This window comes from Pangasianodon hypophthalmus, chromosome 16 (genome assembly GCF_027358585.1).
Source record: "Pangasianodon hypophthalmus isolate fPanHyp1 chromosome 16, fPanHyp1.pri, whole genome shotgun sequence".
NCBI classification, from domain to species: domain Eukaryota; kingdom Metazoa; phylum Chordata; class Actinopteri; order Siluriformes; family Pangasiidae; genus Pangasianodon; species Pangasianodon hypophthalmus.
The window spans coordinates 4848398-5117539 of record NC_069725.1 but is presented as its reverse complement, the minus strand read 5'-3'; the positions used below and the strand labels follow the sequence as shown (position 1 = coordinate 5117539).

Below are 269142 nucleotides of genomic sequence, written 5' to 3'. Positions count from 1 at the left end.
ATATATATATATATAGTGATAGGAATTCTAGCTCTTTTCAGTCTGTCGAACCACTGAGTCAAATCAAATGACTCAGCTCACCAATAATTGCCGACTCTTTCATCTCTTAGTCAGTTTGCAATATTCTGATTCGTGATTTTGTTCTTCTTTGTGCAACTATGACTGAAACTGTGTAATGAACTCTTGGTGAAACTTCTAATTACTAAAATAATGCTCCTTTGCATTTCATTTTATATAATCTGTTTAGATAATAGTGAAATCAGCAAGGCACAAAAAATATGCACTGAAAAATATAACAAGCACCACTTCATTAATGTTATTGTGTGTTGTGCCTGTGCTTGATTTCTATTTCTCCTGATAACTGATCATCTCTGCTAACACACTGACTACATACAGAGCATCTTTCAATATGCACACAGCTTAGAGTCAAACACACGTATCATCATTTACGATAAGGAATGAAAAAAAAACCCAAATGGCTCTCACGATTCACCAGAAAGAGACAATGAGGTGACGCATCACTACTGCCGCATCTGTCTTAATCATTTTATTGATATATTGTACTCATGTTGTCTTAAATTATTTGTACTATTTTTTAGGCTGCTGTAAAACTAAACTAAAAACTAAATATTTCCCTTCTCAGATCAGTAATGTGTTATCTTACACTGAAAGTAGAACACGGAACCTTAAATGTGTGAATGGGGATTATTTGCCTTCATATCTGTAACTTTAAATGACATTGAACAGTTAAAATTATTCTGACAAGCCGAGTGATTATAACGAGGAGAAAAAAGATATGGGTTGTAGCGGTGAGCTGCTCATGGAAGTATCAGACACAAACCATTAAGATGTCTGTCACTGTATGGCCATGTGAACACACACACACACACACACACACACACACACACACACACACACTTGTAATTCTATCTTTGTGGGGTGTTTCCATTGACTTGTGTGTTACTGTAGATAATTAATGCTATGCCAACACCTAACCTTAACCTCAACAGCCAAAAAGAAACCTTTTACTCTTTTAGGTCTTTTTTTTTTCCAAATAAAAGCTGCAGTTTTTATAGAAAAGCAATTTTCCTCATGAGGATTAGCCAAGGGTCAAAACTTTCATATTTTCTGATCATTAAAGGGATTAAAACATGACTCACACTCGCACAAGTTGTACAGCCTGTAAGAATGTCACTGTTATAAATATTCTCTGTGAGGTCAAAGTTCAAATCGTTCACACTTTTACTGCAGTCATTCTAACATTAATATGAATGTTTGAAGCCTGGATGTATCAGTAGACTAGTCATATGACAAAGAAGACAGAACAACAGAGAGACTGTGTGTGTGTGTGTGTGTGTGTCCTGTCCACCACCATTGTTATTTCATTAGGGTGTAGGATTACTTCCATTAACTCAGCATGTCGGCTGGACCTAAAGAACCCCCCCACCCCATACACACGCACGCGCGCACGTGCACACGTGCACACACACACACACACACACACACACACCTCTAACACATGGACTTTCCATCAAAGTAACTATAAGCCAGGTCAGTTCTAACTGAATTAAGGGCTCGACAGTCTTCTAAAAGACATACTCTCTCATACACACACAGACACACACACACACACACATGAAACACACAGACATGAAACACACACACACACACACACACACCTTTCATCTTTCATTAGGCACATAAATTGAGTGTTTTAAGAGCTGTGAGTCTGTAAGGTTCTACCTCCTGCACTGGATTACCATCTGCTCTGCAATCCAGGGTGCTTTATTGTATTTCTATAGGGGGTGAGAAAGAGAAAGCGAGAGAGAGAGAGAGAGAGAGAGAGAGAGAGAGAGAGAGGCATTTTGACCCTTGTGTAGCAGATAAGCAGGTGAAACACTAATGGTGTCTCTTCCTCAGTTCCTCAGTCTGGCTCCAGCGTCTTCCTGTCCCACACAGATCCATTTAGACGCCCGAATCCCACCGGGGCGGGGCGGGGCGGGGCGGGGCGGGGCGGGGCGGGTCGTGTGTGTGTGTGTGTGTGTGTGTGTGTGTGTAGGGAAAAAAAATTCACCTGCCATCCCCATCATCTATAAGATTATATAACTATATAACAGTAAGCATTTTCTTGCTACACAATGTGTCACAACTTTGAGCACATGTAATTCAGTACCAAATGTTGCAGTTTTTGGTACTGGCTCAAAACTGGTACCAACTGGAACCAATAGCATTAGTGGGCGGGGATAATAGCTCTGTTTGTCAGTGACTGGTTACACATACCACATCACAGAACATGCTACACTATACACAGAGATACACAGACAAACATGCATTCATTTATTCATCTTCAGTAACTGCATTATCCTGGTCAGGGTCACAGTGGATCCGAAGCTTATCCGAGGTGGGAATACACACTGGATGGGACGCCAGTCCATCGCAGGGCACCATGCACATACACACATCCACACACACTCATTCACACCTAGCCGATCCAACTACCGGTATGTGTTGGGAGGCAGGAAGAAACCGGAGAACCCAGAAACTGGAGAATTTGTGCTGTCAAGGGCAACAATGTGAAATTTTACTTCTCGACCTGGACCAAAGGTTTAAATTTTTGTCATATTTGTATATGTATATATTATTATATATTATTATATGCTTACATATTTTTTATCTATTGAAATGAATTGAATTTCATCTGCTATGTTGCTGATTGTGTCGCCTTTGTTGTGTTGTATCATAGATGAAGTGTAAACATCCTTCATTGGTGAGCCATTTCACAGGAATTTTGTTGCAGCTAATATAAGTTAATTAGCCAAATAAATATTCAGAGGTCCTGTGTAAATAAATGCTATTGTTAGACACAATGAAATCAAATCATCTTACTCCCAAAACCCAGAATGACGCCGGAACACAAGTATGCTGAGGAATCCCAGAATGCTTAGGGGCTGCGGCCTTGGCTTCCACAGCCTGGCAATGACAGAAACCTCCTGTAGAGTGATTGGACAGTGTTGAAGCTCTTACTCACTTAAAACACCCAAATACACACACACATACACACACACACACACGCACAGCACACACACGGCCTGATCAGTGGCTCTGTCCAAACTTTTGGAGTAAAAATGTGTGCTATGTTTTCATTGGTAATGAGCGCGCAAGGGGAAATAAACACCAGGGCCGCATTAACCGAAAAAAAGAACAAGAACGGCACAGAGCAAGAGAGAAAATGCTGCAATCCTTGACTTTTTTTCCAAAACACAATTCCTTGACCATGCCTTAATAATTTCCCTAATTAGTGGTTATAGCTTGAATTATAAACTTCCCTTGTGAATCTACACTGAAATGTTTTCATTCGGATTCTAGGTGAGTTAAATCTACAGTGTTAATGATGTGGGTTTAAAGGGCCCCAATTCCTCCCTGTCTCACTCATCCACGACTGCCTGTGACACAAAACAGACCAGAGCAAATTACTCCGAACCATATTTTACGCACACTCATTACTTATGTCTGGCTACGGCGACGAGGCCTCAAATATGAAAGTATGTGAAATGAATCGCTCAGTTGAGGGTCGTATGGAGCAAGACAGTTTGACAGGACATGACGAGAAGGAAAAGGCAGTTGGACAAAAATCTGATTGCGATGTTTCTGATGCCAAATACACTTGGATTGTAGGCAAGAATGTAGTGACATTCAACTACTGTTACATATAATTACACATTTCATGTACGTTTTGCTGAAAAGCCCATGCACAGTGTGAGAATGCACAGCATTGTGGACACAAATGCAAAGCAAAATAATATTAAAACTGGATATTTTGGGATTTAAATGGATCAGTTTTGTGGAGGCTGTTCTGGCATGGCTCAATACTATATGATTCTACATTTTTGTTTGGTGGATGTGGAGGGAGCAGTGACTTAGTGGTTAGCACTGTTGCCTTGCACCTCCAGGGTTGAGGGTTCAAAACCTATCTGCCGTGTGTGCATGGAGCTTGCATGTTCTCTCCATGCTGCAGGGTTTCCTTCCCCAAGCCAAAGACATGCATTGTAGGCTGATTGGCATTTCCAAATTGTGTGTGCACAATTGTGTCCGGCAATGGCCTGGCACGCCATCCAGGGTGTCCCCTGCCTTGTGCTTTGAGCTCCAAGCATATGCGGTACAGAGAATGGATGGATGTTTGGCGGAAAATGTGTTTGATTCAAGACGTTATTACCCTAAAAAAATTGGCTCGGGTACATGGGGCCATATTCAGAGTTGATGACATCTCAGTATTTATGTTGGGAAAGTTCTTCATATTCAGAGTTGGGTTATACAGATTCCTAAACTGATTTTCTGTAGTTCATGCCTCAGAGACTGACAGATTTTTTTTTTAGCCATGACATACTAAATGAAGGTCATGAAATTATAATGAGTGCACAGTATGTAAGCTATATTGTCATGCTTTTAATTTGCTATTTTGATTTGTTGAATTAATATAATACTGTAACGTCAATGTTTTTTTTTTTTTTTTTTTTTTAAATTCAGTGCACTTCACCCATCTGAATAGCACTTAAGTCCCTAATTATGGCCCAGGATGTCTAGCTAGGGTCCTACTAAGTTTGCAGTCAAGAAAATTGCATCACAGTCCATGAAATCAACCTTTTCTTATGTAATGGATAATTTGACAATTGAATTTCAGCGAGTTGTGCCTTAATTATGCTTCGTAAAATATTTTTGATGAAGTCAGTCATTCGAGCGCCTAATTTTAATTGTGTAACAGTATATGTATGAAAGGTGTGGAGAATTGTGTAATTTTATTTTTTTCCAGTTATTACTTTAACAACTTAATTTGCATTGTGAAAATACTAACACTGTATATCATTGAATGGTTCCTGTCTCTTCATAAATTATTTCTGCCTTTGATGGCATCCATAAAGCAATAATCTTAATTAAACTCCAACTCATTTGGATCATTTCACTGTTTAACTAGTCACTGTCCACCAACCAACCCTGGTGTTTATGTGTTTGAGTTCAATGTCCCTACTAACTACAGGCCATGGCTCATTTCCTGAGTGTGTGTGACCCCATGATTTACAGTCACATTGGTATTTTCAGAAAGAGCTCAAGAGGGAGGGATGTGCTCTAATTACTTATCACTCGAAGAATCAAACACTCGAATATCACTCCCAACACTCAGGCAGAAACGTGCCACTGAATCTACTCCCATCACTGGGCGCCACATTTGACACTCGGAGTCAAACAGGAGGCAGTATGTCCTCATAAGCAGCAGACCGATGTGGACACACTCACACACACTTCTGTACAATGGATGACTAGTTTTGGGGGTGGGTCTTAGTAGTATATCATAAAAGTCTAAATAAAAATTCAGCAGCATTATACTATAAATGTGGTACCATGTGTAAATATTTGAATAGAATTTTTTGGACTGTTTTAGATGTTTTGAACAATTCTCTCACTTCATTATTGTGATAGTTTGGCTAGATATAAACCACTTTTCCCCTTACCTCAGGCCATCATTGGTGTCTGAAGTTTGCTTCTTTAGTTTCACACTGGATCTATATGAGGCTAATCTTGCTAACAAGTATGGAAAGCTAAAAAGCTAGCATCGTGCTAGCATCATGCAATCTGTATGTCTAAATCATACACACTAACTGCAAATTGTGCAGAGGTGTTCAGTATCTCAGACCTGTTTATGTGGTTTCTGACACTGTATGGCACACTGTTATTTTAAGAAAAATGGACAAAAGGAGGTCACAGAGATAAAAAAAAAAAATAGTAGCGGCAGCCATCTTGAAGCAGAATCATGTTCTTTCTAAGCAAAAATTAGAAGGAGTTGACAAACTTTGAAGGAATTGTATGTTTGATTGGTATATTTATGTGTTATATGAACAGAATCTTCTATTTGATGAAAGAAAGAACATTACTGAGGCTTTTGAGGTGTGAGATTTAGGGAAAGTTTGCTGCTTGTTGGCTACATTAGCCTCATGGCTACTCAGTGAAAAAAACAAAAGTAACAACCTTCAGGCAAAAGTTTTGGTTGATCTACTACATTATGGGTCAGTATGTTTGTTTGAAGCTCCAGGTTTTTTCATTGTTGCAGTAATCCATTTACAATTAATCCCATTAAGCGAGCATAGCTGGAGATGCTAACTGGTTATGGGGGAGGGGATTAAATTTTGAGTTCAAGGGCCACTCCAGCGGTCAAGTGGGCTAATGAAGGCGAGAGTGGGCTTTCTTAACCCCAAAGAGGATATGGTTGAGCAGGCTCAGATTTCACCTAATACCCTTACTACTTTAACCAAGCGTGTATATCTGCGTGAGTGTGTGTGGTGGGTGTTTGTGTCGTGTGTGTGCGGGTTGAACCTGACAGACAGGGATCAATCCATATGCTCAGAGATTCAGAGGGTCATAGCTAATGCTAACATGGGGGTGCTGTTGTTTTTTTCATTAGCTAATAGGAGCTTAGGTTTCTTCTGTGTGTGTGAGGGTGAGGGAGACGGAGAGAGTGCTGTATTGTATTAAATGACAGACGGAGACATTTGAATGTTTCATCACAGACGTATATTTAGAATGCCATTACAGGGTGTGTGTGTGTGTGTGTGTGTGTGTGTGTGTGAATTCCCAAAGTCAGAGCTTTATAAACAGTCTGCTAAAGTCTGCTAAACCGCTCCTGCTACTCGCTTCATTCTTACACACAACATAAAAAAAGTCTGAAATAAAGACATTTTCATCTATCACATTACTGGGTTTTATAAAATTTCTGATCCTAACAGACATTGCACTGAAACCCACGCGCACACACACGCACACACACGCACACACACGCACACACAAACACAATGAGGGAGAGGTAAAGGAGCTTAATCCTAGCCACACAGGTTTACAGCTCTACCTTTATTCAAAATCAAACCCTCTACTTCAATCTTGGACTGATTTGGCTGCTGTAACAATTTTCCTGAATGGATCAATGACACAACGATGCTATAAAATCTGTGGTGTGGTGCGCTTGACAAAATTTCTTTAACTAAAATTTCAGCTATTAGCTGTGTTATTCTCTCATCTTTGCTAGCACCTTGTGCACACCACACTGGTAAAAGACTTTGACTGAGTACAGCTAGATTTTTTTGCTTGGCGTGTTCTTTTTTAAATGTGATACAATGGTGTGTTGAACTAGTACTACAGTTATATGACAGATTTGCGCTGCATAACACTGTCTTTTGCTCAGTGTGTCCAAAAGTAACTGCATGATTTCAAAGCCTGTAGCCATGTATATGTAGCTAGCTAGTGGTACAATGTAGGGCTGGAATAAATAAATAAATGCCTAATTTATGTTTTCATTCTGTAACTAATGTCTAATCTACCTATCTATCTATCTATCTATCTATCTATCTATCTATCTGCCTGTCTGTCTTTGTTTAGCTGCCTACCTACCTGTCTATCTGTCCACCTGTCCACCTCTCTGTATGCCTATCTCACTGTCTGTCTGTCTGTCTGTCTGTCTGTCTATCTATCTATCTATCTATCTATCTAACTAACTAACTGTATATCTATTGATCCACCTATTCATCCATCTGTCTGTCTGTCTATTTATCTATCTGTATAGCCTGCCTGTCTGTCTGTGTCTGTTTAGCTGCCTACCTACCTGACTATCTGTCAACCTGTCCACCTCTCTGTCTGTCTGTGTCTATCTATCTATTTATCTATCTATCTATCTATTGATCCATCTATTCATCCATCTGCCTGTCCACGTATCCATCTGTCCATCCATTTATCGCTCTATCAATCTATCAATCTATCAGTGTGTTTGTCTATCTATCTGTCTAGCCACCTACTTACCCTTCTATCTATCTAATCATCACTTACACCAATGCCTTAAACAAAATATCAGTTTGAACAATCACGAAAAAGATAAATCAGTAAGATAAATGCTAATGCATTTATTGTGTTGTTGTGATTAATCTCTCTATGTATCATATGTCTGTTTGTCTGTCTGTCGTCTGTCTGTCTGTCTGTCTGTCAACAGGGTCCCAAACACTGCAGCACAGTATAGAACTTACTGTGAGCAAATGTTAGGAAACCAAAGCCATGCACTGATACAGGACACCATGTGGTGGAATATATAACAAACAACATATAACAAGATTATTTACATCTAATCCCTAGATTGCATTACAGCGTGTCTATAATACCTGTAGAGCTCATTATGAGAAACAAGGCAATTGTTAAATCATTGCTGCTCAAATTACTGTCCATGGATTTGCCATGGTCTTTGAACAATCACATTCTCACACAGAGAGAGAGCAGGAAGACTTCTGAGAGTTTACCAGAGCCAGTGACAGCTGATCAGGAGCTTCATGTAGTCGCACGTATGGCTGATTCATCCACTCCCAAGTTCCAAACTGGCTTCTTCGGAATTAAACTCCAGATTTCAGAGTAACGCTAGTCACTGGGGCAGTAGTTTTAGGAAGTCGAATTGTGCGTATCTTCAGTGTGTCTCTTTCACCTGGGAAAATGAATGTATTATACATTTATAATACATGTGACAGGCTGGGGAAACCCTTCACATGGCGAAATTTTAGACATTTTCTACTATATAAAGTTTTGAAAACTACAGCTCAATCACAAGTAAAGATCTCACATTTTAAAATCTTAAAAAAGTGAAAGAGGAGAAAATTTTTACAACTATTTATTGATTTAAGTTGCATTTAATTTTAACATATAACCAAATTTAAAAGTAATAAATATGAACAATTAAGATTATAAGTTTACAATAGACAACCAGTAATCACTTTGATATTAAGCATCATCCACGCATTAGTATCTCTAATCCCCTCTCCTGAGGCAAATCACGTCAATCACGGCATTTGACAAACACAAGTCTCATCGTTGCTCTTGACTCAAATGAAGTCTGTTCACTCTCAAATCTGTGCTGAAATAATGACTGATTTTTTCCCCCCTATTTTTAATTAGCATTCAAACGTTACTCTATAGTGCATGCGCATTGGGAACAATTTGACAGCTGGAAATTATACTGTTTACAAACTGAATTGATTAGGCTTAATCCGTTTCACTATGGCACATAACGTTCACTGTGTGAGGAAATAGTTTAAAAAAAAGTACCAAAATGATGTATACTGTGAAAGTCATGCATTGTTTATATCACTGTATAGATAGTTCATTCGCTTTGTTTACATCCTAGGGTCATTAGGGGGCCCATCATTCTGTGGGTCAAACAACAGATAAATTAAAAGTTTACTTATTTTGTCGTTGCTCATAATGAATGCCTCTGTAGAGCTCCTTTCCTGTAGCTCAGCAGGAAGTTCTAAATTTGGGGTAAATTGGGCAGCCAGTTGGTAGGTGAGCACTATAATCAGATAATAATAAATATGAGTAAAGAAACAAAGGTATAAATGATATTTTGCACTAAATAAAATATAAATGCTGACCTGCTTTCCCTTGGTGACCAGTCGTGTAGTGTGCATCGTCCAGCAACTCAGTTTCTTCAGTCTGCGAATGATTGCAGAGGCTCATTTTATATATTCGTATTTCATATTTTCAAGCATGTTTGATTTTCTCAGTGATAAATCATGTCATGTGAAACCCCCATGCAACTAGTTGAAAGTTCAGCAATGAGGAACAGCTAGTAGAAGCTGTTAAAATGGGTAAAATTAATCTGCTCTCACATACTGCAGATCCCTGAATCCAACTTATTATCCATCTATTTGTGTAGAAGGGTGAGGACAAAATGGAAGCATGATAATATAGCTTCTATAAGAACGTATTTGGCATGTCATACTCGAATGGTTGTTAAGAACAGCAAAAATAAACACCAACATGACATGATTCATGTCATCACACAGTATAAAAATAGTATTTATTTTCAACATATGCTGTCTGCATCTCCCCAACCCAATATTTCCTCCACATTTTCTCTTATTTCTCTTTTTTCTTGTTCTCGTACAAAGCAGTGACAGTCACAGTCTAGCGATAGACAGCTCTCGTGTTTATTTTCGTGACAGAGTGGGATTTGTGGATGAGGTGCACTTTGGCAGGTATTTCTCCAGGTGCAAGATTGTGTAGTCTGTGCTCCCCTACAACACCAAACAACTGATCACAAGAGATTGCAAGAGATTGCTGCAAATCGTATAGTGTGCAGCCAGCCTTTAACTTTGTCATCTGACCTATTTCTGCACCTATTTATGCACAACACAAGTATGAACCATAATGCCCGAGGACAGTGCTTAACCAGTTTAAAAAAAAAACAGTGATTGTTTACACAATGTTAATCCTATTGTTTGATCCACAAAATGGCAACCACACTATGAGTCATAGGAAATGTGGCATCACTTGTAAACTATTGATTACATAAGTACACAACACAATCATGTTACATGCTTATTCCGAAATAGTATCACACTTTCGAACTCATCTATTTGTAAAACTCAATTTGGAATAAAAGTTATGACAGTTAAAGTTAGGGGCAGACATGGGGCTAGCGTCTGTACCATATTCATATTCAACTGAGTGAAATCCAACCACGTCACCTTCATTTGTTCGAAGGTGTATGAATTTATCATGAAATCAGACTCACATTACCATTAATTACCATTAATTATGGTTGAAAAACATAGTGGAGCTTTGGTTCACAAACACACACACACCTACTAAACCTGAATGACTAAAAGTGATTTAATCATGATAGTTTAAAAAAAGGGTAGTGAAAAAACTCTCTTCCCCTTTCCTGTCTTATTTTACTTCCCAAATCTATTCTCTCTCTCTTTCTCCCTCTCTCTCTCTCTCTCTCTCTCCCACTCTCTGTTAATGCGCCCTTTCATGTCATCTCCAGTTTCCTGGATTCTGCCATCGCGGTGGTAACCCCTCCCTCCTTCCAGTCTCCCAGGTCCTGCCGGATGGGATGCTTTTGTATGGCCGCCACATTTTTGGGGTAAACTGATCCCCTCTCGCCTCCTGATCCTCCCAGTGGACACACACACACACACACACACACACACAGTGAACAGTAGGTCACATTTGGCATCATTCCAAAATGCAGGATTTTTAGAATCTGAGAAGAACATGGATGTATCACACAGATGTCATATTTGTTGGGCTGGTGTACTCTTTCCATCAACCGCACCTACATGCCCATAGCATTTATATTCTCTCTGTATCTCTCTCTCTCTCTCTCTCTCTCTCTCTCTTACAGAATGCTCCATCTGTGATGCAGGACATCTCAGCCTTGACTAATTTAACAGCTGCAAAGCACAAACACTGTGACAGGTAGACCAGGTGTATGTGAGACAGGATGACATAAAAGAGACCAAGTGACGTTTGTTCTTCTGTTCATGAAGACTAATCTGTTTTTATGGCTGCGTTTTTTCACAGTGAATGCATGCTGGGTGTGTGTTTTTTGATTATCTTTGTGGTGCTGGGTGTGTAAGTTTTGGGTTAGTGTGTGTATCTATGCTGGTGGTAGCTTTGTATTTAAGATCAGAATATTTATTTTTCATGCATTTTCCCCATGCATATTAATTTGTTGAATTTGGAAAACAAATTTTGAAATTTGCTTTACTTCTAGAGTACTTTCTATGCCCATGGTTCTGAAAATGGGGTCTGGGAAACCACCGTGGTCCATGAAGCATATCCAGGTGTTTCCATGATTTTCTAATTTTATTACAGTGGTGGAAACCACAACTCACTCTTATCATTATGCGTATCAGAAAAATTATTTCAATAATTCTACTGACTATTTTCATTAAAATGGGTTCTGTTTGTTCAGAAATAAAAAAAAGAATGCTCTAAGACTCTTCAGTAAATAGCTTTTTTTTTTTGCAATGGTCTGTGACTGTGAAAAGATCAAGAACTCATGTTCTATAACAAATATATTATACTTTTGTAGGCTATTAACAATATTTTCACATATTAATTCCACTAAATCAATTCAAAGTTCCTGTACCAGACAACTGACCTTGTTATACCATCTTCTCTTACTGTATTGGATGATTTCTTTAATATAAAATATTATATTATTACATTTTACACATTTTTCCACCTTTAATCTATAGTGATCTACAGTGACAAGTGAGAATCAACACCACAACACAAAACCTTTTTATGTCCCGGCAATCAACATTTTCTGAATCTATTTTCATCTCCATTTTCATTTCCTTCCCAACCCCTTATTGTGGCTTTAGGTTGGTACGGATGTGTGTGTGTGTGTGTGTGTGTATGTGTGTGTGTGTCTACACCCCCAGGGGGTTCATACCGTAATCCCGCTGTGTGTACCTGGTGAACGTGGGAGTCAGAGCATCTCGAGTTTCCCTCAGTAAATGATCTGATTAAAGAAGTCCTTTCAGCGCTGCCCAGCCCAAAAAAAACAGACACACACCCCAGCGGAGGAGAGAAAGCAAGAAAAAGAATGAGAGAAACGAAGGCTTGGATAAGGACAGACAGAGGTGTGCCACTGCCTTGAGCTAGAAACCAGCAGACAATGAGAATATGACTATGAACAGCACACTCATGCTTAGACATTCACTAGATTCGATCACATGATGATCTCAGTAAAGAACGCTTCGGAAGAATTTCGGAATCTTTTGAGCTCGTTTTGCGGAAGTGAAGAGTTCCGGAATACTCCTGAATGAGTTCCTGGATGAGTTCCTTAAAAAAATGGAGTGACACAAACTTTGCGAGAGAGACAACGTTTCAGCATGTGAGAAAATTATAGCAACACAAAGAACATTATGAATGTGAATGCGTTCGTTCTCAGTTGATTAGTTCTGTTGCAAGAATATCATTCAGTCATTTGATCTTCATTAACCGAGTTTAATCCAGAGCCTATCCCAGGAAGACTTGGCATGAGGCGATAATACACCCCAGATGAGACATCAGTCCATTGCAAGGCATGGGCAGGGCAATTCACACACTCATTCACACGTAGGGGGCAATTTACTGTAGCCAATCCACCTAGCAGCATGTTTTTAGGAGTTGAGAGGAGCTCATGTGGACATGGGGAGAACATGCAAAACTCCACACAGACAGTAACCCAAGCTCAGGATCAAACCCTGGACCCTGCAGCTGTGAGACGTAACAACCTGTACGAATACAATGCTAACGATTGTGTTGGTTTGGAAAGCTACAAATGGACAAAGCACAGTTTTTCTGCTTTGCGTCTCCTTGACTTGTGCCAACTAGAAACATGCAGCCTAAAAAACACACTCCTGCAATGCTTTTCACTCACCACTTGTGTAAAAAAATAAAATAAAGAGTTGTGCTTGCCACATTATTGATTACAAAGTAAGCTTTAGTAACTGCATGTTAATTAATTGCAGGCTTTTAAAATGCTGTTTTTGAAGGTTAGCTATTCTGTAAAGCTTATGTTTGACTAATAAGTGAAGTTCATTGGGCTTGCTCCTAGTAGCTCTTGTTCCACAGAAAAGTATGAAAAGGAACTAAAAACAGTACTGGAACTATGGCTTAGGAACTACAATTGGCTAATATTCTGAAATTCCAGAGTTTCTCATAATGTTTCTGTGATGGAAATACGCCTCAAGATGCAAAGTAATCAAGATCGTGTCCAGAAATTATGATAAATCTGGGCATCGATAATTCTTGGAAATATGTTGACCTTAGCATTAATGCTACCAGATTTAAACAGAACTGTACAGCTACAATATACACTTCCTCATGGCAAGTAAATAAATAACTAATGCTGAATATCTCCGTTAAATCTTCATACACCTGCTGTTTTTTATGATTATTCATCAGATCTCCAGCAAACCTTCTGAGTATGTGTATTAAGTGTCACATAGCTAGCCAATTCAATGTTGAGGGCATGAGACAGAGGCCATAATAAAGCAAAATTCCCAACCAATATTGATCTGGAATCAGAGATCCGCCTGAGTGATGACCTTATTAGCCTCCTGCGGCCAGTTGCCCGGGTGGAAAAGCTGCGGTATGGATGACATCACCTCACAGTTAATCAGGGTAACAAGATTAAACTTCTGCAAGTTATGATATTTTGGTGCCATTTGAAAGAAAGCGAGATCTCGAATCCATTCCTTTCATCCTTCCAGACCCAAATTTCTATAAAAACAGTTTCAAGTGTGCATCTAAAAGAGCAAGCAGCAATTTTGAGGGGTCCATGCACTTTTGGCCCAAAGGGCTCTGCAGTTGCAGGATTTCAGACTCCAGTTCTGAAGGTTGTAACAACCAAATTGTGTACTAAATGTCATAAAGTAATGCACATCTCCCCACCTGTAAGTTGCCATCAGATGGGGCAAGATAAAATAATCAACATTCCACCAGACTGCGTAAATACATTGAGCTTGTGCTAGTTATACACGTTGTAAAAGAACATTTATAACCCGTCATAAATGAAGAGATTAGCCATGTGGCCTGGCTTGTATGGTCAGTGTAGCAAATAAACAACCAATATGTGGATCTGCCAAAAGGTGCATTGTGTGATTGCTTGCTAACCTGCTCATATCATCCTGTATATATTAATGCACTCATAATAATATGTTATTATTTCTATAGTAACAGTTAATTCACAGGGATTTTATGGAAATGCTCCATATATTCTAAGACTAATAATAAATGGATTTTAAAAATGTGCTATTCTTTATTAAAGCAATATGCATAATTATTTATATGGTAAGCATTGTGTAAAGAGACAATTAAACATTTATGGAAGGAGCCTCCAGTGTCAGAGCTTCCTAACAGTTTTCCAGTATAGGAAAGTCTTCAGGTCAGAAGACATTCCATATAGCATAATATAGCACGACAAGCTGCATTTTTTTGATCTTATTAATTCCAAGACAGAGGAAAAACAACAGAACAACAGGGCAGTGTAGCTCAGTGGTTAAGGCATTGAGCTACTGATTGGAAGGTTGAGAATTCCAATCCCAGCACCACTAAGCTGCTACTGATGGGTCCTTGAGTAAGACCCTTAACTGCTCAGCTGGATAAAAACATCAGCCAAATGAAATAAATATTTATAGCTTCTATAATGTAACAGGATTGAACTGGAGAAGCCTGGAGCTGTGAGATGGCCTATGTTACCTGCTGAGCCACTGTGCCACACTGAAGTTAAATCTTTTCTGAAATGGAACTGTTCTGTTATAGGGCCCTACATAAACCTTAGAGGCTTCCCCCAGAGGCATCAAGCAAGGAACCATTTTCTGGTGCTCAATGGAAATATTTTTTGTTTATTCTGTCGTTTGTATGTGTGCTTTACAAAGTTGCAGCTGAGTTGTATTTCCCAGGTTTTCTCTGTTCTTCATTAACTTCACAGTCTTTAGCAGATTCCCTTACCCAGAGCGACTTACAGAAGGGATTTGTAGTCTCCATCAAAAACATCCGCATGCTAGTTCAATAGTTCATGGCCTAAGAATACCACTGAACCCTGTTGGAGAGAAGTTTGTACAGCGAGAAAACAAATAAGTCAATGATTTTTTTTTTAAAAAAAGCCTGCCTAGTTCTCCCACTAGTCCAAATTCTCATTATTTCCTAGTTCCGTGTTCCTGAGCCTTGGCTCCAGGTTCTTCTGGTGTTTTTCTGGTTTTGGTCTTCAGATGCCTGAGAAATTGAAGAAAAGAAAGAAAAGATGAGAGACCCTGTTCCTCAACACTACAAAATGCTCAATTCATTACCTTTCAAAAATGAATCTGACAGACTGTAAGTTGCATTAAAGTTGCAATGCACTGTGGCATCCAGAAACTATAAAGAAAACTAGTGTGGAATGTTTGAAAGTTATTTCACAACTCTGTATCTAATAACTCATCTGTAAGACTACTCCAACATTGGAAATATAATAAGGTTAGATTCCCGTGCAATGTGAAGTGGAGCTGAATAAGAGAGTGGTTTGTTTAAGTGATTCTGTTTTAGTGATATATAAATTAGAATGAAACCGCTCCATAATCCCAAATTAATGAAAGTGGCCCAGTCCCCCCCACCCTTTAGCATACCACTTTATGGGTTTAAGTGATAAGCAGTGTAAAGCAGAGGATTAAATCAAGATATAGGATGCCTGTGGACTTGAGGAGGTCTCGGTCCAACACACCTGAGGACATCCACAAGGACGTCTGGGTTCTGAAAAATGTTACTTTGAATTCTATTATAGTAGTTCCTGGTTGGTTGTGATGTTGATGGACAGAAAATCCCGCATATCCTTTATATCACATGGCCTCCATTTTACTTCCTGATTTTCTACAGTTCCTGCTTCCTGCTTCCTCCTGCTCCAACTACACCCTGAACATTCCCCTTATCATTTTTTCTACATGTCCCTTGTAGTAGTTTCTGTCTTATTAGCCTGTATATATATCAGAGATGGGGCTTTGAGTTAGGGATGAGACTCAAGTACTCAGTACTCAGTTGTACTTAACTCGCATGTTGATTGACCAGAGACCTCTGTGAATTTTATGCCTGGGTTAAAACATGAACAAACAAAACAATAAAATAGGACATAAAATCAGTGTAATCATTTGTGGATTAAAAAAATCTTTAAAGAAATTCCAATCTTTTTCTTATTGTTACAGGATCAGATTCAATACTGTTTTTTATATTGATCCTGGGTATTGGATCAGTGACATCTCTAGTAAATACATTACTATGAAGCTAAAATTAACACAGATACTTTATGCCTAATATTTGCATGTTTCTGTCATGTCCAATAAAAATAGAAATAAAAACATGTTGGTTATTGTCATTCATTTGCTTTCTATTAAAGTTACAATCCTCACTATGTCTTTCTGGCTACACAGACTAGAAGTTATGACTAAAGCATTATGAACGAAGGACTATGTACAGTAAATCCAGCATCAACATATGGAACATGTGCAAGATATTATATCTTTTATAATACACATTAAAAACACCCAGAAATGTGTTTGTTGGATAATGGGCATATTACATGTCTAGTATTATTACATGTATAATGCTTAGCTCCTGATATTTTAATAGAAGTAAGGCAGTACCCTGTACCGTGCAGTACTTTCCCTGAAAATAACATGGCAGTGTTTTACTTTTACTTCCTATGAAATATGTCTGATGTGACTCAGGAAGTACATTTCATTCCACATGCACTCAAATGACCAACAATGTTTTAAATACCAGTGGTAAAACCACAATAGCCTGTATGATCAGCCAAGCAAGCAATAACAAGAATTGCAAGAAGAATAACAAAGAATGACAAGGAATATGTTTATGCCTGATGTACACTGAGACTTTCTTCGGTTCAGTTTTTTTCCCCATCCCAGCAGACTTATGTATTGTTAACGTGATAAATCTACTAGTTGCTATGACCACCTTAACACAAACACTTGCTAGAAGTTGGGCATCAGAGTAAGGGGTATAATGAACCTGCCCTAATGTGGGTCAGGCCCTCAAAAAACTTGGAACGAAATGTTTGTTTTGGTCTCCAATTTTAGCTTTTTAGCTAATTAGAGTCATAATTAGAATTGGCAGAATAAATACATTGAATGACTGAACTTTCCATCCATAAAAAATATTGGAGGCTCTCTAGGGGTTTATCTCCCCTTATTCAAAGTCACAAATGGTTCAGTCTCAGTGCAAGTTATAGGCCATTTTTAAATTGGGGGGCCAGTGGTTCTCTTGGGTCCTTGGTGTAAACGTAAGACATAAATATTGCCATTTGAAGCCTTGTATGTTACAGTGCCATATTCAGGGCCACATTATGGTGTTTACATTTGCAGTTTACATTAGCTTGAGCAACCAGGATCATTTTATAGACATTTCTGTAGAAAGGACCGAGTACATGTGACATGAATTGACGATGGCCGAACAGTCGAGTGAACTCGTGGTATAGATCCAGGTGATAGTGTATCACCTGGGAGTCGAGGCTATGAGGAGGTGGAGGCCCTGTTCCCAGCTCACGGCAGCCGCCTGCTGCTGCTGCTGCTGCTGCTGCGTGTAACTCGAGCTCTCAGCCGACTGTCAGAAATAAAAAATCATTTGTCCAGTGCGAGCGCGGGGTCTGATTAAATATTCATTGCAGGAGGGAGACTCTAGATCCGGTGTCGCGTGTAAAGTGATCCTGACCGCTCCCGGAAGGGCGTCGTGGCCTCACAGATGGACAAATGGAGAACAAAAGTTGGAAGATGGGTTGGAGGTCTTGTTGAAAGACTGCTGCAGGGTAATGAGCTCTGCTCTCCAAAATAGAATGAAATACATCATGGCTGTGTAGACTTTGCCTTGCATATAGTTTATAGCCATGTTTCTAAATCCTAGTAACTGTTCACTGTGCACACACTGTTCATCAACACACTTACTTCGTCTGATCAGCTTAAAGGAAAAAATCCACCCTGAACAACTTGTGTATTAATCTTTAGAATTAACATGTGATCTTCCAATATTTATTTTGTAATGAATTTCTGAGTTGTTTTTTTTTAGTTTATACTTCTTTTACTGACATGTTGGTCTATTTTCACTTTGGTTACCAGTTTCCTACATTACCCACAAGTCCATTCAGCTACGTGCTGATAGTGGTGCAGTGGGATTTAGCTCCTCTTGCTTCATCTCTATCTAAAGAGAGTGATGCAGCAGCGCTTTAGTCTTTTGGTCTGTTCAGATCTCTCAGCTCCTCATCTGTACACTCTGCTCAAACAGATGTGAACTTTCACATCTGTTTCATACAGAAACCTCCAAAGAAATTGTCATGCTAATATCACTGCTAACACTACTGTACTCATCATTTCATAGATGGTGAGCCAGTCTCTGCTGTGAGATTGTTGAATTTTATTTATTTATTTATTTATTTATTTATTTTAAATTTTATTCGATTGTAACTGCACAAGAAATTTCCCTCAATGACATCAGCACAGGGGGAATGCAACCTATAACATCTGACAAGAATGACGAAAATACAGCACCAACCAAAAAAATACCACCAGAATCACTAAACACATCACAAATATTTCAATATAAATATATATGTTTAAGAGTGGAGTTTTCTTTTAATGAACCCTCCCCTTTATGTGTGAGCCATTAGTGGAGAAATAGGATAACACTAAAATGTGCTGTGCAAGAACACAAGTCCAGTAACAAGACTGGATAAAGCTGAACTATGACATCAGCGAGAGGTTATGTTAACATTAAAAAAAAAATTTCCTTTAAGGAATCACCACCATTGAAATCGCCATTTGGCCTATAATTTGGTTGACTGCATCCAAATATCTCAATATTATCAAATGGCTCAAAGTTTCAATATTTTCAACAAATCATCAAGTTGGTTTAATGTTGTAAACTGTAGTCTTGAGCTACCCACCTGCTTTCCTGTCTAGAAACCAACCATAGCTCAGGAGTTCGATGAGCAGAAGATGCACACTATAACAACAAAACCACCTTTGCCACCAGAAAGAGGCAGTGTATTTTGCCATTGGCTAGCCGTCCAGTACCAGTGAATAGTTTAATGGGGATGAAAACAATGTAAATCATATGCTATTGCCTTCACAATCAACCCAACTGAACACCTATAGGAGATTTTGGAGTGTTAGACAGAGCTCTCCACCACCATCATCAAAACACCAACTTTAGGAAATACAGTTTGGAAGAACAGTGTTCATCACTCCAGAGTACAGAGTACAGTACAGTTCCAGAGTCTGGCAGAATTGATGCCGATGTGATTTGAAGCTGTTCTAGTGGTTTGTGGTGGCCGAACAACATAATAACACACTTTATGTTGGTTTGTCCTGTAATTTGTCACACTGTTATTTTTGATACTACTGTACCATCAAAACCAGAATTATTTCACAGCTTGGACAAAATGTGCAAGCACAGTTTTTACAGCACCATTTTAATCATTTGATATTTCCAACAACCATTTCATCACAGTATGCATTTTTTGTCTTGTCATTACACACTGATGGAATTCAAAAACCTGTCATCAATGAGGCTTTTTATCCATAATTTTTGTTGATTACCCAAATGGCCAATCAGACAAAATACACTATATACTGTAAATCCAAGCACTTGTCTGTATTTCGAGCTTCAAAATACCCTTGCTGAACATTACTCAACTATACTGACATTTACTGTCATCACTATGTTCATTCCAGTCTCTCTTTGTGGGAAAATAAACTTACAACTCCAACCCCAAGTTGGTTTTGGTTTGGGCAGGATTTTGTATCTGCAGCCCTAAATGATATGTTGATCCAGGTACATGTCCTACTTCAAGAAACCATGTTCCCCCTTTGCAGAATCACAGAAAGACCACTAGCAGGTTGAAAAACCCAAAAGCTAGTTTGCAGCTTGGAGTGCTGTTCTTTCACTGCAGGCGAAATATAGAAAAAAAGACTAAATTACAGTAGTTTATCTTTTTAAAATTCTGATTACCCATCATTCAGGAGTGACTCCCTTTCCCTATTCATTTGTATCTCTTGCGCAATATGTCACTTCTTTGTCTTCTTTCCCACCATCTTTCACTCTGTCTTTCCTCTCTCTCTCTGTTTGCTTAGTTTGACCTTCACCATCTGTTTTAAATAAGAGCAGTGCTCACTTTTGTTTAAAAAAAAAAAAAAAAAACTAAAAATCAGACATTCTCTCTCCCTCGCTCAGCCCAAACAGTCCAATCTCAGAACTCCAAGCCGAAGATGGAAGCCTCAGCTGTTCCCAATTACCGCTGAAATTCCCCTCATACACATACACACATTGCTGAGGCACATGCACTGTATGCCCACACACATACTCACACATACACACACTCCTGCTCCGTTTGTGGAGGACCAGATTGGGGACACGACGGAATATCAGAAGGCTGGAAAGAGGAATGACTTGCATCTTTGGGGAGAAAAAAACACTCAAGGTCTGACGATGTTGGAGGATGAAAAAGAGACAGGTGTCCCACATGCATCAGTTATAGCAAGTTAAAGATTGAGTGTATGTAAAGGTCTCTCTCTCTTTCTCCCCCATTATCTCAGTACTGAAAGCAATACTGTTGTCTGTCAGTGTTAGCATTAGCACTATCCTTTGTCCTGAACTTAATGTCTCAGTTAACAATCAATAAGCACATACATATTTACTCACACAGTCACATTACATAAATATTTCACTTACAAAATATTATAATTGTGTTTTACATCTCGCTGTTTATCCAGTGATGTCTTGCACCAATAGTTATAAATAATATTACATAAATATGTAATATTAAGCTAATAAAACATTGTATTGAATAATAATATTGAATAATTGTTCAATATGTTTTAATGCTCAAAAAAGTACTAAAGATTGCTTAGAAAAAAATCCATATTTTTACCATTATTGAAAAATCTGATGATCTATGAAAATGCATGAATATCACAAAACAATAGATTTATAAATCTAAAATTTATATCCAGATTTCTCTAAAGCTTTTTTCTGATAATGTCCATTGTTAAAAGTGATGTACAAATAAAATTTTATTGAAATGAACATGCAAAATGGAAATTATAGTCAAGAGACCAAATACCCAGCTAGTTAAGTGAATAGAATATTTTTATTGAGAATATAGACTCTACTACTATTACTACTACTACTACTAATAATAATAATAATAATAAGCCAAATTATATATATTACTTTTTATGTATTAGTTTTGGGTCCAAAATTAAAGTGGATTTAAATTATACCACAGCACCACCATTTTATTATACAATTATACCACCACTGAATTCTCAAATCTGATTGGTCAAAAGGTGTTGATTAATTATCTTTAACAGCAACTCTGACAGTAGTTCCAGCTGCAAACTGCAGGTTTATATTAATGCCCTTGTTCTAATAAAATGATCATTTCTGTAGTAACAGTAAAATCACACGGACCTGTATGGCAGATGCTCCACATAATCTAAACCTAATAGTAAATGGATTCAGTGCTTTATAAAAGTTCATTTTCTGACACCGGAAAGTCTTCAGGACGGAGGATGTGACATTTTGTAGTTTCTCTGCAGCATTTATTGTTTGCATTTGTAACATCAAAAAGAAAGTAAGGCTAGAAGTGATAACAGAAACTAACTAGCTTTGCAGATGTTCAACAACATTCAATGTAACTATAAATTCTCTTTATTGCTCTTTAATCCTAAATTCTGATTAATAGACAAAAATGGCTAACTGTTATGGTATAAGAGGAATAAAACACTTCAGCACATGCTGTTATAGGAAAATAATCAACTCTGGGGTGGTAAAAATCACTCCATGTCACATGGATCCTGTCATTGATTATTTTCCTGCACACAGCAACTGTTTTATTCCTTATGTATTAAAGGTATAAACAAAGTACAGTATTTATGAGAAAGCACAATGATGAAACAATTTACAATGTTGAATGAAAATCTATGGAAAGTTTCTACAAATATAAATAAAAAAATATATAAAGGAAACTAGGGCTACAAATAGACCTGGTTATATAAGTACATTCATAATCAGTATTTAGACAGCACCTAATTCACCTAGGAGTGTAAACTAGGAGAATAAATGACGATGGTGGAGGAAGAAAGTGGAAGAGACACATATAGGAGGGAGTATAATTGTATATAAAACACTACTTCTTCTCAAAGACTTCAGAGGGAGGTTCCCTTCCTACCCCACCCCGCAATCAATAATTACCCCCACCTGGGCAAACATTTCACACCTCATAAACTCTCACTTTCCGTCACACACAAACGCATATACACACGGTCTACTAATATTTGCCTTGTGTGATCCGCTAAAACATCTCAAGACCCTTCACATCTGACAAGGTTTATAAGAATTAGCCGTAATCCAGCCATGCACACTTATTTAATTAGGGAGTGTGTGTGTGTGTATGTGTGTTAGACAGGCATTGATATGGTGTGTGTCTGTCAGTATATGTGTGTGATGGAGATGTTGAGTGACCGAGTGTGTGTGTGTGTGTGTGTGTGTGTGTGTGTCTGGAGACGTGCTGGCCCCTGTTTGAAATTTACAGCTCTATGTTCAGGGTGCAGATGGCGGCCAGAGAGAAGGCGAGAAGGCGGTGCTGCTCTCACATTCACTCTTGTGGAAGCAATTAAACTCTCACTTCAGATGGCACTCCACACGCTCACACAGATACACACACAGCGTGTGTTTGTTTTAAACATTTTTTTTCCTTTTACATATTTCCACGTTTGTAAGTTAAAAATTCTCCCAGTGTGGTTTGCCATGGAAATGAATACATCATATAAACAGCAACTAAACTCCACCAAATTTGATTTGTGTGTGTTGTGGTCAGACACCAAAATGAATTTTTTGGTCATGCACAACATCAGGATTCATCAGAAAAAAGACGATGGCTGCCTACAAGGAAAAAAGCCTCCAAACCCGCTGTACAATATAGTGACAGATCATTTCTTTAATACTTCAGAGCTGAGTATTATGGATGGTTTTCCAGGTGTTCTTGTGAAGAGAGATAGCGTAATCTTAATTCTACTAGGATTTTTCAAAACAAAACCAGGTTGCCTCTTCCAGGAGGTTATGATCTGGCAGTAAACTAATCTGTCAAGAAGATAATCACTTCAAACATGTATCCAAATCAACAAATGGCTGTGGGACACAAAATCAATGTTTTGCTACATTCATCTCCGTCTCTAGATTTGAACCCTATGGACAAACCACATGCACAAGTTCAGGAATGTACAGAAGCTGAAAATATTCTGCATTTGAGTTTAGAACATTACACATTCTCTAACTTTGGGTTAGACATTATGGAAAAAAGCTCAGTGCATTTATTCTCTTATTATTAAGATTATAAAAATTGTTCGGGGTGCCAATAATTCTGAAACCAGCTGAAACTACACACAGCAAATACCTATTTTTTGAGGATAACCTTTTTAAATAGTCTAAAATATTCTATTTAATATATTTATTCTTTAATAATTTTTTAAATATTAAAATATTTAACTTTTAATAATAAACATTTTAATTTAATTGTATTAATACTCAAAAATTATTATTTTTGTAATTAAGTGAGGAGTCAGTATAAGTGAATAGGGAAATAATTGAGTTTATTTTGAAAAATAAAATGAAAGAAAAAACTAATTAAAAATATTTGAATTAGACATTTATAGCACACAACAGCTATTTGTTAATATTAGCAGTTAATACTAGCACTGACTAAAAGTCATTTATCTATGAGCTTAACTGGGTTATCTGCCTTTAATAAAATTATTTTTAAATATTTTTTTCATTATTTATTTGCCACCCCTTATAAAGAATGTTTTGTAAAATGTCTATATACATACAATAACCTGTGGTATTAGTAGTTAAACATGTAATTTTTGTGTTGTTTGTGGTCTATTACCAAAATTTAAAACACTATAAATGCTCTTTATTTACTAGTTAATACTCAAGAGTAACACTATATAATAAAGTGCAATGCTCATTTCTATTTATATATTAAACACATAGTAGTACAAGCATGTTAAAAATTCACCAATGTGTTTTTGAAGGTATACTTGTAATCTTTGAAGTATGAAACTTGTTTTCTGAACCTTTTAAAATTGAAATGAAGACAGTGTTGAAGAGAAGAGTAATGACTGGGATCACACTGCCTCATAGTGCTTATTGTGTGTATTACACAACCATGAATAAGTATAAAGGGCAGGATAAGAGATGTGCTTCTGTCCTGTGATGCCCCCCTCTGGATCAGTCTGGTCAGATCAGGCACTTCAGAAGTCAGAGGTTGCACAACTCTTAGTTTTCGCATTAAAGCTACAGAACAGAGAGGTTATATACCTTATTCAGGGCCTGGAAAGTTTCCAAAGCAGGGGTTAAGATCCACTGATAGGAAATAAAATGACATATTTTTGTAAATCAAATACTTTCTGAAGTTGAAGGTCATTTGTTTTTTTCCAGATTTACTGATTTGAATCTACACATTTAAATTGCATTCATTCACCAGACACTTTTTTCTCAAACATATGAGGTGAAATCCAAGACAGCTATTATCTGTCTGCCTTTTAGGACAATTAGGACACAGAGCTGATGGGTTTTGTTCAAACGCTCAATAGAGACTCTCTGGTAACCGCTTTCCACCTACAATGTGTCGGTGACCCACCCGAAACCATTCCACACTTTTCAAACACACAAAAAAGTTTCGTTGGCTTTGGTTTGGTTCCAGCACCACAATTCTGATGATCTGGAACCAAGAACATAGCGGGACTGGCAATAAAAGGTGTGAACAGTGCAGGGGATGCTATTATATGAAAATAATCAACGACAGGGTGGTGTGATCAGGCCCAGTGCAAAGCAGAGTTACTGTTACTATCCTATAGTTAATTATTTTCCCATAACAACACATTTTGTAGCTTCTTATGCCACTTTTTGGTATTTGCCAACAGTCACAAATTTATTAAATAAAGAACAACACATACATTTTATAGGTTTATAGTTACAGTTAATGTTGTGGAGCATCTGCAAAAATTAGTTCCTCTTTACTCCAATAGCTTCTTTTGTTCTCTCTCTAGATGTCTGATTCTTTAAAAAAAACAACTCAGCTTTTCAAGTTACTGAGACACAGCAAAGCCCTCGTTTTCTCATGATGGAAAATAGAAAGTTTCAGCTTTACTTCTAACTGTTACAAAGCACTGACACTGGAGACTCCTTCCAAAAATGCTTACAGAAAACATATTACATATCTTATATCTTAAACTTACCATATCAACAATTACAAACCTTTTTTTTTTTACAATCAGCATTTATATTTATTTATTCATTCATTAATAAAGTGCAGCCAGAACAATGGCCTGAGCCTTGCTGTTATTTAAAAAAAATCATTAGAGCCTGACCAATCAGAGTTGAGCATTCATTAACACTTTGGTATGAATGAGAAAAATAAAAAAATAAATACTGCAACCATGAGATCCATGTGAAGGAAAATGAAGCAAATGAGACTTACATAGCTGATACTAATGCTTATAAAACTAAGAGCAGCTGCACATTCCAAATAAAAGTCTCTGTGCTGATAATTTAGCTTTGAATGAAAATATGTTCTAAAGCCAGAAGTAAACTCATCATATTTATTATTTTATGCTGAAGCTTAATAAATTTACACAACTGATTAGTCTTTACTCAAAAAAATCTAGATCTTTTAAAGGGTGTCCCTCTGGCCAAACCCTTAAAGGATCTATTTAGAACTCTACAGCGAAGTTTTTCCTTACTTTCCCTAGAAGGTTAAATCCTTGACCCTTAAAGGGTTTTGCAGTTTTCCCTCTGGGCAAATCCTTATACTCTACTACAGAGTTTTTTTCCTATACTTACGAAAAGTTTAAATCTAGAACCCTTAAGGTTTCTTTGGTCATCTTTCTGGATGATCTTTGAAGAGAAACCTAATATTGAGTGTTTCCTTACAATAAAATGCTCCAAAAAGGTTGTGAAGCTAAGAATTCTTCACTATCCAAGGAAACGTTCTTTATCTGAGACTGTGTCATTTACAAACTATGAACCATTAATGATTCAAAGAATCCATGATGAACCTTTTTTTCCCTAAGAGCTGGCATTATTTCTACAAGTCTCTGGAACTATATTGGAGCAATGAGTACTGTTCTTCCAAAAGATTTTCTCTCAGATATTATTTTGATGATGGAGAGTGCTGTCTGACATGTCACTTCAAAATCTCCCATAAGTCTAAAGGCCATATGATAGCATATGATTTACATCACTTTTATCCTCATCAGAGCATTCAGTGAGCTCTAGTGCCCTGTGGAGGAGGGGCGGGGTCATCGTGGACGAGACCATGCCCACTGGGATAGAAATGTTTCATGATAGGATAAAGATGAGAAGTCAGAAAATCTTTATCTCAATTTCATGTCGCTTCCATGTAAGAATACAAGTGGATTAAAAGCATGCCAGAAAAATAAATAAATGCCCCCCACAACATAACAGAGCTGCTTATACAGTACAATGATCAGCCATAACATTAAAACCACTGATAGGTGAAGTGATTGATCATTGATTATCTCATTGCAGTGGGATCTGTCAAGAGGTGGGATATATTAGGCAGCAAGTGAACAGTCAGTTCACAAAGTTGATGTGTTGGAAACAGGAAAAATCTGCAAACATAAGGATCTGAGCGACTATGACAAGGGCCAAATTGTGATGGCTAGATGACTTGGTCAGAGCATCTCCAAAACAGCAGGTCTTGTGGGGTGTTCCCAGAATGCAGTGGTTAGTACCTACCAAAAGTGGTCCAAGGAAGGACAACTGGTGAACCGGTGACAGGGTCATGGGCGCCCAAGGCACACTGATGCGCGTGGGGAGCGAAGGCTAGCCCATCTGGTCTCATCCCACAGAAAGAGCTACTGTAGCACAAATTGCTGAAAAAGTTAATGCTGGATATGACAGAAAGGAGTCAGAACATATAATGTATCACAGCTTGCTGCGTAGACACAGACCAGTCAGAGTGCCCATGCTGACCCCGTCCACAGCCGAAAGCACCTGCAATGGGCACATGAGCATCAGAACTGGACCATGGAGCAATGTTTTCTTTTACATCATGTGGACGGCCAGGTGCAGCACCAGGATGCACTATGGGAAGAAGGCAAGCCGGTGAAGGGCAGTGTGATGCTCTGGCATTCATATGGATGTTACTTTGACACGTACCACCTTAATAAACATTGTTGCAGACCATGTATATGGCAATGGTATTCCCTAATGGCAGTGACCTCTTTCAGCAGGATGATGTGCTCTGCAACAATGCAAAATTTGTTCAGGAATGGTTTGATGAACATGACAAAGAGTTCAAGGTGTTGACTTGGCCTCAATCCCATCGAGCATCTGTGGGATGTGCTGGACAAACAAATCTGATCCATGGAGGCTCCAACTCGCTACTTACAGGACTTAAAGGACATACTGCTAGAGTCTTGGTGCCAGATACTACAGCACACTTTCAGAGGTCTGGTGGAGTCCATGCCTCGACGGATCAGAGCTGTTTTGGCAGCACAAGGAGGGCCTAAAGATATTAGGCAGGTGATTTTAATGTTATGGCTGATCGATGTATATCACATAGTAGCAGCTGGTATTGGACGATCATTTTTACAAGTAAATGAGCACACTATTAGGTGGATACCCAATACCAATATCTCATTGAAAATCATTTAAAGCGTGAAGGCTGTTAGGATGAGCAGCAGCAGAGACCTCCGACAGAGACCAGACACAGAGATTTAATGTCTGTCCTGTTTTATACCAGCCCTAAGCGCCCGTCATAAACTTTAACCCACACACATACACACACTTCTCCAGTGCTGAGTGTGTGTGCAGTTACAGCGAATGGCAGTGTTCTTTCTCAAGAGGTTTGGGCAACCGTCCAGCAAAACAATTAAGACATCTTCTCTCAGTGCATGGGAATCCTGGGCCCCTGCATTGTCCTAATGAGCACTGCCCCCCTCCTCCTCCTCCTCCTCATCCTTCTCCTCTCTCCTCCCTCCTCCCTCCTCCTCCCACTCTCCAGGCAATGCTCAGCCAAATCCCAGTGTTCTCGGCGGTGGTCCCTCTGTGATGGAGCGTCTCACCACAGCTATGATGTATAGGATGAGCTGCGTCCAGGAAGTCAGGGAGATGCTCTTAAAGCAACAGTTAGTGCATGTATGTGTAAGCAAGACAGGAAGAGATGGAAACAGAAGGAAAAAAAGAGATAGAGAGCTAGACAGGGATCCTCCCAGAAGATTTTTAGAGGATAGTATGTGAGAACCCAGTATTCATTCAAGGTGACTTTTGGGAAATGTATGCAGCCATATTAACGTTTATGAACGTGATGTATAAATATCACTAGCTATCTAAAAATGTAAAATGGAGTACTATTACAGAATAAGATGAAAAGTGGGATAAAATTATAGACAGTAGGCTTTTACTTTTTATTTTTATATATTATATGCCTTTCTTTAAATTGTCTTGTCTTATAATCTAAAAAAGAGAAACGTCCTACTACATTTCCATTCACTGATTTGTTTATGAAGACTTTTTGTGCTGTCAACAGTAGATAGAGCAATAGATCACAGCAGGAACATCGTACATTACAGATCCTTATACCACAGTGCTGTTGAAATCTGGAATCTAATTGGTCAGAGGGTGTTGATTAATTTTCTATAACTGCAGCTCTGACAATAGTGCAAGCTATAAGGTTTATATTAATGCATTCTAATACAGTATTGTTTCTTTAGTAACAACTTACACATGGAGTTCTACTGTTGACATGCCACATAAACAATGTCTGTGAGGAGACGTTAATTTAACATTTTTTGGAAGGAGTCTCCAGTGTCGGAGTTTTGTAACAGTCAGATAACTTTTTAAGAGCTGAAAAGTTTTCCACTATGTCTTCAGGACAGAGGACACTTTGTGGTTTCTCTGTAACATGACAAGCTGCATTTTTTTGTCTTACTAACTTCAAGAGAAAGAAAAAAAGAGAGGCTGGTATTCGAACGATTGTTTGTAACTCTTCTAACTTCAGTGATAAGAGGCACTAACTTGTTTTGCAGACATTTAGCACAACTATAAACAGACAAAAAGTAAACATGTCTTTCTTTAATTAAAAGAAAGTTTAAGCACTGGGAAACTGTTGTTTTGTACGATTGATTTCCACCCCGTCTTTGATTATTTTCCCATAACAGCACACCTCATCATGTTTTATTCCTTACATAACATGCAAAACTTCTTAAAACCTCCTTAAAAAGAGAACACTTACAAAAAATGGGATATTCCAGTCAGAACAAAAAAAAAAAAAACACCTCACAGTCAGCCAACAACCACAACCATCAAGAAAACCGGCAATATAAAAATGTGAGTAACTCACTGATAAATCATTGCTAACTTTGGTGGTGATCAGACATTCCTGCTTATCTTCATTTTGTCTCCATTGTCAGCAAATTCATGTCCAAATGCAGTCATCCTCCCTCTTCCAACGCAGCACTTTGATAAATTTCATTTCCGTTTCAACCTCTTCGGCGGGTCCGGAGTTACATTCCTCACTCTCATAACTACAAATGTTTCCTCTTAGTTTCACTGTAGTAACTACATATTTTACCATTATCACTGATGGTAAGATTATCACAAAAATGAATGAATGAAAGAATGATATGCTGAGACTTGAGGACTTAATGGAAACATGCTCACCAATGTGCTGACCTCCGGTTAGCATTTTCTGAAATTCATGTCCCATGCTCTTACAAAGAGGCAGACTGGCTGTAGCTAAAATGCATGATTTCTCAATTCAAATGACTTCAATTCTGTTTTATTTGTATAGCACTTTCTTTACAGAAATCCTTAATGAGCCAACCACAGGCTACGGGTGAGGAAACCTTCCTGAGAAACTTTGATAGGAACCCATCCTCTTTTGGGTCACACCAGATAGCAGTGTTTTTGGCAATGACTGTATACAGTTATCTCATGATTGCGTAAATCAAGGCCAGCTTATGGTTAAGCTGCACTTGTGCTTGAAGAGAGTGCCTAAACATGAAGGTTAGATTCCACTGTCACTCCCTAATTACACTGGTGGTTAATCCTATGTGCATGGTGGAGTGTCCAAAACAATCCTCCCTTCCAAGCTAGTCACTCTTGAAATCATTCTTACAAAAGGATCTCATCCAAGTTACAATGCTGAGCTAGCTGGTTATTTACAGATAAGTGTCAAATTAAAAGACAAAAAAAAAACATTCATTTAAAATAAAGTTTATCCTATCACACCATTATATGCAATACTTCATTTTACAGAGAGATAGTAACAAACGTCCATGCTGACTAGGCATTTATGTTTATCTACTTTTAATGAAAACTCCTCAGCATAAAGTTTTCTGGATAATGTTCTATAATTCTTATTCTGTGACATTGTTAGCTAGTATTTTAAGTTTAACTAATTTCAGTAACAGCGCCTTACTGCAATTCCATTTATCTTATTTCATAGCAAGCTAGGATGGCATGGTGGTGGAGCGGGTAAAGTTGCTGCCTCACAGGTCCAGCGTTCGATCCTGTGCTTAGGTTACTGTCTGTGTGAAGTTTCACATGTTCTCCCCATGTCTGTGTGGGTTTCCTCCCGGTTCTCCAGTTACCTCTCACCTTCCAAACCATTCCACTAGGTGAATTGGCTACAGTTATTTGCCTCTAGGATTGTTGGAGTGTGCGAATGTCTGCGTGGAGAATGCACACTGAATCCAGGGTGTATTCCTGCCTCATTTCCCATCCATGATTCATCAATTCCATATATCAATTCCATGTTGTGGATGGATTTATCAATTCCATCTACCACAACCCTCACCAGGAAGCAGTTACTTAAGATGAATGAACAAATGAATAATGAATGAATAAGTAGCCATGTAAAGCTGATTATCTAGGTTTAGTTAACGGTTTTCCAGCTCAACAGGAGGGTTACCATGAAAATCTTCTCACCACTTCCTGAAGTCCTAGCCAATGAGTTGCTTGTCTGCATCTAAATACCACGGAATAAAAATCCTGATTGAAATCATTTTACTGGAAACAACACTAATACTACAAAACTTGCAAACTTGCAAAATACCACCATGATGACTCTATAAAACAAAAATCCATGAAAAATGACCTCGAGTATAACTTACAAATATGGGACAGCTCTGGTTATTACACTTAATTAGGCCACTAATCCAGCTATAATAATCCAAACAGCAAAGAGCAGCTATTTTATATGATCTATAAATAAAGCCTATCACGGTGAAATGAAATCAAAGAGACCTGTCACAGTGCTTAAAGCTCCACTGTGCTAAAGTAAATCTCCTCCTATCACACCTCACCTCAAGACTTATCAACAGATTTCAGAATGATCAATGTTGCTTCACTGCTCAGCCGTGTGTGTGTGTGTAAGAGCCTCCCTTGCTCTCCACAGTCTCAGATCAGCCCTGCAGCTTCTCCTTATAATAACACTATGTGATGGATGGTGGCGGCGAGCTTGTTATTGTCTTTGCGCCATCAGATCTTTTACTCCTTCAGTGATTTTGGTCTTTGCACTGAGAGGGCAGAGAAAACGAAGCTTGAAAAAGGAAACGGTCCTGTATGTGGCGGCACGAGGTGAAAATCCCCAGTGTTGTATGTATAAAAAGAGTTTTTTTTCTTGTAAAGTATGATTTAGGGCATAAATTTCCTTCTATATGCTTCCACATACAGGACATACAGCTGCAAGTTCAAACGGGTTCAAGATTTTAAAGAAACAGTTTGGCTGAAATTGAAATTTACACCATTTTCCACTTCCCCAAATGTAGTTGATCATCCAAGACATGTTTGTTGTCTCAAGGTTTGCACTGAAAGTATGAGATTAATGTTGCTAAGAAGTTACATTCATTACATTCATTGCATTAGACTGCATGTCTATATTATTAAAAAGGAGATCTAATTTTGGTTATTAATAACTTCGAATAATGTATGTATTCTAAATGAGTATTTTTTCCACATTGAAAATTATTAGCATAGAAGTGTTATTTACTGACTAGCTTGCCTCTTGTAATTTATGGATCATTTGTGTTCAAGGCATGCTACACACTCTTAGAATTTAGGGCACTAAAATGTACCTTTGTCCTTTCCGCCTTTAATATGTACATTTCATCTGGAAATATGAAAATAGTGTACATTTGAAAGAGATTTAGTTGAGAGAAGCTTTAAAGGTACACTATATGCATCTTTCTAGATGAAAGTTACATATTAAATGTATAAAGAAGGTGTAAACTTGATGATACCACTCCGGTGACATAGTAAAATAAAACACAACTATAGTACAATATTTCAGCATGAGAAGTATTTTAAAATCTCAAAATGCAATCTGTCTTGTGTTATTACTTTAAAGCATGCATTTCTCAAAAAACACAAACTAAATCTAACGTAAAAAAAAAAAAAAAAAAAAAAAAAAAAAAAAAAAAAAAAAAAAAACAGGAATGTTGCTTTAAGTGAACTCTAATGTTGCTGTGTAGTGTTTTTCTGAGTTAAAGGTGACATTGGCCGTCCTCTCTGTAATTCTCGGCAACTCCCCTCCTCGGAGAAGTGCGGCATAAATATCTGTCTGTGCGGTATAAACAGATCGGTCACAACCCCGAGCCAAATTAAACAACCAGATTAAGAGCTCTACACTGCTTCACTGCAAACAGTGACCACGCCACATCACTTCTTTTTATTTCTTTTATACCCTGCCCTTCTTAAGCACCTTCAGATTACATCAGTGACCTGCTTTTATTGAGCTGTTTGTTAGAATTTTGCTTTTAATGAAACTCAGATAGTGGAGAGAAGCTGGAAGGGATTATTACGCTCTCAACAACATGGCTTGATCTAAAATGATTTGACAAAAAGTTTATGGCTAAAAATAGTTTTAAAGTGTAGCCTAAACTGACTGGTGATCTATTAGTGGTATAAATGTAAAAAGAAAACAAAAAATGCAGTCCTGAATTAGGCAAAATAGCACAGTACACTCTCAGAGTACTAAACTGTACCATTCCTTGTTGTTAGGGTGGAAACACCTTTTGTACCTTTAGTATCTTTTCCTTTCGAAAGGTGCATAGCTTAAAACTTTACATTAAAAGATAGTTACAGTCTAGTTATACACCTTAAATCTTTTTAAAGGTACACTATATCCATATTTCCAAGTGAAAGATACATATTAAAGGTACAAAAGAGAACAGTAGCACCCCAATGACAAAGAAGAGTGTGTTAGTGGCATAAATATAACAAAGCAAAGCAAAATTCAGGATTTAGTTATGAATTAAATGCAAACTAGCATACTATTTGATTTGCTTTACACTTTTAGAGTACTAAACTGTACCATTCCTTGTTGCTGGAGTGGTAGTGTCTAGTTCCTTTACATAGAAGGTGCATATATTGTACCTTTACACTAAAAGCTATAGTATAGCTTAGATTATATAGTTTTAATCGTTTTAAAAGGTACACTATATCCACATTTCCAAGTGAAAGGTGCATATTAAAGGCACAAAAGAGAACACTGCCACCTCAGTGACAAAGAAAACTGTATTAGTGGCATAAATTATCAAAAAAGAAAGCCAAATTCAGGAGCAGGTTATGAATTACAATGCAAAATAGCATAGTATTTGTTTTGCCTTGGCATTCAAAATGAATCTAAAGCCATGCTGATTCTGTAAACCAGAGGAGATATAAATCCAGTTAGCTGCAAATGAACACTATTATGAATTCACACTGATATTTAGGCTTTTCTTTGCAGAAGTCTTTCCCCTGCAGCACACGGTGTCCTCCTCTCACTTGCTGATGCAATAACGCGCTTTAGGAGGACAAGATAAGAAAGTTCACGCGGGTCAGAAAAAATAAATAAACACCAACTATCTAAGCTCCATCAAAAGCCCTTCAAGAACGATAAAAGCCATGCAATCTGCACCACCAACATGTCAAATATCCAAATATTTTATTCACAATATAATGCTGTCCTTCCAAAATGTTTACGCTGCAGCAAGTTGCACTTGGAGACAACATACGTCACCAAAAGCATAAAGCTTATCTATATAGCCTATATACATATGTTTTTGCATTAAAAAAGTGATTAAGCTAGATTCATCTAGATAGAAAAATTGCATAAGACCACACATTGTACTTCCTCGAACCAGCAAGGAAAGAAATGCGAGCTGTTTTAAATAAGAAATACAGTTTCTCTGTACAGGAAGGCGCGTCGCTGCTTGGTCCCTCCGGTAATTCCCACCTCCAGCCTCCTCGCTTTGAACAAGAGATGATGTGCTTTCGGTACATTAAAAAAAAACCCGGAATATATCTATATTCAAAAAAAAAAAAAAAACCTTGTCCGTGTTTTAGGGTTACAGTCCTCTCAGGATGCGGTGGTGCCGCATAATCTGGTGGAGTTCAGCATCTCTTTAAGCTCGTTTTCCGGTTTCCCCGCCACCATGAACGGCCACGTCTGCAAAGAAAAACAAGAAAAAGAATATTTAAATTATTTTCAGCCTTTCTTTTTTTTAATAGAATCATTTTAATTGAGTTGCATACCCAAAAATTAAGTTATAGAGAACAAAAGGAGCACTGATATATTTTTTAAAAAACGGTAATTTACTGTAAATACAACACAATAAAATAAAAATGCATTCAAAGAATTTTTATTTATTTATTTATTATTTTTTTGCCAGCTCATATTTACATGAGTTATGCCTGCAGGCCTGTATCTGCACCCTCCAGGATGAACTAGCTATCTTCCTCTAATTATTCTTTTCCATTTATTCATTTAAATGATTTTTTTTTTAATCTCTGAGGTGGAAAAACCTTCATTTCAGCACATACATGCACAGAAAAAAAGAGTTTAAGAAACTCATACTGTTCTCTGGACATGTACAGTATACAAGCTCTAGGTGTAACTGAATGGTGTTCTGCACATTCAGGGATATTAGATGTGTACACACAGAGTGGTTCTCAATACGCACACTAAAGAGCACAGAAGGTGTTTATTATAAAACACTATGGTTTAATATTATAGGATTTAAATAGCATCTACTGTAAAAAATTAAATAAAATAAGTTACATTTCCATTCAACCCTGTAAGGACTAGTGCAAGCATTCCATGTGTTAAATCTGCACTAGTGACTTTGCTCTGATTTATTTTTTTTTTTATTGCATACACAGAGTGAATAGCAGACCTGAGAGCGTCTCTTACCAGGTTAACGGGATGGATGTATCCGTGCTCGTGCTTATCGTTGGCTAAGATCTGGCGCAGGTGGGCGATGTAACTCGAGGCGAGTCGCAGTGTGTCCAGTTTGGACAGCTTGGTGTCCGGTGGTACCCACGGCAGCGTGGTCTTCAGTCGCGAGAACGCTTTGCTCAGCACGCGCATCCTCGCCCTCTCGCGCGCGTTCGCCGCGTTCCTCTGGACCTGTTTGCCCTCGTGGGCCGCCGCCACGACCGCGCCGCCGCCACCTCCGCCGGACACCGCTCTGCGCGAGGACGCGGCTGTTTTGCGCCGCTTGCCCGGCGCGTGCCCGCTGAGCTCGGTGGTCGCGGATCCCTCGCCGTTCGAGCTGTCCTCTGCGCTTTCGCGTGACGCGCCTGCCGCCGTGTCTCCGCCCGAGCCGAACGGCAGCAGACCGTCTAGCAGTTCCGCGTCGTGGAACTCGTCCGCGTCGCTGATGGAGCCGGTGGACATGACGAGTGGTGGAGAAATGAAAAACTTCTCGAGCTTTCAGCCCAGACAGCAGTGTCTTAAAGCATGTGCCTTATGTGTACACTCCGGGTGTGGGAGATAAATGAAACGTGGAGCGGTCCAGATTGTCGGAACTAGCTATTTATGTGGCGCGCGCAGAGGCGGGACGTGATCACACAGGGGAGGAAACTCCTGCTGGGAACCAGAGGGGACAGACACACACACACACACCCTATGGCTGTGGTGCTTACTTCAGTGCACTTTATAAATGATTTTGCTCTAACACACCTGACATTAACACATCCATTTTTTCTAAGAGTGTTAACTTTAGCTTACCACTTAATGATAACCTTTATCCTGAGATTTTGGGAAGCTCAACCCAGTTAACTAGTAATCCATGAGATTATAGGTACACTGTATGGCCAAAAGTGTGTTAAAACCTGACCGTTACACCCATATGTGGGCTTCCCCCAAAGCTGGTGCCATGAAGTTGGAAGCACACAATTGTCTAGGATGTTTTTGTATGCTGTACCGTTATAATTTCCCTTCAGTGGAACCATCAACATGTTCCAGCACGACAGTGCCCCTGTACACAAAGTGAGCTCCATGAAGACTTGGTTTGCCAAGGTTGGAGTGGAAGAACTTGAGTGTCCTGCACAGAGCCCTGACCTCAACCCCACTGAGCACCTTTGGGATGAACTGGAACGCCGACTGCACCCCAGACCTCCTCACCTGACATCAATACCTGACCTCACTAATGCTCTTGTGTCTGAATGAACACAAATCCCCACAGCCATGCTCCAAACTCTAGTGGAAAGCCTATGGGTGTGATGGTCAGGTGTCCACAAACTTTTGGCTAAATAGTGTATTGTCTGTGTACATTCTGTGTACAGCTTATAGCATTTCGTATATCTGCGATGAACTGGCGTCCCATCCAGGGTGTATCCCTTCATCATGGCCATTGTTCCCAGGATCCTGACCAGGATAAAGCAGTTACTGGACATAAATGAATGTCCAGTACACGGGAAATGAATGTGTACTGGGTACTGTGTGTACCTGACTATTGTCTCTATAGCATCATACTAGTGTGTACTTTACTGTTCACCAAGATATTCCACAACAATAATTATACATAAAGATCGATAATATCTTGAGTTTGTTTCTGCGCTCCTGAGAAAAGTCTTCACACTTCCAGTAATCACTGTCTAGTTCTAAGCTTCCTGAATCATTTAGCATTTGCCCTCCATTACTGCACCCCTGCCCCAGAAGCAGAATAAGGATGCCTAACTCGAAGGAATTCAGTTCTCTCACTTCTAGTGGTGTAAAAATCAGTTCTGGACAGAAAAGCTGAAAATGAAATGAAATAATTGAGAACTACAGTATGGAATTAACATGCACATTGAACACTGAAAGAGTTATTAATTATTACTGTGATCATGCTGTGAATGTTGCTTATTAATAAGTTCTTAAATAATAAATAAAAATCTTCTCTATTTTGCTGCAACATTAAAAGGCAGATTTCCAGTGGGGAAAAACACTCCATTGTTTTATATGCAAAAATTCCATGAGGAATAAATCACACTTTAAGCACCTAGCCCTATTTATGTTCTTCAGTCTCTCTCAAAAATCTGATTCCCAGAATTTAAAGCTTTCACTAAAGGCAGAGCATGCTACAAATATCGTGACAGACTTGATGTCCAGAATGATTCTAATCTCCTAATGTAGGCACTCCAGGGGCAATTTGACCCACATGGACTTTATATCCATAAACAGAATAATTAAATTACAGAGAATCACCATGTAGGCCTTTAGAGACACTGCTCATAAACATGCATTCCTATGCTGTTGCAACGGGAGACAAAAAATCCACAAGCAAACAATTAATTTATGCTGTGAAGATATGTTTTATGATGCAGAAAAATTACTTGTGTCTATAATGTATCGGACATCAGATGTCCTCAATCTTTTTGCAGCCAGGGACTTTATTTTATGAACATATTCAAATATTAGGCTTATTATTCAAACGTGCACAATAATATCCTGGATAATGAAAGCTTTTTATTCCTGAATTTTCCATTCACAGAACACATTAGGTCCAAGTTTTTCAGTCATTGAGAGTTGGATTAAACCCAGCGTGACCAGTCAAACAGGTGAATGATTAATACTTAATTAAGTATACTATAAGTAATTACTAAAATAGCTTTGGTAATGGTTATTTGTGTGGGAAAAATCCTGGCTATAGCTTCATGGACTCCATGTGAGAGTTAGTGCTTAAATATGTAATACTATTACAAATATAAATAAATAAATAAATAAATAAAATATTTTTATAAATGCAATATTTTAATTATGTGAAAAAATAAATAATATAATTTTTTTTAAATTTCTAAATATTTAATAATATACATTTTTATATGATGTAGGCTACACTAAGTTAATCTTACTTTTCAGTGTTTAAAAATATTTAAATATGTAAAAAAAAAAAATTTTTTATTGTAAATAAATAATAATATAAATAGCATATTTTTAAAAGTATTTTAAATATTTAATAATCAAAAAGGTCAGAAAAATGTTTTCTTCAATGTCTTATCTCACTATTTATCTATAAATAAACACAGTTAGAAAATACTAACTGTGTCTATTTATAGCCTAATTGTTTACATAACACAGTCTAATAGAATAATGATGATGTGCCTAATATCCGGAGAGCGCGTGGATCCTGACCGGAAGTGAGAGCACCTGCTCGCGCCCTTGACTTAGCAGGTGGCATGTTGAGAATTTAACAGCGGGCAGCGAGGCTCCGTCACCGGAAACACCATTTACACGCGCGCGCTGATGTGATGTCATACAGTGCAGACTAATTAGGAAGCGAAGAGCGCAGTACAGTTTCAGCAGCGTCTCTCTCTAACAGGATCTCCCTCTACAGCAGCGGCTCAGATGAAGCCCTGGCGCCTCTTTGCACTCGGCTGTAACTGATACCCCCGCGTCCCACAACACCGTGTTTGGATTTTTAATGGCACCCCCAGGTCGGGTTTTTAACCCCCCCACAACCGGCCCTGCGCGAGCCAAAACATCCCGCGCGCGGTGTGGAAGTGGCGCGGTTAAAGAGCAGCTCTGAGAGACGCTGGAGATGGGGTGATGATGGCTACGACACATGCTGCAGGGAATTACTTCACTTTGTCTAGTGCATGAAGGTTGAGGTCGAATACGAAATGGCGCTGTGCTCACTAGATGAGTGCACTTAGTGTAGTGCAGTTCTACAGCCTGCCTAGTGCACTACAGGTCCGAAAAGTAGCAGCCTGACATCCGGCCTGATACTGAGCACACGTTGTTACGTCACTCGAGAGTAAACAGGGCTTTAGTCCACTTATATGAATTAAAGTTATAATTCAGTAAAGTTAAAATTTCTATAACTCCTGCCCTGCACTATATCTTGTAATGTATTGTCTATATTACTTTGTAGGATACTGCACCCCCCCCCCCCCCCCTTTTATTTTTCTTTCAACCTTATTTTATCTTACTATTTTTTAAATCTATTATTGTGTTTTACTTTGTTAGATTTATATTTTCTCTCATTTCTTTGACACTTTGAGTTCCCTCAGTGTATAAATTGTACTTTGCAGAAAGACTAAATTTGCCTTGCCTTAGTATAAATTCAGTATAAATTAACTGCTGTGAATTTAATTCCTCTGATTCTTATATTTTTAGACTAATTCATATTTAAAAGAATGAAACTTTCTAAATTGTCACACTGAAAAAAATCACATACATTTCATATGTGATCGTATGTTTTTCACGTGACGTCATGTAAATAACGTGATGACGTGAAATAACGTGAAGGTGCATTTTTTTAATGTGTGAACACATTACTGGAATATTTGCACTGGTGTCCATAAGAATATAAAGAGATCTTATTCTTAGATAGCACTGGAAGCAGTGGAATATCTAGGTATACGTTTTTACGTGGAGTATGTCTTTCTGTTTTTCTTTTTCATGTTAATTCTTTCATGTGACATTTGTCAAATATTATTATTTTGTAACAGATAACCAGTCGTCTGCTTGTCCGCTAAGCGTGAGGTGTGAGATGGCGCTACAGGAGATGGGTGATGATCCTCTAGAGATCTGACCTCTGACATCTCAGAGTTCCGGTATCTCTGAGACCGCGAGCTCTTCCCTCTATCACTCTCGGCCATCAAAACACCCTTAATCTGGCCCCAATTAGCTAGTCTACTGACCTTCCCCAGACAGGGAGGGCTCGTTAGCGGTTTGCTTTTAGTTGCAGTGTCATATAGCCTTAAGTAAGCTGTTGCACTGAGGAACAAACAAACATGGGCTCAGCGCAGGAATCAGGTAGAGGCTTATGTAAGTTTTCTCAGACACTGAACTGTTTTCTCAGACAAATCCAGATTCTTCATGCAGCTGGTTATAAGACTTTATACCAATACACTGATGAATTCTCAACTCTGACTGACCAGAAGGTGTTGATTAATTTTCTATAACAGCAGTTCTGATAGTAGTTCCTGCTGCAAGGCAAATCACAGGTTTATATTAATGCACAAATGTGTGGTTATTTTCCAAAAAAAAAATACAATTGTTCATATAGTGAAGCTTTCTGTAAAGAGATGTTCATTTAACATTTTTGGAAGGAGTCTCGAACGTCAGCACTTTACATAAAACTGTAACCAAGTTTTCTGACATGGCATATCTAAGGGTGCTGCGTATTGCAAGTTGTTGGCAACAAGCTGCAGTCTTATTTATTTCAAGAGAAAGTGATGGAACAACTGTTTAAAGCTACTCCAATGCAAATCATAACAAGAACCAACATGTTTTGTTGACGATCAACAACAATAAACGTAACTACTTGATGGATAAAAAGTATGACACATTGTTCTTTAATAAATAATAAGTTGTAATCGTTGGCAAATTGCTGTGGTATAGAAGGAATAAAATGTCACAAGTTACAGGAAAGTAACTGATAGTTCTGTAAATCCAAAGCATACAATTTATATGTTCACACTGCTTATCCTGATTGACATGCTACTATATATGAAACATGACCCATTACAGACAGTTCTGTACTGAAAAGACCCTGCTATAGCCCGTGTTATAGTTGCAGTAGCCCTTTCCTGCCAGCACTGTTGCCATTCCTCCCAGTCACAATAGGATGCTGAAGAAATATTGCATGAGCAAAGGCAGCCTAGATATCTTGCTTTGTTGCTGACCCACAGTGACGTGAACATTTTCACAAAGGTCAAACTGTAACTCTGTTTTACTAACGTGATCTCTGTTTTTCTCTTTCTCTTTCTCATGGGTGGGCTAGTAAAAGGAAAATAAAAAAAGGGATCCAAGATTGATAGTCGTAGTTCAGTGTTAAAGAGATAGCTTAAAATAGCCCCAGTATTCCCGGACCACAAATCCAGTCACAGATCTGGCTCACGCTCATCTTCAACTCCAAATCCCTGTGAGAGAGCGGTCAGTTCATTAACTATGATCTTCATAGTGCTTGACCCAAACTACATGAAGGTCACATCTTTCCCGCATCAGTACTGGTCTATACACATACAGGAATATGTGAAAGGGCTTGTCCAATGCTACATGACTGTAGCATCGAGCATTAGGAAGAAAGGGTAAAGAGAAGTGTTCCTATGGCTAAGCTGTCTTTCAGCGCTTCCTCTCACAGCTAAGACCAAGAATCATTCGTGAGTAGCAAAAATGTAAATTATACAATTTTCCGTTTACCCCAAATGTAGACATGTCTGCTTTCTGACATTTGCTTCTTTAGCAAAAAGGGAATGCAGCTAACAACTAATGGAAGTCTGTCTCACTCAAAATCCATTCTGTAAACATAATGTGCACCTCAAACCACATCCAGTCCTTAAATATCATCACAGGGATTTGCCAAAACAAAGCATGACTTACATAAGTGAAACTTTCCTGTGCAGCAAAATGCTGTGATGATGTTAGGCAGCCATCTTGGATTCTGGGTTCATAATGGGAAGAGACAGGGTTGAAGATTTTATAACATTTCCATTAACATACATAAAAAAAAATCCTGCTTAAATAATATCTCAGTTTATGAAGACCAAATTACATACTGCTCCAATCACACTACAGTTTAAGCTTAAAGGCAAAAAATCATAACATAAAACTGTAAAATGGACACATTCTGCCAGAGAAAAAAGCTAGTTAGCACAAAACTCACATCAGATTAGCAAAACCGCTATAACTACTGAGCAAAAACTGACATGAATTAGCAAAATGTATATCCCGATTAGTCATAAACTGACACAAAAGAACAAAACTAATATAGCTATTAGCAAAAAAAAAAAAAAAAAAAAAAGGCAAGAATTAGCAAAACTGATAGAGTGGATTAGCAAAATACTGACATGACTGAGCTAATATTGCTATAAGCAAAAAAAAAACTGACATGAATTAGCAAAACTAATGTTGTTGATTAGCAAAAAAATGGCATGAATTAGCAAAATTGATATAGCTGATTAGCACTAACCTGACAGGATTCAGCAAAGCTCATACAGTACAGTTGTTTAGTACTAACCTGACTGGAATTAGTCAAACTAATACAACTAATTAGCACAAACCTGACAAACTTAACTTGATTTTTGGTGTTTATTTGCCTTTGAGTGGATGTAAACATCAGCTCAAGTCCCAAGATTAATGTTTAGCACCAAATAAAATTTTATCTGTTTTGTCTTGATTCAGTTGAAGGAAATTATGTTTTTTTCCAATACTGATGATTTATACAATGATTCTGTACTTGGTAAATTAAGCATTCAGCTCCTAATTAACGTTATGATGTGAATATTATGTGAATAGAAACACATCAAGACAACAAAAAGAACCCTGCTCCGATCTAACTTTTGGTCATTACTAGAGAGCAAGCCATGAAAGCTTTTTGCCCATAGTGGCAGTGTGTAGATGTAGAGGAACAGGTGAGGGGTGACGTTGAGGTTAACATTTGAAATGAACGCAGCATGATGAAGGAAGTCTTGCAGTGAACTTAAGCTTTAAGGGAATACTGCTAATTAGCCTGACAAGGTCAAAGGGTATTGAAACTAGACACTAACTAGCTAGCATCCGAAGAAGAGCTGAAATTTGCCCACACACACTAAACGAGCAAGATGACAGACTGTGGCAACTGCGCACACACTCAATCTTAATGCTACCTAACTGTGATCATCTACTTTTAACAAATTTTTTTTACAAAAGCAATTAATTGTCCATGTGTAATTCTACAGCTGTGGTGTTAAATCTTTTCAGGTCAGCTATTTCAGAAACATCAATCGTTTTCAGTTGGATAAAGATTGATAGTACCATGTTGCATCACGGTCACAGTGATCACCCCAACTTTAGTGTGGAAGTATGCACTCAAACTTGGTAAAGTGCACAGTGGCTGACCACAGTGGGTTTGTTCCTGACCTCGAAGGCCACAGAATTCTCCAGAAGGGACACTCGCTGACAGGGAGGAGAGGGCAAGCGCTGTGTGATGGGGTGATCGGTTGTCGGATATTTTGGTGATGCCTTGCAGCTGTGCCCTATGAGTGTGTGTTTGTGTGGGGTACTCCCCTGCATAGGAACTGCTCATTGTCAAGGTCAGTGTCCACACAAGGAATGTTTGAACGTCCTCAGGGAGGTGACAAAATGCCGGATGAGAGTGTTTTTTAGAACAGAAAAGTGTAAAAAGGTCAAATGCAGCTTGATTAAAGGAATATGCCATTGTTTTTGAACATAATCTCTTATCTATCACATCTGCAGCATATGTGTAATTTTGGATAATATTTCGACACACCTGTACAGAAAAATGAACAGAATACAGGGCAATTGTTGAAGTCCACCAACAAATGTTTATATATATAAGTATTCTTTGTAGAACAATTTCTTGAATTCTCTAGGTAAAAGTATATATATACTCTAAATCTGTGTAATTTGACTTTTCAGAGAGTTTAGTGGGTCTGATGGAAAATGGCTACCACAAGAACCTCAGAGAAAGCACAAGTAAACAGAATTATTTTTTATTGATCCAGTTTTGTAAAGTTTAAAAAAGATACAGCAGCATTGTCTGTCTCATCATAAGACGGATTTAGTTTTAAAAATTGTATTACATAACCGCATAGTTTTAGCAACTGCCCTTAGACTTCTATTGTAAGTGAGTTTTGCATTAACAGGTTTATTCTTTTTTCTAAATACAAAGAAAATTCTTTTCTGTGGTAATCACACATACACTAACGATGCAGTGGATAGAGCTTAGGTTGAAAAGTGCTGAAGTAGTACTTTAATGAAGCCAAAATTGGCCCTTTTACACTTTTCTCTTCTGAAAACATACATTTTCCCAACTCCCTGAGGACGTTCTCCTTTAAGTGAGACAACTGTGTGACAATGTTCATGACAGTTGCGTCAAAGGTGTCTAGTCTTTCCCTTTAGCTATTTCTCTCTCAAACACAGATGTGGGTTCATCCCAAAGTTGTGTTTATGTTCCACGGTGTGTGAGATCCAGCCGAGCGTCTGATTAATCTATAATGTAAGGCTGAGATTATTTACACTCGAGCCCCACTCGTCCAGAAATAAACGACTCTCAGCTTCACTCACTCACCCTGCTGTACATCTCTTCATCGGTCATACCCCTCACACACATACACACATATACACACACAATCCAGGTGCATGAGACTATACACCACATGCAATTGTGAGACAGAGAGAGACCTAAAGTGAGCAGATGAGATGAGCTCATTAATGACTCACTTCTGGTTCCTATCAGTCTGCTTTCTCAGAGAAAAGGAGGAGGGATCCTATCTGTGTCTGTGTGCCTGTGGGAGTCAATCACTCGAGACTTCATATCTACACACACACAATGCCAGATTGGACTATTAAACAAAGTGATTACACTCCCATAGTGCAACTCCAAATTCATTTCCTGTTTAAGCTTGATGCACATCCAACAGCACTTCTCATCTTGCCAAAAACAGAAACAGTACTACTTTGCTGTCACCCAGAAGTTCCCTGTGTGGCAAAAATGCCATTGCTTGGTAAAATTTGGACATTTTCTCTCTGGTACAGGCTTTATCTCGCTGGGAATATCTTTCTCTCTAATAGTGCCTACAAAAGCATGACCAGACGTCCACTTTTTCCCAGATGTCATTTTTCTAGGCTCTGAAACATTCAGCCAACTCATAAAATGGTCCAGGATTTTTTTTTTACTCATTATGCTCATCATGTAAATAAATAGCTTATAAAAAACTTATATTCCATTGCTTCATGGAGTGATTTGAATATGCATTGGTATTCTGCATCCCCTATAGAAAATATCACATGTGATCATATGTTTTTCATGTTTATATGTGAGTAAGACAGCAAGGAAGATGAGATTAGATTGTGTGGTATATAATGCGGCACCACTGCACATTAATACCAGCTCCTGAGTGGCTTAGGTCAAGCTCACCATACAGTAACAACTGTGATGCTACATTTTGTCAATCCATCACAAAGTGGCCTATACCATAGCCTCTCATGTCAGAAACATGGCCAAGAACTGCCTATTTTTACAGAAAGAGGCATAGCAGATGACCTACCATTAAACTTTTTCCATAGCCTGTTGATAAACACTAGATTTTCTTGTTTACTCATGACTATCTGCTTCAAACAAATCTCTTTAATAACTTTTTTGTGATTTTGTGAAAAATTTCAGTCCAGTGACTTGTGCTCCAAAAAGCTCTTTGTGTGAATTAGATCCTGAATCTTGTTGCCAAAAAAGTGTACAAACAATATCAGATGATCAATGGCCCACTGAGGCTACCTATTCCATGATGAAGCATCCATGCTGAATTTGGTTTTCCTTCTTTCCAGGGTACCAGGAATACCAAACAGGGGCTCCTTAATGGTGCCACAGAAAAGTGTTCACCCTATCATCTGTGGGCAGGACTCAAGGGTGCAAAATTGGCCGTGCTCTTAGAGTGGGCGGGATGGCATACTCTCTGTCTCTCACAGCAACACTAGGCAATCATGGGCATTTTTGTGAGCTCATGTACAAGGAAGAGGGTAGATAGCGCTTTCCCCCAAGTGTGTTACGCTGCCCTGTGATGCAGTTTGAAAAGAAGTGGTTGGCTGGTGTCACATTTCTCTGTTGTGGAAAGCATAAATGTCCAACTCTACAGAGGGTTTGAAAGAGATCGTTCCAAATAGCACTCTTAGAAGCTAAGAAGCCTATATCCACTTTAAGAAGGCATTTGTCTAAATGTGTACTGTATTAAATCGACAGAAGGTTAAAATAATCTGGCACAATTAGTTCATTTCATATTATAGGGTGCTACTTAGAACTACAATTTGTAGCTAAAACTGCTTTTCTACCAGGCCATTATAACATTCCTACTGAGTAAAGCAGAAAACCTGGAAAGTTTTGTTTGTTCGGCTGCTTTATGTCCGTTTACGTAAAACCAAATGGCAAGTAAAAGTTTAATCACATATTGTTGTAAGCATTTACCTTTAACATTAGAATTACATGGGAAATGATGTCAGCACATCATACCCTCCAGAGAACTCAATCTGCTCTCACGGGTAGTGTTATGTGATGAGATATGGACCTGGTACTCGATCAGGGTTCTGTATATCATAATGTACTGTCCAGTGAGAAAGAGCTTGTAGCTGCCTGCATTCCTCAGCCTGCATGCCATACTTCATTTTCATTAATAAAAAGTCAGCTTGATTCTAGCTTCTTGTTATTCTTCCTAACTGGCCAAACGCCATAATATAAATTTACACAAATAAAAAAATAAACATCCATGTTTGTGACATGGACGCAACAAGTGTGCAGCTTATAAAAAAAAAGCCAGTTCTTGTTATATTTTTTGCCATTATGATTTGCTAAAAGCTTTTAAATAGCATGTAATGAAAATTTAATTTGATCTCATTTTGAAATCAAAACTTACTGAAAAGTAATAATTCATTACTATGGAGTCAGAAAAAAAAAACTTGCCATTTGGCTAAATCTAACCCATCATAAATACTGATGCTGGTTAACATGTAATGTCCTTGTTAAACAACAAATAAAGATTTAAATTTAAAGGTGTTAAGGTTTGATGTAAAGTGCTGGGTAAATCAAATCATGATGACCCTACATCACTGATGATGCCTAGAGTCAGCGCTGTAACACACACTATCCTCAGTCATAACTGTAGTGAAGCTTGCAGCAGTAGCCAGTCTCCTGCCAGACAGCACATTAGACAAATTATGAAAAAGAAAAGAGCTGGCTGTGTGCTTGGGTGTCGTAACCCCACATCTGCGACACACACACGCACACACACACGCACAAAACCAACATCACACTCTCATCACTCTGTTTGACAAGGATGACAAAAGTGTTTAAATCTGCAAAACTGGAATTAAGATCGTCTCTTAGGAGGAGGAGAGAAAAGGACATGGTGTGAAGATTTTCACTCCTTAGTTAATTCATACTCACTCACAAACATACACACACACACACACACACACACAAACTTCTCCTAGCTCTTATCTCCAGCTGTGCGTGTCCAATGTGAGAGGTAGGCGTTTGGCTCTGATCTCCACCCAGGAAGCTTAGATACCGGCTGGTCTCACAGGACCATCTCTGGACCGCACGAACTCTGAGGTCTGGAGCCGATAAGCAGGAGGATAAACGAGGCTGGAGCCTGAAACTGTGCATCCAGTTGGATAACCGAGTCTGCAAAGGAACAGAGCAGGAGGAGAGGAATCCAGATAGCATGCAGTCAGGGGACGCGATGACTGTCCGCAATCTCCAACTCCTGCAGTATGATATTACGCATGCCTGCCTCCCTGTTCAGCATGATGTATACGTGAAGCTTTGTTGTTCACGCTCCCACATATGCTCAGGGGTGAATACATACATCAAAATCACACATGCACACACGTTAATACACACATTTATCAAGCTGGATATGAACATATGTATCGCAAATCCTTAAGAGGAGCTTTTGCACAAGAAATGTGGGGTCTGTGAAAATCCAGTTATTTCAGAAAAACATTCATATCCTATGAGAGTTTGTGTGAGATTACATATAAGGAGATTCCCTAATGTGAGCCTTGATTAATCGGCTTCAAAACATGTAACTTACGTGAATAACTGCAATTTTATAACAGATTACAAGAGAAAGTCAGCCGTTACATATTGATGATTTCAAAGAAAATGATCCAAATCAGAATGATAAATTAAGACATATAAGATGAGCCATTGAATTAGGACAAAAGTATTGCCACCCTATAAAAGGAGGAAGAGTTATGCTGCATTTGACTTACCTCGAAAGTGGAACTCAGAGCATGGAATTACATCCTTATGTCAAGGGAGGAAAAAACACAGACAACTCCATGTTCGTCGTTTGTTAGCAACAAGCAAGCTAACTGTGATGAATGATGTATATTTAGCTCCTCAAAACAGACAACTGTATAGTCAAACTAATATGTCGATTGATCTAAAGCAAATACTTTTGTTTAATAATTTTGTTTGTGATGCTGTGAGCAGCCATTTTGATTTGACATCACTTGCTAAATTTCTGGTTGAGGCGACCGTCCCAAGTAGAAATTCCATGTCGAGGGGGCGTTTTGCCTTTTCTTTGTTTTTTTTTCTAGTTGGTGGTCGGAGTTACAAGTTTCAGTCGAATGCAGCGTTAGTGTGTATATGTGTTAGCCGATGCACTGCAGTGGCTGAGCTGCATTATTGGAAGATTTAGCACACGTCACACTTAGGAGGTACTCTTTTACCTCCATTTTGTTCTATTCAGCTCTCTATGAGCTTTGTCATCTATAGAGTTGTGTAAGCATCACCAAATGTAAATTAGCAGGAGTTTTCAGTACAGCTTGGCCTATGAAAACATTTGCACAACTTTAATTAAAGACTGAGATATGAGACATAAATAATGAGACAGAGATTTTCTTTCTCTGTCCAAGACTGTGTGCCGGGACATCCACGTTGCTCCCACATTGCTAATAATGACGTCATGAATTTCTTATTTATTATATAGCTAAGCTTGATACATGCATAATACATTATGTGAAGATTGGTCATGACAATGTGTGACACCAATACAGGTACCTGTATACAGGCATTTTATTTCCTAGTTTCCAGAACTAGCTTTTGCCAGACACAGAAAGGTGTCCAAACACTACCACGATAATAAAAAAAATTAAGGCCCATGTTTTTTCTCATATAAGGCAAGAGTATGTTTATAAATGTCTCTAAAAACCTTCACCATATCAATGCTTATGTCTTTGTTTTAAAAAAAAAAATAATAATTTTTTTTAAATGCGTCCAAGTCCCTGTAAATGAGCTGTTACTAATAGAAATGATAACTTATTAGAATAAGAACATTAATATAAACAGTCAGCATTATTGACAGAGCTTCTGTTATAGAAAATTGCCAATCAGATTCGAGAATTCAACAGCGTTGTGATATAAAAACATTTTAAATAGACTAGAGCTGCAGTATCTAGATGAAATGAGGACACAGGTTATTAATCGACTTCACAATAGTGTTAAATAATAAATGTACATGATGAATGTAGGTGGGCCTTCAACTAAAACTTTGCTTGTGGCTGGATTCCATCCTCCAGACTTCATAGTTGACTCATTATAACAAAATAAGGAGGTTGTTAGGACAAGAATGAAAGACCACTTCTATACGCACAATGCTTTCACACATATTAACCTTTGGGGGAGTACAGCCTGCATTAGGATGTGTCTCCAGGAAGGAACACAGAGGATAAGGAATGCTCCCTAGAGAGAGTGTGTGTGTGTGTGTGTGTATATATTTCAGGGGTGAGAAGGGATACTTCAATGAGGTGTTGAGCTATGCACTTGTGTATCAATCACTGCCGTGCCTCATTATGTACTGACATGGACACTCAAAGATATTCTCTCTTACACACACACACTCACACACTCACACACAAAGTGTCTTTGGGGTAAAAACCTTTTCCCCCAAATTTACCCCAAATGTAGCTGAAGCACTACTTCACGTGTTTGTTGTCATTTGCTTTGCTTTTTCATTTTTATGCTACAGCTATGAATCTAATGAAGCTAACAAATAAGAATGCTTGTGTGACCAAACATCTTTTCCTTGAATACATACACAAGTCTTCACAAACCTTCTCTAAATAATACCATTAAGCTCGATAATCTCAGCTTGACTGTGTAAATAGCAGGATAGACTTGTAGTTTAAAAATTAAGCTCAAAGAGGAAATGTACTATGATCACTAGTATAAGTACTGGGTTTCCTATACAATTTTGTCTTCAAATATTGGGATATTTTTGCTTTTTTTTTCAACCCACACACACATCTTATACATTAACATTCATAACACTCATAAGAAGGCCAGGGATCCGCAAACATACAAACAGTACATCGGACTGGAAAAAAGATGATGTGATTCAATATTTTTCTCTTTTGCCAACAAAGAGACTTCAAATAATCACTGAATTTAGTATTCTGGTTATATCGCAACATAAACATTTTTAAAAAGGATTTGTGTGGAAAATTTGATAACTGTATAACTGTGTGCAATATGAGTGAGCTCTTACTGACTCATACCTTTTTAAAAATAAATCTGAGCTTTGGATTGTTCATTCTGATGATCTTTTTAACTTCTTTCTTTGGTTCGTGGATTCTGACGCATAAGTTCTGAGGTGAAAACACTGTCACTGAGGAGACACTGACTTCTTCCTGGCTGTTGCAAGGAAAGCTTGATGTAAATGAGGATGTAGTGCCACATGTACTGCATTTTAGGCTACGTCCACATTAATAGATCTGAAAACTGCATTTTCATTTTAAAATGCTTTCCGTCTACATGGGCATTTTCAAATATTTTCCAAAAAATTGCTCATCCACACTGAAACGTCTGAAACGCTTATATCCCTATACTGCGCATGCATAAAAATATACGAAGCTTTGGCCTGCGTCATTTCTATCAGGTGTTTATTTACTTTCCATCTCTTTGAATTGATCCGGCAATATCGAGGAAAACCGCCAAGTTTTTTAAATGGACAGACAAAGAGGTGGAGTTGTTGCTGCATATAACCCAAGACTATAAAGTTGATTTGAGTTGAATGGGTCACTTAACCACGTCACATGACTAAAAATGCATTATTGTTTTTGAAGATCTCCATTTTCTCAGTCCACACTATAAAATTTATCCACTTGGGAGAGCTTTTTCAAAAAGCTCCGTTTTCGCTGGACAAAAACGCTGTCTCAGCATGGACGGAAGGCCAAAACGTAGAGAAAAAGATGCACTTTCAAATTTATCCAGATTAATGTGGACGTAGCCTTAGGGTGTAATTTAAATTTGTACTGTATTAGAAAACATACATTTCAGCCTGCTGCTCTCTCGGATCATATTTAGTTTACCAAGTTAGCACTGATTGACCAGAGACGTCCCTTGATGTCCATTATTCGACCCACAGTCACTGAGCCATTTTATTTCTGCCTTTATTTGACCTCTAGATATGCTATACATCTGTATCAAGTTTGGTGCCTTGAATGTGACCAAATCCTGTCCCTGTCTTGTCTCTGTCCCTGTCCTGGCTTCTCATCCAGGGCATATTCCTGCCTCTTGTCCAGTGTTCATGGAATAGGATCTGGATCCATTAGATCCCTGACCAGGAGCTTTCTTTCTTAGCTTTTCGCCTGGTAAGTTTAAAAATGTCTTGTGTGAACGCAACTCTGATGCACCTGGAAATAATATTTCTGTATTTATGACTGTATTTTTAACAGTATTACGACATTCCGATTTTTCATCACAGTAAACCGTTCTATGAAACACAGTGTGTAGCGAAGCAAACTAATATTCTAACTCAATTTGTCTGACTCAACCTTGTGTTCACTGCTAAAGCAGCAGGCCAGAGATTTCCTAAACAACCTCAGCATTCTCCAAACTGTGTGTGTGTAGTGTGTATGTGTTGTGTGTATTTGCATAGTCTGGACCAGAGTATCTACAGTACTGGAAAAACACAGAAGCTGTTTGTTTGCATTTTGGATCCTTTCACTGTTTCTTGCTTTCTCTCTTCCTCTATTTTTTCCTCCTAAGGCAGCTCTTTATTCTTTTCCTCCTTCTTCTCTTTGCTTTCTGTTTTTTCTTTATTTCCCATCTGGTGTCTTCTCCTGGTGTATATAAAATTAACTTCACAGACATTTATATGACTGAAATAAATATGAATGACGTTTCTGTTGAAAATGAAGTAGAAGGTAGGAGAGAGGGGTGAGAAACAGTGGTAAGGTGTGTGTGGTATGTGTGTGTCTTTGCACAATCCATCACCTTAATGGTAGTATGGTGGTCCTTATCTCTCCTCCTCCTAATTAAAGATAATAAACCCACACACTCTCTTCTCTTTGCCTCTACACTTACAGTCTCTCATTCCTCCCTCTCTCTCTCTCTCTCTCTCACACACACACAGCAAAAAATTGACTATATACTGAAATTGAATATATACTGTATGTGTTGTTTTACCTTAGCATACAAATATCAACTTTAAGAGAAGGAAAAGCAAAGCAAAGAAAGAAAGAAAGAAAGAAAGAAAGAAAGAAAGAATGAGATTACAGATAAGTGTCCAATCTTAATCATTACACTGAGGAAAATAATGACATCTAAGAATGTGTGTATGGCTAACCTCTTATCAAAATTTACTATTTTTAGTAAATTATTATATTCTAATTATATTATTATAGGAAATGCCCCAAACCTACATACCCACCTCTTCTTCAGTAAACTAGTGTAGCTATTGTTGTATTTGATTTCCTCATAAGTGGTAATTCTCAAGTTTGAATGACATCATTTTCAACCTTGGGACATTTGACACATGACATGGAAAATACATGGAGGCCTCCATGTTCATCTTTTGTTAGCAACAAGCTAGACAGCTAACTGTGATGAGTGATGTATAACCTCCTACTCAAAACAGCAAACTGTATGGTCAGTGTCATAGCTTTAACAGCCAAATACATCTGTATGTTAATTGATCTAAAGCAAATACTTGCATATACAGTATAACTCATTTAAAGCTAAGAAGTGCTCCTTTTATTTACTTCTGATGCTGTGGGCAGCCATTTTGATTTGATATCACTCTGTAAACTGGGAAGGAACTTGTAGTAGAGAAGACTAAGCCAGGTTGATGTGCAGATTTTTCAGGTTGAGAGGGGTGTTTTCTTTGGCTCTTCCTGGTTGGATTTTGGGAATTATAAGTTGTGGCCTCGAGTCAATTGCAACATAAGACACTTTGGAATTCAGATTTGGCAAAACCACTGCAGTGACAATGTTCACATTTTGCCCACAGCATAAAAAACGAGTCTGTTTGCACAGGGTTAGCTTTTGCACTGACCTGGCTGGATACATTAACTGACAAATAGAACTTAAAATCAGAACAGTCACTCTAGGCAGCCTCTTCCTGACTGAAACACACTAATAATGACAGAATTGTCTATGCTAACAATACTATGTACATTATGTTTGTCAACAATTATACACGTTTTACTTGCTTTATGTGGAGCATCTGCAATTCAAGTCTCTCTGAATTGGCTGATCTTACAGCAACAATAACATATTACAAGATCACATTAAACCTGTGATTTGCCTTTTACCCAAAAGTGCCTACAATGGACAGGTGACCATCAGAACTGGACCACGGAGCAATGGAAGAAGGTGGCCTGGTCCAATAAATCACATTTTCTTTTACATCATGTGGAAGGCCGGGTGCGTGTACATCGTTTACTTGGGGAAGAGATAGCACCAGCATGCACTATGGGAAGAACGCAAGCTGGCGGAGGCAGTGTGATGCTCTGGGCAATGTTCTGCTGGGAAAACTCTGCTGGGTCCTGGCATTCATGTGGATGCCATTTTGACACATACCACCTACCTAAACATTGTTGCAGACCAGGTACACCCCTTCGTGGCAACGGTATTCCCTAATGGAAGTGACCTCTTTCGGCAGGATAATGCGCCCTGCCACACTGTAAAAATTGTTCAGGAATGGTTCGAGGAACATGACAAAGAGTTCAAGGTGTTGACCTGGCCTCCAAATTCCCCAGATCTCAATCCATTCGAGGGAAAAGTAAAAGGGGGAGCAACACAATATTAGGCAGGTGGTCATAATGTTATGGATGATTGGTGTATATGGATATAAACTGTATATGGATTTGACCTTTTTACCATCCAAAGTGAAATACTTCAGCATCTATACACAGAAAGACACATCAGCCATTGTTATTTTAATAAATACCTTAATAACTGACTTGAGGTTTTGAGTTTAAGTTGAGTTTGATGATTTTTTCACAAAAATGATTTTGTTTTTTGGCACCTAGCCTGTAATATCACTTGTTCTTGGTTTTAGAGAAACTAAATGGTTCCAGTTTAGGTGGAGTTTTGGCTTGTTGGGGAAAAAAAAGCTAAGACCCAACCTAACCCCCACCCCCTTCATCTCTGAAGATGAACAGTCGTTTTAAAAAAGTAATCAAGCTCTGGGAACTTTTAGGGCTGTCTTTAAAAACAGCTCTATTTTCAGCTGCATGAGGCAAACCTCCCTGAAGAGGACCTGTCTCCTGGTGAAGGACACACGACCTAAACAGTGGATATGGTTCCTAGAAAGACAGCAGTAGAGTCACATAAACCAACGGAGGGGAGGAACACTTACTGATAAGATGTCTTTAAAATAAGTTGACAAAATGGAGGACGAGCTTGGCTGCAGCTATGAAAATATTTTACAATCAAAATGGCCATCAGCAGAGTTTCCATTCACACAACGAGAAGGAGCACATCTACTTATTCATCTATGTATCTGAACCATGCAGGAGGGGGAAAGAGTGTGTTTTACACTCTCTAATACTCGGGTTATTCCATCTCAAGTGGTCCAATACAGGTTGCTTGACATTTTTTAATCTTACAAATTTTTTTTTTGAATGATCACCTCTATGTATTGGCATTGCAAAACCACCATTTTTTATTTTATTTTTTTTTATTTTACTTGGTTAAACTAGGACGGCCATCATTTCATGATGTCATGTAATGGCACACAACAAATTTGGTTATAAAGCTGTTTACGGAAACCTCAATATCTCAGCTCAATATGGTCTTAGCTCCTTGGAACAAAAACTGATCTCTAGAGCACATTACAAGGTACATGTAAATATAAAAACATTTTGCACATTCTTGTTCCTTAGAATTTAAGAGCAAATGAAATGCTCAAGCTTGCTCACAGTTCCACTTTTAGGGTCAATTTATAATGGGAAGGGTTCGAGTCTCAGTCTTAATTTTTAGGGGGTATCTAGGGAAGTATAGTGTGCATGCAAAACATTTCAGGTTTGAGACTTCTCTTTTTTTTTTATGGGAGTGAGAAAGTGCAATTTTTTTAAACATTCCCCTCACTTTTGGGTTGAATGTCTCTGGTGGGGAACCAGATAAAAACCTGAAATTTTCAGTATGGAATTAGTAACAATATGGAATTACAGTGTTCAGTCTGGAGAGCAGTGTCATAAACAGAGCTGTAGTGTTGTTTAGGCTGTGAAAAAAAAAAGGAGAGCATATTTATATTGGATGATGCGATACCTGTTAGGTTTTAGAACTTGCATGCTAATGTTAGTGATGAACAGAAATGTTTCGTTTGTTAAGAGTTTTTGCTCTTCAATAAATATCCTGAGAATATGACAATAATTATTAAAGCTTGTTTGCTCACTTTACTGTAAGCTAGTTTGCTAGCAGCTCACTAACCAGCTGGCTAAGTTAGCTAATTATAGAGATGAACAAAATATTTAGAGTCTTTTTGACAGGTTTGGCTCATAATCTCTGAGAATATGATTATAATCAAGACTGTGGTACTGAAATCCTTGGTATAACAAGTGCAAGCTTATTTACTAGCAGTTAATAAGTTAGCTAGCTAGTATAAGGCATGTCAGAAGGTGATGGGGCATTTCCAAATCATGCACATCGTAGCAGTTATAATAAAGGGAAATTTGTAAAATGTTCTTAGAGCATTTTTGTAATTTCTGGAGCCTAAAGTACAACATATTGAACAATTTATTGTTGTACATAAAATATTTTAATGGTTTAAAAATTTAATCTTATTGCCTGATTTTGTTTTTAATGACCAAGTAGTTATATATTATGTTTGTTCATAACACGCAGAAGCACACAGCCAACAAGAAGTCACACACACACACACACACACAGACACACATACACACGCACGCACACAGAGAGAGAGAGAGAGAGAGAGAGGGTACAGAGACTGACCCATGCTTTTTAACAGGAAACTCCAGAGATTTTTCCGCACTCGGGTCAGCTGGATATTTGACACGTTTCGATTGCTATTTGTTGTGAGCTGATTAACACTCTCAGGTTTGAGGAGCAGTGATGTGTTGCTGATGAAAAGTCGCACCGAGCACATTACCTTTTTAAGCTTATGGCTTGTTCCTTCATTATGGTTACTAATGAGTGCTGCTGTGGTGATGATGAAGGATCTTTTCCTGGGAATCTTTTCCCCCCAGTGTCTAAACCTCTGGCTGACTCCCTCAGAGCAGCAGTACACACACACTCAAACACACACACACACACACACACACAGAGTGTGCAAGACTGAAAAAGGTCATATACTGGGATAATGACCAAAAATAGTTGTATAAAAATGTAAGAAATTTCTCATGTTCACCAGGATAGGGTAGAAATAAAACCTCCTTACACACACTCTCTCTCTCTCACACACACACACACACACACACAGATCTCATTCATCTATATGTCTACAGTACAGAGAACTCCCTACATACAGGAACAGTTGTTCATAACATTATAAGTGTCCATAAGACATAGAGGACTAATTCTCCACAGAGATCTAAATCACAAAGAATTATTTTCTCTACAAACATGTGATACATCAGTCTGGAGAGTGTGCACTACCACTTACTTTCCTAACACTTACTCACTCACACACACACACACACACACACAGACACAGGCCAGTTCACCTCCGACAGTGACGCATGTGCATGAGGTCAAAACCCCATCCACCATCTTTATCTGATGGTGGATCTCATCTTTATGTGCACACACACACACACACACACACACAGTGTCACTTATTGGTAGTTGTGGTGTAATCAAAGGGCTGTGCAATTAATCACACAGTTTGGTTTCTTCATTTAAGTGGTATAAGAGGAATAAAACACTTTGGGACTTGCTGTTATTGTAAAATAATCAACTTTGGGGTCTCTAACAGTAAGGCCATATCACACCCCTATACTGTTGATTATTTTCCTATAATAGCACACCCTAAGGATTTTATTCCTTAATTATTCACTCTGATGTCAAATGTATCTAGAATTTCTTATGATAGCAAACCCAAATATATGATTAATAACCATATTTCTAGACATTTTCTACTCATTTGAAACTGTCAAGCTTGAAACTGTCTTGTTCTACATTGTTTCTATAGTAACAGCTCACATCATCTAAGACTAAGAATAAACGTCTTTAAAAAAAAACATGTTGCTTAACAAAGTAAAACAATTAATTGTTGATGTGGTAAAGTTTTTTTGTCAGGAGACATTTATTTAACATTTATGGAAGGAATTTTGTGTGTCAGCGCTTTATAACAGTCAGAGTGCTTTGGGAAGTTTCCCAGCATGGCAAAGTCTTCAGGACAGACGAGTTTATGCTTTCTGGTTTCTCGATTAAAATGACAAGCTGTGGTTTTGAGAGAGAGCTAGAAATGGAGATGCTGGAGAGGGAACGACTGTTTATCGTGGCTATAATGTAAGTGATAACAGGACGTAACGTTTCTTTTGGATGTTCCACAACAGTAAATTGAACTATATACGATTAAAATGTGCAACGTCTTTCATTGTAATTGTTGCCAAATTGCTGGGGTATAAGTGCAATAACACACTCCAGACTGTGCTGCAAGGTCTGTTATGTGTTATTCCTGACTCATAATATTCTAATAATAGGAAAGATCATTTAAATTTTTTAAAAAACATTATTTAAAATTTTACATTTGCCCATAATTAAGATATTTTCACTTGCTAAGATATCATTTTTTGCAGAATTTAATGTCTGCACTTTTGTCTCACTTTGTCTGTTTGCACATTTTATGTTCATGTGCTGATCTGCCAACTTCCTGTGTAATTTGTACATTTGGCAAATAAAGTGCTTCTGATTCTGACAGGAAACAGATTTCCACAGTGCAACTTACTGAAAACAGAAAGTCCTCAGTCTGCGCATTAATGCACGTCGGAGTACACAAACAGCCTCTCTTTACTCTTGAGACAGGAAGAGCTGTGACATCACTGTGCTGTTATAGAGGTCCGGCTGACATCACAGCTACACAGCTACAGGACCTACCATCCTCCCTCCTGCTATCAGCTTATTTATCTGAGCAGTGGAGATAAGAGAGAGAGAGAGAGAGAGAGAGAGAGAGAGAGAGATGGGTGAGAGATGTTTGTGAAGACAGAGATTCATCTCTATAAACATTTCTTCCTGTCTCTCTCTCTCTCGCTCTCTCTCAGTCCAAACACAGCACAGAATCACACCTTCAGAGTGCCACTTTACATCCTGGCATTGCTCACACTTGCTGCCGTGTGTGTGTGTGTGTGTGTGTGTGTGTGTGGCTTTGTCACAGGCTTCTTCAGTGTAAGGTGCTGTTTAAAGGCAAGTAGAAACTGGGTTAAATTCAGTGTGTTTGTTTGTGTGTTTGAGAAGGTGGGTGTGCAAGAGTGGGTATGAATCCAGGGTTATGTTTGGTGTGTAGGTTTAATACTGAATTTAGTTTGGTGTGTGTGTGTGTGTGTGTGGTTAGGGGATTTGGGGTTTGGTTTATCGATGGGTGTGTGTTTGTGTGAGTAGTGGTCTTGTTGGTCTGGTTTTGTAGAGAAGTGTTTGGTGATGGGTGGCTTTTGGGTTAAGCTGGTGTGTGTTTCGTGTGTTCGTGTATGTGCGTGTGAGGAACTTTCATCAGCATGAGCTATCTGTGATGGAGTTTTGTAGATGTTTGTTTGAGACTGACTGCATGAGATGATGTGCATTGTGTATACGTGTGTGTGTGTGTGTGTGTGTGTGTGTGTGTGTGTGTGGTAGGTTATAAGTGACGGAGGTGCTGCTGACTGCTCTGGGAAGAATGGTTGATATAAACACATGGAGGTTCCCAGTTCTGTGTTTACGGTTAAAAGTGAGTCTGCTCTCTCAACACACACATACACACACACGCACACACACACACACACACACACACACACACAGAGTCATCTTAAACATACACACATAATTCCTTCTCTCTTAGATATCCCTGTTTACCATAATGCACACACACACACACACACGCACACACAATGTTAAACTGAGTGCACTCTCTGAGGCCTCCAGACACTCTGGACTTTGCCACCATAAATCTTCAGCCTCTAAATCAGACACAGAGGAAACCATTACACACACAGCAGGTGTGTATATTACTGCTGTCAAATTCCTTTGAAAGTGTATTAAAATGATAATTGCTTTGAAACTTTAGCATTTAAATGCTTTAATTATTAAACTACAGCAGACAGAATGAACATTAACCGTTGCTACACTGTGCATTCATATCACACAAACCACTGAATGGAAAAACTGTGCTGGTTTCTTAAGCTAAAAAACTAAATAAATACTGCACTGGTGTCCCATCCAGGGAGTTTTCCCACCTCACACCCAGTGTTCCCCGGATAGGTTCTGGATCCTCTGTGACCCTGACAAGGATAATGCACTTACTGAAGCTGAATGAAGGACTATTTATACACAGTGTTCATGCATGAATCATTTTTAAGCTCCTCTAAGTTAAGTCAAAAATCTTCCTATTCCCTGAATCACAGTGGTGATATCACTGAATCACAGTGGTCCATAGGGGCAGGTCCACAGCCACACCATTGATATCAGCTGTTCTGTATCAGCTGTTCACAAATTAACCTTTTTGAGGGGAAATTAGTTTTGCAATCATGGGGCAGATTGCTCACTGACCTATGTAGCTCCATAGAGTTATTATTGCATCTAGTGGCCAAAAATGGGAATTGCACCAAGCGCTAACAGAGGCCCACTGGGCCAGGAATCATACTGCTCCGTGCTTGGGGAAGAGCAGTGGACAGGACAGGTAATAACCGGGGTGCAATTTTAAAAATACTGTACCGATGCCAAGATCTTGTTTTATAGCAAATAATCAGAATTAAAAAAGGCAGAGTGTAAGTGCAGTCAAGAAAACCGTGTCCCTTTTACAACATTTTAGTTTCCTTGACTATAGGATACTAATCTCCAGCCAGCAAAATCTCCAGCCAAACTACAGCTCAAGAACCACACAAAAGACCTGAATCTAGCCCAGAAAATTTGGGAATTGGAAAAGGGAGACACATTTCTTCTTTTTCTCAGCCTTTGCTTGGCAAAAAAAATATTTTATACAATATTTGATGTGTGAACATTATCCACTCAGTAATTCCCCTTTCCCTCTCTCATATCTTTGCAATATCTCTTACAATAGTAATGGTTCTTAAGCTCATAAAATACTGTATAAACTTATGTACACACATGAACATACATACTTACTGTATGTCTGTCAGTGGCTTCTCCCTCAGTGAAATTGTTCATTGTGTGAGCACGAGGCAGTGCGATTCATGCCCCTATAAGTGCTTGATGTAATTCCCATTTTTGACCACTAGTTGGAATAATAACTCCATGAAAGCTAAATGGGGCAGTGGGCTAGCTACCGTGCGACTGCACAATATCTGGAAAAGAAATCGAAAATCGGCTTATATCTGTCACGTACGGACACTTTTTAAAATTGCTGGTCACTCAAAAGAGGTAATTAGTATTTCAGTGGAATTTGAAAAGTAAGGAGTTGTAAGGAGTGAATGAGGTCTTTATGAAGACTAACATTTGGTGAACGCTGATATAAATAGTGCGGCTGTGCACTACCTGCCTCTGTGGATGAGCCGCCACTGAGTTTTTGAGGTTTAATTGGAAATTTTGCTGAAACCTGTATATATATATATATATATATATATATATATATATATATACACACATATATATATACATATACATATATACACACACACATAATATTTACATATCTGTAAATATTATCAAATGTTGAATAGTAATTGAAAAGTGTTCATTTTGACAGCTCTCATGTCTCTCTCTCTCTCTCTCTCTCTCACACACACACACACACTATGTCTTACAATATGTCTTAGTCTCCATCACATACTATCTCTTTCTGTCATATTCACTCCTCTGCTGTCGTTGGCTTGCTTGCTGACTCAAACTTTTCCTCCTTATCTCCCTCTCTTTCCTCTTTCCCAGATGTAATAAAGACAAGATGCAGAGCTCTGAAACTCCCCTGCACTGTCTTTTTTTTTTTCCACTGCTGCCTGGAATCCTGGGACAGTCGAGTCGTCATGTATTAAGACTTGTATAAAAAACACGTATAAACAATGAACAGCTCTCCAGTACTAATACTTTCCCAGAATGCACTATTGCTGTTTTCCCAGTGTTCGAGTTGTATGATGTCTGACCAAAGTAAACATGACGACGATGTCGCGCTCCGCCTTTCCCTGTTTACAGCTCATGCCATTACCTCAGAACACGTTTATCAGTCCAAACAACCTTTAATACGTCATGGCATCTAAACCTCTCCGCTCTCACGCCGGATATCAGGATGTCCAGATGCGACTGATTTTGCTTTTAAAAGAGTTCCAGATTTTGCTTTTAAAATAGTTTGCTGAAATTCAGACGCTCCTCTCTGAGAGCTGCCAAACACTCGTTTCTCCTGAGCCTCTTCGCTAACCCTTTTCCACTCCCTCCAAATGCAGGCCTGTAAGACCCCTGCTCCTGGCCCAGGATGACCCCATGCCCCTCTTTACAAGAATGATATGGACAGAGAGCATTTTCAAGATGATGATTTATGTTTGTTTTCTTGCAAAGTGAGTAATAGCTCCAGAACTTCCTTATTCTGACCCACAGAAGGACATTGCTAACTAACACTCAACATTAGAGGACAGACAACAAGAGGACAAGAGAGGAAGAGGGCACGAGATTAGACTTGAGGAGAAAAAAGAAAAAGAGTTGAAACCAGAAGAGAGGAAACAAGATCACATAAGATGAGATTACATGAGAGGCTATTAGATGGAATGAAATGAGATGAGATCAAATGAGAAGAGAAGAGAAGAGAAGAGAAAAAAGGAGAAGGCAAGAAAAGAAAGGAGAAGAGAAGAGAAGAGAAGATGAAGTTAGAAGAGAATAAAATAAACAAGAAGAGAAGAAAAGAGAGGAGAAGAGACAAGAGAAGTCATGCACCAAGATGAGACATGAGGAGACTAGAGGAAATGAGGCAGCAGACATCAAGAAAATAGACAAGATGAAAGGAGTAAAAAGAGAGGAGATGAGAGAAGACAAGGTGAGAGGAGTGGAGGAGAAAAAAGAGCAGAGGAAAAAAGATGAGACTGGAGGAAAGGAGAGGAAACAAGAGCAGGTAGGAGAAGAGATTCCTGTAGAGCTGAAGGCAGGAGAGAAGATGAGACAAGTCAAGGACAGAAGTACAGAAGAACAGAGACGATACTAGAAGACAAGCATTGAGAAGAAGAGGCAATTCAAGAGCAGAGGAGATGCAAAGCGTGAACAAGAGAGGAAAGGACAAGAGATTAAAGGTGAGAGGAGCGGTAAAGAGATGAGATGAGAAGAACTCAGATGAGAGGTGAAAAGGGTACAAGGGTTATGACAAAAAAGAAATTTTTTGGATATAAAGCAATATTAGCTATGAGGAGAGGACAAGAGACAAGCCAAGACACAAAGAGAAGATAAGAGAGAAGCAGAGATGAAATGAGATGAGAAGGAACAAAAGAGAAGAGAAGAGAAAAGGAGAGAAGAGAAGATAAGATGAAAAGAGAAAAGATGACAAGGGAAGAAAAAAAAGAGAGGAGAAGAAATGAGAAGAGAAGAGAAGAAAAGAGAAGAGAAGCAAGGAAAGAGGAGACAAGAAGAAAAAAGGAAGAGAAGAGAAGAGAAAAAAGAGTAGACAAGAAGAAAAAGAATACAAGAAAGCAAAGGCAAAGAGAAGAGATGAGAAAGGAGAAACAAGATGAAATAAGATTGAGATGAGATTAATTGAGCCGAGAAGAAAAAGAGAAGAGAAGAGAAGAGAAGAGAAGAAACTAGAAGAGAAGAGGAAACGAGAGAAAAAAGAAGACAAGAAGAGATGAGAAGTGAAGAGAAGACATGAAAAGACAAGAAAATAAAAAAGAAGAGAAGAGAAGAGAAGAAGCCATGTTCTCAGGCTGACCTCTCTCAGGACTAAAGGGAGTGATGGAGAATGTGTTTATTCTCTCTGCTGCCTGTTTATGTATCTTCTATCTCAATGAGCACTGCATTATTTCTCTCAGGAAGAGAATTTCAATGACATTAAGTTCTATTTTATAGTCTATAAACACACTTAAGACTCTGAAGCCTGCAGCGGTGGGGAGGAGAAAGAGAGGGGGAGGTGGGACAGGGGGGTAGGACGTCGTTTGTGGTCCGACACTGGCCTAACCTGCTTTAAATCTCAGTCTTTATAGTAAACAGCTCGGGACATCTCTACAGGCCTTTTCCAAGCAGAATTTATTTTATTTACATCAGTATATTTCTGCCAGAGTGGCCCTCGAGATCTCACAAAGCCTATCTGGTAACCAAGGAAGAGCAAACAACAGCACTGAATCATTCGAAAGCTATTGTGTTGTTGTGCTTGGGAAAGGTCCAGTTCAGAGAGAGAGAGAGAGAGAGAGAGAGAGAGAGAGAGAGAGAGAGGGCATAAGGAGTACAAAAGTCCAAATAAGTGAACTTCAGATGCCTCTGTAAACACATTCTTATTAAAAAAAAAAAGAGCCAGATAAAAGCAATATTGCATATCTCTCGGGAACCTCGCTGATAATATCCTCATAAAAGGATGCACTCCCTTACCATCTGTTTAAACGACAGTCCATGACCAGAGATGCACGGGATGCACCATCCCAGACTTCAGTTCATTCACTAAAGCGTTTCTGTACTCCGCTCTCATTCATGGTCCACTAGAACAGCTGAGAACCCTCAGCGCCCGGTTCTCATCTCAGCCACGTCAAAATCGCCACTTCCAATTCGGCTGTCACCTTTCCAAAAACCTCAAACCACAAACAACGCACTCGGACCAGATGTGTCCACTTTGGACAAAAAAAAAAGCTGCTGACCTTCAAAACTGGACGTGAGACAGGACAAAATAAACACAGCCGTGGAAAGCTGTGAATAAAGACGGTCTTACAGCTATGGCCGATCACAGAAACGGTGTCAGAAACAAACCTCTAAGTGGTGTTCTGGAACGGTGTTGGATTTAGAGGTGTGTGGAGAAAGCCCAGTGTTCACTAAAGTGTATGTGAAAATGGTGCAGTTGTAGTTGGATTCAAGGCACTGCACTTTGTAAACATGTCTAAGCAGAACATTACGGCTGTGTAATCCATCAAGAAGCCTTTTTTTTATATGTGATCTCAAATAATACAAAAGAAAACAGAAAATCTAAACACAAACAATTATGTGTTTTCCCTTATTTTTAAATTACATTAGGTGGAAATCATTATCAACTGCTTTCGAAATCATGCTGATTCACTGATTCATTGATTCACTGATTCATTCACAGTGGTTTCGGATCATATCCCAGGTACATCGGATGCAATGCAGGGATCACTTACAGAAAAATCATGTGAAATTCACATGTAAATAATCTCATGATTCACATGTGAAAGTGACACAAGTGGTTTTTAAGCACTTCACGCTGGGCTGCATGTGATTTGTACACATGATTCATATATTTTCACATGTTCATTTTACACATATATGTCATGTGAGTTTATTATTTACATATGATTTGTACACACAATTTGTTTATTTATTTTTGTTTATACTGTAAGTGGAAAGTTCAGTAATAAAAAGCTTTAATGGCTCTGATAAATAAACATAAAGGAAGACATTTGTACCTAATATTTGAATAGTTGTATTCAGGAGTGGAAAATACTTCAGTAATTATACTGTTACTGTACTTAAGTACTATTTTGAAAGATCTGCACTTTACTCAAGTATTATTGAAACTGAATACTTGCATTCTTACGCAAGTAAATTTATAAGCGAAAAATACACCTTTTACTTCTTACATTTTTGTTATGACCTTTAAAGTACTCGTCATTACAATTCTAAAATGGTACATTTGCTAGCTAGTTTTGTTTTTTGTTGCTAATGCCAACTTAGCATTCATTCCCCTTTTCCACCATTAACCATCAAGATAAATTCTGAGTTAGCAAAATATTTAACAAAATGATCTAATAAGTTAATGAGTAAGTAAATAAATTCATGTAAATTTTGATTAGTTAAAAATATTTACTTTTACTCTTGACTACCTCATTACGTTTAAATGTAGATTTTTTTTTAATTTTCACTCAGGAATGGAAAAATACTTGAGTAATTGTACTTCGTTACTCTACTTAAGTATATTTTAGGCAAATTTGTACTTTACTTGAGTATTACTTAAACTGAATACTGAGCTACTGAAGTAATTTAAAAGAGAACACTACTTCTTACATTTTCATTTTAACCTTCAAAGTTCTAAAAAATACATGACATTTTTCTTTCTGTCTTTCTCTTGTGTGGTTGTTATGCTAGTTAGTTGCGTTTTTGCTTTTTTCCCCCCAAGACATCCAGTCAAATTCACAGTTAGCGTACTAGCTTAGCTTACTAGCTTGTTTTGTTTTGTTGCTAATGCTGCTTTAGCCTTCATTCCAACAGGGTTACTGAATATTAGCTAACTAGCTAGACAGACTCTAGGTTTATTTGAATAAATATTTAATAAAGTAAATGAATTTAAAATAAAAAAAAGTCTGCGTTGTTAAATTTTAAACAGTTAAAACTGTTTACTTTTAGTCTTGAATGCTTGAGTATGTACTGTATGTGTAAATGTAGCAGCTTTTTGACTTGAAGGAGACTGAATGAGATTTTTAGCTCCGTACTTCTGCTTGTAACCGTGTAAGATTTCGACACATTAGCCACACTTTTACTTAAGCTCTCTGAACTTTCTTTTTCCACCTTTGTGTGTTTTACATTTATGAAATGAATCTTTATTTCTGTAAGAACCTCCGAGCAGCTAGTACTGCATTATCCTCCGAATCCACTGCGCGGCGCGAGAACGTAAGCAGCCATACTTCCGCCATAGCAACAGGAAGTGACGTCACCGACACCAATGGCCGCTTGTCTGTTGCTATGTATGAGCCAGTACGGAAAAGCCTTTGTTTAGTTTTGTGTATCAGAAGCGTAGTGTAGCTGTTTTATTCATCTCCTGACACCGAGAGCGGTATTTTCCACAGACAGTATCTCCACTGCGTAGAATTATTTCTGCAAAAAAACAAAACAAAACAAAAAAAACTTCTGGGTTTTCAAGTAAGTTGTTTATTTTTTGGCAGCGCTTGTTAGGTGATGTGATTTGTAATAACAAGCTGATGTAGTTAATAACGCGTTAGTAGCACAGGGAATGTGACTAGTAATAACAGAATGGACTGTTAATAACGCGTTCATACAAACTGGAAGCTAAAAAGAGCCTTTACTCGGGTTTATTTGGTTAATTTTGGTAGCTAGTAAGATATTTAGGGAAGACTAAATTAATAAGAAAAGAAAAGAACGCACAAGATGGTGTACAATACCTAATAAAAACACAAACAGCTATAAAATCAGGATTTGGGGAAAAGTCTGGTTTCAGCACACTAACACATTACCAAGGATGCAAAATGGGCTTATGTAAAACCTTATTAACGTTATATCTTGCTAAAAATACTGCAGGTCTTATTAGCTAGCAGAGCTAATGCTAACATCTCCTTATATCATAATGTAATGCTACATTAACACCTCCTGTAATCCAAACATCACTTTAAGCATTCTGCATATGAAAAACAAACAAAACCATCTTAAAGGAATACACCATATGGCCAAAAGTATGTGGACGTCTGACCTTCACATGCATATGTGCTTGTTGAACATCCCATTCCAGATTTATTCCCCTTTTGCTGTTATAATAAGCTCCACTCTTCAGGGAAGCTTTCCACTAGAGTTTGGAGCGTGGCTGTGTGGATTTGTGTTCATTTAGCCACAAGAGCATTAGTGAGATCAGGCACTGATGTTGAAATGTCGAGGAGGTCTGGGGTGCAGTCAGTGTTTCAGTTCATCCCAAAGGTGTTCAGTGGGGTTGAGGTCAGGGCTTTGTGCAGGACACTCGAGTTCTTCCACTCCAACCCTCACAAAACAAGTCTTCATGGAGCTCGCTTTGTGCACAGGGGCATTGTCATGCTGGAACAGGTTTGGGCCTCTTAGTTCCAGTGAAGAGAAATTGTAACGCTCCAGCATACAAAGACACTCTGTAGCATTTTGTGCTTTCAGCTTTATGTCAGCAGTTTGGCGAAGAACCACATATGGGTATGACGATCATATAGTATACATCATCCAAAAATGAAATACATCATTACGCCTTTTGTACAAATGTAGCAAATCAGCCATGTTTAGTGTCTTTTTGAAGTTTGCTCTTTTGGGACACTCAACCCTGGAGCTACGAGGTTAATGTAACTAACAAGAGAAGCTTATAGCCTCCAGTTTAACATCATACAAACCGCATCACACACATCAGACTCAGGCAGGAGGTGTGTTCGGAAGTTTGAAGGTGTGACTGAGTAATAGAAATGATTTGGATGTTATACCACGGTGCTAAATTCTGATTGATCAGAAGGTGCTGATTAATTTTCTATAACAGCAGCTCTGACAGTAGTTCCGGCTGCAAGGTTTATATTAATGTTATCATTTCTATAGAATCAGCTTAGACAGTGACTTGTTTAGTGGATGTGGCCTATAAACAGAGGAAAACAAAACATGTATTTGTTGATATGGTTGCATTTTTTTAGCATTTTTGGAAGGAGTCTCGAGTGTCAGGGCTCCAGTGACAGCGCTCCAGTGTCTTCAGGATTGAACGCTTTACAGTTTCTCAGTAACGCTACTAGTAGTGCTACTAACTTTGAGAGAGAGAAAGAGAGGCTGGTGAGGGAACGACAGTTTATATTCGTACCATGACAGTAACTATGAATGGCTAAAATATCAAATCTAATATATCATTCTTTAATATATATACAGAATTGTAATCATTTTTGGATTACTGGAGAATAAGAGGAATAAAGCACTTAGGGACATATTGTTATGTGAAATAAATATATTTTGGGTTGATAAGAGTTACTCTGCTTCACATCGGGCTTCATCACACCACCCTGTCCTTGATTATTTTCCTATAACAGCATGCCCTGTTGTGTTGAATTCCTTACTTAATGTAACTTCAGTGCAAAACTAAAGACACTTCAGACACCAAAAATGGCTTGACTGATTAACCAACATTCTGCATAAGGGAAAACTGTGTAAATATCATTTTTGGTCAGTTTATTTGTTTAGTTTTGGTGACGAGCTTTGGTTGATAGTGTGTAGAATTGTGATATTTAGTCTGGGCAATAAAATAATTCTACAGAAAAAACTGTAGAAGGTAAATCATGCTGATTCTTGGAAAGTAAAACAAAGCAGCACTCACTGATGAGACCACGGCGACATAATAGGGACACCGTTTTTATGAACTGGCTGTCACTAAAATGGAAATTAAATAGTCATTTGTTCTTCAATACTAGTAATACTAACACACAGCACATGTTCACAGCTGCTGAATCACTTATTTAGTGTCACAAATGATTTAAAATGAGCTGATAAGGAGTTAGAGATGACAAGCGTTATCATTTGGAAGCCTACATTCATAAGACATTTTTAACTACAGTGGCTGAATCCCTGTTAGACATCAAGTGCACTACATATCCTGAATAAGGAGCTGCAAGCCATTTGAGATTCAGCTGAAGTCATCAGCACTATGTTGGCATTGCCAATATTAGATCTGTAACAATATGCTTTTTGTTTTATTCAGGCTCCTTCGGAACGTGACATGTATTTGTAAAACTCACTCTGTCCAAAGAGGCCTCATGGAACCGAGTAACGATGTGGCGCTGGACATTATCATCACAAACGTGGTTTCCGTCTTCAGGACCAGGTGTCATTTAAACCTGCGCACGATTGGCCTGGAAGGGAACAACGTCATCTACAGACCGGAAGTGGGGGTGCGTTCCGAATCAAAGAGTGAAAGTGTTGCAGAGCTAAAACAGAGACAAGGGAATGTATGGGTGTGGAATTAGTGGTTATAAATATAAGTTTAGAAATGTGTTGTTTAAGCTTTATACCACTGCACTGTTGAAGTCTTGAATCTGATTGGTTAGAAGGTAGTACAGACCCGCAAACTTTTAGGCATTGTATGAGTTATCGCTCAAAAATACATCAGAAGAGTGATTTTTCCCCCCAATAAAAACAGCAGATGAATCAATTGACATATTAATCTGGAATGATTGACAGTTGTCCAGAGGTTTTTAACTCTCCAATATTAACCGACACTGCCTGGAACCCCCGCCCCCTTCCTCTATTTCTGACACGGAACCCTCACTTTCGATCAGTAAACGGAAAATGTTTTGAGTTCATTAATGTAAAATAAAACCTATTAGTGTATATTTGACTTAGATATAATTAGACATCTATATAGTTAACATCACTTAAATACATACTTATTAGTGATGGCACTGAATTTTTCAGTCAAAATGGTCAAAAATGCTAAAAGAGAAAAAAGGCCTCGAATTTTGAAAGAAAAAAGATGCAATGAACAATGAAGTGTTTGTGTGACACTTTGATAATGATAATTAGAAAATGATTAAACACGCAGTTTTCTCTCCTGGGCCGGTCAGCGTAGATTCATTCCAACAGCCCAGTCAACCCTGTGCTGGAGTGTGAGTGTAAACAGGATTTTACTAGACACTAGAAATGTTTACGTGCGTACTTTCTTTCTTCCTATTCGAGGAACAAGATTTTATGTACAGCAGTTAATAAAAATTGTGGATGTAAACTTTTCTAGTGTCTACATCTTAACCAAAACAGACCCCCAAGCACCTGGTGGTTAAAACCCTGTATATACACGCACTCCTGTTTCTAACTGAGACAGGTGATTTGTGAAAGGACTATATCACAAATGTACTGCGTTCCTATAACAACATGCCTCATTGTGTTTTAGTCTTTACCACTCAGCCTGATAATCTTGATTGTAATGTTGCTTGTATTTTGTGTCCTTCCAGAAAGTACTGATGAAGCTCCGCAAACCTCGCATCACTGCCTCCATATGGTCATCAGGGAAAATCATTTGCACTGGAGCAACAAGGTCTTAATGACAAAATGCACTTTCGTTCTTTTACTCATATCCATCTAATCTAATATCAGTCAGCACACTAATAAAAGCTCCACGTCCATTCTTAATCTTTCTCTCTGTAGTGAGGACGAGGCTAAACTGGGTGCCAGGAGGTTAGCCCGCTGCCTCCAGAAGATAGGATTCAAGGTTGACCTTTAGCTTTGTAGCTTATTTACATGCATATTAATATTTTTTTGTTGAGTTGGTCAGTGCGTTAAATCATGGACGTGTGTGCTCTCCTGCAGGTCAGGTTTTCAGATTTTAAGATTGTAAACGTCCTGGCAGTGTGCTCCATGCCTTTTCAGATCCGTCTCATTGAGTTCACCAAGAACAACCGTCCCATAGCCAGGTACCATCTTTATTTTCTTTTCATTTCAGATTTGGTTCACTTTTGTGACACAAAAACCAAATTATGCTTACTTCTTACCTCATGCATCACTGGTTCTTGTGTCAGTTCCGCATTTCTTTCTCTTGCCCTGTGTTCAAACTATCAAGCAGCTGTCTGTATTTTGTCTGTGTGCAATGTGTGATGGCTTTGTGATTTCAAGGCTTTGGGCTATTAAACAGAAGGTCATGAGTTCAAATCTCAGCACCACCTAGTTGCCACTGTGGGTTCATGAACACTGTGTTCATGATCAGTTGTATCCTGTCTCACCTGTAAGGCACTTTAAATAAAAGCATCAGACAAAATGAGGAAATGTAACACATAATGACTGCGACTGATGTCACTTGTGGAACTGGAAACAGAAGTAGCCAAAATCTATAAACTCTAGTGTAAATCATGTAAACATATCACTTTTGTTTATACCACAGCGCTGCTGAATTCTCAAATCTGATTGGTCAGAAGGATTCATTTTCTTTAACAGCAGCTCGGACGGTAGTTCTGACTGCAAGGCAAATCACAGGTTTCTGTTAATGCGCTTGTTCTAATACATTATCATTTCTATAGTGGTATCTTGTAAATGGACATGTACGACAGACACGTCACATGAATGGATTAAACAATGTGTCAAGCACTACAAGTTTGTGGACACCTGACCATCACACCCATATGTGGTTCTTCCCCAAACTGTTGCCATAAAGTTGGAAGCACACGATACTATAGGATGTCTTTGTGTGGTGTAGCGTTACAATTTCCCTTCACTGGAACCAAGAGGCCCAAACCTGTTCCAGCATGACAATGCCCCTGTGCACAAAGCGAGCTCCATGAAGACATGGTGTGTGAAGGTTGGAGTGGAAGAACTCGAGTGTCCTGCACAGAGCCCTGACCTCAACCCCACTGAACACCTTTGGGATGAACTGAAACACTGACTGCACACCAGACCTCCTCACACAACATCAGTGCCTGATCTCACTAATGCTCTTGTGGCTGAATGATCACAAATCCCTATAGCAACACTGCAGAATCTAGTGGAAAGCTTCCCAGAAGAGTGGAGGTTATTATAACAGCAAAAAAGGGACTTAATCTGGAATGGGATGTTCAAAAAGCACACATAGGTGTGATGGTCAGGTGTCCACAAACCTTTGGCCGTATACTGTTTCTAATACGGTGAAGTTTTCTGTGAGGAGACTTTTAGAAGGAATCTCCAATGTCAACACTTTGTAACAGTCAAAGTTGCCTAGTTTAAGTTTTCCGACTTGGGAACGTAAGAAAGAAATGCATTTTAATATAGTGATACTACAGCTAAACTGCAGGAAGGAGCTGAAGTAGAGAGAGAGTAATTGGCTCCAGTCATTTGAATTTGGCACTTCAAAGTCAAACCCAGTTTGCATAAAATTGAGGAAATTCAATGCAGCTTGAGGTTTGCAGCACAAGCGCAGCTGCATGTGACAGGTTTAAGTAGAAATGCGATAGGCCTGTTGCATACTAACATGAACACAGGGTTGGAGTTGTCATATGTGCAGGAAATGCAAACCTCTGCAGTGCATGTTGCCCACAGGGGTGTGACCAAGAAACACTTTTACATCTGTTTATCCAGCAGATGCCGTCATCCAAAGAGGCTTATGTGTAAAGCTAAACCGTTTAGTTATTCCATTTATTCATTTATCCATAGTGAGACAGAATAAAATACGAGCATAGATCTGAGCAGATGAGGGTTAAAGCCTCAGAGGCCCAACAGTAGCTCTTTGACAACCCTGAGATTTAAACGCCTAGAATCCTAACCCAACACCGCTGATTTATAGTATGTTTAAAATACTGTTACTGATCACGGCAGAAGAAGAATAACAGCACCCTCCGGGGGTGAGAAGGCTGCAGAGATCCTCAGGCTCAGTGAAGCACAATTTCAGTCATAGAGTCCAGCAGTTTGACAAAGATAACTGATTCCATTCAAATTTATTTCAAGGTTTAAGGAGTGTGTTAGAGCTCAGAAATCACCAACATGTTCTTCAACCTTCAGGACTGTAGTTGTGCTTTAGCTGCAAATACAGCTATGCTAAGCACCTGTTCTATTTTGCTCATACTTAATACTGTTTGAGCCGTGTAGAAGAAGAGAAATGATTTATAATCTCATTATCCGGTGTCACCCAGAAGAGGATGGCTTCTGTTTTCTGTCTGGTTCCTCTCAACGTTTCTTCCTCATGTTGTCGCAGGGAGTTATCCTGCCACTGTCACCCCTCTGGTTTGCTCATTAGGGATCTAAATTTACAGATTTCTGTAAAGCTGCTTAGTGATAATGTCTAATAAACATATGTGTTTGTGGGGTTTTTTTGTCCTTCAGCTATGAGCCTGAGCTTCATCCAGCTGCTTCATACAGAATTAAAACCCTTAGGACCACAGTGCAAGTGTTCTCCACAGGCAACATCACAGTTACAGGTACACACTACACATTTCCTGTAGAAAGATCCTGCACATTTCCACCAAGACTCCAGAACCTTTAGAGGTACCCGAAGGAAGGAATAAGAACTACACAGCACCACCCTGTGTCAACTCATGACCTTTATATAAAATAACAGATGTGATGAAAAATTTTGTTAGAGATTTAATTAAAATATATGGAAAATATCTCAGGATTTGGCCTGTGATTTATTTTCCAATGGAGAAATAAACCGCTTAAGAGCATTAAGTACATAACTTAAAGACTTACCGAGTGATTTATTGAGATGAAAGCAGCTTGCAGGCTGTCATCCTAGAGCAGTCAAATTTCACCCAGTGCCAAGGAAATGAGGAAATGACAAATTAAAGGAAAAGCATTTTAGTAAGATGTTGGGCCAACGCAAGCCGCCAGAACAGCCTCAGTACGCCTCAGCATAGATTCCACACGTCTCTGGAACGCTACTGGAAGGATGAACACCGCTCTTCCACATCAGTGTAAACACCTGAGGTTTAGCTTTAGCATGTGCAGTTTTTGACCTCTTGCTACTGCAATAGAGTAGATGCCTGAAAAGCAGCAGTCAGAGCAAATGCAAATAAAATTCGCCTGGCAGAAAAGGTGATTTACTGAAGCAGAAAGGACACGGCATGTAAAAGAGGTGCATTTGCTCCTTGTGACTTAACACTGGTGAACTTTGACCTGAGAATTCAAAAGCCTTGGGCTTATGAGCCAATAGAAAGCAAGAAGGTGGGGCTGTGGTCCCTTTTTTGGTTTAAAAAACAAACAAACAAAAAAAAACCACAAAAGTAAATGGGCTGCTTATTATTAAGTAGTGGTGGTCACTGCAAACAAACTTTTGCCTACTGCTGCTTGACGCACATCTGGAAAAAAAAATCAGAAAAATTCAGGTGAGCCCTCATCGCTGTAAATGAGGGTGGAGTCATCCTGGAACAGGCCACGCCCATCAGGATAGAAATGTTTTATCATAGCATAAAGGTGATCAGGTAGAAGAACTTTGTATCGACTTAGCATTAAACAAATCTTTTTTAAAAATGTAGTGTTAGGTTCAGTGAAGGTTTTTATTTTTTTTTTTGAAGCTTTTGAAGCTCTGAGGCTAATGTAGCTAACAAATCTGTCACCCAAAATCACTCAATATCCCAAATCCTATGTATTCTGAGGTGCACCACTTCAACACACCAGTTTATACAATTATTCTATCCATCTAAATTGACCATTTCAAATGTGTAAGACCTGTAGAAATGTTCTGGATGATCTGTCCCTGATGAACCTCTTTCTCTCTTCCCAGGACCAAATGTTCAGAGTGTTGCCTCAGCTGTGGAACAGATATATCCTCTACTGTTCGAGTGTCAGAAAAAACTGGCATAAAACACACACACACGCACACACACACACAGTCTGGAAAAACTGAAGAAGCACCTTATAAGTGAATGTGTTTAAGACTTTAAACTGTTGGCCTCATTGTTGTGTAGTAACTGAACATTTTAATCAAACATTATTTTAGTGCATGGACACCAAAGTCGATGAAAAGCTGTTGCTATTTTTTTTGAAACGTTGGCGTTTTACAGAAAACTGAAGCTGGCTTTAGTAGAGCGACACTGAGGATGGACATTAAATGAGAGCAGCCGCACTAAACAGGATGTGATGTAATATTTACCTGCTGCATTCTGTTGAACAAAAACACTCTGGTTTATGAGACAGTGTGCAGGTTACGTGTTTATGTAATATGTTCCCATTTTGTATTTTATAATAAAGACTGAATAAAATAATCATCATGCTGCGTCTCTTTCTTTGTTCGGTGTACATGATCTTCAGTGAGAATGAATACAACCAGGATAGAAATATGGTTTTGGAAAGTGCTGGAATTTGTGCTTTTTGAAATGAAAATGGTGTAGAGCCACAGAAATAAATCAGAAGTGTATTAATGTTATTTTTTTGATCCTGAAGCAGCCGTGGCTCGCTGATCAGTTTCTAACACCTAATGCTTGATCCAACACTTGCACCTGCCACACACTCCCTGAGATTATATTACCTAAATGAATGATGAAATAATTCGTAATGCCTTTTCCCAGAAAATACAAGTGTAATCCAGCCTCCCTGTAAAATGAGAAGAACAGCTGGCTGCTCAAGGATTAAAAGAGCATCAATATCACCTGTTGTGAAACAAAAAGATGTGATGAATGAATAAAGAACCTGTCTGAAAAAAGGCATCTCTCCAAAAGTCTCAGAAAGTCCTGAAGTTTAGTTTAGAGCCATCTGCAGAGCAGAGAGAACAGCTGGAGTCTCTTAATAAGAGCACACATACTGATGAAAAGGCTTTTCTCTCTGTTTGAAAGGTCGTACTTTTAACATATTTACTATACAATACTCTATTACACTTTTATATACAGTATACTACACACTATCCCATACTATTCCTTACACTACATAGTGGATCTCTTTGTGGATTTTCATTCAAATTAATTGAAGTTCAGGATTGTTAGACAGCTTTATTTTCACAGTTGTAGTTAAATCCAAATCATGACATAAGGTAGTATGCACTTGAATCAGAAGTGCAATGTAAATACAGTAGTGGCACAGCTAGCATAAATATCTAATTATCTGTTCTGTATTCTGTATAAAGTAAACCCACTGCAAAAAAGTGAAAAGTTCTTAAATATCATTGAAAGTATCAAATATTTCTCATTATAAGATTATAATAAAACAAATAAGAGAATTGAGCCTATTTCTAGCCATTTTTACTCATTTTAAGCTTATATTCTTCTATTGATATGTACTTTTTCTGTTATATAGAAATACATTTATGAAATGAGCTAAACTATTTGCCAATGTAACAAGAAATTAGTAAAAACTTTAAAACATTAAAATACACTGGATATATAAAGTCTACACAACCCTGTTAAAATTGCAGGCATTTGTGATGTAAAAAAAAAAAAATTAAGGTCATGAGGTCATGTCAAGTGAAAAACAAACAGAAGGGATGTTTTAATAAAATAAAATAGCTGCAATTTTAACAGGGGTGTGTAGACTTTTTATGTCCACTGTATGCACAGTAATTTTATATTTGTCTTATCGTATCCCATAAGTAAGGAATGAAACACCACAATGTCTGCTGTTATAGAAAAATCATCAACAACAGTGTGGTGTGGCACAAACCAGAGTTACTGTTTCCACCCGGAAGTTGATTATTTTCCTACAGCAGCATGTCCCAAAGTGTGTTATTCTTCTTATACCACAGCAATCTCCCAACACTAACAACATTTTTATTCATTTAATGTTGTGGAACGTCTGCGAAACAAGTTAGTACCTGTTATCACTTACGTTATAACAGTTGTTCCCTCGCCAGCCTCATCTGCTTTCAAAACATGCAGCTTGCCAGAACTGTTATAAAGCACTGACACTGGAGACTCCTTCCCAAAATGCTAAATAAAATCTCACAAAAAAAAAAAAAACACCCAGCAAATTTCACAAAATTCAATATTTTAAACCCGTTTATGAGGAGCGTGCACTGTACAAGCCCCTGTGAATGAGCTGTTACTATAGAAACACTAACATATTAGAGCGAGCACATTGATATAATATAGAATATTAATCAACACCTTGTGATCAATCAGATTGGAGAACACTGCTGTGGTATAATGAGAAACATTATAATTTTGGCTATACTGAAGATGTTTTCACTTGATTTTTTCAGTACCTTATCAAATTTTAAATGAAAGCCTACTATAACAGAAAAAAATATATTTGTTAATAACTAATGTACCCACAACAATGAAATAACAAATAGAAGATTAACAAGATATTTAGCCGTTGCCTAAAGTTGTCTGTAAGAATGAGTTTGTTCACAACAAATAAGTTAACAGTACAGTACAGACTGACATTATCACTGCCATTTTTTTACACAATATTTCACCTCCAACTGCTGAAGGAAGTCAGAAAGTCTGCGTTTGTTGGAGGAGGTTCTAGACCGCAGTAGGATGAATCCCTTATGATGTATAACAATTAGCAAACATACCCACATACAAAATACTAATTCAAGAGACAAATGTGTCTTTTATGAGACAAATGTATCAATCTAGTCAGATTATTTTTTAAAACAATTTCACATCAAAAATGTTCTTTTTTTTCCCATAAAGACTTCACAGATATGGCCACGACTATCCAAAACTATTCATGTTAAAAGTGTTCTTCAAAATCATGTATTTAGAAAAGGATTAAGACAAAAAAAAACAATAAATGGCTGCATTTCAGACTTCAGACAGTCTGTGTGTGCTGCTATCAGCTACTGTTGAACACCACATCAACAGCCATTTTACTGACCGTAATTTCTCTCTTGGGTATCAGGGTAGGCTCAGCCTCATCATCAATCTCCCTCCTAATTTCTATTAATTAGGTCATATAACCTTCCATCACTGATCAGCAAGCTCTTCTTCATTCTCTTTCTTTATCCTCTTTCCCGTTGGTTTGGGATCAGACTGCCGCCAGGGATTTCTCTTCCTGTGACAGGTCAGTCTTGGGCTTCTTTTGCCATCGGTAGCACAACAGTGTGCTGTCAAGATGGTTCCTGTGGAAGTATCAGAGTGTGTGTATGTGAGATTCACATGAATGGAAGATGCGCAATCAGGTAGCTTTACGATATTATACTTATGTAATAAGTAAGGATTAAAACACTTGGGGGCGTGCTCTTATAGGAAAATAAACCAGCGAAGGTGTGGTGTGATGAAGCTGACTTACAGTTACCACCCTGAAATTGATTCATTTCCTATAACATCGTGTCTCAAAGTGTTTTATTCCTCTTATTCCACGGCCATTTTTATTTATTAAAGAACATCACATTGTACTTTTTACCCATTTATAGTTATGTTAATGTTGTGAGAAGTTTGAAGTTAGTCACTTATAGGGATATAAAGGTCACTCCCTCACCAACCTCTTTTTTTTTTATCTCTCTCTCTTAAAGTTAATAAGACAAAAAAAGCAGCTTGTTATGTTATCGAGAAAGTGCAAACTCCTCTGTCGTGAAGACTGTTCAGAAAACTTTCAGTTACAGAAAACTCCCTCAGAGAAAACTTCACCACATCAGTGTAACAATGTAAGAAATTACAAATATCAAGTTTTTTTTATCCATTTGTGAACTAGAGGAATAATATAAATCTTTGAATTGCCTTGCAAACAAATTACTGTCAGAGTTGCTTTTAGAAAAAATTATTCAACACCGTCTGACCAATCAGAATCAAGAACTCAGCAGCACTGTGTTATAAGGTTCTATATTCCATCTTTCTTACATTGTTACACTGAGGACTGTGTAACCAGCCTGATTCAAGTACTGCTCACTGCAGTACAAAAAGTCCATGGGGTGGAGTCAGACGTGATCTAGCTCCTCCTGTGTGGGTAGAGTCAAGCCAAAAGTCCAGTGGATGGACATAATGGAGTGTTTGGGGCTGGATGGCATTGTCTGGGTTCAGGTTAGGCTTTGGAGTTGTAGAAAGTGTTGTGCTCCTCCCCCTGGACTTTTGGTTCTGCAGCGAGGACTTTCGGTTCTGCAGCGAGGACTCTCTCACCTCATTTGACTACCAGCAAGTGAAAGGGGATAATGCAATCTATGTAATGTGTGTGTGTGTGTGAGTGAGTGTGTGTATGTTTGCTCACTTCATGGCGAGCTCTTTGGAGATCTGCTCCAGTGATCGGCCCTTCGTCTCCGGCACGAACACGATCACAAATACGAGCAGCACAAAGCTCATAGCAGTGTATGAGAAGATCACACTGGGGAGGCCGATCTTCTCTGCAACGAGTCACAAACACAAAATGGCTTCACACAACTTTTCTCACCTTATACACAAACTTAAATAAGATGATATATAAATTAAAAAAATATTGCTATTAATATTTTAGCCAATAACCTTGATATGGATCATGTGACATTTAGGAATAATTAGTAAACATAATTCATTTGTTTCTAAACGTGTGATTGACTGACACATCCCATTAAACGCATTAAAAATATGGAGTAAGTCATGGTAAGCCCCACCTCCTCTCTATTTTTTTTGTTAATGGAACTGCGTTCCTGTCACAAGCTGTAGTCTGTAGCTCTCTATTGTTAGCTGTTGTTCAGTTAAATAATACTCATACAGAAATGGTGCAGCTGGCAATCTCTGGTCTGTCCATCCTTCTCCAACCTCTATTAACCTCACACTCACTTATAACAGGTCAGAAAATGATCACTTTGATTAGATCTACTTACTCTATGCTTTAAAGATTATATCCAGAGTAAACAGGTTTTAAATATACTATACTCAAAGGTGTTAGCCTTCATTTATACACATAATTCACAACTTTTGCCACAGGAAACCTAGTCATAAATTGCCTTATTACCATCATATCAACATATGTATTTTTATATACAGTTTATTCAGCAAGTATATGCATGTTGAAAGACACTTTCACATATGCATACAGGCCTTTTGACTTGAGCCCTGGAGTGTTTACCCCCTCTGTGCTTTTTGTTTGGGCAGGTGTGAACTCAGCGATCATGCTCAAGTGCACACTAAAGCAATCATAACTGCCTGTGAGATCAGTCGGTTTCTAGCTGAACTCTAGCGCGACGAGAACCAAGCCTGATTTATTAGTGGAACAATGTGGGGAAAACACATGGAAAAGATCTTTTTTTGGGGGGGGTACATGTATTGTAGAACTGAACTCAGTTTTAATATGTGTTGTCATCATTATGTGGGTCTACTCTGCTGCTGTCTCCAGACTGTGTAAACTGACCCTGATGACAGCTATGAAAACACCCTGAGCCCTCTCTCTTTCATTGAGCAAGTTCCTGGAGCCTCTGAATTGCAGGAATTCTGCCTGTGACTTGAAAATCCAGCCAGATACCCTGACCAGCCTCCTCCAGTGTCACTCAGTCCTGCTGGCTCATCATTGTGCAAATGTTAAAAACACTTTAAAGCACTTGGGTGAGGTTATTAGGGTGGCATGGTTAATCATGGTGTGTGATCAGACAATTTCCGCACCGTTGACTTTTTCAAAACACAGATTAAAGTGCATTTCCATTTATTACCGTCTACCTGTTAATTTTTTTATGAGGTCAGGTGCCTTTCTCTACTTGTTCTCAGCCTTTTGTGTCCGGCTCCAACCCCTCACAGCACTCTTTCTCTGAACTTCAGCAACCTCCGTTTCCCAGAGCAGGGGGCACAACTGCAATGAAAACCCTTTGGCTATCAAGCTCCCATAACAACACCGCATTGCTGACCAGAACAAAATGAAACAAGACTATTTTTGGCTAAGCAGTGCTGCACACTTCAATGCTAGTTATATATATATATATTTTTGGCTCAGCATACCGCTTTTCCTCACAGCCATTCTCTCTTTCAGCTTATAACAACAACGTGACAGTTCACAACAACAAAACTGAAGTCATTCTCAAAACTACCTAAGACAGAAGAACAATTACTTGCAGGTTCATCTTTTTGTTTCCTTTTTTGTTGTATATCCAAGCATGTGCAAAGATACTTTTGTACAAAGACTTTATAATAAATTTTTCCTTTAGTTTTCACCAGAAGCTTCTGCGATTTTAAATGGAAGACTAATACTGTAATACCATGAAACCGTGATATTTTTAGACTAGGTTATCATACTGTGAAATTTTCAAACTGTGATACCCTTACACCTAGGTTAAACTCTCTTTACCTGAAGGATGAACTGAGAGAAAAATCAAGGTGTTAATATGTGATGAAAGGGATGTGACTGACTACAATCATAGATTTTACATAATTGAACATAATTGTCTTAATCACTTTAGCATCTCTGTCACATAAATATGACCTTAACCCTTGGACACATGAACACTCTGTCATCTGTTGTTGTTTTTTTTTGTTTTGTTTTTTTATCATTTGCTGATAGCATTTATGAGTAGACTACCTCATTATCATTAGGCAGTAGTCATTAACTAATGCAGGATATATTATCATAATGATTATTTATTGAAAGGCGATGCTTATTTCCTTAAGTTACACAAGGGATTACATAATGTTCTACCTTGAACCCTGAATATTTTCGATAAAAAACTCAAAAAATGTTCTTATCATCACTTGTTAATACTTGACCATTTCTAAGCAATTCCTACAATCCCTAGTTTCTAAGCAGCAGAAGAAATTATTTACTGTTGAAGTAATTAATGGCTTCATTAATACTAACAAATGAACAAAGTCAGTGGCATTGGTGTAGCTTGTGTTTTGCTAGAGACCAGAATAGAAAAAAACTGCATTAATGATGCATCGATTACAAATGAGGCACTGTATTTCCCATCGGCTTCAAACACTTCTTATATAAGAAATGCACTTCTATTCTAACTAGCATTTGAAACCATACCAGCTTTTTTTTAAAACACTTCTACAGAATGATGAATGCTTGAAAATCATTTAAAATTCAGTTGCTATGGTTTAGATCATCTACATTGTGTCTTCCCTGGGAGCTGTTAACAGGAAATAGAAAGGAATCCAAAGAGGCTGATTAAACTGAGCTGCTATAGCCCGTATAAAGCCTTAGTATATATTCACAATAGCATAAGTATAGTTTTCTGTAAATAAATTCACAATACAATAGTCATATTGCCATAGGTGATACATATGTCTTGGTTTACAGGAAAAGAAACTTGCAAGAACCTGCCAGGTACAAGAATCCTATTGAGAAACAGAATGAATAAAGCTAAACTGGTATTTAAAAAAGCATTTGGATCAGTTTCTGCCAACAAATTACGCTTTCAGAAAGTAGTGATGATGAAACCAGGCATATCAAAAGATGGTTCAGTGGTCCAGAAATTTTTTTAGTGCCAGAGAGAAATGGTATTAGCTATATATAGCTTTTAAAGCCAACTATACATACAATTTAAATAAACACGCTAATTATTGTGATTTACATGTTGCATGCTAGGCTTGGCAATAGCTTAGCAAAGCACGCGAGCTGTACTAGCTATGTACATTCAGCAGACGCAGCAATGATCTATGCTACTTCCTTTCAAGCTTTATTTTTCTTCGTAATGTCTCTCTATATATTTAATGAGAGATCCTACTTGACAGGGTGAAACCATCCTGTCAAGTAATGCAGAAAACAGAAAATGCTGAATCATCCTGCTACACTGATTAGTTCACGTGAAATGTCATAAGCCATATCCATGTTCGACTGTAATTCATATCTGTAGATAATGCGGCTTGCCTGTGAGTGTGAGGAAGGTCATTGATATGAGCAGGTTCATGGCCCAGTTGAAGGCAGAGACCACAGACACGGCTTTTCCTCTGATCCCAGTGGGAAAAATCTCGCTCAAAACCACATAGACCACTGAAATAAATATACACACAGTCATAATATGATACCTCATCACACCTCTTATTGCTGCTTTATTTCATATTATGTCATTAATGATGCTAAGAAAAATTCAATTATGTTTTTTAAAATATTACTAACTGCTCAGCAACAACATTTGTGATTAAAGTAAAAATTTTACTCAAAATGAATATCCAGTTCAGTAACTATTGCTCTAGACTAAAATATTTCATTGACTGAACTTGATTTAATAAAATTATAGTCAATCTATTCGCAACTGCGGGTATTTTGACATGTTTTGACACAAGCTCTTACAGATCACACTGATTAAATAGATCTAAATAGATCAGACAGAGAAACAGAGAAAACACCATTATGCTTGCGTTTGATGGTAAATGTTTATGGTAATTTAATTTATGACGTGGGATAATATAATAATGCTTTCTCACAGAAAATCTCAACAACCTTGTATTGTATTTATTATTAATTTCAAAGTGGAACTATATGATCATTTGTATAGCATCCAGCATTCTGGTATACTTTTACCTCCTGGCATTCTACATATCTACCATATTGTTACAACCCATTGAGTTCAGCTACACAGTGAGGTTTTGGTCCTCTTTAGAGATCAAAGTAAGTCACACTGTGTCCTGAACTACATCAGCCATACAGCAACAGTGTAAAGCTAAAGAAACAAACCTCAGAACTTTGTCTGTTGAGCTACATTTGGTGCAAATGCAAAATGTACACTGTAGTAATATGTTTCCATTGTATAAAGTGTTACTGGACTTACTTGGTCCCAGGCTGAAGGAGAAAGCTGCCACATAGATAAGCAAACTGACCAGAGAGATCCATTTCAGGGAAGGAGACACCTCACTCACTGACACAGATTCTAATGAAATCTCAGATCTCTCTTTCCAAGACTCCTCTGCTGGTGTCTCTGAGTTCGTTACTGCTGCTCTGTGGTCCTCTGTGGAGTTTAAAATCCAGGGTACCTGAGTATATTTAAAAGGGTTTATTCGAAGATGAGTGCTATTCTGTTCTGACAAAAAATCAGCATGTGTGTTTGTCCTAATGCTAGCATCATGTCCCCTCCACACTGGGGTTTGATTTAGCTGGCCTGGGCTCTGGCACAGGCTGGCCACTTGTGTTTGGCTGTGTAGTGTTACGCCACCCAAAGCTGCTGTCGACAGGGTCATGACAACAGCACCAATGCAAAGGAAAGCTTTGGGCCCGACCCGGTCCACCAATAAAATTGCTGGGACTGTACCGATCAGTTTAACCACACCGAGGCCAGTGGAGGCGAGTGTAGCAGCCTCGTTACTGTGGAATCCCACTCCGCGCAGCACTGTGGAGGCGTAGGCTAGAAGGTTGGGCTGTCCTGTAGCCTGCTGGAGAAACACCAGCGCCATTCCCACAAACATCCTCCTCCGCATGTTGGCACGAGAGCGAAATAGATCCAAAAAACCCTGCTGATGCTCAGCGTCCAGAGCTGCCATGACGACCTTCAGCTCTTCCTCCACTGCGTCTGGGATGGTCCCTCGTAAACGGGCAAGAGTTTTCCGTGCCTCCTTCTGTCTGTGCCTGGTCAGGAGAAAGCGTGGGCTTTGGGGCAACACAGGCATGATGCCCATCTGCAGGCATGCAGGCACCAGAACGCCACTCAAAGTGAACCTCCAGCCGTCCACCATTCCTGCAAACACCCAACTCAGCCCAAATCCCAGCAGGACACCCAGGACCACCATTAGCTCGTATACACATACGCACCTCCCACGCCAGGCAGCAGGCGCCACCTCTGCTATGTACAGACACGACGCCGTGCCCGAGAGTGCCACGGCCATTCCCACCAACACACGGCCCACCACCAGCGTCCAGAAGGAGGGAGCGCAGACGCTCAGCAGCGTGCCACAAGTGCACAGCGCCGCCGTGAGGATGATGGAGAAACGGCGTCCATAATGGTCCACAATGGTGCCACCTGCCACTGAGAGCAGGAACGCTCCGAGCAGCAGGGCACCCACGGCTTGTTCCTGCTGCGGGCACGAGAGCGCCAGTACCTCCCTGAGCTGAAGCAGCACTCCAGAGATCAGACCCATCTCATAGCCCAGCATGAGACCACTGAGGGAGGCCATGGACACCGCGCACAGCACCAGCACTGCTCCACACCCTGGACAGAGAACAGTTACACATGATAAAACAGCAAAGTTAAAATCCTCTATAGTGAAACATAAACCATTTTTAATTAGCAGTGCAATATATCTTGACTACATCTCAACTTTAAGCAGTATGAACAACATCGATGACCCAAAATTGTTGCGTTTTTCCAATATACACGCCCACATGGTCTCATGCTTGCTTGCACAACTCAGTTAGTTAGAAATGTATTTAAAATTAAGATTAGGGCTATAGACAGGGTTAGCATTTATACATTTTCTTAGCACCTGTTTAGATATATTTTCAGATATATGTGAATATTAAATATTGACATCATTGCATGTATTTTATTCATAATTATATATCATTTATATCTTGACATGTGGTAAATATTTGGAATTTTAGTGCATAGATATTGCATATACATATAATTTGTATATAAGGGAATTAAGCGGACCCCAGTTTCCTCACTTCTAGTGAAACTCCAGATCCCTCTTTTTCTATGAGATACTCACTCGACAAATAATAAGTGATCTTTGTGCTGCAGTATTCTTGGGAAGCTCAGCCCTGATCTTATGAGACATTCTAATGAATTTGAAAGAGCAAGGACAGTTCCAAAAAATGACTTCTTTGATTTTCTACAAATAAAATAGTCAAAGTTTAAAACGGGTCATTTGGATCTGAACAGAACAGAAGGTAGGTGATATGTAAGCCATAAAACATGACGGGGCATGCTGTTATAGAAAACCAGTGGGATGGTGTTACATTTACTGTTGTGGAACATCACTGAAACAAGTCGGTTCCTGTTATCACTTACGTTATCACAGAAATAAAAATGTGGCCGGTCGCTAGCCTCTTGTTTTTCTTTCTCCTGAAGTTACTAAGACCAAAAAAAATGCAGCTTGTCTTGTTACAGAGAAATCGGAACACGCAAAGCACTCTGTGACTTTCCTGTGGCAGAAAACTTACTGATCTCTGCAATACGCTGACGCCCAAGACTCTTTCCATAAATGCTAAATATATATCTCCTTATACAAAACATCACCATATGAATGATTATATGTTTCAACAACATTTTATTTAATTTCAAAATGAAACACAGTGAAGTGAAACAATCAATAAAAAAAATATATATATCAGCTAATGGTTAATGCGAGAAACAATTTTTCATGTTATCATGGGTATCCACAGAACTACTATATCAGAAAAGTGAGTGTTGTGCTGTAAATTTTGCAATTGGTTGTAATTGTAAATATGTAAGAAATAACACGACAGACCATGGGATTACATGAAAATAGTATCACACCATGCCGGTGTGAATTATATTCTTATGACCGCACAATCTGGACTGTGTTAATCTGCTTATATCATTGTGATTTGCCAACAACTACAATTTATTAATGAACAGCAACATTGTGCATTTTAATGGCTTATATTAGATTTAATGTTGTGGAATGTCCGAGAGTTGTGACTGTAATGTTGTGACTGTAATGTTGTGACTGTTACAAAGTGCTGACACCCGACATTCCTTCCATAAATGTTAAACAAATGTCTTGTTTAAAAAAAAAAAAAAGAAAAAAAAAGAAAAACTTCACCACATAAACAATTACATGTTTTTCTTTTGATAAACATAATGTTTTTTATCTGCTGTTAGTCTAGATTATGTGGACTGTCCGCCATACAAGTCCCTGTGAATGAGCTGTTTCTATAGAAACAATAATGTCTAAGTACACGCACATTAATAATTCATGAACTATTTTTCACGTTACAGCTGGAACTACAAAATAATGCACAGCTTCTGACCAATCAGATTCAAGAATTCAAACTCACTGTGGTATAAAACAGGTTATATAACCTGGATAGACTTTCACATTCTCTTGTATTTTAGAAGGTGCTACTATAATTATCTCTCACCACTACTGATAGCTTTATGGCCTTCTCTTTAAATGGCTAATGCGCTGCCTCATCAGTGCACTCAGAGAAGAACACACTAATCACTCACTTGTCTCTTGCAACTAGGTACTTTAATGGCAGCTGTATTTCCAGGCAACAGAAGCATTTTGGCATTTCTGAACCAGAAGCCAGCAGGTGGTTTGTGTTTCTATACACTTATCATCCAACGAGCTGCTCCTCACTCACAGCACTCGTAATCACAGTAACATGATCAGCAGGTTGTGTTTTGTTACTTGTTCATTCAGCTATAAATGTCTACACCCTGATTAAGTTCAGATAATGGATATAATAAATTACTTACATGCAAATGAGCAAACACTAACACTCCTACTCTACACTGATACTTTAGCTATTCAGAATGTCAGAAAGGTCCAACCTGTTGGGATTATCTCTTGTATAGAACCATGTCAGATCTGTGATTTTAAGTACAAAGCACTCGCAATACTAACAGACTTACAGCCATATTTGTTTCGCTCTGGGTGTGTCTCAGGTCGAACAATTATCTTGGTCTAGTGTTTGAACAAGTTAAGGAGAGGCTGAGAAACACTTCTGGAGTTTTTAGCTACAGCATAATCAGTGTGTTCAGACTCTTTCGTTTAGATGTAGACTCATTCTTATTTCTTACATTTCTTTTTTGCCTGAAAGTTAACTATAGTTTAACACAGTTTTACTTTGGTGCTTTAATGTAACTGTATGAACCCGCTGCTGAATTCTCGAATCTTACTGGTCAGATGGTGTTAATTTTCTATAACAGCAGCTCTGACAGTAGTTTCGGCTATAAGGCAAATCACAGGTTTTCTTGTGTATTATTGCACTCTTATTGTTTCTTTATACCACAGTGCTGTTGAATGCTCGAATCTGATTGGTCGAAAGGTGAGCATTATTTTCATGTAACAGCATGGGTAGCTCTGGCTGTAACATGTTCTAATACGTTATTGCTTCTACAGTAACATCTCATACACATGGATTTGCATGGTGGATCCTCCACATAATCTAAGACTAATAATAAACAGATTTAAAAACGTGTTGTTTAACAAATTAAGGGTTATGGAAGGAATCTTGGTTGTAAACACTCGGTTACACTATCCATTTTCTCGATAAAATGACAAGCTGCGCTTTCTGTGTGCGTGCGTGCGTGTGTGTGTGTGTGTGTGTGTGTGAGCGAAAGAGGGGTTTATTTAACATTTTTGGAAGGAGTCACTAGTATTAACACTTTGAAAGATGTCAGTCAATCAGATGTAAAGCTATAAGTTTAAGCTTTCTGATACAGGAGAGTCTTCCAAATGGAGGACAGTTTCTCAGCAACACAACAAGCTTTTTTTTTAATGACGTTTAGTTCATCTTTTACCCACTTATCTATGTAGAGTGTATGTTCCAACGTGTGCTTGTAATGTGACTGTTTTTGTCAATTTTATATTCGTTATATATTGTAACAGGTCTCTCTTAGAAAAGACATCTTTATCTTGATCTCAATGAGACTGTCTCTATAAATAAAGGGAATACATACCAATCTTTGTCATCAACTAATGCATCTAGTCTTGTGGAATGTCTTAGTTCAGTTCACAGCCTAGCATTAACAACCGGTTTAACTACCATGTAAACTGGCCTCAAGGTCAGATGCTTTCCATATTAATTGCTTTGTTTTGGCCTTGTTTATTTTTAACAGATTTCTTGCTTGTTCAGTTTAATATTTACACATAGTTACACATAAATTTACACATAAACAGGTGATCTGTTGCTTAATCTAAAATAAATAAATAAATAAATAAAACAAACCACATCCAGCCAGTGTAAATTTCCAGTTAGAATGAATGACCCTGAAGCAGTCGGACCTGTTGACCTGCTGTCGTGATTAAGACATGAGTCTGAACCAAAATGGTCTCTATTAGTATTACTATGGTTTTGTTGTTGTTATTGTTACCAAAGTTGCTGTAATATAGCAATTCAGACCTCTAGCTTCTCTAGAGAGTCTGGTAAGTTTAGTCAATGAAAATGGGCAACAGCTACATACAGTTGAGGTCAAAAGTTTACATCCCCCTATCAGAATCTTGTTAATGCAATAAAATGTTAATTATTTTACCAAACTAAGAGGGATCATACAAAATGCATGTTATTGTTTATTTAGTGCTGACCTGACTAAGATATTTCACATAAAAGATGTTTACATATAGTCCACAAGAGAAAATAATAGCTGAATTTATAAAAATGACCCCGTTCAAAAGTTTACATCCACTTGATTCTTAATACTGTGTTGTTACCTGAATGATCCACAGCTGTGTTTTTTTGTTAAGTGATAGTTGTTCATGAGTCCCTTGTTTGTCCTGAACAGTTAAATTGCCTGCTGTTCTTCAGAAAAATCCTTCAGGTCCCACAAATTCTTTGGTTTTCCAGCATTTTTGTGTATTTGAACCCTTTCCAACAATGACTGTATGATTTTGAGATCCATCTTTTCACACTGAGGACAACTGAAGGACTCATATGCAACTATTACAGAAGGTTCAAACGCTCACAGATGCTCCAGAAGGAAAAACCGGGGGGTGAAAACTTTTTGAATTTGAAGATCAGGGTAAATTTAACTTATTTTGTCTTCTGGGAAACATGTAACTATCTTCTGTAGCCTCCGAAGGGCAGTACTAAATGAAAAAATATGATATTTAGGCAAAATAAGAAAAACACATTTCCATTCTGTTCAAAAGTTTTCACGCCCCCGGCTCTTAATGCATGGTTTTTTTTCTGAAAGGGGGATGTAAACTTTTGACCTCAACTGTACATAAAGAAGCCGTCTGTATAAAGAAGCTATCTACATATAGAAGCTATTTGGCTGATATGGCTGATGATCAGCTAAAGATCTTTTCCCACTGCCAGTCAGCAAACACTCGAGCTTATCTTGTTTACTCACCAGTAAGTGCTTCACACAAAACTTGTGAATAAAGCTGTGTTAAACACGGGATTCTGTGAACTTTTTTAAATCCAGTGACTATCCTTGTGCCAACGACTCTATAGTCATTGAGTCATATATTAGTTATTACATTTCTAATCCTAATTTACAGATCACGTAATGGGGTTTAAATGGCTTCACTCAAAAGCTAATAATGGTACATGTTTGCATAACATGACATATTTGAACAGATGGATTGTATTCAAAAAATAAATATGTGCTGCAATCACCGGAGGAGTCCCTGGCTGCAAAAAAAAAAAGACGAAACCCCTGCAAAACCTGCTTTGGGTCTTTCACTCCGAAAAGGTAAAGGACTGCCTGTGTGCCGTGACACAAACCATACCTGTGTGTGCAGGTGCAGCTTTCTCAGTGTGTGTGTGCACATCCTGAGCACGCGGATCTGCCTGGTTCAGGAGGTCAGAGGTCGTTCGATCAGTCTCAGCTGGAGGATCCATGCTCTCCCACCAGGGCAGTGCAGCTGCAGGGTATAGAGAAATGCTGTAAGAAAGTGAAGAGACCGTTTTGAAGGTAATGGCGGTCATGGCAGATCTACCGTCCACCACAAATTAGAAGGGGTTTGTGCCATTGTGTGAGCTCAAGGAATTCGTCCCTTTCGGATTGGATTCGTTTTACATGGGGAGGTGGGGGTTACGTGGGGTAATAATTATTACAGGAGTATCTCTGTGTCTGTTAGTCATAGCAATATTTTTTACCGACTGTATGTTCACTCATCAGGAAAGATTACTCCATATTTTACCTGCTTTTCCAGTAGAAATATCCCTATTTAATATATACTCACTGTCCACTTTAATAGGAACCCCTGAACGCCTGCTCATTTATGCAGTTAACCAGTCAGACAATCATGTGGCAGCAGTACAATGCATAAAATCACGCAGATAAAGGTCAAGAGCTTCAGTTAATGTTCATGTCAAACATCAGAATGGGGAAAAACTGTGATCTCTGTGACTTTAACTGTTGCATGGATGTTGGTACCAGAAGGGCTGGTTTGAGTATTTCAGAAACTTCTGACCTCCTGTGATTTTCACACACAACTCTAGAGTTTACACAGCATGGTGCGAAAAACAAAAAACACTGAGTGAGTGACAGCTGATACAGGTGTTCACGTTTGAGTCTGAATTGAGATGTTTTCCCATTATGTCCTGTGGGAAAAGAGGATTTGCGTTTTTTTCTTCGGTATAATAACACTCCAGGAAGCAGTCTATTGCTGAAACCAAAACAAAGCCAAGTACTGACAGTTTCAAGTGCAGAACAAAAACACAGGTTCCTACAGGTAAAAGCCTACACATGTTTTTGTCATGTAATCTAGTAATGATAAAGCACAACTTGTGCAGACACAGGACCTACAACAAGATGTTATAATAAAGAGAAAAACACCCAGTTTGTATTAAAATGAGGTGTGTGTAGCGTGCATGGAATTTTTAAAGCGACAACCGTGTACAGATTGTCATCAAGTCTCTCTGATAGATCTCTGAGGTCAATACAGTGATTGCTTATCTTGTGGTTATGCTTATGCTAATTGATCCTCATCATCATTACAGACATCCTCCACATTTCATAAAAAACAGACATGCTGAATAATACTGAAGACTGAAAACACATCAGCTTGCTGTTTTTGTCATTAAGGATGTTTGTTTTTGTTGTTAAAACTCCAATCTTTCTCCATGCCTTAACATTTACTTACCTGGCCATAAATTCATACATTAAAATAAATATTTTTAAAAAGTCACAGGTTTAATGCAGTTTAAGTGAAGGCAAAAACAGACTTCTGATTAGAGGAGCAGCAACATAACATAACACACACTTAGGACAAACCTGCCAAGGTCAATTCAACTTTAACAGACTTTCTGGCAGAAGGTAAACACAATGAAACAACACAAAGTGTTACAATTTTTGACTTTTAAGCCGCCTGCTGCAGAAATAAGTCACAATGTGAATCAGTCCTGTCATGTTGTCAACATAGCTGTTCTCTTCTCACAGTCCGTTAAAGGAAGTACACTAAATTCTCAGAAAACTCGACTCTTAGATTTAACGGTAAATTAACCATCCAAATCTTACCTTACAGGACGCTCGGGATACTTTCCCCTTAATGCTTATGATATCATTTCTGTAGTGTGAACCTTTCTTTTCTTCCCCCAGGTTTGAAGCCACTTCTGTTCCTGCCTAATGTCGGCAGGCACACGGTCCTAATGGCTACTTCCAGAATCCGCATACTACCTTACTAAATAGTATGTCCAAAAAGTGCGCCACCAAGCGTTACCCCTACCGCCCTATCACTATTTCATAATACTGTTTAGTACCCTAGTATACGAGTTTATCCGTAACCATGGCGACCAGTCACAGCGTTGCCGTTGTTTTGTTGTCTTTTCACGTACTATGTAGTAGGCTACTATGTACTACTGCCTGTTTTGGCCAGAGCTTGTGTTCCTGAAGCCCCGCCCACTCCAGCACGCGCAGAAAAATAGCAGACTCCAATTTAGGAGCTCGCGCACAGAGAGCAAGGTTGCCATGTTGAATCACTTTAACGTTTACAAACGGCTAAATTCACGTTAGGCCTTAAACTAATACATATTAAAACTCTGTCATATGAAAAAAAAAAAAAAAAAACTAATACATATTAAAACTCTGTCATATGAATCTATACTTCCGGGCCTGTTTTGGTTTCAGAAGTAGCAGGAGGATATTGTGAAATTGGACGCTTTCGTCTAAAATCAGTTGGGGAGTTTTGTCGTCAAGCGTCGAGTCGTGTCTGAAAGCATAATGGAAGACATTCAGAGTACTGTTTAAAGGAAAAATTTCACTCTGAAACACATTAAATAGTTTTATAGTGAAATACTTGTGATGTGTGTAGTGATTCTGGTGATAATTTGTTGGTTGGTGCTATATTTGTGTTAGTCCTGTGAGAAGTTAGCCGTTACCTGCTGCGCTGACTTCACAGGGGGACATTGTTATTGCTAGCATGGTTCCAATGGCCTTTAATAGGAGAAAACATTTCCACAATCTCAAACATAAGGGATCATTTTTAGCTCCTAAAAACAAAAGAACAAAAGCTTCTCTTCTCACCATTTCCCAGAGACGTTGAATGTCATATTAATGAGAAATCCAGTGTAGAAGTAGTGGAGACATTGGTGCAAATGCTGCCATAATTCAATTCAATTCAATTTTATTTATATAGCGCTTTTAACAATGGACATTGTCGCAATGCAGCTTTATAGAAATCCAGATATAGATTTAAATTTATCCCTATACAACATAGTTGCACTGTGATACAGCAGAGATTTGGCTCCTAGTTAGCGTTAGCTATCTACAAGCTAATGAGAGCAATGGCATTGATGGTGGTATTAGCATGAAAGTTGAAGAAGCTGCAGAGTATACAGCTGAGGAATTGAGAGAACTGAATGGACACTGCATCATATTCTTTAGGTGGAGATGAAGCGAGGGATAAATCCCACTGCAACACTATCAACAGGTATCAGTATTGTCGGTAATGTAGGAAACGGGTGAAGTCAAGCACCTACTGTGGCCTCCACAAGCACCTAATTTTAACATTACAACTTTTACAGAACATTCTGAAGTGCAGACTGTCAAGCAGATATCCATCTCCTTTCTCCATCGAAGAACTGGAAAATTTTCTTCATGAAACATTCCACCAAAAACCATTCATGCGATCCAAGAAGGATTAAAGCTGTTCTGGAACTGCTGTACCTCTTATTAGGTCTTTGACATTAATATATTGTTACAGGTTTCCATTATTTTGTCGAGTCCCTGTATATATTAGTCTCAAGATTACAAAATTGAGTTGGCTTATAGATCCAAGTTGGTTAAAAAAAGAGAGGATTTTAAGCAATTTACATTTATGGCATTTTTGGCAGATGTCCTTGTCCAGAGTGACTTACATTTGTCTCTTTTTATACAACTGAGCAGTTGAGGGTTAAGGGTCTTGCTCAAGGGCCCAGCAGTGGTAGCTTGGAGGTGCTGGGATTTAAACTCATGACCTTCCAAGTGGTAGTCCAATGTTTTAACCACTGAGCTAGCATTGCCTTTAAATTATAATAAGTTAAAAAATAATAGGGAGCATGAAACCATGCTATCTATCAATAATTCTATACTTATCTGTGTGGCAGCCGGGAAACCCCATTCTCTTGGTGAAACGTTGGTTACATTCAGTTATATAACTGGCTACAGTTATATATAGTTCCAAAAACTACAAGTAAATTCTAGCATTTTAATGTCTGGTAACCCCCAAAAAGTGAAAAGGGAGAAGATTGCATTTAAAGATTTCATTCTGCCTGCAGCACAGCAGCAGCACAGATATTTTGACAGCTGGTATCAAACTGAAAAAAAATGAATTGATTAGGCTTCTATCCATTTCACTACCAACTTGATTAAAGTGTGTCATTCACTGTGTGAGGAAATCTTTAGGCAGACTGACTATGTTTTATCACCATGTTTGTTAAACTGGCTTCTTATACAACATGATCTTTGCAGGAAGATCACCTAGGCAAGGTAAAAAAAATAACCTTACTGAGTCATTTTGGTGAAATATATTTATGATTTCCTAAAGTTGAGCTCTCAAAGTATGTTATAGTCAGACAATTGTTTGATAAATAGTTATATAGAGAACAATATAACTTCATCAATAATGCAATTAGAACAGCAGCCTTGCTAGAAGCAGAAAGTTTGATTATATCACCACACTACATTGACTCCCACTAAGATTTCACACTGATTATAAAATACTACTGGCCCATAAAGCAGTGAATGGTCACACCCCACAGTACCTGAGCAAACGTTTGGTTTATTACGATCTGCCAAATCTGCTTCAATCAATAGTTGCAGGCTTTTTATCAGTATCTATAACAGGGGTGTCCAATCTTATCTGGTCTGGAGAGGGTGCGGGTTTTCATTCCAATCAAGCAGAAGCCATACCTGAGTCTATTGTAAGACATCAACTGATTAAACAGGTAGAACCACGGAAATTCACTTATATAGTCTCCTTGTACGCAAAGGTAAAATCATGATAATGATTAAAATGTTTGATGTAAAATTCAAACTAACACATGTCTAGATGTACAAAATTTTCCAAAAATATCTTCTGGGATCTTTTTTTTTTCTTAAAAGATTAGTCATTATTTGGATATCTGCCACAAGGCTTAAATATTTAAGGAAATCAAAGGGAAAAGCCATCCCATAATAACTTCCTTTATCTGTTTAATTCTTCCTGATTTCCTGACCACTGATTTGTTGTTAAGACCATTAAAAGCTTAATATTTTGCCATTTGGGGCAAAGGAGTGTACAGCAGCGAGCAGAGCTTTTTCCTACAATGCTTTTTTTTTGGTTTTTTTTTGTCACCCCTGACTTACTCATTCAAGATCCAAATCTGCATCCGTTTTTCTGTGAAGCTGCACTGTGGCCACGTCTTTTGTTAAAAGTGGCACACAAATAAAATTTAATTGATTTTTTTCCAGACTATCACACTTATATATCTATGTAGCGCGTAGAGAAGTTCAGTCTATGCAATATTAAGAAAGTCCCTAGATCACAAGAAAAGTAAGTTGTGATTCATAGGTATATAGAAGACTCTCTGGACTTTGATATTGCTGCAAACTCAAAGCCGTATTTTTTCATCACAGTGCTATCAAAATGACCCCGCTGGGTGATAAACCTCTCATCTGTCTGGCAGAATCTTCCCACCGAAATAAATTTCTGGTTATGCCACTGCCAGCACAACTCACGACATGTGAGAACTACCCTTTGGATATTTTTAGATTTTTATTCGAAAAAAGATTTTATTTGATTTTTAGTTAGGCAACGGATCTGCTGTGAATCTGGGATAGTGTGAAAACGTTGAGTACAAGTGTAGGCCTACTGTGGGCCATTTCATTATCGTTTTTTCCAAGTTAGTGCAGGCCAAATGAAAAGAGTCAGTGGGGGGGGAGGGGGATTTGGCCAACGGGCCTTGTGTTTGACGTGCATTAGAGAGAGGGACAGTCAGCAGATTTAGCATAAGCTTAGCCACAGGTTAGATCTTCCAGATGAGCCTGTAAAACATGCTGAATAAACAGAAACCTTGATGCAAAACATCACCACACCTTGTTTTTCAGAAGTTATTTCAGGAGTTATACCATCCTGCCCCTATTCTCAATGGAAAAAGGTCAAACCCATTAGAGCTGAAGTCTGTCCAGTACTCTGACTCCCTCCTAACTTCATATGCAGGTATTTTTAAAGGTATACAATAGTCATGTTTCCAGGTGAAAAAATTTACTAAAGTTAAAAAAGAAATAAGAAAAGGAAGGAAATTACACCTATGACAAAAAGTATACAGTTTATGACCTGAGAGTGAAGAGAAAATGCTGACATTCTGAAGCATGACAGCAGCAAACTATCATTAGTTTTTAGTTGTTCAGCTCCATTTTATGCAATGATGTTCAGAATGTTAGGCTCCATGTGAGTTTCTCTACCATTAAGTTAATGTTTCAGAAACTGTAAATAGGCTATGTCCATTCACATATGACCTATTTACATGTGATCCAAAAGCAGAAAGCAGTCTTCGATTCTTCAATTCTTCACATATTTACTTATATTTAAAGTTGCAGGTTGTAATTTGTAAAAGCAATCCTAAACCTGTACTAATAAAGTCATTTCAAAGAAAACTGAAAAAAAAAACTGTGATTTGCAAAAAAAAATAAAATATCCCTGTGCGGTGGCTCCTCATTTAAGGCTGTTGTATAGATTTTTCTAGCCTATAAATTAGCTCCATCCTCAACTAAAACAAAAACACTCAAATGTCTATTAGCAAAAAAGGCAACTCATAAAGCATATGAAGTTTGAGTTGAGCTGATGAGCTTTGGCTAGGGAGAAAGGGAAAAGCCTGTCTGTTTTCACTGCACATTATCTCACAGGCAACAGAGGGCTTGAAAAATTACAAATGATACCTTTAGTTGCAATTTTATTTGTAATATTTTATTTTATTTTATTTTGGTTGCAATATATTGTAACATATTTTAGTTGCATATATTTTTTATGTTGTTTAAAGGATTTGTTTGGCTTTTTTTAGTAATTAATGGGTTACTTAATGTATTATGGAGGTAATTGTAAATTATTGTGATATGCATTTACTTGACAAAAGATATGTTTGTCAGCCAATTATGATCCTTGAAATTAACTGGAAGAAAAGGAGAAAAGATTAGATCAAGCATTAAATCAAGTGAGGATTTTTCCAGATCTTTCTTACAAAATACATCAAAACCAGTGAATATGTGCCTTCAACAACATGTAACCCTATATAGAAAGATAACAATATAATCCTTCAACAACAAACACAAATATCAGTAGCTATCATAGCCACAGAAACTCCAGCTTCTCCAGAGGCTGAGAATCATACAGAGAAATAATTCACACCGATTTTGCCTTTCAAGAGAAATTTGAGAAGTAAGGAACAAATCGTGAGCCTTGTCCCTTTAATAAACCTAAACTAGATGTTACACTGACTTGTTATATCTAAGGGACACTGAACAACAAGAGATCACTGTGAGATTACACGGAACTTATCTGAAAGCACACACCACTCTTTCATCCCTAACAATCTGTTTCCTTGTTACAGTTCATTTTACTGGTTAAAGATTAGATGAGTTAAGTATTAGTATCAGGAAGTCTTTCCCCTGAACTCCTATAAATTTTATAGAGGGAATGCAGTTAACAAAACAACACGCAATGTGCAAGACGAAAGGACAACACACAGATAAAAACAGTAGCAGTCATATAGCAGCATTTGTTTTAAAAATATTTGAAGACGGAATTGTACAAAGTGATTCGGATATAATACCTGACAATATACTGTATTTATTATGTAGTATTTATAAAATAGTGTTGATGTAGTGTAGAGCTCTGACAGCAGTTCTGGCTATAAGGCAAATCACAGGTTTATAATAATAATACACTTATTCTAATGTTCTTGTTTCTATAGTAACAGCTTACACAGGAATTTGTATAAATGGATTTATTTTTTTAAAAAAAAGTGTAATTGTTGAAATGATGAAGCATTTGGAGGTTTATGTTGCATTTTTGGAAGGAGTCTCCAGTGTCAGCAATCGAAGGTAAAGCAAGTTGTAAGTCTTCGTCAAGGCACAGGACTTTGCATTTTCTCAGTAACATGACAAACTGCATTTTTTGACTGATTAACTTCATGAGAGAAAAATAAAGAAACGTCGGTGAGGGAATGACTGATTTTAACTGGTATAATAGACAATAAGTAATAAACTTATTTCATGAACATTTCACAATAAAAATTAAATGCAACTTTAAACTGATAAAAAGCAAGACACTTGTAATGACTGACTTATTAATGTGGTATATGAGGTACATTTAGGGACGTGCTGTTGTAGGATAATAATCAACCTCGGGGTGGTAACAGAAGTTCTTGCTTTGCATCAGGCCACATCACATCACCTGGTTGATGATTATTTTCCAATAAAAGACTGCTCTGTCATGTTTTATTCCTTACATACTGTATCTATATAGTAAGATTTAGTCACGCAGAATGCGCAATGTTAAACTGGTAGCTTACATATTAGCAAATTTCTAATTTCTAAAACTAAAAATGCAAGTTTTAGACACCACTCGACTTGGCTGATCAACTACATTCGTGGGGAAAATGTGTACAATTTACTTTTGGCTGAACTATTTTTAAGCTCATATATGTAATGTATGTTATATACACAGTCATTATCAGGAGCAGTGCTTCAGAAGAACACATTAGGTTTTAGTCCATCTTGGCATAATTGTTTAAAAGCCTCTGTTGTTTCTCTACCAAAGCTGGCAACCATGGATTTAATGAAAGATTGGTTTTGAAAGGACTGAGCTTTTCACTTTTGTTTAATCAATAGGAGAACCAATAGGGGGCAGTAGAACACTGTGGCTGTGAACCCAGTACAGCGGAAATGGTGGCCATTTAAAAAGAGGCCTACCCCTGAAAGGCTGTTCTACAATTAATCTATATCATCAAGAAAAGGATATTTATTTCACATTTCTTCCTAGAAAGGAGAAAAATTATGTGCCAATAGATCAATGATCTAATTGTTTTATCGTAATCTCATAGTGAGGAATATTAGATAAATTTGAAGAAATTTTTGAAATTTTTGTAGTCCTGTAAGAATTTGAGTCTGACTCACTACCACCAAAGTGGTACACCATCAACAATATCCTGTCACACTCTGAGCATGCACATTTTTGTTGCGTCATGAGAGGAATTTAGGCTCATATCTTTGATCTGATGTCTGTTTCAAAGGCAGCGCTGGTTTCTATAACTCATGTCAACTTTTATTGCAGTTCACTTGAGACCTGACTGCATAGAAGGTCAAAGACAGGCCGTAAATGTTTGTGTTTGTGCGTCAGATGGGCTGAGTTGTGTAAGAGGAGTGACGCACAAGTTTGCGCTATAAGGGCAAAGTAAAAAGGAAGAAAGCCCGTCAGCTCAGTGTTAATCTGCTCAATGCCTGGGAAAAATCACTCCATAAATATACAGATGTATCTTTTCTCATGCCTGTCCATGCATAGTGACATATAGTGTAGGCAGTTTATTGGCACTGCTAGCATTGTTAGCACATCTGTTGCAATGCACAATGTGTAAGCCCCCTCTACCATGTCCATCCATGGAAAGGAACCACTATAGGACTACCACTGAGATGTTATCATTCAGTAGATCATTCTCAGCACAGCAGTCTCTCTGACATGAGGCACTGATATGAAAGTATAAGGTGCAGCAATACCTACTGGAAACTTTATTATGAATCATGAATCACTTTATTTACTTTAATACACCAAACTGTATTAGGGATTTGCCTTGGTGTTTGGTCCAATACACCAGATCCAGCAAAACACAGTCAACATACACTCTTACTTTACAAGTAAAGACCAAAGCTTGGCTTTTTCCATGCACAGTGTCTGTAATCATGCCTGGTTTTTGGGTACCCCCCCTTCTTTCACATTTTAGTGTTGCCCTTCCTTTAACACACCCGCTTCAAATCAAGAATGGCTGATTATTAGTTGATTAGTTCAATCAGGTGTCTTGGGTGCAGGGAAAACACAAATGTGCAAGACAAGGGGGTATTCAAGGACCAGAGTTGATGAATGAGGTAGAGAAGGTCTGATACACTCCACATATAATAATAATAATAATAAAAATAATAAATTACTCCACATATAACAGCTATATATAATAGCTATAACATCTAATTGTATACATACAGAGTAACTCTACATTAGATTAGAGAATTTTATTGTCAATCCCCTCCAAAACTATTTTAATGGCAAGACCAATTCTTTTGTTTTTGCTATACACTGAAGACATTTGGAATTGAGATCAAAAGATGAATAGGAGATGATCGATCAAAATTTCAGCATTCGTATCCTGGTATACAGGAAGCTTAATAGGTTAATATATAGATTGGCATCTCAGTATGTCTGTGTGTGCCATCCATAGAAGAGCGAAACGCTTTCATTGGTTCCCCTCTGATTTTGTGATGTTTTGCAGTCAACATTTTAACCCTATTAAGATTGATTCCAGACCCAGAGATCACAAGCCCCGAGATCCAGTAAATGGAATGACGAAAACTGGACATTTTGGGGAAAATAACAATATTGTTTTATTGCAAACCAAACAGTCACATAAATCAAACATTTTACAATTTTACAGTACATGTTTAACAGTTATCATTACATGTAAGCATATCCTTAGTTGCTTTGTTCCATATATATTAAAACTAATACACAGACTCAAAATATACAAACAAACTTAAATAGCAGTACACAGTCATATCGAGTGGAATGTGGTGAGCGGACACAGGCGGAATGCTTTTTTTTTTTTTTCTGAGCGGCTTCGTTACATCACAAAAGGAGGCTGGAAGACTAAAGGTGAGACGAAGGCGTCTGATTGGTCGGTCCAGGCGTCTATCTACACGCATACATAGCAGCAGATCCCTTCCAGCGTTTGCCCACTCAATCAAGGGGAATGAAATATGGACAGATGATGAAAATAAAAATTGAAATGTGATGCTTAAATCATAGGCTAATTGTGCAACCAAACCTGAGGTCATGCAATCGGTGACAGATTGTGGTCATATGACCCAGAGGACTCATGAGGGAGAGGGAGGATGAAGGCACATGTACACACAGTCCTCTGGAAACAGAGCATTCACATTCTGACAACAGCAATACCCTCGAATACAGTATGTGGGTGGAAAAAAAAAAAAAACACTAAAGTCCATTAGTACTCCTGCACATTCTCTCTCTGTCTGTCCATCCAGAGCAGTCTGACCAGGACGTATGTAAGCGGAGAAGTAACCATGCTCTGCGTAGACAAACAAGACGACAACGATGATGAAAGAAAGTCACTTCTCTCATGTGTACGATTTAGGCCTTTAAACCAAGGCCTATGGAGCTGCCTAAGGCCATGTGCAAACAGGGGCCCCCAATCTGGGGGCGGGGCAATGGGGCTGGCTTCATTCTCATAGTGATGCACTACAGGTGGGACTCCATGGGACGGCATTTCCATGGCAATGAGCTACGGTTTCAGAGTCTATGGGATGGTGTCTCCATGGTGACAGGCTACAAGTACGAGTCCATAGTAGGAGCGTAGGAAAAGCCCAGAAAGGCCTCGGCCGCATCGCTGATGCTGGCCGTCACCAGAGCGCTGTCTGGGGAGCAGCCGATGGAGCTTGGCACCGGCTCGTCTGTGAACTCTGGGTCAAAGTGCCGCAGGTCGTTGGGGCCAGTCTGAAAAAAACACACAAAAATTAATTAGCTTGAAGAACAGTCATACATGGATTCATGTTTAAACATGAGAATCATTTCATTTTATCATGGTATAAATAAAAGTGTCATCAATGGAGTCATTCCCATATTCCCAGCACTTTATGTTTTATTTTTGTGATTTTGGGAACAGCCCTATATTCCCAGGTTTCTATGCCTCACTGAAATTTTGTAGAGAAAAGTAGGTCAGTGTGCAGGCCTTGGTTATATGTTCAGTAATTCATTTGAAGTTGTGTTAATTAGCTAATTTCATTAATAAAACAGTTAAATCATTTCTATAAAGGATTTCTTTTAAGTAAGATTTAAAAATGTCTCTGCTTTAGGGTGTGACCTTTGGTGACCCTATGACCCCACCCATGACCTTAGGAACCTTACGAACCTTATGAAATGTCCTTAATGCATCATGTACAGCTAAGGAAACATAGAGCCTTGGGGAATATACGGCCATGGGAACATGGATACACTCCGCTAACATGACCCTTATCCTTACTAGAAACTACAGCACAATAATGGAACATACCACATTGGGGTTGAAGGGAGGAGTGAGCTTCTTAGCATTCAGATCATCCCAGTTAATGGGGGAGAAGAACATGTGGTTCTTGATCTCATTCTGTAAACAAAGCAACAAGAAGAACATGAGCCACTGGATAACAATGTTCGTTCATGTTTCAGGCAATGATGCCTTCAAACAACACACTTACAAAGTCATCAGTGCAGCCTAGCCTCTTGGTACGGTCCTTCTGCAGCAGACCCTCCAGCAGATGGCGGGCAGCGTTGGAGATGTTGGGCTTCAGCTGCAGCGGCTTGTTCAGGATGTTGTCGTACATCTCCGCTGTGTTGCGGCTATAAAACGGAGGCTGTGGGCCAAGTAAAAAAAAAAGTGCAGGGTTAAAACTCCGGTCTCGGTGGTGGGTGTAATTATATAGCTGATGTGGTTCCTTGTATGATGCAATACTCACCAAGCCATACAGCATCTCATAGAGCACAGCACCCAAACACCACCAGTCCACTGTCCGGTCATACGGCTGCTTATGCAACACCTCTGGAGCCAAATACTGAAAGACAACGAGAAAGAATGTAAATAAGAGCTCAAGTGGATTTCTCCTGTCACAGGCTGAGATAAAAAGTGCCATCTAAGGAAAGGTATTTATTTAGCGCCTTTGTTCCATTACAAGAGACACTAAAACTGACAAGAACAAAATAGAGCCATTTCAGCTCCAGTAGTCTCTATGGTAACTGTCAAATAGCAGAGACGGATGGTACGTACCTCCGGCGTCCCACAGAAGGTGGACGTGGTTCCGTTAGGCTCTATGTTCTCCTTGCAGAGGCCGAAGTCTGTTAGGATGATGTGTCCTTGTGAGTCCAGGAGGATGTTTTCAGGCTTCAGGTCCCTGTAGACAATGTTCAGAGAGTGCAGGTAGCCCAGAGCGCTGGCGATTTCAGCAGCATAGAAACGGGCACGGGGTTCCAGGAAGCACCGTTCCCTCTGAAGGTGATAGAACAGCTAAGAGAGAAAGCAAAAAAAAAAAAAAGAGAGAGAGAGAGAATGATTAAGTCCTTGGTTCTACATCCTATGAGCCATATTTAATCAGAGCTTTCTTCACTCTTCACTCCTCCAACAATGGGAGGAAATGAGAGTGTACTCTACTGAAAGATACAACACACACACACAGGACCAAAGCTCCATCACTGCTAAATTGAGCTGCCCCCATACACACACACACACACACACACACACACACACACACACACACACGGGCCCTCCCAGCCATTTCCTGAATAGCTCCCTTTAAAGAGCACAGAAGGGATATCCGCTCTCTGTCTCTGTCTCCGTCTGTCTCCCCCTCACTGTCTTACTTTGTCTCTATTCACTTTACCTCTCTCATGTTCTCCATTTTACACACTGAAATGTTCCATAAACACACTGGGATAGTCTTACCTCTCCTCCATTGATGTAGTCCAGCACAAAGTAGAGTTTGTCGGCAGTTTGGAAGGAGTAATGCAGGCCCACGAGGAACGGGTGCTTCACGTTTTTCAGTAACACGTTACGTTCAGACATGATGTGTTTCTCCTGCAGCGTACAAAGCAACAAGGTCAGGGTCAAAGTTTTATAGCAGATGAATCAGACAAGATAGACAACATCCCAATTCTAATTACCAGCAAAATCATCTATGAGCTTCTGCTCTATTTTTTTTATTGAAACTCAAACTAAACTAAAGAATGTAAACTTATTAAAGGAAAAGTCCAATGTTTAGCAACCCAATCTTTATCTGACACATTTAAAATGCATGTGTGTTTACCACAGACAACAGGTTTAACATGTTTCCCTGTATTTGACTCAACACCTTTTGGCTTGAAACTCTTTCATAATGGAAGTCAAGGTTGCAGAATTGAGTAAAACGTTTTGCGAAACATACTTTTAAACGTAAAATTCATGCACGAATTCTTCAAAACTGTTTGGAAATGATTCTCTAAAGATGTACAAGTAATTGTTTTAGACATGGGACTACTTTTAGAGGAAATACCTTCTTAAAGATTTACTGACCTTAGACTGTTTGCTGTTCTACAACACGGAAATGCGTCAAAATTTTTGTTTGTGGTAAGCACACACACGCTACAGATGCAGTAGATTGAGAAATGGTGGAGTATCCCTTTAATAAGTACTAAATATCCCAAAAGATTTTACTTAATCAGAGACTATCGGGAATAAGCCAAAAAAGACACTAGACACTAAACCCAGTCTGGCCTATTTAAAGAGATCACATATCGCACCTCTTTCTTCTTCAGGATGGCTTTCTTCTGTAGCACTTTAACCGCATAGAATTTGTCATCGCCACGATGGCGAGCCAGAAGAACTTTTCCGAAGCTGCCTTTTCCAATAACTTTCAGGAAGTTGAAGTCGGAGGGCTTAGCAGTCGGGTTGGACGAAGGCCCCAGGTTTATCTGCTGAGATGGACTGGGCTACAGGACGAGACAGAGTCACGGTCAGACCTATGCCACTTTGTGGGTGTATCATGTGTGCATAAGCACAGGCATGCAGGTACTTACAGGAGGAGAGGGGTTGCTCGTCATCAGCTCGGGATCTTGCGGTGGTGTCAAGGTCAGGATGGAATCCACCTCTGGGCTAAGAAAGAAAGACCAGAATTAATCCAAAAAGTGCATTCAGTAGTGCAGTTTACTATAAAACAGAAACAAGCTGCATTTGCTAGCGTATATGATGATGTTGCATGCATTTACTCGTTGTCTGTATTTGGAATTTTTGTGTCTGAAGATTGTGCATAAATATTGCAATGCAATGCAATGCAATGCAAAAAAATCCTCTGTTAAGAATTTCACATTTTTGAAAAAATTATTTTAATCTGTTTTTTGGAGGAAAAAGTAATGTTCTTATAAATAGATATTATATAGATAATAGATAATATATATATATATATATATATATATATATATATATATATATATATATATATATATATATATACAGCTAAATATATAAAGTTCATATAGCATGAACTATATAAAGCATTTGTTTTGTTTTTCCCCACTAAATCTGTTTGTTTTTCAGTAGTGAACTGAATACTCACTGCTTGCAGGCGTAGGAGCTGGTCGCCAGTTTCTGAATAAAGTCATTCAGTCCCATTTTCCTCTGTTTCATAAAAGCTGCAAGACAGACAGAGAGAGAGAGAGAAAAGATAAAAGGAGTCATTTGATATTCTTCCACTGAAGCAGGTTGGCTTGAAGGAGCTCCATTCATTGCCGCTATAATGAAAGCCTACCGCTGAGATTAGCCACCAGTCCCCTTGTTTTAGAGTAGGTCATCGCGGGAGCGCTCACGCTCGTCTCCGTTTGGATGGTCATGACTGTAGCTGTAGTTTTCCAGCGCGGGCACGAACCCAAAACGACACAAAAGCCTCACTGAACTCCTACACTGCTCTTTCCTCACTTTATACCACACAGCGGGGCGAGCTGTGGGCGGGGACTGTCGACACTTTCGAACGCTTCGTCGACCAATCAGACGCGACTGCGCTCTGAATAGTAATAAGTCACGAGTCCACGCCCCTCCCACGCGCGCGCCGCTAACGTTCCATTGCAAAGGACAAAAATCGGATTTCTCACGCATAGACCAGGTTGCCAGATTGAGTGTGGTTTTAACCCTTTTTCTTTCCGAGTAGACCTATTTTCGTCAGATGCCTTAGGCCATTGAAGTAAATATTAGTCAATTTTATTCGTTTTAATTGTTCTTCGAAGTTAATATGTATATGTGGCATTTACAGTGAACTGAGCGGGTTTAAATTAGTAAACAGCCTGGGGGTAAAACCTGCGATCTGGCAACCCGGCATAAAGACTAACCAAAAACCTTTCTATAAAGGAATGAAAAATGACACTGTAAAGTAATTTATCCTGTTAGTAAACAGCACACAATTTTGCATCTCACACTTCAACACAGCCTGTGGACAGAGCCAAATAAACACTACCAAGCATCTGTTTAACATCATAGGTGATTAAAAAAATTAAGAACATTTTTTTTTTTTTTTTTTTTTATTCAAGAGCTGAGTCATATGTACATGTGTGAACACAAAACGAGGAACATTCCTCTAGACAAATGATAAGCTAACGCATCTTACACAATAATGAATGGAAATAGTTTTTCTTCTGCGCTTTCAACTAAAGACATCATTTTACAACACATAACGTCCTACCTGATCGGAGAAAGTCTCCGGCCACAGACAGCACACCGACTCCGCTCAGCTCACTTCGGTTTGCCGGTGACTCCACGAGCCCATAAGAAGTGAGTGAGTGAGCTCGCGCTCTCTCCTTACTGCACCGGATGGCTCGCGCAACGCCGACAACAGTGAGTAAGTGCCAAAAACTTCAGCCGGTGTTGCCAGATTTTTTCCAATCAACTTTTCCAAATCCATTCACAAGGGCACATTTTTTAAAAAAAAATAACATGTACATTCTTTTTTAAAATCTAAGAAATAACTAAGAAGTTTCCTCTCTACAACAGAGAATAAACTTTATCAGTGTTTTGATGTGTCTGTGAAGTTATTTCATTCTAGATGCATGATTGCAATGCAGTGCAATCTATTTATGTAGGCTAATATATACATTTTTCCACCATCAAAGTCTCCAGTGTGGTGTTTAAGTTTGAAATTAATGAGAGCCCTTCAGAAACCATGCAAATGAACTAACACTGAAATGTTCCTGTTCACATTCCAAGCAAAAGCACCAATCTGGCAACCCTGACTTCAGCTCGAGGGGGAGCTATAACGTTTATCTTCATTCATGCGACAGTAAAAACCTATGGGTAATGTCCCTCACAAATCCAGTCTGCACCAGTGCTACAGGGCTAAACTGTGGAAAACATTCATGCAGGGACCCTCACTGATTAACTCTGCGATTCTGTCCATCACAGTGCTCTATCCATTTATATTAATAAACTAAAAAAAAAAAAATGAGCTCATGCATGCCACTAGGAAAGTGCTCGAACAATGCAAACATCTCTGTGTGCACCTTTACTCCAGATGTGGTGTGGGGGTGAGCCCAAAGCTGGATTATATATAAAGTGTATAAAAGGACATCCATGGTACAGTTCAGCTCCAGATGCTGTTTGATACCTGATTTATGTTTATGTTACCTGATTATATATTTAAATAAGCTATAGCTTATTGTTTCAATACAACATTTCAAAAAGCCTCCAAGACACAAACCTCTGAGTCGCTCGATGCTCCTGATCGCCTTATGAGCCTCCTGAGAAGTGAACTCAACCTGGAAAAGTTTACTTTATCACATGCAATCCAAGACTCCTTATCAGATTTAGGCCAACCTGACAGATATTAAGTGTGTTTAAAACCAGGTCAAGAGTTCTCACAGAGGTGACACATGGTATGATTTAGTGCAGTTCATGCACTCTCAGAAGAGAGTGCACTGAACTGTACGTTTCCTTGTTGCTATTGTACCTTTAATAGGTTTCTTTCAACTGAAACCTTTAAAAAAGATTTAAAGGTACAGAATTGGAGCATAATTGCCTTTCAGAGTAAAGCTTTAAAGGTACACTGTATGCCCCTTTCTAGGAAAAAGATACACACAAAAGTTGCGCTTAAGAGTACCACTCCAGATACAAGGAATGGTACAAGTTAGTACCCATTTTTCTTAGAGTATGCAGTTCAACAACCGCACACACAACCCACCATTCTCTTACAATGTGTGCTATGCATTTTTTGGTATATTAGAAAGTCTTCTACGTTTACAGTCTTGCTTTTATCCACAGCCACTTGCAGATGAAGAAGAAGCTTCTAGAAACAAAAAAGCAAGAGTTTCCTTTCTATCTCACCATTTTCTAGTGACTTTCAATGTCATATTAATAAGAAATTCACCAGTGGAGATGTTGGCACAAACATTTGACTCAAAGATCCAAAATGCAATGCAGCTATTTGACGCAGTTGAGCTTAGTTACAGCAGAGACTCAGCTCGGCTAGATAGGGATCTATGAGATGACAAGCACAATGGCATTGACGGCGAGATTAGCATGAAAGTTGAAGCTTTGGAAACTGATCTGTTTGAGCAGAATGTACAGATGAGGAGGTGAGAGAGCTGGACAGACTACAGGACTAAAGCTCCGCTGCATCACTCCCCTTAAGCAGAGATGAAAGAAGGGTTAGATCCCACTGCACCACTATCAGTAGGTAGTTGAATGGTATTGTGGGCAATGTATGAAATCATTAACCACATCTGGGAGCAGCTATATTGGACAATCACTCTTTTTTTCTCCTTAGCGCAATTTGGTATAATTCCAACCCCTATAGGCCCCACCTCCCAAAGTGTGAAGGTGGGATTGCACCAGGAAGCTGGAAATGATACAGATTATAATAAAGTTGTACTCTGAACTTATGTTTGTAAGTTCAGACTCTCACCTCTATTTAATGAAATTGTTTACTTGAAAATGACATTATGTACTTTTATAAGCAAGTATATGAAGATATGAACATGTATTTGCACAAAATTTTGGGTACTAAAGGGCTTCATTACTTCATTAACCTTGCAGCTCTGGAGCAAAATCAAAGCAACTATCTACAGGGTTAGTGGAAAATTTGTCATTTGCTTGTAAATTTGATTCTCTGCAAAAGCATTCATTTAACTGCCCAACTTCTGGGATGTAAAAACAGCAACAGACAAAACAGTCATCAGCAACACACTGACTGGATGGATGTCTGGACTGAAGTGATGAACTCAGAGAAAAGGTAAAGACACATCAGACGTCACTCAACCAAGAACAGCTAGGAAAAAACATCAGACGTCACTCAACCAAGAACAGCTAGGAAAAAAAATCAGAACAAGAGCCATCAGTGCTGACAATAAACAGGCCTACATTTACTTTGTTATCATCTTTCAGGAGCTCCTAGAAAAGCATGTTAATCAAACAGGTTTGTTTTTTTTTAACCCCCACTACCTTTTTCAATCCAAAATGGTTTATAAGGGCTTTTTTGTTTGTTTGTTTGTTTATTTATTTATTTATTTTTTTACACACACACACATCAGAGTCTTCTTTTGTACCTTGGCTGGAGCCATAAATGCTGAACAAACTCAGTTAAATTCATTAGACAAGTTGTACATTACTACAATAAGTCTTCTCTGCACATTCCCATCAAAAGAAAGCATCTTTAAACTCATTTATAGAAAAATTTTATATTCAGCTAGCTAGCAGGAGCTAACCTGACAGGATTTCTGAGGACATATTTATAAAGGTTTATCCTCTTTACTGCCACTAGATAGACTAGCATAAGCTAACTAGACAGGATTTCTAAGCAGATTTCTTAAGTTTTATCTCATAATGTTTATAGTCTTTACTGCTTTTGCGAGATAGATGGCTAGCATAAGCTAACAAGACTGGATTTCTGAAAGGATATTTAAGTCATATTTATAAACATTTATCATCTTTACTGCCACTAGACAGATGGCTAGCATGAGTTAATCTGACTGGATATCTGAGAGGATTTTTAAGTCATATACCTTAACGTTTATAGTCTTTACTGCTAATGCTAGACAGACAGCTAACATGAGCTAACCTGACAAAATTGAAGGTTAACTGATGGTTTAAACGTTTATCATCTTTACTGCTAGGTAGACAGCTAGCATGAGCTAACCTGACAGGATTTCTCAGAAGATTTTAAAGTTATATTATACATGTTTATTTTCCTTATAATGATATAATAGCTAGACATTATCTAGATAGACATTCTGAGGGGATTTCAAAGTCAAATCTTCATAATCTTTGCTGCTAATACTAGCCAAATGGCTAACATGAGCTGACCTGACAGGATGTCTGACGGAGGTTTTGGATCACAGAAATGTTCATAGTCTTTACTGGTAATGAGGTAGTGTGACATGATTTTTGGGATGTCTTTCATAAATGTTAATGATGAGCTAATATTAGGCAACTTGACATAATCATAAATGATTTTCATCTTCACTGCTAGCTAGCAGAGTAACATACCATATCTGGGTAAGATAAGTTAAGAAAACATCTTGATAAATGGAATCATAAAACTATGCCATTCTTTTTGGATTCTATATAAGAACACCAGTCAAATAATTGTTATTAATTTAATCTATAAAAAAGTATTTCTTGACATGTTGCAGAGAAGCACAAGAGGTCCAATCCAATCTGTACCACTCCTGTATTGATATGCAAGAGGCTAACTGAGTGCGATACAGGATAATTTATGTGGCTGTCAAAGTCCTCTGAGCCATGACTTATGCTGCTGGTTAAAATCCTGAAAGCCCATATATATGACATAGAATATACAAATATAAAAATAGCTTGTGTGTTACGCTTAGTTGAAGGTAAACAGGATATCCCAAGTGTTGTTTCTCACAAACAAAATATAATTCAATACGCACTATAATGTATAAATGAGTATGAATGTATGTTAGTTAATGATGTGCGTAAAAAATAAAGCCTATAACATTTGAAACAATTTTTTTTTCTCCCATGATATCTCTGTCTGCTTTCCCACATGGGAAGACTGTACTCTTTTTTCTATCCATCATCCATCATACAACACCATTGTATGTATTGTGTCTTCATAGGGCATTGAGCCAAGTACACACATACACACTGTAAACATACACAGACGTCAGACGGATGATTTGAGACTCCCTAGCTAAGTGGTTAAATAACCCGCAGTTCCCTTCATACTGGCCTTATACTCATCCATCGTCAGCTAACGTCAGCTTTCACCGAGCAGCCATACACAGCTGCCATAATTACAACTCAGAGATGAGTCACTGGGTTATTGTGTTTACTGTAACTGGACTAGGCCCGGTTGTGGGTTTTTTGTTCATTCTATAAGACTCGAAACCCAGGCTTTTTATTTCTCTCCCCTGTTGACATTTTGTTTTATTGAGGCACATTTTATAATCTCTCTCTTTCTGTGGTGTGTGAAAGAGTCTGGGAGAGAAAGATTCAGGATGAGTTGATGATATAAGGGGATTTCGAGGATTTAGTCCAGCAAGGTTCAGCTTGACTGGTGAAACACTGTTTTTGTTTGCATTTGAAAATGGTGATTACGTAATATGCTTTAAAAACCTACTAGTGTCTTGAACTAAATCCAGCCATTAGGCATGCTAATGTGGTTTTGGAGCATACAGTGTTTTGGGGTTCCGTGACATTACGTAACTACACACAAACTCACACACACGTGTATGCACAAACATGGACACATCCTGGAGAAGAGCCAGATCTAGATCCGTGCTGGCAGAAACCCACTACAAATGGTATGCTGTTTAGCAAAGGTGACTGATTTTTATGAGATAATGTGAATGGATTTAGTACATGACTGAGCAAGCCCAACCATCACTTTGGATATTTTTTAGTGCTTCAGCAACAACAACAAGGAATAATAAGAGCAGTGCTTTTCTATAACAACATGTTTCTGTTTGACTGTGCAACCCAGATAGCAAATAAGTGACAGCCCACACTTACCACTTCCATCTGGCCTACATACAACCATGAAATGACGGAGATGGAATCTGGCTACCAGAACACTCTGGCTACAGCCACAACTTGACCTTGATGAGACCACGTATCCGGGAGGATATGAACCAGAGCTTACAGTTGGACTGTTTTCTGGTTCAAACACTGAAATGCCACATAGCCATTAGACATCATTAGTTGCATTTGGACCAGTGTTGGTCCAGATTCCAAATGCTGTGAAAAATATAAATATGGTTGCTACATTTGGGCTATTTTAGTCTCACTATACACATACCATAACTGAACAATCACAATTGGCCTTGTATTGCCTGCTATCTGGAACCCTAAGAATTGCGTTTACAGTAAAGTGCTATGTTTTCAATGCATTCAATGTACTTTAGGGTATCTCAGTGTATTATACATATATTCCTTGGATATTAGATAAGAGATATTACTTTTCTGCCTTCAAATGTTGGCACTGGCTCACCAAAACTAGAAAATTAAAGACTGGAAAAATGTCCAATGTCCTTTTTCCAATCTTTAACTGTGTAGACTCAGATTCCTGTTCTTTACTGACTGGATTGGAAACCCAAGTGGTCTTCTGCTGTTGTAGCCCATAGCCTCAAGGTTCTAAATATATTGTGCATTCTGAGATGCTTTTCTGCTCACCTCATTTGTAAAGAGTGGTAATTTGAGCTATTGTAGCCTTCAGCTCAAACCAGTCTGGCAATCTTCCTCTGATCTCTGTCATCAACAAGGCTTTTCCACCCTCTGAACTGCTGCTAACTGGATGTTTTTTGTTATTTGCACCATTCTGTGCACCATTCTATACATATTCCTGTGTGTGAAAATCCCAGGAGATCAGCAGTTTCTGAAATACTCAAAACAGCCCGTCTGGCACCAACAACCATGCCACAGTCAAAGTCACAGAGATCACATTTTCCCCGTACCGATTTTTGAAGTAAACATTAAATTAAGCTCTAGACTTGTAGTATATTACAGTATAGTATAGTATAGTGCACTATAGACCAGTGTAATAGTATACCATGATAATGAAATTTAAAATAATGATATAAAGATGCAATAAGTTTTTCTAAACTGAGTCTGGCACTTAAAAAAAACAAGAGAGAGTATTCATTATATGTTATTTAAAGCTAAAACCTTTAAAATATTCTAGTGTTTCTCTAACTAAATACTGTTACACAGACACAGTGGTGTTATAATTACTAATAATAAGTAATATGTTTGCAGTTTAAAAAAAAAAAAATGAAAAATGAAAACTGTATCAGTGCTTTTTTTTCCAAACTTTTCAGTGAAACATTCAATATGCATTTTAATTAAATTTCTTAAAGTTTTTTTTTTTTAAGATAGTCCTGATATATGAGCTATATATCCTGAGAAACAGTTGTATATGTAACACAATTGTAACACATTTTGGAATGAAACACAGTGTGTGCATTTTACATTTGCTGCTAATGAATTGTATGGTTATCATGCCATAACATTTTCTCACTGTTCCACTTCGACTCACAGAATTTATTAGTTCAGTCTATGAAGGGTTCACATAGTTCAGACTAGTGTTGTAAAACCAGGTAAGCAAGTGGAAAAAACTGTAATTAGAGATTAGAGAAGCTTTAGAGAATTAGAGAAGTCACAGTGGAAAGTTTGTGGGACCAAACCCAGGACCTAGGTTTGTGTGTGACTAAAACTCTGCTGGAAACCCAGCAGTCATGCTGAATAAGTCCTCCCATATTTCCTGTCTTTACTGTACTGTTTCTATAATAATGTGCAGTATGAAAGGTCATGTTACGCAGTCTCTGTAGACAAATTCAGTGATCTACACTGTACCAATTTCTCGCTTTCTTCCTTTCTCTCTCCACTGCATTGTAATACAGTAGGCAGTATATATGTAAATAAAAACACTAAAGAAGTGGGTTATTATGATTGGGATTCTCAAAGCTCTTTAAACACCAATGTGGCTCATTTTGCACACTGTAACTAAACAGCATCAACAAAAGCTATTCAACCACATCATTCTTATATAAATAAACAGTATGTATGAAATACAGCTCTGTGTTTTTATATTGTGCAAAGATTTAGAAGAAACAGGGAGGAGTCATATGGTGCAAATATTATGTTGCGTAAGTTGTTATTCTTTCATAAGTGCTGGTATGTGTGCAATCTTTCTGATAGCAAACAATTATTAACAGTTTTAATGTGTCAGGTGAACAGTTAGTCATGTAACTGTTTTGTTATAATCTTGTGACTGATATTTTCTTATAATCCTGTGACACTCTGAATGCTTTGTGTTTTAATCAAATAAGCAAACTCTATGGTTCATCAGAGATCATGGACGTGTAGACGTCCTTTTTTTTATTTAAATTTGATTTAAATCAGCCCGTAAAAGTCTTTTTAGACTTATTATATAATACTGAAGATACAGTATCTTAGTGAGTGAAGTAGATTTCTGTAGTTCCTTTGTCGACAGTTCTCTGTCGCTGAAATGAGCTCCGCCCCAGCTGAAACAGAGCTTACGTGGCATACAAGATTTTGGTCATTTATGGATGGTAAGCATGCCAGAATTTTCACTGCAACTGGAATTTACCTCAGTGAAAACAGAAGGCGCTAACAATTACAGACTGCTCCTTTAAGTCTGTCCCCATCTCCCTTTATTAGGCCCCTTATTATAAGTCCCTTTATGGACCATCTTAAATTGACTACAATAGCTGTCACAATTTTCTTTAAGAGACACCTTAAAAAGCTTTTCATTTATTCATCTTCAGTAATCATGGGAAGACTGGATGCTAAGCAACAATACACCTGAACTCTGGAGCTGTGAGGCGGCAACGCTACCACACTGCACCATTGTTTCATCCCAGAGACATCTTTTCACATCTTTAAAATGCTAATCTTTAGCATTTGGTTTCACGAGCATATCATCAGCATTCATAAAATGTAATTTGCCTTAATATTCTCACAAACAGAATGCGGGCAGAGATAATAGCTAAAATAATGGAAGCAAGTATAATTGCCAAGTCATTTCTGCTAGTCACTTGTGCTGTCTTTTTGTTCATGACATTTTCAGGTTGTTTTCAGCTCCGAGACAATTATGAGACAAAAATGTGTGAAGAGCTGCAGTGAGTCATCAGGCTTATTGAACATTAATTAAACCGGGACACTCTTGCTCTTCTACACATTTTGTGCAGAGAGAATTATTAGGTAGTTACAAAAAGTAGATTTCTTTTAAGCTCTGGAGGAGGAAGAGGGGAAATGATTAATGTTACATAATCACTCCCTAGGATAAAATGAAAGTTATATATATATATATATATATATATACATGTGTGTGCATGTGTGTGTGTAAAAAAAGAGCTCTTACTGGTGTCTGAGGTGCAGCCGTAGTCTGGATCGGCTTCTCCGTGATAATACAGGTCCATCGCCTGAAAAAAGCAACAAAGGTGGTCAGCATGGTTGCATCTCAATGTACTTGCTTTAGAAACAACATTTGTTAGGTTACATACAGTATCTTTAAATATATGAGATAGTCTGTATGTGCAAACTTCAAAGTAGAACTCATCATCGCCATAGCTACTAGCTTTCTACTACAATTCCACCTACAGCCTCTGAGGGGCGTGGCCTAGGGAGCATTTTATTAAAATATTACTAGTGTAAATGTAACCAAGCCTGCTGTTGTCTTGTGAGAAACTACGCACAAGACATAAAGGCAGGAAGAAAGGAATAAAACACAGCTGGTTGTTATAAAGTGTTTTATTCCTCTTATACCTGTATATTTGCCAGTGGTCACGAAGTACCCACAAAGCAAACCCTGTTATCACTAACATTATGAATGCTACAAATAGTTGATTGCTCACCAGCCTATCTTTTTTCTCTCTTGAATAAGCTTGTCATTTTACCGAGAAACCATAAAACCCAAAGCCCTCTGTCCTGAAGACTTTCCCATGGAGGAAAACCTACAGTTACAAAGTGCTGACGCTCGAGACTCCTTCCATGAATTAAAACAAAAATCTCACAGAAAACCACACCATTTGAACAAGCATACAGTATGCTTTTCTTTGTTAGATAACAACACATAGTTTTTAATTAGTTTATGATTAGTTTTAGATTATGTAAAGCATCTCCATACAAGTGTCTGAGAATTAGCTGTTACTATAAAAACAATAAAGTATTAGACAAAGTGCATTTATATAAAAATGTGTTTTGACTGCACTACTATCAGAGTTACTACTAAAAAAAACCTAATCAACACCTTATGACCAATTAGAATTGAGAATTAAACTACAGTAATAGTCAAAAGCTTAATTCTCTACTTATATGTATTCTTTATACACTGCTACATTCTTACTTGTTACTTGTGGTGGTTGTCCTGATACTGCATCTGTGTGCGGTTTGCACCATCAGCAGTATGTTTTGTCATATAATTTATCCTGATGTTGCTCCTGTTCTGTGTAATTAGTGTTTACTTGGTACTTACTCCTACTGTCCTGTGTAAATACTATATTGAGCTGCACTTATTCTTGTCCTACACTGTCATTGTGGAATCCTGTATTGTCTTGAAGCTCAAAATGTTGTCCTTCTGTATACACACAACCAAAGTTTACCTTACATTTACATTTATGGCATTAGGCAGGCACCCTTTTCCACAGCAACTTACATTTATTTCATTTTATACAATTGAGCAGTTGAGGGTTAAGGGCCTTGCTCAAGGGCCCAGCAGTGGCACCTTGGAAGTGCTAGGATTTGAATTCATGACTTTCTGATCAGTAGTCCATCATCTTAACAACTAAGCTACCACTGCCCCATTAATTTCTTACCTTAATTTCTGTATAATTCTAATATGATCTTAAAGTAACATAACAAGAGCCTATGAGGGCAAATAGTTTGGGCAAAACATGAAATTTACCCTGTTTGCCCAACATGTAGCCAATCAACCAAGGCATGCTTCTTTACTTCTGTACTGAACTTATAAGGCTAAGGTAACTAACAATTAAGGGAAGCTTATAGCTACCAGTTTAGCATCATGCAAACTACATGTCTGAATCATCAGTGTCTCAAAAACAGACTTGTTTATGCGTCATGAAGTAGAGACTTGAAGCGGATGCAAATGCAGTTTAGAGTTTATTTAAAGGAACTGGCAAACAGGTCCAAAACATGAGGCAAACAAGAAACAGGCAAAGAGTCAGGAGAGCAGCAAACCAAACAATGAGGGCAATTCCAAAATCCATGGAGCAAAACTAGATCAAAACCAGAATATCACCACACAGAATAAACCGCTTGGTAAAGACAGGTACGAGCACACTGAGCGTTACTTCACATTGAGTGAGCGTCTGTGGGGCCTTTATATAGTGACAGGTGTGATTGGCTACCTGTGGTTTCTGATGCTGTTACATAAAAAAAAAAAAAAAAAAAAAGAAACAGGATGTCACAGAGCTAAAAATGTCCAAATTTTGAAGGCGGAATTACTTTCTTCCATTGATTGGCTTCATGTGTCTTGGTGGAAGCACTTGTTATTCTTCACTCTCCCCAGTTGGTAGCTTTCGTATGATAGGGGAGAAGTGGGTAGGAATTGGCCAAGACCAATCAGGAGAGAAAATGGGGGAAAAGTCATTTGAATGCAGTTACTATGTGAAGATTCTGTTTAATTATTTTTGTTTTGTTGAAACATCCATGTGCAATGGTGTTAATATGTGGTGCTAAACTGGAGGATACACTTCCGGTACTTGCTAGCAAGATTAGCCTTGTAGCTCCAGTGCAAACATGTCTTGTCTGATCAACTACATTTGTGGTAAGTGAAAAATGTGTACATGTGTAAATGTGATTTTCACCTAAACTACTCTTTTAACCCATATTACACAGTTTATGCAACTCCAGAGCTCTGAACTGTAGAGGAGCCTTGCCTCACCTTTGCTTGTTGTACAACCCGATAAGCATCTCGTAGCTGATAAAAGATCACATTTTCCTGTTATGTGGCTCAACTTGTTTTGCCTCGCGACATAACTATGCCAGCAATGAATGACCTGATACGTGATCTACATTTACTTCCTTCAGTGAGGAGCCACTGATTTTTTTTTATTCTCAGCTAGCCCATATATTCTGAAGTAATAGGCTAAATATGGAAATATGGTTATGTTAAAAATGCCACGTTGCTGTTAACCACAAATATGACCTAATATTTTTGCAGACATTGACGCTGTAGTCAGGAAACTATCTAAGGAAGTTTAAATGCATGATATATGGTTTGTAGTCTGCTAAACTTCAGCCATTCTAAGCCTTTAACCTTTTGTTTAGTTTTTCATATTGCTATTCTAATGTACCATGTCTGTTTTTCCTAGAGAAAAGATGACTTTAGCTCACAGCAGGGAGGCTGGAGTGTGAAAGTGAAAGATTTTTGACTGCTAACCTTAACCTACTTACTTGATATATGATACACACACACCTCCCTGTGTCTTTGTGTCTAGAAATGATGCCTCTATTCTCTCCCCCATTCTCCCTCTCTCCATGTTTTCGTCTCTCTTTCTCTCTCTAAAGTTTGTTTCCCAGACTCTGAGACTGTAGCCATAGCCATAGCAGATGTAGGCCTCATTAATAATGCATGACAAGTTTTTCTTTTTCTTTGCTAAGTACCACACGGCGAGAGTTCTGCACAATTCCCTTCTCTCTCTGCAGCACACACATATCACATTAAATAAATCAGAGAAAGAGAGAGAGAGAGAATCACAGCAAGAGAGGGAGGGAGAGAGAGAGAGAGAGAGAGAGAGAGAAAGGAAGAAAGGAAGATGGCGGCCACCATGAAGATGCACACACCGTTAACAAATCTCCAAATCAAATTATGGTGCAAAAACGATTTTATTTACAGGGTGTCTGAAATTTCAGGAACCAATGAGAGTCAAACTACATGTACTTAATTTTGTATTTATTACACACAACGTATGCTCTACACGTTCACCCTTACGCATTTTCTCAGCCATATTCCCATTGATTCCTTACACCCTGTATATAGCTCTTTTAACAATGGACATTATCGCAAAGCAGCTTTATAGATATCTGGATATAGATTTCGATTTATTCTTAATGAACAAACTAGAGGTGACCGTAGCAAGGAGACACCAGATAGTGAGAATATAGTAAATTATTACTCTTCTACAACTGTATACTATCAAGTCAAGCAGTGCGAGTGTGTGAACTTCAGTATAACCATCAGGGTCATTTTTTTTTATTTCAGTAGAGTTTTAGCTTTAAGTCTGTAATATCCAGGTGACATTATCTACTGTATAATGAATGAGAGAATCACAACTGCACTCAGGTGCACAGTTTGTTTATCTGTATCGCATTTCCATCTCAGATGCCTGCTGTATGAAATTCATTTCAGTATCACAAGGCAGATTTGCATCAAATAAAAAAAAAACAATATTAATATACAATATAAAACAAGTGCAATAAATGTCAGGTTAAATATATAAAATAGCTCATTTAAATACAAGAATAATAAAGATCAAAAAACAAAACAAAGAAAACAGAAAAAAATAAAATCTATTATAGATCATTACATAATTAAAGATAATAATTTATAAAGCTAGACTATATTTTAATAAAATATTATAATAGTTTTTCCCTGAAATTAAAATAGTTACAACATGTAAGTTATTTTTTTCATATATTACCTAATAATTTTTGTGCATGTTCTAACATCTCAGATGTTCCAGACTGTGGCATTCACTTTATCCCAAATAATTCAGGTCAATCGTTGATTCATCCATCAATTTGTTTTCAAATTATGACATACTGTTTTAGCAATGTTTCTTTTTGTTTCATATTGTGATGCCTTGGTAGCAATGAAAGCACCTGCCATAGCTTCAAAACCAGTTTCCATGAGATACTGAGAATCTTCTTTAATGACCCCCTCAGAGACCGAGATGGAAGCCGAGCGAGTCGAGTCTGAGCTAGCATTAGCAATGCCACCTACTCTAAGCTAACCAGGCGCATGTGTTTCAGTGTATGAATCTGGTTCCCAGCAAAATCGATACGGTCTTCACGATTTACTCTGCTACACCGCAACGTCCAAGACTAAAATGACTGAAATGATTCAGTTTGTAAAGGCAAGTGTGTGTATCTGAGTCATATGTGTAGACACTGTGGGATTTTCAGTTCCTGACTTCAGGCAGTGTGCTGGTAGCAGTTGTACACACTCTTTAGCAAAGTGGCCTTATTAGTGCACTTGACTTAGGGAGAGGTCTGAGAATAAGGCACGACAGGTAATAAATGTGACATGGAAGTTCATAAAATGACACTAAGTGACAATAATGCATAACACACAAAGGACTGCAATCATTGAAACAATATCAAGTGCTATTTGGTAAAACATGATATCAATTAACACTGTCATGTAGTTATTGTAGTGTGTGTGTGTGTGTGTGTGTGTGTGTGTGTGATGACCTGTGTGCGTTGCCGTGGTTGCCAAGCCTCCTCACTGCTATAGGTGATGAAGGGTCCGCTGCAGATGGAGCACTCCATGAGTACAGGGTTTCCCAGCAGGGGTGACATGGCCCAGGGGCAGACCATGTGACCTTCTGGCTCCACCTCTTTCGCCTTCCCATCACCGTGATGGCGACTCAGCATTTTCCACTTCCTCACCTGGACAAACAAACAAACAAACAGACATGCATGCATGTAGATAAACGGGTTCTGTTTGTATGTTTCTCTCTTCTTTAGCTTTTAATGTAACTTTGGAAGGGTGTCTCTCTCTTTCTCTCTCTCTTTCACACACACACACACACACCCCACAGTGTCCTAATTACCTCAACATCAGACGGTGTTGACTATGTAAGTCCACTCTGTGATAACCGTCTAATTAACAGCAAACTTCTCTCCACTCCTCTCCTCTCTATCTCTCCTTTCCTCCCCTCTCTCTCCTCTCACCTTTTTGTATTTCTCCTCTCTATTTTTCCCCTCTCCTCTCTCTATTTCTCCTCTCCTCTCATTATTTCTCCTCTCTCTAGCTCTCCTTTCCTCTCTCTATTTTTTCTCTCCTCACTATATGTCTCCTCTCTATAGTGTTCATTTTCTTTCCTCTTATTTCTCTCCTTTCTTTATTTCTTCTATCCCTTCTCCTGTCTATATTTCTCCTCTCCTTATTTCTCCTCTCCTTTCTCAATCTCTCCTCTCCATATTTCCCCTCTCTCCAGCTCTCCTTTCTCTCTCATTTCACCTCTTTTCTTTATATTCCCTTTCTCTACATCTCCTTTGCTCTTCTCTCAATATTTCTCCTCTCCACTCTCTATCTCTCCGCTCTATATTTTCTTTATATTTATCTCCTCTCGCTTTCCTTTCCTGTTTATATTCCTCCTCTCATCTTCTCTCCTCTCCATACTTTTCCTGTCCTCTCTACATTTTTCCCTTTCTTTACACTTATATCTCTCCGTACTCCTCTCCTCACCTTTCCTCTTCTCTATTTTTCACATCTCCTTTCTGTATATCTCATTTCTTCTCCTAACCTCTGATCTCATCTACTTTTTATATCACTCCTTTCGTGTAATCTTTTTCATTTCTCCTTCCCTCTCTATTTCCTATTTCTCTCTTCTCCATATTTCTCCTCTACTCGTTTATCTATACCTATCATCTTCATTCTACATTTTCCCTTTCATATATGCTCTATAACTCTCCCCCATACATTTCTTTATACCTTTTTTCTTTATTTCATCTCTCTTCTCCTCTCATCTACTTTCCTATTCAGCTCTTGTTTGTGTGATTCTTTCTGATGCCTGTTGATTTGCCAGGCAGTGGAAAGCTGCTGTTTTGGAAGCCTGTATTTTTCTGTGTGTGTGTGTGTGTGTGTGCATGTGTGCAGTGTACTGGTTGCATTATAGCTTTAAGGAAAGTTCAGGCCAGAGCTGCTCGCGTTGGATAAACATTCTTGAGATTCCCAAGATCCCACAAGGCTTCCTTCTGCTGGCTGTACCCATGGAAACCAGCCGAGTTTTTCACCGTGTTTTAGGTTTGAACATGTGTGGGCACTGCTGGCTACGGGCTGCCTAAAGTGATACGCTGTTTTGCAAAGTGTGAATGCTTGTGTGTGTGAGTGCGTGTTTATGGTTCCACACCAAAGTTTCCAACAGCCTGGATTTGGTGTTTTTTTATTTAGCGTGTTAAGAGAGTTCATGTTTTGCGGTTCACCTGTCTGAGGGTTATGACCTCTGCAGTGCATCTCTGCTCGAGGAAGAAATACACCTTCACATTTTCTGTATTTGTGTCCCGCTATCCCGCTAACATAATTTAAGCTGCTACAGGAGCAGCCTTCCTTCTCCTTTTACAAAAAAACTAACTTTTTTTTGTGCAAACCATGTTTAGTTTTACTAATGCAATTGTCAACACAATATTGGAAAGAAATATGAGCAGCGCTGCAAAAATGTTTCATAAGAGCACTATTACCTGATGCTGTAGACCTACAATACTTTTTTCCCTACATTACACATGCAACCCAGAGTGAGATTTCGACATTCTTTCCATACAACCTTTTTTCTTACATTACAAGACCAGAGTTACATATTCACAGTGGGACAGAATAGTTTATATAGAGCAAACAGTGACCAAAGTAACATAGAGAAAACAATACTATGGTGCCTTCATCCATACAAAATATTAACTCAGTGTCAGTACCCAACCCTATTGTCACTACCTATGTATTAAACATAGTTACCAAAAAGCACCAAAACACCAGCTTGTATTAATGGCCTAGCAAAGATAAGCCCCAACCCCCCCCCCCCCCCCCCCTTTCTTTCAAAGAAAAAAATGCATGAAAAAAGCAGTCAATTTTTGTCATACACTTTGTCTTATTTGCTGGATTATTTTCGAACCAAATCAACAGCATCATCAGCAATCAGAATGAAAAAATACACAGAATAGTATGAAGAAGCAAGGCTGGGGCTGATTTCTTTCTAGCCCAGACTGTGGATTCATACAGCCTATAATTAACAGTCATATCAAGTGATTATACTTGGTGAGTATGCATCTACTGGGGCTAATAATTATTATCCATAATACATCAGCAGCAGTTATTGTGAATGTGCATATGAATATATGAATAATAGTGGGTAATAAAATATCGATCACTGATTTTTCCAAAAGTCTTTGAAGAAACTGGAAGTAAACAGACTAAGCAAACATTGTCTAATCAAACTGCAAATTACACAAAGCCACAAATTAAAAAAACAGAACTATAAAAAGTCAAGAACAGAACTATAAATTTTATGTGGCTTGAGCAAAAGAGCCGGCTACCAGCAAGCTTTTCGGTTTAAGAGACACAGCGTGATTACAGACTTAAAAAAAATAGCAATCACAAATATTGTTGCCAATCAGTCATTTACTGAATGTGTTCCTGTGCATATATGTAATAGTTTTATGCCTATATAATAAGACCCTTGCTATAAGTCTCAATCAAAAGTTTGATAATAGAAACACTGAGCCACTGATAAGGAGTAGAAATTTCTAGCTGTCCCGTTCAATATCGTGACTGGCCATAACTCATGTACCAGCTAATCATACTTACCGTTAAACACCATAGTAAACACCATAGTGGCTTTTCATAAGGGTATCTCTATCAAATTCTTTCATGGAATCATCACCACAGCTGTGTGTTGTTCTTAGAAATTTTCCATAAACTTCATAAAAAAAATGTCTTCAAGGCCACAGCACTAAAAGTTGGTAAAGGACATGAACTTTCTTAATAATACATCTACCAGCTGACAATGCCAGACCATTCCTGGAAGAGAAGAGACAAAGGGCAGTGTGCCAGGTAGGTAATTGCGCTCCACATCATCTCAGAGGTGAAAATGCAGTGCAACACACACTGGAGAAAGCACAAGAGAAGAAGAACAGGACTCCTGGAGAGAGGGCATGGACTGTACAGACTCTTTTCTATGAACTCTGCAGTCAGTGTGGACACGGTTTTGGTCCATTTTTAAGGACTAAAGGCTCTATGCTGCCAAAAAAAAGCATGGCTAGGATAAAAATGGGCATTGTGATGACATTTCACAGAAAAGAGACATTCAAGGTTGTCCATTATTAACTTAAAAGGCCTTGTTTATTGAATATGCCTCTAAATAGATTATTTTGTGTGTGTTATTTGAACACCTTTATAGTTACAAAGATTACATTTAGCCCTAGTAAAACATTTTTCCCTGTTTTTCCCTGACTCATGCTTACCACATTATCCACTAACATCATTAACCCTCAGCAGAGATACAAAGGGACAAAGGGCATGAGGTCGAGCGCTACAGAGAGAAGCTGACGCAAGCGAGTGAAGGAGGTGAGAAATGAGAGCAGCTCTAATTCTCCTGAAAACTGACAGGTATGTGCAGCTCCGGAGGCTGTTCTTATGTAACTACACATTCTTTCCTGGCCTCTGTGCCATTCGGCTGTACTTAGATTCAGCACGGAGGTGGACAGCCATGCTGTTAAAAGTTTAAAATGTGAAGACTCGGCTCAAGAGGGTGAGAGGTGGAATATTATCTTAGCTGCTGGAGAAAAAGTGCTTTGCTTTACACAAAACTAATATATGGCAATGTATAACCAGTCACAACACTGGCAGTGAAAAGATATTAAACATTTTAGCATTTATGTTTAAAGAATTCATTTTAAATACTCTAAAATCTGAGCATCTAACAAAGGAATAAATATAAGTGAATCAAGATCTAATCTAACTGGAAAAGGTCGAAATCTTTATCACACTAATTAGGTATTTAGGTGCATCACATATTTATATGAGTGCTATTTATGAGTGTTTTTATCTAGGCTTAACCTTTACCCTCCAAGCATGCCCAATTTTAGCCCATTACAATCTGAGAGCAAAATGTACACCAATAACATTTCCATGCATCAATCATCCTCTGTATTGGATGGATTCAATCATACTGCTTGTCCTACAGAGGGTCGAGGGGGAGCCTGGAACCTATCTCATGGGACTCAGGGCACAAAGCGGGGAGCACCCCGGACAGGGTGCCAACAAGTCACAGGGCACAATCACACACATACTCACACAATTTGGAAATGAATCAGACTACGATGCATGTCTTTGAACTGGGGAAGGAAACCAGAGTACCCAGAGGAAACCCCCAAAGCACAGGGAAACACGCAATCTCCACACACACACACAGGGCGGAGGCTGGATTCGAACCCCCAACCCCGGAGGTGCGAGGCAAACATGCCCCCACCAATAACATTTACTATAGTACAATATAAACTTTTTTTTAAAAAATGTATCTATGGTAAATATAGTGTATATAATACAGTTATAATACAACTGTAACTGTCACTTGTACATTGCATTATAACTGTATATAATACAGTTATAATACAATGTAAATAAAATTACAATCTACATATTACTTCTTTTCATAGATGGGAAATTGTATAGATTATATTAACCTGCAGTTTCATAAATTATGTTTATATTAGTGATGTACCAAAATGAAAATTCTTGATCTAAACCAAAAAAAAATAATAATAAAATCCAAGTAATCAATGCTTAATTTAAACTGTTCAACTGTCTACACTGTAAATAGCCCCACAGCTCCAGCATTCCTGTTTCGATCCTGAGCTCAGGTTACTGTCTGTATGGAAGTTCACATGTTCTCCATGTGTCCATGTTGGTTTTCTCCAGGTTTCCTTCCAAAAACATGCCAGTAAGTGGATCGACTATGTTAAATTGACCCTAGGTGTGTGTGTGTGTGTGTGTGTGTGTGTGTGTGTGTGTGCATGGTGCTGTCCCATTTTTCCTGGGAAAGACTCTGGATTACTACAGATGCAGGAACGAATTAACTATGAAACGTGGTCTGTATATTGAGCGGTGAATCAAATCTGTAATGTAGAGGTCCTTGTGTGGTTTTTGGGTACAAATAATAATTTTTAGCATTTGTACTGTTTCAGTAAATTCCTAGTTTATGTAGGAAAATATAATGATAGTATAAAAGATAATATAATATTAATAAACTTAATATGTATACTCCAATGGATATGATTATGCATGGTTATTATTTAATTGTAGTCTACATATGAATCTACAGCTGTTCATGAGATACTGATAACAGAGCAATATATACAAACAATATATCGCAATGTTTGTTGTGTGAGATATGGAAGTCACGCTGCAGACACATGTCCAGGGCTTCCTGACCAGGTCTGGACCAAATGCATTTGTTGACCTTTTCGTTCAAGGTCAGCTGTTCTTGGCACAGGTCTTAATCAACACTCATATCATTTTTCCTGACAACCGTAATCTCGGTCGCACACAGTAACGCAATCGCCGGCCATATCAATTTCCACTAAGCCATAATCTCTCTCGCATACAATAATTATCGTGACGACAATGTTGATGTGATGATAATGATGGCATTTCTAAGTGCAGGTCAAAGAACACACACTCTGCAAAACCCCTTGATCTACGATCACACTTCTGAACCTGACACTATAAATAATCCCTCTTTCATGTTGTCTTTTAGCCTTTGTGTGTGTGTGTGTGTGTGTGTGTGTGTGTGTGTGTGTGTGTGTGTGTGTGGGTGTCACAGCAGAGACCCCAGCGATGAGTCATCAGCGCACTACAGCCAGACTGAACCTTTCTGCCACATTAATTCTCTGCCTCATCACACACACAAAAGACATGTCCAAATACACAGACCACACACACACATACACACACACACAAAATACAAGTGCACATTTTCTATTTAAGAAAAGAGCATTTTCTATTTAAATAAAACTGAAGACCCTTCAAACAGCCAAATTTCTTAGAGGAGGTGAGTTGTAAGTATAATATGAACGAGAACCGTGTGGTTGTGTGAATGATGTGAATCTGATATGTGTCACACCCGTGAATGAAATCGTTCACAGCTGCTGATGGTTTTGACGCTCGCGTACCGAAACCCGCTAAATCACAGCATCTCCCCTAGGACAGCTAGTGAGACAAAAATACCATGTGTCATCCTTCTTCATCTGTCTCGGTCTTTCTCTGGCTCATACAAAACCTCATATCCAGAATGCTAGATGTAGCAGAAATTCTGGTGCATTTCAGAACTCTTGAAGAACCCATTTTACTAAGAGTATACCAAGTACTTAGACAGTTGAGCTAATATTGACAGGTTCTAGGTAATAAGAAGAAAATAATTACCATTTGTACCACACACTTACCCAGTTAATACATATATTTTTAGAAAAATGGGCTCTTCAATTGCCTCTCTGGCAGAACCCTTGATGGTTTTATGTAGAACCCTAAGTTTTTTCCTATTTTTGGAAGCTATGAACCAATAATTATCCAATGAACCCTTAAAGAAATCCTTGAAGAACCATTTTAGCTAGGTTTACCAAGTATCAAGACAGTTTAGCTCAATTTGACAGGTTCTTGTTATTAAAAATAATATATTATCAATAATTTGGAGCACACACTTAGACTCTTATATACAAAAAAGGTTCTTCAATTGATCCTCTTGGTGAATCTTTAAAGGTTTTATGTAGAACCCTAAGCATTTTCCTATCAGAATGATTTCCAATTACAGACCTTTCTGCAAGCAAAGAACCAATAATTATCCAATGAACCTTTAAAGAGCTCTTGAAGAACCCTGTTGACTAAGAGAGTACCAAGTACCAAGACAGTTTAGCTAACTTTGACAAGTTCTATGTTCTATTAAAAAGAAAATAATCACGAAGAATTTGGATTTTCTAACATACACCCAGTTAAAATTTGCTTAGAAAAAAAGGGTTCTTCAAAGGTTCTTCAGTTTCCCTCATTTGAAACCCTTAAAGTTAATATGTAGAATGTTTTCCTTTCAGAAATTGTAAAGAAGTAGAACCCATTTGGGAAACTAAGAACACTTATCTAATGAAATTCCCTTGACTGTATGTATTAACTGGATAAGTGTGTGCTACAAATGCAAATTAAAAAAAAATTTTCATCATTTTCTTCTAAATACAATACCTAGAACCTATCAAGCATCAAAAAATGTAGTAAAGTACCTGAGCTGATGTACAGCTAGAAATTCTCACCATCACCAAAGACAGTTCATGAACCAAGCAGCAGCTAACAAACGCTTGAGGGAGAAAATGAGGGAGAGACACAGCAAAGTGTCCACTGACCAACTTTCTACACAACAAGTTTGCAAAAAATTTGACAGTTACAGGATGTGTAAAGTGTTCAAAATATTTCACAGGAGTGATTTTTAAAGGAGTGCTTTATTATTCAAGTGAGTCGTTTGCTATATAGCTAGCAAAGCTGCTACAATCATTTAGCAACATTCAGCTGTCACCAAAAATATAGCAGATAAAGTAATACATGAAAATGTAATAGTGTCATTAATCCTCCCTTTGTTGTTTAATGTAGATCACTAATGTCGCTTCTGTCGTTAGTGTTCATGTTAGTTATCATCCACCAGAACACTAACACTATCGACTGATGCTACTTATCTCTTACAAAATGCACTTCCTGCCTTCTCCCAGGTAGAATACAATTACGTTGAGCCAAACATTAATCCACCAGGGCCATTATACTTTCAACCACCTTTAAATCCACCTTGCTAGATTGACAGTGTTGTTATGGAAAGTGCTTCTTTGCAAACATTGGGCAGCACTGGGTCAACTTTGGCAGAGTTGTTATGAAAAGTGCTCCTTTGCCAACGTTAGCCCAGTGTTTGCACAACTTTATATGGAGAGGGCCAACATAGCCACCCAAAATAGACCTTGATCCAACGTCAGTTTGCTACCTTTTAATACACTTTCCAGTCACCATACTCTGGAGTTTATGTTGATACATGTCCATCTTGGGCATTGTATTACCAGTCAGTACATGTTTTGATGTATTTTTGCCTGCTTTCCCTGCTTTTCACGTGCACAGCTGGAACCTGGACAGACTGAACCTCTGCCAAATCCACTCAAATTAAGCAAATATGCCAACAATCAGGCCAACACTGCAGTAAAAACACTCCTAGAGGCTTTCGTTCCAGAGGTAGGGAACATTGGGTTTATGACTCTAATTCTAGAGGAAGTAAACATTGTAATGACACATTAACTGTTCCTATGAAATGCCACTTTACCACCCAGAATACTAAAATGACTTCTTTGAAAGAATTCCGAAGTTCAAAACAATTTTATGCATAATAACGAAAGAGAATGAAGGAAGCCAATCCCTAATGTCGCCTCAGGCCCTTCATTAGCATACTCTTCAGCTGAAATCATGTGTTAAGAGTAATGTCACTTAATCATTATACATTTCTAGAAACTAAGAATAGCAATGCTGAGCAGTTACTGGAACACGAAAAGGACACGGTTTTTATTTTGGGGGTGTTGAATGGTTGTTAAATTAACTGGAGAGAAAAATCTTATAGCCGTGGAGTGACTGAAAATAAATTCTGTAAGTTTGTCATAGATCAAAATGTAACATTCTTCACTCATTGCTTGTTCTTTGGTAGGGAAATATATTCACTAATAACAATAGAAATATGGTACTATAAGTTATTGAACATATGATCCAATAATATTGAGTCTTATTTCATTTCATTTAACAGGTGCTCAGATTTGGACCAACTAACCTGATCGTGAAAAGTCTGACAAAATAAATTTGTGAATTTTTATTACCCAAATCCCATCCTCAAAATGAAAAAAAATGTCAATAGTAACAAATTAACATTTCATGCTGAATATGTGATGCTAGTAAATTTTTCGTTTGCAAAATAAATTTCTTAAAGAGTGGTTTTTTTTTTTTCCATTTAAAACATCATGGAGCTCAGTGTTGCTATCCACAAATCTGACATAGAATATGCCAGCAGGAAGTCACTGTAAACATACACACACATACCACACACACAAACTGTAGGTGAACATTAGCAAATATAAATACAGACACCCATGAGCCATCTGGAAAATATCCTTACACTCTAAAAATGGCTAAGTTAAAAACAAACTAAACTGGGCTGTTTTTAAAAACAAGAATGAGGAACTATTGGACAGAAGTCATGCTGAGTTCATCTAACCCAGATAAATGGGCTTGTTTATTTAACCTAACAAGTTGATGGTAACTCAGTTAACCTGCCATGCTAAGTTCTTTATTCAACTCAAATATTTAACAGGTTATTATTATTATTATTATTATTATTATAGTTATTATTGTTATACTGTAGGTGCATTGATTTGCTTAATGTAATGCTTGTAAAAAGTGATTTAATGCACATTAATGCACAAGGCTCACAGGTAAATTGAATGATCTATGTCAATAAATATGTGTTAAACACATATTTCCTTCGGTCACAGGTCAAAGCTAGAGTGGATAAGGCTGTCATAGCTGTCATTAGCACATACAGTATGTGTCCTCCTTCATTTTCCTTCACACCAGAAACACGCGGTTCTGCTGCTAAACGCTTTTGTTGTCTGCTAGTTTGATGCTAGTTTGCTTCTAAACTGAGCAACATAGTTATTTCCTCGTTGGATTAAAGATGACAGCCCCGGGCTCGAGGCTGCTGTAAAAGAGCATGAATGATGTAATGGATCATCTTTTCTTTCTGACTCTGTCTCTAACTCTGTCTGATTCTGTCTTTCAGGTTTGGGCAGTGACAGCATCTCGACTGGCGTTTAAAGCAGCTTCGCGCATGCTCAACACCCCGCTAGGAGATTATCATCTAACCCAGAACACAAAAGAGAAGGAGAGAGAGGACAAAAACGGAGAGAGAGATTGGAAAAGGCACCATCAGTGCAGAAGAGAGGTGAGAAGGAGAGAGAGGACAAAAACGGAGAGAGAGATTGGAAAAGGCACCATCAGTGCAGATTTCCAAGACTCTGAGAGACAGTGTGAGGCTCTACAGCCTCATCTAACCGGTATAAGCAGACAGAGAGAGTGAGAAGACCTGCACAGCGTGACTAACACACAGAGACAGAGTGAAAGTCCTTAAATCCATCCAATGCAGGAGATCTCAGGAGATCTAGGAGAACCAACATCTCACATGCCAACAAGGAGAAGCTAAAACAGGCAATTTTTCTGGAAAAACTGAAACGTGTTCACTGTGGGTTAGAATTAAAATACCACCTCAACTCAGGAAGATGTCCTCAACCCCAAGTTCAGCATATGATGTCAAAATGGCCACTAAATAAAATATCACTTCACTACTTTAAAAGAGTTTTTAGTAGTCTTTACTTTAGAGCATAGACACATTATTCAGTTAAGTCTGTAACACTGAACATACAGTTCTCTCTTTTGATTACATAAATAATCAAGAACTCATGCTCACTAATGTTATCTGGGTAGTTTTTTGATATCAAGACACACGCTTTCACAGATGAGTCCATGTTTTGTCCCACTTAGTAGCTCGAAAATTCCTACTTCTCACTTCCAAGTTAAGTTGAAATATGTGTTAATATGACTAGCATGGGTAAATCTGAAGCAAAAGCATCATTTCTGATGACCTCTATCTCTTATTTCCACCATCACCAGTCATCAGGAGTCCCCACTAAGATGTCCCATCTTTATGCTGTCTTTCCAACAATATCTTTTTAACATCGCCAATAATTTATTTTTAAAAAAATAAATAAATGTTGTATTATAATACACTAAATACACTAAACAATACACTGGAATCCAGTCTTTAAGTCAGACTGAAGATATAGAAGAGTCTGACCTTGCAGTTTTTGGTCTTGTCCCGTGGGCCTGGCATGCAGGGTTGGCACAACGGACTGGGTGGGTGCGGGAGGTAATACCCTCCAGGGCTGTAGGGGCAGCAAGCGTACGAGGTGGGGAAGTGTGTGTACCACAGGTCCTGTCCTTCCTGACACTTGGGACACGGTGAGAGGAAGGTTTTAGCCTGGGGCTTCTCCACACTCACCTTCGGGTTTCTCATCCACCTTCGTACCTGTTCATCCCCACACACACACCCACACACACACACACACACAGCATTCAAACACATTACAATGGCCTTTATGTGAGTTACAGCATCACATAAAATTGTTTGCAGTCTTCAGTTGGAGCAACACTTAGGTGTTTTGAATCACTTTATGGACTGGGGAACAGTTTTGAAGAATTTAGCCCTTTGTTTTACAGGAGCATTGACAGCTAAGTAGCTTTTTAAGTAGAAAGAAGCAAAGAATCAGCTATTGCTAAAACTCTCCAAGGGTGGCACGGAAGGCATGTTCCTGCCTCACAGCTCCAGGTTCCCTGCTTCAATCCTCAGCTTGGGTTACTATTTATGTGGAGTATTGTATGTTCTCCCCATGTTTGCATGGGTTTCCTCCCAAAAAAGCATGCCAGTAGGTGATTATGCTAAATTGCCCCTAATTTTAGGTGTGAATAAGTGTGTAAATGTGTGTGCATGGTGTCCTGTGATGGCCTGGGGTCCCATCTATGGTCTATTCCCTCCAAGCACCCAGTGTTCCCAGGATATACTCTGGATCCACCACAACTCTGACTAGGGTAAAGTCATTACTGAAGATGAATGAATGAATGTACTAAACTGGTACAAACACTTGTTCCCAGGTTGGTACCTTCAAGGGAATGTCTTTTGTATTAGCAAAAAGCAATAATTGTAGAACATTAGAAGGTTTGGGGGCTTTTCCAAGTTATATATTCAGAAAATCTGGATTTCATGATTAGACCCCAGTCCTTCTCTCTATTTAATTCTTATTTTTGTGTAACCGCCACGTCAAGCAATTTATTATTCAGTAACACATTTCACAACAAGTGTTGGGTAACTACACAGACGAACTAAATGTACAGAACAGCATGATTTGTTTCTTTATATCTACATATTTCTGTACATGTGGATTTTATCAAGGACCTTGTATGTTTAGTTGCATACTTCAGCTGAACATTAACTCAGCAAGTCTTGAATCATATCTGTTACGGTAAAGATGAGCAAGAATGGCATCCAAAGTACACACACACACACACACACACACACACACACACACACTGGTCCCCTATTTAAAGCAGCTCTTTAGATTTATCGTTCTCTTTTCTCTAAAGGACTCGACAGAATCATTAGAAATGCACCAAAATAACAAGACGTTTATAGAGAAATAACGAGGAATGAAGAAATGAAAGCTGAATTTCTGTCCTCTTTCCTTTTGATCTCTCTTTTCACCCAACTGATTAAAATAACTGTAGAATAATAAATTATTTTGGTTGGATTAATTTCAGTGCCAACATCATCAACTATCCCCCATATGTGTGGAATGTCTCTCGCTCACTCTGTCTCTTTCTGTTTCGCTCTCTCACTCACTCTTGCATTCTCTCGCTTTTCTGAAACTCTTTCTCACACACACACATACACGCACATACACTCCTTTGATCTGATTTTCAAAGTCGTGTCAGTGTCATCCCCTGCTGTCTGTGTGCCACTCTGCTGGCATTGCTGAACTCTCTGGCTTTGAGACTGAAACACTCTCATCTTTCCCTCCTTCCCTCCCTCTCTCTCTCTGTCTCTCTCTCTCTCCCTTGCTCTTTGCCTCTCTTAATGTCTCTCTCTTTCCCCTTCTCTCTGTCTCTCTCTCTCTCTCTCTCTCTCTCTGTCTCTCTCTCTGTCTGTCTCACGCTCTGCGCATTGAATTATTGAATTGATGAATCCTTAACAAACTGAAGCATATTCTTCCTTCAGCTTTACACATACACACACTCATATGTAGAGAATACATAAATACACACTCTCTCTCTCTCTCTCTCTCTCTCTATATATATATATATATATATATATATATATATATATGTATGTACATACACACACATACTGTATATAAGAGAGAGAAAGACAGACAGAGGGAGAACTGAATTGCTCTAATGATGACTCAACTTTTCCAATACAGCTCTCTCTCTCTCTCTCTCTCTCTCTCTCTCTCTGCTTTCTTTATGCAAGCTGATATCACACCAAGAGGTGGAGGACAGCTGCAAATGTCAGCGTGTAATGAATACAACACTTTTAGAAAACAGGGGTTAACCGTACAACAGAGAGCTTATTATGTTATGTTACTTTATTTCCCTTTTACAAATGGTGCCATTAGAACATCTTTAGCTAGAGCCATTTACCATCTAAGAAATGTGCTGCGTTTGGAGCAGCCTGCCACCCTGCTGCTACAATGTGAGACACCTCTACCATACCTTGCTAGACCATGCTACACCCTGCTACACCTTTCCACAACTTGCCACATCTCGCTCCAGCCTGCCACACCTAGCTAAAACCTGCGACACCTTGCTACACCCTACCACACTTTGCTACACCTTGCCGGAACTTGCAACACCCTGCCACATCTCGCTCCAGCCTGCCACACCTTGCTACACCATGCCAGACCTTGCTACACCATGCTACACCTTGTTACACCCTGCCACACTGTGATACACCTCGTTACACCATGCCACAACTTGCCACACCTCGCTACACCCTGCCACACCTTGCTAGACCCTGCTACACCATGCTAGAACATGCCCCCGCCACACATTGCCGCACCCTGTCACAACTCAAAACACTTTTCATAGTGTAGTGAGGTGCTACACCCTGCCACACCTCTCTACACCTCGCTACATGCTGACTCGCTTCTCTACACCCTGCCACACCTTGCTACACTCTACGATGCCTTTCTGTACTCTGCTTGTTACACCTTGTTACACCATACTACACCTCTTTACACCTTGCCACACCTCGCTCCAAACCTTACTACACCTTTCTATATTTCGTTACACCCTGCCACACCTTGTTACACCATGCTACACGTCTTTACACCCTGCCACACCTTACTACACTATGCCACAACTTTTTGCAACACGCTACACCTCTTTACACCTTGCCACACCAAACTACACTATGCCACAACTTGTTGCAACACGCTACACCTCTTTACACCTTGCCACACCTTACTACACTATGCCACAACTTGTTGCAACATGCTACACCTCTTTACACCCTGCCACACCTTACTACACTATGCCACAACTTCTTGCACCATGCTACACCTCTTTACACCTTGCCACACCTTACTACACTATGTCACAACTTGTTGCACCATGCTACACCTCTTTACACCCTGACACACCTCACTACACTATAACAACTTGTTGCACCATGCTACACCTCTTTACACCCTGACACACCTTACTACACCCTCCACACACACCTACTCTCACACATCTCACTATACCTCTCTACACCCTGCCAACACTGCTACTCTCTGCCATACATTGCCACACACTGCTAATTCCTGCTACACACTGCTACATCTCTAGATCCTACTACACTTCTCTACCCACTGCTACACTTCTCTACACCTCCCTACACCCTCCACACCTTGCTACACCATGCTACACTTTGCATACATGTACACATACAGTACAAGTACATACGATACAAATACATACACAATATATGTAGTCATCCTGGTCTCTCTCTCTGCAAACAGAATCACAGTTGGCATAACTACATAACAACCCAAAACCAATCTCTCTGAGTCAGCTGCTAACACCCCATCCATCTGCTGAGCGTGTGCTTGTTTGTGTGTGTGTGTGTGTGTGTGTGTGTGTGCAAGCTTGGACACAAGCCTGAGCTGAACAGGCACACAACAATCGCCTGTGGACAAAAACAAAAGCAATGTGGTGGAATTTTGAAGCGAAAGCCTGCAGGTCTTTACTAAGAAAGTCCTTCAGGCGTATTATCAACATTTCTGTATATAGCAGTGTGGCTGATCAACTGTGGAAAACTCTGTATGTGTGTGTGTGTGTGTGTGTGTGTGTGTGTGTGTGTGTGTGGGGTAGTGTGTAGACTTGTTTCTTGTTTAACCTCACAATTTGAGATTATCACAATCTGAGATTAGATCATTTTATTGAATATTAAATATGTATGAAAATCTTAGACTGGGTTGCAGAAACACACATGCGTACATAAACACATTTTTTAAATCTCTGAACATGTCTCAGTATGAGGAAGTATGTTGTGTTGTACTGTTGCTAAATACAGCAGTGGCTACACTGAAACCTTCTTTAGCCTTGACCAAAAGAAATACAAGTGTACCGGTTTTAATATTTACAGTATTGCTGCACTGATGCAGAACAGTATCAGGGAAATTTGGAAATCGTTGTGGGTGAATGAATCTGGGTATTTCCGTATCATGAAAGATGTGCTTTTCAGTCCTAGTGAAGGGGGCGTGGCTTCCCACTCTTCAAAGCTAACATTTTTTTCAACAGTTTTTTGGACAAAAACTTATTTACACTACGTTGTACTACACCTTATCACATTGTCAAATCTTATGATATGAAATCATTGCTTTAAATTCATCTTTACTTTATCATCTTTGTCAGTGTCACGGCACTGTTGATTCTTAAAAGCAGCTCTGACAATAATTCTGGCTACAACACAAATCACAGATTTCTATTAGTGCACTCATTCTAATATATTATTGTTTCTATAGTAACAACTTACACAGGAATTTGTATAGCAAACATTCTATAGAAATTGATTAAAAACTATGTCTTTGTTGATATGGTTAGGGTTTCTGTAAGCAGATGTTTATTTAACATTTATGGAAGGAGTCTCCAGTGTCAGCACTTACTGTAACATAACAGTCAGTATGTTTTCTGCCAGGACAGAGGGCTCTGATCTTGGATTTTGTAATGAAGTACGTATATTATCTTGGAATAAGAGATTTACACCGATAGCTTTTTATCCAAAGCAATTTAGAATTAAGGCTGAAACCAAGCATTTGAAGCTCAAGAACCATAAAATGTCCCTCTGGCAATATTGGAATTTAAACTCACAACCTTCCAATCACTAGCACACAAAAACGACTAAACTACCTGGCCAGAAAATAATGTTAAATCAATCATCCAATCATACAGTATTGCTGTAGATGAGACAATGATGTAGCATGATAAGAGAAATTTAGTGGACTAGATCATGTTGATGACTGACGTCTCTTAAGACTGGGGTTTTAGTACAGGATCAACTGAAATTCTGAACTGAAATGGAGTTAATTTTTAATTCAGTACTTCATTCAGAGGCCGTCCACTCAGGCTGAACTGTATGCTTCTTAAAAATGAACTGCAAATCTGTAAATGTGATGCAGGACCAAAATTCATTAAGAAAACCTCAACAAACTTCACTTTTCAACATTATGAGTCCTCTACATGGCCAATACAAATTCCACATTGTGTTCATGGTTGTCACAGGATACTAAAAACATAGCACAAAAAGTATTACAATGTCTACTTTCAGTAATTAAAGAAGTAGTTCCACTGGCAGTAAAATTTGCACAATTTTCAAAGTAGTCAGCCAAGATATGTTTGGTGCCTGATGTTTGCTTCTTCAGTTTTTCAATTGGGATGCAATACTAATGTAGCTAACAAGTAATGGAACTCTGTCTCAGCCATGTACTTGTGTGAAAAACCTACTTGATCTATTTTTTCTCTCTTTTTCTTCTCTACTTTATCTTTGTCTTTAAGATTACTTTTGTTTACTCTTGTCTTAACGTACCCAAGTGTCTTATTTGAAGCATGTGATGTAGCACTGCAGCACTCATGGCTTCATTTTGTTGTACAATATGCATAGAGATAATAAAATTGACTTTGACTTAACTAAATTATTTTGTAAAACAGCAGCGAGAGTTACAAACTGAAGAAAGTAAAACTATATCAGACACATAATGTTATAACTTTCACTACACTGTGACAGTGTCAATCACAGTTCCCATGGTGAGAATGCTTACGTTTTGGTTACCATGTGCTTATGTTTTGGTTTTCTGTTCTAGTCCCGTCTCCTCCTTGGTCCTGTCATTGGTTTGTTTCCTGACTGTGCTCACCTGGTCTGTGTTACTCCTTGATTAGTCTGTCTGTGTATACCGTGCTTTGTTTCTTTTGATGTTGTAGCATCCCAAAGTCTTGGTTTCTGATTTCTGTGTCTCAATGTACTCCCTGGTTTAGACATTTTTTTGAATATGGATTATTCTTGTTTGATGCTGCCTTGCTGTGCTTTGACCCCTGCTGTGAACACTAATTATGATTGACCTAACAAAGCACATACTTTTACGCACTCGCATCTTGCATCTACTCACATTATGCCCATTACAGTGATGTTTTGTTTATGTTTATTGGTTACATTAGGTAACACTGTATCATAAACTGCACTAGCATTGCTAAAGAGCTAGAGGCAGACTAAGGAAGAGCTAAATTGCTTGCTAACTACATTAGTTGCAGGGATCCATTAGATGATATGGTTGATTAATAACATTTGGGAGGAGCTTACTAAACTTTTTAGCACAATTTTCCAACCAATCAGCTTAAGCAATGTGTTTCAACAATGCAGTTCCACACACATACAAAAACTCACACATAGAGATAAACATACACACCTTCCTCTTGACGAACTGGAAGGCAGAGCACTTCTTAAAGGAGAAGGTCTGTTTCTCTGTGCCGTGGACCAGACGCATGGCCTCCGGCGGCCCCGCACACTCCGCAGAACCCAGTGTGATGCCTGTGGGGTGGTCCGAGGGAGAAGGGGGCAAAGAGATGCAAAAAGATGTTTATATTTTCTATGCCAAATGACATTCATAGCCAGAGTTATAGCCATTATTGACAGTGTTATTAAATCTGACAGAAGCACCTGTATGTTTTGGTATACACAATACTGTGCGTGTGTGCATGAGTGAGAGAGGATGAGCAACAATTGCTTGTAGTCTCACCGGTGATGTTGCCTCCGATGGTCCAGGATGCGCTCGTTGTTATCGCTGACTCCGATGATGTCGCTGCAGCCGGGACGGTGCTGATAGGCGATGATGCCGTTTCTATTACATCATGCCCACTGAGCTGCTCCGACTATGGCTCTGTGCTGCACTGCTGCCTGCAGGTGTGTGTGTGTGTATGTGTGTGTGTGTATGTGTGAGACAAGGGAGACGAAACAAATCACGCACTTTGTCAATGAGAAACAAGAGCACAAGATGCAGCGTCCCTTCGTCTCCTCTGCTCTCCTCCCTCTATCTCAACAGCGCTCTCTCTGTCGTTCTCTCATCCTCCTGGTCCCCCCTCCTCCCCCCTCTGCTGCAGTTGATGCTCTCTCTCTCTCTCTATCACTCTCTCTCACTCTCTGTCTCTCTCTCTCTCTCTCTCTCTCTCTCTTTGGATTGTGTGAATGAAGGTTTTGCCTTATAAGAGGATGAATGAGGAATGATGGATTACAGGGGTGTGTTCGGCTTCACCATTCCTGTCAAATGAGATGATGCAATGCAGCAACCTTGACCTAATGTACACCACAAACACACACACACACACACATATATATACGCGCACGCACACACACACACACACACACACACACAAACACACAAACACACAGATGCAAAAGTAGATGTTTACAAAGCACCTATACACAACATTTCTTTATTCTACTAATATAATATTCAACTTTGACCTAGAGGCAGGTATACTGCAATAAGTAAGGAATAAAACAACTATGATTCTGCAAAATGTGTCCATTTGTAAATGCACAGTTGATGGTTTTGTTGGAAAGTAGCTGAAGCTGGCTGTTTTGAAACTTAAAATTGAATCAGATACAAAGCTACACCCCCCAAAATACAAGCATGTGAGCTTGGCTAGACTCGAACATCTGAAAGCTGGTGCAAGAGCCAAAGCTTCTGAATTGACAGGTAGCATGATTGACAGCTGGAGTAGGCGGTGTTGCTGCCTCACATCTCCAGAGTCTCCAGTTCGATCCTAACCTCTGGGTACTGTCTGTGCAGAGGATGAAACCTCCCCCGTGTTCATATATTATGCATTGTTACTTTGTTCCAGGAATAGAATACAAAAGTTTTATGAAAAATATTTTTGATAGTATTCATATCAAACATTTCTGCAGTTCCACTCATACTCATCACCACAATTCAGGTAACAGCTCAGACACAATAATGTACAAAAGTTAGTTCTAAGTAATAACAGCATGTGGGATCATGGCAGAAATCTGTTCTCAGTATCAGTGAGAGACTCCACGAATAAGACAATGTTTTTTCACATTAGCCAGCGGGTGAATGAATCAGTCAATAAAGAAGGGAAGGCTTGAGGCTTTGACGCTGAAATAGATTTGCTGAATGGCTAGTTTAATGTTTAGCATTACTCAAGCACTTCCAAGAAAAAGAAGGCTAAAAGATATATGCCAGCTCAATACAGAGAAGCAAGTCTTCCAGAGAAATAAGCCATTTAACAAACACCTTGTCTGCGTTCTGCTACATTAACTTCAAGACATGACCAGGTGAGTGGCACCATGCATGTAAACAGGTATAAAAAAAAAAGGATTTAGACATAAGAAGAAATAAAGAAAGAAATTAAAAACTAAAACAAATGATGGTTCCCAGCTTCAGCAGTCCAAGATGTTTTTGCTTGTTATATTTATTTTTATACCACAACACTGCTGAATACTCGAATCAGATCCACATAAACAGATTTAAAAAAAATGTAATTGCATAAATGTTCAAATGTTGAACATTTCTGTGAGGAAATGTTTATTAATTAAATATATTTTGGAAGGAGTCTCCAGTGTCAGTGCTTTGTAACAGTCAGAAGTAAAGCTGAAACTTTTCATTTCTGGGTTCTCAAAGCTGCGTTTTGTCTTATTAACTGGCTGGTGAGTGGGATCAGGAAATATCTTGTTTATTGGACATTCCACAATGTTAAATGTAACTATAAACGGATAAAAGTGATGTGTCCTTCTTTAATAATACAAAATGTTTAATTGTTTGCAAATTGCTGTGGTATGTGCTGTGATTGGAAAATGAACAATTTTCGGCTTGGAACAATAACTCTTTGTATCAGGCTGCATCACACATGCATGTAGTTGATTATTTTCCTATAAGAGCATGCCTGGGTGTGATTGATTCCTTTTTTCAGAATTAGACTGAAAAAGATGTGTGCATTTGTTAAAACTGTTGATACAGCTCTGTTGAGGTTTCTCTCCTTCTCCATATGTAGTGAGTAACGGTATGTGTGTGTGTGTGTGTGAGAGAGAGAGAGAGAAAGAGAGAGAGAGAGAAAGAGAGAGAGTTTAAACTAGCATGAGTGTGGAACAGATTATATCATCCTTGGATCTCTCTCTCTGTCCTCCTGGCCAGCTCTCTGAATAACCACAGGAACCATGACACTGTCACAGCAGCGTCCCGCCGTGAAGCTCCACCATCACATCCATCTCAGTCTGAAGCCAAGAAATAACGTCATGGTGTGGACAGGAGATGCATCAAAGTAATTGCAATTCAAGATGGCAAATCTCCTGCATAATGCAGGCAGCTTTTCCTGCTGTAAAGTAATAAGCACATACCAGGCTGGTGCTTCTTATTTTTATACTGACATCCACCATGATATGCTGAGTCATTCGGAGATACAGTACTGCCTGATTCCTAACAGAGCAAGGCTAGTAGCTAGCTAGCTTGCTAATTACACTGCATTGACAGATTATAAAATTTACAATCATTTCTTATCTTTAATTTCACTGGAGGTAAATCTTCAACATAAACACACCCACGTAATTCTTAAGCCAAGAAATAACGTCATGCCATGAGCTAGATTTCAAAATGGCGGATCTCTTGCATAATGTACGGCAGCGTTTTACTGCTGTAGAGTAATAAGCACATTATGGTATATTTATATCGTCTTCTACCACGAAATGCTTAGTCATTTAGAGATATAAAACCACTATTTATTTGCTTACTGAGTTTTGTTTATTGATTTCAATCCAGCTAGCATGCTAATTGCACTAGGGTAAAATCGCAATAGTGTTTTGTATTTCAATGTTTACAGCCTGTTTATACCACTTTATATCTTTAATTATTCCATGAAGTCAGTGGTTTGTACCACTGACTTCATGGAATTTGAAGCTTTACTATCACATCCATCTAACCACAAGGCCAAAATATAATCATGTTGTGCACAGGAAACATAACACAGGCTGTTTTTGCTAAATCATAAATATGTTGTAGGTAGTCCTTTTTATATAAGTTAAGTAGTACTGCAACAAAAAGTTGAAAAATTCAATGTTGAAAATGATAAAATAATTAGAATTATTGAACTATTAAACCTCTAACGCCTGGTGTGACTGCCTGTGAGAGCTCTGTAAGTTGACTAGCATTAGCGGCTAGCAAAACTACCATTAACATTTAGGGTAGAAACTGTAATATGGATGTAAGTAACACATTTATTTTTTTGTGAATTAAAAACTCAGTTGTTCATTAGAATGTCATTCGATAATCATCTATAATTTTATTCTCATTTTTGTTGCTTAATTTTTGTTTTTTTTGATGTCATTTATCATTTAGCATGGGTAGTATGGTACTTACACAGTCTGATTTGTTTTCTGCTGCTAGTTTTCTTGTAATAAATAATTACAATTATGTTGTATATGTTTCTAGATAATAATTCAGGATGGTGGATTTTTCATAATACATGAAGATTTTAGTAACAAACAGTAATAAACTTATAATACTGGATATTTTTTTAAAAAAAATTCTATAAATAATCAACATTATAAGTTATTACAATTCGTAATTTCTGTTTTCTGAGTTTTGTTTATTAAGCATAGCCTTGTTAGCATACTTGCTAATTGCACAAGGTGAAGAGCTACATCTAAGCTACACACAATAGTGTGATTACGTATTATGATGACTGTAACTCTGACACTCTATAATGAGATTTGAATCTTCACTATTACATCAATGTAATATTAATCGTAATACAGGAAGACAAATCTTATTTCCTGAGATTTGATTATTCAGCCTAAGCTTGTTAGCTAGCTTGCTAATTGCACAGGATGAAGAGCTGCATTCAGGAAATCACAAAAGTGTAATTACTCAATAGTGTACCTTGACAGACTCTTCTTTCCTTTACTTTAAGGAGACTTGATTTGGTATTCATAATCAATACAGCATCAGAAAAAGTGTGTGAATGAAGATAATCATCTCTGATAAGGCCAGTATCCAGAACCTTCCGTAGCATTCTGTCTTTCTGTTCCTAAAGCTATATTTTCCTTCTAAATTGTCGGTTTCTTTTGCAGCACACGCACACACACACACACACACACACACACACAGAGCATAATAAGATAGAAAAAGAAAGAGTGCCTTATGAAATAAACATGGTTCCATGGCTTCCTTTCCCTTTTCGTCAAATTTAATCATCACTCCTATTATCTGAAATGATTCCCTCACATGTAGTAGCATTCTCACAGCCTAATACATGGAATGAGACACGTGAAAAGTGCAAAATTTTTCCCTTTCATACAAGAGAAATGGGGCATCACACAGTGAATTCAAGCTGAGAGAAAATAGATCAAACCACAGACGGCAAAAAAAGGATGCAAGAAAGGAAGTAGAAAAGGAAACAGAATAAAGAGAGAGGTGTGTGTGTGTGTGTGTATGTGTGTGTGTATGTGTGTGTGTGTGCTCAGTACCTGGATGATCTGAGGTGATGTAGAACAGGTAGAGTACAGATGACTGACAACTTATCTTTATCTGTGGTTTGTGTGTGTGTCTGTGTGTGTGTGTGTGTGTGTGTGTGTTTGAGCCTGGGTAAAAATAACAGCAATGGATAACATTCAGGCATGTGATTTGTATGCTCATGGCAGATAACTCACATGTATATGCACACACACATACACACACAAGATACAGTTTTGATCAAGTAGCAAAGACAACAGGTTAAATCATTTCATTAAATTATTGAATAAATGCGGCACGGTGGTGCAGCAGATAGCGTTGCTGCCTCACAGCTGCAGGAGCCCTGATTAGATCCTGAGCCCTGAGCTCGGGTTGCTACCTGTGTTGAGTTTTGCAAGATCTTCCTGTTTTCTTACCAGGTTTCCTCTGGATTCTATGATAGGGCATATGGTGGTATGAGGTGGTATGATAAATTGCCCCTGTGTGTAAATGTGTGTGTTCATGGTGCTTGATGGACTGGTGGCGGTGTATTCCTGCCTCACGTCATCGTTCCGGGATAGACTCCTGATCCACCACAACCCTGAACAGGATAAGCGGTTACTGGAAGGAAGTTAAAGGAATTCCTCAGTATTTTTTCCAACTTAATATCTATCATGTCTGTAGCTTATGTGTGATTACCATAGATAAATCATTTCGACAACTTTCCTTGTAACAAGAAAAGAATAGAAAGCATACGATATAGCCAAAAGGACATCTGTGGACATCTGACCCTCACACCCATATGTGCTTGTTGAACATCCCATTCCAGATTTAGTCCCCCTTTTCTGTTATAATAAGCTCCACTCTTCTGGGAAGGCTTTCCACTAGATTTTGGAGTGTGGCTGTAGGGATTTGTGATCATTCGGCCACAATAGCATTAGTGAGGTCAGGCACTGGTGTTGAACAAGGAGGTCTCGGGTGCAGTCATAGTTCCAGTTCATCCTAAAGTTGTTCAGTGGGGTTGAGGTCAGGGCTCTGTGCAGGACACTCAATTATTGTATAATTTATGTAGTCCCTTGTAGTTCTGTGTTGTTCTGTGCTTGTCTTATGTAGCAACTTGGTCCTGGAGAAACGTTTCATTTCACTATGTTCTTGTATATTGCTGAAATGACAATAAACTCCAATCTTGACACACCATGTCTGCATGGACCTCACTTTGTGCATTGTCATCCTGGACATGTTTCCAGTGCTTCCAACTTTGTGGCAACACTCTGGGGAAGGCCCACACATGGCTGTGATGGTCAGGTGTCCACATACATATTGGCCATATAGTGTATTTATTCAAATAGCAGTCAATAAACATTTATGCAAAATGTATTTTTCTAGAACACTTTTGTGAATTTTTAAATTAAAAAAACTCTATCATCGGGAGATCAGAAGTTTGTATCTCGAAGATGCCACATCTGTGACCAAAGAAGCAAAATGGGCCATGGGTCTGGATGTGAGGGATGGCATACTTTCTCTTCCCTGTCAATCACAGTGACACTAGCCAATCACTGGCATCTGTGAGTTCATGTATGTGGAAGAGGGCAGATAGCACTTTCCTCCGTGTGTGTTATGCTGCACTGTGAAGCAGCATGAGCAACAGTTCGAAAAGTTCCCATTGGATGGTGTCTTGGAGGAAGCACATCTGTGGTTGATAGCTGTCATATGATAGGGTGGGAGGGAATTGGCAATTGAACAAATTGGCAAGAAAAACTGGGAAAATCTATATAACTTAAAATCTAAATGTATATAATTCATCCTTTCAGAGATGGGATTGCTTTTCTGGAGGAAGGATTTGTGGTTATGCATGGGTTTGTTTGTGTGAGTTTAATGGCCCATGGATACTAAAAGACTAATGAAACATACTATCACCATTTTTTATAGTATTGCTCTATATTGTTAAATGTTTGGAGGAAACTACATAAGAACAGCTTTGGAAAGATTTTCTGTCATGTCAGTCTCATCCTAAGACCTTAACTAAGACTGTTAACTAAAGAGTAACTAAACAGATTTTCATTCATTTCTCAGGAAAGGGAAATGTGTCAAAATTCTTATTTGTGGTAATCACACATATTACAGATGCACTGGATAAAGGTTCATAAGATTTAAATTTCTGTTGTCATTATATATGAGAATTGACAATAAAAACAAGCTGAAATGCAAAGCCGATAGATATTGTCAGTGTAAACATACAGTACTATCACATTCAGTTGCACAGTGAGTCATCAAAATGAAACAGTTACACCCAGATTGTCTTTCTTTTGGGTGTGATCCATCCATTTTGTGTAGCACTCTGTGTTCTAGTTAATACATGGGGACAGAAGTGTGTGTGGGTGTGAAGAATGTTTTAATGTGAGTATCTGTGATACCTCTATGTGTGTGTGTGTGTGTGTGTGTGTGTATGTATGTATGTTTGCCCAGTACTGTAGCTGATTAACCCTGGCTGTACCCAGCAGCCAAACCAAAAGGCCAACAAACTCCTAGTCCAATACAAACACACAAAAAATACACACACATTTTTATTAAATCCTGAAATTGTATTGATTTTTACAGAGCCACTAGGAGACACGGTGGTTATTTTGTAACAAGGTGTAGCCACAAATAACTATATTGATGCAACGAGTATTTCGTCACCATGAAATGGTTATCTAAGTATAAATACTGCAACTGGTCACAACTTGTATTTAAACAGAAATCAACTGAATTGGACCATTCTGGACACCAAACATGGAGCTGAGTGATAATATTACACTGGAATGATGCATAAATGAGATACGCAAGCTTGCCACTGGAGTTGCAACATGAATACCATTAGCCTGTGTCACCATAAGCAAATAGACTTTTTCACCCATCCCTGGCAAATAATTAACTGGAGGCCATATACAGTATTAAGTATGACATTAGACAACATGTTAATCTGTGGGCTTCATGGTCACAACCTAATAATTTGAGATACTTGGGTTATGGCCTCAACATATTAACTCAGATGTCTGTTTCATCACAAACCCTTGCTGAAACCTGGCAATACTGTGATGTTTCAGAAATTTGCAACATAGTTATCATATCACGACTTTTAAAAAAAACAAAAAAAACTTTCCAGACATTTGACAGTCCCATCCAAAGACAAATGGGACATTATGGAGAACCTATACCACAGCGCTCTGAAATTGTCGAATCTGACTGGTAAGAATGGGGTTGATAGATTTTCTATAATAGCAGTTCTAACATTATTGTGCTAAACATAATCTAGGCCTAATAATAAAGTGATTTAAATGTACTGTTATTTAAGAAGAAAAAATGTATAATCATTGATATGGTGATGTGTTTGAAAGGAAACATTTATTTGTTATTTTTGGAAGGAGTCTCCAGTGTCAGAGATTTGTAACAGTCAGTAAGACAGAGGACTTTGTACTTTCTGGCTTCTCAATAACATGACTAATATACCTAGAAGGCTGGTGAGGAGACTGTTCACGGCTGCTATAACATAACTGATAACAGGAACTGACTTGTTTTGTGGATTTTCCACATTTTTTTAATTGCTATGGTATAATACGAGTAATATAACACTTCAGGACATGCTCTTATTGGAAAATAATCAACGTCAGGACGGTAACAGTAACTCCTCTTTGTGTTGGGCTACATCACACCATCCCAGCATTGATTATTTTCCTATAACAGCATGCACTGTTGTGTTTTATTCCTTTCTTTGGCAGATAGGAAGCTCTCTGTCCTCACCATGACTCCTTTTGCTTTCTCTCCACGTATACAGGATGGAAGAAGGGCAGATCAATCAGCACTGAGTGAAGTCTGACACAGAGAAGAGAGATGGATCATTACAGAGATAAAACATGGCATGAGTCCATCTCTCCATTTCTCCAGCTTATATCACATACTTTAACAGATTTCCACTCTAAATAATGTAGCAAACTAGTGGTCCAGAATCTCTCGCATGTCTTTTTACATACGCATTTTTTTCCAAACCTTATTTATCAGTGCTGTTAACTACTTTTCGGTGTCTGTCAGCTCTGCTGTAACACACAGTGCAATACGGGAACCGCTGACAGATTTATTTTTAACACGGTTCCCAGTCCTCTCATTGTGACTTCCTCTTAACATCTCTCTCACTCGCTCTGTCATCATACACTCTCTCAGACACACACACACACTGTATCAAAAACGCTATGTGAGCAAGAACAAGAGAAGGAGAAACAATGCAGATACAAATAAAAGAAAAACTTTAATGCTGTAAGTATGTAATATTTATTAAAAGGATTCTATATAAAACTTTCTGGGTGATAGCTTTTAAGCAACTTGCTCTTACGCATGACTCAATTTGTATCAAATATTTCGAAGGTTAAGGTAGGACTTTAAAGAATTGCTCATTCATACAATGTTTAAACCAGTATAATACTTTAATAATGGGTTGGCATTTGGTAGATGTCTTTAGCCAGAGCAACTTAAAGAAGTACTCTATAGTTTCTATCAAAAACACCTCCTCATGCTGGTACAAATCACTCCTCATCTAAGAATATTATCAAGCTAAAACACTATTAGAAAGTAGCTGGTACAACAACAAAACAGTACAAGTCTTTTTTTTTAAAAAAATACTGCTCATTTATTCTCAGAAACAAGATGTCAAAACTCATTTACCATCGTATACCATTTCCAATCTCTGGGCGTTCAAGCTACAAAGTGGGGGAAAAAGTCATGGACGCCTCCATGTTCCTCTTTTGTTAACATCAATCTAGCCAGCTAACTATGATGAGTGATCTATATTTTTCTCCTCAAAACAGTGAATTGTATAGTCAGTTTTATAGATTTAACAATTGATTATGTCTGTATGTTGATTGATCTAAAGCAAATACTTGTAGACACAGTATAAATCATTTAAAAGTAACTTTGGTTACTGCTAATGCTGTGAGCAGCCATGTTGATTTGACATCAAGTGCTGAACTCAGGATTGAGAAGACCATCCTGACCATCTGAGTAGGAATTCCAAGTTGAGGGGGCATTTTCAGTAGTTTTTCCTAGTCAGAAGTTGAAATTTCTGAGTTGCAAGGTTTAGTAAAATGCAGCATAAGTGTTTGGTGAAGAGGTGGATCATTCAGTCTTTGTTTGAGTTACAACTTTCCCTTAACGTGCCATCACTGAATGCGGAAGCTTCCAGTCAGTCTCTTTGCAGTATGTGTTAGCACTGCAGTTACCTGTATTAATCCCTACCTTAAGATAGTATAATATAATATTACTGAACTGCTTGTCTTTTTTAATCAGATAACAACATGCACTGCTACACTAGACTTGTCACAAGTGGGGAAAGCATTCACAGATGGTAGATTTAGTTAATGATTCCACACACTCCTTTAATGAGCCGATTCCTAATTGGAACCACTGTGATGGATTAGCTGCACCGTCAAGTTGATGTTAATTAATCAAATCTTGCACATAAATGCACTGAGCTGAGCCTGAGAGAAAAACAGGCTCATATCTAAGGTCGAATGATAATATGTGGTGAGTTGAGGAAGGACACAAGTGTATAAAAGCAGTGTGTATTTATTTGGGGCTTTCCACAAATCATTATCAAAGTCTGTAGCATGGGTCAAATAACAGGCAGACAGCAACACACAAGCACAACCCATAATCGTGACACATCAAGACTTTAGCGGAGACCAGCTCAGTAATGCACATTAAACAAGCAACTTCACAAAGAAACAAAGACACAGGATAGTATAAATAGGTGAACACAATCAAGACACAATAGGGAGATGAACCAATGACAAAACAGGGGTGGAGAAAAGACTGAAATCCAAACAACACTTATGTGGCTATATAAGCAAAAACATGACAGGAATTAAATACAAAACACAGAAGTAGCGCTATTTGCATTGAGAGCCGTGACCTGTGCTGAGAGGGGGAATTCGTGACACTACAATGGACAGTTAATAGCTACGACTATATATGGTTATGAAGGGATTTATGGCTACTTCAACTAAACCAAAATAAAAATGTTCAAAATCACGCTATCCCAGATTTATTTACATGTTACATGGCAACAGTGGCAAGACAAAACCCCTTGAGACAACATGAGGGAGAAATCAGACTCAAAAGGGAACTAAAAGGAAACACATCTTCCTCTGGGTGACATCGGATAGTGGGCTTATAAATCATTACAGTTTACATATAGAAGTGAAGGCAGAACTAAGGAAGTTCAGTATGAGCAGATTGTGAATCAGAGTCACAGGGCAGTCTTTATGATTACAACAGCAATTCTTAGGTACAAATCTACAGTGTCCATGTGAGATTATCCACTGGAACAAGGGTGAGACTTGGGAATAAACTGATTTTGGGATGTGCAAATCTAGGGTGTCTGTGTGGGACTATTTACATCTACAACATTTGGCAGATGCTCTTATACAGAGCAACTGCTCAGTTGTCTACTTGAAAAACAAATCCATATGCCTGTACAGATTGGCCAGAGTCTACAGACACTAACAAGCTGCCAGAAACAGGAATCTGAGCAGATAAATAAGTAAATAAGTGATGCGTATGTTTTAAGTGCATGGTTAGTGTTTGTTCAAGTTCTTATCTCAGCTGTTCAAACAGTCAGGGGAAGTTCACACCAAAAAAAGTCATGATGCTTGTCATCCGTGTGTTTTTAATGATGGTGTTTCAAACTGAGCTGTACTTGTTGCTTAAAATGCTTGAGGTGCAGTACAGAAAATCATGTGATGATAGAAAGAGAAGAGAAGGCGGCCCAAGCACTGAGCCATGTTGGACACTAGTAGAGATTCACAAAACAGTTTTAAATAAACTAAGGAAAAGACAAAAAAAAAAGAAAAAACAAATTAAATTAAACACAAATTCATCTGACCAGAGGCCTATTTTATATCTCAGCATGAACCTGGACAGCACTGACCACCCAATTAACAGTCAAACTGCATTAAATATTATGTTATATTTATATTACTATGTTTTAACTTTTTCTACATCATTTTAGACTATGCAGCTCTCCCCTAAAATATATATTTCTGTTTTTATACCAAGGTTTGCATGTTTTCATTTCCACAAAGCTGATAATGTATATATGTTCATTTTAATGGATTAAACAGGGTTCTATAGAAGGAGATATTTTAGCAACAAAGTATGATTTAACTAGCTATCAGACTGTAGCATATGTTAAACTGAAAAAAAAAACAAGCAAAGAAAAACAACATTTGTACCACGGCGCCTTTTAATACTCGAATCTGATTGGTCAGAAGGTCTTGATTCGTATACGTAATTGATTAATAAGAATATATTTAAGATGTGCTATTATTTAACTAAGAAAAACTGTTGTTATAGTGAAGCTTTCTGTAAGGAGACGTTTATTTGATACTTATGGAAGGAGTCTCCAGTGTCAGTGCCTAATAACAGTAACGCAACAAGCTGTTATGAGTTTTTTTTTTTTTTTGTCTTATTAATTGTATAAGACAAAATAGAGATAGAAAAAAGAGAGGCTTGTGTGTGGACGACTATTTATAGCTGCCATAATTAATATGAGGGACTAACTTGGTTCCCGGACATTCCACAGCATTAAAAGTAACTATAAATGGATAAAAAACTATGATGTGTCGGCATATTGCTCTGGTGTAAAACACTTCAGGATGTGCTGTTATTGGTATATAATCATCGTCATGGTGGCAGAATGCCCTGAAGTGTGTTATTCCTTACTTATCACACTAAACATAAAACCATAACTGTCAATCTACTAATTATGCAAAGTCAGTGTAAGGTGTTGATTGTTTCACTTTAATTTGACAGTAAAGTTTCCATAATAATCAAAGAAAGCCATAAACTAGACATATAAATAAAAAAAGAAAAAGAAAATGAATACATTCTCATAGTCTTTTAAGATCTATGACTACTGATGTATTCATCATCCCTGTTTTCTTCTCTCCTTTCTGGTTTGCACTGTATCTGAGTCTCCAATGCTCTTTTAACGGCGGTCTAATAAATTATAAATGTGTTTAACTTAAGCAGGGAGTTTCACAACGAGGACTTTCTTTTCAGATCTTTATTTAGAGAAGTTTAACTTTAATGACATTCTGCAACACTGAACGACTTGAATGGGACTTTCGGCTCAGTGCGCCGGCTGTAGTGGACTAATGAAAAGAGAGAGCCAATGAGAAAATGTGAGTCATTCCGCAGCCTTGTAAATAGATGCCCGAGAAGCAAGAGCGGCCTGCACAAAGAGAATATTCAACAAAGAGAAAGAGAGAATGAAAAGAATCCATTAGAAAGTGAGCTGATGAACGAAAGTGAATTGGATAGCAGCGGTCTGAGCTCTGGGGACGTGGCCTGGATTCTCATGACTGAAATCCCACACCTCGGCGTGACGGGTTGGCGCTTATTGGTCAAACGGTGCTCTGATGTTGCACAGCCACGTCTATGCAAGCAACCATGGTCAGTCATGGATATGATTGGAAATAACCGAGATTTACATAATTCAACTCTCTATAGACCTGTGCTGGCTGAATAGTTAGAATAATCTTGGAGTGAGTTCTCAACCTTCTGGAACATTGTGTTATCTGGTAAAGAATGTAAAGGAAATCTCTCACACACTCACACAAAACACATATTTCCCGTGAGCAGTGTTTTTTTTTTTTCAGCTGGGTTGGCATGTATTGTCCTCTCCTAAGAATGTCATAGCAGAGACGTTACATACCTCAGAAAAGCCTTCCTGCTTTTAGGAACACCACTGATAACATTCCAGTACCCTTTTCAGCATATGTGCAAAAAAGAGGCCAAGGTTTTACTTTAGTCTTTAAAAGTGTGTTGACACAAAGAACAGTGACCATTATACAAACCTCAGCCAACTTCACAAACACCAGTGTGAATTATTATATAACCATAAGTATGCAGAAAGAAAATGTGGGTATGTGGAACTTATATAGATTACAGATCTATTGTTGGACAAATAAAAACAGACCCTATAGTAGCAGGATTCTTCTGAGAGATTTGTAAATACAGTGCTGGGTATGTACTATATATGTACCTGGGAAAACCCTTCACATGGGGAAATTTTTGACATTTTCGATTACATATAGTTATGAAATGTGGTTTTCTTTGTTTGGCATCTCAACCAGAAGTAAAGTTCAAACATTTAAAATCTGGTTACCTCAACCTGAAACTGATAATGGAGAAAACTATATTTAAAGATTTCATTCTGACTGTGGAGAAAGGGCATCACAGAAATTTTCACAGCTGGTAGCTGATTATAAACTGAACTGATTAGGATTATTTCCATTCCACTATTCACTGTGAGGAAATCACACTTACCATAGCTAGCAAGGATTTAGATGTCTTTAAGGAGACTGACTGTGTTTGCCACCATGTTTGTTGCCCAAAAGACCCACAAGTTGAGGTGTCATCGTATGTTATCAGCAGAAAAAAACTCAATTTTGGCCAAAACACAATTATTGGTCTTTTTTTGGATATTTTCCAGTGACATCCGACGGGTTTTCCCAGACTGCCACACACATCCTGATCTCCTCAGTCACCCTTTTTCCCATGCTGAACATCAACTTGAGTCACTCTCTTCAACTCTCTAACAGACTACACTTATCTGTAATCTGTGTTATTAGAACAAAGCGTTAATAAAACATTTTGCTGAAACATTGCAGGCACACTTGTAAACATTATGCGAAACCCAGCACATTGAATGTTCTTCAACATTCTGAAAATGTTCTGCTAGCCTAAAACTGTTGGATTTCAGAAGTCACCTCATGAGGAAGTAAAATTGGATTACAATTAAAATGACATCACTGGCATTTTAGCTATACCACAGAGTAGTTTATCAAACCTTTTTAATCATTCTCGCACTAGCTAGCACCATGTTCAACAATTTTATGTGCTACTATGTTCACTGTTTCACAGAACAGAGACTAGACATAGATGCTAGCTTGCTAGTTATTAGTAGCTGTCACAAAATGGAGGAAGATGGATGTGCAAGCTATTTATTAACAATCCCTATCACCATATAAAGGGATTAAAAAAAGAAAAAACAAAGCTCAGCCCTAGAAAGCCTGGCAAAGATAAGTGAACTGGTAGAACACAGATGTAAATGAAGGCTAACAGGAAACAGGTGAGTTCAATAGGCAAGTGAGTGAGAAAGACTAGCATCTGGACTGGATTGGATTGTGGATCCATGGTGGCTTCTGCATTGGCGGTGAAATCAGATACAACAGTACAACAGTACCTGTCTAATATTAGCTCCCATTAACAGTCAGGATAAATGAATTATAAACTTCAGTTAGCCAGTTGAACAGGAAGTAGTTAATAATTAATTGTGTAGTGACAATATGGGGTTGATATTGTCTTTAAATATGTGATATTTTTCAACCTACAAATTGCTCTTTCGTGGAGGAAAACCTGAATTTTTTCACTAACTAATGGTTTTTTTTAATGTATTTTTTATTAAAGGAAAGACAAAACATCTAATCATTGATATGGTGAGGTTTTCTGTAAGGAGATTTAATATTTATGGAAGTAAAAAGTATCAGCACTTTTTAATAGTCAGCAAGGTTTCCACTACAGGAAAGTCTTCAGAACAGAGTAATTTGCCCTTTTTTGTTTTCTCAGTAACATAATAGGTGACATAATAGGTTTATTATTAACTCTGCAAAAGAGAAAAAAGAGAAGCTGATGAGGGAATGACTGTTATGTTATAACAGTTATATTATATTATTATATTATTGTTATATTATATTATAATGACTGCTATTATAACTTAAGTGGTAACAGGAACTTGTTTCGCAGATGGTCCGCATCATTAAATGTAATGGTATGAAGTGTTTTTCATTGATAAATAATGACTTTTCACTGTTGTTGTAGTATAAGAGGAATAAAACACTCTGTGATGTGCTGTTCTAGTAAAATAATCAATGCTGAAGTCCTGAGGTGTTTTATTCTTTACATAGTGGGGCGTTAATATGAAGTCTTCTCATAAATATTTGAAAGTAGCATAATTGCAGGGTTTGTTGTGTATGAATCTTCTGATTGGTGTCAATGAATGTGAAGTCTCCATGTTATTCTGGATTTTGAGGAACTGATGAAACTCAGGCAGCAGTCTATGAGCTTTTTATTAACCATACTGCTTGTACTGGATGTTGATTAAATCACATCTGAAAACCTCTTCATCAACTCCCTGCCAGTCTGCCTGCAGATAGAAAGCCTCCTGCCTTCATTAGCTTTCTCATTAGTGACAGTAGAGCACCACAATTAAGTCTTATCTCTTCTTTTTGTAGAGGCAGGAAATGAAACCAGATCCAGAATGTTCTCTACCCTCCATAGAGGTTGTGCTGATATCTGTGAGTGTGTGTCATGGGTTGGTCTAGTGTGTGCCTGGCTGCTCTGTATTCAAGGTGTGTATGAGTCGTGACTCACGTAAGTATCCATCAGGGTGCTATGCGTGCTGATTGGCTAGGTCAAGGAGTCTCTCTGGCCAATCAGAAGCCACTAAGGTGACTGCTGAGGGATACAGGACACACACAGAGACAGCTGTATCCAAGCAACCCCCTCCCAGCATCAGATAAAGACCTTATAGGACAAATAGTGTACAGGATAACTATGTTATTATAACAAAGACAAAACTCTTAAAAGAGATAGAAATGTAAGAGCTTATCGTATCCGTCAGTCTCTTTTCTGTGGATTTTCTCACAGTGAAATCTGTGCACGACCTCAACTCCAAACAGCTATTTTGGATCTGCTTCATATTAAATGTGTCAGTATTTGAGGTTCACTGAGATGCTGTGAGAAGCTGGACAAAGATTTGGTTATGTTCCTGTTCAAGGTCATAAGAGCAGCATATTCCACAACAACGATCATGGGAGTTTAGAGCCCATTTTAATTTATTTATCAGAAAAAAAAATTGTTTAATAAACTAATTAAAAAATTAGTTTAATAAACAAACAAACAAACAAAAAACAAACAAACAAATAAATAAATAAAAATTGCAACTAATTGTAGAATCGTTCTTTCTTTCTTTCTTTCTTTCTTTTGTTAGTTAGCTAATTAGTTATTCTTTTTATAATTATTACTTAATAAAAGTTAATAATTAATAGATAAAAAAACAGATCTATTTTTTAAACTTATTCTACCCACAGTGTTCCCATTTTACTTCACATTATCCTTTTATATAAAGATATATAAATATAAAGATCACAAATTTGTATTTTTGCATATTTTTCTAGATGTACTGATTTATTCTTCTTATTTTTTTATTTCTATTTTACTTATTTTGTAAATATAATGTTACTAAAATATTGTTTGTCTTTTTGAAATGTATACTAATTTGAGCTGGTTTCCAAATGCATTAAAGGAAAACAGAATATAAAATTAACATATTCCTCTAATAATAATAATAAGAAGAAGAAGAAAAAGAAGCCCAAAATCTCAAAGTAATTTAAATAACATTAAATAAAAAATATTAATGATAAAGCATTAATAAATTAATATGCAATCAATAACAAAAACATTACAAATATTGAAATTTTTTATATACATTTAAATTTTTTAAATATATAATCATAAAAATTTGAAATCCTACCTTTAGTTTATTTATAAAGTCCAAAAAGAAAGTTGCAATCAGTGTTACAAACAGGAACCTGCTAGAATCAGTCCCTTAATGAAGACCAGTGCTTCAAAAAAAAAAAAAAAAAATCATTTGGAAAAAAACAGGCAAGAAAACATGAGTGGGCGTGTTGAAGAAGCCCCGTTTCTTGTAAGTGATAAACACAGGGACTAATCTATACAGACTGAGAGATCAGCAGTTTATCCTCTGATTCACTGTGATGATCAGCATCTTTATGACCTGATGCTGGCAGGTTCTGTGATCCAGCTTCAGTAAGACTCTGTCGCTCAGTACACTGCTCACCTCAGCAGATATCAGGCTTATCAGTCTGTCTGTTCCCCATAACAAATAATGCTACAGCAAGCTCTGCTTTTGCTTGTGTGTGTGTGTGTGTGTGTGTGTGTGTGTGTGTGTGTGTGTGTGTGTGTGTGTAAACTCCAGCAGTGCTGATAATTAGTCCTTTGCCAGAGCAGGCTGAGGTAAAGAGCACTCAGTACAGCATCATGAGCAGTCTCCCTGAACCAAAGACTGCTTCTAACTAATATATTAACATCCTACATTTACAATTCAATTCACTTTTATTCAGAGTGCGTTATAGACAACATGAGGAAGAAACCCTGAGAGGAATCCGAGTCAAAATGGAAACTATCCTCTGGTGAGTGACAGTCCGATAATAAAATAATAAATCATTAATGAAAAAAATGATTCAGTGTTTCAGTAAATGACAAAAACAAATCTGTGATTTTTACACAAAAAAGCAAATTATAAGAAATGCCTTAATGCTTTATATTAAAACCTAATACTTAAATGCCTTAAGTTCTTTACTAAATTAATTCATGTAAATGTGCGGCTAAAACACATTTACATGAATTAATATATTTTCCTCCCTTTACTGGGTTTATTTAATATTATTTTGCAAGCACTCACAAAACTAAACAAAAAGAAGTAATGTTTACTTGAACTGAAGTGGGGGTGTGGTTTTTGATCTTCATTTGCATATGCATACACAGAACTTTAAACTGATAGAATTTTGAGCATTATGGATTGGTTGTTTTCAATATTTCTTGTTTTGTGTTGACTTTAAGGCCTACTGTATTATGAAATATTTTGAAAGGTCAAGTGTTTCGGTAAAGTTTTCTTGGGTCACCCTCTTTGTGTGTCAAGCGACAGAGTCAGAGACAGCTGCAATTGCAGTTAGAACTTTATTAAAACTGGCAGACAGATCCAAAATGTGAAGCAAACTCGTAAACAGGAACAGGCAAGATGTCAGGCGATCAGCAAACGACAATTCAAGGGCAAGATTCAAAATACAAAAAAAACAGGAAGCAAGGGGAGATCAAAAACCAGAATAGCAAACATGAAAACAAAAGGCTTGGTAAGTCAGGTAAAAGTACACTGAGAATTACTTCGCAAGCAGCCATTGTGTAACTACATGTATATATAGGGTGAGGGTGTGATTGGAAAAAGGGGTGCCTGGTTAGTATTCGGGTGAATGGGAACATGCCGGTGGAGTGAGGTGTTGGGGATTGTAGTCTGTGGCGGACATGTTTGGAGGCCGCAGTGTGTTCTGGGAAGTGGAGTTCCTGGTGGATTCCAGCACTGGCATGACATAATGTTTCTCGGTCATGTGTATGGTGTGTATATGTGTGTGCACTGACGTTACTTAAGTAATCATGTTGGGTTCTACCAGTTAAGTCTTTATGAAAGCTCTCGTAAGTGCATTGGAGAGCTACTGTACTTCTGATGAGAACAATTCAAGGTTCAATTCAACAATTCACACTTTTCTTGAGTAAATTTCACTCCAATATTTTTAGGTGTAGAAAAGACATACACTACATTGAAAAAATATTAGAGGGAAATTTACTCAAGAAAAACTAAAGCCAACACAAAACAAGAAGTATTGAAAACAGCAAATCAATAAAGCTCAAAATTCAATCCGTTTAAAGTTCTGTGTATGCATATGCAAATCAGATTCAAAAACCAAGCCCCCACTTTAGTATGCAATCAGTTCAAGTAAACATTACTTCTTTTCTAATTTAGTACAGAACTTAAAGCATTTATGTAATTCTAATAATTTGCTTTTTTGTGTAAAAATCACAGATTTGTTTTTGTCATATTTACTGAAACACTGAATCTTTTTTTTTTTCAGTGTTTTTTCAGTTTTTAAGTGTGTTTTTCAGTATGAACATTTTGTGAATAAGAGTCCTGGATAAGCACAGGACAGTCTTTATGATTACAGCAGCAGTTCTTAAGTACAAATCTACATTATCCAGGTGAGCTTATCCATATTTGCTATTTACCATGCACAGATTGTTATAGAAGTTCTAACTTGATGGTGAAATGATCATGTAGGTAATATAAAAATATAGGAAATATCCAGGAGGTGAAAACAGTGTGCATGTAGGTTGACAGAGAGAGTGTCAAGGAGGGGGTGGGGGGTGGTAGGAGGTAGAGAGCTGGATTCTCCATCCTCCGTTTTCACATTACAGCTAAGAATGCTGTGTCAGAAGTGTGTGTCTGTGTGAGGTTCTGAATTCCACAGCCCTATTCCACCTACCTGTTTGCTGCTTGAATCTGTACGTATCATTCACACACTTCACAACAATGCTGAATGGATGGATTATCCAGAGGTGACATCTAGTAGCACCAGTGACGCATATATCACACTCACGCACTCACTCACACACACACACAAATGCAACCTTTGTCTTGTTCACAAAAAAAGCGCCAAAACGAATAGTCACACTCTCATTTTTTTTCAAAATAGGAAATGAAAAACAAATGAGTGTGAATGAGGCTGTCTGGACATGTCTGGTTTTAGTGTGTCATAGCTCAGTTTAACAAAAGTGTGTGTAAGATTTGAGAAAGAGAAAGAAAGAGAGAGAGAGAGAGAGAGAGAGAGAGAGAGAGTATATCAGTGGTCATGTGAGAAAGCCTATCAGATATCGCTGTGGCTGAATTCCAGCAAACAGATTAAAAAAGATTTTTTTTTCTGCCTATAACATATTTTGACACCTCGAATTTAGGAAACAATAAATATATTTTACCAAAATGACAAGGAAATGTTTTTATTTACTTTTTACGTCTCACCTGTGATATCTTCCTGCTAAGATCTTTAAGTTTAACAAAGGCCGTGATGAAAACAGTCAGTCTGCCTAAAGCTGTCTAAAACCTCACTAGCTAAGTGTGATTTCCTAGGCGGAAATTATTGGATAAAGCTAAGTGCTCTAGCGAAATGCACATAAACCTAAAAAATTCAGTTTGTAATCAGATATCGGCTTTCAAAATGTCTGTGATGCTCCTGAAGTCTGAAAGAAATCGTTCAATGCTTTTAATTTTCGCACTTTTCATTTGTCTTGGCATTTTCAGAGCCATATATATAGTAGGAAAAGTCGACATTTAACAATGCCACCAGCTGTTTCTCTATCCATATCTGTTTAGTGCTCCAAACATTCCCATCTGTATCTGTATTCAGAGTTACCGAAGTGGGTGTGGCCTAAACCTGATGTTTTTTTATTACATATGAACCCTACCATTTATTATTTTTGTTTGTACCTACTTACAACATTTTTAAATTTATTGGACAGTCTAAACACAATAGTAGCCTATTGTAAACCACCGCTACCTGGACCAGGCAGTTACTAAGGATCGCCAGATGTCTGTGTTAAAGAACGTGGTCTTTATTTCAGCATAACTTCACACCGCTTGCACAACTTATTTGTTTTTGGTTTTCAGTGGATTCCGTCTGTGAACTTTTCTGGCAAGCCTTCTAAAAAAGCCCAAATCTAATAGTGTGCCTCCTATTCATATCTATATTTGTATCTGTTTGGAACATTATTATCTGTTCAATCTGAGTAATTGAAGCACTACAGATAATGTATTCATATTTGGTTACATCTCTATCACACATATATATTACAAGAAGAGAGTAATGAGTGATATCTTAATATATTTTTGAATGTGTGTGTGTGTGTGAGAGAGAGAGAGAGAGAGAGAAAGAGAGACAGAGAGGGTTATATAACAAAAATCCCTTTTTGGAGCAGTTTCTCTCTCTCCCTCTCTCTCTCTCTCTCTCTCTCTCTCTCTCGCTCTCTCACACACACACACACACACACACACACGCACTGACACAGAGGCCAACAAGCCACCAGGGCAGTCTGTGCATGTACATCTGCAGCTCTCACTCTGCTCGCTTCAGCCTACACACAGCTGTGTCTGATAAGGCAATCTGATTGAGTCACTGTGTCTGATCTTTCATTGCTCTGTCACCACTTCTTCATTCCGTCCACATTTCTTCATTCCTTTCATAGAGGAATGAAGACCGGACACTCTGTTATTCATCAGTGGACAGTACAGTACATGGTACTCGACCCAATCCCTGATCCCATATTTCTTCTTATTTCTATTGCCTACTGACTTGTGTTGAAACTAGGCACCTGGGTTAAATTTTTGTTACCCTTCTTGCCAGGATGTGCTCTCTCTCTCTCTTTCTCTCTCTCTCTCTGTCTTTCCTCTGAGAAGAGTGTGCTCAGATGACACACAGCAGCAGAAGTATTAATTCGAGCTGTAAAGCTACAGTTTCATTTTGGCTTTCTTCGTCCTTGTAGATTAAAGTCTGGACGGTGCACTAATCATGAGCCAAAATGGATAACGCTTCAATTTAAAACTTACCCTGGGAAGAGTTCCAAATTTTGTGTAAAAATAAAATCAAACCTTGAAGCGCTTTCATTTTTTTGGTACTATGATCAGAGCATCTTATCTTACATATTGGCACCAGGTACTATCATGCAAAAAGAAAAAAAAAATGGCTCATGTATCTGAAAAGGGTATACATAGTTTTGGATATGTACACTGCCTGATGGAAAAGTGACATTTGTTAAATTTATGAAGAACTAGGAACACTGGGAACTCAAACCCAGAGTTCATGGGCCACTGAGAATTCGCACTGTGCTGTGACCCCCTTCGATTCCTCATTTTCCCATAGTTCCCTTAACTTCCTGTTATGCCATCTTGAAAGCAATCAGACACTTCATTTACTAATTAAAAATAGTAGCTATCATTAGCTTACTAATCTTTAGAGTTTATCAATCATAAATTATAAATTATAATATAAACTAAATTGATTACTTACATTAATTCCTTGAAGGCATTGCATGTTTATGTAGTCAGTGTTTAATATGAATTTTCTCCAGTTGGAAGGTGCTGTTTACATTTCCCCCAATTTTTTTGTATTTTTAACTTCAATATAGTGAAAAAAGAGGGGATAGTGAGGGAACGACTGTTTATAGCTGCTATAATGTAAGTGATAACAGGTACTAAGTGTTTTCATGAATGTTCCACAACATTAAATGTAAGTATAAATGGATAAAAAGTACTTAATTAAAACATATATCATTATATTTTTATAATAACCTGTCCTGTCATGTTGTAATCCTTAGAAATTGTTTTGCTAGGTAGTTTTTAGTATGGTGGACATTACAAAGTGAATTACACTTAAAAAAAATAATAAACATTTTCCAATATCAAAAGTAAAAATGAAAAAGTTACATGATAAAAAGACAATTATATAAAATGATGACAATATATCAGCTTTTGCCTTTCATGTGGTGACCATTCAGGAGGTGTAAACTGCTACGTTGCTAAACCAATGATCATAGTAGAAAAAAAATGTGCATTAACTTTAAAAATTACTTCCTTATCATATGAAGGCAGAGGAAATAGCGTGAGATCAGCATGGCCTCTTTCATCCTCTTCTACTCGACAGCCTCCTGCTTTCCTCAATCTCCACTATCATAATGCTGATGGAATCCTTAATGACTTCCTAATACACACACACACACACACACACACACACACACACATACACATACACACACAAACAGCACTGGGAGCCAGTGTGTCTCCTCTCCTGCTTCTTTTATGACATTCCAGGCTCAAGCTGGTCTAAAATAGCCAAGCTTGCTCTGCACAGGAAGTGGGGTGTGTGTGCACAGGAAGAAGCAGACAGGAGCTGGAGACAGCAGTCTGCTCAGCTCAGCTCAGGGTCAAGGGTCACACACAACTCCACTGCTCAGGAAACACACACACACAGGGATGGACATATACAAATTAAATAAAATAAATAGTATACATTTTATGCAGATGTATGAAAGTGAAGAATGGAACTACAATATATTAATTAGTAGTACCTTAATTCTCTCTTACTCTTAATCTTTTTCTAAAATCCTCTGTCCCACACACACACACACACACACACACTCGAACACACAGCGACTTTCCCTCTTTTCCTGACTCAGTGTTTCTCTGGTCATCTCTCACTCTTCCCTCATTCCCCATTTTCCAATTTTAGCTCTTTTTCATGCTTCATCAGAGAGACACCCATGATAGGTGCTGTCTTTTTAAGGGATGATCAAGGCAATTCCTCAGGAAAAGAGTCTTTGATGGATGAATATTTGAAAAAAAAATGGAACATGACATGACCCAGAGAGAAGGAGTCCGGAAGAGCTAAGAATACAAACCACTGACTAGCATTTATTCCAAGCCCAGTCTATGAGTGATTAGCAAAGCCTTTTTGGGCTTCTTTAGCAAACAGAGCATTTTAAAATTTGTAAACATTTGTAGGCAACCTTTTTTTCCCACATAAAACTGTTTTCCCCAAAACCTTGCTGCAAAGTAAGTGAAATATAAGGAATGCTATTTTGCAAAATTGATGCTGACACATGGGACAACTCCCAAAGACTCATATGCCTTGGTGATTTGTCTACAACCAGATGAAATGCCTGAACTATCAATGGCCGGATATACACACCTACTTGATTGAGTGCACATTAGAGTAAGAAATCATGAAAAAAACATGCAAGGGGAGATACTTACAATTTCATTTTGTGAAGCCATCTATAGCAAATACTGTATCACAAACACAATGCCAATAAAACCAGAATATTAAGATCTACACTGGATTATCATTCAGTTCTCATTCACTGACTCAGTAGCCTGAAGTATGCCTCTGGGAAATCAATAAATTGATAACACTGTACATGAAGGAATGGCATTATTTAATGCATTAGTTAACATGAACTTTACCATTAATACACTATCAGTAACATTAACAAAGTATTTGTAATAATAAAGTTGTATTAACTGATGTTTCTTTTCATATAATAAACCAAATAAGCCAATGCTCATACCATCATGAGTAAACTAAAGCCCACAATGACTTTAATTAAATAACACCCCATGTTTGTGGCTGTTAACTGGCAAAATTCAGAACTGAGCCTGAAGCACAAGTTCCATTTAACGTTTACACCTGGAGACCAGAGTTCAGTAAGATAACAACATTTACCATTTAGGAACATGTTGTCCTATAATTCTTGCGAATTTATGTAGATTTATTAATGGATCGAATAAACATGAATTAATGCAGGTATGTTTAGTCAACATCTGAACAAACATCAATTAATACTTGTGTTAACTCACTTTGTTACTTTATTAACATTACATGCAGTTTATTAATGCTGAAGTTGATGGTTTGTTCATGTTAACTAATGTAAATAATGTTAGTTTAGGGAACCTTAGTGTACGTAAAGCTTTACCAATACATTTTGTCATTTGCCATTTTTTCATAATGCACTGTGCACATTTTTCCTTAATTTTCTGTCGAGTCATCTGTTCTTCATGCTTGCAGCCAAAGACGTCCTCGGCTTACTTAAAAAGACATTCAGTTGATGGAATAAGATCGACAGATCGCAACTTCATTATTATGATAACCAGTATTTTATTCAGTAACACTTTTCACTTATTGAACTATAGTTCAGTATAACTCATAGGTAACTATCCAGGGTCTAGGCAGGAATAAATGAGTAGTACAGTATTAACACCTACTATTAACTACTACAGAATACTGGGTAAATGCTCTGTAAGTAATAATACATTACTGGTTTATTACCTAACATTAACATGAAGCACAAATCTGTTCCAGATCATCATTAACCTGTTGGGAAGGAGACAGTAATACCAAACATTAAGGAATGGGTAAGTCATTTGTATATGTTCGTTAATGACTGAAGTGTTACTGTGTCCTTCCTTAGGATTTAATGATGATCTGGAAGAGTATTGTAAGTGAAAAAGGAGCTATATAGGACTCTGTAGATATTACTTAGTTCATAATGAACTACCAAACCATTACTTCATTATTATTCATTAGTAGTTAATAGTAGTAACTTAGTCGTTAATAAAGCACTACTCATTCATTCCTGCATAGACCCTGCATAGTTATCTATGCTTGAGGCCCTTTCAGCTAGTGGGTCTTTATCACCAACTAGATTCAGCCATTTTCATCAGACATAACTGTACTTGGACTAGTATTAGCTGCAATCTTTGTCACCTTGTTCGTTTTCATCATCATTAGCTACTCTAGAATCTGGCTAATAGGAGAAGGATCTTGAGCAGAAGGTCCACAAGAGCCATAAGATAAATACCCTCACCTGTATGATCATTCAGAAACTCATTAAATCTGCCTTTTTTTCCATTCATTACCCTTTTACCATCTCACCTTTTTACCCTCATATTTGTCTGTGGCCCCAGGGCAAAGGTTAATGAGGGGTAATGTACTAGGCATGTTTATTATACATAATGTTAGCTTTACGTCAGATGCCCTTACTGGTGTAGTCTGGTTTAGTTTATGTCCTGTTAGTATTGACGTACTGTAGGATTATTTCTTTGCTCAAGTTCACTTTTGGGTCTGGCAAATACCTCCCTGACTGTGTAAACACATCTTGGTCATTATAAAGAAACGTTCAGTACTATAACCTTGTACTTTGACTGAAATAGTGACGTTTTTGTCACTTCTGCTGTGACGCTAATTTTCGCAAGCATCCTAGTGGGAGTTGCAGTGTTAACTTCCGTGAGCTTTCCATAACGATTTAAAAGCAGGAACTAACAGACATATTACCATTAGGCAACTGGAAACATTATTATATCAATATGTAAGTTTTATTTTAAAAAAGAAGCATTATAAAGTTGGGAAAATACACTAACTGTGCTAACTGAAAAAAAAACAAAGCAATAAAGTATGAAGTACTGTTTACTAAATCACTGTCCTCTTCCCCTCTGTGGTTTCCCATCATTGCCTGTGCAGGTCTTTGACCTCTTTTAACCGTTAATGCCCTTCAGTGATGCAACACTCTGACATACCAATCTGCCAACACCTCTCCTACACACACCAATCCTGTGAGGCAGTTCTGTGAAACCCACAGACTCAGATACACACACAAACACACACACACACAAATACAAATGCACAGAAGCCCTGCTGGCAGTGCTCCTGTGACTTATTTGTAAATCATGAACACACTGCAAATGAGCTTACAATCAATAAATGTATATGGTTAAAACACAGGGGGCGAGAGACATAGCGTCAAAGTGTAAGAGAGACACTGAGAAAAAGCAGAAATAAGGGGGAAAACAAGATGACAACATCACTGTCTGGCTTCCATATGACTAGCAAGGACAGAGAGAGTCTGTAATATCAAGGTCAACATGAGACATTACACATCACACACATGAAAAACACAAATCTATGACGAGCATGACTCACGTTTGGGATCTGTAAATGATTGGCTTCTCATCAATGCCTGTGTATATGCAGAGACTAAAAACACACGGGGGGTGGGGGGGGTGGGGGTTTGGTGGGATGGAGGAACATGTGACAACAACATGAAGTAAATCCAGATCAGAAGTCAAGAACAGAAACCCACATGATAACCACAAGTACACAGTAATACACTAAAAACCACACACACACACAAACCCCTGAATAACACTGTGAATAATTGGCTTATGATCAATACAGGAATACGTGCTGAGACTGCAAACACATAGAGAGTAAAGAAAACACAAATGCAGAAAAACAAGAAAACCGCATCAGAAGTCACTATAGGACATCCATATGACGGCAGCAGGTGCAGTTTTGCGTTAGGGTTGTACACAACATCACGCACTCATGCTTCTGTCCTCTCGGATATACACTCACCAGCCACTTCAATAGGAACACCTGTACAGCTGCATGTTCGTGCAATTGTCCAATCAACCAATCATGTAGCAGCAGCACAATGCATAAAATCATGCAGATACAGGTTAAGAGCTTCAGTTAATGTTCACATCAAACATCAGAAAGTGATTCTGGGAATTCTGTGTGTAGAAACACCTTGTTGATGAGAGAGGTCAGAGGATAATATCCAGAGTGGTTCATGTTGACAGGAAGGCTATGGAAACTCAAATAAACACTCTTTACAACCGTGGTGAGTAGAAAAGCATCTCAGAATGAACAACATGCTGAACATTGAGGCAGATGGGCCAGAACAGCAGAAGACCACATCAGGTTCCACTCCTGTCAGCCAAGAACAGGAATCTGAGGCTACAGTAAGCACAGGCGCATAGACAGAGTGCTGTTTGTCTACACCGTAATGATTTATAATCACTATCCGAGGTCATCCAGAAGAGGATGAGTGCCCTTTTAAGTCTGGTTCCTTCTCAAGGATTCTTCATTATGTCATCTCAGGGAGTTTGCCACAGTCTGTTCTCCGGGTTGCTCATTAGGGATCTAGATCTCCATCGGGGTTTCTGTAAAACTGCTTTGTGACAGTGTTGAGCTTTAAAAGCGCTATATAAATAAAATTGAATTAAAATGAATCGAATGAGTGAAACCTTTCAAGAAAAGACATTTCGTTTCCTCAGAGTCAGAAGTAGAAACTTCTAATGAAAATGAAAAAGAACATTTTTTGTTTTGGAGTGTGACACGCTCTCTTTTCATCAGGCGACACTGCAGAAAAGAACAGCGTGTGTTTCCTGAGTGGAGCCTCACTGGCACGCAGCTCCCTCCTCTTCCTCAGCCTCTTCCTCCAGGACTTCTGAATAGAAGGTTATTCCCGCCCGTCCTCTTGAGAGACTGGGACTGTCACACTGTGCCATTGCATAATGAGGGAATGATTGTGTGTTTGCAAGTGTGTGTATTAGCGGGAAGCCAATGTGGTGACAGAAGAATCTGAGGAAAGGCCGCTCAGGAAATCAGCTGGTGCATAGTCATTGTTAAGCATCTGAACACAGTAAAAAGTGTTCCTTACACACACACATGCACACGCACATGAGGGGACAGTCTGTCAGTGACAGCCCGAGACGCCCGTCTAAACGGAAAGAATATAATAGACAGAGGGAGCTGTTTAGACAAAGCATCTGCGCACTGGCGACACACTCGCACACAATGCGGAGGAAACAAAGCCACGCTTGCTTAAAGGAGTCACTGTGTCTGCCTTCAAGCTTTGGCCTTCAAGCTTAGAAACACACCTACACACACCCTGTGTCTCTGTAGGACACACACTGACGTACAGTTTTATTATCCAGTATTGTCACAATGCTTGCATGTCTTTCACACACACACATAGAGTTACACTGATACATCATGCACATCTAAAGAACAGCAGTCATACCTCATGCATGCTCATTTAGATTTATTAATATTATTAATATCGAGATCAAAGAGTAATCATGTAGGTTTTACTCAAGAGGCTCAACAGATCAGTTTGCAAATTACAAATAATGATGACTCTGTGTGCTTGGGCACCTGCCCTGTTCCCATAATTCATCAGAAATGTAATTAAAAGCAATGAATATAAATGAATTTAGTTATTTCTCTGCATATTCCTCATCAGTCTGGTTTGACTGGAGAAAAAAGGGAAAAAAAACATGGGGGTGTGCAGTTATAGGAAAATAATCAGTGACAGTATGGTGTGATATGGTGCAACGCAAAGTGGAGTTACTGTTACAGCCCAGAAGTTAATTATGTTCCAGTAACTGCACATCCCATAGCAGTTTTCCTCTTATACCAACACCAGCAATTAGTGTTTCTTAAAGAACGACACATCACACATGTTCCACAAAACAAGCTACATGATAGCAAGTATAAACAGTCACTCTCTCATCTCTATTTTTTCTTTATCTCCTTTAAAGCTAATAATACAAAAGAATACAGCTTGTCATGTGACAAAAAGAAATCTTGCTTGAAGTTACAGCTTTAATTCTGACTGTTTTAAAGCATTGACACTGGAGACTCCTTCCAAAAAAATGATAAATAAACTTATCCTCACAGAAGACGTCATCACTATATGGTAAGCAGTACAAGTACTGAAATCTGGTCCAGTGATTTATCAGATATCTTGTGAGAAGATAATTCGATTTTAACTTTAACTAATGTTTCTCCAGTTTAGCTAGCTAGACTAACTAGGCGAGCAAACCTACTATCAGTCTGTCATGCTTTCTTAAACCAGAATGTGATGTTTTTTCCAAGAACCATGTGTTAAAGAATGTGTGAACTTTCAGCCACCGTGTTTGTATTGATCTGAAGTCACAGTTTTTCACAAGCAATTCTGCAAGATCCCAAGTTCTGAGAGTTGAATCATTGGATTTTGGACCATAATGTGAAAGTGCGTGATGTTTTATTCTGGGCAAATCTTCTAGCAATCCACAAAACAAAATCAGTGAAATCTGAAGTCTCTAATACCTAATATCTAACTGTTGGTTAGGATCTTGTAGTGTGGCCCAGGAATTATACTGTATTATGTTCATTTTTGTCCATATTCCTGGGTCTCTTGGGTTCTAGTCTTGATTGTATTTGTCATTTGTCTAGGCAATGCTAGATATGTCTGGACATTAAAGTAATTTTTCTGTTTCACTGCTTTATGCATTGGTAGGTTGGTAAAATATAAAAAATCACTTGTTGATACATACGCTCGCATTTAAATTGAAGACAGCATGGCTTAGTACAGCTGTAAAATAAATAGAGACTAGTGACAGTGACACACTGAGAATTTAGGACAAGGCCAGGAACACTTCTGTGGATATTCCATCTGTGTATATACTTTAGGGGGGCGTTGGTATGGTGTGTTCATGTCCTCCAATTCAGAGAGAGCCCAGGCCCCTGGTGGGAGGAGACTGAAGTATGGAGACACACAGAGGAAGGGTTGGATCATGATCATGGTGAAATCAAAAGCAATGTAACATGGCTCGTGTCCAATGTCGCAACGTGTCCTGTGTATATTTCAGACTTGGATGTCCTTGAAATGAACACGGTCAGCAACGGTGGAAATGTAACAGCTATAACGGGAATAATGATGTTACAGCCCAGTGTGTTATGTTATAGGATTATTGACCTATATCATTGTGGATGTCATTTTGTTTTGGAGTGTGCAATGACACAATATTATTTCCCGACTTTTTTAGACAGACAATACAAACACACTTAGTCTGCAAAGCATGGTCATTACTCAGCTGAGTCATTTTCCACACTGTTCTGCTGTGGGTAATAATGTAATTATATTCACACTGTGATTCACCGGTGGCTTGATGTGTGTGTGTGTGTGTGTGTAGTTTTCTATGGTGAATTGTGTAGGTCTGTGGTGTGTGATATTCATCTTCTTGCTCTCTAAAACGAGCTTCTCCTGCAGCATGTTCAGATTAAGAATGAGAAATAACCGAAGAACCTGGTCATGGAGCAGAGCTGGAGGAAGCCTCAGGGTCCATCATTAATTCGTTGGCGTTCTTTCCCAATATAGCATGATGCAAAGAATTGCAGACTCTTGCAGACTGTCAGAGTTCACACAAGCAGTCAGTTACTGGAAGCAGAGATAACACGCCCACATGTCTGAGGACGACCTCCTGCTTTTTCAGCACAACGGAAATGAGGAAATGTAGTCTCTGCATTGATAATGTACAGGCAGTGTGGGTGTGTGAGGCCATCAGGGTTACATAAGCATAATACAATTTACCAGCAAGAACACCAATGACACAAGTTGATCTTAAGCTGGATGTTAAGCCAGAGATTCTTAAACCATACAATGTTATTTTAGTAATTAATTTAAAAATTAAAATTCAGTTCTACTACAGATACTTAAGGTCCATTGTAAATTAATTTTCCACTGACGATCACCATCTGACTTCAACGGAAAACACTACATCCATGATCTTGACACACAGTAAGGTAGCTAGCATTCTTTTCTCTCAGTGTTACAGATTTACTTTAAGTAATGAATTGTTGAATTAGTCATTTTTTAACAAAATTAACAAAGTCAAGAGTCAATCACATGTGAGTCAAAGCTGAGACTGTAACCAATGTAGCATGAAACAATGCTGAAATTTTAATCAGTCAGTTATGACTCAAGGCCCCGACCTTAGAGACTTTAGCCAATCAAGTGCGAGTCAAGAGAGAGACTTTAGCCAATCAGTTGTGAGTAAAGACTGAAAGTTGAACCAATGAAGTTTGAATTGAGAGCGAGACTTCAACCAGTCGAGTGTGAGTCATGACCAAGCCTTCAACTGTGACTTGAGATGGGGACTTGAACCAATCAAGTGTGAGTAAAGAGCAAAAGTTCAAACCAATCAAAAAATGTTATTTATATAATGCTCTTTATTTATTATGGAGATCAGCCAGATGACCCCTTAAGTTCAAAAATTATTTGAGTACAGGGACATTTACCCTAAAACCTGCACACACAAACACACACACACACACACACATACTCATGCAGACACAAAGTCAGTATCACAACCCATCTGTCCCGATCAAGGTGAATCCAACTTACATAAGGTTTTATATCAGAAAGTGTGTGTGGAGGTGTGTGTGTGTGTTTATTTAATTGCTATGACCCAGAAAGAACCCAGTGACCCAATCAGGTCTCAGGTTAGTGTAACCAGGTTGAGCCAAATTCTATTCTTCCAAATCACTGAACATGCACAGTGCTAATGCAATACAATGCAACACACATTCACACAATCTAGACAGGGTTTTCGTGCAGGTTTGTTTTTTTCTTCACAACCAGCGGATGGGCTGGGTAGCGTTGTTTGGCACAAGACACACACACACATGCACACACACATATCGGCCCTGCCCTCGGCTGCAGGAAGTTCCACTGGCTACGTGATCTTCCACCGTATACTTCCTGGGTCAGGCACATGCAAAAAATTGAAAGCTATAGGGCAGGGCTCACGTTACGTTTCATTCATTTTCCATTCTTGCTTTCAGTTTGTTTAATCTGGACGGCGTGAGTTTATTTCACAGGAGCCAGTGATAAGTCTTTCCACCCTACAGAGCTCACAGAGGAGCCTTAGGCCACACTGCTGCTGACCTGCTGGCTCCTTCTCACACCATATTTACACACACAACCCTGCATACAGTTTTCCATGCACTTATGAGGGTTTTAAACTCACATGCCCTGTGTTCAATGAATTTAGGTCCATGCATGTTTCATCAATTCATTTTTTGTTTCGAAAAATATATACAGTGGGGTCCAAACATCTGAGACCACATTGAAAATCTGGGACTTTATTTTTTTCATTTTTTTCAGGTTTTAGAAATATTTTTAATTTAATCTAATTTAATTAATTTAATTAATTTAATATCTTTAAAAATATTTAATATTCAGGGTTCTGCACTATTTCTAGGTCCCTATTTAACATCCCTATTTTACTTATTTCTATGACCTTAATATTAACTGCATTGTGCAACAGGTCAGATTTTTCTCATGGCTAATCTCTTCTATTGAAGCATGTGTTCAGACAACACTCCAATGGATTTGATCTAAAATGGATCATAAGGCCAGCTTGTAAATAAAATGGATCATAAGGCCAGCTCGAGTGCACACTGTCATTTAAGCAAAAAGGGGACATACCAAATAATAAGAAACTCTGAAATTCATGTAAATATTTCAAAGTTTCTACTTTTCTCTCAAATTGTTGTCAATAATAAAATTTCTAATGAAAATTGTTGTATTAAATTAGAAAAGAATGCAAAATAGAAGCACTTTCACTAGTCCAGTCAGACTTCTGCACCCCGCTGTATATTGACCTGAGATGCATGTATGGGTTCCACACACTGTCTGTAAAATGGATGTGGACATCCAGAGTTTCTAATGTTTAATGTTTAGTCACACAGAATGGCAACTGGATAAAGAAAAGATGTTTAACAAAGGCTATAAAAAACTTTCGAATCCTAACAGGACTCTAATAGAACTAGATTATTAGATTATTTTCCAATATAAAGTAGTAAATAAAATATAAAATAGAGTCCTACACGAGTGTCTGAGGTTTAAATAAATATTATACAACACCCACAACGTTTGACTATAATACAATCTAGCTAATAAAAAAGATAGCTAGAAAAAAAAAAGCAAAAGCTTAACCCTCAGAGGTCTATGCCTTTTACCCATTTTTGTTTCAGTCCATAAAAATGCTCCTGTTTCATATAGATATGTGATGTTTTATATCTTTTTTTTTCTTTTTTTTTTTTTTTTTAGCACAGAAGACACACAATTCTGTTGTTGAAGGACCGGATTTGGGTGTTGATTGGTGTAGGGCAGGGGTTCCCAGCCTTTTTTTTTTCAGCTGAACCCCTTCAGCTTCAACTATTTGCCTCAAGTACCCCCTGAGATTTCATTCAGGGTAATTTTAAATGAAACTTGACTGTTTTGAACTCTTTTAGCTGCTGTTTCAAGCAGCTAGTTCTTATAGAACGCTTCCCACTTTGGAACTTTTGTTGTCTAATTTGTGCTCGGATGTTCCTCCTCTTGTGATTTTCTTTTACCAACAACATATCTGTCCCTTTTAAGAGATTCTAAGGAGTTGTAATGATGACATTTTTAGCCACAAAGAATGAATTAGCTAACTCACACGTTACGTTTTACACTCACGTGCCAAAAACTATTATCATATGATATGATCTGTGTGTAATTCAGTCAACTTCTAACAACTTTTACTTATGAGGTAACAATAAACTGTGGGAATATTAATAGTTTTGATTAATTTAGTTTTTTACTTGTATTATATAAATATATATAATTAACACTGAACTTAATTTGGCATTGATATTTCCATCACAGTCTGCACTGCAGTCTTGCAATACCACCAGAAATAGAGACTCAATAAGAAAACATGTGATTGGTCAAAAAGTCTTTATAACACAGCTAACTTCCACCTTGAAAATCGAACAGCAAATAAATAAAAATACAAAACGATCTGAATAAAATAACTAAAAAAAAGCATCTTTTTTTAAACAACTAAATTATGAAGCTACAAGTGGATTTGTGATTTTTGTCTCTATGCCAAATAATTCCAAAATTAGGTAAGACATGTCTAATGTCTCTCATGGCACATTTGGGTGAAACATTTGGTGCTCAGAAGAGCATAAATCTGCTACAATGAATAAGAAAATTGCAGTTTACAGCAAAGCCAAAAGCAGAACAGAACTGAGACTGTTAAAGTCGATTGGTTGTGTTCTAACACTCACACCGAAGTGTTTCATAGTGTTGTGCTGATTCAGCACTTCTTTTGGTCGGGTTCTGAATCTGCACGTCGACCCGAGGCCATGGCGCTCAAGTCTGCACGATAACAAGCTCTCACACACATTTTCAGCACACAGCAGCACAGGCAGGACCTATGCCAAGGGAAACAAGCCCTTAACTTTTCAACTTTTTGTTTCTGTGTGTGTGTGGGTGTGTGTGTGTGTGTGTGTGTGTGTGTTTGTGGTGTATGTGCGTGGTGTAGGGTGGGCATCGGCTGCAATCAAGTCAAAATAAAAACTCTGAGCTGGGTGTGGATGCAGTCACGCTCGGGGACGTGACTGAACACAACACGTTTCCTTTTCTCTTTTATTTATTAAAGGGAAGATTTCATCTATAAGGCATTACTCATTCATAAATCAAAGAATATCACCAAGATTTTATAATAAAATTTATAGAATTTATAATATTTTTTTATTCAGATAGCCTTTAAGAATGCCTTTGACAAAAACATAAGAACGTATTGAAATCATTCTCATGGCTGAATTGGGAAGTTGTGCAAGGGTGCGATGGACTTTAACAGGAAACATGGCAAGCACATGTTAGGTTAAGGTTAGAGGTTTGATTTAGGTATAGTCATAATAATTGTGTCAATGGAAGGTCCTCACTAGGATAGTAAGACAAATGTGTGTGTGTGTGTGTGTGTGTGTGTGTGTGTAGATGTAAGCTAAACCTCTGTATAATGTCACAAATGAAACAGAGGATCACCAGCTTTGAGACTGATTCACACACAGAACATTCTGGCACAGGGGAAACACAGAACGGACGTGAGTTTGTGCAGAAAGAAGTGTCTGTGTGTATGACCATGTGTATGTGTGTGTGTGTATGACCGTGTGTGTGTTCCCACACCCAGCTAAACGTCCCACACAGCCTCACAATGAGTCTTTGGGAAAGCGATAGCCTGGCAACCTCATTACAGCACTGTATCACACCGGTGTGTATTGAGAGCAAAGTATTGCTTATGAAATCTAAAGTAAATATTAAAGGAATGTGAGCGTCAGGTGGAGGAATTTTCATTCCGGCCTCAAGGAAACAGGCTAAGGGAAAGGTGTGGACTTTAGATTATAACTGCTTATTTAGTTTATAATTCTTCTATAATTTAGTTATAATTTAGTTTATAATTCTTTGTAGATTATATAACATATATTCAGAGGCAAGATGAAAACCATTTACATGCACGTATCCATGAGTTAAACATTTTAATGGAAACAGTACTAAATAAAGCTTTTAGTATATATCTAGTATATTACAATTAATTTGTTGGTGTTAAATTTTGGTATGACATTAAATTTGGTTAGGTTTATTACTCATAGTTTAGGACATTTGTTTTTATCTTTACCTGGAATTTGAGTGATAATGATTTGTTCAAAAAATTCTACAATCCTGGTAGCGCAAATGTAATTCCAGGAAATGTCCTGCGGCTTTGATATATATTTTAATATATTTTTTTTTTACGATTTAGTTAAACATAGTATTTTTTTATTTAGATCGTAACTTCTGACCAGTATGGTTCGGTCCACTTGAATGTAATCAGGTTTGCTTGTGTTGAACCTTGAGTAGCAAATGTATGCAAGAATTTTTAAAGGATTTTTGAATGATTACATTTTGCAGAAATGTTACATTTGGTAAGAAATGAAAGACATAATGAATGGTTTGGTCCACACAGAATACTGCTGTATGACTGAAAAAAAAAGGAAAAATGAAAATAATCATTTGCCACCTCGATCACCACCGTGCACTTTTTATTTAATCTGTTACAAATTAATACAATTCCATCAAATGCAATTTCTCTAAAACATCTAACTATAAAGGTCAAAGGTTTTTTTTATCATGTGAACAACATGTCAAGGACACATGTGTATTGAAGCGCTTGTGGCAAGTCTTATACCATAATATTTGATAATAGGATAAGCTGTAGTGTTTAGCTGATAAAAATGGACAATTAAGCCTGTGTGTAAAGAGAATATATAGTAGGTGATATTATATAAGGCATCACTATGGTTTAAAAAGAGCTAGTAATTTGTGAACAGGAAATTCAGAAATATTACACTGTGTCTAATTTTTTAAATAACGCATTTTTGACCGTCTGAGTTAAACTAAGATAAAGCCACTTTAATGGTAGTGTGTTATCCTGCAACCTCTCAGTGCTTAACAGTAATACTTTTAACCTCAGTGAAGAAGTGGTAGGAATCTTTCCCTCCTTCTCTGCCGATGCCTGAGTGCTTCATTCCTCCGAACGGCAGGTTTAAATCTCGGATGAGCCAGCAGTTGGTCCACACTAAGCCGGCCTGCAGCTGCTGAGCGACTCGGTGAACACGACCCACGTCTCTGGACCACACCACAGCGGACAGACCGTAGCGCACATCGTTAGCCCGCGATATCACTTCCTCTTCTGTATCGAAAGGCGTTACACAAGTGACAGGGCCGAATATCTCCTCCTGCATCACAGCAGAGGAATCTGCAACGCCTGTGATCACTGTAGGCAGCATGAAGTATCCAGATGCGTTGCGGGGCGGGAGGGTGAGATCATCGACTCCCTCGCCACAGTGCACCTGAGCTCCCTCAGCTTTCGCCAGAGCCACATAACCCCGGACCTGAAACACACAACAGCCAGGCAAACCGAGATGTTATGTAGCATCATGTAAAATATGGTGGTGTTAGTTTTAATCTAAGCAGTCCGTGCACTTGAAAAATACAAACAAATTACAAAATTGGTTTTCACAGTCATGGAAAAATCAGTACCGTGGCTTGCATAAATACACCCTTTGAACTTTTCCACATTTTTCTAGTGCAAAGTACTGCTTATGAAATCTAAAGTAATTATTAAAGGAATGTGGGTGTCAGGTGGAGGAATTTTCTTTCCAGATATAAAACTGCCTCGAGGAAACAAAAATGTTACAGGCTGAGGCAAAGCTCTGGACTTTGAGCTTGAAACTTGAGATTTGTCTCTTTCTAAAAAAAAAAAAAAAAAAAAAAAAAAAAAAAAAAAAAAAACACTTATTTATAGTTATCTTCAGTGGCAAATTGAAAATTGTTTACATACATTTATCCATGAATTAAACAGTTTGCTGGAACTGGAAGAGCATTAAATAAAAATTTAGTGTACTACATCTACTTTGAGACCTAACAGTGTGTGAAACGACTCACTTCTATCCATCATGGTGTAAAAATCCTCACTTACTGAACATTTAATACATGTTTTAATGTTAAGACTATCAATTTTCTATCCGTTTTTGCTAGCTAGCAAGATGGATGCTAGCTAGCAGGGAATCCTGCTATGATACTTTAGCTATTTTAAGCTCTTGCTAACAAAACGAAAGACAAATATAACAGTAGGTTAACATATGTGAGACAAAAATATTTTAAAAACCAATGACACAGTATCAGTGATTGATCTTTTATGAATTAGTGCAGACAAAGTGTGCGGATAGCTAGCTAGCGTTAGTGTCAGAGTCAACAATCATCCACAAATAGCCAACATTATCTTTATCAACTGAAATAACACTACTAATACTGAATTCATTGTACTATTTTCATTGTAGTGTTGTTGTCACACAGCTCTGGAAGATCCTGAGCTCAGGTTACTGTCTGTATGGTTTCACATGTTCTCTCTGTTTCCATGTGGGTTTCCACCAGGTTCTCCAGTTTCCTCCCTAAAACATGCCAGTGGGTGGATTGGCTATGTTAAATCGCCTATAGGTGTGAATGAGTGTGTGAATTTATGTGAATGGTGTCCTGCGATGCACTGACGTCCCATCCAGGTTGTGCCTCACACACAGTGTTCCTGGGAATGACTCCGGAGCCACTGTGACCTTCGCTAGGATAAAGCACTTACTGAAGATGAATGAATGAAAGAATGAATAATTTCAAAGTACAGATGTAGCTTATTTTTTATATTTGCATTTGGAGGTATTTTGAATTACGTATCACAAAAGTTTGGTGTATTTTTACCCATCCTTGAAACCATGAAAAACCCAAATGTCTCTTCAGTATTCAGTCTTCTGTATAACTGTCTGCATCTGAGAATAAACTACATTTTAAGTTTAAATTCAGTATAACAGTTTAATTATGACATTGTCTGACCTTCTTTAAGTGTTCCTTGCTTACAAGCGCTCCATTGTGGTTCAAGGGGTCAGAGGGCGCGCCAGTTTTCCACTGGCGAGCCGCCTCTACAAACTTTGCTAGGAATTGTGGGTAAATGCTCCGCTCCACAAAGATCCTGCTGGTACAGAGACAAATCTCGCCCTAAGGAGGGAAAAGAGGGTAGAGATGAGAGTTATATGGCCCATGAGCGCCTCCATGTGGCAACACTTAGTACAGTACAGTCATGAGTACTTTCTTACTCAGAACTCAACTGATTGGATGATAAAGTCCTTTTTTTTTTATCAACTTAAGTACAGTTTATTTTCATTTTCACTCACGTTCCCTGATAGATTATTCTTATAAATATTATGTCTTTTTAAAATGAAGTTCAGTTGGCATTTTGTTGGCTAACCTCAACAAACCTCATTATCGTGATACATCTTGCGTATTGTAAAAACATCTTCATGTATCACGAGGTGAGATTTTTGCCATATCACCCGCCTGTAGCTAAAAGTACAATGTCTGCAGAGAATTGGTGCTAAAATTAGCGCTAACGTGAGACAGCTGAGTTCTCAGCAAAACCCATGTAAAGTTTTCACAACAATTATACGTAGGGCTAAGTTACATCTCAGTATAGACAAAGTAGCCTTGCTTTATTTTAAGTCTTATGTGATTTTGCTCTCAAATTTAGCTTGGGTCAAAATGGCTCTTTAAAAAATCATTAAAAGTGAAACATTTCTTTAAAATATTGGGTGCTTGGCTAAAAATAGTATTTCTGCATGCTTTTATATTAGAGGTTATCCTGGGATCATTTTCACCTGAGACTAACAGTGTTACAAATGCCTGGTGTAAATTGAAAAAAAAAAACAACAACAAAACGGTCATATTAGTGATGTCCCAATTCCTCTGTCTCTTGTTTATTCTCCCATCTACCTCAGGATGATTCCCAAGCAAGGAGTTTTTGTAACTTTATTTCGATTACTATTTATAAACTATTATTTTTATTAGGATTTTCCCTCAATTTCTTCCCAATTTGGTCACCAGCCAATTCCCATTCTGCCCTCTTCCACACACTTCAGCTCACAGACGATCACAATTGGCCAGTGTTGCTTTGATTGACAGGGGAGAGAGAGCATGCCAATCCCTCCCACCTAGAAAGCATGGTAAGTTGTGCTCCCTTGGCTCCCCCCATCAAACTCACGATCTTCCAGCGACAGGGAGAACACTTTTTTGTTGTGCCATCAATATTGAGTAACTTTTAAGTCAGTATTAAGTAAGTATGATTCACTCCAGTTACAATTCGATTTGATTCACAATTCTATTCAATTTGTTTCTAAGAATATTTTGAACAAAATTTGAATGATGAAAAATTATGACTGAAAAGGCTTTTTTTAATTTCTGCATCATAAACAATTCTAAACAATGTGCATTTTTGTCTATATAAAACTTTATAAACAAAATATACTACAGGTTCACCGTATCTTAAAAATAAATAAATATAGAGCCTCCCAAAATTTTGATTAAATAAACGAAGCCTCGGACCCATGGAGAAAGATTTTTTGAAACATAATGAGCTCCATAACAGCTTCTAAGGTGTCATTTAAACCAGAAATAGAGCTCCAAAGTCGGCTAAAATGCCACAACCTCTTTCTTGGGCACCATAGATTGGCTGGTGTTGTTTAAAAGCTACTGAAGAGCTCTTTTTAACTGTTATAACATTGTGTTGTGTAATTGTAAAACCTATAATGCGCGTTGGTCCTTGTGATCCGGAGCTATATGTCAGCGTGTTCTGTATATATTTTAACTCTAAGGGTTGTGCAGAGTGGGACATCTGGTGTTCAAATGGTTCAATTGCATTAATACATAATTAACAGAACGCTCATATACACAATGTGAATTGCACATTTTCACAAATTTAATTTTTGCATCCTATCACAATGCATTTTTACATCCCTAATAAAGTGCTAAATTAGGTATTGTAATATAGATATTACTATTGTATCATCATTACTACATGGGGTTTCTGATTGGTAGCCTGGAGTAAAAGAGTGATCTGATTGGCTGAGCAGAGTAAGAGAGCTCACCTGATTGGAGAAGCTGGAGCGCACGGTGGTGCTGATGCACTGTTCGAGGTCAGCATCGGCAAACACGATGGCTGGGTTTTTCCCCCCGAGCTCTAGAGAGAGTTTCTTGCAGTAGGGGGCGCTGCGCTCGGTTATCACTCGAGCTGTAGCCGTGCTACCAGTAAATGAAATTAATGGCACATCTGGGTGAGACACGAGGGCATCGCCTGCATGCGGACCTGTGCCGAACACTACATTCACAACTCCTGGTGGGAAACCTATACACACACACACACACACACACATTGAGATATTACATACAGATACCTAAACATACACTGAAGAATAAGGTGAAGAGGAAGCAGGAGTGCAAAAACTATGCATCAAAATCTAAATTATTATTTAAAACAACAGCTTGTAAACATAAAAAATTGCAGATAAGCATGATATTAATGCTAATTCTAAACTACCGATACTAAAATTCAGACAATGATATCAACTGATATCGTTTAACGTGGTCAAAAATCAAGCACACACAGATCATTTTACTTAAACTGGCACTTGCTGATTGTTTAATTCTCAAATAACATAAATAGAAATACAAGTCACTTGTCAATATTAGTAATTATGTAAGGAATAAAATACTAGAGATGTGCTGTTATAGGAAAATAATTAATGATGGAATGGTGTGATGTGACCCGACACAAAGTGGAATTACTGTTACCACTCAGAAGTGGATTATTTTCCTATAAGAACACACAACAGTGTTTTATTCCTTTTATACCACAACAATTTGCCCACAATTCTTTTTTTTTACGTTCATTATATAATGACACATCATACTTTTATCACCTTATAGTTGTCCATGTTTTGGAACATCAATTTGGAATAAGTTCCTGTTATCACTTGTGTTATAGCAGCTATAAATAGTTGTTTCCCTCACCGGCCTCTCTTTTTTCTCTCTCTTGAAGTTAACGAGACAAAATAATCCAGCTTGTCATGTTACAGAGAAACCACAAACCGTAAACTCCTTTTGTTCCATGTCAGAAAACTTAAACTTATGGCTTTACTTAGAACATGCTGACACTGGAGACTCCTCCCAGAAATTCACCATACAAGTACCTGTGTAAGTTACTATAGAAACAATAACATATTAGAACAAGTGTGTTAATATAAACCTGTGAGGAAAATGAACCAACAACGCTGTGGTATAAAAACAAAACTCTCACTCATCAGCAATCCATTTAAAGTACACTAAGCCTCCAGAGTGTGGAAAGCTGTCTAACGTTTCAACCTTGTCAACCTGACTGTGCCACAGACATTCAAACACTTAAGATTAAGCGCTCTGAGAGTGATTAGCGCCCCCTAGTGTCCCACACTGTTTGTTGGTTGCTCAAATGACTACATTTTTCCTGCATAATATTTGAATACAGCCTACTGTATATTGTCATTGCAACAATTTTATCAGTGATTTCTACTAATGAGATGTTTTTGTTTTTTTTTACTGAGCAACATATATCAATTGGACCTTAACTACACATGCACACACACACACGCTCACACACACACACACTCCTCACCAGCCTCCTCCAGCAGCTTGCACATCATCCAGGCTGTGACTGAGGTCATCTCACTGGGTTTGGCCACCACCGTGTTCCCTGATGCCACAGCAGGAGCGATCTTCCAGGTAAGGAGATACAGAGGCAGGTTCCAAGGACTGATCAGTCCAGCTGTGAGAAAACAAGAGTCTAATATAATCTCCCTCCATCTCTCACTCTCACACATAAACACACACAGGTATACACTTACCCACTCCTACAGGGCAGCGCACAGTGTAATTGATGCAGCCCATGTGGTCCATCTGACTGCAGTCAGTCGTGTGGTGCTGGATGGACGAAGCGAAGAATCGGAAGTTGTACAAGGCACGTGGGATGTCGACATTTCGGGCAAAGCTTATCGTCTTCCCTGAGTTAGAAAAGAGGTGGTGATGGATGGAGGAATGGTGGAAAGAAAACAACGACAAATCTGTATGAAATAATTCTGCTCCCACTATTGGCCCCATGTTTTTGAAGTATATATATATTGAAGCAGTCCTTCTGCACCGTAAATCTCATTTTTAATATGAAATCTATGAACTTGACTGGTCATAAATTCGAAAGATGTTTCTTTAAAAGGCTTAGGACACATTTGTTTGGTTCTCATTGAGCAAAACCTTCTAGACTTCTGAAAAGTCGTATGTAGGTCACTGTTTGCTATCATTCAATTTAACCGGGATTATTTTTTACACGTGTCTACGTCAGTGTTTCAGCTTGTGTAGTGTAGACACACTGATTGCCATACTGACTGTGATACCCTATTACATCGCTTGTTCATGTGAGACAGACTTGGGCTATGCTACTGCAACATAACAGCTAATGAATATTAATTAACACTGAGGCCTGGTTTATGAATATTAATAACATGCATCGGTGCAAGGGAAAATGGTTGATGAGTTGAAAAAGCTTTGTAAATTTTGTAACATATATATATATATATATATACATATATATATACACACACAATTTCCCAAGTTAAACCCACTTTAGATACTGTATGTCTCAAGAATATAGCACAAAAATTATATGTGTGTAGTATTACCCTGGTCTTTAGATTCTGCTTGAGCAAAATCCTCCAGACGAGCTTCGATCAGATCAGCAAGTTTATTCAGAACCCGAGCTCTTTCCTCTGGACTCTTGGCTGACCAGCCAGGAAACGCTTCTTTAGCAGCCTTCACTGCTGCCTCCACCTTTAATTCCACAAGCACGTGCACACACACACAATTTTGTGTTTATGCCACAAAAGCTTGAAGTGTATATTACCTAAGAATAGCCTATGACCATTTTTTTGCAGTGGCATAGAGGCAATGAATATTTGCACTGAACAGTTATTATACTGCAGTCATCTGATGTTAAATCACCTGTGTGCATATATGAAAAGTTATATAGTTATATCCTGATGCATTATACACACATTACAAATTCAGAGTGTGTAGAGTATATGCTATAATATGGGATTCTGTCCTGAAATGTGTATACTCAAATACAGTGTAGGATGTCCTCAAAGTTTGCATGTACTGTATATTGGAAATAAAGACATAAACATTAATAATACACTATATGGGCAAAAGTTTGTGGACACCTGACCATCACCCCCATTTGTGGTTCTTCCCCAAACTTTTGCCACCACGTCGGAAACACAAAATTATCTAAACCCAAGAACCCAAACCTATTCCAGCATGACAGTGCCACTGTGCACAAAGTGAGCTCCATGAAGACATGGTTTGCCAAGGTTGGAGTAGAGGAACTCGAGTGTCCTGCACAGAGCCCTGACCTCAACCCCACTGAACACTGGGATGAACTGGAACACCGACTGAACCCCAGACCTCCTCACACAACATCAGTGCCTGATCTCACTCATGGTTGTGGCTGAATGAACACAAATCCTCATAGCCACTCTCCAAAATCTAGTGGAAAGCCTTCCCAGAAGAGTGGAGCTTATTATAACAGCAAAAGGGGACTAAATCTGGAATGGGATTTTCAGCAAGCACATATAGGTGTGATGGTCAGGTGTCCACAAACTTTTAGCCATATACAGTTTGTCCTAAAAAAAAAAAAATCAGGAAGCAATGGGAGTATGTTGAGCAAAATCCTCAAAAACATGTAGAGCATATGTTATAAATAATACATACAAAATTAAGTATATGTAGTATTTTGTCATTGATTGCTGACTTTTTAGACACCCTGTAGTGTCCACACATTACAAATGCAGTATGTATCGCAATAAACACCAATATACGTTCTACTCCATCTAATATGTACATACACAGATTGTGTAGAGTATATGATATAGTACAGGACTTTGTATCTAAATATACTGTAGAATTTAATCCTCAAAGTACACATTCACTGTATTAAATATTAATAATATATAATACATGCAAATTCTGGACCTATTTCGAATTTGTTATTTAATTATATAATTAATATTTATTATATAGATCTAATTATGTACATACAAATAGATTCATTTAGTTACAACTGAGTAATATTGTTATAAAAATTGTTTTAAGTTGACTTTGTGTTCCAGTGACTTAGAGCATGTTTCTCTCATTTGGTTGTGGTTGAACTCTGAGCACAGACTCCAGCTACTTTTTAATCATTATCTCTGGGATGATAAGGGCAAAGTGCACCTGACTGAAATGCATAGTCATGACTCCAGAGCAGAAAACTCTTTAATAAACCTGCCTCTTTTCTCTTTAAAAAAACAGCCTCTTTCTTCCACACAGGCGCTGATAGGTGTTAAGCAGATCACGGTAGATGGTTTCAGTCATACTGAGTCATCTGCTCTTACAGCTGCTCCTGAGAGCGGTCAGAGAATGGCCAGACTAGTCTGAGCTAACAGGAGGACTATGGGCACAGGCTCACCTAAACTGGCACGGTGAAGATTTTAAAAAGACCAAGAGATGCTTTTTTAATCTACAACTGCTCAGAGCCTGTACCCACTGTAGCCTCAGATTGTGTTCTTGGCTGATGCTTTTCTGCTCACCACGGTTGTAAAGAGTGATTATTTGCATTATCATAGCATTTCCTGGCTGTTTGAACCAGTCTGGACACTCTACTCTGATTTCTCTCATAAACAAGACATTTCCACCCACAGAACTGCTGCTCGCTGGATGTTTCTTGTTTTTCGCACCATTCTGTATAAACTCTAGAGAGTGTTATGTGTGAAAATCGCAGGAGATCAGCAGTTTATGAAATACTCAAACCAGCCCAACTGACACCAACAAGCAGTCACTGAGATCACTTTTTTCCCTCGTTCTGTTGTATGATAGAAAGATTAATAAGCTCAGATGACCTGAATCTGCATGATTGTACGCATTGTACTACTACCACATGATTGGCTGATTGAATAATTGTTTACTGGATTGGATAATTTGTTTTATTGGATAATTGCTTAATTGCTCCTAATAAAGTCTATATTTGCATATTCTATCAGTCTGACTATCTATTTTTCTCCATGAAGTATCTGAGGCACATTTCAGTAATTCATGTGCTGCTAGGAAACACTGCAGTGCACGTGCAAGCATTAGTCCTGTAGGTATTATTTGACAGGTCGTATATTCCTCTCCTGACAGATGCATGACACTTTGTCAGGAGTGAAATACACGATCCGTGAAGTAATTGGAGCATGCAACTGTGTAAATGCATATTTATTTTTATTTTTATTTTATCAGCAGCTAAACTCTCAGGCTGGTTTGTCACCCATCACTCCTCATATAGACTATCACTGCACAAGTTTATCATCACAGATGCAACCATCAGTGGCCTAAACCGAGATTAGACTGCCTGATCATTTCTGTCCTGCAGTGCATTTTCTTTTTTTATAATTATTATTACTATTATTATTATTTCTGTCCCTGACTCATGCGCATTTAAATGTCTTCAGGACAGATCGTGGAGCTCAGGTGCACCCAGCGCGCGCTCCTCACCTCAGCCGCGCCGCTGTCCGGGACTCTGCAGTACAGCTCTCCGGTGGACGGGTCGTATGAGTCCACGTGCCTGGAGCAGGGCACGAACTTCCCTCCGATGTAGTTCTCCAGCACGAGGCTCACAGACATGTCGGTTTTTCTCACAAATATTCTGCAGCACGCGGTGCGAAGATGAAGCAGTAAGCAATCGCGCGCCACTGGCTGCTGCTCCCGCGTGCGCTCTGGGCGTCTGGCAATGTTGCCAGATTGTGCTGATTTCTCCTTGATTAGTGATTATATTTATTTGGGCAGGAGGATGATGTGCACGAGTTTGTGGTGCACATCAAGTACCTACCAAAACTACTGGTCATAAGTAAGCTATAAAACACTTCAGGACATGCTGTTATAGGAAAACAATCAATGTTACCCAGCACACCTCATAGCTTATTTAATGTCTTAATGAATAACACACCATACTTTTTAACTGTTGGGGAATATTCACAGAACAAGCTTGTTTCTGTTATCAGTTATCAAAAAAAAAAAAAAAATGCAGCTTATGTTACTTAGAAACTGGAAGACGTTCCCATGGTGGAAACATTACTGACTGTTGCAAAGCGCTGACACTGGAGACTCCTTCCGTAAGTGTTAAATAAACATCTCCTTACAGAAAACACCACATCAACTATTACTCTTTTTTTAAAATATCAACACACTTTTTAATCCATTTATTATCAGCTTTAGATTATGTGGAGCATCTGCCACATCCCTCCAAGTCCCATTAGATTTGCCTTGCAGCTGGAACTACTATCAGAACTCATGTTAGAGAAAATTAATCAATACTTTCTGACCAGTAAGATTCGAGAATTCAGTACCGCCGTGGCACAGAATATATTTCACCTGTTTGTTTCATTCATTTCTTAGCCCTAGTTTATTATGGTGTCTGGGAGCTCAAGGCTGCAGGGCCGAATCGCTTGCTTTGGGGTAGACTGGATTTGCACAGGGTAGAGGGTGGTGACAGAGCAACAGATAGTACACCTACAAAGTGCACGTCTATGTAGGTGCACATGATACAAATGACCAATATAAACTGCCAACTCACTGTTAGCAGTTAAAATTCCAATTTAATAACTCTTCTGCAGACTCAAAAATTCATCAGAAACAAAGACATCAATTTAATTCGTTCATGTGGAGAGGGGGGAACAAATGACCTTTACCCAAACCAACCAAAGGTTCTTACGGATTTTGAATAATTGTTGCATTTAAACTATCAATTGTATCTGGCAACCAGGGACCTACAGTTGGCTTTGCACTGATTCACTCATCCAGAGTGATTTCATAATCAATGGTTTAATAATTAACAAAAGGTTCAATGCACTTCAATGCACAACAAATGGTAGGTGTTTTCAGTTCAGTATGTAGTTTTAAAATCAACTGAAATGGCTAAGACAAGCATTAACATTCACTGAGGTCAAGGACCACAGCCCTTGGTGTGTGTTTCTGTAGTAACACTGGGACTTGTATGGCAGATGCTCCACATAAACATATAAAAACATGTAATTTTTGATATGAAGAAGTTTTTTTTTTTTGTCAGTAGTTTATGAAGTTTATTTAACATTTTTGGAAGGATTCCTACGTAACAGTCAAAGATAAAGCTGTAACTAAGTTTTGCAATATGGCAAAATCTTCAGGACAAAAGACTTTGCAGTTTATCAATAACATGATGAAGGAACATCTGTTTATAGCTACTATAATGTAAGTGACAACAACTATAAACATATAAAAAGTTTGAAGCTATGCTATTTAATTTATAAACTAGTGCCATTGTTAGCAAATTACTGTGGTATAACACTTTGGGACATGTTATTGTAAAATAATCAACTTCTGCTTCACCTCCGACCACATCTGGCCCATTGTGTTATTTTTCTTACTTAAAAGAATATGGTTCTGAAACGCACTGACAAACTATTCACTTTACCAGCATGAAGTTTTGTTGTTTCCTTTCATCCAGCCATTTTCAAACGCTTCCTAATAATAATGTTCAAGTTTAAACAAGTACAACTCGACGCCAATGGAGTCCTCAGCTGCCAACAAGTCTATTCCTTCTTGTTACTAATTTTCTATGCCTCAAATACCCTTAAAATTATACTTCAAACAGGAAGGAAGCTATTAAAGAAAAACTATTTCAGATAGATGACCTTGCTGTGACCTTGACCCTGTTTGGATCAATTCCAAAATCTCATCAGTTCATTTGCTGGTTACGATGATGGTAATTCCATAGAAATCCTACAAACATTCAACTGCTTGTTCTTGAGATAGTGCACTAACATGAATCTTGGACAGACACAGAGACGGACATACGGACAACACGAAAACACTACGCTTCCACAACCAAGTGGTGGAGGCATAAAAAAGAAAGGGGAAGAAGAGAAGCACAAACTGTGTCCTCTGCTTGGATTGCACTGTACACGAACAGTGCACACACAGTGGCACACACTGGGTATATTTTTTAGAAATGTGTTTTTATGAAATGTCTCAACCTAGTCTTAAAAATATCAATATTAGTAAAACTTTAATGTCTTTCTATAATAGCTGAGACACCCATACAATGGGAAATCTGTTAAACATTCAGAATATCCCTTACGCCACAAAATTACACAGTACGCAGCTTTGCATTCTTAATCACCTAGTATTTTGTAGTCCACCTAGTAATCCACCTAGTAATCCAGCAGTCGCATTCGTCTTAATTCTCTCACTTGCTGAGTAAAAAAAGGATAAACTTTTGGTGAAATGTGTGTGAAGTAGAACAGTTAGGTCAATGTATAGTCTATATGACATGGCTTACTCCTACTAATTGATTCATTTATGCACCATACAAAGAATCAGATGAGTTGTGCAGCCATTTTCATGATTTTATTTTCATACTGAAGCAGTATTCAGATGTTTGAACAAGTTCAGCTTCAATAAACCCAAACAACACTTTAAATAATTTTCACTGCTGCCAGAGCTTCTCAGCAGTTCAGCCAGGTTCTTCAGGTGCTTCAGCTCCCAGTCTCCCCACTGTCCCATGAGAACCCTGACCAAAGTGCTTCTAAACCACTTTTAACTCCCTCTGTCTCTACTGGCTCTGATCTTTAGTGTTACTGTAGGTTTGGTGCACAGTTGGAGATTGTAGTTTTTTTTTATTTATTCATTTTTTTAACACAAGTGCAGGCCTGAGCAGGCTGTTCATTTCCATTCAGCCACAGGATTATCAGCAGCAATGGATCCAAGCGAAAGTTTTTTTGAAATATCAATGCATATTACCATATTTGGTTCTGTGATACCAAAGCCCTTGATGAATAATTCATAAATAGCCTCAAAAAAAAAAATGCACCCTAAAAACATCTCACCCCATCCAGGGTGAATTGCCCTTTGTTTTTCTACCAGATTTTAGTCAAATTAAGATTTACACTTAGCTACATAAAATAATAAAACAATCAGAACACTGTTTTATCAGTTTGTTCATCAGGGACAACATCAATGTAAACAAACTGTGCTTGTGTGGTGTTAAACAGCCACTAGTAAGACAATGAAGGGAATCCAAGGCATGCACACACCGAGCCTTTGGGCGGAACGTGTTTCCCATGTTAGAGACGAGAGCGGATGTGGATGAGCTTGTGTTTAGGATGAATGTGTGAGATTGTGTGTGACGTCCAGTTTCTGGGTGGAATTGCACTTCTGTTCAGTGGCTCCTCAGTTCAGTCAGCATGCTCTGAAGGACCTGGGTGCAGCTGCAGTTTATTCTTTGATCTACAAAGGGACAGAAATGCTTAGTAAGACTGAATGCAACAGTGATGACTGTGTTTGTGTTACAGCTAGGTAATATTACATCATAAAATAGTATTATAAGTAATTAATGTAATTAACATTGGTGCATGATTAACAAGACTGATCTTTAAACAAGCTTTATCACATCTTGGTGGCCCGTATGAGGAATAGCATGCATATATGTCTTACTGTAATGTAATGCCATAGCTTGTTGCCATAGATCTCATTATATTCACTTTACAATACATTTATTCATAACCTACATTATATCAGATACTTGGTTTGGAGAGAGAGAGCGCGAGAGTTTGAGTGAGTGAGTGAGTGAGTGAGTGAATCAGTGTGTGAGTGAATGAGTGAGTGAGTGTGAGTGAATCAGTGTGAGGGAATGAGTGAGAGAGAGAGTAAATCTGAGAAATTGTGTGAGTGTGAGTGAGTAAGTGTGAGTAAATGTGAGTGAGTGCGTGAGTGAGTGAGAGTGAATGAGTGTGAGAAAGATACCTCTGTGACGACCCCAGCAGCGATGGTGGAACCCACATAACGCAGCATGAAGCGCCCGAGTTCTTTATAGTCCTTATAGAGCTCCAGAGCCACAGGTCTCTGAGTCTGAATCTCCACCACAGCATTCTGGCCTTTACTCAAACATCTACACACACACACACACACACACACACAACACTGAGACAACCGGCACCAAGAGTGATCTTACCTTAGACTTTATCAACACAACACATTTATTAAACATGAACATATTCTAAGCTTATTTCCTTATTTTTGTCTAAACTACATCACTCACTATGAAAAACATTCACATGCCTACATCAATTCAGACACGCTGGGGAAAGGGGAATAAGAAGAAGAAGAAGAAGGAAAAAAAAAAAAAAAAAACTCAACCCCTAGTGGCAACATGATTTTTTTTTTTGTAAAATGTAGCATCACTGCACAAAACATCATAATCAGACTTCTACATTACTTTACACATTTTCTTAAATAAACACAGTGCATTAGCCCTAGTACTTTTCCATGTAGGGACAATATGTTTTGCAAGCAACTGGTGATACTGAAAAAGGTAATAAAAGAAACGAGATACATTAAGATTATAAATCAGGCCCAAATGAGAAAAACTGACTAATATAAAGGCCCCATGAAATAACTGGCATCAGTGGAAACCATGTATAAAGCATCAGTAACATCTCTTTATACAGTATGTTCAGTAGGAAAAGTTTGATTGATGAATGTGATTTCGAATAACAGCCGAACACAATAAAGAACTGTAGCTAATTATGCAGGTGATTAATCAGAAGTTTTATCTCACTAAAGTCATTATCAGGCCCTAATTAAGACGCTTAACAGCTGCATGTTGGTATCACAAACTCAAATGCCTCTAACATACTGACTTTGGTTTCTTTTTCAGAACCTCGCCGCTGGTTTTGTGTAATATACTGACGAGCTTTCTGATGGTGGCAGGCTCACTCACTGTCTGGTAGTGCAACAGAACCTGAGAATCAGAAATACACACACAGTTTGAAACTCTGCACTATGCACATAGATAGCTCAAATGCAAATAATACAACAAGGCACTTAAAACTGTGTGTTTGCTAAAATGATAGTGAGAACTCACAGGGAAGCCTTGTGTTATTGGCACTTCAATGTTAAACAGCAAGATTCTGGCTCGGAAACGAGTGCAGGCCCTAATGGGCTCCTTGGGGTCACAGAACACACAGCCAACACTAAAGAAAGAGAACAAGAGTAACAGTGCGAATGTGAAAAATTACAAACTCATGTGAATTAAATAACTAAATAATTCACCCCTCAAAATATATGACGAAGTGTAACAACATTTATCGCAAAAATGTCAGAAATGGTCAAATGGACAAAAGTGAAACTTTAAAAGGGATTAATTAGTGATGAGAAAAACTTAAAATAGCTGTTTTTTCTTAGGTTTCTTCAACTAGATCAATACTAAAACAAACAACAATGACTAAACTATGATTACACTTATCTATTTTCATCAGAAGACTAAAAACAAAAATTCAAATTATCTGTTAAAATGAATTGGGTACACAAAAGTCGTACCAGCAGAAAACGGAGGACTGGATATTGGAGAAAACATATCGGATATCAGATCCTGAAATAATTGGCAAAAATTGGAACTGGAATTGGCAAAGGAATACATTTTTGGAACTGGAGATGTTTACATATAAAGAGACTTGACGGTCTTTTCTTTTGTTAGGACTGATTTTATTATATTAATGCTTTATTATATTTATATTATTATATGTAAGTGATTTTTGTGTTAAAGAGTTTAACTGTGAAGTCCTTCATTATTAAAAAAAAACCCTTAAAAGCTTAGCAGTTTTTAAAGAAAACGATACAGGATGGGTGTCCGTTTCGGCTGATACTGACAAGGTTTCGGCATCGGGATTGGTATGGGAAAAGAAAAACTGCTTTCTTTAATGATAATGTGTAGATCTCTGGGTGTACACGAGGCACTCAGTGGTCAGATTTATTTTTAAATACATGACATGTACAACTGAACAGTCACTTTCAAGTAACCCACCAAAGAAGAAGGGTGTAGTGAAATCAGGAAGTAAAATTTAATCATCCTGCCATGATTTCCGTTCACATGGATTCGCTTTACTGGCATTTTCTAAAACAGTTGCAAAATACACCATACAGCTATCATTCTTTGAGCTGTGAAGTCTGTGGTGTTTACTGGTTCTGCTGCAGCTCTTCACTGTCCGATTATATGTACACATGTGCAGATGTTGAAAAATCTGAGGTATCAGTTTAACCGTATACATTTAGCAGTATAGGTTTATGGCTATCTCTGAAGGTGATGTACAACTTATTTCTTGTATGGTGGGTCTCTGTGACAGAACACACCAAGGTCAGAGGCGAATATAGTCCTAGGCTCAGCCTGCCATAGGCCTGCTTTACTCGTATATCTGCTTCTCACATCTCTGCACAAGCAAGGCATTTCAAATGTTTGGATTGGGCTGGCACAGATTTTCTGAAGTTACATTTATGTTGGAGAAAAAGCTAATCTGAAGATACTCCAAACACTGATAATCTGAAGATCAATCTCCTGACTAATGTTTACTAAACTTCTAATAAGTGAATAGCCTTAAAAATTAGGCAAAAATATAATACACTGAAAATTATAAGAACAATTTCACACCGAAGCCCTTAATAAACCCAAATTTGCTAGCCTCTTAGACAGAAAAGGGATTCTCAGAAAAAGGAACAACAGAGGCCGAACTGTAAGTGTAATGCTGGGGTCGGGTTTGGATAATTTAATGTGCATATACAATACCAATATGCTCAATAGTGGCTCAGTGGCTCAACAGTCCCTTATTAATATTCCCAAGAATATTCCCATGTTCCCATTTTGTCATGTGTTTTCAGGATATCCCGACTAGGTTCAAGGTTCTTTATTTGTCATATACATATTACATACATGAGGTATTGTGTATTATTACATACATATGACGTGCATTAATGTAGTGAAATGTTTTTCTTTAGTGCCTCGTCCCACAGTGCAACAGTGATACATAATAAAACAGAATATAATAAAAGCAGAATATAATGAAATAAAATAGAAAACTAAAATAGATTCTTGTAGATTCGAGTCAACTCCTGTGACATTGATACTCATTCCCCAAAAAAAACCACAATATCTTTATGATGAAAAAAACTCACTTGATCTTTATGATGTCCATCCCTGTGACAGTCAGACTGACGTGGTCACCGGCGGCTGCCCAGTCTAACGGCTCATCATGAAGAGTGATACCTGCACAGAGAGACAAACAGGAAGCATGTCTAATCTATGAGCTACCACAAGAGGGCACTATTACATTTCTATAATATGAGCCATGAGCTGAAAAACAACAACTTTTTTTCCCGCTCTAACAGTCAAGGTGAACATTTTGAATTTAACACACACACGCAGGTCACTGTGTCTAGAGCATTACCTTTCACAGTGCAGGTCTCGTTGGGAGGCATGGCCAGCACTCGGTCTCCCGTCTGAATGAAGCCAGCTTCGATTTTCCCCGTCACACAGAAGCCAGAACCCTGATCTGAAAGCATACATCACACAGTCTGTGAATGTTATTATTGACGCCAAGCCAACATTAAAGTAAAGTTCAGGGGAAAAAAACCTTTAGATCACTTCTTATTAACCACAAATGAAGCCCATCAGCCAGGGAACATCTGGTGTCTATTTGCTTGTATAGTTTTGAACTGGAGCTGCATAGCTAATGTTGCTAACGCATAATGAAAGTTCATGTCACTCACTGCAGCACAAAAAGAAAAGAAGCAAAACCAAGCCACCAAACTGTTTTGGAGTATTTGGAAAGTTCTAGAAATTTCTGCACTCATTGGTGCACTCTTTATCCAGATCGCAGTCTCAAAAAGTCTTAGGACCTCCAGCTTGATCTCACACTTTCACAATTTTTAAAGTTCAGTCATCTTCATTTACAAAAAACATTTCATGCCAGGCCTGCCTCTACCTCAGAAACCCTGGGAATGGAAAAAAAAAAAAGAACTGAGAGGTGAGAACAGGGTGATGGGTGTGAATGACTAATATGATATGCTGCGACACTATATGTGAAATGTTAAGGGTAGTGCTTTTTAAATGAATCTACAGTGTGCAAAATGCAAGAAGGTGCCGAAATATAGCCAATGCAAGAAAAGGTGTGAGCTGCAATAAATTACCTTAAGAGCACTTTCACACCTATTAACCTGTTTGCCTGATCAGAATCAAAGTGAAACTGACATACTGCTTTGTTTGCTCTTTGGTTTGTTTTGTGGGTCAGAAATAAATGGGCCGAGCAATAACATGATATTATACTGATACTGTAATAAATGATGAGAGATTGCAGGTATCACAATATATTTTTATTTATTTATTTATTTAAATTAACAAATGCAATAAGCTGCTGATCAGATGTTATCTTTGTATCTTTAACATGGTAAAATTGCTAAAGTTGACCAATGTTTTTAAATTTAAGTTTTATTTATTTCTTTTCAGTGTCAGATCATTTATTTTTGTAGACATTAAATAACAGTATGATCAATTCAGTATTTTACAATTTCAAAAAAAACACACACTACAGTTGTGTCAGCAGTTTGTTCGCAAAACTAAATATCGTGATATATATCGTGTGTCGCAGAAATATCTTCAACTATCTTGATTTGATATTTTTTTGTCACACATCGCATCCAGCGTTTATTTTCTCTTTTTGTTTGTCGGCCCAATCATCCGGATCGCACGGCATTCCTGCAGCGCTACAGCTCTGCTCAGTTTGCGTCTCAAGCTGCAATTTAGCAGCTCGTATCTACAAATAACACACGGCATGTTTGATTCACTTCCTGCAGTGGGGCTGACTCAGAGTTGAATCACTTTCTCACTGCAATTGAACTGAGAGGTTAGATTCTCAGACGCTCTCGAACCGGTTGTTTAAATCTGCATCTGAATTCGACTGATGTTTTCTCACCTGCCTAAACAAACAGCACAGGTGAGGAAACACACCAGGGTTCAGTTCAAACAGACTAAACCCTGCCTATGTGAAAGCACCCTTACGGTCACTGTTAAAAAGGTTAAGAAGTGTGTGGTTGGTTTAGTGAGGGTGGATTGATGTCGCTGACCTTTAAAGACGTCTGACACGCAGAGTCTGAAGGGCTTCTCCACTGATCTCTGAGGAGCTTTAAATGAGTCTGCAGGGGAAAGAAATGGGGACAAAAACATCCATGTGATCATCTTATGAGTTTTATGAACCAGCAAGGCGAAGCCTTAAAGGATTAACACTTCAGTACTTTCTTGTGTGTTAACAGTTAAAGGTTGTAATGTTTAGAGATGCTTTTAAACCAGGAATCATGTGTGTGGGGCAGCCTGGGAAAATCCTTCACCTTTATATTTCTACATATATTTCTGAAAACTACAGGCTTTCCTAAACTGAAATGTTTATCTTGACCACAAGTTAAAAAGTTAAAGCATTTTAAAATCTGGTTAACTCCCCTTCCTCTACATTTATAACCTAATCTACTTATGGAAAAAAACATTACTGAAACATCTGAAAAGTTTACAATAGGACACGAGTTCTCACTTATTTATCAGCATCATTTATCCACATCTGTCTCTGTCTCATCACCTGAAGTAAAAATCTCTTCTCGCATTTAAACATGAGCCTCTTCTTCATCTTTTCACTTGATAATCATCAAGGAAATAATCACAGATTCACTGTCAGTTCTGTTGAGTAAACTTCCTGCCTTTTATTTACATCATTTAAACATTTTAAAAATTTTGTCCACTGTCATCAGTGGGTAAACGCTCCTTCTCTCTTTCGATGATGTGACATTCTGAGAGCCGGAATCTGCTTACATACTGATTTCATTTTGATGCAGTGAGTAACTATCAGGAAAAAAACAGAATCACACTTTAGCTAGCGAGGTTTTAGATCTCTCTAGGCAGACAGATGACTTTTACTGTGGCGTTGGTTAAACTGGCTCATTTATCAGGCAAGGTTAGAAAGCAGCCTGAAGCCTCATTTTGGTCAAATATACACCGTACGGCCCAATGTTTGTGGATATCCTGATCTGTGGTTCTTCTCCAAACTGCTGCCACAAATTTGGAAGCACACAGTTATCTAGAATTCCTTTGTATGCTGTAGTGTTACAATTTCCCTTCACTGGAACTAAGAGGCTCAAACCTGTTCCAGCATGACAATGCTCCTGTGCATAAAGCGAGCTCCATGAAGACATGGTGTGTGAAGGCTGGAGTGGAAGAACTCGAGTGTCCTGCACAAAGCCCTGACCTCAACCCCACTGAACACCTTTGGGATGAACTGGAACACCGAATGCACCCCAGACCTCCTTGTCAGTGCCTGATCTCACTTAATGCTCTTGTGTCTGAATGAACACAAATCCCCACAGCCACGCTCCAAAATCTAGTGGAAAGCCTTCCCTGAAAAAGTGGAGGTTATTATAACAGCAAAGTGGGATTAAATCTGGAATGGGATGTATAGTATATCTTTACATTGTCTTATAGTATAATATAATATACTTTGTAGTATCAAAGTATATTACTCACAGAAAAACTTAATTGTGTTTAAAAAAAAAAAAAAAAAAAAAAAATTGATCACCAATTTGTCTGTTTTTTCACCAGAATTTATCAGGTTTAACCAGTTTTTCCAAACTGCCACACATTTGCAATATTGCCAATGGATCTCAGTAGCTCTGTTTATACTTTTTGCAGCTTATTCAGCAGAGCAGGAGGGGTCAGTTAGCGGGAAATGGCAGTGTTTAATTTAAATCGCAACTTGCCTCACAGCCAGCAGAGGGTACAAACAATCTACAAACAACTCCTTTAATATGTTTCTCTATTCTCCTTCTTATCTAGGGTTATTCCCCCCCAAAAAATGTAAAAACCTGTTAACATTTGACATTTATAAAGTCCTATAAAGTTCAAATGAACGGAATTAAACATCAAACAAATCACAGTGGGTCAAAGCAGTGCAAACACCTGCATGTGTTATCAATCATCCACATGCTGCCATGCACACGTTCACACTTTCTTGCAAACCGTGCACAGCTCTGCAGCAACCATGGGGTATTTAAAAAAAAAAAAGAAAAAGAAAAGTATGCAGTGACACTGATGGTCAGGATTACTCTTACAGGACTGATATCAGTAGCATGCTCTTTATATACAACTACAAGGGAAGCCGTCTAAAGAAGTCCTGCACGCCCTGAATGCTCATGAATAAAATTTGTATTTCTCATCACTTGCATAATGCAAGAAAACAGACCTGTTTTATTGTTTTTCCCTGCACTTTTCATGTGACTTGTTCCTACATGATGGCATTACCTACACTGAATGTTAATGATACTACTACTAATATTAATGCATCATATGTGGATTGCACTTTTCTAAAAGACAAATGTGCTTAAGACATAGTAGACAATCTCAGGAAGATTAAATTAATAAAATGACAATATTATACAAGGCTCTACATCCTTTTAATAGAAACTAATAGTGCCCTTTACATAATCCAGGAAATTAAAAGGTCCCTCACTATTAGCAGTAGCACAGAATCTACAGAAGATGAAATATTTTGCTTTCTTAAAGAAAATCACTAGATGGCAGGATTAATTTTAGTACAAACTAAATAACTTTAGATTGTATTCTATTAAATTACCCACAGCGATGTTACTTGTTGGTGATATCTAACTCCAAATCCACCATCTTCAACTCCTTTTCATGCAATACTTTTTTTTTTTTTTTTTTGAAAAAAGTCTTAAACACAGGTTGAGCCTGAAAGGTGCACATGAGGACTGGATTCTCAGGGGAAAAAAAAAAAGTGTTTGTTCATTCATTCAATAAATTCAATAACTACTTTATTCTAGTCAGTGGAATAAATGGCTATTTTGTTCATATTCTGGGAAACACTCTTGAAAATCTTTAATTTGACTTTGAAAATATCTTTAATATGGGCAGATTTATCAAATATTTGTAATTATGAGATTATTATAAATCAAATATAAGATTATTAATCTTGTTTTTAGATGCTTTTAATAATTTCCAGCTTTTTTTTTTTAATTCTATCGGCAGGTAATTTTGCTTCCTTTCAAAAAAGAAATGCTTAAAATTAGAAAAATTTGAAAATCTGTCAATTCCAGCTTCAAATTAGACAAATAAAAAGTCTAGAGATAAGTTTAATAATCAGATATTTGATTTACTGTAATCTTACAAAAAGAAATACTAGTAAATTTGACTATATTCAAGATTTTTCACTTTGTAAGATATATATATTTTTTTTTTTCTCCATTAGAAAATATTGCTGGCAGGTATTAACAAAAATAATAACAATGGGAGGGAAAAAAGGATTGGTCAGAATTCCTTCGGGAGTGGGTAGGATTGTGATTTTAAAAATATATATAAAATAAACATGGGCCCATATCCCAAATGATTTTATTTTAATCACATTATGCTTAACAGACACCCTTTAAAATTCATCCACCAGTAAAAGATGCGCCTGTTGGAAATGGTAACATGAAACTGGCTTCAACCAATTTTAAACCTATAAAGCTATAATTCACTCAAAGCCATTTTTCTACATCACATGACACAAGGGTCTTTTGGCCAAAATGTTTCCTAAACGTTATGACTGATTTGCGTCAGGTAACAGGAGAGTAGAATGAAATGAAGATTTTTTTTTGTTTGTGCTATTAAAAGAAGTTAATATTTAAGTTAATATACACAAATAGTACTACAACAATGAAATTTGTTCTCACCGTTCTAGTTTCCAAAGTACTATTACTTACTATTAATATTCACACGTATACATCTAATTAGGGCTTGTCAATATAACAGTATGAAAACTGGTCTATTATGTAATATATTAGTTTCTTTACTGACATGCAAACATTTTTTCTGTAATTCTGTAATATGTAATTTTTTTGTTGGAAATGTAATGTTAGGAAATCTAAAATGCTTTATTTACTGAACCAATAAGAAGAAGAGGAAGAATGAGACAATTTGCATAAAAAAATGAGGATGCCTAAGACTTTTGCATAGCACCGTATCGGCAGGATCTTAGCGCTTGGACGAGGCTCAGGATTAACTGTCTGGGGACTTTTTTGTGAGTCAATGGAATCATGCAAGGCATGCTGCAATTTAGCCGTTTATGTGTGGGTTCACTCATAGGTTAACTGTTGGAAAATCCTAGTTAATATGCTAACACATGTCCCTCACAGTGGTTTGTTATGAATGCACATAGGATTCTGCAAGACTGTAAAACACCTAAAACTACGCCACATGGATATACACACCTATCTGTTCCAGTAGACACGGGCCTTTGTACCAGGCAGTGAGCGCTGCTTCTGTGCTCCTGGTGGTGAGATTCTGTCCTGAAAGACCACTGGTAGGGACGTAATACACATCAGACTCCTGTAATCACATTGCAAACAACACATTAACACTAGAGGACAAAGCGCATAATCACTCTGGCAATTACAGATAGATACTTAATAATGTATAATTACACAAAAACAACAAAGCAGCGCTGTTAAGCTTGCTCTAAATAGTAACATCTGCCTGCGGCTGGGAAACTGGAAACAGTTAGCAGTTTATTGTTAATAAAGAGTTTATGAATGAGAAATACAAGTCTTGACGAATAAAGTCCAATCCGTTATCAAGTACATATTTTTTTAAACTATATATTTTTAGAAAGCATACATTTGATCACACGATGAAAATCTGACATGTTAATGCAGGGATCTTCAGCTTCCTCATTTAAAAACAAATGTCAAGATTACGTTCTTTAAAAGCCATTTACTGTTGCAAGAAAAGAGAAACATTAAATAGTCTTCTGTAAGGAAGGAGTCTCCAGTGTCGGTGCTTTGCAACAGGCAGAGGTAAAGCGCTGTAATTAGGTTTTCCTTCATGGGAGAGTCTTCAGGACCGTTTCTTACTAACATGGCTAGCTGCAATTTTTTGTCTTATTATCTTATAGTTTAGTGTTATTAAGATACTGCAGGAACTACATTTACAGCTGTTGTAAAGTAAGTGATAACAGGAAGTAACAATGTTAAATGCAATGCAATTATAAATGGATTAAAGTGTGTCTTTCTTTTTTAAATAAAAAAAAAAAAAAGTGTTGTGTAACAATGAATAAATCACATTGTGACCTGCTGTTATCTGAAAATAATCAACTTCAGAGTGGTAACAGTAACTGTGTCAGGCCACATCACACCACCACTTCCTTGATTATTTTCCTATAGAAGCACGCCTGTGAGTGTTTTGTTCTTTACATGATTAATGCAGAAAATAAGGGAAAGTACAAGGCTGAGTCAAATGAAAACCTTAATTTAATTGTTTTTATTTCGCATTGTTTATTGCAAATAGGTGTCACAAAAGTATATCACTTTTCTACATATACTCCATTTTGTTCAATGCAATGTTCCAGCCCTTTTTTCCTAGAAAAATTTTTCAATTCAATCCTAATAAGTCACACTTTCATTCAACTCACCCTTTTAAAAAGACTTTAAATTTATACATATACACCGATCAGCCATAACATGAAAACCACTGACAGGTGAAGTGAATAACATTGATTATCTCGTTACAGTGGCACCGGACAAGGGGTGGGATACTTTAAGCAGCAAGTGAACAGTCAGTTCTCAAAGTTGATGTGTTGGAAGCAAGCGTAAGGATTAGAGAGACTTTGACAAGGGCCAAATTGTGATGGCTAGACGACTGGGTCAGAGCATCTCCAAAACAACAGGTCTTGTGGGGTGTTCCCAGAATGCAGTGGTTAGTACCTACCAAAAGTGGTCCAAGGAAGGACGACCAGTGAACCAGCCACAGGGTGATGAGCGCCCAAAGCTTATTGATATACGTGGGGAGCGAATTCTAGCCTGTCTGGTCTGATCCGACAGAAGAGCCACTGCAGCCCAAATCGCTGAAAAAGGAAATGCTGGATATGACAGAAAGGTGTCAGAACACACAGTGCATTGCAACTTGTTGCGTATGGAGCTGCGTAGCCGCAGACCGGTCAGAGTTCCCATGCTGCCCCTGTCCACCGCCGAAAGCACCTACAGTAGGCACGTGAGCATCAAAACTGGACCGTGGAGCAATGGAAGAAGGTGGCCTAATCTGATGAATCACAATTTCTTTTACATCATGTGGACGGTCGGATGCGTCACTTACCTGGGGAAGAGATGGCACCAGGATGCACTATGGGAAGAAGGCAAGCTGGCGGGGGAAGTGTGATGCTCTGGGCAATGCCCTGCTGGGAAACCTTGGGTCCTGGCAATCATGTGGATGTTACTTTGACACTTACCACCTACCTAAACACTGTTGCAGACCAAGTACACCCCTTCATGGCAACGGTGTTCCCTAATGGCAGTGGCCTCTTCGGCAGGACAATGCGCCCTGCCACAGTGCAAAAATTGTTCAGGAATGGTTTGAGGAACATGACAAAGAGTTCAAGGTAGTGACTTGGCCTCCAAATTCCCCAGATCTCAAGCCATTGAGCATCTGTAGGTTGTGCTAGACAAACAAGTCTGATCCATGGAGGCCCCACTTCACAACTTACAGGAGTTAAAGGATCTGTTGCTAACATCTCAGTGCCAGATACCACAGCACACCTTCGGAGGTCTTGTGGAGTTCATGCCTCAATGAGTCAGAGCTGTTTTGGTGGCGCAAGGGGGACCAACACAATATTAGGCAGGTGGTTTTAATATTATGGCTGATAGGTGTGTGTATGTGTGTGTGTGTGTGTGTGTGTGTGTATATCACACACACATACATTATACATACATACAGAAGAACCCTCATAACTTGTACAAAGTTTTGATGCTTCTAGATTTCTCTTTTTCTTCTGGATTTCTATAAATATGGCCGTGCATGCAGATTATCCTACAAATCATGAGCTCAACTGCAAACAAGTAACAGACAAGAGAGAAGTAAAATGTAAAAATGCTGTATAAAAATGTTGCTGAAATTTCAAACAAATTTCCAGCCAATGTATCTCCCTGCAGCTATGGGTGTTTTCTGCAGATGAGAAAATTTCTCTCTCTCATTTCTGGATATAGAGGGCAAATCAGCAGATGATAATCGGCATACTTGCATTGGTTTCCTGGTATTATGAAGCTGTAGTCATAAGAACATGAGTTTCTCTGAACTCCAGTGTATTAAATGAGTCATTCATATGATAAAAATCTGTGTTGGACTTCTCAGAGAGGTGCAAACACACAAACTAGCATCCCTTTGAAAAGATCATTGCATTTACATCTGTGCGTCAAACAAAAGCATGGTGTCGTACCTTGAAACCAGCCTGCTTGAGAAATTGGCCAAGTTTGGAAGTTATTTCTTGGAACCTTGACTGCTGCCAGTTCACCTGAGGTCACACACACACACGATGGGAGAAAAGCAGAGAAGTAGTTCTCAGAGGCTGAGGGAAATTTTGATTGACACTCACTGTGGTAACTGTGGATGTTGTGGTCACCATGGTTACTCACCTGGTCCATCTTGTTGACAGCAATAGCGAGTTGTGTGACGCCGAGAGATCGAACGAGGAGAGCATGCTCCCTGGTCTGACCACCAGCCTCGAACCCAGCCTCAAACTCTCCCCGACTGGCGTCCACCACCAACACAGCTACGTCTGCCTGAACACATACACACTCACTGCTTCATATCTCTCTCCCACTACTACTAATAACAGCTACCTACAAATACACACACTTACTCAGCCTCAAATTTCCCCAGACAGGCATCCATCACTAACACAGCTACGTCAGTACACACGCATATAAACACACACACAGCCACCACAGAGAACATACAAACTGTGAGGCAAATTCCACATGAGCAAAATAATATGCCAATTTGCCTTAGGAATAGGTAAATCTATTAATTTTTCACAATATGATTTACTGCAGCCTGAAAGTCACTTCAGAAGTGACGATTTATGTGATTAAATTAGTACAACCACAGGGTATGTGATAAATACGGGGAAGCCAAAATTACATCATTAACTAGTTGAGAAGATTGATCAAGATTATGCTCAAAATGATTCAAAAGTTTCTTAAAATTGTGTTTCTTAAAACGATGACTTAAATTGGTTTCACATTTACATATTCGCCAGCCCTGATGCTGACAGTGTTCAAACAGTATGATTTCATTCACGTGCATCTTATGAACAGAACGTGCATATGTTGTTTCCATATTGAATTTTAAAGAGTTTTTCAGCACAGCCTATAATCGGGGTTATATGGGAGGTGCAATTATGCCCATGTGGCAAGTTTCAGTTTGACTCTTCTGGTAGGCTCTTAAAAATCTGCAGCTATCATGAACAAATAGCACCCTCAGAAACATGTTACACACACACACACACAGACACACACACACACACTATACACATACATACACACATACATAATATATATATATTGTATATATATAGTATGTATGTATTACATTACACATACACACACCCACACCCACCCACACCCACCCTCACGCTACTGTGTAATACGTGATGCAATTCTAGCAAGTTTTTGGAAACCACCTACAACACGTCAACATTTTGTGTTTAGAAAATGAGGTCCAGAGTGTCTTCCACTTCCTGTAGCATGAATTCAGATGGGTAATGGAATCTGTGGATGCATTTTTGGTACAATTTGTTTTTAAAGTGTGTGTGTTGTTCTTTAATTTGTTCTCTCTTGCTCTGTGTGACTGTTGATTATTGATTAGTCAGATGATACAGAGAGACTGAGTTTGCCAGTGATAAAAGAACATCACAAAACAAGGCTCACATTACCACCAACCAGGACAACGGCCTTCAGTGTTATCTGCACTGAAAAAGAAAAAAAAAAAAAAACTATTTGTGCAGGACTAATTCTAACTAAATCAACTACTGGAGAGCAGTGTTTAATTTGGGTGTGGTTCACTTGGGTGTGGCCTGTTTGCTTTTCCTAGCATGAGTTTGGCCAGACTTGTTTGATCTGTCTGGTCCACATGTTAGTTTTGTCCACAGTATCATCTTAGGTATTTTTGTTGTTGTTTTTCACAGCATTCTTAAAAAATCTTTGCAACGGCTGTTGTATAATTTTTTTCAGAAGATATATCTACCTATCATGGCCTGTTCAAAGTCATGATTTTTAACTGACTGATTACTAGAAATGTAATCACAGCATGAAATATGTGATGGGCCTGAAAAATGTTATATTATAGTGTGTATATATATATATATATATATATATATATATATATATATATATATATATATATATATATATATATGTATGTGTGTGTGTGTGTGTGTGTGTATATATATATATATATATATATATATATATATATATATATACACACACACACACACACACACATGTACATATACATACATACACACACACAATATATATATATATATATATATATATATATATATATACACACATACATACACACACACACACATGTACATATACAGGTCCGGAAGTATTTGGACAATGACGGAGTTTTTGTGATTTTGCCTTTATACACCACCACAATGGATTTGAAATAAAACACTCAAGATGTGATCGAAGTGTAGAATATAAATATGGCATTTACCATTTAGGAATTATAGCCATTTTAAGCAAAGTACTTCAATTTTCAGGGGCTCAAAGGTATTTGGACAATTGACTGACAAGAAGTTAATTGACCAGGTGCGGTCCATTCCCTCATTACTTCAAGACAAATGAAGCAGATAAAAGGTCTGGAGTTGATATCAGGTATTGAGTTGGCATTTGGCAGCTGCTCGACTGGAGCTACCAATATGAAGTCCAAGGAGATCTCAATGCAAGTGAAGGAGGCCATCATTAGGCTGGAAAAACAACATAAATCTATAAGAGAGATAGCAAAAACCTTAGGTGTGGCCAAATCAACAGTTGGGTACATTCATAAAAAGAAAGAAAGCACTGGTGAGCTCAACAACATCGAAAGGCCTGGAAGACCACGGAAGACTACTAAAGTGGATGATCGCAGAATCCTTTCCTGGGTGAAGAAAAACACCTTCACAACATCAACAGAAGTCAAGAATACTCTGGAGAAGGTAGACGTATCATTGTCAAAATCTACAATCAAGAGATGCCTTCATGAAGAACAGGAAAGCCAGATTAGACTTCGCCAGAAAACATCTAAAAAAGCCTCCCATGTTCTGGAATAAGATTCTTTGGATTGATGAAACCAAGATTAACTTGTACCAGAATGATGGGAAGAGAAAAGTATGGCGAAAAAGAAAGGAATAACTCATGTGTCAAACATGGTGGAGGCAGTGTTATGGCATGGGCATGTATGGCTGCTAATGGAACGGACTCACTGGTGTTTATTGATGATGCGACTGCTGACAGAAGTAGCAAGATGAATTCTGAGGTGTATAGGGCTATACTCCTGCTCACATTCAGCCAAATGCTACAAAACTGATAGAATGCCGCTTCACAGTGCAGGTGGATAAAGAGCATACTGCGAAAGCAACAAGACTTTTTGAAGGCAAAGAAATGGAATACTCTTCAATGGCCAAGTCAGGCGCCTGATCTCAACCCAATAGAGCATGCTTTTCACTTACGGAAGACAAGACTGAAGACAGAAAGACCCACAAACAAGCAGCTACTGAAGGCGGCTGCAGTGAAGGCCTGGCAAAGCATCTCCAGGGAGGAAACACAGAATTTGACTTTTGAGAATATGGGCTCCAGACTTCAGGCAGTCATTGACCGCAAAGGATTTTCATCCAAATATTAAAATTGTGGTTATATTTACAGTTGTCACTTTGCTCAAATACCTTTGAGCCCCTGAAAATGAAGGTACTTTGCTTAAAATGGCTGTAATTCCTAAATGGTAAATGCCATATTTTTGTGGAACCTCTTAAAATAAAGCTGAAAGTCTACACTTCGATCACATCTTGATTGTTTTATTTCAAATCCATTGTGGTGGTGTATAAAGGCAAAATCACAAAAACTCTGTCATTGTCCAAATACTTCTGGACCTGACTCTCTGTGTGTGTGTATATATGTATATATATATATCTATATATATATATATATATATATATATATATATATATATATATATACACACACACACACACACACAGTCAGGTATATATTTGTGTACAAACCCAATATTTTCCCTCTGTAATAATTTAATAAATGCATGTAATACATCATATTAATCTAAAATGTCCCCTTAATGTGAATACTTTTTATTTTACATTTCTGTTTTATTCTGTGCATTTTCAAATACATATGATATACTTTGCAATTACTTTTAAAGTTACTTTGCATTTATTTCTTGAAATAAATTGTGCCTATTTCTGCATTTTTAAACTTGTATTTGAGACAGGTGATGATTAAAAAAAAGTATCACAATACAACCTCAAAGTTTTGCATTCTATTTTACAAAAATTTCCCCGTGCTTAAAAAAAACATTTAAAAGATCGTTAAATTTGAACTTGAAAAACAGCTCTGCTTATTACTTATGAGAATGAAACCCCCAAACACACACACACACACACACACACTTTCTCCCCAGTGAAGCCCCTTTTCTCAGTGCACACACAGCCACATACACACACACCCAGAACTGCTTTCTCTCCACCAAACACCTTACTCAGCAGCCACACGCAAGGAAATGAGTAAATCCGGCCAGTAGACCGTGAGTAATTTCATTCATTCACACAAGCCCAAACAGAAGGAACACACTCATATGGAGAGTGATCTACAAAGCAAAGATTTCATTCAGACTTTCAGAAACAAAATTTTGCAAAGTCACTAAAACTCTCTCTCTCTCCCTCCCCCTCCCCTCCCCTCCCTCACACACACACACACACACACACACACACACACACACACACACACACACACACACACACACACACGCACGCACACACACACGCGCGCACGCGCGCACACACACGCGCGCACAGTATCCGACAAGCATGGCACTACCCATCAGGCCTAGGGTCTTCATTTTTAATACCTGTGCTGCTCCAGTGATCATGTTAGGAATAAAGTCTTTGTGTCCTGGTGCATCCATCAGTGTTACGACTTTGGAGTTGGTCTCAAACTTGGTCATGCCCACATCCATTGTCACACCTCTGAGAGAGAGAGAGATCAGAGAGAGTGACATAAGTAAGAGACAGAAAACAGACAAGATAGAGAAATGAAAGACAGAAAATGAGACGAGAGAGAGACAGAAATAGACGAGAGAGAAACGAGTGATGAGAGACAAGAGACAGAGAGAAAGAGCGAGATGAGAGACAGAGAGAGACAATCGACAGAGAGAGCGAGTAAGAAAGACAAAAGACAAAAGATGAGAGGGAGAGACAGCGAGAGAGAGAGAAAGAGAGAGAGACAAAAGATAGAGAGGTGATCAGAGATGAGAGACAGAGAGATAGAGAGCAAGACAGATAGGGAGAGAGGAGATGACAAAAGAGAGAGATGAGAGAGAGACAGACAGCCAGACGAGAGAGAGAGACAAGAGATAGAGAGAGAGAGAGATTAGAGAGAGAGAAAGAGAGAGATTAGAGAGAGACAGAAAGACAAAAGACAGAGAGATGAAAGACAGAGACGAGAGGGAGAGACAGCGAGAGAGAGGGAGAGACAAGAGAAAAGAGTCAGAGAGTGAGGTGGTCAGAGATGAGAGACAAGAGAGATAGAGAGCAAGACAGATAGGGAAAGAGGACAGAGAGAGAGAGATGAGAGACAGCCAGACAGAAAGAGAGAGAGAAAGAGAAGGAATAAGAGACACAGTCACAGAGAGAGTGACAAAGAGTAAGAAAGAGACACAGATGGACAGAAAGACAGATAGATGGACAAACAGAAACAGACAGAGATAGAGAGATGAGAGAGACGGAGATGGAGACAACAGAGAAAGAGATAATAATAACAGTGAAATTGTATTTTAAGGGCACCCTGTAATTAAAATCTAGTTTTCAAAAAAAGAAAAAAAATAATAACAACATAGTTTAAGTCTGCTGAAGTGCAAAAAAAGTGTTGAATAGACAAAGGAACCTGATCATCTGAACAGTACAGCCAAAAGCTTCACATCCAGCCACACAAGTGCTTGCCTTGTTTTTACTTTATAGAATAATACAGAATAATAGTGAAGAAGTGAAAACTAGCAAATAATATATACAGAGTTACACAGTGACACGGGAAGCAAATTGGACGTCCTCGAGGTTGACGAGTCAGTGCATATTCCGACGTCGGAAGTTTGAAATTACTGTAATTCTGAAATGACTTGAAGGCAGTAGTAGGGGGTGTTTCAAAAAATATATTTTAGAAACAAATTCAAACCTAGGCATTGCCGTTACTATTCACGCAGGATTTCACACAAAATCCTTTAGAAACAGGAAAAAAAAAAACATTGCAAACATCTATATTTTAGGCTGGTACTGTAGGTTTGATGTGCACGTTTGTTAAACTGACCTGTCTCGCTCCTCTCCGGTCTCGTCCAGCACCCAGGCGTAAGCGAAAGAGGCCTTGCCGGCTTTCTTCGCCTCCTGCTCGTACTTGTGCATGGTGCGTTTATTCACATTCCCCAACAGGTACAAGAGATGACCCATGAGCGTGCTCTTACCGGCATCCACGTGGCCTGTGCGCACACACATGCAGACACAGAAACATTAATGGTTAAAGTTTGCACATGCAGAGCCAGTAGGCAATAATGTTAAAGGGTTAATGGGTTGGAACATGTGTAAGACCACATACGTATAAGATGCTTGGATAAGCGGATGGAGAAGGCGTACCTATGACGACGAGGTTGAGAAGCGGTTTCCCTCCCTGCCTCTGCTCCAGCTCGGTGCGGACGTTGAGCTGCTGTTTGTTTTTGCTGGTGGAGCGGGGCGGGGTCGGGGCCGCCGATTCCTCCACCACACACGCCGCTTTAGATGGAGTCTCCGGAGCTGCTACTGCCGTCACTTCTGGGCTCGGACCTCTGCGTACAGACGGACTGACTCCATTCTCCTCTGAGCTGCACAGACACGACAAGGCCACGGATTTATTATTTCAGAAATCTACGACCATTAATCTGACTAGATGCATCATTTGCAACACGTAACATGTTTTGTGAGCATCACAGATGATTCCATCAGACGGGATTTGCAGCTATACACTGCAGCGATATTTTAATAGCTAACGAATAAGCATTTTAACCAAAAGAGCTCATCAGTTTAAGGAAATAAATGAAAATATTTAGTGCTAAATGTGATCTCCTTTTCTCCTGGTCGACCCACACACAGCTGTTGATTGAAATTTTGAATGGGCAACATTAAGTACAGAATAAAACACTCAGGGTTATGCAGCTATAGGAAAATAATCAATGGTGTAATGAAGTGTCATGACGTATTTAAGAATGACATTTTGTACTTATTATCCATTATAGTTACATACAGTTAATGTCATGGAGCATCACAAGTTCTCACTCATGTTGTAGTAGCTCTAAGCAGCCGTTCCCTCACATGCCTCTCTTTTTTTTCTCCCTTGAAGTAAATAAGACCAAAATGCAGCTTGTCATGTTGCTGAGAAACTGCAAAGCGCAAACATTTGAAGACGTCTTGTGTAGCAGTACTCAATATTAAAATTTTACCTCTTGTTACAAAGTACTGACACTGGAGACTCCATCTGAAAATGCTAAATAAAAATAACATCACTGTATCAACAATTACACACTTTTTCAATACGTTTATTTAGGAGCGTCTGCTATACAAGTCTCTGTGTAAGTTGTTACTGTAGAAACGATAACGTCCCAGGGAGCCCAGCCTAAGGATTACCTCAAATGTGAAAATAAAGAAAACTACATTTGTGACAATGTCTAATTGTTAAAAGTGCTACAAAAAATAAAAGGAAATTGAGCTGAAATTTAGATTTAAATGTACCTGAGATTATTTTTCACCTATTCAAACTATTCCTTTAATGTTCAGAAAGACAGCACAGCTTGAGAAATTAAGAAATTGTTAAAACTGTTTTTGCTTCATGAATGCAGCTTGACAGACGTGTGACAAATTTACATCAATACTTGAATGATTAATTTTAAAAGTTAAACTAGCAAAGCTTCAACCTTATTTTTCAGCCTTTAGTTAAGTGTTCTACAGTATTATGTTTTTTTAGGTTGTGTGAGTATAAAGGTCGATCCACCTGCAGAACACTCTGTACACCCCATAATTCCCCCCCTCCCGCACCATGGGTGTGGTCTGTGGTTTAAGGTGTGGAGGTGATAGTCTGCGGATTTCTGTGTTTGCATGTTCATCTGAATAATCTATAGGCAGCAGCCACTCCTGTGGTTTTAATGCTGCGAGAAGACACACACACACACACACACACACACACACTGTCCCCTTTCTCTGCTGAAAGACCACTTAAATATGAGCAAGCTATAAACGTTATTGTTATATTAATCATTTTTATCTTCGCTATACGTGGCCTGGAATTTTCACACGTGAAACAATATAACTATGGCACATCACGTGCAGTAACATTAAAGTGGCTCATCCACTTCAAAAAAAAAAAAAAAAAAAAAACAAAGTTGCGTTACAAAAACCAAGAATTACTGACTCAACTCACAAGTCATTTTTTTTTTTTTTTCTAACAGTGTCAGCAGAGCTGAAACAAACCCAGCTCATGGCGCTCTTACCTCGGCACATCGAAGCCCATGGTCTGCTTCTTTCCAGAGACGGTCATCCGGGCCACTTTAGGAACCACCTCGGATTCAAGACGAGTCTCGGGAAGCTCACGGGGTTTCGCTACGTCACACAAAAAACAACTTGCAATTACATTTTAAATATAATCACAATGATCTGTATGTTAAAGGAAGAGGACTTGTATAAAAATATATAGTCTTAATTGTTCACACCCATTTTATACCCATTTTTTTTTTTTTTTGCACTTTTGTAATTCTTCATTTGCTTTGTACCTTTTCATTTTTCTTGAATAAGCTGAATCTTTAATGTCTTGGAACTTCGATCTGTGTGGCTTTCTGCTCTTGCACTACAGTTTGCCACAGGATCATGAAATATGTCTAACATTCATACACCTACATAAGAAATACCCAAAGCGTTAGGATTTTTTTATATATATATAAAACTATATTGTTTTGATCATAAGTGAAAATAAAAGGGGGTGTTGATGGAAAATACTCACAGATGATAAGTTTTGTTCTTTTTTTTTTAATATATCTCTACTTTTTGAGTCATTCCTTTCTTGCTACTACTCACAGTCATGCTGAATGGTGTGTAATTTAGAGATATATAACAAATGGGACGTTTAGTCACCAAAATACACAAAACCCATAAAACCCATCAAAACCACTCATAACACTTTTACAAAGTCATCTCTTTAAAAAAATGGCAGTCGGGTGACAAACGAAAGGAAAGGTGTTAAAACCAGAACAGCTTTGATGCACCTTGGCTTCGATTCTACAAATCTCTGGAAACGTACTTTTCCCCTCAGTTGGCGTTTTAATGAGTTTGAATCTCTCATATGTGCAGTTTGGTTCAGAGATGTGGTGAGTGTGGAGGCCATAGCGTATGATTTATACCATTTTCATCCTCGACAAACCATTTAGTGTGAACCCTTGTGCCATGTCGATAAGGGCGGAGACATCCAAGAAGAAACCACGCCCACCAGGATAGAACCGTTTAAGGTTTACATATCAGGAGGATACAGTTGATTACTGGCTTTACTGGAAAACTGGTAAACTTGAAATAAGAAAACACAGCCATCTTGAACACTGGTGTGCACCAATATATAGTTATTAAGTGTTTATACTTTACTAAGGATCTAGATATGCGCTGAGGCATATATTTACTGAAACAATTTTCCATTTTGGGCATTTAAGTCGTACTTCCAGTGTAAAAACAAAATCCCCAAAGATATCTTGGCTAACTGGCTACATTTATGTAAAATTGATGATATCTTTAGTGTACTGTTTTACTTACTGAAATTCATGACTCAACTCTCATGATACACAGGCAAAGGTGACGTGCAAGAACAGAAGAAGAATGCAAGAAAGAGAGACACACCAAATGTGTGTGTATGTGTTTCCCCTCTAAGGTAACCGGGCTTTCTGTTTGCTTTGTCATTCCAGTACTCGCCAAGTCAGTGCTCAGAGCCACAGCCAGTCATCTCTCTCTCTGCAGCCTGGTGAGGAAAGAGTTAACTTTCCCATGTCGCTGACAGTTACGCACCGAGTATGTACCGGTGACATTAAACCCACAGGCTTTCACTAAGACGAATACACACACACACACACACACACACACACACACACACACACACACCCCTCATCGGGATAACTGAGCAGAGCATGAAGCTGACCGCAGCAACATCAAGACAGGGCACAGTTCTGAAACTCGGCCTTTCATGATTCTTGAGAACTTTGTGACACTGATGAATGTTTTGATATGATTCAAACTCTTTTCATGTCAAAACTGGCACAGTGTGGGAAAAAAGGTCTGGGGCATATTTTGGAAATGTTCTTTTTGTACCCACTCAGAATAAGGATCTTGGTAGGATCTGACTCATGCCCATGCTACATAGTGAATTCTCAGTGGACAAATATTTCCCTATAGAGAGCTCATTACATTCCCCTTACATCACAGCACTGTTGAGAGCTTCATTCTGATTGGTCAGAAGGTGTTTCCATAACAGCAGCTCTGACAGTAAGGCGATTCACAGGTTTATATTAATACGTTTGTTCTAATATGTTTTTGTTTCTATAGTAACAACTTGCACAGGGACTTGTAAGACTACACTCCGCAACGGATAAAAAAAAAAAAGTGTAATTGTTGATATGGTGAAGCCTTCTATGAGGAGATGTTTATTTATTTAACATTTTTGGAAGGAGTCTCCAGTGTCAGCGTTTTGTTATAAGTTTTCCAATGCGGGAAAGTCTTCACGATTTATGGGTAACACGACAAGCTATTTTTATGCCTTACTATCTTCAAGAGAGAGAAAAAAAGAGAGGCTGGAGAGAGAACAATTCTTTGGAACTGCTATAACACAAGTGAGAACAGGAACTAAACTTGTTTCAAGGATGTCACTATAAATTGATGTGTCATTATTTAATGAACAGAAGTTTTTAGCGTTGGCAAATGTCTGTGGTATGCCAGGAATTAAACCAACAGACGTGCTGTTATAGGAAAATAATCAACTTCAAGGCGGTAACCGTAACCCTGCTTTGCGTCATTGGCTGTTTTCCCGTAACAGCAAACACCCCCCCCCCCCTTTTGTTTTAATCTTTACATAGTGCTCAGTAAATTCAGTGTACAACTAATGTACACTCCTAAGTACTACAATGGAGCAGACAACTTCATATATAAATGTATATAATACTGTTTAATAACCACTAAATCCAGTGGGTACTTGGTAGTGGTGTATTTATTCCCGAAAATTGTTTTTTAATTCTTCTGTATTTTTGTGGTTTCAGGTTGCTCGGTAATTCGTAACATTCAAATCGTTTATAAAACATTTTCTTTCTAGAAAACCCGCTAGTAAGCATCTGAATTCAGTAAAGTGTCTCCAACAGTGCTGCTCTATATAATATGTAGTGAACGAGTGAGCGATTTCAGACACAAGCATCAAAATACAGTAGCCATACGGGTTTGCATATGGTGTTTGCCAAAGTTGCATACAACCTCATAAAAATGCATGAAGACCTCTGCAAATGTAAACATCATAATAACCAGGCATGAGACAGAATTTCGTTGTCTTGAATATCGCAATACGAAATACTGGCTAAACGAATTTTGCTTCTCTGAGGTGTATCGCAATTTTTCCATTTAATATTCATTAGGAGCTCTACCTCATTTAACACACATGGCAGCAGCACTAGAGGCAGTAGCATACAGAGCACGAAGTTTGCAACTGGGAACCCAACTGCCTCGAAGCATGCTTAATTAATAGACCAAAAAGTTCAGCTAATCAGAAGGAAGTGTTATGGGGTACATGTGTTCAAAACAAGGCTTGCAGGCTCTTTTCATTTGGTCCATGTGAACTTGGAAAAAATAATAATGAAACAGCCCGTAGTACACTACTGCTCAACTTCTTCACACTGTCCACAATACACAGATGTGTAGCATAGCCATCCCAAGGAAATTACCGTAAACCGCTGTATATACGTGCACGGTTTCTATCATGGCTGGCTTGACCGCAGTCTGAAACACAGGTTAAAATCAACTCCTGTGTGCTGCGCTTGATGTAAGTCACGCTCGCGTCTAAAAGCGATTCAGAAGCACGTTGTGTGTTGTGCTGGCAGTGGAGTAACTCGAAATTAATTTCAACGGAATGAGGAAATACAAAATAAAACGATTGTTTTTCTTATGTGTACAACGAAACTGGTAAGCGTGACACAATCTACAATCAAACGATTTTTCCATATTAATAACGTTGCCATGAGAAACATTTATGACACTGAAAAAGATTAAAATAACGTTAATACAAAGGTGAAAATTATGCCTTATATTATAAATCCTGATCTACTGTTCTTACAGTACAATGTATTGATATTGGTTTGATTTGTATTGTTTGATTCATTACTAAACAAATATATTCAAATTTCATATTTTATTTGTGTAAATATCATCTTGTGAAGCCTGTACCGGATATCTCTCATGGCTTTAGTGTATCATCTCATGCCTAGTGATAACACATCAGATATCGTGAAGACGTCATCTTAGAGAGTCATAATTTGGCCTCAAGAATCTTATTGCACCAACAAGCTTGAAGTTACGTGGATGACTGTGTAGTTCCACTTCGCACTTGTATCTATAAATAGGGACTTTCCTGCCATCTTTATAAAATCCTACCTGCTCGCTATATTTGTGGTGTAGCTCTAAAAAAATTATATTAATATTAATAAAAAAGGGGGAAAAAAATAATTAATTAATTAATTAATTAAAAAAAACAAGAAATGTCAGATAATCTGGCCCCTTCTGCTCTCCGGACCTGCCTGATCCATCCTGATGGTTGGAGCTCTCATCACTCGCTGCTGCTGAGGATGGCCCCACATGGGCAGCCTAAAGATGCATGAGATTACTGTGGGTGGTACCACTTAGAAACCATCAAGATGACTTTGGACTGCAATTGATATGAACAGTTTTGCTGTGATGGATTAGGAGTACAATTGTTTTGCACTCAAGTCTCCATCAGTGAACAGTTGATAACTTCAACAAAATAGACTTCATGTCAAAACTATAATGAATTTCCCATAATGAATTGTTACACAATTGCACTTTTGTCCATGCAGTACACAGTTATAGAAATAAAACTGCACTATCCATTGTCACCAGATGAGAATGGGTTCCCTTTTGAGTCTGGTTCCTCTCAAAATCTCTTCCTCATATCATCTCAGGGAGGTTTTCCTTGCCACCGTCGCCTCTGGCTTGCTCATTAGGGGTAAATTTATTCATTTAAAATGAATACCCTGAATTTATACATTTCTGTAAAGCTGCTTTGCGACAATGCCCATTGTTAAAAGCGCTATACAAATAAAATTGAATTGAATAACATGTCTGCATGACTGATCAATTATATTTTGGGGTGTGACGACTTCATTTGATGCCAAAGTATTCATTTATGTAGAGTCAAAGAAGAATAACAAACATGTAGGATGAAAGATTGTATGGACATTTGTCCACGCCCACACCAAATCACCTCCCCCGCCCCCCCAACACCCACACACAGCAAATCAACCTTTATCTTCCAAACACACACAAACACCTGACTCTGCAGGCATAGCCACAAGGCCAGGAAGTGGTGTGGGGGGTAGAGATAATTCCTTCACCTGCATGTGCCACGCACACTCGCGCACACACTCACACACACACAGAGAGACAAAACACACAACACAAAGCCAGCCACACCTACAGAATATCTATCCTCCAGACACACAATAATGGTTGCATTCTTACACTAAACACACAAACCATTGCCACTAGCATGTTCTATGCTACATTCCCTATCACTCATTTACAAAACTACCCAAAGTTATACTATATGATAGAATGAATATGTTCTGTACTACAGAAATGTTAGGGTGCTTTCACACCTGTATTTTCCTCTCATAAAGAGCATTGGTCAGGTTCAGATATACGAGAAATAAAATGCTCACACTTACTATAACAACACTCTTACCAGTCATAGCTACTATTATATCAACTAACTAACTAGTCTAGCTTGCTAGCAAGATTACATTTCTTCTTATCAGTAATAAAGAATGGTTTAACTCAGGTGATGAGGTGGTTGTTCGCGTACCAGGGAACGTCTCAACAAAAATAGACAAGTTGTTATTTCTATTTATATTGCATTGCAATGTTGGAATATTGGCAATGAAATATTTTTATTATATTTCTTCTCCTAACATTTACTCAAACAAGATGAACTGTACACCAGCACTTTGTCTTCTATGCTTGCTTCTGTCACCTGTTAACGCATGACCTGATTGGCAAGAAGGTAAATAAAAAAAATAAATGAAAAAGTGGCACACCAGAAAAGCGCTTGCCCTTTCGTTAGATCACGAGTTTGAATCCCGACGACGGCTCGGAGTCTAAACAGAGCTCTCTGGGTGGGAGGGAGGGAATGCTGTCAATCACAGCGGCACGAGCCAATCATGTATGTGTAAGGGGGCAGATAGTGCTTTCTTCGGAGCGCGTTACACTGCCATGTGATGCAGCATGAGCAACGTGCACGTTTGCCTCTACGGGTGAAAAAGAAATAAAAAGCACTTGACGTCACTTGAGGCATTTGGAAAACTTCTGTCAGCTTTGGAAGGGCTACACTTGCAACAAAAAAAAAAGCAATCTAACGGAATCCTATCAATGATACAATCTAGAATAACACATTTATATATGATACGAAACAAGACAAAGGCTTGTGTTATTCAGCTCACAGTGAGGCTTTGCTATAGCGTACATTACCCCAGGACACCTTCAGTGTCAACCAAGGTCAACCTACATGATCATTTTCATAAGAATAGCTCAAAGGTGATGATGACAAAAGAAGCAAATTGTCCCTCGCTCCCTCCTGAGGACATGTACACACACACACCCATGTCCACGCCCAGCAGGATATGTAAATGCACTCTTCCTAGGAAAACGGATCCGAGTCTGAACACCAAACACCAGCGAGGGCTGAAACCATCCTAATCCTTCATCACTTCACTGCTTTTCACCTGTCAGTGGTGTCAGTGAAGCGGAGGAAGAGGAGGAGGAGGAGGAGGGACAGGGACAGGGACAGAGAGCTGTATTGAGACAACTGATAACAACATTGATATATTACCACACCAAACTCCATTTCTATTCCAATAACACCACATCCCAAAGTGTTTTATTCCTCTTACTGCAGTAATTTTTCAACTCTAACTATTACTATTAACTACAGAATGACATGTTATACTTCTTATCCATTTATAGTTACATTTACTGTTGTGGGACATCCCTGAAACAAGTTATGTCATTTCAGCTAAATGATCACCTGCTCTTTTTTCTTTCGCTCTTGATGTTGATATGATGCGACTTGTCACGTTAGAGAGAAGCCAAAAAAAAAAAATCCCGTGTTAGAAAACTGTGCTGACACTGGAGACTCCTTCCAAAAAATGTTAAATAACCATCTTCTAACAGAAAAACTTGGATACACGTACAAGTTCCTGTCCATAACACTATAGAAATTATATATCAGATATAACATTAATATATTAGAACAAGTGCATTAATATAACCCTGGGATTTACTGTCAGAGAGTCGCCTCTACAGCAAATTAATCAACACCTTCTGACCAATCAGAATCGATCATTCGACAACGCTGTGCTGTAATATCGTCTTCATAAGTTTAGCCATATATATTACAAGCTGAATATTTTTCATGGCGCATGAAATGTCTTGTAATGCGATGTATCAGAATGCAGTGAGAATAGAATTTATAATATCATCGCTTGTTATTTTGACATCACACAGTTCTCGTGTCTCTAACACACATTCCAGCTAGTGGAACTCTGCCACATGTATGATCCAGCTGGGGGAGCTGTTGCAACACAAGTCCTGCACCAAAAAGGTACAAGAGAGGGGAAAATACTCAGCTCTTTTAAACAAAAACAACTTGCATCTGCCACAAGTTGGTGCAGTCTTGTTTCTGTGTCAGCACTGTGCTCATGAGTGAGTGTACGATCGCTTCAGGATGACGGGGGGGAAAATCCCCACAGCTCAGTTCACCATTCACATCTCTCCTGTCTACATTTACACTACTCACTCCACACAGACCTGAAGGTTTGTAGTAAACAGGAAATGGGACTTCACTGCTGTCCATGTCATGCTGAAGGTTTAATCACGTGTACACTGTAATAATTCCCCTTGGCTGTAAGGTGCATGTTCATTATTCACTACACGAACCACTGTGAACGTAAGTGTGTGTGTGTGCGTGTGTGCACGCACGCGCACGCACAATACAGGCAGGGAAAGCATCCAGAGACCAACAATATACAAATGAATTTATTACCAGAGCGAGCAAAAAAAAAAAAAAAGATTAATAGCTGCAAGTGAGCCGTGGCATGATAATCATTTGCGGTCTGAATAACAGGTCAATTCTCTCTCTCTCGCCTTCTGTGTTTTTCTGATTCGCTCTCTCACTATGACCAATTTATAGAACTTTGCACTGTTTCAGAGCATGACATATCTGCATTTTAGCAGAACCCACAAAGTGCAAAAACCGAGGGAAATGCAGCAGCCGAGGGCCAGCCGTCATAGTCACTTTTTCCTGTGTAGGTGGGAAAAAAAAAGACGGCAAGAAAAAGAGGAATGGAAGAGAAGCCTAAGGTGGTCAGATAGCATAAAGATAGTGTTGAGGGGGGTGCGGGGTGGGGGGTGGGGAGAGAGAGAGACAGACAGACAGACAGTGAGAGAGAGTGAGAGAGAAAGAATTGCAGAAAGAAAGTAAGATGTAGAAACAGATGCAGAAAAATTAAAATGAAGAGAGAGAGAGACAGATAAAGAGAGTAAGACAAGAGAAAGGCAGAGAGACAGACAGCGAGAGAGAGAGAGGGCATCGCTGTGCTCAAAAGCAGTCTTTCCTGTTTTCACCCACGTTCATCTCGGTACACAAAGTGTTAAAAAAAGTCCGCCTCATATCTCGCTCCCATCCTCACATTAATCATTCAGCAGAAGATTTAACATTATACTGCATTATATATCTTCCAAAACAAACCTTTCTTCCTTAAATGGTTTTGTTTTGTTTCTGTTCATATGGAAACTCTTCTTGCAGAATAAGGTGTGAAGTCAGTATAGCCATGTAGCTAATGTATAGAAAAAAAGAAAGAAAAAAAAAGACAAGCATACTGTACATGCAAATGAAAGAAACTGAAGAAAAAATGCTTGTGTCTCAACATCGATTCTGGCCCAGAGGTGAGCTGAGGAAGTCTTCAAAGTGCACATTCTTGTTTTGTACATTTTGTTTTGATTTAGCACACTATCTAGAAGTGTTATGGAGAGATTTTTTTTTTTTTTTTTTTTAAACAAACGCTTTAATAAAACAGTTATCTCAGTTATCTCTGAGAGAGAGAGAGAGAGAGAGAGAGAGAGAGAGAGAGAGAGAGCGAGCAACATCCAGTGTATGGGCTCTGCACAACCAGCATAATGTTGGCCTGGTTTCAGCCTCATTAAGTGGATTCACAGAAATTTGTCCTTAAAAGTTATTAAAGAGTTGTGTATAAAGCATTTAGAAGTATTTGTATGTGTATTTGTCGACACGCTGCAGGAAATGGCCTGCCACATCAGTCAAATTGCATCTTAGGTAGATCTTGGACACATTTATTGATGAACCATAACAGACTCTATAGCAAAGCTAGAGGTCTGGCTTGTGAGACTAATCATGACGCTCGGGCAAGTCTCCACCCACATCATGGCCATACAGGGGGTCCTGCTCGAGTCTGTAGATGCCTGATAGCCTTCACTGGCAGATAGTCTTGATAGATCTCGATAGTCTTACACAGACTTGCCTCCACACTAAATGAAATGCTGTTCTATAAAAATTACACCACAGCGCTGCTGAATTCTCAGCTCTGATTAGGCAGGTGTTGATTAATTTTCTCTAACAGTTGCCCTGACAATAGTTCTGGCTGTAATTCAGACCACAGCTTGTTATCGAACAAAAGTTGATATAGTAAAGTTTTCTGAGAAGATCTGGACCTTGTTTCACCTTATGGAAGGAGTCTCCAGTGTCAGTGCTTTGTAGCAGTCAGTAAATTTTCCATCACGGAACTTTCCATTTTCCGGTTTCTCAGTACCACGACAAGTTTCATCTTATTTTGTTTTTGTTTTTTTTATCTCATTAACTTCAAGAGGGGGGAAAACAGGCTGGTGAGGAAACAAGTATTTATAGATGCTAAATATTCCACATGTGTACATTCCACAACTTCAAACAGAAACGGACAAAAACTACAAGGTATCATTCTGGCTGGTAAATTTGCGGTGGTATAAGAGGAATAACATTTTTTAGGACATGCTGCTATAGGAAAATAATCAACTTCAGAGTAGTCACAGTAACTCTGCTTTACATCATTGATGATTTTCCTATAACAGCAAGCCCTGTAGTGTTATAATCCTTACTTTTCAAATATTTTATTACATTGTTTATGGATTATTTTCTCTAGAAACATCATTTGAGGTTAGAGCGGCATAAAAATTGCTAGAATGATAGTCATGATTATTTTTGCTTAATTGTATCTATTTGAGGAAGCCAAACACAGTGATCAAGCTTTATTTAGAAAAAAAAAAACAAAAAACAAAAAAACACCAGCCTAATTTTAATCAAATCAAAAATCATATATATCAAAAATGCCTTTTCAGATGGCTGATATTCACATTCATATGCATTAAAAAGGTTTTGAGGCACCTTTAAAATGTGTGACTGTTACACATTATGTACTATAGGACTATAATTTTACAGTCAGGATATAAAACAGACCATACCTACTGAACATCTTAAATCATTTCAATTATTCGGTTATAATCTTTCAACAAATTATGTTCATAACATGACTGACTGTTGGTTCCTGCATACAGAGCCCTTAAACCCAGCTCCATTAAAGGCATGACATTTCCCGTACATAACATTTTCTGGCCTACGATTCTCCAAGATTCAAAGGGGATTTTGGATATTTGCCAGAATTTGATGCTTTTACTAATCCATGATAGCATGAGATGTGCAGGATAGTCTATAATCTGAGACAGGCACTACCTGCACTGAAAATCAGATAAAGATAATACAGTGAGGTTGTGCTTGTATGCTGTGATGTGTGTTTAGGGAGGAGGACTTGAACGTCTCCACTTGTGGTTGGTCATGTACACCACAGCAAAACCAAAGCAAACACCATGTAAAGTTACCCAGGATGCTCTGGGTGTGTTTACACCTCAATGTGGCCTGCAGGAGTGCACGATCTTGCATACACACACAGTCACAAATACGTGATAAACACCACAGAGCTTACACACCCATTAAAGTTAGCGCATTAACACGCTTTGTGTTACTACAACCACATGCACACACACACACACAGAGCGTCACACACCCCTGCACCCGCATCGACCCAACCCATGCGATCACACGTACGAATCTCTGCATATGAAATCTTTATTTCAGTATATACACAAACCTCAGGCCTACGCCCACATCAATCAAAACCAATCTCAACTGTACATCAGTGCTTTAAAAGAGAGGTTAAAAATGAAAGCGTTTAAGCATGATGTTTTTATTAGGAATCATAGAAATGTTAAATTATACTTTAAAAAATATATATAAATAGATGCGCAGAATTTCCCCAAACCTAAAAAGTCTGCTCTCCACGGTTCCTCTCTTTCTGCCTCTGTGGTAAACCTGAAATGTTCCTGACATCAAAAATACAGCACAGCAGCTGCGCAAGAGATTGTTTTTGTTGTTGTTGTTGCTTTCTGCAAAGATGTTTTCTCTCTTTCTCTCATTTTTCCACTTGTCTCCTGCACTTGTTGAGGGACACCATTATAATACTCAACAGGTATTAAAAATCCACTAGAAAAATATTCCATCTTTTTTTTTTTTTTTTTTTTTAAAAAAGAGTAACAAAAATCGAAGCGAGACAAGTTTAAAAACCTGTATAAAGTCTAATTTAAAAAAAAAAAAAAAAAAGCTGCCAAGAGAATGAATTAACCTGGTTCTTTTTTGAGGTACAGCTATTGGATAAAGAAGGATACAGTTTAAAAGTTCATATGCCCCATGGGGGATCAGTCGAGCAACCTTTAGTATTATTTTGTATGGCAGCTTGTTGTACGTTGTAAATTAAAAGTCTCTAACGCAAATAAGCTCTACTCTCTTGTAAATGCCTTCTTCTGGTTGGCTTTGACTATGTCATCAGGTGACGGCGTGTCGAAGGAGAATGGTGTGATGTGATGGAGGGGTGGACCCTGCACTCGTTCTTTCACTCTTGTCATCTGTTTGCTGTACAGGAAAGCTCGATGCCTTGCCCTGCTGCACTGGCTCCTCCTCTTCCTCATCTGAACGCACAGGGTGAGAGCAAATACGGACGGCTCAGCAAAAACTCCCACTACATTTTGATTCATCAAATGGTTCGAGCACGGTGAAATGGGAGAGCGGCTGTTATGATGAGGAGCAGAAGGCTCAGGCGACATCTCGGACATGAGGACGCATAAATCGACGCTTTGTGGTTTACGGACCTGAGAGGATTGCTTAGCCTGCACTGATTTCTTTTCTTTGTGCTTTTTATTTTTAAGCGGCATTAAGGACGCATGGTTTTGGAGCTTGGGTGTTGCGGCTTGGTGTTGGAATATGAGGTCTGACAAAGACGGTGTTGCAGAAAATCCAGGAGGAGGAGCGTTAGGAGGAGGTTTAGGGAGAGGAAGCGTAGGCAGATTGTTGAGATTGAGACTGCTGTGCTGTGTTTTAGTAGTGTTAGCATTACTCAGTGGATTAGCCATAAGTGTAGATAGGTTTTGGAGGCCTGGCACTGAATTGAAAAGTTCAGGGCTGTTGCTCTGATGCTCCTGAATCAGCTCAGCCAATGAGGGGCTTCCATCTTGACCTCCAACCCCAGGACTTTTACTAACCCCACCCACTTCCACTGGCTTACTAGCCTGCCAGGCGTTACTCAGACTCCCTAGTGGTACAGGCAATGATCCAGCCGTTTTAGAGTCTTGTAGAGACAGACTACTCAGAGAGCAAGACAGGAGGCTGGAGGTGGGGCTTACAGAAGTGAGACTGCCCAGGCCGAGAGGAACACCAAGACCACCAGAGAGAGATCCCAGGTGGAGACTCTGAGAAATTTGGCCGAGACCAGAGGAACCAAAGTTGGCGAGGGAGATATTTGGACCCTGAGCTGGACTTGCACACTTGCGCTCGTGCTCAGCCATTAGCTGAGCCAGAGAGCTCGGTCCTGCAGCTACACAACCAGTCCCTGATCTTGGAGTTAATGCATCTTTCGCCAAAGCACCCGCAGAAAACTGACTGCAGTCCTTGATGTCTTTTGGCTCGGTCTGGGCTAAAAGATTGCTAAGGCTGTATGAAAGCCCTGATCCAGGCTGTGGCTGTGGCTGTGTGTGTGTTGAGGTTACACGTGTGGCCCTATCAGTGTTGTGTGGTGTGGAAAGGGATAAGGCTCCTTACCTTACGAGGGCCAATTGCATGCAGAGAGAATCAGCGTGATGAGGAGGAGGAGGGGGAATGAAGTGGAAGAAGATGATTGGCGAGGCACCACCAGCAGCCATACAATGGATGAGATCAGACAAAGAGAGAAAAAGGCAATACGTTACTCACATGGTGATTAAAGCCAATATTAAAATATATGTGCCACTTTATTTATTAGAAATCTGGTCTTTTCATTTGAAGACAACTATCATTGGACAGGTTCAGTTCCAATACTGAAGAAAACAAGTACCAAGAACAGTTAAAGCACCCAGAAAGTGTTCTTAAGCCTAGATGAGAACGAACTGAAAGATATGATTGTAAAACATGGCAAGAGCAGATGAGGCGACCTGACGAAGTATTCAGCTGCTTTATTTTAACTACAAGTGTGTTATGCTGAATCAGGTGAGAAATATTTGCTTATTCGGCACATCAGGCAGAGCTGAGCTGCTTTCCAGGGAACTGAGCTAATTTCCAGGTCAGAAAAAACAGAAACAGTGGTCTGAAAGGAAAAAAAAAAAAAAAAAAAAAAACCTAGCCAGATCCATTGCATGGTAAAATTATCTTTATAACTTTTATCCAATATAAAAAGTCGGCCAGGGGGTGTAGAAGTACTCAGACTGTCCCATTTTACAGAATACCACATTATGTTTTTCTAAAAACCAAGTCATCTTCATTTGGATTGGCACTGAAATGGATTGGTCGTGGATGTGCCATTCTTTGGCCAACTAGATTGTTCATCATGACAACATGCGAATTGTCAAAGATCGTGTGTACAACGTTCATGTGACAGACACTGATTGATGATCTGAAGACAAGAACGACAGGTGCTACTGAAAGCACAGTCGTGGATATGTTGCAGTGAACAACGCAGTATTTCGCGCAAGCATCACCCTGCATTCACACTAGCGAGCGATAAAGAAACAGTTGACCATTTTCTAGGTGCGTGTGACATGGGCTGCAATTTCAGGGCCAGTGGAGAGCGACAAAGCAAAAGTGCGACAGATGTTGAGATTTTCGCAACTTCATGCGCAATAAGAGCGAGGCAGTGAAACGACAAATACAAACAACTGAGCCACATGAGTACTCGGCCCAGCTGTATTGTGCAGGGTTCTCAGTTTTTGTTTTTTTTTTCCCTCCATGTGTTCAAGCTACAAAGTGGGAGAAGAATTGTCTTTTGTTAGCATCAAGCTAGCCAGCTAACTGTGACGAGTGATGTATATTTTCCTCCTCAAAACAGTGAACTGTATAGTCAGTGTTATAGATTTAATAAGCGAATATGTCTGTTTGTTGATTGAGCTAAAGCAAATATTTGCATTTAGAGTATAACTCACTTAAGGTGCTACTATGTTTACTGTTGTTGCTGTGAGCAGCCATTTTGATTTGATGTCACTTGATGAACTTGAGTTGAGTTTTTTCCTTTTTTTTTTCTTTTACTAATTATGAACTTCAATAGAACACATCTTATCCTGTCATATACGATCTCGTTAAATGTTTATTGAGAGCATTATAAAGAAAAATGAAGCTTGGAAGGAAGTAGCAGAGCTCACTGGTGTCTCCGGAGAGCTTTTCCAACTAGCACAGTTAGCTTGCGCTAACTAATAGCTAATACGAAGCCTGGCAAGTAGCGTGCATCAAACAACCAATTTCCACACTTTGATCAACCTTAGAATTCATTTAAAATAGTTTTTGAGACAAATAAATTGTATACTGAGGTAAATAGTGTGCTGGAGGCTACATTTTGGTCACGACCCTCTCTCATCGGAACTGAAAACAAACGACAAGAGACACAAGTGACTTGTCGCTTGCTAGCATGAACACAGGGTAATGGCGCTCATATTGAATGCTTGTAACTTTGTTACCTTAGGGGGGAAAAAATTGTGAGTTGTGTGTCTAAATGTCCTAGATTGGTACTTATGTGTTTTTGTTTTTTTTTTTCCATTAAGTATCAAAGCTGTAAAGATAATTTTTCCTAGAAACGCAAGCCTGTTAGTCATAGTTTTGTTATTGAGAAAACACCCCATAGCTAAGGACTTTTTAAATGCCAGTTCTGAAGAATATATAAACTATTCTACACCAAAAAAGACAGAAATTAATATACAATACAAACTACTCTATAATGTCAAATTTTACTCAATTCAAAACAAGCGCTTAAATTTAATAGAAAAAAAATCTAAAAGCTTAAAGGTCTATCGTCTTTTGGAAAGCCCCTGGAGTTCGGACTTGGTCCACTGAGACATATCTCTGACTGGGTGTGTGTACCTTTCTGTGGTGGAGGGTGCGTTTTGGGAGCGGCTGTCTGCGTGCTGCTGCTTTCTGCAGACAGGATGGAGTCAAGAGCCCTGTGAGGATCACAGTCATACTTCAGAGCCACCTCGGTCAGAGTGGAGTCAGGCACAGAGTCTCCCAGCACTGTCCTCATCTGGTCCAAACACGAGTACAGCTGACCTACACACACACACACACACACACACACACACACACACACACACGTCATCGTGGGTAAATACAAGTACAAGCAGCCCACACCTGCATGTCATTGCAGAGAACTAAAACCTGGCTCAAATACAAGTACACATCTCTCTCACACACACACACACACACACACACACACACACACACACACACACACACACACATGCAGCCATCATTATAACGCTTTCATCAACTCCACAGGAACATCTGCAACATTTCCCTTATAGGAGCAATTACAACATCATTCACTGCAATTAGACTTCCCGTGAAACAGGAGAGAATTTCTTTAGCGAAGCTCGTCCAGCAGAAATGTTAGAAGAAACTGTTAGAAGAACTTTACACACAGTTCAGTGAAAAGGTGAAGAAAAGATATTTTATAGCACCAAAACATTAACGTTAGGTTTCACAGACATTCTTTCATTATCACAAATAACAAAATGACAGAATAGTCTACAACTCCTTCCTGAGTGTAAGAACATCTATGCCTTTGCCTTCATAATTGCCTGAAACCAACTCTTAAAAATAAAATCAGTTATAACTCTGTCAGGTGTTGTGTATTAGAGGTGTGGATCAAGACTGGGATTCCACAAAACGGACAAAAATAGCTGGGTACAAAATTCTTTCAGGAGTGCATGAGCGTGGAATTGAGGGGGAAAAAAACAAAACAAAAAGACAAATAAAAAAAAAATGTCCTGTGCATCACTTTTATGTACTGCTCTCTGCTGACCTTCAAAAACCTTTCAAAACTATCGTTCTTTTAATTGTTGCCTTGTGGCTGCACCTTGATCGAGTATCTGCGTGAAGGTGGGCGAGGTGGGGATCTCCTCCTCTTCCTCGTGTTCTTCCTCCTCCAGCGGCTCTACCTGCCGTGTCTGCCGCGAGTCCTGACGCGAGTAAATAAACTGAGCAGCTGTGAAACCAAGCACAAGCATCAGGAGACATCAGCAGCTAGCATTTACAACACAACACAACTTCAAATTTGCTAAGATATAAGACGCAACGTATTCCGACTACGCAAAAAAAACGAACATGAATAAGTTTTCGCTTTTGGCTTGCTAAACTAGAGTTGTGTGGTAAAGTTTAGGCACCCCACACAGCTCTTGATGAGCTGCTGAATGTCACACTTAAACATGGTGTGTTCTCCTTCACAATTTAAGCACTTTATTTAACATCTGGAATACCAGAAGGTAAATACGGCACACGGAAAACATCCAGGTGCCTTGTTTGTCAGAATATTTGTGTATGTGCCTGACTACAGTCTATAGGCTTTTTTTACTGACTCATTGAAATCTTTATAATTAGATTAATGATGATTAATGATGGTGTAATAAGGTTAATGTTGAAATAATAGTTATGGATAATGAGTGACTTTCCATTGTCTACTTTTCTCAGCTTTTGTTTGTTTCAGATAATGCATAATTCTCTCTTATCTGACCCGTATCATCTCTCTTTGCTTCTTTATGCGCATGTGAGAGCGTCTGTGTTAGACCTGAGCACAGTAATGTGTTTTCAGAGCATGTCGATGAATGTAGGCCAGGTTCAAGGTGACATCATAGCATGCCAATTAAATCTAGTGCATTTTGAAAAATGCATTGGTTTCAGATTTTTATTTTACTGTAGACACCAGTATGAATAAATGTTTGTGGCAGTCTGGGGAAAACCCGTCAGATGTTGCTGCAGCTGAAATCTGGCAAACGCCCAGAAAAGATGCAAAATCAAATCTTTTGGCCTACTACATACTTTGACACCTCACCATAAATATAAATTCCCAATATGGCCGGGAATCTTTTTTTTAATAAACTTCCTTAATTTACCTAGGGTGGCAGCAAATTTTATGTTAGATAGATAAGATGTCTAAAGGTTTTTTTTTTTTAATTGCTAGTCTAACAGATTCAGTTTGTAAGCAGTACAGATACAAGCTATCAAAAGATCAGTGACACGCTTACGTTCTCGCTTAAACTCAACGTTTCAATGCTATTCAAAAAATGGGAAATTTATCCAACAGAACAAAACTCACGGAATTAATCAACGATTATTAAGCAGAAGTGTGAACAGAGATTAGTAGAAAGCAACGATGAGGCTTGTGTTTGTTAAATGCCATGACCGACATTAAGATCAGGAAATCACACTAGTGAGACGCTTATGATCAAACTGATTACACGGTTTCCTTTGCAAATGTATCATCTTTGATAAAAGTGAGTGGACATGTTTCTTAGGTTTAAATTTTATTTATTACGTGTGAAATTAAATGCAAATGAAATCAATAAACAGCAGTAGACGATCACTGCGTTGGTGTTTTTCAGTGGAGCTGGAATGAAATCTTTAAATGAAATGCTCAGAATCTTCACTTCCGGAAGTAACTAATTTTAAGAGTAAAACTTTGTGGTTTAACACATGCAAAAGAAAAACATTTTTCACTTCTTTATGTAGTTATATAGTAGGAAAAGTCAAAATTTCACCAGAGGAAAGGTTTTCTCAGATTGCCACATGTATATAATAATGTTCAGGATCATATTTTTTTTTTAAGTTTCTCAATTATTTCACAGGCATTACTCTTTTAAGTAAAATAATGTGATTCAGACTTTATATGGAAAAAAATTTAATTCCATGACGAACACAAATGATAAATTTAGCCATGTATTTACATGGCTCCTGCGATTCCCATGAACACAGCGGCCATGTTTACACGCAACGATTAGTGTGAGCCCGAATGAATTCATTACAAATGGAGATTCTTTATGAAATGTTTATGTTTATGGTCAGGATGTATAAAATCTGGGAAGAAGAGTTTGCAGTGACTGCAGAACATCTCAGATGCTCAGCTTTTCATATCTGCACAGCGTTCTGGAACAAGGGTGTGATGGTTGTTGAAAATAACCTGAAACGCACACGTTCTCGATCAGTGTAATGCTTTTACTAATCTTTTAATATTAGCAACATTAAAATTTATCATGTGGGAATAACTGCAAATTAAATGTGACTAATCTGCTGCCTAATCTGACTAATTTCAAATGCAGAACCAACTTTAATGAGGTCATTTTACATCTCATATCTGTCGCAAAATGTCCGATCAATGCCCATCCCACCTCACAATTATTTTAAACAGAATCAAATCTGTAACACCATTTGTTTTATTACACAAGGAGCGCATCGTGACTCAAAAGCTCTTGCAAATTGAGATGGTGAAATTAATCACACATGTGGTTGACATGGCAGGTTCCCATCACTGGTCCTGGAGAACCTCCTGTTCTTCACATTTTCATGCTTTCCATTCTTTACCACACCTGATTCAACCAATCAGCTAACTAACTCCACTTCCTGTTTTAAGGTTTGTGCGTAAGAGAACAAACCGTAAGAGAACAAACCCACAGACAGAAAATTTTATTCGGTTTGGGTTCTATCTGTTCCTCTATTCCGACCGAGATGTGTGCATGTACCGAATGATTCATCAGTCAGGTTATTAATGGATTATGAGGGTGGATGTAAACATAGCTTGTGGAATACCTAGTCCTGAGTGTGTTCCATGATCTGGGTTTACATGAGCACTGGACTGGGGATTTTTACAGTGTTTATAATCACGTAACACCACAATATCACAATACCAACCCGTAGCAGGTGAGATGCAGTAGTCATCATCCACCGATTGTCCATAAATGTCATCATCGTCAAAATCTGTGGGTTAAAATAAATCAGAAAGGTACAGGTGTGAGGTAGAGAAAATGACAGCACTTGAATGAATGAGCGTAAGAGACCCACTTTGCCTAGTTAGCAGTTCTGTGTCCAAAGAAAGAAAGAAATGTGATATACAAAAAAAAAGTATAGAAACAAACTACTTTACAAAAATGTATATAAACATAAACATTCATATTTGTAAGTGTAACAGTTTAAAGATGACAGATTCTTTAATGTTGAATTGAAGCTTTCAGCACTTCACACCAAATTCTGCCAAAGTCTGTCAACCAACAAGAACAAGTACTAAACATTAGCAAAATGAAGTATTATCTCTAGTTAGCTAGCCTAGCTTGCTAGCTAAGTTAGCTGAGCATATGTGCAGACAGTCAAATCCATATTTGTTTCCTACAATAAAACTCATACATGGAGTCACTTCAATGCTGCTTATCGTGACAGTTTCAAATCCTGACACGCCAGCACCTAAATAAAGCCACCTGCTGCTTAGCTAGTTAGCAAAGTTAGCTAAGCTAGTTACACCATACTAGCTAGTTAACAAGTTTAACTAAGCCCAAGACAGACAAACAGATTGACATTAATCACCTTCATCGTAATTATACCCTCGAACATTCCTGTGGCGAGACATTGTAATTTTATTTTAGCTATTTTTTTCTTTATTTTTTGCTAAAAAAGTTGAAGCTTATGCGCCCATAGGCATAATATTGACGTAAGCACCTCACTGCAGCAAAGCCGCCATGTTGGGTCTGAGCTCTGCGCATGCGCACTGCAACACAAATCCCTACTCGGGGCTTTCAAATAAAAAGTCGCTTTAGCCTGCATGAACACGTGACCTGGGCTTTTTTTAAAAAATTCAAAAATTTATACAGCTTAACTTATCAGTTCAAGACATAATATATAAAATATCTAAACTTTTTTTGATTAAAATCACATTTATTTATTTCTAGAAGTAGCTAGAAATATTATTTTCAAGTGCTATCATGCTTCACAGTTGGAATACTTACTTAGCATTACTCTGCTTACACTATATACACAATTAATGCATAGTAGGAGTGGGCGGTAAGCGCTTTATCCTGTTCAAGAGAACCCAAAGGAAACTCAAAAGGACATGGGGAGAACATGCGACAGTCCACACAGACCTGAGCTCAGGATCAAAATGGGGACCCTGGAGCTGTGGGGTGACTACCCACTGCTGTACATTTATTAACATTTAGTTATTTGGTTGACACTTTTATCCAAAGGAACATACGGCGGACAGAAAATAACATCCAGACAATGTAGGGGTGGCTCTCTGGCACTTCTGATCACTACCACAGAGCTAGAATACTGATCAGAAAATTGTGTTACTCCTGGGGCATTAACAAGGCCCTTAATCCTCAACTGCACCAGATGTGTCCTACCTCTGCTCCCATCTTCCTTTCACACCGCTGGGACATACTGTACTGTACACACATGTATCATGTGAATATGTATAATCTTTAGCCCCAAGACAGTGATATCAAGGTGGAGGAAATTCCCCGTGTAAGAGTTATCTCCCAGCGTAAATTGACTGTCCCACAGTTGCCGCACCTTGCCTACTCCTGGAAACCACCTTATTCCCCCCACACCCCACCACCACCACCAAAACCACCACCTCCACCACCATGCTGCTCCTCTCTCTTCCTCTCCAGCAGGACATTTGAAACAAAAGATTAACAATTCTAAATCACTTATCAGTACTGATAACTGCATAATCTGCAGGGTTCCATATGCTGTATACACACACACACATACTGATGGGTGACAAATTAAAGTAAAAACCAGTGGCATGTGGGAAGCATTTACTGATTTATTTTTCTGTCGTGATTCGAGTCCATTTGTTCCTTTAGAGCAAAGTGTCACTGCAAATTAATACAAAATTCTTCAATTTTCCGATGATGAAACATTGCTACCCTGATGGGCGTGGTCTCTTCCAGGAGCCTTCAGTGTACAAGGGCTCACAAAACGTTTTAATGAGGATGAAAATCATATGCGCTGGCCTTCACACTCACCAGCCCTCAAACAAATCAAACAACTATGGGAAAATTTTGGAGCGACGTGTTAGACAGCTCTCTCCACCAACCATCATCAAAACACTGACTGATGGAACATCTTTTGGAAGATCGGTGTTCATCACTCCAGTACAGTTCCGGAGACTTATAGAATCAATGGCGAGGTGCATTGAAGCTGTTCTGGTGTCTCATGGTGGTCAAATACCTTACTAAGACAGTTACTAACACTTAAATATGTACGTACATGCCCCGAAAAAAGCAAGACTCAAATTTTCCATTAGCTCTGGACTCTGAATTGTAACCACACTATCCAGATGAATCAGAGTTGTGTGTGTGAGTGTGTGTGTGCGTGATTGATCTTCCCCAGCAGTCTGCAATCTTTGCTGAAAGGTGTCATTCACATCTGTATGACATTTGATACTTGAGTGCAGGTCTAAATTTAACTTGGAACAAAAACAGACACCTGCAGTACACACATTCGAGTTTGAGGTGCACTTGCCTGATGCTTTCTTAAACTGACCTAAATACAATGAGACTGAAGAATGAACAAAACGATCGCGTGAGAGAGTGAGAGACACACAAAGAGAGCAAAAGACAGAATTGAGAGAGAATATACCACATTTCTTCATATACATCACACTGAAAATTAAAACATACGAAAGCATTGTGAAGAAAATGTATGTATGTAGGTTTGAAAGGAATAGCTGACAAAGAAAAATGAATATTCTTGAACGAACTTATACAAAATTGTTATATATTAAAGACAGGCAATAAGTCAAAAATATATCACTACACTTAAAAATACCTCAACAATACACCAAATATATCCTAAGATTTATTTTTTGAAGAATTTTGCTAATAAAGTGCGATCCAACATGTACTGTCATATTTTTTAATGAAACATGTAATGATTTTTTTTAACAATTAACAAATGGAGTCATTCAGTGTTATGGTGCTGTCGTGACATAATTATACAGCTTTTGGCTACATAATTCTGGCTATTATGTTAAGAATTAAGTATTCAATGAGAGAAATTTTCAAGCAATCATCTCCTTCAGTAAGTGCTTTATCCTGGTCAGGGTCACAGTGGATCCCAGGAACGCTGGGCGTGAGGCAGGAATACACCCTGAAAGGGATGCCAGTCCATCACAGGGCACCAATCACACACATTTGCACACTCGTTCAGTTTACCGTAGCCAATTTGTCACAGACAATCCACTTCCAGCATGTTTTTGGGAGGTTGGAGGACACAGGAGAACATGCAGGAATCCCATGCAAACATGGGGAGAGCATGCAGAAGTCCGCTCAGACAGAGTAACCCGAGCTCAGGATCAAACAATTGGATTTTAAGACTAATATATATGAATATAAAAGATTGCAATAAGATTGTCTCAGAGTTCAGTTTTGAGAGAGGACATAGTTATGTTTGCATCTGTGCGTGCATGTCTGTGGGTATGTTTACTTCCGTAAAATCTGCTATCCACAGAGAAGTGACAATGAGCATGCATGATCCGAGCAGAGAGACAAAATGAGTTAGTGTGTGTGTGTGTGTGTCACTGCCCAAGCTGGTCTCCATGGTGACCCACACGTAATGTAGAAGGGCCTTTCAAAGTGACAGACTTTAATATAACGGAAATCTGTAATAGTGAAATTCTCTATCTCGCACTATCAGTCTAATCAAAATTGCCAACTCACTCAGGTTGTTTTGTAACTGGTTTATAAAAATCCTTGCAAACACAGGTGTTGCACATACGTATATGTTGATATATTTTCTTATCATTATATAGTTATTATAACACAAGAGTTATTTGTGTTCTATAGAACTGCACTTTTACACAATCCACAATTTCCAGATAATAGCATTACTGCTGCATTTCTGCCCTTCCTAAACAAGTCAGATCAGTTTTATCAGACACCCAAATGCAACATGCAATACTTCGAAAGGTCTTAATGCATCCACATTTATTTATCCATATGCACTCATTTATAGACTGCAGGTGTTAAAGGAAACGTCCACCGTGAAACACATTACATATGTCTGTACTGAAATATTTTTGATTAGCAATTCCTGTGATATTTTGTTGGTTGGTGCTGTATTTTCATTATTCCTCTGAGAAGTTAGCAGTTTTGTGTCCCACTGATGTCACAGTGGGACATTGCTAGAGCTGACACAATGGCGCTTAATATGAGAAATAATTTCAGCCATCTAAAACATAATATAAGGGATAACAGTCAGGTTTTGCTGAAGTTTGAAACTTTGTAAGCTGATCTGTTTGAGCAGGTAGTGAAAAATGAAAATAGACCAAAATGTTGAAAAAAGTTGAAACTAAAAAAGTAAATTCAGAATTTCTTTACAAAATAAATAGTGGATGCCATTAATTGGTTATAATATTGGTTTATTTATATATTAGTACAAAGTTTAATATGCAAGTCATTCCAGTTTTTCCTTTAACACTTGTAAAATTCCTTTGATTTCCTTCCAGGACTGTGTAATGAGTTCTGAGTAATTTGTGCTTGCAGGCTCCTCCCAGGTGATCTGCACAACCCTGTTTTGTCACTAACATGTTTTGTAATGAAGTAACCCATGAATCCTCCTCCTCCTGTGGTTGAGATGCATGGGTGAGCATGTTTAATCCCACGCAGTGCCACAACAATACCACATAGTCCACAGGAACATCAGCGCTCAGAGACAATGGGCCAATCCAAATGATGTGATCGGATGTGACTGCAGCATCATGACAATTAATAACAGTAATAAGAGCAGAGAACAAAACACATGCAACTTTTGCTGATGTTTAGAACAACTTTCATGATGAATACTTAGTGGTCATAGATTAAGACACATTTCTCTTCCTCTAAATTGACATTAACAGATTTACAGTCTGACATATCAACAGTTCAACAGTAATTTAAATAATGCTTTGGAAACATCACACCTTAAAAAAGAGTTGTGTGGTTTATGTTTATGCAATAACAGGCTATAGTTCAAGGACAAATGCACAAAAACATTTAGATTAGATATGATCCCCCATCAGTTATCTCCAGTGTTGCCAACTTAGTGACTTTGTCGCTAGAACTGGTGACATTTAACACATTTAATCTTTCAGCCTAAAGACAAATATAGCAATATTCTGAGCAGACATTAGGGACTGTCCTGCACTCGCTATGGCTCTCCAGCTGACATCAGAGCTGCTGGTTATAGGAGTTGAGAGAGAAAGTTCAGTTGACTCACCACCAGTGTGTAAAGCCTGATTGATCCGCGCTTGTATGAGTCTATGTTCCCAACAATTAATCGCCGATCACCATTTTCCTTAATGACTAATCACTTATCACCATTGTTCCTAGTGACCAATCACTAATCACCATTTTTTCCAATGACCAATCATTGATCACCACTGTTTCCAACTACTAACCACTGACCAATCACTGACCAATTATTGTTACTAAAGGCCAATCACTGATCAAAAATGTTCCCAATGACTAATCACTGATCACCATTGTTCCCAACGACTAATCACTGATCACCATTTTTTCTAATGACCAATTGCTAATCACCATTTTTACCAATGACCAATCACTGATCACCATTGTTCCTAATGATCAGTCACTGATCACTATTGTTACTAAAGGCCAATCGCTGATCACCAATGTTCCCAATGAGTAATCACTGATCGCCATTTTTCCCAGCGACCAATGGTCACCATTTTTTCCAATGACTAATCACTAATCATTTTTTCCAATAACGAATCAATAATCACCATTGTTCCCAACAACCAAACACTAATCACCATTTTTTTTTTCATCACACGGCTTTGTTCTTCATTTTTAAACTTTCTTGGCAATATCTACAAGTAATAAACACAAGTTATTCCATGTATAACTGTTTTTTTTCATGTCTATTTCCTGACTATGTTCTACCACCGTCTCTTCTTCTCTGAGTTCTTGTAGAAACGATAGCAAATGTAAATAGTTAAATCGTTTGTGGCGCCGTGACCAAAGACGACTTCTTTCTGCAAGAAACAGGTTATAGACTATTATTTTCTATTCTGCTTAAACTCTATTCTAAGTGTCTTCCTTTTTCATGTAACACCTTTTGACTGGCAACTTATCAAGTCGATTAATCAATAAGCAAATCGGATGTGACATCATCTGGAGACTTCTAGAGACTTTTTGAGCATGCATTAAACTTTCCCCTGAAAGAGTTGGCAACACTTTTTCTTTTTTTTTAATAAGTTCCCAAGAACTAAGCGAAAATGAAGGAAACTTTCAGTTGTTTAAAAGTGAAAGTGAGAGTGGAGAGTGTAGCTGTGGTAAAATCATTTGTTGAAAATGTGGAAATAACGACATGTTTCGCTCAAAATCGACACTGTACATGCCACAGATATATTCAGGCTATATATCTATATATGGCAGGCTATATTCTGCTTGTAGAAGCTTAAAACATAAAAAGCTCCGCATTCAATTTTCTCTCCACTCCCATTCATTCAAGTTCCTCCTCCATCTCGGTAAACATTACTCGCACTAACACTTCGGGAAAAAAAACACCCGAGTGTGTAACTTGAGTTTAGCGCGACCAGGCAACCAAATTGGCGCTCTAACGACACAGGCCTCGCTCTACTGCGCATGCGCTCCAAACAAACGCGCCAAATTTAGCGGGAGGGAACGGGGGAGGCCGTGCCAGAGCTTTGTCTGATGGATGTGTGTTTACAGTCTGGCTCACTCCCCCTTAATGTGAGCTTAATGTCAGTCCACTTCCTTCTCATAGCGGAGACCAGGAGCTTATAGCGAGCACGCCTGCACACACACACGCACGCATACGCACACACACATACACACACACACGCACGCACACACACACGCACTGAGCGCACTAAACTCCTCTCATCTCACCTTCCATCACACAGGATGGCGAGGCGGCCGAGACACAGGTAGGCATGGAGTTCTTTTTGCTTTAAGTGCACTTTATGATATAATGCTGGATGCATGCATGCTGCTGCTGCAGCTGATGGTGATGTGTGATGTGTGCGTTTGCGTGCTACAGGCTCGAGAGTTTTAAGTAAGTGGGTGAGTGTGTGTATATATATATATATATATTTATATTTATATATATTCGCGCACATATATATGCGCGCACGCGGATGAATGCTATCCTTTTCGGAGCTTATGCGAACAGCGTGTAAGCGGCATGTTTACAGCGACAGATCCCCATTTTCATTTTAATCTCACCTGTGAAAGCTAGCATTTTGTTTCATTGCTAAGTCCTAAGAGTGCTCGGGCTCGTGCAGGAACAGGTGGCTTGTTGGTAATGCGAGTGAGTGAGCTCGCTCGCGTGCTCGCGCTGGTGCAGGTGGTCGCGCTCTCATTTAAATTTTCATTCATTCGTTGCGCGTGCGGGTCCGTCGGTCAGTCTGGGGTAAGTTGCGGCTGAGGTGAGGCTGAGGCAGGTGGGTCGAATAACTTCTGGAAATAAAGTTACTTGTCTAAAACGAAATATATTCTTGTAAGTGTATATATAGTCGCTACGTTTAAAACCTGGCGTATTAAATAGTAGTAAGTGAAAATAGTAGCCTACACAACCTGTAAATGTGGTTTAGACGTAACCAAGGTGATTGTGAGTCTGAAGGAAAGTTCGAGATTAGCCAGGACAACATTACGACGGATATTTTCTCTTTTTAATCAACCGTCATATCGTTATCTGATCTATTGTACCCCGAAAAGACGTGTGTGTGTGTGTGTGTGTGTGTCTTTCAGCGTGTAGGTTTGGTCTTGTTTTAGCCTCTATCAAGTCTGACCCTAAACTGAACCCCAGTTGCTCCCACGTCAGGTTGGTTTTGGTTTAAGTCGGTTAATCTCGGTTATAATTTTACCTTCAGACCTGTGGTTTATTTAGCTCGTTCTTGGTATGCTGCAAAAACTTTGTACCTTTTTACATCATGTGGAAGCTCCCGGATATATGACTGAAAGGTTAAAGGGTTTAAAAAAAAAAACAATACGCAATACTATCTTTTAGGCAAAGAAACTATGTGTGTTTAGGAGAATTTTAAAAGTTTCTGCAACAAAAAGGTACGAATTGGGGGTTTTAAAAAGCGTCAAACGTGCAAAACCCGTGCGCACGCGACACGGAGGAAACACGGGGTCACGCGAGTAATGTACGGCGAGCTCTAATGCCCTGTCAGTGTGGCACGAGCGCACTTGCTTGAACTCACTACTCGGTTGCAAGCAAGCAAATAAATAAATAAATAAATGCATACGTGCATTTATTTTAGTCTTCTAAATAAAATAAGTGGCGTAGAAAATTATATATACATAATTAGTGCATAATTAGGTGTATAATTTTTGAACAGTATAACTCAATATATAACTCAACAGTTTTGAGTAATATACAAAGTCGCATAATCAACACTACAATATACATTCAAAGTTTCACACGAGTTTTACACTCATTCCATTCTCTCTTGATGAGAATGAGCTAAAACTGCCTATATATGCAAGATCCCCTTTTGCTTTCTTTCTTGGGGTGAACATTGTCAAGCCAAAGCACTACAGTCCTCTTCCTTGTCCTCCTATGCAGTAATGATAAGCACAAGGCTTACATAAACACACATAGCACATAGAGTGTGACACAAAAGCCAGGTGAGCACGAGCTTCCACGCACACCATGCTTTATTCTGATTGGCCGAGAGCCGGCCAGGTGAGTTAGTTGAGCATGTGGCTGTGACAGGACCCGAGCAGGTCTGAACATGCAGCGGTGGGGAAACAGGGCCACTCCATGTTCGCGTGTATCTGTGGAAACCAAAAACATCAGAACAGGTTTCTCTCAGCCTGCTGGCACTACAGGTTCAGCCACTTTACTTTTGTTTTGACTGTGTTATCGCACAATTTTTCTATTATTCATGACAGTATGACTAGGGGGCTGTTAGTAATTTGCTAGACGTCATCCTCAGTCTCTTTTTTGATCACATAATTGACTCAGATTCTTCTCTCACTCATTTTACCTCTCTCTCTTTTTTTTTTTTACCTCATCCAAAACTTTACTCCTCCTTTCCCTTTCTCCTCTTCCACTTTTCTGTCCTCCCCTTACACGCATGCTACTTTTACTTTACCCCTTACCTTCTTTGATTGCCCCTGATCACCCCCTCCCTCTTCCTTTCTTACCTCTCACTGTCTTCCCTGCTTTCTCTTTTCCTATAGTGTTTACAGCAGTGACGAAGATGATGACGATGTGGAGATTTATGATCATGACTATGATGCACCATTAGCCAAAACAGGAAAACGGCACCTCGGCAAAACACGATGGACGCGCGAAGAGGTACACAGAGACACTGTCAAAATATTAAACTATGCTTTCGAACTGTGTTTCTTTTTAGTCACAACATATATGATGTGTGTGTGTGTGTGTGTGTGTATATATATATATATATATATATATATATATATATATATATATATATATATATATATATATATATATATATATATATATATACATACATACACAAATTTAATACATATATAAATTTATGCTTTTTGCATGCATTTAGAGTATATTTGGCTTGTTCTCGACAGGACGAGAAGTTGAAAAGATTGGTGGAACATCATGGCTCAGAAGACTGGAAAGTCATCGCCAGCTTTTTGCCTGTACGTTTGTGTGTGTGCATTCTGGGACTTAGCGGGGGTCAGGCTAGGTGAGGTGTGTTAGATATAAGTATTTGCATGTGAATGGCTAGAACTTCAGGTAGTATAGATGCGCTGGTTCATGGCACAATTTGCATATTTGGGCATCCCTTTTAGATTTGCTCAGTCTGGACCAGTGCCAGGGAGGGTGGGGAAATTGCTTTGTTCCAGAATCCACTGTGCACCTGCTGACACACACACACACACACACACGCATGGTGGCAGCTTGTTTTGTTTTAGAAACTGATCTGCATTGTATAAATCACTGTAAATGAGAATGAGAAAGTGGGGATGTTTCATTTCTGAAGCACTCGTAGGGGAATCCACGCACCTGGCCATCTCAGCAGTCTAACACCTTCAGTAATTCACGCTCCAAACACCAACCACACAATAACTTACATCCTGTTAGCGTATTACACAGCACAAACAGAGCAGTGTTCATAATCTCACATCGACCTTTGCTTATTACACACACTAGCAACATCCTGTCAGTATTATTTACAGACACACACCATAATTAAACTTACTGCATGTGTGATTACACTTTCACAATCTCAGAACCATCCTTGCTTGTTACAGAACCGCACAGACGTCCAGTGTCAGCACCGCTGGCAGAAAGTCCTCAACCCAGAGCTCATTAAAGGACCCTGGACCAAAGAAGAAGACCAGAGGGTATGTGCATTGCCTAAACACCATGAAAAACCAAATCAAGACCAAAACACAGCTCATAGACACACTGAATGCAACAACCATACGCCTTATAAGCACAGTGTGAATACTTCAGCAGAAAGAGTGCTACGGAACGGCTGAGTGGAACTAATGATTAACTGTACGGAGCAGGTGTCTAACTCTGTATCACCAACTTTATGGCCTGCCGACAGTCATTGGCAGGTGGATATTACAGATATTTAGTTAAATACCACTATCTATGTGCAGCCTTAACACAGTTGCGCAATTCAAGTTCCCTTTCTGTGTGTGTGCGTGCGTGCGCATGTGTGTGTGTTGGCCCTCCTGCTAGCTCCATTGTGCCTTCCTTTACTCATACATCTCTCTTTCTGTCCATCTCAGGTGATTGAGCTGGTGCAGAAGTACGGTCCAAAACGCTGGTCAGTGATAGCGAAGCACTTAAAGGGGCGTATCGGCAAGCAGTGTCGCGAACGCTGGCATAATCACTTAAACCCAGAGGTAAAGAAGACATCCTGGACGGAGGAGGAAGATCGTATCATCTACCAGGCCCACGAGAAACTCGGCAACCGCTGGGCCGAGATCGCTAAATTGCTGCCGGGCAGGTTAGAATAATAAAACGATCTATAACAAAAACTACAATTCCAACAATTTCAATCTGAACCAGTAAACAATATTTAACACTTACAATAGAGCTGGATGATATGATATTTTTGCCTTATTACTTATCTGTAACTGTTTGTATTCTCTACTCGCTCTGTGTGATTATCTATGTCTAATAATCATCCTCTCATCCCCAGAACTGATAACGCCATAAAGAACCACTGGAACTCTACAATGCGCCGTAAAGTGGAACAGGAAGGCTATCTCCAGCACACACCTAAAGTCAGCTCATCGCCGATAACCAGCGGATACACAAAACCTTCCCACCTGCTCAACTACAGCCACACTCCAACCAGCAGCTCCATGCCAGCCAGCCCAATCACTAACCAGTACCCGTACTACATCTCCGACCCACAACGGGTAAGTATTAGCCATTTCTACATTCCATTCATCATTCATCAACATGCACAGCTACAGACTGCACGATATGGACAAAAAATAGCATACTGGCATTATATTACTACGCATTATCCATGATTTATCAAAACACCCACAGAAATATTTGAAATCTCTGAAATAACAAAATAATTTTAAAACTTGTAGTTTGCTAGTATTTACACATTCCAGACTAATTTTTTTCAACATAATTTAAAAACTTGTAGTTTGCTAGTATCTACACATTCCAGACTATAATGATTAATAAACAACCCTGCTACAGACACATTTAGTGCATTTCTACTGAAAACACATGCAATACACTTCTAGCATTATAATGACTCAGTGACACAGTATGAAACTGTCATCATCATGAACTCATTATCTGTTTCGTCATTGGTTGTTTAGGTGCCGTTTCCATTGGCTCTGCAGCTGAACATTTTTAACATCCCTCAGCACGGCACTGCAGCTATACAGGTAACCCAGAAACTTAAACTCTATAATTTATATAAACTTTATAATTTAGTTTAATTTTAAAGTCTATTTTAGAGCAATGACCCTGGGTAAAACATTGCGTCTCCTGTCTAGATAAGCAGCAGATATTTTATCCTAACCCCGCTTGTCTCTTTGTGTTTGTGTGCTTCAGAAACACTATAATGAAGAAGATCCCGAGAAAGAGAAGAGAGTGAAGGAGATTGAGATGCTTCTGATGTCGACAGAGAATGAGCTGAAAGGACAACAAGCACTACCCGTGAGTGTGTGTGTGTGTGTGTGTGTGTGAATAATTGGAGGAAGCATCTGGGGGTCTATTTCACATTCTAACTGCTTGGCTATGTGATGCAATGTGCCCTTATCACACCACAAACTCTGTTCAACTCCTTGTGCAACACAGAACCCCCCCCAATCCACCCCTCCCAAGCACATCATTCAACAAGTCTAGTTCCCTTTCTCTCTCCTCTCTTCCTCCAGCATTTACTCTCTCTTTCACTCTCTTCGCTCTCTCACAGATCTCCATGGCCAGTTACACATGGGGTCGGGGCTCTTTGACTGACACCTCAGTAGGCGTGGCTGTCTCCATCCCAGCCCCACCCTTGGAGCAAGGCTGCCTTCCAGAGGAGAGCGCTCACGGCAACACAAACAGCCCAAACAGTAGCAGCGGCACAAACGGCAGCAGCAGTGCAGGCAATAGCGGAGTCCTGACAGCCTTACCAGAGTTCATGGATGCCATTGACTCTGTAAGAAAATTAACATAAACATGTATAGGGCAATTTCTGTATTATGGATGTGACATATTGATGTGCAAACTGTCTCACTGCCTGGACAAACTTAGCGTCAGTTAAAAAGTTTGCACCTGACAGATGCCGACACATATTCAAAAGTACAATGTTCACTTACATACATATTGCACATATATAGCAGTGTATCAGTGTCCTGAGAAAACATAACATTATAGGTAGTATATCAGTGGGCAGGCAGGCTAAATATCGTCCTTTCTGCATAATCCTAATCTTCTCAGAACATCCCAGCATGGTCCGACAAGATCTCTAATAGGAGTTTGACTAAAATGCATAAGGCTGCAGACTTGAACAGCGAGGACAGCGGCTTCTTATCATTCACTTGCTCCACGCCTAAACGTTCTGACACGAGCAGCCTGCCCTTTTCTCCCTCTCAGGTACCATTGAGAGACCTGAGTCATCAGTAGTGCTAGAATCAGTCTAGTAGTCTTCTGCCGAACAAATTTCCTGGTTGTGAATCACACTGATTATGTGAACTCTGCTACACTAATCAAGGAGTAGTCACATTTAGAGGAGTAATCATGTCAACAATCATTTCTTGTTCCTTCATGATTTTTCATTGTCTCATCTCTAAACACTGTGTAGTACAGCCAACATATAAGAGCATGGTACTGGAGATCATACCTCTGCAATTGCATGCACATTTATTACATGTTTATGAAATCTTAATTCAGCAGTTGTAAAGGTTTTATGCCTGGCTGTGCACTTTCAGCAGGACTGAACTGGTTTTCATTCACCAAATATCATTACTTTCAAATCAAGATGAATGCAAAAGTGACTATCAAGAAACATCTTGATACCATTCTATTACCCTTTCAGATGCTTAAATCTGAAATTGGTTACTTCATGAGTACAATCTGTTCAATTCACCATTTAAAAAATTTCACAAGGTGCAAGAACATTTAATTGTCCTTTTGCATTCAACATACTCCATGATGCAAATGTTCCATTATGAGCAGAGTTTAGATAATATAATGGTTTTTGCATTCCTATCAGAGATGGGGAAATTAGAAAACCTCCATTTTTCAGATCTTCTTTCATAACTTGCATGCACCTTTCTAAAACACAGCTGCATTTTCTGAAGTGTATTCTGTGGCTGTTTGTTCCTTTACACACTCAGTCGCAGGTGTGTGATGAAGTATGTTTGACAGTCTTGATCTCCAACCTTTTTTTGTAGTTCTTAAACGCTTCTGTGAGTCCAGACACGGACAGTCAGAATCTACCCGTCTCACCCTCAGCCGTGTGTTCCCAGAAGCCACTGCAGCCTGACCTCGCTCTCCACCACCAGAAGGAGAATGATATGTAAGTTTTTACTGTATTTGACCTTAAATGAACTCTTTCACGTAGAACAACAGGATGATCTAATCAGTAAAATGAAAAAGGATGCACCTTATTTAGGTATACAGTGACAGAATACTGATAAGGTATTTTGCACTCAATGCCATTTGTTTTGATAAAACTGTTAGCTCATTTCTGAATTGTCTCTTTCTCAGGTTCAGGACTCCAACTCTAAGGCGCTCCATCATGGAGTGTTCTCCTCGCACTCCTACTCCATTCAAAACAGCACTGACCCTGCAGGACACCAAATATGGACCGTTGAAGAGGGTGAGAGTTTGTGTATTTGTGTGTCTGTGTGTGTCTGTGTGTGTGTGTATTTAATATGAGACTGATGGTTTGACATCTGTGTGGAAGCAGTTGTTATGTGTGTGTGTGTTACAGTGTCTTAATGGTAATGTGTGTGTTGTGTTTAGGCTCACAGTCCTCCTGTAGATGCAGTAGTTGGGGGAATTAAACAGGAGCCTCAGGAATGTGAAGTGAGTGTTGGAGGAGCTCATCATGACCAGCCTCCGCTCAAGAAGATTAAACAAGAGGTGAGTCAATGCCTCAGTCCTTTTTTTCTATGTATCTATATATCTTTTATTATGTCTTATGTCATGTAGTCTGTAATTACTTTCCACTAGTACAAAGTGTATGTACAAAAGACAGTGAGTAAGTTTGAATTGTGCTTGTAGGTTGAGCCAACATGTCTACAGTGGGAGGGACAGAATCTTCATGCCCAGCTTTTTCCTTCAGGTGGCCCCACCCACAATATGCCAGTGAGTGATCTTTCACCTAAGCATGGGCAATATGGCCATGTATTGATATTGCAATAAATTTCACAATACACCTTTTTGAGATGTGCATATCATCAGTGTTTCTATAATACAGTGACTCTGTTATTACTCACAGTTGGACAAATCTAAATCTCAAATTTAAAATTATTTTCCAGTTGTCATTTTAGTTCTAATATATTTAGTTGTGAACTAGATTTATAAAAAATAAATCTTTGACTCTTAAAGTTATACCCTGTTAGAAACCCTGAGTAAAGCTAAATATTATTAAAGTGTCTTCAGATATTATGAGAGGATATCACTATATCAATTGCCCCATCATTTAGTCCTACTTTTCACCTCTGTCCTCTGTTTGAACTTCTTTAATATAGGTGAAATACAGAAATAAACCTCTGTCTGTCCCTCTGTGGTTTATTAGTGGTGTAATATTTGACCTCTCTGCTGTTCCGGCTCATTGCAGGATCTGTTGACGAGCTCAGTGCTGATGCTGCCTGGGTCAGAGAAGAGCGAGGACGGACATAAAACTGCTCAGATGCCCCGCAGAACTCTGGGTAGCCCAGTGCAGGTAACACAGCCTCTCCTTTCACTTGTGCATTGATACATCCTTCTAAGTATTTAACTGCTTGTATAGCCATGTATTAAGCAAAACACAAATTAAACAGGGTTCTTGTGCAGGTCTGTATAGGCCTGAAATGAGTCCAGATGTGGAAAGCATAGAAATTTGTCAGAGTGACTTTTGTCATTTTTGGAAAAATATATACAATATTTCTTATATACAATTATAAAGAAAACGTAGAGTATAGTAAGGCTGGGAAGTTTTTCAAAAATAATAAGGACGAATTCTTTAAAAGATCTGGAAATTATTTATGATATAAGACCAAAAACCCTGATCACACTATCTCCATCCATTGTTCTTCTATTGCCATGTTTCACATTTTAATAGCAAGTGAGAACTGTAGTCCGTTTAGTATAAAGGTATTTAGGATGGGCTGTAGATGTGTTTACTTTACGCTGCGAATCCAGGTGTTGTATTATGCAATAAAATCATAAAATGATGACGCTCATCATATTCTTTATCTTTGTGCTTCTTTCCCTCCTTCCTCCAACCCCTCTGCTGTCCTCCTCCTTAGCACGTGGGCACATGGGAGCAGGTGCTTTGTGGGAAGACCGAGGACCAGCTTCTGCCCTCTGAGCCCACACACAAATACCTCAACAACTTCTGCTCCCGCACGCTGGTCATGTAGGAGTCACGGGGAGCGTTGGGGAGCGAGGTCAAGAGACAGAAGACAATCATTCTGCAATAATGGAAAGAGAAAACACTCCATGGCCACTCCTAAGGCGGGGTCGAGTCATTGTGGTACGTGATTTGGGAGAGGCGTAGAGCCATTCATTTGACTGCACAGCCGTCAATTAAGTTGTGCTTTTCCTTGTTGGATGTCAGCCAGCCAAAGAAAATGAAACTTGTTTTGTTTTTCTACTTTTTCTATTGTGTTTGTCGTCTTTTATTTTTTAATAATATTGTATTATATATTTTGTATTATATATGGGGAAATGAACTGTCTATGAGGGCTCTAATTGTATGGATTTTAATATAAATAACAATTTGTAATAATTTATTATTTTGTATTAAGAATAATTAACTATGACGGGCGCATTTGTCAGTGTTGGACCCCAGTATTCGTGCATCCTGCTAATCTCTAGTGTGCGTTAACAGTAAGGAATGTGTTTCCTTCGAGCATTACCATGATTTACACCCTGTAGCCCAGCAGTGCTGCCTCAGACATGACACAGAATGATGTTTAAAGTGCGCTACACAAGACGCATTCTAACCAAAGCACTGATCAGAGTGCAAGTGCCTCATAGTTCACTTTGCCAAGTTCAAAAATAATGTGTGTCCTTAGAAAGACACTCATCATTTCACTAGTGTTACCATTTCAAATTAAAAAAAAAAGTCCAGGATTGAAATTAGGATCCTGTTAGCACTATGTTAAACTTGATATCAACAAAGCTACAAAACAAGATTTCAATTGAACAAAAAAAGTGTTGGTTTTCTGATTTACTTCCAAGCTAAAAACAAAAAGTTTACCAAGCATGCTTTCATATCAAAGGCCTAAGTGACAGAAAAAAAGAGCTTTTGATCTGATGAGACATTTCTTTACACTTAATTTCATAACACTTTTTTTTTTATAATCCAGCGTGTCGACGGTATTGCTAGTTTTACAAACACTGAAATTCTTGGGTTTTTTTTATAACTGTGCCTTTTGTTTGTGATATTATGTGCTTTTGATACCAAGATATTTTGTGGCCAATCAGAAACATTTAGCGGTAACGTTTTTGTTATTTGCTGCCTTTTTTGTATTAGCAGAAAGTACAAACACTTTTTTATATACATCAAACATTTTCTACACGTTTTTGATATGACCTTTTTTAAACTGCCATGTGAATAAAGTGTGTTTTTTGGAACTTTCTGTGGTTTTCTTTATTATTCCATAATGTGACAGTTCTCAAATGTTTTTCACTTCTGGGTGAATTACAATTTTATTTTATGAATATGCAATACAACTATCCAAATATTAGCCACATTAAGTAAACGTGTACCATCAGGGTTTTTATAGGAGCCTTTTTATTTCTGAATTTTCCAAAATGGAGAACCCAGTGATTATTAACCCAGTGATTGAGTCAACATATTTTATATCATATTAACGGCAATTTTCCTTGTTTCATTAAAATCGTGGTTAGATTTGTGACACAATATTGATAGCAGTTGATAGCAGTTAAGAGTAATCACCAAGTCATTAAAAATTAAAAATTAACACCAAGTCATTAAAAAGTCACAAATATTACTTATCAAAAAAAAAAAAAAAAAATCACGCTATTAATAAAATTGGCCCCCCTGGATGTATGCAGCATATCACACTTACATCCCACTATACTCAGAGCTATAGATTGGATACAGGATGAAAATGAACTTATTGTCACTTATACATTTAGGTTTTTATTTATATTTTATTTATATATATTTTGACTCAGCATGTCACCAAAGCTCTATTTAGCCTTAGTTAATGTTACAGGGACACTAAAAGTACAGTAATGATACAGTAAGAGTTGCCAGATTGTACTAGAGAAGTGTTTGTTACAGATAACCCAGTGTCCATGTTCACATGTAGGCCATATATGAGTAAAGTAGGGGAAAGAGCACTGTGCCTGTGGTATTCAAATATAAGAGAGCAGTTCATGCTGATAGAGTGATCAGAGGCGGCTGATAAAGCAGCGTTCAGGAGCAGAGGGTGTGAATGGGAAAAGCTCATTAACACTCTGCATAGTGACTTATAAATGATCTATCAGCTGCCACAATACACCCCTCCAGCTACTACACATGCAAATGCCTCTAACTGTATTTCCTCAGGCTCTGCACCATTTTACCTCATCAAGGGCTACTGCGTCTCAGCAGGGCGTCTGGACTTAAACTACTGAGACAACAATTGCATAATAATATATCATCAGTCATCTGAGGCAACAGTCACCCTGTCAACTTGTCAAAGAAAAAGATATACTGCATACTGTGTATAATCAACAGGCACTTTAATAGGAACACCTGTACACCTGCTCATTAATGCAAGTATCCAATCAGCCAATCATGTGGCAGCAGTGCAATGCATAAATTCATGCAGATACAGGTCAAGAGCTACAGGTAATGTTCACATTGACTGTGGCATGGTAGTTTGGTTGACCTTGTGCCAACTGTAGCCTCAGATTCCTGCTCTTGGCTGACAGGCGTGGAACCCGATTTGGTCTTCTGCTCTTGCAACCCGTCTGTTTCAAGGTTTGACACATTGTGTCATGCTTTTCTGCTCACCACAGTTGTTAAGAGTGATTATTTGTGTTACCAAAGCCTTCCTATCAGCTCAAACCAGTCTGACCATCTCCTCTGAGCTCGCTCATCAACAAGGAATTTCCACCTGGATGATTTTTTTCCCACTCAGATCTTTTATATCTAAAGATGCTTTGAAAATTATGCAATGAGAATTTTCCTTACAGCAAATGCAGTACTATAAAGAGCAGTAGGCAGTAAAAAAAATGATATCAAATCAATATTTAATATACATTTTGCCTTGGAGAACTTGGCACAGACTTTGGCTCTCACTTGCTTCTGCTTCTGCAGGTAATTCCATACAGCATTCATCATGTTTTAATCTGATAAGTGATCTATTATTTAATATCCTCCTTTTTCCTTTCTTTGACAACATTAAAAATTCATTTAAGAGAAAAAAATTAAGAGATTGGTATTGGAAACTTTACATGAAGGCATAAGAACAATTTTGCTGGATTTCATAGGAATGAGATCTTAAGAAAATCTACAAATTTAACCCCACCCCCAACCCTAACCTTAACCTTTAACTTGCAACTTTTAATAAAATTTGAGTCATGTGTTTTGTTGCTATTTTGCCAGCATGCAACCATGTTGATGCCATACAGATGTTAACTGCTGAACAGTGACAGATGCCTAAACAAAAAATGTGCTTGCCTTTTTTTGTGTGTCCTGTAACCATATCGGGTTTGTATTACATTCTCGCTCCTTTTTCATACAGCAGCGCTACTGAATTCTCTATTCTGTTTGGTCAGAAGATGTTTTTCTATAACATCAGCACTGACAGTGGTTTTGGTCTTCTGACCAAATCACAGGTTTATATTAATGAGCTCACCCTAATATGTTATCGTTTCTATAGTAACAACCAATAACAATGAAAAATTCATCTGTTCATCTGTTCATATGGTGAAGTTTTCACAGGTTTTTGCATTTTTTTCTGTCTTAGTAACTCTAAGAAAAAGTGACGGAATGACTGTTGTAATATAAGTGATAACAAGAGCTAACAAGTTTTGTGAACATTCCATGACATTAAATGTAACTATAAACGGATAAGAAAAAGTATGTAATAATAGTATGTAAAAGTATGTAATAAAATATTGTAATGATTGGTAAATTGTGGTGGTATTAGAGGAATAAAACAATGTGGGATGCACTTTTATAGGAAAATAATTTAATAATAATCATTTTCACACCACTTTGTCGATGTTTATTTTCCTGTAACACCACATTATGCTTTATTATATTATATATTTTAATGCTTCCATGTTTATATAGTTAGTCACAGGGAAGGATTCTTGTGAAATTATCTTTTGTATAATTGTGTTTCTGCTAATAATCTGGTAGTCTAATAAATGAAACCATGAACATTAGAATAATGAAAAACGTTTAGCATTGAGGTTTCTTTACTGTACGAGCTGGTGGCCTTTTCTGCAGCGTACATATTTAAACATGGCGAGGTGTTGGTGGAGTACCCCAAATGGCCCCATATAATGTGAAAGGAAACACAAATTTGTGTGTGTGTGTGTGGGTGTTTTGTATGTGTGTTAGCTTGTGGGTGAGAAAGGATGACATGAATGTAGGAATTGGTGCTAAGAGAGTGCGTGGACGTCTAAGGTCTCTTGAGAATAACTCTTTTCCTGTGTGGTTGTCAGAGATGAAGGCCTGGCTCAGACCAGGGCCTAAATTTACAGCTGCTCAGCTCTCACATCCCCTCCAACCTGGCCACCTGCCTGCTCAACACTGCCTGTATCACCCAACTCTATAAACACACACACAGCTCAATTCAAATCAAATCAATATTGCATGAAGAGTGCTTTTAACAATAGACTTCTCACTAAGCAGCTTTAAAAAAAAACGGATGTAGATTCAGATCACTGAATCTCAGAATCGCTGAAGGAGCAAGTCAGAGGCAGCAGACAGTGGAAAGGAAAAACTTTCTGAGACAACACGAGGAGGAGACCATGAGAGGAACCTGACCCAAAAGGGAACCCATCCTCTTCTGAGTGACACCGGATAGCGGGATTATACATCATTACCGTATATACAGGTGTAGAAGAGGAAAGGCAAACAGAACTAAGTGTGTTGAAAGGATGTTCATTGTAAGCGTATTGTGAAGAAGAGTCCTGGGATGAGCACAGGAAGATTCAGGAATCTGTCATCATAGCAGCTGTTCTCAGGTACAACTCTACAGTAGCTTTGAAATCCACCTGTCTTGCAGTACTGTTCTCTGTGGACAGCAAAGCCAGAGCTGACAGTTTGTCTTGTGACATGGAGGGTCTCAGATCATTTGTTTATCAGATTCAGTTTGCTAAAAGAGCCTTCTCGCTTGCTACAGCTGTTGGAATTTTTAGGAACGCTTGGTATGTGATGGAGGAAATGCTGATTTCATGTCTTTGCTAACCAATTAATCCAGAACGTCCCTGAGGAGCAGATAAGGCACAGACTTGCCAAATCTCCACCATGAACGTCTTCTACAAAGAAGTTGTTGCAGACTTCAGTAGATTTTTTTTTCTCTGGTGTTCCTCTGTCTCTCTGATGTCTAGTAAGCAGTTTATCTGTCTGTTCAGTGTATAGAAAATTTTTCCTGTCCATTGCTGTTTTGCCAGGAAACTTTTTATTTTTTTTTTTTTATATTGGTACACCTTGCTAACGAATGGGTTTAGGTCTACATGGTGACATGTGATGTGATTTGTTTTTCAATAGCAGTAAAACCAAGGGCACAATCAGCCAATTACAACGATCAGATCATTTTTTCCAAAAAAAAAAAAAAAAAAAAAAGCTATTGCTCCTCGAAGATACAAGGCAATCCCATCCCCTGGCATTCATATTTACATTACTTTTTTTTTTAAATTATTATTTTATTTTATTTTATTTTATTTTTTATTTTAATCACAAACTGACTTCATAAATAATGTCATTTTAATCTCAGCAGTAACAGACACTCTTACGGTTTGGGTGCATTTGCACATCCATTGCGCCAGCCCTGTTATCGACTGACGCAAGGCTGAGACATGGATATAAACATGAATATAAATAGACATGTTTTTGGGAAGTGCAATTCTTTAGGGTATCCATGTAGTACCATCCTTGCACCCTGTGTGTGATCCTTTGTATGTGAGACCTCTCTATTGGCCTAAATATCACTACTGATATGATGACAGGTCAGACTGTATATGAGTGAAAATACGACAGGATCACACAAAGTTAGCCACATTAGGCACTTCATCTGTCATTTCTGTTATTATTATGTTTTGAAAAGTTGTGTTGGATTACGGTAAAGCTAATAAAACGATTTAGGACTGATCGAAGGACTAAACAAAAGACAAAGCATTAAGAGAGAGAGAAAGTGAGACAGAGAGCCATTGTTCGGAAAGTTTTGTTACTGTCTCAGCTGTCTTTTGTGAGAGCATCTGTTAACATTTTGTGTGTGTTTGTGATAGAGAGAAAGAGAGAGAAAAGAGAGAGAGAGAAAGATAGCAAGAGAAAGATAGCAAAAGAGAGAGAGAGAAAATATGCACGCTGTGGGTTTGAAACGGAAAGGCCTGTCAATGAAGAGACATGAGCAGACTTTCAGAATACGCGTACAGCCTCTCCGAAGCCCCCTACACCTGCTCTCTGTCTGAGAAAGAGCGAGAAAAGGAGAAAAAAGAGAGGCAGAATGTGAGAGAGAGAGAGAGAAAGAGAGAGAGAAAGAGAGAGAGAGAGTGAGTGAGAGAGAGAATAGAGAGGGAAAAGGGGGAGGTGGTGAGATCACCAAGCCAATGTGACACAAAAAACAAAAACACAGGTGCAAAGAGAGAGTTCCCTCCACACACACATACACACACACACGCACAAACACACACCCACCCATATGTTCACAAATATAAGCACTAAGCCCCTACATACACGGCCTTGACGTTGGAAACATGGTCTACAGAACTTTTCCGATGGTGAATGACATCACTAATGCCTGTCGTGCCTCGTCCAATCAGCACGCACACATCACCTTATATGAGCACTCCATATACACCAACCAACCTGCTGCTAAAATTACACTTCAGTCAATCTCACCCCTCCTTCTTTCCACTTTTGGCAGGTAATCATGCTATTTTGTGTTGCTTCTAAAAACAATTGAGGCTTGATAAAAGCAGACGCCTGATCGGAGCCAAGTTCACATTCAGCAAAAACACCAGATGTCATATTGGTGGCCTGTTGGTGTGTTGTTGAATCGCTTCATTGCTCGTAAGGGTGGAATGGTATACCGGTGTGATAAGTACATCGTGGCAAGGGCATCTAATATTAATTAATACTATTAATGATCTGGATAAGAGCATCTGCTCGATGGTGTAAACGTAAATCTTAATGAACATTCTGTTAGCTGGCAGTATAAATGATGACATCATAACATTTTCAGATGTGAGGAGTACCTTGGAATATTCTGGAGTGGCCTCATTTAAAAAAAAAAAAAAAAACAAAGCCTATCACTGAAAAAAAAATTCATGGATCAACATTTTTAAATTAATTGCAGAACTTCCACTTCAATAAAATATTCTGCATTTACATATTGATATAATGTCCATGTTACTACATAAATATAAGTATTTCTATTTAACAAGTTTAGCATAAACCTGCCATTATTGACCTATTTACTTTTTGTTGAACATATTTTACTTAAGTGGAAATTCTGCAATTAATTTAAATACATTGATCCATCAATTATTTTTAAAATGTAGCAACTTTTCTAACAAAAGAATGCAAATTTATTAAACTTTATAAGTATTAATTAATTTATTCATTCACTGTCAGTAAGCACTTTTTCCTGATCGGGGTCATGGTGGATCTGGAGCCTATCCTGGGAACAGTGAGAGTGAAGTAGGAATATACCAGTCTAATATTAAATTCGGCCAATATCACTCTAATACCAATACTCACAATCAAACTGGCACATCCATAATAATTAGACAACTTTTATATAATAAGTGTCTTAAAGTTACCCAAGGACACTTCAATGTATAACCAGATAAAGAGGAATAGACACAAAATCATGAAGGGACTTCATAATCGGTAAATTATGTAGGTAGAAGTGGACAAGGCAGCCAGCGTTTAAGTAGAAGTGTAACCTGGATGATTTTAGGATATAAAAAAATCATTTTAGGATCTAGGGTTTAAATCAGTCAGTGTGAAGTGTTCAATTTTCTCTGGAGTGTCAATATACCCTAGTGTTTCCCTCATATTTGGGGTGAAACTTCTGCTTTGCTGTGCAATTTGAGCATAAATAGATGGGAAAGATATCTTAAATTACTCATCTTACTTTCTAATACATCAACAAATTCGATAAAAACAGGCTGTAATATTTATGTACTTTCTCCTAAACTGCTGACCCACTTAAATTAGCAAAAAAAAGTATTCAATTTGTGTTTTCCTGATATATATGAGGGTGAGTCAAATGAAAACCTTTAAATTTGTAGCTGCAAAAGTAATAATATACTACTTGTCCATTGTTCTCAATAGCCACATCTACTGCTCACTTTAACCTGATATACTTTTGTGGCACGTATTTGCAATAAACAATACAAATCAGAAAAAATAAGGTTTTCACTTGACTCACCCTTATATATATATATATATATACACTATATGGCCAAATGTTTGTGAAGACCTGACCATCACACGCATATTTGTGGTCCTTCCCCAAACTGTTGCCACAAAGTTGGAAGCACACAATTGTATAAAATGTCTTTGTATGCTGCAGTGTTATGTCACTGGAACTAAGAGCGACACTGGAACTAAGAGGTGCAAACCTGTACCAGCATGACAATGCCCTTGTGCACAAAGTGGGATGGTTTGCCAAGGCTGGAGTGGAAGAACTCGAGTGTCCTGCACAGAGCCCTGACCTCAACCCCACTGAACACCTTTGAGATGAACTGGAACATCGAATGCACCCCAGACCTCCTCACCGACATCAGTGCCTGACCTGAATGAACACAAATCCACACAGCCACGCTCCAAAATCTAATGGAAAGCCTTCTCAGAAGAGTGGAGGCTGTTACAGCAGCAATGGGGAACTAAATCTGGAATGTGATGTTCAACAAGCACATATAGTTATGATGGTCCGGTGTCCACAAACTTTAGGCCATATAGTGTATTCATATTTATCTCAGCCAACTAACAATATCAGCTAACTAGCTAACTAACCTTTGCTAGGATAGCCTCAGTTTAGTCACGTTCCTGCTGCAGTATTCTCAACCATCCATCTACTGTATTTACGTCACAGAGGGAGGTCTGTGTGAGGGTTCAGATTTGATGGCCATTTGTGTATCAACAGTGCAGTAACTGAAAACCATGCTGTCTGATGATGTAGCCAAGGGGAGCAAGTATACTGTATAAGGTATATTAGGAATAGCAGTAGGATGAGAACTGAGTCTTGAGGAACACCAATGGAGTGATGAGATAAATCAGGCCGAAACTGAGCAGAGGAGACAAATTGATGCTAGATATGATCTGAAACAAGTGAGTACCTTGCCAGTGATACCAGTCATGTCCAGGCAGCCTCATGTCATGACACACTGTGACAAATGAAGTGATAAGGTCCAGAAGAACAAGAAGATTTAGTAATCAACAATCATCCATAACAAACACTCATCGCTGTACTGTAGGGGAGTGTTGTCTGCTCTTATCTATTGCAGTATCTATTCATCTCTGTACTGATATCTGTCTGCCTTGAGCAGGTTTCGTGTGTAAAATAGATTCGGGTACATGTTTGGAAAAATACAGCCAAGGCAGAATCCAGTCAAAGAACAGTGCTGAAGAAGAGTACAGGTTCATTTCGACCAAGTGACAAGAAACAAGCGCAAGATAGTCAGTGCTAGTCTCTAATCATCATTCATCTTCAGAAACCGCTTATCATGGTCAGAGTGGAGGTCCATCACAGTCTATCATTCACACCTAGGGCCAATTTATGTACATATATGTCATTTCCCACCTTGGGACATTCGACGTGCGAAGTGGAAAAAAAAATATGGACGCCTCCATGAAAGCATGGCTTTTGTTTGCTCTGTCTTTACAAAATTACTTTAGTTGCACTTTTACAGTTACAGGCCTGAGTGGCTATTGGCTCTTTTCTGCTATAGTGAACGTCAAACATTCATGCAATATTTTGGGCTGAAATCGCAGCAAAACAACAACAGCAGACAATAGCAAGGAGCGTTAGCAACAAGCTAGCCGGTGGGCAATAGTGAGTAGCGTTAGCAACTAGCAAAAAGCTAGTCGGCTAACGTTAGTGATAACTCTAACGTTGATGATTACCTTCTCAAAACAGTGATTAGTATGGTCAATGTTATAGATTTAACCAAGTACTGTGTCTGTATTTTAATTGATCTGAACCCAATACTGATACAAACTAATTTAAAAGTAAAGAAGGGAGACTTTACACTGTTCACAGTGTGCGTGGCCATGTTGATTTGATGTCACTCAGTAAACAGGGAAGGAACTTGTAGTTGAGAAGATTACCTCAAGTTGACGAGTTGAAATTTCGGATTGAAGGAACATTTTCTGTGGTTTTTACCGATTTTAGGCAGGTAATAAAGTTGCAACTTCACCACGATTGCAGCATTAGCGTATCCAATCCACCTACCAGCATGTTTTTGGGAGATGGGTGAATCCCAGAGAACCCAGAGGAAACCCCCATGGGAACAAGGACAACATATAAAACTCGAAACATACAGTAATCCAAGCTCTGGATCGGACCAGATACATGGGAGCGGCATCATAGCTCCTACGCTATCCACCGTACCAACATACTGCCTGCTAGTCACTAATAACAATCAGTTGGCTCTTTATCTCTAATGCCACTAGCCAAAGTTGAAATCATTTTCAATTTACATACATATTTTTAGCTAACATTTACAAAGAACAGTTTCAGTTTCATTGGGGGCTGTATGTCAGACTCTCGTGGAAAGTCAACCATGCCAATTTTCTCTACTGTTTTAGTATTGTGGTTGGAGAAAACTCAAGATTCAAAATGAGGTTAACATCACTGTTATAATACACTAGAGAAGACTGAGGACAAAACAAATGTATTTCCAGTACTATGAAAACACTCACTACACACGCTCAGCAGTGCAATTTTGTATGAATTTACATGTCATCTCATATGAAAAGTTACACAATGTTAAGATTAAAGCAAGAGCCAGGCATAGTTCTGTTATTAGTTTGAATTTAATTGACCTCATTGTACAAATGTTGGTTTTGAATGTGCTTTACAAATACTTTGACTAATCCATTTTAAAGTCAGTGAAGCAGCAGACTCCAGCGGTAACTCTTAAAATATCCTGAATTGTAATTTTAAACCATTCAGAACAACGATGAATGATAAATTGTTTCTTATTTTCGCTAACTGTGTCCTAGGAACACAACTTTCACAAAGGATCGATAAATATACATGAGCTATAAATATCATCGGTTACGTTAAACTACTAGCGGTACTGTATTATGCTATTAGAAAAAGCCAAGAGGCTACAATGTTGAAATGCAAAAGTTTACTGATGTGAACAGCGGACTGAGCTGGAGGAGATGACGCTTCGATTGGTGACCAATTAAAATAAAAGAATGGCACTCTTATGCATTTATTTATTTTACTGACATTGTTTGGCTCCATTTGTCCACTTTAAGTGAAGAGTCACTGCAAATCAATACAAAGTTCTCCTTCGATCACCTTTATCCTGTGATGAAACATTTCCATCCTGATGGGTGTGGTCTCTTCCAAGATGACCCCGCCCCCTGCCTCAGCAAATGATTTGATTAGCATGAAAATTAAGTAAATCATACGCTATAACAGTCAGAATCAGCAGATCTCTACCCAATCGAGCACATGTGGGAGATTTTAGAGCGACGTGTTAGACAGCGCTCTCTACCACCATCATCAAAGCACTAAATGAAGGATTAATTTTTGGAAAAACTGTGTCCATCGCTCCAGTACAACTCCAGAGACTTGTTGTGGTGACCTAACACCTTACTAACATACTTTATGGTGGTTTTTCCTTTAATCTGTCACCTTTCTGCATGTCACAGCTAGTTAGTTTTAGTAAACCTATTATATTTGAGTAAGTTCTGCAGTTCTGTTTAATAGCTAACAACATTTTCCTATAGGAATTTGCATATTGAACCTGATTGGTTCAAGCTGTTGAGTCTATTTTGTGAGCTCATATGTAACTATCATAGAATATTTTTATATGAAAATATTGATTAAGTCTCAAAATTATTGCGAAATTATTGATTAAACACTATGGTAAATAACTGTCTATAAAAGCAAAATCAGACATCAAGGATGTGTTTAAAAATGTATTTTTTTAATCTATGTGCAGGACTACTTTTTTTACAGTACCACAGTAAGCAGTGAAAAACACAGCTATTTTCTCCCATCTTGTGTGTGAGTCAAGTCTTTTCCCTCTATTTCTAAAACAGGGCATCGGAGTGTCGCAAGCAGATTGGCACACAAATTCAGTTTGTTCAACCTGTCACAATAAATTATTAGCCGGATGTTGCAGAAGCAGCACTTTCCCCTCTTTGCACTGTGGGCCACCCCCTCTCTCTCACAAACCCTCACACACACACACACACATATGCAAACATGCGCACAAACACACAAACCCTCGTAAATTCCCCCTCCCTTATGACCCCCAACACAAGCACTTGCACACACAGCCAAAAACACTGAGAAGATTACAATAGGCTGATTTCCTCTGTGGTCAGGCCCATTAGCCACACCCCACTCTGCTGGCAGGTACAATACTGCTGAGCTCCCATGATAAGTGTGTTTGTGTGTGCGTGCATGTGTGTGTGTGTGTGTGTGAGAGAGAGAGAGAGAGAGAGAGAGAGACGGACTTGAAAAATGTGCCTGGTGTGACTGTTAACAATGAAAAACAATTACTGTAAACGCTGACGCGCATCTGTCATTGTAAGATCTTGGAGTGTAATGTTGCACAAACAACGCAACCTAATCCCAGTCGCATTGAGTGTGTTTGTTTGTGTTTGTGTGTGTCTACATGTGTACTCTTAAACATTCACAAAAGAGTCACCAAATACACTTCACAACCAGCATAACACATGAATCATTGATGATTTAACGTTATTAATAATGCACTTTATTTATACATCAGGACTTTTCAAGTGTGAAATGCAACTCAAAGTGAGTTTCCAAGTAAAGCATCCATCAATATGTTAAAAAATATGCAAAGATTAAATAAAAATAACGTACATGCAACAAAAGTTCAGTAAGTTCTTACACGTGTGCTTGTGCACTTGACATGTGTTTGTCAGTAAACACTCCTAACAGGTCCCAACTCAGTTTTAGGTCTAATGATGAGTGATTTATTTTGTTGGGGACTTAAACAAACACCTCAGGCCATACTGTTTCTTTAAAGTCTTTAACCTAGAACTTGTGCTGGGATGATGAGCAAGGACTAAATAGCACATTTCTGTAAATACAGAAAAATTATTATAATCACAATGAACAGGTTGTTAAAAAAATTAAAAAATAAATATATATATATATATATATATTTGTATGTATATTACCATATGTAGGTGTGGGCATTTTATAAGGAATAAAACATGACAAGACATGCTGTTATATGAAAATAATCAACAGCTGAGCCAAGTGAGTCTCCATTATCAGCTTGAAGGTGATTATCTTCTTATAACAGCAGGACATAAAGTGTTTTGTTCTTCTTATACCAAAGGAATATCCCTACGATTACATTTTATTGAATTCAAGAATGAAATGTCGTGTATCCGTGAAACAAGTTAGTTCATGTTATCAATTATGTTACAGCAGATATACACAGTAGTTCTTTCAGTTTCTCTTGAAATTAATAAGACGGAAAAATGCAGCTTGTCATGTCACAAAGCCTCGTGTCCTTGAGATTTTCCATCGTTGGAAAATGTACAGTTTACTGCTTTACCTCTGACTTTTACAGTGCTGGCACTGGAGACTCCTTCCAAAAAAGCTAAATAAACATGTCCTATTTAACAACACATTTTTAATCCATTTGTTGGTAGGCTGGTAGGCTGACCAGTCAGAATCGGTCGGAGGTGTTGATTATTTTCCAATAATAGCACACCCCCAAGTGTTTTATTCCTTACTTAAGACATGAGCCATTTGGAATTCTGAACTTCTTTGAATTGGTGCAATGTCTTAGCAAACAACTGATTACTTTCAAGCCCCATTGAAAGGATTTGTGGTTTAAAAACCAACAGCCTGTACATTCTCAAGCAGCAGAGAAACGACAACTTATTAAGATTATCAAGGGGTTAAAGGGGTTTGATACTAATCATCAAGCTCAGAGTTTGTGAGCTTTAAGAACCAATTAAGCCTAATTTTCCCAAGCTTTAGTAGCTCTATGATTAAAGTTTTGTTCACCAGAAGGTTGTGAAATCAAATCCCCAGACTGGTAGCCACTGTAGGGCCCTTAATCCTTAATTATTTAGCTGTATGCGAGGATTATAATCTGCCTCACATTGGATAAAAGGATTTTGGATTTTAAAGGATTTCTGGTTAGTTGATGATGCTGCAAAAATGACATCTTAGCAAGTGAAAAGATCTTGAATATTGGCAAATGTATCTAGTATTTCTTATTATGAGATTATTATAAACCGAATATAAGATTATTCACCCTGTTTTTAAACGCTTTTACTCATTCAAGCTTTAAATTGTCTTAATCTATTGGCAGATAATTTTGCTTTTTTCTAGAAAGAAATGCTGGAAATTAGAAACATTATCTGCCAATAGAACGAGACTATTTAAAAACTTGAAATTAGTAAGAATGCCTAGAAGTAGGTTGAATAATCTTATATTTGGTTTATTGTAATTATTTACTTATAATAGGAAATACTGGATAAATTTGACAAAATTTGAAAACATTGTCACTTGTGAAGATGTTATTTTTTGTGAGTTGTAGTATAGTGTGTAGTGTGTGACTTCGTATCTTGTAACCATTATTATATAAATTGAGCCAAATTGAGTACGTACATCTGGGCCCACCGATGGCTCCGATGAATTTGGTAAGTAAGGAATAAAACACTTTTGGGCATGCTGTTGTAGGAAAATAATCCAATGACTGGGTGATGTGATGGGGCCCAACACAAAGCAGAGTTAATATTACCACCCTAACGTGGATTATTTTTCTAAAACAGCATGTCCTAATGTGTTTTATTCCTCTGAATCCTCTGAGAGATTTGTCAACAATTACAATTTTTAATTGAATAATGAAGTACATTTCAGGCTTTTTAACTGTTTACAGTTACATTTCCATGTTGTGGAATGTCTGTTACACATTTTTCTTTGTTATATAATCAAACATTTTAATCTGTTTATTATCAGCCCTAGATTACATACCGGATCTGCCCTGTGAATTAACTGTTACCATAGAAACAATACTGTATTATAATGAGCACATTAATAATAATAATAATAATAATAATACCTATTGTTTGAATTACTATCAGAACTGCTGTTATAGAAAATTCTGACCAATCAGATTCAAGAATACAACAGCATTGTGGTATAATAATTTTTTTTTTTTTTTACAATGTCAGTGTTAAGTGGTAAGGGGTAAGACAGGTAAATAATGTGTAATATTTATTCCAAACAGCTTACTGAAAGCGTATAGCTGAATAGTGAGTGAGATTGCTCAGTGGCTCGACGGTTGAGAGTTAAGGATCTTGTAAAGGGCCCCACAGCAGCTTTTTGGCAGCCCCTCACAACCTTCTGTTCACTTGTACAAACCTTTAACCACCGAGCTACCACATCACAATAAGTGCTAATCCACATATCTTTAGCTAATTGATTGAGCTGGTTGTGGAGATGAACCCTAGCAGATTGGAACGTGCTAGCTTGGTGGTAAAGTTTTGTATTAGTGAACAAACACCTTGGTACTGCAGAAGAGTAAGTTTAGGCATCTTTGTCTGCATCATGTTTACATTTCTTCTCCATGTTTACAATCTCTAGGGAATCTTTTGCATTGCTTCGGACCGTCGCCCTCAGAACAAGATTATGAGCCATACTTTTTCAACAGATTTGCCACAGAAGTCTTGAACGTGCCTCAAACCATAGACTATGCACTATATTCTTACACTATACACTATATTTAGGGTATGTAGGGTAGCAGTAACTTGAAGTAATCTTGAAACAACAACTATATTTTGCGCTAAATGTGGTACTTCTCATTACTCTCATCACTACATCAGCTAACCGGCTAGCTTAACTCATTTTAAATAACTGTGCCAGAAGTAGCCATTCGATGTTGATTAACTAGCCAGGTATGCTAGCAAACCAGGTAATATTAGGATCACTGTTAAATTGTGTTATTATAACCAGTACCTAAGTTAGGTAACAAGCTAGCTAAAAGTATCCTCTTACTGTAGAATGAAACCTAACCAATAAGCTGGCCAGCTAGCTAAATGCAGCACTTTAGTCAGCTACCTAGTTAGCTTAGATGTAATGCTTATCGATCCTCTCAGCAGCAGCAGCTGTGAGATGTTAATCCCACGAGTTTCCAGCTTTGTATTTATTTATTAATCTTAAAATATATCATGCAGTCACGACTTTGAATTATTCAGCAGCTCCAAGTTTCCTAGCGAGCTAATGTTGGGTAAAGTATTGTGGTGATGTAATACGATCATGTTTGTGAGTGGATTATCAAGCTCTGCCCTTGTTGACCCAGGAACGATTGTGTTTTCCTGGTTTTCCATTTTCCTTGGTTTATCTAGTTCTAGTTTTTCCTAGTTCCTTGTTTCTTAGTTCCTCAATCGTAAGAGTAGTTCCTAACTCATTGTGTTGTGGTCATGACCGTAGGCTGGTTTTTCGGAGTTATGATTATGAATTTGGCTTCAGTGACAATGTCAGTTATGTGTTTTCACCTCTCTATTGTGATTCATGGATACGCCTCAATAAAAATCTGCAAATTCCCATGTGGCTCACTTTTGTTACAAACTCTGCATCTTTCCATGGCACAGTCCTACAGTTCTCATAGTCCACAGGTCCCCAAGAGTCACTGATGAATAATCGGAGGGTCTGTGATTTTAATATTCTTGATATGGAGATCACCAGCAACTACTTTTAAATTTATTATACTTAGTAATTAAGAAAGGAATAAAACACAACCAGGTGTTACGTTATATATTGTATAATCAAAGTCTGAATTTAATATTTTCCCATAAAAGCATGTCCTGAAGTGGTTTTGCCCTCTTTCGCCACAATAAATCAACGATTAAATAAATTCACAATTATTTATTAAAGAACGACACATACTATTTATCCATTTGTAGTTACGTTTTAATGTTGTGGAACATCCGTGAAATGTTCACTTACATTATGGCAGCTATAAAACAGCCATTCTCTTGCGAGTCTCTCTTTTTTCTCTCTGTCTTGAAAGCAAGAAGACAAAAAAAACTTTTATTTGCCTGATTTGAAGTAAACAGATTAAAAATGATGCACGCTATACTAATTTAAAGCCAATCTAATGCTCAGTAACTTTAAAACAGGGATAAATAATTGAATTAATTTTGAAATTAATTACATTTTAATTGAAATTAAAAAAAAAAAAAATAGAAAACATGCTGTTAATATGAAACAAAATGTTCCAATTCTATGTTTTAACAGCTTACATAATATCATAATGCTATAATAAACATTTGCACTGTGTTTGTATTTAGAGGAATATAAAGGTTTCAGTGGCTTTAATAAATAAATCTGCTATTATATTTATATATATATATTTATATATCCACTGAATATTTGACTAATGTGCATAATATTTAAATTGAAAGAAAATTTTTTTGTGGGTAATGTTATTTATTTAGCACAGTAACACATCCTACTCTTGTTGCAGTTATTATAATGTTTCATTCAGTACTTCCTTCTAAATATTCCTTCTGCCATCAATTTACATTTAAAATGGATTTGGATGTGGATTTAAAGTGGATTTGGATGTGTGATGGGAAGGATGCAAAAATTTTTTACATTACTTTTGTACAGGTAAATTACTTTTTTGAAGGCTTCACATGTAAACAAACTAACAAATTAATTTGATGAAAATGAAATTGAGTCTGTTCAGACAAGAGCAAACTTGGAAGATAAGGTTGTGAATGAGGGTAAACAAAAGAAGCCCAACCAGCCACAAACACAGAGAGGGAGAGAGAGAGAGAGAGAGAGAGAGAGAGAGAGAGAGAGAGAGAGAGAGAGAGAGTGGGGGATCGAGGTGGCAGATGCTGTGTGGATGATAGAAAGGAAAGCGTAAGACCTGTCCCTGTCTTAAACTCTCCGATAGCACAGAGACACGTGAACGGACACACACATGCTCTGATACGGAGTGAAAACCCACACAGATTGAGCAGATAATAACAGAGAGGGGCTGAGAGACAAACAGAGGAGAAGGAGAAGGATGGAGAGAGAGAGTTAGAGAGACAGCTTGTGTGTTGGTGTGATTAGCCAGAGATTTGGACGAGCTTCGGCGTTCGTTTGTTTGACAGTTTGTTCATGAGAGAGCAGAAAAATGTATACAGCAGCATGTCAGAGGCAGATAATAATTGATGAAAACAGTTTAGACTCAGGAAGCAGGTCAGAGCGGTAAAGAAAGTCAACAAGGCCATGAGGCTGAGCATCAAATACAAAACAAAACCACAATAAGGCTGAGTGACAGACGCTCAATCAAGTCACAGACTGTACAGCGAAATATCAGTTCATCACAGTACAGATGTTTAGAGAGTCTCAATATGCCTTGATTCCTATTCCACTTACCTCTAACTTTTAGGATTATGTCTATCAAAATAAAAAAGGAAGCTAGTTTCTGCCATGTAGGAGAAAATATTACACAGATTTATCTCGCAGTTGTGACTTTTTAGCTTGCAATTGCAGGTTAATATCAGCCAATTGTGACTTTACATCTCACAACTACAAATTAATATTTTATAATCTTGATTTGTTTTATCTCATAATTACTTATTATTATCACACAATCGTGACTTAGTGCTTCCGTTTCCAATACTCAATATTCTTGTCAGCGATTTGGCGCAGGGGATAGACTAATAAGCGGAAGCACGGTAACTCACAATTGCATGATAACTGTGAGATATTAACTCACAGGATAAAAAGTCACAATTGCACAATATTAACATCGCAACAACATAAATCTGTGTAATATTTTCTGTGTAATATGTGGCAGAAACTAGCTTCCATAATCACTATTGGGAGAAGGTGCTATATCATGGCTGGACCCAGCTTCCTAACAAGCTGGAATATGTGAAAAATAAAGACTTCTTCATCTTTTTGAGTCACAATTGCAGAAGCTCCAAGCAGAAGTACAGTAGCATCAGGATGAAACAAGCAGCTTACATCTGGAATAAGGAGAAAACTTAAAGACAAGGGTTGTCTAAGCGTGCAAGGAATGGCTAATGCTTCCAGCGTTCCAGGGTGTATGTGGAATCCTTTCCGATCTACTGTAGGGTTATAAATACATTCTTAAAGACAAAAGCTCCATCTAGTTATTTAAAGGTTTTATGTAAAAACCCAGAAGAAATATAGTTAACCAAAGCACGTTTGACGAACACCTTTTTTTTCTATCTTACCTGAAGGGTATAACACAATATTTAACACCATAGTTCATTTGTTTGGTCGATTTGCTTTGTCGATGAGGTACTGAAAAAATGTAATTTAGAGTTACTACATTAAAAATCTCTTAGTAAAATATTCAGAATTAATGAATAAATACGTTAATATTTATAAGTTGTTGTGAAATTAAAAAGTAGTAAGTGACTAAATTATTATTATTATTATTATTATTATTATTATTATTATTATTATTATTATTATTATTATTATTATTATTTGTGGTTAAGTTAATGGATAGTTAATGGAAGCCTAATGGATAGAGAGTTGGACTTGCAACCCGAAGGTGAACCTGAAGGTTGTTGGTTCGAGTCTCAGGTCCAGCAGGGATTGTAGGTGGGGGGAGTGAATGACCAGCGCTCTCTTCCACCCTCAATACCACGACTGAGGTGAGCAAGGCACCGAACTCCCAACTGCTCCCTGGGCGCCGCAGCAAAAAAGGCTGCCCGCTGCTCCGGGTGTGTGTTCACAATGTTTTTCAAAAATGTGGCAAGATTAGGGAAAAATCCGATTAACACAGAACTGAGTTGTGTTATAAAAATACTGGTGTTACGTATTTATAATGTGACACCAGTGACCGTGACACCAGTGATACTGATCACAATGGGGGATTACCTAAAATGGCTGATGTTGCTTAAATGTGACCTTGATTATCTCAAAATGAGGCACTACAATGTAAATATGAAGTCATCATGTTTTCGAAATTGCAACACCAGTGATAGACATTATTTCTGCCTGATCTACAAAACTAATGACACATTGATGGAAAACAGGGAGACATATGAATCATATATTCCTTCCACTATCTGAGAAGACGTATTTTGTATTTTTCAACCACAGTGACACCTGGAACACCCTCTATTTAGATAACACCCACTGAAATCTAAATGACCACTAACCTGTACACAATAATAAACATGAGCATTCGTCATCCATAATTCACATGATGGTGATGCATATATCAGGCTGTGAAATCAGATAGAAAACACCTCGGCATTGTGCGCACAACCCCCCCACCACACACACACACAAGCAGGTGGACCACAAAACTGGAACTACCACTACCATCCCTGGAGGAAGTTGATCCAGCTCATACAACCCCCCTCATCCCTTCATTTTTTTTATGCAGGCAAAACACATGGCCATGTGCCCAACCTCTGTATCATCAAAAGCCAAGTCAAACACTTCAGGCAGTGGTGGTAAAAAAGTTGTGAGTGTCCCTGAGGGCATGCAGTAAAATCCCTCATTAGCAGGGAGCAAGTGAGCGCTGAGCTGTGACTAGTGCTGTGGTCTAATTAGAGTGTGTGAGCGTTGTATCCTGGTGCAATAGTTCATCTTGTGTATTAAGCAGTCAGGATATGAGCAGTCAAAACATTTACAAATGCCACTCTAATGTCATCACTTTTCTGTTTTCACTTAACGGCCATGCTAGTTAGCTTCTGAGCACTGGTTGTCCAATAAAAAAAACTGTGCAATGAAGGTAAAAAATGATAAAGGAGACATAGCAGTCATAGTACATTTTAGCACACTGAAACATACACTATATGGCCAAAAGTATGTGAACACCTGAGCATCACAGCCATATGTGGTTCTTCTCCAAACTGTTGTCACAAAGTTGGAAGCCCACAATTGTATAGAATGTCTTTGAATGCTGTAACATTACAGTTTCCCTTCACTGGAACTAAGAGGCACAAACCTGTTCCAGCATGACAATGCCTCTGTGCACAAAGCGAGCTCCATGAAGACATGGTGTGTTAAGGTTGGAGTGGAAGAAGTCAAGTATCCTGCACAGAGCCCTGACCTTAACCCCACTGAACACCTTTGGGATGAACTGGAACACCGACTGCACCCCAGGCGTCCTCACCTGACATCAGTGCCTGATCTCACTAATGCTCTTGTGAACACAAATGAACACAAATCCCCACAGCCACGCTCCAAACTCTAGTGGAAGGCCTTCCCATAAGAGCAAAGGAGACTCCATATTAATGCCCATGGTTTTGAAATTGGATGTTCAGCAAGAATTTATGGGTGTAATGGTCAGATGTCCACATACGTTTGGCCTTATAGTGTATAAAACATTATATCCTATACCACAGAACAAGGCAGTTTGACTAAGCAGCAGTAGAACTAATCAACATATCCTGCTTGACCTTTAAAGCCAGCCTGAGCCTTAAAGCCTAATTATACATTGTCTTTTTTTTTTTTTTTTAGAAGACTTGCCAGAAAGAGGGCATTTGGTTGAGAATAGAGGTGTGAATCAGGACTGGTATCCCACAGGAAGCAACAAAAACTTTGTGCAGCAGGAGGTTTTAACTTTCACAGCAGTGTGACTGAAATGTCAGATATGAAGCTTGTGGGACAAACAAAGACCATGCTCATTACCATTCATTTACAGCATCCTTAGTAACTGCCTGGTCAGGGCCAAGGTGGGTTCAATTAGGCTACTAGTTTGTGTAGATTTTGGGAGCCAGAGGCAGAATTCACATACCATGCTGACAGCACTGACATTTCTACCTCTGGGTATTAAAAACAAAAAAAAACCTCTTCCAGTTTAGGCCACACCCACTTCAGATATAAAACCAAATACAGATATTTGGAGCGCTCTACAGATTAGGCGTTGACTTAAAAAAAAGCAAATAAAGCAAAGTTCTAAATAGGAAATTCATCAAAGGTAAAAAAAAATCTCAATTATCTTTTGTCTAAGCATATATTTTAAAAGATTTAATTCTCTTTTATGATGAATTCATGAATTTTCTCCTACATCATTTGTTATTATTATCACAATATTTGCCTTTGTAGTCATCACAAAATGTTGCAGCTTTCTGAGCAATTACCTAAGTTACATACTGTGTGTCGTAGTCATCATGACTAATCACAAACGCTCCACATAATGGTACATTCCAAAGTCATATTTAATAAAACACATAAGGAGTTCAAATAAAGTACAAATTAATTTGTCATACTGTAAGAAATACTTCATCTGTATTTTTATTTTATTTTGTTTTATTTCATTCTTGCTGTTTTGAAAACCAGTTTCCTGGCAAGGAAATGCAAGTGTGTTATGCAAAGAAAATTCATAAATAATAAATAAATAAATAAAATAATTGCAAATAAATTAAAAAATTTATTAAAAAAAATGTAATAAAAAATGATTCATTTGAATGTATTTATTTAAATGAATAAAGTAAAAGAACTAGTGTGTGAAATTTTCATTGTTAATGATTTATTCAGTCATATATTTGTCATTCATTTATTTTGTACATTTATTTCTTTTTACAAACAGAAATCCAAACAATGTGGACTCAGTAAGCAGTGTAATGTAATTTAAACTGGAACATGTCTTTACTTTGTAAGTCTGTCCCAAATCGAATGATAATAGATTCTGTCAAAATTCTGTCAAATTAACAACATTCTGTCAAATTAATTCAACATTTCCAGGCAATTCATAGTAATTAAAAAACTACAATATACCCAATATAGTTTACATGCAACAGGACAGTCAGAAATATGTTCAGAAACGCCAGCACACTGTGTATTCACTCTGCAAAAGTTATAACAAACAGCTCTTATCTTTCACCTGATGTATTATTTTATTCATAATGCCTCCTGATAATATGCATGCGTCTGATCTATGTAAGGCTTTGAATTCTTTCTTTACTACCTGAATTGCTGTGTTATTTTGTCGCTGACTTCTGAGAAGCATGTACTTAATCTGTTCATAAAATAAAAACTTAAAAAAAGCAAAAAGGAACCATTGACTTCCCACATTCTGTGCGTGTGTGTTGTTTGTGAGTGTGTGTAGGCGTGTTTGAATGTGTGTCTTGCCATGGCTGAGGAGCTCCATTCACCTGGTGAAATAGAGCAGAATGAAAAGAGTAAATGGAACCTATTATTTACGCAGATACACAATCCCGCCACGCACGTCCAAAGTCCCGCCACAGACTCACTCCCTGTCTCTGATTCTCTCTGTGTCTCTCTCTCTGTCTCTCACACACACACACACACACACACACACACTCCCATCACCCTGGAGCCCCTACAACCAGCCGCTGTCCACTCTTTTATAATCCTTTAAATGATGCTGACAGCAAAAGAGCAAACATACACCCACACACACATACACACACACACACACACACACACATACGCACATGGGTGCACAAGCAACGCAGGCCACCTGACTCTGGAGGCTTTTACTATTCTATCCTTAAAAAAAAATCACTATGAGTAAATCTCACACACACTCTCTCATCATAATGACTATATGGTGGAGGTGGTTTTTTTTTTTACACACTCTATTTATAAGAAATGTTTTGTGTGTGTGTGTGTGTGTGTGTGTGTGTGTGTGTGTGTGCGTGTGTGTTGGCGGGGCGTAGTGTGGGGATTCCTGAACACCTGTGCCTTGATAAGAGTTATCACAAGTCCTGTTTTATAGTGCTACTAAATACTAAATAAACACTACAACTACCAGACCATCTACTCTATTAACAACACAATAGCCTCACACACACACACACACACACACACACACACACTGTGGCGAAATAAAGAAATGTACTCACATCAGTAATCAGTTCCCTATGTAAAATAAGTAACGCTGTGGCACATAACCAGTAAGGAATAAAACATGGCAGGGTGTGCAATAATGTCATTTCCACAACATTAAATGTAGCTATAAACTGAACTTGTCATTCTTTAACATGTTGCACTATTATTAGAAAATAATTAACTTCATGGTGAGGTAATGTGGCCTACTGTGCAGCAGGGTTACTGTTACCACCCCAACTCTTTGTATATCTCTTCTCTTTTTTTTGTTGCTTGAAGTTAATAAGACAAAAAAAAACACAGCTTGTCATGTAACTGAGAAACCACAAATCTCACACTCCGTCCTGAAGAATTTCCCATGTCTGAAAACGCAGTAACAGCTTTACGTTTGACTGTTACATAGCTCTAACACTGGAGACTCCTTCCAAAACTACTAAATAAAAGTCCTCACAGAAAACTTCACCGTATCAACAACTATATGTTTTTTTAATCTATTTATGTGGAGCATCATTAGGACGGTAGTACTCGAG

At 38.3% G+C, this 269142-nt stretch overlaps 7 protein-coding genes and 1 long non-coding RNA gene across 16 annotated transcripts; 3 read left to right on the top strand and 5 right to left on the bottom strand.

Moving 5' to 3' along the window:
• Positions 1-34340: 34340 nt before the first annotated feature.
• tcf21 (transcription factor 21) lies at positions 34341-42126 on the bottom strand. Of its 2 annotated transcripts, none has more exons than XM_034311606.2 (3): positions 42008-42126; positions 35606-36283; positions 34341-34861 (listed from the first exon to the last, which is right to left on the bottom strand). In XM_034311606.2, exons 2-3 carry the CDS (start codon positions 36089-36091, stop codon positions 34772-34774), a joined length of 576 nt encoding a protein of 191 aa, XP_034167497.1. In that variant the 5' UTR covers positions 36092-36283; positions 42008-42126; the 3' UTR covers positions 34341-34771. The 2 variants fall into 2 exon arrangements, with proteins under 2 accessions (XP_034167497.1, XP_026800753.1); XM_026944952.3 differs by having other exon boundaries at positions 35606-36280; positions 42008-42099.
• A 24214-nt stretch (positions 42127-66340) lies between these two features.
• tbpl1 (TBP-like 1) lies at positions 66341-75079 on the top strand. Its single transcript, XM_026944905.3, has 7 exons — positions 66341-66566; positions 69121-69310; positions 70367-70449; positions 70560-70623; positions 70722-70825; positions 73197-73291; positions 74596-75079. Exons 2-7 carry the CDS (start codon positions 69176-69178, stop codon positions 74673-74675), a joined length of 561 nt encoding a protein of 186 aa, XP_026800706.1. The 5' UTR covers positions 66341-66566; positions 69121-69175; the 3' UTR covers positions 74676-75079.
• Positions 75080-75781: 702 nt separating this feature from the next.
• slc2a12 (solute carrier family 2 member 12) lies at positions 75782-92068 on the bottom strand. 2 transcript variants are annotated; one of them, XM_026945091.3, is made up of 6 exons: positions 91747-92068; positions 90014-90168; positions 83422-84792; positions 82521-82643; positions 78954-79086; positions 75782-77871 (listed from the first exon to the last, which is right to left on the bottom strand). In XM_026945091.3, the coding sequence occupies exons 2-6, from the start codon at positions 90123-90125 to the stop codon at positions 77778-77780; spliced, it is 1833 nt and encodes a 610-aa protein (XP_026800892.3). In that variant the 5' UTR covers positions 90126-90168; positions 91747-92068; the 3' UTR covers positions 75782-77777. The 2 variants fall into 2 exon arrangements, with proteins under 2 accessions (XP_026800892.3, XP_026800891.3); XM_026945090.3 differs by having other exon boundaries at positions 90014-90148; positions 91747-92067.
• Positions 92069-100307: 8239 nt separating this feature from the next.
• sgk1 (serum/glucocorticoid regulated kinase 1) lies at positions 100308-137959 on the bottom strand. 3 transcript variants are annotated; one of them, XM_053240776.1, is made up of 13 exons: positions 137838-137959; positions 131135-131365; positions 119925-120122; positions 114853-114913; positions 105082-105157; positions 104546-104621; positions 104270-104458; positions 103437-103568; positions 102765-103001; positions 102457-102552; positions 102199-102354; positions 102018-102107; positions 100308-101461 (listed from the first exon to the last, which is right to left on the bottom strand). In XM_053240776.1, exons 1-13 carry the CDS (start codon positions 137913-137915, stop codon positions 101294-101296), a joined length of 1788 nt encoding a protein of 595 aa, XP_053096751.1. In that variant the 5' UTR covers positions 137916-137959; the 3' UTR covers positions 100308-101293. The 3 variants fall into 3 exon arrangements, with proteins under 3 accessions (XP_053096751.1, XP_026800804.1, XP_026800803.1); XM_026945003.3 differs by lacking the exons at positions 114853-114913; positions 119925-120122; positions 131135-131365; positions 137838-137959 and adding an exon at positions 106198-106352; XM_026945002.3 differs by lacking the exons at positions 114853-114913; positions 119925-120122; positions 131135-131365; positions 137838-137959 and adding an exon at positions 105274-106167.
• Positions 137960-145357: 7398 nt separating this feature from the next.
• LOC113545645 (uncharacterized) lies at positions 145358-176981 on the top strand. Of its 2 annotated transcripts, none has more exons than XR_008304139.1 (4): positions 145358-146102; positions 146689-147164; positions 163505-163557; positions 176544-176981. It is a non-coding gene; the product is annotated as an uncharacterized LOC113545645 (long non-coding RNA). The 2 variants fall into 2 exon arrangements; XR_003404639.3 differs by lacking the exon at positions 176544-176981 and adding an exon at positions 166340-171774.
• aldh8a1 (aldehyde dehydrogenase 8 family, member A1) lies at positions 174631-184817 on the bottom strand. Its single transcript, XM_034311872.2, has 7 exons — positions 184581-184817; positions 181691-181838; positions 180863-181018; positions 180634-180783; positions 179075-179331; positions 176991-177152; positions 174631-175501 (listed from the first exon to the last, which is right to left on the bottom strand). The coding sequence occupies exons 1-7, from the start codon at positions 184707-184709 to the stop codon at positions 175049-175051; spliced, it is 1455 nt and encodes a 484-aa protein (XP_034167763.2). The 5' UTR covers positions 184710-184817; the 3' UTR covers positions 174631-175048.
• A 2630-nt stretch (positions 184818-187447) lies between these two features.
• On the bottom strand, positions 187448-229493 carry hbs1l (HBS1-like translational GTPase). Of its 3 annotated transcripts, XM_026944928.3 has the most exons (18): positions 229308-229490; positions 228642-228707; positions 225817-225945; positions 224823-225008; positions 209539-209647; positions 207656-207879; positions 207336-207501; positions 205885-206002; positions 201384-201530; positions 201188-201262; positions 198192-198309; positions 194013-194081; positions 192338-192442; positions 192066-192156; positions 189985-190093; positions 189761-189861; positions 188865-189009; positions 187448-188348 (listed from the first exon to the last, which is right to left on the bottom strand). In XM_026944928.3, exons 1-18 carry the CDS (start codon positions 229348-229350, stop codon positions 188337-188339), a joined length of 2013 nt encoding a protein of 670 aa, XP_026800729.1. In that variant the 5' UTR covers positions 229351-229490; the 3' UTR covers positions 187448-188336. The 3 variants fall into 3 exon arrangements, with proteins under 3 accessions (XP_026800729.1, XP_026800731.1, XP_026800730.3); XM_026944930.3 differs by lacking the exons at positions 224823-225008; positions 225817-225945; positions 228642-228707; positions 229308-229490 and adding an exon at positions 222543-223030; XM_026944929.3 differs by lacking the exons at positions 187448-188348; positions 188865-189009; positions 189761-189861; ... (9 more) ...; positions 207656-207879; positions 209539-209647 and adding an exon at positions 218514-222537 and having other exon boundaries at positions 229308-229493.
• A 5906-nt stretch (positions 229494-235399) lies between these two features.
• On the top strand, positions 235400-246017 carry myb (v-myb avian myeloblastosis viral oncogene homolog). 2 transcript variants are annotated; one of them, XM_026945102.3, is made up of 15 exons: positions 235400-235680; positions 237944-238061; positions 238319-238390; positions 239006-239098; positions 239495-239715; positions 239911-240133; positions 240557-240625; positions 240795-240899; positions 241156-241383; positions 242621-242745; positions 242937-243048; positions 243195-243314; positions 243456-243539; positions 244015-244119; positions 244685-246017. In XM_026945102.3, the coding sequence occupies exons 1-15, from the start codon at positions 235658-235660 to the stop codon at positions 244796-244798; spliced, it is 1812 nt and encodes a 603-aa protein (XP_026800903.1). In that variant the 5' UTR covers positions 235400-235657; the 3' UTR covers positions 244799-246017. The 2 variants fall into 2 exon arrangements, with proteins under 2 accessions (XP_026800903.1, XP_053096954.1); XM_053240979.1 differs by lacking the exon at positions 235400-235680 and adding an exon at positions 235923-237589.
• Positions 246018-269142: the final 23125 nt, after the last annotated feature.

What these genes read in the sequence shown, in the direction of transcription:
- tcf21 (XM_034311606.2), bottom strand. Translation starts at nt 36,091, where the DNA reads ATGTCCACCGGCTCCATCAGCGACGCGGACGAGTTCCACGACGCGGAA. An exon ending in ACATCCATCCCGTTAACCTG is followed by an intron (nt 34,862 to 35,605) that starts GTAAGAGACGCT and finishes TTTTCTTTGCAG; the next exon opens with ACGTGGCCGTTCATGGTGGC.
- tbpl1 (XM_026944905.3), top strand. Translation starts at nt 69,176, where the DNA reads ATGGAACCGAGTAACGATGTGGCGCTGGACATTATCATCACAAACGTG. An exon ending in ATTTGCACTGGAGCAACAAG is followed by an intron (nt 70,450 to 70,559) that starts GTCTTAATGACA and finishes TTCTCTCTGTAG; the next exon opens with TGAGGACGAGGCTAAACTGG. An exon ending in AGGCAACATCACAGTTACAG is followed by an intron (nt 73,292 to 74,595) that starts GTACACACTACA and finishes CTCTCTTCCCAG; the next exon opens with GACCAAATGTTCAGAGTGTT.
- slc2a12 (XM_026945091.3), bottom strand. Translation starts at nt 90,125, where the DNA reads ATGGATCCTCCAGCTGAGACTGATCGAACGACCTCTGACCTCCTGAAC. An exon ending in GACCTTCCTCACACTCACAG is followed by an intron (nt 79,087 to 82,520) that starts GCAAGCCGCATT and finishes GACTCGTTGCAG; the next exon opens with AGAAGATCGGCCTCCCCAGT. An exon ending in TCCAAAGAGCTCGCCATGAA is followed by an intron (nt 77,872 to 78,953) that starts GTGAGCAAACAT and finishes ATACTTCCACAG; the next exon opens with GAACCATCTTGACAGCACAC.
- sgk1 (XM_053240776.1), bottom strand. Translation starts at nt 137,915, where the DNA reads ATGCGTCTGGTCCACGGCACAGAGAAACAGACCTTCTCCTTTAAGAAG. An exon ending in CGGCTGCACCTCAGACACCA is followed by an intron (nt 105,158 to 114,852) that starts GTAAGAGCTCTT and finishes TCTGTCTTGCAG; the next exon opens with CTTTTATGAAACAGAGGAAA. An exon ending in ACTACATCAATGGAGGAGAG is followed by an intron (nt 103,002 to 103,436) that starts GTAAGACTATCC and finishes TTTCTCTCTTAG; the next exon opens with CTGTTCTATCACCTTCAGAG.
- aldh8a1 (XM_034311872.2), bottom strand. Translation starts at nt 184,709, where the DNA reads ATGTCTGTGAGCCTCGTGCTGGAGAACTACATCGGAGGGAAGTTCGTG. An exon ending in AGCAGAATCTAAAGACCAGG is followed by an intron (nt 181,019 to 181,690) that starts GTAATACTACAC and finishes TTTCTAACTCAG; the next exon opens with GGAAGACGATAAGCTTTGCC. An exon ending in GCAAGGAACACTTAAAGAAG is followed by an intron (nt 175,502 to 176,990) that starts GTCAGACAATGT and finishes TGTGTGTTTCAG; the next exon opens with GTCCGGGGTTATGTGGCTCT.
- hbs1l (XM_026944928.3), bottom strand. Translation starts at nt 229,350, where the DNA reads ATGTCTCGCCACAGGAATGTTCGAGGGTATAATTACGATGAAG. An exon ending in ACCGGAGAGGAGCGAGACAG is followed by an intron (nt 206,003 to 207,335) that starts GTCAGTTTAACA and finishes TCTCTCTCTCAG; the next exon opens with AGGTGTGACAATGGATGTGG. An exon ending in CTGTCAACAAGATGGACCAG is followed by an intron (nt 201,263 to 201,383) that starts GTGAGTAACCAT and finishes GTGTGACCTCAG; the next exon opens with GTGAACTGGCAGCAGTCAAG.
- myb (XM_053240979.1), top strand. Translation starts at nt 237,522, where the DNA reads ATGTTCGCGTGTATCTGTGGAAACCAAAAACATCAGAACAGGTTTCTC. An exon ending in TCAGCCTGCTGGCACTACAG is followed by an intron (nt 237,590 to 237,943) that starts GTTCAGCCACTT and finishes CTTTTCCTATAG; the next exon opens with TGTTTACAGCAGTGACGAAG. An exon ending in TCATCGCCAGCTTTTTGCCT is followed by an intron (nt 238,391 to 239,005) that starts GTACGTTTGTGT and finishes TGCTTGTTACAG; the next exon opens with AACCGCACAGACGTCCAGTG.